We start from the raw sequence: 231,054 nt of genomic DNA on the forward strand, positions 1-231,054 counted from the left end.
TCCGTGAGACTCTTCTCTCCAAGGAACCACCAGCAAACCCGAAGTGGCGCCGTGGCTCAAGCTGTAGAGCGCTCGCCTTGAGCTGAAGAGCTGAGGGACAGGGCCCGGGCCCAGAGTTCAAGCCTCACGACCCACCAAGAAAAAAAGAAAGAATAAAGAAAGTGAACTTCAGTCCCCTTCAAGCCATCAGTGTATCCTCGCTGGTCAACCAAAAGCCACTCACTTCTCCACAGTGCAGGTGTAACGGACAGAGCCCATCCAATCCAGTGAGCGTCCATTCCCACACTTAAGATGGCGGCCCCGTAGTCACGCACGACGGGCCGCCACACTCAAGATGGCGTCACTTCCGGTTCCACTTCTATAGTCCCGCCCCCGGGCTTTGAACACGCTGTGCGCGCTGGGAGCAGACATGGCGGACGGTCCGGTGGCGGAGCAGCTGCTCCGGCGGCTGGAGGCGGCCGATGGCGGCCTGGACAGCGCGGAGCTGGCGTCCCAGCTGGGCGTGGAGCACCAGGCGGTGGTGGGCGCCGTGAAGAGCCTGCAGGCCCTCGGCGAGGTGAGCAGGCTCCCGGGGTGGGTGGGGGGCGGGGGTCCGCCCTGGGTCCGGGCCCGGCGGCCTCAGGTCGAGGTGGGGATAGATCCACCCGGGTGCCCCGGCCGGGGACTCTGGAACGAGTGAATGTGGGGGCCATCGGTTCCTCGGTCTGTGAGAAACGTCTGTGGAGTCTGATGCATGGCCCCGGTGTGTGGGACTGGGGTTGGGGTGTGATGGCGGACGGGGAGGACGGTTGCGATCTAATCAGAGTGGTTCTCAAATGACCAGAGGGTGTGCGTGTGTGTGTGTGTGTGTGTGTGCATGCGTGTGACCCAGCAGTGATGCCTGACTGACGCAGATTTGGGGTGCAGGGAAAACAGCCCCGATGGATAGGACAGCAGAATCGGGTGTGGGCCTGTGGAGAGGAAAGCATAGTTTTAGGGATCTTTTTTTGGAGGGGAGGGAGGAGTGCTTCCCACACGTTTCTGTGGGAAGCACTGGGTTCCCTTGGGGAGCGGCAGGAAGCTGGGTCCAGGAGGGTTTAGTAACTTTCCCAGGGTCACATAGCAAGTAAAGAGTTGAACGGGGATTGGAAGAAAGGGAGGTAGAGTCTGCAGGCCCTGTCCTTTCCTTCAGTCAAAGGGCCAGAGAGACACCATCATGACAGAATTGCAAGGCCTTGTAGGGCATTTATCTCCCAGAGGTACTAGGGAGTTGGAGCACCTTTAGGAAGGACTAGTAGGGTCAAAATTAGAGGTCAAGCTAGAGGATATAGTGTTTGACTTTGGGGAGGTGGTTGTTAAGGAAAGGAGGTGGAGGACGACAGGGGTAAATCTCAGCATTCTGATGGGGCTACATGGAAGGTGATGGAGTCACAGAGGATTCTGGAGAGCTCATGGGCCACCCAGAAAGCTAGATCCATGACATCAGGATCTGTGCCATTTATTTATTATTCATTTTGTCAGTCGTGGGGCTTGAAATCTGAGCCTGAGCACTGTCCCTCAGCTCTTCAGCTCAAGGCTAGTAGTGCCCTACCACTTGAGCCACAGCACCACTTCCGGCTTTTTCTGCTTATGTGATGCTGAGGAATCCAACCCAGGGCCTCATGCATGCAAGGAAAGCGCTCTACCACTGAGCCACCATCCCAGCCCTGTGCCACTTTTTTTTTTTTGGGTCCGGTTGTGGGGCCTGAACTCTGGGCCTGGGCGCTGTCCCTCAGCTCTTCAGCTCAAGGCTAGCGCTCTACCACTTGAGCCACAGCGCCACTTCCGGCTTTTTTCTTTTTGCTTATGTGGTGCTGAGGAATCGAACCCAGGACCTCAGGCATGCAAGGCAAGCGCTCTACCACTCAGCCAACTTCTCAGCCCAAATTTTATTTTTTGTCCAGTCGTGGGGCCTGAACTCTGGGCCTGGGCGCTGTCCCTCAGCTCTTCAGCTCAAGGCAAGCGCTCTACCACTTGAGCCACAGCGCCACTTCCGGCTTTTTTCTTTTTGCTTATGTGGTGCTAAGGAATCGACCCCAGGGCCTCAGGCATGCAAGGCAAGCGCTCTACCACTGAGCACCTTCCCAGCCCTGTGCCACTTATTTTTAAAGAGAAGTTCTGTGCCTACCCTAGTCTTAGTGTTAGTTGTTGTCTAATCTTTGCCATATTCTTAGAATGATGGCATTCTTATTGTTCCCATTGGGCAGATATGACAAATGATACTCGACACAGATCAGTAACTTCACTGTTATCACTAGTAGGGGGCTAGTAAAACTGGATTTGAAATTCGTGTTCAGATTGCAGAGATCAAAGTTATGGTGGAACCAGGCACAGTTGGGCTCACCTGTAATCCCAGCTACTTAGGAAGCTGAGGTAGGATGATCAGAGTTCAAGACAGGCTGGGTAAAAGTATAAGACCTTGTCTAAAGAACAAACTAAAGGAGGCTGGGGAAGGTGGCTCAGTGGTAGAGTGCTTGCCTTGCATGCATGAGGCCCTGGGTTCGATTCCTCAGCACCACATAAGCAAAAAGAAAAAGGCCGGAAGTGGAGCTGTGGCTCAAGTGGTAGAGCGCTAGCTTTGAGCTGAAGAGCTGAGGGACAGCGCGCAGGCCCAGAGTTCAGGCCCCACGCCGGACCCTAAAAAATAAAAAAAATAAGAAGTTACGTGGTCTGGGAATGTAGCTTAGTGGTAGAATGCTTGCCTAGCATGCATGAAGCCCTGGATTCAAATCCTCGGTACCACATAAACAGAAAAGGCCAGAAATGGTGTCATTGCTCAGAGTGGTAGAATGCTAGCCTTGAGCAAAAGAAGCTCAGGGACAGCACCCAGGCTCTGAGTTCAAGCCCCACTACTGACCAAAAACAAAAACCCCAAAAACTAAGGAATCAAGCAAAAAGGCAGGGGCCTGGAGCGCTTGCCTAGCATGCAGGAGGCTACGATTCCATCTCTAGCACTACAAAGGAAGAACTTAGTTGGGCACAGGTAGCTCACTCCTGTTATTCTAGCTTCTCAGGAGGCTGAGATCTGAGGATCATGGTTTGAGTCCAGACTACGCAGGGAAAGTCCTGAGACTCGTATTCCCAATGAACCACCAAAAAGCTGGAAGTGGAGCTGTGGCTCAAGTAGTAGCGCACTATCCTTGAATGAAAAAGTCAAGAGAACACAAGGCCCTGAGTTCAAGCCTCAGTAATGGCACCGCACCCCCCCCCCCAAACAAAAAAAAAAGAAATTAAAAGAGAACTGTGTGTGTCACATGAAGGACCTGGAGGCTGGGCCGGGGAAGTCCTGCCTTGGGTCCCTCGGCTGGGAGGCTGGGCTTCAAATCCCAGCCTCACGTGCTGCCTGGGGAAGAGGCCTGGCTCTCACCCCACCTCCACCCGTGCTCCCCATCTCCCTGCAGGTGATTGAGGCTGAGCTTCGCTCCACCAAGCGCTGGGAGCTGACCGCGGAGGGCGAGGAGATGGCCCGGGAGGGCAGCCACGAGGCCCGCGTGTTTCAGAGTGTCCCCGCGGAGGGCCTGGCGCAGAGTGAGCTCATGGTATTTGCCTGCAAGCAGGGGTGAGGGAGTGCAGGGAGTGGGGAGGGGGCTTGCAGGGTACCCACTCACCCCTGCCTGACACCCCCAGCGGCTGCCCAGCGGAAAGGTGGGCTTCAGCAAGGCCATGTCCAACAAGTGGATCCGCGTGGACAAGAGCGCGGCCGAGGGGCCCCGTGTGTTCCGCACGGTGAGTCTCCCTGTATGCAGGTGGGCACACGGGGTGGGGGCCGCAGGGGCGCCCGGGCCTCAAACCTCACTACCTGCAGGTGGAGAGCATAGACGATGAGGTGCAGCGGCGGCTCCAGTTGGTCCAGGGGGGACAGGCCGAGAAACTGGCTGAAAAAGAAAGAAATGAACTGCGGAAGAGGAAGCTGCTGACTGAAGTGTGAGTGGCTTGAGCTGGGGAGAGGGGGATGTGGGGGAGACCATGGCTCCCCCCAGTCCGCCTTTCCATCTGCATATGTGACCCCAGGACCTTTGCCCCTGCTGTCCCTACTGGTAAGAACTCTCTTCCTGGGGCTGGGCTGGGGAAGGTGGCTCAGTGGTAGAGCGCTTGCCTTGCATGCCTGAGGCCCTGGGTTCGATTCCTCAGCACCACATAAGCAAAAAGAAAAAACCTGGAAGTGGTACTGTGGCTCAAGTGGTAGAGTGCTAGCCTTGAGCTGAAGAGCTGAGGGACAGCGGCCAGCCTCCAGAGTTTAGGCCTCATTGCCGGACCCACCAAAAAAAAAAAAAAAAAAACCTCTTCCTATGGATCTTCTGGGTCCATCCTTAGTCGGGTGCCAGGGACTCAGACCTGTAATTCTAGCTACTCACGAGGCTGAGATCTGAGGATCAAGGTTTTGTGTTTTGTCAGTCATGGGGCTTGAACTCTGGGCCTGGGTGCTGTCCCTCAGCTCTTCAGTTCAGGGTGAACACTCTACCATTTGAGCCACAGCGCCACTTCTAGTTTTCTGGTGGTTTATTAGAGATCAGAGTCTCGTGGACTTTCCTCCCTGGGCTGGCTTTGAACTGTGATGCTCACATCTCAGCCTCTTGAATAGCTAGGATGACAGGTGTGAGCCACCAGCACCAGTGAGGATCAAGGTTTGTAGCCACTCTTATCTCCAAATAACTAGTGTTTGGGGGGGGGGGGGGCCGGGAAGGTGGCTCAGTGGTAGAGCGCTTGCCTTGCATGCCTGAGGCCCTGGGTTCAATTCCTCAGCACCACATAAGCAGGAATAGCCGGAAGTGGCGCTGTGGCTCAAGTGGTAGTGTGTTTGCCTTGAGCTGAAGAGCTGAGGGACAGCGCCCAGGCCGAGTTCAGGCCCCACGACCGACCCCCCCCTTCCCCCCCCCCCCCAAAAAAAGAAAAGAGCCAGAATGTAGTTGTGCCTCAGGAGGTAGAGTACCAACCTTGAGCAGAAAAGCCAGTGAGAGCGCAAGGCCCTGGATTCAAGCCCCAGTGCTAGCACACACACACAAAAGGCCTACCTTTGCTGACCATGGCCAAGTCACTTGGCGTCTTCTGGCCTCCGTTTCCCTGTCTGTACAGCAGCCCCCTGTCTCAGGGCTGTGGTGGCAGAGCCCTCCGGATTTCACCGCCACTGCATCCCAGCTGTTGGCTGTGCCTCGAGCAGCCACTGCACACGCGTGAGCACGGGCGGGAGGCCACGCGGGGTGGCTGCGCAGCTGAGCTCCCGTGCCTTTCTCTGGCCGCAGGACCCTGAAGACCTACTGGGTAAGCAGAGGCAAGGCCTTCAGCACCAGCATCTCCAAGCAGGAGGCAGAGCTGAGCCCAGACATGCTCTCCAGGTAGCACGCTGCCCAAGGCTGTGCCCGGGCGGGGCGGGCGCTGGCGGGGCGGGGCGGGCAGCCTTCACCAGGCTGGGGCTTCCCGTCCCCCACAGTGGCTCCTGGCAGAACCGGTCCTTCAAGCCCTACAACTTCGCAGCCCGCGGCGTGCCCCCCGACAGCGGCCACCTGCACCCCTTACTCAAGGTCCGCTCCCAGTTCCGGCAGATCTTCCTAGAGATGGGGTGAGTACGGGGCCCCGGGTGAGCACGCTGCGGCACGGCGCCGGGGCCCAGGGTGAGCACGCTGCGGCACGGCGCCGGGGCCCAGGCAAGGGCGGGCAATCAGGCTGGTCTTCCCCTAGGTTCACCGAGATGCCAACGGACAACTTCATCGAGAGCTCTTTCTGGAACTTTGATGCCCTCTTCCAGCCCCAGCAACACCCCGCGAGGGACCAGCACGACACCTTCTTCCTGCGAGGTGGGTCCATGCTGGGGTGGCTGAGGGGCCTCTGGGTTTCTGTTCACCATGGTCTAATGTCTGCTTTCCTCTGACCATGCCAGCGGTGCCTACCCCAGGCCCTTTGCTCCTGCTGCACCCTCTCCCAGGAACCAGTTTGCCCCAGATCTTCAGGGCCATCCTAGCCACTGGAGTTGAGGGCAGTGGTTCAACACTCACTTAGTCTGTGCCAGGGCCTGACTTTTCTTCCTAGCACCCAGCAGGAAAAGGAAGTTCACAGTGTACTCAGCAGATGGTTCTCTCGCTCTCTTTTTTGTGCCTCATCTGTTAACACACAGTCGAGAAAGAGGCCGAAGCCCCTCCGCTGGGGAGGGTGGTCTTTGTTGAAACAGAGGTAAAGTGAGGGAGGAGGCCATATTTTTGGAGAACTGTAGATGGGAGTGGGGCCAGTGCCAAGGTCCCGAGGCAGGAATGAGTTGTGACTAGAGAAGGAAGACACAGAGGCAGGGACAGGTCTGGGGCAGGACTTGAGTATCTTCTGGATAAGGTGGGAGCCTCAGAGTTCTGAGCTAGAGGGGTCAGAGGGGCATGGTTTAAGTGGTAGAGCACCTGCTGAGCAAGTGCGAGGCCCTGAGTTCAAGTCTCACTGCTGCCGCTTTGGGGCTGGTGCTTGCTAGATCCAGCCGAGGCCCTGCAGCTGCCCATGGACTACGTACAGCGTGTGAAGCGGACCCACTCGCAGGGTGGCTACGGCTCCCAGGGGTGAGTCCGGACGGAGGCTGGGCCTGGGGAGAGGTGCGGGAGAGGAGGCCCGGGGAAGGAGGCCGGAGGCCAGGGCAATGCATGGACCACCCGCCTTCCTTTTGCTCTGAAGTTACAAATACAGCTGGAAGCTGGATGAGGCCAAGAAGAACCTCCTCCGCACCCACACCACCTCGGCCAGCGCCCGGGCGCTCTACCGCCTGGCCCAGAAGGTGCGCAGTGGCCTGGGCAGGGGAGGCTAGCGCTGGCTGGCCTCTGACCTTCTGACCCCCATCCGGGCCCCACCTGGCCTGGCTGTTACCCCCCCCCCCCCCCCAGAAGCCCTTCACACCAGCCAAGTACTTCTCCATCGACCGCGTGTTCCGCAACGAGACCCTGGACGCCACGCACCTGGCCGAGTTCCACCAGATCGAGGGCGTGGTGGCCGACCACGGGCTCAACCTGGGCCACCTCATGGGCGTCCTGCGGGAGTTCTTCACTAAGCTGGGTGAGCTGGCGGGGCGGGCTGGGGGCGGGGCCAGGGAGCAGGGAGGAGGCCACTTGCGCCATCACCCGTCACTGTCCCCTGCAGGAATCACCCAGCTCCGCTTCAAGCCGGCCTACAACCCCTACACAGAGCCCAGCATGGAGGTGTTCAGCTACCATCAAGGTCTGGGGCACCCCGTGGCATGGCCTGGGAGCCTCTTCCCTCCACGAACCCCCATACAGCTCCCTGCCTTCCTTCTGCCCTGCAGGCCTGAAGAAGTGGGTGGAAGTTGGGAACTCAGGCCTCTTTCGCCCCGAGATGCTGCTGCCTATGGGGCTCCCTGAGAATGTGTCGGTCATTGCCTGGGGGCTCTCGCTGGAGCGGTGAGTGCCCCTCCCGGACTGCCCGGCGTGGGCAGGTCCACTCATTCCTCTCAAAGGATCTGTCCTGCATGATGACACTCGGCATCTGTGTCTGCCACCGTGCTTGGGTCCATGGGAAATCCAGGTGAACTACGGCAAGACCAGGGAGTCAATGCAGCCAATAGTCGAGGCTGTGTGTCCCAAAGCCGGCAGTGCCAGCTCAGCAGACAGGGGAGTCAGGGAGGGCTTCATGGAGGAGGCAGCTCCTGAGCAGACCAGTGATAACAGGAAGACGCAGGGATGTTTCATCCAGCCAGTGCAAAGGCCCTGAGGCTGGGCTGAGCCTGGTGGGTCTGGAGAAGAGCCAGAGAGCGAGGGGGCAAATGGGAGGATATGGGGGCCGGGAGGTGGCAGGCCATGGAGGTCTTGGGGGCCACAGCGCTTTTCCTCAGCTGATGGAAGCCCTCAGGTTCCAAATGGAGAGTCTCACTGCTCACTTCCCCTTCCAGCCCCACCATGATCAAGTACGGCATCAACAACATCCGGGAGCTGGTGGGCCACAAGGTGAACCTGCAGATGGTGTACGACAGTCCTCTGTGCCGCCTGGACGTGGACACTCCCACACACACACAGGAGGCCGCGTGATCCGAGGCCCTGGACGTGGACACTCCCACGCACACACGGGAGGCCGCGTGATCCGAGGCCCTGCCGCCCTCGCCGGGCCTCTGGGGCCGGCCTGCTCTCTCCCCCGACTCATCCCGGACACGCGCCCACCAGAGGCTCTTCCTGCCACCCGGGCTGTCCAGCCGCGAAGCTGGCGGTGGCTCTGCTGGGCAATAAAGCGGGCCGCGGCCCCCATGTGAACACGCCCTCAGGGTCCAGTGGGGTCCTTCCGGCTCAGCCTGGGGCTGAATCTAGAAGAAACCAGGTGAGGGGGCCCCAGAGGGAGAGCTGGGAGCCGGGCGCCAGTGGCTCACGCCTGTCATTCTAGCCACTTAGGAGGCTGAGATCTGAGGATCAGGGTTCAAAGCCAGCCCTTGCAGGAAAAGTAAGTACGACTCTTATCTCCACTGAACCACCAGAAAAATGGAAGTGGCGGTATGGCTCAAGTGGTAGAACACTCTGCCTTGGGGCTGGGAAGGTGGCTCAGTGGTAGAGTGTTTGCCTTACATGCATGAGGCCCTGGGTTCCTCAGCACCACATAAGCAGAAAAAGCCGGAAGTGGCGCTGTAGTTCAAGTGGCAGAGCGCTAGCCTTGAGCTGAAGAGCTGAGGAACAGCGCCCAGGTCCAGAGTTCAGGCCCCACAACTGGCAAAAAACAAACAAACAAACACTCTGCCTTGAGATCAAGAGCTCAGGGACAGCACCCAGGCCCAGAGTTCAAGCCCCACGACCAACAACAACAAAAAAAAGCTGGGGAGTGGCGTGGGTCCTGGGCAGGCTGGGCCAGGCCTTCTGTGGAAGAGCAGCTCCATCTTATCAATAATAACAGTAGCCAGCCCAGGCAATGAAGTCATGAGACTCATCTCCAACTAAGCACCAAAAGGTTGCAAGTGGAGCTGTGGTTCAAATGGTAGAACACTAGCTTAGGGACAGTGCCCTGGCCCTGAGTTCAAACACACGCCAAGCTAGAGATCCCGCTGTAGTGCTGTCAGCTGAAGACTTTTTGAGTTCAGGTGCTGATGTTGAAGGAAAATAAAAGGCAAAGGGTTTGATAGTACATTGCTGTAACCCCAGCATTCAAGAGGCTGAAACATGTCATGTTTTGTAGCGACCGTCTACTCGACCAGCGAGAAAGAACGACCACCACACCAGGAGTCTTCTCAGATCACGCTTTATTGGAGAGCCTTTTAGTTGATGGGAGAGCTTGGGCGCGAGAGAGTGTGCACCCGAAACATAGCCGCTTATATAGGGAAATAGGAACGCGGGTCGGTCTATTGTTGGTCGCCTGCCTTTCACCGTCACCAGGTGTCATGGGATTGGCTGGGGACTCTACTTGGCTCGCGCACGGTGCAAAGCCCAGGCGTCCCGCCAAGCACCGTCTAATATGGGGTGGTTACCTCAAAGCTGCAAGGGAGTGGGCGGAGTCTCGCCCCGGCTCCCTACAATGTTTCAAGGCCAGTTCAGACTCCATAGCAAGTTCTTAGTTCAAAAAAATAAAAGGTAATTGCTGGTGGTTCACTTCTGTAATCCTAACCATTCAGGAGGCTAAGATCTGAGGATAGCAGTTCGAAACCAGCCTGGTCAGTAAAGTCTAAGAGACTCTTGTTTCTAATAAACTACTCAAAAAAAAGAAAAACTGGTTGCCGGACACCGGTGGCTCAGGCTTGTAATCCTAGCTACTCATGAGGCTGAGATGTGAGGATTGGGGTTCAAAGTCAGCCCGGCAGGAAAAATCCGTGAGATTCTTTTTTTTTGGGGGGGGGGTCTGGTCATGGGGCCTGAACTCTGGGCCTGGGCGCTGTCCCTCAGCTCTTCAGCTCAAGGTGAGCGCTCTACCACTTGAGCCACAGCGCCACTTCTGGCTTTTTCTGTTTATGTGGTGCTGAGGAATCAAAACCAGGGCCTCATGCATACAAGGCAAGCGCTCTACCACTGAGCCACCTTCCCAGCCCTTTTTAAGTTGTGTGTGCATGAGAAGTAGTGTGAATTTGGGGTCTGGCTCTTCCTAGGCAGGTGCTCTGCCATCTGAACCACCCTTAAAAATATTTGCAACACATTGCTATTAGATTTTTTTTAGGGGGGGGGCAGTTGTGGGGCTTGAACTCTGGGCCTGGGCGCTGTCCCTCAGCTCTTCAGCTCAAGGCAAGCACTCTACCACTTGAGCCACCGCACCACTTCCGGTTTTCTGGTGGCTTATTGGAGATCAGAATCTCACGGTCTCTCCTGCCCGGGCTGGCTTTGAACCGCGATCCTCAGAGCTCAGCCTCCTGAGTAGCTGGGGGCCCGGCGTGGGCCTCGGCCTCCCGGAGTTGGGGGCCGGGCGTGGGCCTGCCGGGGGCCGGGGGGCCGGGCGTGGGCCTGCCGGGGGGCCGGGCGTGGGCCTGCCGGGGGGCCGGGCGTGGGCCTCGCCGGGGGGCCGGGCGTGGGCCTCGCCGGGGGGCCGGGCGTGGGCCTCGCCGGGGGCCGGGGGGCCGGGCGTGGGCCTGCCGGGGGCCGGGGGGCCGGGCGTGGGCCTGCCGCGGGCCGGGGGGCCGGGCGTGGGCCTGCCGGGGGCCGGGGGGCCGGGCGTGGGCCTGCCGGGGGCCGGGGGGCCGGGCGTGGGCCTGCCGGGGGCCGGGGGGCCGGGCGTGGGCCTGCCGGGGGCTGGGGGCCGGGCGTGGGCCTCCCCGGGGGGCCGGGCGTGGGCCTCAGGGCCACGGCGCTGCTGAGATGATTTTTGTTCATGACCAAGCTTGCTTTCTTTTTTCAATGGAGAGCTTTATTTGCTGCGCTGGTGTGCGCTGCAGGGAGCCCGGGCCTGCGGCGGGCGCGGCCGGCTCTGCACCGCGGCGCCGCCTCCCCGGCCCCAGCGCACGCCGCAGTCCCCACACTCGGGTCCAGATACCCGGCTCGCAGCCGGCCTGGGCGCCCAAGAGCAATCCCATCTCATGCCTGCAGTCTAACGTTAGATTCTCAGCGTCACTGGGGAAGCAAAATCCCCAGACAGTAAACTAAGACGTACGGAGCCATAGCTCCGCAAGCCTGACGCCATGGGGGGGGGGGGAGACGCTGGACCCGCGCACATGCGCACTGCGCGAGGCGCCGGCGGGGCGCGCGCAATCCCAGTACAGCTCAACTGCCGCCCAACGGCTCGGCCGGGTCCGTCTGCGCGCGCAGGTCCCCCGCGTGGGCGGGGCGCACGGGGGGGAGGGGACGGAGGCTGCGCGTGCGCAGAACGCGCGCGCGTAAAAGGCGGGAAAAGACCGAATGGAGCGTCAGGGAGTAAGCGGCGGTGTCGGCGTCCTTCACGTGGAGGGGCGGGCGGGCGAGCGAGCGGCCAAAGGAACGGCCGCGATCCTGGGCTTCCCCTGCAGCACCGAACCCGGCCCCTTCTTCCCTGCCGCCGAGGCCGCCGGGCGCGCGGTGTCGGCTGACTGACGGACGGCCGGGGCCGGGGCGGGGCGTGACCGGCTCCCACGCCGGGCGCGCGGCGGGGCGCGGCGGGGCGGGGCGGGGTAGCGGCGGCCCGGCCCGCCATGCGCCAGCCCGGCCCTGCCGCTTCTCCTCCCGCTGCGCCTCCATCCTCCCCCGGGACCCCGCAGGTCTCCCCATCCGGAGACCCCTATGTCGGGGGCTCCCCCCACCAGGGTCTCAGGGGCGGGGTCTCCCTCCCCCCCACCCCCCAAGCGGCCTCTCAAGCGTGGGCTGTGCTCGCAGGTGGACCCGGCCCACAGAGAAGACAGCGAATCGGAGCCACAGCCCATGGGGGACAGCAAGGAGCAGCCGCAGGGCGAGGACAGCCGCGAGGAGGAAGCTGGTGGCGGGTCAGCTAGGTGAGGAAGGACCTTCCAGCAGCTTCTGTCGGCGACGCTCTTCGGGGAGAGCTGTCAGGCGTGGTTTTGGGGTGTGGGGGAGAGGCCGGTTTCCCTCGGATACAGCAAAGAGCTAATAACCTACACAGGGTACACGCAGTACACTTCTTCCTTGTGTAGGTATCCATGGAGTTCGAATCAACGACCTTCCTCCATTCCACACCCCCCTCCTCGGCCTCCCCCTCCCCCGAAGCGGACCCCAAATCTACACATGTGCAGTCCTTGCTAACACATGGCCTATAGTATTTCCATAGACGCTCATCACCTCCTTCTTTAGACTTTCTTGGTTGACCCAATGACTTGTTGTAGAGACAGGTGCCTGTGGTTCACGCCTGTAATCCCAGCTGCTCAGGAGGCTGAGATCTGAGGATTCAGGTTTGAAGCCAGCCCTGGAAAAAAAGTCCATGAGATTTATCTCCCAATTAACGACCAAAAGGAAAACAAAAACAAAAAAGTGGCGTTCCAGCCTTGAGTGAAAAAGCTAAAGGACAATGCCCAAACCTTGAGTTCTTTTTTCTTTGGTCATAGGGCTTGAACTTTGGGCCTGGGCACTGTCCCTCAGCTCTTCAGCTCAAGGCTAGTGCTCTACCACTTGAGCTACAGCCCCACTTCCAGTTTTCTGGTGGTTTATTGGAGATAAGAGTTTCACAGACTTTCCTGCTCGGGCTGGTTTTGAACTGCGATCCTCAGATCTCAGCCTTCTGTGTAGCTAGATTACAGGTGTGAGCCACCAGTGCCTGGCTCCAGGCCTTGAGTTCTAATCAGTACACACACACAGATACCTGTTACAGTGCCAGTAGGTGGCGGAAAGGGTGACATGAAGAGCCCAGCCCCAGATGAAAAATTCTTGACACCCTCTTTCCCAGCTAAACCAATAAAAAGCTGGATGTAGTAGTTTTTGCCTGTCATCCTAGTTTATGTAGAAGAACATATATGCTAGTTTATAAAGAGGATCACAGTCCAGACTGGACTGGGTATAAAGATTAGAATGTACTTGGAAAAAATTAGGAAAAAGAAAAAGGGGTTTGGGTGTGATTAAAGTGATTAGAGCAACTGCTAGCAAATGCAGTGCCCTGAGTTCAATCCCCAGTACCACAACAAAAACAGCCTTATACAGACTGTAGCTCCTACCTACAACCCTAGCTACTCAAGGCTGAGATCTGAGGATCACAGTTTGAAGCCAACCTAGGCAGACAAATCCTTGAGACTTCATCAATTAATCAGCAAGAAGAAAAAAAAAAACTGAGCTGCAAATTCCATCTAATCAGTAACTGACTAGAAGCGTGGCTCTGGTGGCAGAGTACCAGTTAATGGAACATGAGGACTTGGAGTTCAATCCCAGTATTGCATATACATACATACGTGCATACATACATATATACTATACATGTACACCCATATATATGTATACATATACACCTGTTTATATGGTAGTCCAATAAAATGTGAAATAGTATTATATGAAAAAGACAAAAATGAAGATATCCATAGCCAGGTGCTAGTGGCTCATGCCTGTAATCCTAGCTATTCAGAATTGCAGTTCAAAGCTAGCCTGGGGGAAGTGGCGCTGTAGCTCAAGTGGTAGAGCGCTAGCCTTGAGCTGAAGAGCTGAGGGACAGCGCCCAGGCCCAGAGTTCAAGCCCCACGACCGACAAAAAAAAAAAAAAAAAAAAAAAAAACAAAGCTAGCCTGGGCAGGAAAGTCCCTGAGACCTTTATCTCCAATTAACCACCTCAAAACTGGAAGTGGAGCTGTGGCTCAAAGTGGTAGAGCACTAGCCTTGAGCAAAAAAGCTCAGGGATGGTGCCCAGGCCCTATGTTCAAGCCCCAGGACAGAAAAAAAAAAAAAAAAAAAAGACAATCATTCAGGGTGCTGGTGGCTCATGCCTGTCATCCTAACTATTCAAGAGGCTGAGATCTGAAAATCAGACAGCCTTGGCAGGAAAGTCTATGAGACTCATCTCCAATTAACCACCAAAATCTGGAAGTGCAGCTGTAGTTCAGGGAACTGCTAAGGGAGCTAAGGGAGCTGCCCGGCTCACTCCTGTAATCCTAGCTACTTAGGAGGATGAGATCTGAGGATGGTGGTTCAAAGCCAGCCCAGGCAGTAAAGTCCATGAGATTTTTTTTTTGGGGGGGGGTCCGGTCATGGGGCCTGAATGCTGGGCCTGGGCGCTGTCCCTCAGCTCTTCAGCTCAATGCTAGCGCTCTACCACTTGAGCCACAGTGCCACTTCTGGCTTTTTTTTTCTTTTTGCTTATATGGTGCTGAGGAATCGAACCCAGGGCCTCATGCATGCAAGGCAAGCACTCTACCACTGAGCCACCTTCCCAGCCCCAAGTCCAATTTCCAGTTAACCATCAGAAAACTGTAAATGGAGTTGTGGCTTAAAGTGGTAGAGTGCTAACCTTGTGCAAAAAAGCTCGGGAACAGTGCTCAAGCCCCATGACTGACCACAAACACACACACAAATACAACATACCTTGTTGCTTGAAATGTCAATGGCTATCTGAGCTGTTGGAAAATGGCACTTAAATACAGAAGATTCCCACAAACTAATTGGTAAAGGGGACCAAAAGCAATTCTTCCAGGCACAATAATGCAGACCTATTGTGATGTGCCTGGAGGATGTAAATGTGTCACCTGTAATTTCTACTTTATTATTTCAGATGTAAGAAGGAAAAAGTCTATAGTAATGATGCAATTCTGAGGTTTTAATTTTTTATTTTTCCTTCATCTCTTGAGACCAGGACTCAAACTCAGTACCTGCACCAGCGTTTGCTCATTGGCCAGTGCTATCTACCAACTGAGCCATGCCTCCTGCTCCTTTAATTTTTATTTATAAAAATTACAGGCTCATGCCCATAATCCTAGATACTCAGGAGGCTGAGATCAGAGGAGTATAGTTCGAAGCCAGCCTGGGCAGGAAAGTCCATGAGACTCATCACCAGTGAACCACCTGAAAACCAAAGTGGCACTATGGCCAAGTGCTAGAGCATTAGACTTGAACTGAAGAGCTTGGACAGCGCTCAGGCCCAGAGTTCAAACCCCACAACTGACAAAAAAAAATTAATTTACTGTTATTGGTGCTATGAGATTGAACTTAGGGGCTTGTACATGTTTTTTTATTTTATTCTGATTCCAAATTTTTTCCTCCCATTGTTAGCCATCGAATTCAGGGTCCCATACTAAGTAGTGCTCTACCACTGAACTACATCCCCACCCCAGCCCCTATTCTGAATTATTTTTTCTAGTCCTGGAGCTTGAACTCAGGGCCTAAACTTCTTTTGCTCAAGGCTAGCCCTCTACCACTTGAGCCACAGTGCTACTTCCAGATTTTTGTGTTTATGTGGTACTGAGGAATCCAACCCAGGGTTTCATGCATGCTAGGTAAACACATTTACCACTAAGCCACATTCCCAGCCCTGAATTGTTTTGTTTTTAAGATGAGGGTCTCATGTAGCTCAAAGTGACGACGTGACCCAGGCTGGCCTCCAACTCCCAATACTCCTGACTTTGCCTCCCTAGTCTTGGGGTTACAGGCATGCACAACCACACGCAGCTGGTTCTGAATACTTTTGATCTATGGTTGTTTGATGTCAGCCGGTGGATATGAGGTCACCACATAGCTGTCAGAGGGTGCAATAAGCTCTAAGAAAAAGCTTGGGGTGGGCAGTTGAGATGGAGTCTCAGAATGTCTGTGCAGAGGGGGTACAAGCAAAGCATGTGAGTAGGGAGGACCCTTCTCCAGGAGGAAGGACAGTACTTGGAGCAGCATGATTTAGGAAAGAAATACAGTTGGACGGTGAATGATCTTTTAGCTGAGAGTTTAGAATAGCGAAATGACACCACATGGGTAAAACAATGGCTACCTCTGAGGCTGGCAGGCTGGCATTAATGCAGTTTTACTGGAACCAAGCCTTGCTTGTTCCCCACCTCTTGTCTGACTGCTTCTCACAGAGTTGGCAACAGAGACCACCTGGTCCTTTATATAAGTTGGTCCTCCTTTGGACTAAAGTATAACAGACTCCCTCTAGTGGTCATGTGGAGAACAGCCTGGAGGGACAAGGGAGGTCAGGAAGGATCTAGAGACAAGACGATGGGGTGTGCCCATAGTGGTTAGAAGGGGTCAAATTTGAATATATTTAAGAAGCCGAAGCTGAAAAATTGCTAATGGGGTCTGGAGACATGCTTCAAGTGGGAGTACTTGCCTAGCCAGTGCATAGTCTAAGCCCTAACCCTGGCTGCTCAGGAGACAGAAGGATCATGATTTGAAGCCAGCCAGGATAGGAAAGTTAGTAAGACTCTTTTTGTTGTTGTTGCTGCTGCTTGTGGGGCTTGAACTCTGGGCTTGTGGGGCTTGAACTCAGGGCCTGGGCACTGTCCCTGAGCTTTTGACCAGCTAGCGCCTTACCACTTTTTTTTTTTTTTTTTTTGGGGGTCCTGTCGTGGGGCCTGAACTTTGGGCCTGGGCGCTGTCCCTCAGCTCTTCAGCTCAAGGCGAGCGCTCTACCACTTGAGCCACAGCGCCACTTCTGGCTTTTTTCTTTTTGCTTATGTGGTGCTGAGGAATTGAACCCAGGGCCTCAGGCATGCAAGGCAAGCACTCTACCACTGAGCCACCTTCCCAGCCCACGCCTTACCACTTTTGACCCACAGTGCCACTTCAAGTTTTTTAGTGGTTCATTGGAGATAAGAGTCTCACAGGCTTTCCTGCTTGGGCTGGCTTTGAACCACGATCCTCAGATCTTAGTCTCCTGAGTAGCTAGGATTACAGGTGTGAGCCAATAGTGCCTAGCCTTAGTAAGACCCTTATCCTCAATCAATAAACAAAAATCCAGAACTGGAACTGTGACTCAAGTGGTAGAAAATTATCTGTGAGTAGAAAAGCTAAGGGATAGGACCCACGCCCTGGGTTCAAGCCCCAATATTGTGACACAAAAAAAAATAGCCCAAGTCCAAACTCTAGTCACATATACATATTTAATGTTGAATGCTGGGGTAAGAGGAAATTGGGGCATTAGAGATGATCAATTTTTTGTTAACTTTTTTTTGTGTGTGTGTCAGTCATGGGGCCTGAACTCTGGGCCTGGGCACTGTCCCTCAGCTCTTCAGCTCAAGACTAGTGCTCTACCACTGGATCCACAGCACCACTTCCAGCTTTTTCTGCTTATGTGGTGCTGAGGAATCAAACCCAGGGCCTCATGAATGCAAGGCAAGCACTCTACCACTGAGCTACCTTCCCAGCCCCTGGCTAGTTTTTGAATGTTTGTTCACCAAATATTAAAGGTCCACTTTGGCCAGACATAGTTTTGCCTGCTAGGAATCCAGCAGTGAGCAAATCATAATTTCTGCTCTTTTGGAACTTAAGTTCTTTCTTTCTTTCTTTCTTTCTTTCTTTCTTTCTTTCTTTCTTTCTTTCTTTCTTTCTTTCTTTCTTTCTTTTCTTTCTTTCTTTCTTTCTTTCTTTTGATTGTTTTTGCCAGTCCTGGGGCTTGAACTCAGGACCTGGGCATTGTCCCTGAGCTTCTTCGGCTCAAGGCTAACACTCTACCACTTGAGCCAAAGCACCACTTCCAGCTTTTTCTGTGTATGTGGTACTGAGGAATCGAACCCAGGGCTTCCTGCATGCTAGGCAAGCACTCTATCATCACTAAGCCACATTCTCAGTCACCAGTCTGCTTTGTCTCTCCCAGGGTGCATGTTCTAGAGATTTCATGTAAATGGAATCATGTGGTCCTTTGTATCCAGCTTCTTTCAGTGGGCCTATTTCCAAAGTTCTTCCATGCCATAGTATTTACCAGAACTTTATTTATTTATTTATTTGGTCTGTCGTGGGGCTTGAACTCTGGGCTTGGGCGCTATCCTTGCACTCTTCAGCTCAAGGCAAGCGCTCTACCCCTTGAGCTGCAGCACCACTTCTGGTTTTCTGGTGGTTTATTGGAGATAAGAGTCTCATGTACTTTCATGCCCGGGCTGGCTTTGAACCGTGATCCTGAGATCTCAGCCTCCTGAGTAGCTAGGATTACAGGCGTGAGCCACTGGCGCCCAGCTTAGAACTTTATTCTTTCTTACAGCCAAACAACATCCTGTCTTTTGAATCTATATTTATCCATTAGTACGTTGATGAACACTTTTGGGATGATGAATAATGTTGCTATGAACACCCATATGTAAGTTTTTACCAGGCACCAGCAGCTCATACTTGTCATCCTAGTTACTCAGGAGGCTGAGAGCCAGAGGATTGTGGTTCAAAGCCAGTTTGGGTTACAAAAAAATTTGGCAAGATTCCATTTCCAAACACAACCAAATGTGGTTGTGGTCATTCACATGACTGCCTGGCCCAAGTGAGAATTTCTGGAGCCAAACTCAGGAAGGGCTAGAGCTGTCATGGTGGGGGTCACTGTGCTGGCAGTGAATGAGAGCTGCTGAGAGAGAGAGAGCAGAGGTTGAGGACAGGACCCTGGGGCCTCCAGACAGAGAGTCAGCATCCCCTTGTCTCCCCCATTCATTGGCTGAAAAGCAAGCCACAGGTCAGAATGGATTCTAGGTGTGTGCTGTCCATCATAGATCAGAGAAAGGGGAGGAACAACTGATGTTTGTTTGATAATCTTACTGCGGCTGTGTGGCAAAGAGACTGACCATTGCTAATCATTAGAGTCTTCAAGACACTCCACAGGAACTTAAGGCATATGGGTGAAGATCAGTGTTTGGCCAGTTAACAGATGCTCAGCAGATACTCAGCAGCATGATTAAAGCGTTAGCACATTTCTGGAGAGGGAATAGAGATGGAAACAGGATCAGCCACTCAGAATCAAACCTCCCCCTCCTGGCTGCACTTGCACAACATCACCTTGCCCAAGAGCCAGAGATTCTGCTCTGCTTCTCCTGGAAGTTTGATTAGATCCTCTCCTCCTGGGCCTTCTGCCCCCATGGTCATAAGTGGCTGGCAGATTGTTTACTTGTTTATCTCTGTTAGAGGCCACGGAGGGAAGGAGGGAGGGCTGGCCCCAGCAGCGGGTAGCTTTGGCTCCCACGCCTGCCAATCACAGCTTTACCTGGAGAGAACAGATGGTCTCTTCACTTAGACCATTTTCTGGAGCCCTGCCAGCCTGGGTCCTGCTTGGGAAACTGTCCTAATCCTCGCAGCTAGGGACTTCATAGAAGGACACACAGAATGGATGAATGTGGACTGGTGTGTAATAGCCCACACCCCATGCTGTCCCCCCTGCCCCCTGCAGGTCAGACACACTAGGCACACGGTGTTGGGCTTCTTCCACATCAGGCCTCAGGCCAGGATTTGGCAACAGAACCTGGCCCAGGAGCTGGGGAAGCCAGTGGCGAGGATACCACACATTTTGTTTATTAAAGCTAATTGGTGAATGCAGGCCCAGGGAAGCCTATGAGTCATTACCATCCTGATTCATATGCAGCTGCTGAGCATTATGAAAAATGAAACAGGAAGGATGAAGCCCCCAGAGGAAAGGCTGGAAAAACATAAAGAAGCTCTCAGCAGACATCCCATGCAGGCTATTGTCCCACCATGAGATATAAATTGATTGAATTCGAATGATTTTTCACCATTTGCAAAGCTGCCATTCTTGGAGCCTTAGGAAGCAAGGTCTCAGAGCCAGTGGCAGCTTGAACAGGTTGTGGACAATGATGATCTCATTGATTTGAATTTTGGGGTTCTAAAATTCTGGGGGGCGGGGGTGTCTTGGAGAGGTTGAGACAAAAGGGAAACTGCAAGGTGTGTGAGCAGGATTAACGGTACCAGCCTGGCAGTGGCTCGTTCATTTTGACATTCGGCAAACACTTATGCCTTTGGGGTACTAAGCAGCCTGGCTGAGCAGAATGCAGCCCCGCCCTCAGCCTGTGGGTACTGGGGGAGGGGGCTGAAGTGCAGAAACGGTGACCGCTTCCTGGCCAGTTGAGGAGGGGGCAGTTAGGAGAAGCTAGACAGCTGCTTTGTTGTGAAGGAGACAGAAAGGGAACGTCACCCCAGCTGAAGGCTAATAAGTTAGGGATGTTGTGAAGGTGGCAGATTGCTGGAGACAGAAGGAGGACACAAGGCCAGGCTGAGGACATGGCTAAGGGGCCACACACTTGGCTAGCATGCGGGAGGCCCCGAGCTGGAATCTCAGCACCAATGAAATAAAACAGACCAGAAAGAGGATGTAGGTCTTGATCCTGGAAGGCCTTTTCTGCTTTGTGAAGATATTCACGCTTGATCCTGTGAGGGGTAGTTGTGGGGGCACATGCTTATGGTTCTGGTATTTTCTGGGCACTCAGGAGAATCTCAAGTTTGAGGCCAGCATGGGTTATATAGCAAGTTCAAGACTAGCTTGAGAATCTATCTTTACAAAAAGGGGGGCTGTTAGTATGGCTAAATGGTACAGCACTTGTATTTGCTGGACCTGGGTTCCATTCCTAGCCCCCTTTAAAATAGGTATATAACCAGAGTTAGTGGCTCATGCTTATAATCCTAACTACTCAGGAGCCTGAGCCCGGAGGATCATGCTTCAAACATCCAGTTTAACATCTCCAGTTAACTACCAAAAAAAAAAAAAAAAAGCTGGGTACTCACTTCAGCAGCACATATACTAAAACTGGAGCTATCCAGAGAAGATTAGAGAGGACTCTGCATGAAGGATGACACAAATTCTGAGGCATTCCTTTTTTTTTTTTTTCAGATCCAAAAAAAAAAAAAAGAAAAAAGAAAAATGGAGGTGTGGCTCAAAGTAGTGGAGTGCTAGCCTTGAACACAAAAGCTCAGGAACAGTGCCCAGGTCCTGAGTTCAAGCCCAGGATGGGCAAACACACAAAGATATGAACAGATGTACATGTAAATCTATAGAGATAGATATCACCCTATACTATAAAGATCCTTTGGAGAAAGGAGAGGCAGAGGGAATGAAGCTGGGGGGTATGGAGGGAAGAGGTGGGAGTTGGGCAGAGCCTTGATGAAGAGCAAGGGTGTCAGAGTATCCAGGATCAGGGCCCGGGATGTAAAAGGAAGACAGCAGAGGCCTGAGCAAGCCCTGAGGTCAGGTGTTGGGACTGGCAGGGGAGGGTGGTTAACAGTGTTGCTGATGAGCTAGTGTGCCACGCAGCTTTTTTTGTTGTTGTTGGTTGTGGGTCTTGAACTCTGGGCCTGGGCCCTGTCCCTCAGCTCTTCAGCTCAAGGTGAGCACTCTACCACTTGAGCCACAGCGCAACTTCTGGTTTTCTGATGGCTTATTGGAGATCAGAGTCTCACGTACCTTCCTGCCCGGGCTGGCTTTGAACTGTGATCCTCAGCTCTCAGCCTCTTGAGTAGCTAGGATGACAGGCATGAGCCACCAATGTCCAGGTGCAGGAACTGTTTTATTTGAAAGCTTTCTTACCCACATGCTGAGATACAATCAGAGGTAGAATAGTTTTAGGATATGTAGATTTCTCTTTCTACAATCTTGGCTGTCATAGGGATGAGAGGAGGTGGCTGCGTGAGGGAGACCTCTGGTTGAATGGAGGTGTTTGTGTTTGTATGACAGAGATATTTGGTTGGTCAGTCTGCATTAGTTATGCTTATTTCAAAGAGCAAGTTGATATAAAACAACAGTGGACTCGGGTATCTGACAGATCTTGTTTATGTGCGTGTGTCCTGGGGCTTGAAGTCAGGGCCTGGGCATTATCCCTGAGCTTTTTTGTTTCTGGGTTTTATTTTTTTTGCTGGTCGTGGGCCTGATATCTGGGCCTAGGTGCTGTGCCTCGGCAATTCAGCTCAAGGCTAGTGCTCTACCACTTGAGCCACTGTGCCACTCCCAGCTTTTTCTGGTTATGTGGTACTGAGGAATCGAACCCAGGGCCTCACGCATGCAAGACAAGCACTCTACCACTAAGCCACCTTCCCAGCCCCATTTCCAGCTTTTTCTGCTTATGTGGTGCTGAGGAATTAGCCCAGGGCTTCATGCATGCAAGGCAAGCACTCTACCACTGAGCCACATTCCCAGCCCCAGCCCTGAGCTTTTTTGGCTCAAGGCTAGCACTCTAGCACTTTCAGTTACAGCTCCACTTCCGGTTTTCTGGTGGTTTATTGGAGATAAGAGTCTCATAGACTTTCCTGCCGGGGCTGGCTTTGAACCTTGATCCTCAGATCTCAGTCTTCTGAGTAGCTAAGATTATAGGCGTGAGCCAATGGTGCCTGGCAGATCGCCGCTCTTCTTGGCAGCAGGTGGGGCGGAGGGGGGGGGCTGGGGAAGTTCCAGGGAATGCAACCCAGGACCTTCTGCATTTCAAGTACACACTGACCAAGAAGGGGTCTCAGAGCATTGAGTGCGGACCTCTAAGCCATGCCCTTTTAGAAGTCAGGTTCCTACCCTTGTATCTCCAATTCCAGTACCAACCGCCAGGGGGTGCTGGAGGGGAAGTCAGGACCCTACTTCTCCTCTCTGGAATCCAGCATTGAAATCCTGAAGAAGAGAGCCCAGGAGCTTATTGAAAACATCAACGAGAGCAGGCAGAAGGACCTCGCACTCATGGCCAACTTCCGAGACAGCCTCAAGATTAAGGTGAAGGACTCCACCGAGTGGGAGGGGAGGTATTCCTTAAAGGGAAAGAAGCCAGGCACCAGTAGCTCATACCTGAAATCCCAGCTACTCAGGAGGCTGAGATCTAGAGGTTTGTGGTTTGAAGCCAGCCTAGCCAAAAAAGTACATGAGACTCCATTTCAATAAACCAGCAGAATGTTGGGCTGGAGGTGTGGTTCAGGTAGTAGCGGGCCAGCAGAGCAAACAAGAAATTGAGAGATCCTGAGTTCACACCTCAGCACAACCAAAAGCAAAAATAATTGAAATGTAGACAATTTTACTGTCAATGGAGTTCTTTGTACCATTTAATAACATACAGAAAAGAAATCCACTTAGAACAAATCTGGTGATCAAAAAGAGGTTTTTGACCTTCTAAGATCACTCATTCTTTGAAAGGTCTCAGATCTGACAGAGAAGTTAGAGGAGAGGATGTACCAGGCTTACAACCAACACAGCAAGATCATTCAGGAACGGCTCCAAGAATTTACCCAGAAAATTGAAAAGATTAGCCAATTGGAGACAGAGCTCAGAGAAGTCTGCCACACGGTGGAGACCATGTACAACGACCTGTGTGTCCAGCCTGAGGTAAGAGCCACTTTCTCATGGGGTGTGGCCTGGGTGTCTGAGACAGGGGACTTGGGATGGTTTACTGAGAGTAAATATAAACAGAAACCAAGGACTTTTTGTGTGTGTGTATGTGCCAGTCTTGAAGCTTGAACTCGGGGACTGGTGTTTCTTGCACACAGCTGGTACTCTATCCCTTAAGCCACAGCTCCACTTCCAGCTTTTTGGTGATTAACTGGTGATAAGAGTCTCATGGACTTTCTGCCCAGACTGGTTTTAAACTGCAATCCTCAGATCTCAGCCTCCTGAATAGTTAGGATTATAGCACTGAGGTTTGAATTTAGGGCCTCACATGTGCTAGGCAGATGTTCTACTACTTTAGCCATTCTCCTAGCCATTCTTATTTATTTTTTGGGTCTGGTCATGGGGCCTGAACTCTGGGCCTGGGCGCTGTCCCTCAGCTCCTCAGCTCAAGGCTAGCGCTCTACCACTTGAGCCACAATGCCACTTCCAGCTTTTTTCTTTGTGCTTATGTGGTGCTGAGGAATCGAATCCAGGGCCTCAGGCATGCAAGGCAAGCGCTCTACCACTGAGCCACCTTCCCAGCCCCCCGTTTTTATTTATTGAATAGGGTGTGGGTTGTAATCCTCCTGTTTATACTTTCCACATAGCTAGGATGACAGGTGTATGCCTTGAAGCCCAGCTCTACCTTATTTATTTATTTTTGTTACTTTTTGTTAGTCATGGGACTTGAATTTAGGATTCAGGAGCTGTCCCTTCTACCACTTGAGCCACAGCTCCACTTTTGGTTTCCTGGGGTTAATTGGACACAAGAGTTTCAACACTTTTCTTGCCTAGGCTGGCTTCAAATCATGATCCTCAGATTTCAGCAGCTAGGAGTAGCTAGGATGACAGGTGTGAGCTGCCAGTGCTTAGGCTTATTCTTTGTTACAGTATCTTTTGAACATTTTACCAGGGCTGACCACAAACTGACATCTTCACTATCTCTTCCTCCGGGTTTTTGTTTGTTTGGCAGTGTTGGGGATGGAACCCAGGGTCTCACGCATACTAAGCTTACGCCCTGTCACCGTGTCACTGAGAAGCACTAGTGAGCTCACCACCAGACCCAACCCTAGGGGCCACAGTCCCTGCAAAACCCTCGCTGCCCCTGCCATCTGGTTTGGGGATCCCAGCATAGATGGTATGTTGAGCCAAAAAGCAAAACAGTTGTCATTTCTCCTCGTCTGTGGTCAGCTGAGCGGTGACAGAAGCACAGCATCCACCGTATCAGTCAGAAGAGACTGCTCCCGCTGCCCGCAGCCCTGAGGCCTGGGCAGTGCTTCACCCAGCTATGCCCATCCCCGCAGGGCAGAAGACGCCAGACAGGGGCCATGGCCCCCAGCGTGTTTGTCTGTCCTGTGGAACACCCGTGAAACTGCTGCCCAGTAGTGACAAGTAAATGTGTCCACATCTTGTGGTCAGATGCACAAGCTCTTTATTTTTCTTTCTTTCGTCCTGCCCCAGAAACCAGCATGAACAAGGCCTGGCTGGGGAGGGAAGGTGGCGGGTGGTGCCACCTAGGGGCCTGCTGGGGCCAGGTCTCCCAGGAGTACCTCCAGTGTACTTCCCCTCTCCCTGCTCCCCAGCCAAGCTGGAGGGTGAAATCAGCTCATTGCCTTACAAATGGATCCAGAAACAGAATCTTGTCTTCTTTTGAAGAGGCATAGACGAATGCCTTTCCATTGTTAATTTCCATATTTAAAAATAGTGAGCCAGGCACTGGTGGCTCACCATGTCATCCTAACTACTCAGGAGGCTGAGCTCTGAGGATTGTGGTTCAAAGCCAGCCTGGGCAGGAAAGTCCATGAGACTCTTTATCTCCAATAAAACACCAGAAAACTGGAAGTGGTGCTGTGGCTCAAGTGGTAGAGCACTTACTTTGAGCTGAAGAGCTGAGGGACAGCACCCAGGCCCAGAGTTCAAGCCCCCATGACCAGGGGAGGGTGATGTATACATATATATATACCGTTCTCTCCCTTCTCACCATACAATCAGGTCCATCTGCCATATTCCTAATTAAACTTAGAGCACAGGGGGCCCAGGCTCCCGCCAGGGTCTCTTCAGGAAGGGGCTTTGGAACATCCAGGCACTCTGAAGTGAATTTACTTGCCAGCCGTGAATGCCTGAATTCCCGTGATCGCTCTGCCGAGGATGAGCGCGTGGATATCGTGTGTACCTGCATGAGATTAGGAAGCCAGGTGAGAGTCCGTGCCGTGCAGAGCTCTCACTTGGCTTTTTCCCTCACCGCTGGTGCTTTTCCATTTGAGCCCCAGCTCTACTTGCAGGTTTTTGCTGGTTAATTCCTGCCTGGGCTAGTTGTGAGCCTCGATCCTCAGCTCTCAGCCTCCTGTCTAGGATTACAGGTGTGAGCCTGGTTTGGAGTCTTCACAGTTCATAACTGCCTACTAAGTCAGCCTTCAAGGGCTGTGTAGGGCTGTGTGTGGCTCTAGTGGTAGAGCACGTGCCTCACAGAGGGAGGCCCTCAGTTCCATCCTGAGTACCACACCAAATAAATACAGAACTAAGTAAAGTTAGTCTTCCTGTTCCTTAGGCTGTCACTTTAGAAGAACAGACCAACAAAGATGGCCTCTACTGAGGGCTGAGGGAAAGTCACATCTTAGTGAGGGCTGCCAGGAGGAACCTGGTAGATCACCATTCGGGCCATGCTAGGATTTTTTTTTTTTGGTTGGTCTCGGGGCTTGAACTCGGGGCCTGGGCGCTGTCCCTCAGCTTTTCAGTTCAAGGTGAGTGCTCTACCACTTGAGCCACAGCACCACTTCCAGTTTTCTGGTGGTTCACCGGAGACCGGAGATAAGAGTCTCAGACTTTCCTGCCCAGGTTGGCTTTGAACCATGATCCTCACATCTCAGCCTTCTGAGTAGCTAGGATGACAGGCATGAGCCACCAGAGCCCAGTGAGAAGATTCTTTTTACAGTTCTGTAACACAACTTGGAAAACCCAAACAGTCACGTTGTTTGCACTATACCCCAGATTGCAACTGGTCTCCCCCTGCCCTCGATCCTGCTACAGCTACCCTAGCTCACCTGGCCACACCTGTAGATGATTAAACGTTTGCTTCCCAACCCTGGGACCCTGCCTTCCACAGAGATGTGAGATCACACACCTGCAGACGCTATGGTACCTTTGCTTTTCCCCTTGGCACCCCTGGACCCAAGCTCCCCATCACTCGAGCCATGCCCCCTGCCCTCATGATGGCTTTGCTTGTTTTTTAAACTACCTGAGGGCTAGGAGAGCAAACAGTCCACAAACCATGATTGCTGACTCCCCATCCTGAAGCAATCCATCCCAGAGCCACCCTAGTGTTTCCACCTGTTCCCCTACTTCCGGGAAATAGGCCTCCCCTTAGTCACACAGCTCCCTCTACTTCCCAAGCCCTCCTCTGCCCAGCCCTCTAGCCATCCTCACCACCATTCTCCCACACACCCCTCTCAGTATCTCTGGCATGCTCCACCTAGTGGCCTAACAGAAACAAGATAGGGCTGTGAGCCTCATAGAAAGACATCCCCTGTCTGTGCTTGTTCTGTCTAGAAGCCTCTGTCAGCGGAGCTACTATCTCCCTCTATCTGCATGGCTCACACCAGATTGACTTTTTCTTTCCAGCCCCTCTTCCCTCACTGGAGATTGAATTTAAGGCCTCTGGCATGCTCGCCACCAGTGTTCTTTCACTTGAGCCACGCCTCCAGTCCTTTATATTTTTATTTTTCAGATAGAATTTAGTGCTTTTGCTTGGATCTTCATTCTTCTACCACTGCCTCCCAAGTAATAGAAATTACAGGCATGTTTGTAACCATACCTGGCCTTTTCTTTCTTTTTTCTTTTTTTTTTGGTTGGTTGTGGGGCTTGAACTCTGGGCCTGGGCGCTGTCCCTCAGCTCTTCAGCTCAAGGCTGGCCCTCTACCACTGAGCCACAGCACCACTTCTGGCTTTTTCTGCTTATATGGTGCTGAGGAATCAAACCCAGGGCCTCATGCATACAAGGCAAGTACTCTACCACTGAGCCACTTTCCCAGCTCCACCTGGCCTTTTCTTTCTTTTTTTTAGACAGTTGTGGGGCTTGAACTATGGGCCTAAGAGCTCTTCAGCTCAAGGTGAGCGCTCTTACTACTTGAGCCACAGCACCACTTCCAGTTTTCTGGTGGTTAATTGGACATAAGAGTCTCACAGACTTTCCTGCCCAGGTTGGCTTTGAACCACGATCCTCAGATCTCATCCTCCTGAGTAGCTAGGATTACAGGCATGATGCCACTGGTACCAGGACTTTCTTTCCTAAGGATCTTTTTCCACATCTGTCTTCCCCCAAGCCAGTTAGGACCTCGGTGTGAATCAGCATCAGCTGCGAGGTGTAAATGCCACAGTCTGCAAGTGTTTTTCCTTCTCTGCACATGAACTGGAATGGTGACTCTCATGCTGGTCCACAGCAGCGGTCCCTCAGTCTCAGGGAGGGGCAGAGAGAGAGGGCTGGGGGCACCATGAGTCTCATTGGAACCCTTCACTCCTACAGGCCCTGTGAGTGACTTGCCCTAGGCCGCACCATCACTAGGTGACCACAGAAGTAGCTCTGTACATGTCCCCAGCCCTGCCTGCTGTCCTCTTCCCACCCCCAGCCCACGTTGTGGCCCCTACCTTCATAGGTGTTCACAGCCTCCAAGTTCATGGCGTGTCGGATCACGTGATACTCATCACAAATCCCATTCCCCCCCAGTATGTCTCGGGCCTGGCGGGCGATGTCCAGGGCCTTCCCACAGTTATTCCTCTTGAGCAGGGAGATCATTTCCGGGGTGGCCCTGCAGGTAACATATATGTAACAAACACTGTTCTCTCTGGCTTGAGCAGACCCAGTGAGAGAGAGGTTCCCAATGAGAGCCCATTAAGTAGGAGAAGCGTGGGTCCCCGGGTGGGCCAGCAGCTGGGAAGGAGCTCCAAGGAGGGCCAGGGGGCACTCCTGACAGCCCCTCCCCCACGTGGCCCCTACTTGTTTTGGTCTTTCAAGCGGCCAAGCTGCAGGCAGGCATGGAGGCCCAGCGTGATCTCAGTGAGCATGTCCGCCAGCTTCTTCTGCACCAGCTGGTTCCTGGCCAAGGGGACGCCAAACTGCATCCTGGATGGGCGAGGTCGGGTGAAGTCTGGAAGGCGGCCCTCTCCTCTGTTCCCAGGCTGCCCCTCAGTTCACACCAGCCCGTGGCTCACCCAGCCCTCAGCGCTCAGGACCACTTCACGAAACAGGGCGCTTAAGTCGGGTGATGGGGACTGGAGAATCATTGGGATACAGGTAGGGTACCCCAGAACCCTACCCCCAGAAGCACCTGCAGAAGCCCACACACACCTATCTAGGGTGTACTGGCGGGCAGTGTGCAAACAGAACTCTGCAGCTCCCAGCACACCCCATGTGATACCAAATCGAGCGCTGTTGAGGCAGCCGAACGGTCCCTGCAGGGTGGATAGGAGACAGGGTGAGGCCCTGCAGAACTCCGATGCAGGAGACACCTCCTCCCTCCCACACACCCCACACAAGGGGACCTGGCCATCTAAATCACACACAGCCTGTGCAGAACCTCAGGATGATGGACCTCACCCGCCTGCTGGCTTTGGAGAGACAGTGTGTGTGTGTGTGTGACAGTGTGTGTGTGTGTGTGTGTGTGTGTGCACGCACGCTGGGGCTTGAACTCAGAGCCTGGGTTCTATCCCTTAGCTCATTTGCTCAAGGCTAGTACTCTACCACTTGAGCCACAGCTTTGCTTTTGGCTTTTTGGTGGTTCATTGAGATAAATGTCTCATGAACTTTCCTGCCTGGGCTAGCTTCGAATTGTGGTCCTCAGATCTCAGCCTCCTGAGTAGTTAGGTTTTATAGGTATGGGCCACTGCCACTGGTTTTGCACATGGTTCTATCCAGCCCAGACCCTGGGCCTGGTACTTAGGTTCAAGAGGTTGAGCTGAGCTTCAGCGGCTCTACTATGTGCTGGGCCAGAAGCTCAGGGGTCTCATCCATGTGGTCCCTGCCTAAGGAAAGTGAACCAGCAGGTGACCCAACACCAGAGCCCACAGTGCAGGCCACTCACTGCCAGGCCGGACACATTGGGCAGCACGTTTTCCTCGGGCACCTCCACGCCATCCATGATGATCATCCCAGTGGCCGAGGCCCGCAGGGAGAACTTGCCCTCGATCTTGGGGGCTGCCAGACCACGCATGCCCTTCTCCAGCAGAAAGCCCCGGATGCGGTCATCATCACAACGAGCCCATACTATGAACAGGTCAGCCACAGGTGCATTGGTGATCCTGGGGGGCAGGAAGGTCAGTGAGGAGTCTGGCTGCTGTCCCTCGCTCCCGACCACCCCTAGCCCAGGCCCCTCACCATGTCTTTGTCCCATTGAGGGTATAGCTTTTGCTCGATGGGTTATGGCGAGCTCTGGTCTCCATGCCGCTGGGGTCACTCCCATGGTTGGGTTCTGTGAGACCAAAGCAGCCTAGAATCTCCCCCTTGGCTGCAGGCAAAAGAGAGGGCCATGAGGCTGCCATGCCCCCACTCATCCCCCTAAAACAGATCAGCTTCTCTACTGAGCCAGACCTGCCTTCAGATTACTTAGGAGATGGAGGACAGGTCCCCAGGCCCCCAGGAAAGGGGCCCAGGAAGTCAGGAAGGAGTTGTAGTTGTGTCTTGTGCACAAAAGTTAGCAGGAGGAAGGTTTGAGGAGGCACTGGAGGCCTGACTCAAAGGGTAAAGCACCTGTCTCGCAAACACAATGTCCTGAGTTCAAACTCCAGTCCTGCCAAAAGAGTGATCAGGGATGTCACAGAAAGGTCAGCAGTGACCTGGTCACATGGGGCCTCCTGGATCCCATTAGGAAGTTAAGACTTTACACTTTGGACTGGGATGTGAAGCACAGAGCTCAGAGCAAATCAGGTGGAAGATGATGGTTGGGAGAGGGGAGGAGGAAGGGGAGGCAGGCCAAAGCTGGTCCAACTGGACCTTAGAGCATGGCAGGGGCCCAGGTGGCCACTGGGGAAATAGGGAAAGAAGGTAGGCTCAGGGGATAGCCTTATGACAATAGTGTGTGTGTGTGTACCCCACAAGCAGAGGCCAGAGGCTCACCCAGCCGGGGCAGGTATTTTTGTCGCTGCTCCTCACTGCCATAGACGTAGATGGGGTGCATGACGAGGGAGGACTGGACACTCATCATGGACCTGTAGCCGCTGTCCACCCGCTCTAGCTCTCGGGTCAGGAGCCCATAGGCTACCGATGAGACCCCAGCACAGCCATAGCCTAAGAATAGTAGGGGAAAGGCAGGTAGGACAACACAGGGTCAAAGTCCAACCCAGCTGGGACCCGGATCTTCCAGGGAGGGGCACTTAAGGAGACAGGCACGGAACTGGCCCTGGCTGCTGGGAGGTTTCTGGAGCTCATTCCCAAAGGCACCGGTTTACAGATTGGAAAGCAAAGGGGCGTGGCTCCTCTGGAAGAGCATTTACCCAGCATGCTCTTGGTTCAGGCCCCACTCCCACCAAACAACAAGAAAATTCCAGGGGACTAGGAATGGAAGGGGCCTTTGCCCACACATTACAGTCTGCAGAGAGTGGAGAGAAACGCGTCCCTACCTTTGATGGTGGGTCCCAGCACGCCCAGCTCCCCCATCTCAGAGACAATCTCTCGATGAAAAACTGCCAAGGGACAGAGAGAGATGCCAGAGCTCAGCTCTGGGCCCGGGAAGCCCAAGGCCCAGGACCAGCGGGACCCCAAGGCTAGAGCGGACGCAGCTGTCGGGCAATGGCAGAGGGGCGCGGCCCCAGGCGCCCGCCCTCCGGGCCTGGGCACCTTCATTGCGGTTGGCCAGCAGGATTCGAGGCATGAGCTGCTCCTGGCAGTAGTTGCGGAAGGTGTCCCGGATGAGGATCTCATCTGCTGTCAGCTGCTCCTCCAGCACCAGCGGATCCCGCCAGTCGAACTGGGGGCCAGAAGCTGGGCCGGGGACGGAGGACTCGCTCAGCCCTAGCCGGCCCGCGCACCGCCGCGCCCTCCCCCCGACCGGAGCTCCCCTCCCCCATCTCGCTCCATAAGCGAACGCGCAGGTCGAGAACAGATGGGACAGACGACCCCCCTCAGGCCCCGCGGGGACAGACCCCCCCACCGCCCGGCCCCGCCCCCGGCCAGGTCCCGGCCCCTCCCCCGGCCAGGCCCCGCCCCGGCCAGGCCCCGCCCCCGGCCTCCCCCGTCCCGCACGGCCTCCCCGGTCCCTCTCGGCCTCCCGTCCCGCACGGCCTCCCCCGTCCCGCACGGCCTCCCCCGTCCCGCACGGCCTCCCCCGTCCCGCCCGGCCTCCCCCGTTCCGCACGGCCTCCCCCGTTCCGCACGGCCTCCCCCGTCCCGCCCGGCCTCCCCCGTTCCGCACGGCCTCCCCCGTCCCGCCCGGCCTCCCCCGTCCCGCCCGGCCTCCCCCGTCCCGCCCGGCCTCCCCGGTCCCTCCCGGCCTCCCCCGTCCCGCCCGGCCTCCCCCGTCCCGCACGGCCTCCCCGGTCCCTCTCGGCCTCCCGTCCCGCACGGCCTCCCCGGTCCCTCTCGGCCTCCCGTCCCGCACGGCCTCCCCCGTCCCGCACGGCCTCCCCCGTCCCGCACGGCCTCCCCCGTCCCGCCCGGCCTCCCCCGTTCCGCACGGCCTCCCCCGTTCCGCACGGCCTCCCCCGTCCCGCCCGGCCTCCCCCGTTCCGCACGGCCTCCCCCGTCCCGCCCGGCCTCCCCCGTCCCGCCCGGCCTCCCCCGTCCCGCCCGGCCTCCCCGGTCCCTCCCGGCCTCCCCCGTCCCGCCCGGCCTCCCCCGTCCCGCACGGCCTCCCCGGTCCCTCTCGGCCTCCCGTCCCGCACGGCCTCCCCGGTCCCTCTCGGCCTCCCGTCCCGCACGGCCTCCCCCGTCCCGCACGGCCTCCCCCGTCCCGCACGGCCTCCCCGGTCCCTCTCGGCCTCCCGTCCCGCACGGCCTCCCCCGTCCCGCACGGGGTCCGGCGGGGATCCTTACATTTGGCCGCTTGGCTCTGGCTCTTCCCGCCCTTCTCTGCAAACGCACACAGGAAAGTCACCCCTGGAAAGTGCCCGACCCCCAGCGGCTCCCCACTCCACCGCAACCAAGGTCCCGCACTGACCGGTGGGCGCCGGCGCCGAGCCCCACGCGCGCAGGACGCGGAGGCCGGGCCGGCGGCTCAGCAGCCGCGCGGAGATCCTGCTCAGGGCCATGCCGTCAGCGGGCGACACAACCGCCGGCGACCTAAAGCAGCGGGGTGTCGGGATCCCGGGGCTCCCAGCCGGCGCCGGGCCCCACCGCGCTCTCTTACCTGGTGCCTCTGGCGCGGCGGAGAACGGCTCAAGCTTGGGACACAGCCGGAGGGGGGCGGGACGGAGGCAGCATGGGGCTTCTCATTGGTTCTTTCCAGGACCCGCTCCTCTCTGGTCCCGCCATTTAAAGGGGCTACGGAGTCCCCGTCGGCGGAGGTCGCAGGCGTAGGCCTAAGTACCTTAGCTCCTTTAAGAAGCAAACCAGGAAAGGGGCGGAATGCGAATGCGCCGATCTGATTGGTCAGCTGCATCCCTGCTCTGATTGGTGCTGGCGGGGGCCGGACCCGCTTTTAATCAACCAGTTGGTGGGGGAGTGTGCTGAAGGATCTCAACGTTAAGTGAGAAAGCTTGAGGCACAGGAAAGGAGAGTCCTGGAACCCAGCAGGCCAGACCTTTAAGGTCTCCTTTTAAGTGGAGTACTGGTGGAGGGAAAGGTGGGCTGCCAGTGGGAGTTCCCAGCCCAACCTGTCTGCCAGTCTGTCCCAGAGAACAGGAGTTAACTCGTGTGTGTGTGTGTGTGTATGTGTGTGTGTGTGTGTGTGTGTGTATCTCCAACTTGCTGGATTTTGCCTAAGTGGTTATGATTCCTTCTTCTTCTTCTTCTTCTTCTTCTTCTTCTTCTTCTTCTTCTTCTTCTTCTTCTTCTTCTTCTTCTTCTTCTTCTTCTTCTTCTTCTTCTTCTTCTTTCTTCTTCTCCTTCTCCTTCCTCCTCCTCCTCCTCTTCCTCCTCCCCCCCCTTTTCTTTATTGGTCCAGGGGTCACGGGGCTTGAACTCAGGGCCTGGGTGTTGGCCCTGAGCTCTTCAGCTCAAGGCAAGCTCTCTACCACTTTGAGCCACAGCACTACTTCCAGTTTTCTGTCTGGTGGTAAGAATCTGTCAGGAGATAAGAATATCATGGACTTTCCTGCCCAGTTAGCCTCAAACTTCAATCCTCATATCTCTGCCTTCTTAGTCGCTAGGATTGAAGGCATGAACCACTTGGCACCCAGTCCAAAATTGCTAGTTTTTGTGGGTTTTTTTGCTTAGTCGTGGGGCTTGAACTCAGGGCTTGTGCGCAATCACTGAGCTTTTTCACTCAAGGTTAGTGCCAGTGCCACTCAGTATGACTTTTTATCTCCACTTAACTACCAAAAAAGTTGGAAATGACTCACAGTGGTAGAGCACTAACTAGCCTTGACTACAAAAGCTTAGGGACAGTATCCAGGCCCTGAATTTAAGTCCCAGGATCAGTGTACAAACACACACACATACACACACACGTGCAGGCACACATACAAAACCAGCCAAGGCAAGAATGTCCATGAGTCTCTTGTCTGCAACTAACCTGGAAATGGAATCATGGCTCAAATGGAAGAGCACTAGCCTTGAGCACAAGCTGTAGACGCTGAGCTTAAGCCCCAGGACCAACATGAAAGCAAATAAGCAAACAAACAAAACAAAAAACCCTTAAGGAAAAAAAAAAAAGAGAAAAGACTGAGGTCATGGGTCTGTCTAGAATGCTCAAGGAGATATTCTAGTACTGTCAAAAAAAAATAATCCAGGGGCTGGGAAGGTGGCTCAGTGGTAGAGTGCTTGCCTTGCATGCATGAGGCCCTGAGTTTAATTCCTCAACACCACATAAGCAGAAAAAGCTGGAAATGGCTCTGTGGCTCAAGTGGTAGAGTGTTGGCCTTGAGCTAAAGACCTCAGGGATAGTGCCCAGGCCAAGAGTTCAGGTTCCATAACTGACAAAAAAAAAATAAAATCCAGGACAGATGCCGGTGTGTCACACCTGTAATCCTAGCTACTCAGGAGGCTGAGAACTGAGGATTATGGTTTAAAGCCAGCCTAGGAAGGAACATCTGTGAGACACTGAACCACCAGAAAGCCAGAAGTGGTGCTGTGGCTCAAGTGGTAGAGTACTCACCTTGAACTGAGGAGCTCAAGCACAGTGCACAGGCCCAGAGTTCAAGCCCCATGATTGCTGGAAAAAAAATCCAAATGAAATGCCTAACCTTCTCACACAACAGAAAATCCACCACCCAGCAACTGTGCATTCAGCACACATCTCCAGGTCAAGTCCCTTCTCCTACAGGTAGTGAGCTTTCTTTCTTTCCACTCCATCCTTTCCCCAAGAGCCTCTTCTGCTGAAGCTGGTTCCCGAGTTCTTATTTTATTTTTTAAAGGTGTTGGAGTTGTTTCTATTTCTTTTTAATTTTTTGGTCGGTCGTGGGCCTGAACTCTGGGCCTGTGCGCTGTCCCTCAGCTCTTCAGCTCAAGGTGAGCGCTCTACCACTTGAGCCACAGCACCTCTTCTGGCTTTTTCTGCTTATGTGGTGCTGAGGAATCAAACCAAGGGCCTCATGCATGTAAGGCAAGCACTCTACCACTGAGCCACTTTCCCAGCACCTCTATTTTATTTTTAAGAATTTATTTATTTATTTAGCCAGTCCTGGGGTTTGAACTCAGGGCCTGGGCACTGTCTTTTTACTCAAGGCTAGCCCTCTACTTACTACTTGAGCCACAGCGTACTTCAGGCTTTTTCTGTGTATGTGGTGCTGAGGAATCGAACCCAGGGCTTCATGCATGCTAAGCAAGCATTCTACCGCTAAGCCACATTCCCAGCTCTATTGTTGTTTTAGAGGTGATATACAGCAAGATTACCTTTACATATGTTAGGTAATAAGTACATTTCCTTTTGCATAGTATCATCTGTTCCTCTTCCTCTCCCATTCCTCCCTCCATCTCTGCCTACCAGTTGCATGGTTCAATTTCATTAATGTCCAGTGCAGCCAGTGGGTTCCACTGCTGCATTTTTCCACGCACTTTCCACTGACTCTGTGCCCTCTCCTGACCTTCCCTCAAATGTGCATGTGTATACCCCTTATATGAGGTAAAGAATACAGAGTCATCTGAAAAGGGAAAAATTAAGAAAAAGGTCCTTTGTTTCCATATCTTTGGAGTTTGTTTCAGTATGTATATTATTTTATATACATATGAAGAGGGGCTTGGGTATTACCTTGGTGATTTTCTCCTAAGGCTATCCTCTTTTGTTCTTACTGTAGGTGAGTGTCTAAAATCCGGTATAAGCTGGGTGCTGGTGTCTCACACCTGTAATCCTAGCTACTCAGGAAGCTGAGATCTGAGGATCATGGTTCACAGCTAGCCCGGACAGGAAAGTCCATGAGAATCTTATCTCCAATTAACCACTAGAAAACCAGAAGTCGCACTATGGCTCAAGTGGTAGAGTGCTTGCCTTGAGCTAAAGAGGTCAGGGACTACACGCTGGCCCAGAGTTCAAGACCCATCACTGACAAAAAAAGAAAAAGAAAAAAAAAAAAAGAGGAAGAATCCAGTATAATTTGTCATGTCCTGTTGCATTTTAAATCTAACTTCTGCATATCAGGGAGAACATACGCTGTGGCTTGTCTCTCTGAGAGTGACATTATTTTATCTTTCCTAATGGTGATGTGAAATTCCATTGTATATAGGTACCACAATTTTTTTTTTTTTATCCATCAATTGTGAGGCATTGTGAACACTGCAGCAGTGAACATGGTGGTGCTGGTGTCCTTGTATCCTGGTTCATGGTGTTCAGGGTAGATGACCAGGAGTGGTATGACTGGGTACTAAGGAAGGTCTATGTTTAGGTTTTGTTTTGTTTTGGTTTTTTTTTGTGGAGCTTGGGGCTTGAACTCTGGCCTGGGCGCTGTCCCTCAGCTCTTCAGCTCAAGGTGAGCTCTCTACCACTTGAGCCATAGTGCCACCTCCTGTTTCCTGGTGGTTTATTGGAGATAAGAGTCTCAGACTTTCCTGCCTGGGCTGGCTTTGAACCACAATCCTCAGATCTCAGCCTCCTGAGTAGCTAGAATTATAGGCGTGAGCCACCGGTGCCCAGCTTATGTTGAGTTTTCTGAGGAACCTCCAGACTGCTTTCCAGAGTGGTTGTATTAGTTTGCATTCCCACCAACAGTGCAATAGGGCTCCTTTTTCCTCAGATACCCACCAGCATCTGTTGTCAGAGTTCAAATAATTGGCCAGTCGAGGGGCTGGGAAGGTGGCTCAGTGGTAGAGCGCTTGCCTTGCATGCTCGAGACCCTGGGTTCGATTCCTCTAGCACCACATAAGCAGAAAGAAAAAAGCGGGAAGTGGCGTTATGGCTCAAGTGGTAGAGCGCTCGCCTTGAGCTGAAGAGCTGAGGGACAGCGCCCAGGCCCAGAGTTCAGGTCCCACGACCGGACCAAAAGAAAAAATAAAATATAAAAAAATAATAATTGGCCAGTCTAACTAGGGTGAGATGGAATCTCAGGGTTGTTTTGATTTGCATTTCCTTTGTGGCCAGGGATAAAGAGCATTTCCTCCCGTGTTTCGTTGCCATTTTTACCTCTTCTTCTGAGAAGTCTCTCCTTAGCTCCATTGCCCATTTAGTGACTGGTTTATTAGGTTTGGGAGGGTTGGTTTCTTGAGCTCCTTATATATATATGAATATTAGGCCTTTGATGTATTGCTGATAAAGATCTTTTCCCAATTGGTTGGCTGTCATTGTAGTTTAGTAGCTATGTCCTTAGCTGTGCCGAAACTTTTTATTTGAAGGTAATCCCATTTGTCAAATCTCTCCTATCTGCTGTGCCCCGGGCACTCTAGTCGGGAAGTGCCAGTAAGTTCTAATGAATCTCTTATTCTGTCTTGCAGTAGTTTCAGAGTTTCAGTATGATGTAGAGGTTTTTTTTTTTTGGTCCGGTCGTGGGGCCTGAACTCTGGGCCTGGGCGCTGTCCCTCAGCTCTTCAGCTCAAGGCGAGCGCTCTACCACTTGAGCCACAGCGCCACCTCCAGCTTTTTTCTTTTTTGCTTATGTGGTGTTGAGGAATCGAACCCAGGGCCTCAGGCATGCAAGGCAAGTGCTCTACCACTGAGCCACCTTCCCAGCCCTGATGTAGAGGTTTTTAATCCACTTTGAGTCGATGTGAGTTGGTGCTGGAGTTCTATGCTACTTATTGGGTATCAGATAAAAGCAAAAGCAAAAGAAAGGAACATTTACTAGGCACATGTTCCCCCAGGCCTTGTCTTACAGACAGATGCCACTCCTGACCCCTGACCTTTGTCCTCTTGCCTAGCCTGAGAACCTAACATAACCTGTGAATTGCCAATCCTACACCAGGAAGCTTCTCCCAGACCTCTGCCTCCTCTTTGAGACGTCTCCTTCCCAGCCAGTCAGTTACTTGGTGCTCATTCTCAGAGCCTGAGTGCTGCCCCTTAGCTTTTCCACTCAGGGCTAGTGCTCTACCACTTGAGCCTCAGCTCTACAAAGCTCAAGGCCAGTGTTCTACCACTTGAACTACAGTTCCACTTCTGGCTTTTTTTTTTGTGTGTAGTTTATTGGAGATTAGAGGCTCTTAAAGTTTCCTGTGCAGACTGGCTTTGAACCACTATTCAGGATCCTCAGATCTCAGCCTCCTGAGTAGCTAGGATTACAGGTGTGAGCCACTGGTGCCTCGTTGTTTTTTTTTAGTTTTTTGTTTTGCCAGTCCTGGGGCTTGAACTCTGGGCCTGGGCACTGTCCCTGAGCTTCTTTTGCTCAAGCTAGAGCTCTACCACTTGAGCCACATTCCTGGCCATCAGCTCCACTTTTTGATAGTCAATTGGTAATGAGTCTCATGGACTTTACTGCCCCGGCTGCCTTTGAACCTTGAGCCTCAGACCCTCCTAAGTAGCTAGGATTACAGGCGTGAGCCGCTGGTACCTGACTTGATCTTATTTAGCTAGTACTGGAGCTTGAACTCATAGCCTCTAGCCTGTACAGCTTGCTTGTTCGTCTAGTGTTCTACCACTTGAGCCATACCTCCAGATCTGCTTTTTGGCAGATCTTTTGGAGATAGCAAATCTAGCAAGCAGCCAGGCCAGGAGCCAGAGTAAGGGTCCCCTGTAGGGCAGGTATGTCCTTTCCCTCCTAGGAGCCCCCTCATCCTGTAGGAACCTTAATTTCAACTTCATCTGCCATAGAACTCCAGGTAGGGACTAACTGCAGGAGATCCCTTCTCTCCTGGTGAGGAGGGAGAGGACTCAGGCCCTGGGACTTTACAGCCTCCCTCCCAAGCTAAGCTAATTCACACACACACTTAACTTGGAGGGACGGAGCATGGGCTGCTCTGGGCCTCCACCTGATAGTGCCCTCCAACATCTGCTGTGTTTGATAATGCTGGCAGTGAGTTCATGCCAAGTCCCACCATCCATATGGCTGTTGCTGCTTATTGAGGAGAGCGAGAGGGGCTGCAGTTGGGGGAGGGATCGGAGAATCCCACAGACCATTCCCCCATATACCCACCCCTTCCTGTTGCCCCTTCTCCAAGGAACCACCCCTCTGAAACCTCTTGCCCTTCAAACACTCATGTCTCTTCCTATCCAGTTCTTAAGCCTTCAAGCCTTGTGCCCCCTCCTCCCGCAGCCGCTGACATCTGACTTGGCTTTGGATACAGAATCTGTCTTTAAGGCCTAGCCCCAAACAGACTAAAGTGAGGTCTGTTCTCCCCCCCTCCCCCTGAAGTTGACCCCCCCTCCCCGCCTTGCCTGGGTCTTATCAGAGGCTGTAGCCAATCATCCCAGGGCAGAGAGGAGCCCTCCAGGGGCCCACAGAGCCTCAGAGCCCACGAGGCGGTAGAAAGTGAGGAGGTCTGAGGCCCAGGGTGGGCATCGCCAGCCATGGCTGGAGCTGAGACCGCCCGGCCTTCTCTCAGCACAATGGCCACCCTGGGCCCCTTTCAGGACGGCCAGGAGGACATCCTTAAGGTAGGGCCAAGTGGGGGCCCAGGGGTGGGGACTGCTTCTTTTCTTGATTTCCTCTGATGTGGGCAAGGCTCTCGGCTGATCTATGGGTGAGGGGCTTCTAAGGGTTTGAGGCTCTAGGTGGGGCCCATTTCTGTAATAGAAAACTTGAGTTCTGGACCTGGGCATAGTGGTACAGGCTGGAATCCCAGAATGTGAGACGCGGAGGTGGGAAGAAGAGGAAGATCAGGAATTGAGGCTGGGCTGGACATTGGTGGCTCATGCCTGTCATCCTAGCTACTCAGGAGGCAGAGATCTGAGGATTGTAGTTCAAAGCCAACACTGGCAGGAAAGTCCCAGAGACTCTTATCTACAATAAACTCAAAAAAGCTGTAAGGGTGCTGTGACTCAAGTGGTAGAGCACTCGCGTTGAGCAAAAGAAGCTCAGGGACAGCACCCAGGCCCTGAGTTCAAGCCCCAGGACCAGCAAAAAAAAAAAGAAAAAAAAAAAGTTCACCTGAGCTTTACAGTTAAGATCCTGTCGCAGAAAAAAAAAATTCCCCAAAATAAAAAATAGACATAGTATAGACCCAGGCTCGGAAGAACCAAACCAAGTTATCAGGGGCAAGGTGAATGGTAAATATTTCTCTGTGTGTGGAGGGGAGGTTCCAGGGTTTGGGAATTCACCCTGTTGGGAAGGGAGATGGGGAAGGAGATGGCTTAGGGGGGAAACTGAGTCGAGGCTTGGTGTCCCTCCCTCAACAGCCTCCCCCAAACAGCCCTGCCACCCCTTCCCCCATCCCGAATGTGGCTCTAGATAATGAGGGCTTATCTCACGTCTCCAGCCAAACTTGATGGATCTGTCTGGGGCTGTCGGAGGGGTGGGGGTGGGGGGCCCTATGGGGGAGAGATAGGCAAATGGGACCCCATTTTCTGCAGCTTTGCCAGGGTGTCCAGCAGGCACTGTCCCTGGACAGGGTACTCTCGGGATCCATGGAGGCTAACTCCGAATCCCTCCCCCTTCCCCCCCCCCCCGGCCCGTCCGCAGTGGTGGCGCTCCGACGAGGCACAGGACATGGGCCCGGGCCCCCCGGACCCCATGGGGCTGCCCCTTCACGCAGGCCTGAAGTCGGACGACCCTCCCGGGCAGCACCAAGACGATGAGAGGGACGCGGCCTGCACCTGGGACCTAGATCTTTTCCTCACCAACTTCCCGGGGCCCGAGCTGGGCGGGGTGCCCCGCCCCGGTGCGCCCGCGCCCGGTGAGGGCCCAGGGGGGCCGTACCCGCCTCCGCCCGAGAGTCTGGGCGCCTATGCGGGCGGCCCGGGGCTGGCGCCGGGGGTTCTGGGGCCCGAGGAGCACGCGGGGTGGGGACAGCCCGCCCCGCGACCCCCCACGCCCGACCCCTTCGTGGCCCCGGCCCCCGATCTCAAGGCGCTGCCGCTGCAGCCAGGGTACCCCGAGCCGGGCGCGAGCTCCTCGGCCAGCTACTTTGCACGCACCGGGTTCTCGGTGCCCGCGGGCCCGGGCGCGCCCTACGGGCTGCTCTCGGGGTACCCGGCGCTGTACCCGGCGGCGCCGCAGTACCAAGGGCACTTCCAGCTCTTCCGGCCTTCCCCGGGCCCCGCCGCACCCCCGTCTTTTCTGGGTTGTCTGGGACCGGGTACGATCGGCACCGGACTCGGGGGCACCGCAGCCGACCCCAGCGTGACCTCCGAAGCCGCGGTCCCCAAACGCAGCCAGCGCTCGGGGGCGCTGAAGAGGCAGGCGGCGCTCAAGGGGCAGGCGGCGCACACGTGCGAGTACCCGGGCTGCGGCAAGCGCTACACCAAGAGCTCGCACCTGAAAGCGCATCTGCGCACGCACACGGGTAAGGGGCGTGGCCTGGGGCGGAGGGGGCGTGGCAGGGGGCGTGGCACCGGGCTGAGGGGCGGAGCTAATGTCCGAATCCTACTGCAAGGGGTGGAGCCAAGAGAGCCGCGGGGGCTTCTGGGACCTCACAGGGGCCAGGAACAGAGCCTAGGATCCCAACTCCGGAGTCCGGGCCCTAGAGGATTGGAAACTTCTGGGAGCCGAAGTGTCAGACCTAAGGCCAAGGTTGGGCGGAGGGGCCGAAAGCTAGACGAACGACACGAGGAGCGGTGTTCAAGCCGGGCACAAGCTTTGGAAGGAGGGTGGCTGAGGGAGCTTGTTTGTGCAGCGGAGGCCGACGTGGGGGGGGGGGGAGGCGGGGCTGGGAGGATGTGTGAAATGCCTGAGCAGATTGGTTTTCAGAGTGGCTAGCTCAGGTTGCGATCCGGAAGCACTGGCAGGCCTAGGGGAAAAGAAGGATCTAGGAGACAAAAGGATGTGGGGGAATCCAAGTCCCCAGGGCGCAGGGAGCTGGGGGCAGACGTAGCGAGGGGAGAGTTTAATCCCTGAAGATAGGTCTGGAAGAATCAGGTGGACTTCAGGGCCTCCTAGACCATGGTCAATGGTAAAGTTGGCCCCATTGGTGTGAGAACACTGGAGAAAGCAGGTGGGCACCGATGTGGCTCTATTGTAAGATAAATCATCCCAGAAGCCACATTTTAAAATACAGAATATTGGGGTCTTTATTATATAGTTAACAGGCCGCAAATACACATAACAAATACACATAACACAACTAGGAAACATGCTAAAGAGGGAAGAAATAACAAAATACCAACAAGGCAATTCAGCTTCAGTGGAGAGCAGAATTGGGAGTCCTTGATGACTGGGGACGATCACAGAAACACGTGGCATGGTGTCCTGGCAGCTAGGTTGGTCCGGGCCTAAATAGGTCCGCCCAGAGGGCAGATCCTCAGGAAATTCCCAGCCCCAGGCACTGGACTGACAGACTCAGGAACCTATCAGCCTAGTGCCTGCCCCGCCTCCAGGGTCCGGGCACGCCCATTACCTGGGAGGCAGGTGATGGGAGGGGGGTTCCTTTTCCCAGCATGAAGACAAGATGCCAGACCCTACCATCCACCCTGTGGCCAATATGGCCCCGGGCAGACCTGAGCTCCTTAATCAGATCAGGCCTGTAATCCCAGCTACTCAGAAAGCTGAGATCCGAGGATCACCTTTGGAAACCAACCCAGGCGAGATTATTTTCCATTAACCAGCAAAACAGCAGAAGGTGGTGTGGCTCAAGTGGTAGACTGTTAGCTTGGAACAGAAAAAAGCTCCAGACAGCGACCAGGCTGAGTTTAAAACCCAGCACTGACTGGCACGCACGCACGCGCGCACACACACACACACACACACACACACACACACACACACACACACAGACTGATTTGGGGACAGTAATTGATGAAGGAAGTTAGAACACAGGGCTTACGTACCGAGGAAAAGGACCAGGCGTGGCTCAGCCATTGGCCCTCACAGCTTCCTCGCCCCTCTCCAGGAGAGAAGCCCTATGCCTGTTCCTGGGACAACTGTGGCTGGAAGTTCGCGCGCTCGGATGAGCTGACCCGCCACTTCCGGAAGCACACAGGACAGCGCCCCTTCGGCTGCCAGTTCTGCTCCCGGGCCTTCTCGCGTTCCGATCACTTGGCCTTGCACATGAAGCGCCACTTTTGAGTCCCACCCCGGTACCCCGATACTGCCAGGGAATACCAGTGGATTCAGGCCGGGTGTTTTCAAGGACTGACCCTTGCTTGGACTTGTGGACCCACCGATCTAAGGTCATAGACAAACCTGAGGGAGTTTTCGATGGATAACGCCCCTCCCTCCTCGTCCCGAGCTACAAGCGCCAGACCACCGATAAATGGACTGAGATGGACCCTCAGCTCAGCTCACAGGCGGGGAGGGAGAGGGACGAGGCTTTCCCAGAGACCTTGGGCTCAGAGGGGATTTCATGCTGTGACCCACAGGAATTCCATATCAACTGTGAATGTGTATGGATTCTATAAATAAGCCCCTCATAAAAACTTCAGTGTTGGCCCGAGTCTGTGGGCTTAGGGGACTGGAAGCAGGGGAAAGAATGAACCCCCGGAGGTGATATTGGAGGACATACACCCTCACCTCCTAAGCCTCAGCAGCACCCCTCCCCCCATATCCACCCATCTCCAATGAGCCCCGAGCACTGCAGGCTTCGCAGGGTCCCCCCTTCAGAACACACCATCTTGTCGCAATAACTGGGGACCTCCCTTTCACTGACTGGAGAACCCTGACTTCAACCCCAAATCTGCCTCATATTCTTAACTCAGGAGTAGGTAGCCTGGGACAAAATTGAGAATTGAAAAGGTGGGGGGAAATATCGGATCATTACCACCTCTTAAGTAAACAGAGATGACAAGAATTGGACCCAGGTGGGCCCGGTGGTCCGCGCCGGTAACCCCAGCATTTGGGAGCAGAAAAAAAAAAGGTTCACAATGTCCAGGTCTGCATGGACGACAAGCTAACCTGGGCGGCAAAATAAGTCCAGGGAGAGGGAAAGGGGAAAGGAGGGGCAGGGGAGAGAGGGAGAGGGGCAGGGACCGGAAGAGGGGGAGAAAAGGGGAGGGAGGAAGCAAGGGGGAAAAAAAAGGAAGGAGGGAAGATAGTATAGGGTGGGGCTTGGGAAGGCCCAATCAGAGACAGAATGGGCGTGGCCAGGCCGCGGCTGTCGGGGCGGGGCAGACCGTAGGGAAGCCACGCCCACCGAGGACTCCGCCTTCCGAACCCGAGCGCTTGGTCTCCGGGGCGGAGTCTGCGCCCTGGCCGCGTCCCGGCCCAGGTTCCCAGGCGAGTTTGGGGAAGTACTCGCCCTACTGGGCCGCTCGTGACCCGGCTCCTCGGGGGCCCCGCAGCAGACCCTTCCCTGCAGCGTTACCCACAGGATGTCGCCGAGCCCTGTGCTGCTGTGCGCCCTGCTGTGGGTCCCTGCGGGGGCCCTGCGCTGTTTTGGGGACTCGGGACAGCCTGTGGACTGGTGAGCTAGGGGAGCCCCCGGGATAGCTGCACTGCTCGCGGAACACTAGGGATTCTCTCTGTGTGTCTGTCTCTTTTATCTGCATCTGTGCCTTCTTCAACCTCCAGGTTCGTAGTGTACAAGCTGCCGGCCCATAGCGGGTCCGGGGATGCACCGGGGTGGGGGCTACGGTACAAATACCTGGACGAGAACTCGGGGGGCTGGCGCGACGGCGTGGGGTTCATCAACAGCTCCGAGGGAGCCGTGGGCCGCAGCCTGCTGCCTCTGTACCGCAATAATGCCAGCCAGGTGACCGGGTCCTGGCAGAACCTGGGGGGCGGGGACTGTTGGGTGGGACCCCAACAGAGAATGGGGGGGGGATCTTCAAGCTGCCCCTATGTTGCTCCCAGCTCGCCTTCCTGCTGTATAATGACCAGCCACCCAAATCCAGCTTGGCTAAGGATTCCACCAGCAGCCGTGGACATACCAAAGGTGAGGCTTGCATTGGGGGGAAGGCTGGAGAGGGGCTCATTTTCCAAATTAACTTTTGACCAGTGTGTGTGTGTGTGGGGGGAATAGTAGGGAGGAGTTAAGAATTGGGATCTGGCTGGGCCTGGATGGCTCACGCCTGTCATCCTAGCTACTCAGGAGGCTGAGATCTGAGGATCGCAGTTCAAAGCCAGCCCTGGCAGGAAAGTCCGTGAGACTCTTATCTCTAGTAAACCAATAGAAAACCGGAAGTGGTGCTGTGGCTCAAATGGTAGAGCACTAACCTTGAGCTGAACTGCTGAGGGACAATGCCCGAAAGTTCAAGCTCCACGACCAACAACAAAAACAAAAAAAAGGAATTGGGAACTGAAAAAGGATTTGGGAACTGAAGCTCTTCCTGGTTTCGGTTGGATTTGCTTGAGGGGGACATAATGAATAGTCCCTCTGATCTCCCATCTTTTGGCTCAGGGGTCCTTCTCATGGACCAGGAAGGGGGCTTCTGGCTGGTCCACAGTGTGCCATGCTTCCCTCCACCTGCGTCATCTGGTGCCTTCAGCTGGCCTCATAATGCCCAAAGATTTGGGCAAACTCTGATCTGTGTGTCCTTTCCTTTGGAAGAGTTCCTAAGGATCGGTGAGTAGAATCAGCAAAGCAGGGTAAGTCCCAGATTCCCAGATCAGACCTTGATTAGGCCACACTTCATGGTGCGTGTCTGGAATCCCAGTACTTAGGAGGCTGAAGCAAGAGGATTGCATGTTTGAGGCCAGTCTGGGCTATGTAGGGAGACCCTATCTCAAAAAATCCAAAGGCAGAACCAAGTGGCTTGAGCATGTTAAGAATCGTAGTTTAAGGTCAACTTAGGCAAAAAGCTAGTGAGACCTCCCCTCTCATCTCAGTCAAAAAACCAGGCTTGATGGGGACACTTGTGATGTACTCAGAGGCTGTAGGTGGGAGGATCAAGAACTGGAGACTTTACCTGAAAAGTAGCGAAAGCACAAAAGGGCTAAAGACAGAGCTCAAGAGGTAGAGCACTTGACTAACAAACACTAGGTCCTGAGTTCAAGCCTCAAGCTGAGTGCTGGGATCTCAGGTCTGTAATCCTAGCTCAGGAGGTTGAGATCTAAGGATCTTGATTTGAAGGTAGTCCAGGGCAGGGAAGTCAGTAGGACAGTTTGAGTCACCAGCAAAATGCCAGAAGCAGAGGACCCAGGCCCTAAGTTCAAGTCTCAGGACTGGCACACAAAAAAAGGAGGGTGTGCTTGGGTAGAGCTAGTGACAGAGCAGTTAGCCCACTATTCATGTGTGAGTCTCTGGCTTAGATCCCTGGTACTCCAAAACACACAAACAACTATAAAAACCTTGCACTGGCTGCTCTCCCCTCCCCCCTTCCCCCCTCCCCTTGCCTTCCAGGCAGGCAGCTGATGTACACCTATCCCCTGGTCTTCGACCACAAGCTGGAAGACACATTTGCCCAGAAATTCCCTGACCTGGAGGCAGTCATCAATGACCACCATGTTGTCCACGAACCTTGGAACAGCAGTGTGACACTTACATCGCTGGCAGGGTCTACCTTCCAGAGCTTTGCCAAGTCTGGCAAGTTTGGAGATGGTGAGCCTAAGGTTGGGAGATGGAGAAGAGAGTTCGTTCTATGAAGGAGGGAAGTGTCTGGCATATAGACTTGGGTTCAAATATTGGTTTCTGGACTGGTCATAGTGACTCATACCTGTAATTCCAGCTACTCAGGAGGTAGAGGTAGGAAAAACTCTGTCAGAAGATAGTAAAAGGAAAAAGAAAAGGAAAAAAAAAAAAACAAACACAAAAAACCATGAGGCCGGGCACTGGAGTCATCCTAGTTACTCAGGAGGCTAAGATCCGAGGATCGTGGCTTGAAGTCAGCCCAGGCAGAAAAGTCTGTGACACTCTGATCTCAAATAAATTACCAAAAAAAAAAAAAAAAAAGCCGAAGTGGCTCTGTAGCTCAAGTGATAGATTGTTAGCCTTAAGCAAAAGATGCTCAGGGACAGTGCCCAGGCCCAGAGTGCAAGCCCCAGGACCCCGCCTCTAGTGATAAGCCTGCCTGCCTAGCAAGCCTGAGGCTGAGTTCAAACCCCAATACCATCAAAAAATATATGTTGGTTTCTGATATGTAACTTGACTAAGTCTTAGTGTACTGGCTTGAAAAGTGCGATACTGATGTTTACCTCAACACTGATGAAGTGATAAATATCAAGTATTCAGTAATGGGTGTTAGTTAATGTCATTCCAAGAATTATTGAGCATCAGGTGGCTCACATCTGTAATTCCAACCACTTGGGAGGGTGAGATCTGAGGATCAGGGTTCAAAGCCAGCCTGGGAAGGAAAGGCCAAGTGACTCTTACTTTCAATTAACCAGCAAAAAGCCAGAAGTCAAAGTGTGACTTAAGTGATAGAGTGCCAGCCTTGAGCTAAAAGGCTAAGGGACAGTGCCTAGGTAGGCCCTGAGCTTAAGCCACAGTATTGGCACACATGAAATAAAAACAGAAAAATTGCTTAGAATTGAGCTCAGAAGGCGACAGTGGCCTGGGGAATGTCTCCGGCCCAGCCCTCGCCCTCTTCCCGTCCTCTGCAGACTTGTACTCTGGTTGGTTGGCAGCGGCCCTTGGCAGTGACCTGCACGTCCAGTTCTGGCAGAACTCTCCAGGCATTTTGCCCTCCAACTGCTCTGGGACGCAGCAAATTCTGGATGTGACACAGACGGGTTTCCCAGGACCAAGTGGGCCAACCTTCAAGGCTACAGAGGACCATTCCAAATGGTGCGTGGCCCCGAAAGGGCCCTGGACCTGCATTGGTGACATGAATCGTAATCTGGGAGAGGAACATCGAGGTGGGGGCACACTCTGTGCCCAGCTACCAGCCCTCTGGAAGGCCTTCCAGCCGCTGGTCAAGGCCTGGAAACCCTGTGGAGAAGAGAACAGGGCCTGGAAACTCAGCAGCGCCAGGAAGACTCAGGAACTGCTTTAAACTTGATTGTATGTGCATGTGCGCTAGTACTGGGGGGGGCTCTAACTCTAGGACTTGCTCTTCCCCCCTCCCTTTTTTTCGGTTGTTTGTGGGGCTTGAACTCAAGGCCTGGGCACTATATCAGTCTACCACTCTGGCCTAGCACTCTACCACTTGAGCCACAGCGCCACTTCTGGATTTCTGGCAATAAGAGTCTTACACTTTCCTGCCCAGGTTGACTTTGAACTGTGATCCTCAGATCTCAGCCTCTTGGGTGCGCTCAGCTGGGTGTTGTTTTTTTGTTTGTTTTTAATCAGGGCTGGCACTCAACCAGTTGAACCACATCTCCACTACCAGTTTGTTTTTTTCGTGGTTAATTGGAGATGAGTCTCACAAACTTTGTTGCCTGAGCTGGCTTCAAACCTGCATTCTCAGCCTCTGGGGGAGCTAGCATTAAAGGACTGGGCCACTAGTGCCCCGCTTGACTTTTGTGTGTGTGTGTGGATTCAACTTAATCCAGGGCCTTAGGCATGCTAAGCATGCATGGTACCACCATACTTCCAGCCAGGACTTGACTTTGACTTCTAGTTCAGCATGATCTTAATTATGTGCACTAACTTCTCTGTGCCTCAGTCTCCTTGTGTGCAAAATGAGAATAACGTGCCACTCAGGATGGTTGAGGAAGAAAAGTAAATCACTGGAGCACGCTATTAACTCTCTTCAGAGGGGAATGCTGGGACACAGACCATCTGTGTACCAATCTTCCTGGAGAAGGTGAGTGGACCATAGCAAGGTCCCACCCCTAACTCAGCTCCCCTCCTCTATGGTACCTAGCACTTGAGTTCCACTTCCCAGCCATCAAGGGAGCCTAGGGGAAGGTAGGTCGGGTGTTGCTTCTTGGCCTGGGGAACACAGGTGAGTCCTCCAAAGCTCCCACAGCACAGACGCACTTTATTTATATGTGTACATATGTATACAGGCGGCTGTACAGCACAGGACCAACGGCCTGGGCCTGCTTCTGCTATGGGCCTGGGGGTGCGGGGCTTGACGCCCCTTTTTTGGTCAGGGCTGTCGGCGTCAAAGCTTCCGCAGGGCTCCTGGAGGAGGTGAGCCCTACTTCTGGCTTAGTGCCTGGGACCGGGAGAGAAGCGGCCGGGGCTCCGGGGCCTGTGCTACCAGGTGCATTCTTGGTCGGGGCTGGGGTCGGGGTCTGGGGGTCTGGGGAGAGCTTGGGGGAAGCGGGCTTGGAGCGGGGCCCGCTCAGAGTGGTCCGCTCCTCCACCACCTCCAGCACCCAGCGCTCCCGGCCCCTCGGGGCCTCGGGTGCCAGAGGCCCCTGGGGTGCAGGTTCCTGTAACCCCTTGGAGTTCGTGCCCATAGGCTGGGGCGTCTCGGCCTTGACTCCTGGTCGCGCGGGCTCTACGACGATGGGCACTGGGGGGGTGCCGGCCTCGCCCGAGCTGCTGCGCCGGCCCGTCTCGTGCTCCTGCACGGGGCTCAGCGCGGCCTTGGCCACGGCCCTGGCCACGCCGCCGGCGCCCTCCTCCGTCTGCACGCTCTGGTGTCGCGTGCAGCTGGGGTCCCGCTCCAGGGTCCGGCCCCCAGGAGTTGTCACCCGGGGTGGGGTGCAGGCGTCGGTGCCGCCCGGCGATTCCTTTTCCTTGCTGGACACTGGCGGCCTGGGAGCGCTGTCGGGCAGCAGCGGGTCCGTGCCCAGGCTCAGGGGCGACTCCTGGCGACCCAGGCGGCGGACGGCGACCTGTCGAGCGGCCCCTGGCCCCTCGATGGGCGGCGTCTCGCCGTCGGACTCGGCGAGGCTGTGCAGCGCCAGCTCGCCGTGGAAGTCCTTGCGGAAATCCGGGTGGCCCACCTCGAGGCTGTGTTTGCGCAGCGCGCCCTTCTTGTCGGCGCCCAGAGAGGCGCCCAGCTTCTCCGCCGACTGCACGCGCTTGAGGAGCGGCGATCGCGGGGGTTCGGCGCTCTTGGGGCGCGGGCGCACGACGGGGGGCGACGAGTGGAGCTTGGCCGGGAAGCTCTGCGTGGTGTGCGAGCTGCCCACCGTGTGGCCGGGCAGCGGCGGCGGCGACGCCTGCGTCGGGGACGGCGTGTGGGCCAGCGGCGACAGCGGGATGTTGCCGGCCGACTTGCAGCGAGCCGAGCGGTACTGGCGGTGGAGCTTGGGCGACAGCCCGTGCAGCGTGCTGGGCCGGATGTGGTGCGACGCCGACGACGCGGGCGAGTTCGGGGTGCTCGAGGCGGGCGAGCTGCTCTGGGACGAGGCGCCTGCGGGGGGGGGGGGGGACGGCGCTCAGTGAGCACCAGGCCCGTCCCCAGCCAGCCCCGGCCCGCGTCCACCCGCCCCTCCCACCGGGGGCGGCAGAGCCCACCTAGGTAGGCGGAGTCGGGCGTGGAGCGGTAGCTGTGGGTGGGCGAGCGCGCGGGCAGCCCGTGGGTGGGCGAGCCCGGGAGGCTGTCACTGGACGACAGTGAGCGGTTCAGCGAGGACAGCGAGCGGCTGGTGTGCAGCAGGTTCGACTGCTTCGTGATCTTCCGGAAGAGCGAGCTGCGCTTCTTGCTGGTGGGGACAAAGGCAGCGCCTCCTCTGGACCAGACCCTGGAGCTCAGGCTCCTCCCACGTGTGGGCGGTAACACAGCACCTGGGCCGCCCACAGCCACGCCCCCTCGCTATAACCCGCCAATCAAAGAACTTCCCTTGGCTCAATCCTGTGGCCACGCCCACCATTCTGGCTCTTCCCCCCCCCCCGTTTAGCCACTCCCCTCCCCACTTCTCTTGGCTTAGTCCTGCTGAGGCCCTTTTCGTTTTGACCATGCCCACATTTCTGAGTCCCCTGTTTGGCCACACCCCCTGCTATAACCCGCCAATCAAAGAACTTCCCTTGGCTCAGTCTTGGGAGGGCTTTTCATTTTGACACGCCCACTTGTGATTTCCCCCTCCTTGTTTAGCCACGCCCCTCATTACAACTCACCAAAGAACTTCCCTTGGCTTAGTCCTTCCGACCCGGTCCAGTTTGACCACGCCTACTGGTCTGGCCCCGCCCAACTTAGCCACTACCCTCACTCCAATCCACCGGGGAACTTCTGTTGGCTTAGTCCTGCTTGAGCCCTTTTCCGTTCCAAGCCCACATTTCTGACTTCTCTCTCTTTAGCCACGCCCCTCACTGCAAACCTACCAATCAAAGGACTGCCCTTAGCTTAGCTCTCCTGGGCTCCCTTTCCACTTTGGTCAATTTGGGCGGTTATCTCCAATTAACCACCCCCCAAAAATGGCGGAAGTAGAGCTGCGTCAAGTGGTAGCGCACCAGATGAGAGAAAAATCCAAGTGAGACCTGGAGGCCTTGAATTCAAGCCCCAGGACTGGCACAAAATAAAAACAAAACAAAAACAATACTCATCTGGCCTTACCCATAGCTACTTCATTACGTGGGTAGAAATTACAGTCATCTGTCGAATAATAGCAGACATTTCAATTAAAGAAAGGGGAGGAGTCCCATAAGATTATATAGCTCAATGATGTCACATTTGCTTTAGCACTCTGATAAAAATCACCTAAGAGCACCTTTATGAGAATAAACTTGTCATTAAGCCAAGCATGCCTGTTTTGCAGCCGGCTCAGCCTTACTTGGCATGCTTATTCCTGTGAGAAATCTCCAACAGGACAGGACCGTCTCCTGGATATCCTCCCTTCACTCTTGTGCTCACTTATCTTTCTGTCCCTATCTGCTGCCCACCTGCCCAAGATACGCCCACACTGCTTTTCGCCCATCTGGGAACCCTCCTTTGCTAGCTTCTCCAACTCTTCCAAGCCCCCTCCCCCTTTAACTGGCTTGTCCATTTGCTTTGGATCTATCTACCTCTCCTCATCCCTTCCCCTGCCCTCACCCAGAGCCATCTTTAGCCCCACACACTTATCAAGGACTGGTTTTGCTTATGGCACTGCCCACCTTTCCTGGCCCTCCTTGGCCGAGGGCCGCTTGTTCCTCCGGGCCATTTTGGCCTTGTAGCTGCTGCGCCTTGCTGGGCCAATGCGGATGGAGGTATTTTCGAAGGGTGTTGTGGTTACTGCCACCTTGTTGCCGCTCTGGGAAAAGAAGGGATGGGACACTCGGGCTGGAGACTGCTCTGGGGGCCTCTGTACCCTCACCCTGTGATCTTCTCCCCCGGACTCACCTTAAGGATCAGCTCTACGACCTCTGGGTGCACCATACCATGCACAGGCTCTCCATTCACGTGGGTGATCAGGTCCCCAGCACACAGCCCCGCCTCTTGGGCTGGGCCCCCTTCCTCCACGTGCTGGTGAGGGAGAACCCCAAAAGAGAGCATAGTTAGGGCTGGGACGGTGGCTTGACATGCATGAGGCCCTGGGTTCCATTTCTCAGTACCACATAAGCAGAAAAAGCTGGAGTCGGGCGCTGGTGGCTCACGCCTGTAATCCTAGCTACTCAGGAGGCTGAGATCTGAGGATCGCGGTTCAAAGCCAGCCCGGGCAGGAGAGACCGTGAGACTCCTATCTCCAATAAACCACCAGAAAACCGGAAGTGGCGCTGTGACTCAGGTGGTAGAGCGCTGGCCTTGAGCTGAAGAGCTAAGGGACAGCGCCCAGGCCCAGAGTTCAGGCCTCGTGACAGACAAAAATAAAATAAATAAGAGAGAGCATAGTCAGGAGTCTGGTAATATGACATAGCTTACATACTAGGTAACCTTGTACGGCACAATCGCCTTAATAACACCTTAGGTAATTGTAAGGTCCGCTCCTGGATGGCGAGCAGACTCCACTCTCCTCACAGCAAAGTCTCCACCCAGTACCTGCGTTACCTAGGCAACTGGGACACCTGGAAGAGGTCACATCTGCATCCGCTGAGGTCACATCTGAATTTGATGTGGCCACACCTTTCCCCACCCATGCCCTACATAAGGGCTAGCCCAGGCCCAGACTCTCCCTTTTTTTTCTCTCTGTTCGTTTCTAGCTCTTGCTGCTCTTTTCTTGCTCCCTCTGTTCTATTCTAGCTCTCTCTCTGTTCTTTTCTTGCTCTCTTTCCCAGCCACGTGGAGTGCCAACCTTGCCTGGTGGCATCAGGTCTACTGAATAAACCTACCTCTTACCTGAATACCACGTGAGTGCTACTGTTCTTACCCCTCTCTCTGCTCTTTTCTCTCTCTTTCCTCTCTTCCCAGCTCTCTCTCATTCCCAGGCCTTTCCCAGCCACATGGAGTGCCACCCTTGCCTGGTCCAAGCAGGTCTACTGAATAAACCTACCCCTTATCTGAATACCACCTGCGTGCTGGTGCGGTTCTTACTCGGCCTACCTCCTTTTTAAAAACCTAACAGTAATTATCATTATTCTTTCCATTAAAGATAAGGAGGTCTTGCTCAGGCTTTTTTGGTGCCAGTTCTCGGGCTTGCACTGAGGGGAAGGCCTGGGTATTGTCCCTGAGATGTTTTTTGCCCAAGGCTGCTAGCACTCTACCATGTGAGCTACAGCTTCATATCTGGCTTTGTGTGTGTGTGCTTAATTGGAGATAAGAGTTTCATAGATTTTTCTTGCCCAGGCTGGCTTCCAACCTAGATCCTCAGACCTCAACCTCCTGAGTAGTTAAGATGATAGATTTGAGCCAGGCATCGCCCAGGTTTCTGAGTTCCAGATGGGAGCTTCTCCGATCTCCTCTCCCATTCTCCCTCCTGGGACCTTGAGTGCTCACCCAAACAATGTGGTGGACGCTGTAGACATCGGAGTCACCCATATAGACCCGGATGGCGCGCAGCGTGAAGCCATACTTCTTGCCTGAGCGTTGGATGGTGATGGGAGAGCGGAGTCCACTGACGGCCGGTGAGTAGTCCCGGCTGGGTGAGGAGTCCCGTGAGGACGGGTTGGAGGAGAGAGATCGTGGGGACATGGGACTAGCTAGTGGTGAGCTTCCATGCGGGTCCACTGCAGAAACAGAGCGCGGTCAGAGCTCAGGGCCACCTCGACAAGCCCTCCTCCTTACTTAGGTGAGGTTATCTCTTGCTCCCGCCTCCCGGGACGCTACCATTGGCTCACCGTGGAGCCAATCACTGTAGACAGGGACAGTGTAACCTTCCCATTGGCCTGTCCTGGCTCCAATGAGGGAAGCCCCGCCCCTTTTGGGTGGGGCCCAGCCATCACCTGCCGGAATCATGACGGACAGGGCTGTGGCTGAGGCCGACTTGATGACTTTCCCCCCGGTTCGGGAAGGCCGCTTCTCCATGGCGGGATCCCCGGACAGCTGTTGGTGCCGCGCCCGGCGTAGAACTAGGTCGTTGGTGGCCCTGGGGCCAGATGTGTCCCCGTCCTTCGAGGGTGGGCAGAGGTCACCTGGGCGCGGGCGCTCCGCTGCGGCCGAAAGCAGATGGATGGGTTTAGGGATCAGTCCAAGGCCAGGCTGTTCCCGCGCCCTCTCCGGATGGACAGCGAGTTTCATCACCATGAGCACGTACCCAGTACATAGACCCTGAGTTCGGGTCTATATCCCTGACCGTGGCCTGGCCTGCCTACGTAATGTTCACGATCTCAGGTTGCACCTTGCATTTATGCAACGAGATCTTGTAGGCTCATTGAAAGATGCTCCATCTCTGTGCACGGCGGGGGGCGGGGGAGGGACGGGGAGGGCCTCAGGAGGGGGCGGGCACTCACGGGCCTCCGGGTCCCCCGCGCTGGGGGTGCCTTCCCCTGGAGCTGCCTCTTTAGAGGTCCGGGCATCCAGCGAGCCTGGGGGATCAGAGCTAGGCCGGGGGGGCCTGCGCAGCCGGGCCTCATCCTCGTCCTCTTGGGGGGCGCTGAAGCGGCTGGGCTCCAGCAGCGCCGAGAAACGCCGGCGCGCGCCCAGTGGGGGACTCGCCTCCCCCTCCAGGAAACTGGCCTCCGAAGCCGAGAAGCGTTTGCTGCACGGGAAGGGCCAGGTCAGGGGCGCCGCCCCCGGAGCCACGCCCCGAGCCTCGCCCCACCCCCAGCCCGGCTCCCGCTCACATCTCCGGGGAGCCCCCTCTCCAGGTCTTCTCACGCAGGGTCAGGCCGCCCAGGCCCTCCCGCTTGCCCGGCACCTTCTCCTCTGGGCCCTTGGCGCTTGGCTCCCTCTTGCTGACCCCTGCTGCTGCCACGGGGGTCTTGGGTTCGTGCTGGGACAGCTGCTCCATGCTGCTGTACACCTGGCCCGAGGGGAGGTGGTGACAGAGTTCCCTCATTCCAGAGCCAATCAGCGGTCCTGCCACTTACCCACCTCCGCCTCCCTCCACCCTATCAGGGCCAGGCCCCGCCCACTTCCGGACTGGCCTCCAATAAGGTACAAGACTTCAACTCAAGCCCCGCCCACCAAGTTAGGCCTATCCTAGGCCCCGCCCCTCCCATGCCACCACCTTCCGGCTCTCCACCTGACAGCCTCTTCCCCGCTCCGGCCCAGTTCATGCCCAGTCAGCAGGGGTTGCTCGGGGTTGCGGGGCTCTGCTCCGCCCATCTGTCATCTTCACCCCTCCCACATCCTTGTGAGTCACTTGTGAGTCTTGTTTGTACCATTAGACCAAAGGCCCAAGCCACGAACCCACAGCCTGCCTCCCCTCTCCCCGTCGCTTCCCAGGCCTGAGCCTCGGGGGTGTCTGGGACTCCGGTCCCCACAAGCCCCCCAGGCCCACTTTTCCCAGCTCCCCCAGCCCAGGCCCGGCCCACCTTGCTGAAGCGCGGGGAGCAGGAGGAGAACTGGCGGATCTCCACGGGCTCCTCCTCCGTCGTGTCATCCTCGTCGTAGGAGTTCACGTGGTGATACCTGTCCGAGCGGGCTGCGGGCAGAACGGGACCCGTGACGGCGGCCCTGGTCCAGGCCCTCTGGGCAGCGCCAGCGAGGCTCAGGGCAGGCCACACCCCTGCCTCCCCTTGTTAGAATTCAGGCTCCACCCCCAGGTCTGCGTGCGTGGCTGTTTCCTCGGTCTCTGCCTATCTATCCCCAGAAAGGATCCCCCCCGCCCAGACCCCACTTACACCCCTCAGCAATCCTGAGCCAGCTTCGGCACGGCCTTGGTCCCAGCCTGGGCCGCAAGCCCAGGTCCACGGGTAGAACTCACCCCAATCCAGGCACCCCAGCTTCCCCCAGGTACTAATACTTACCTAGTTCTGAGCCTAGGCCCACCCCTAAGCAGGCCACGCCCCTCGGAAGTGCCATCACAGATCATGCCCACCAACGCCCCGCCCCCAAGAAAGCCCCTCCCACCCGTGCCCCGCCCCCAAACAACCTCAGTCTTTTCATCTCAGAGTCAGAGACAGATTCAGCCGGACCGGACCGGGAATCCCAGGCCTCACTCCCGCCCCCCCCCCCGGCCCCGCCTCCTGCTCTCACTCACTGTCGAAGTAGCTGGTGTCATCTTCTGACTCTAGGTGGGGGATGAACTCAGCCTTCTGCCTCAGCAGCCCCGTCCAGTCCAGGTCGCGGAAGAAACTGTGCTGCTTCACCTCAAAGGCGCCACCTGGCGGTAAGAAAGGGTTCCAACGCCAGCGGATGGCCGGCAGCCCAAGGCCACAGCTCAAGCTGGACCTGGGGTTGGGGGGGACCAGGGGTGCATCCTGGCAAACGGAACCTCCCCAGCACTGCAGCACCCGCTTTACCTGCCCCAAGCCGGACCAGAGGGTTGGTCTGCAGGAGGCTGGATATCAGGAGCTGGGCATCTGTGGGCAGGGCCTCATCTCCCTCCGGCCACAGGATGTCATCTGCAGGGTAGAGTCGAGCCGAGGGCTCCCTTTGGTCGCCTGGGGTCCCCCAGACCTGCCCATGTCTCCATGCCACCCCTGCCCACTCGAGGGAGCACGTACCACTGATGACCTGTCCGAAGAGCTCTTCCGGGGTGTCCCCAAAGAAGGGTACGCAGCCCACCAGGAACTCGTAGAGGATGATACCCATGGCCCACCAGTCCACCGGCTTGCCGTAACCCTGGCGCAGGATGACTTCGGGTGCGATGTACTCTGGGGTCCCACAGACCTGGGGGCAGGCGGTCAGCCCACGCCCTGGCCGCAGGAGGGGCCTCGAGGGAGAGCTGTGCCACCCCCCAACCAGGCCCTGCGTCCCTGAGGCCCTGCAGGGTCACCCTGCCCTCGGTGACCCCCACGCCCGCCACACACCTGTTTATCCAGGAACTCGCGGGCATCCTTCTCGATGTGGCCTTCGTACAAGTTGGTGGTGAGACTCATGAGCCCCATCTTGGAGAGGCCGAAATCTGTGAGCTTTATATGGCCCATGGAGGTAATGAGGAGACTGCAGGGAAAACGGGGTGATCTCAGATCCCTGGGTTTCTGGGGGGAGGGAGGGAATGATGGCCCAAACAAACAAACAAAACAACAACCCAGAGCTCACTTGTCAGGCTTGAGATCGCGATGGACAATGCCATAATTGTGCAAGTACTCCAGCGCCAACACGGTCTCTGCGAAGTACATCCGGGCCATTTCCACCGGGAGTGCGCCGATGTTCTTCAGAAGCGTGGCACAGTCACCGCCTGTGGGCCAGGGTCAGACCCGAGTGGTGAGATGAGGCCCGTCAAATGTTGAACAGCGCCAACTAGCTGGGGGCCAACGTTTAACACCGGTCAATCTAGCTAGCTGCTGGGGGGGGGGCTAAGATCTGAGGATCAAGTTTGGAGGCCAGCTCAAGCAGAAACATCACCCCCCCCCCAAAAAAAAAGAAAGAAAGAAAAGAAAAGAAGCCAGAAGTGGTGGTGTAGCTCTCAAGTGCCAGCTTTGAGCAAAATAACTAAGGGACAGCACCCAGACCCGGGGTTCAGGACCCAGTATTTGGCACACACACATGAAAATCGCACCAATGTCTTCTTCAATTGTACCCATTTTGCAGACATAGGAAAGGGAGGTCCAGAGAGGAGTCTTCCCCTTCCCAAATCTCACTTCTGAGTCTCTATCTCCTAGTATATACAATGGGCTGATTGTAGAAGCAGCTAGAAAATTCTCTAGAGATATTCTTTTTGTTGTTGTTGGTTGTGGGCCTGGGCACTGTCCCTTGGCTCTTCAGCTGAGAAGCATCACTTTCAGTTTTCTGGTGGTTAATTGGACATAAGAGTCTCTCAGATTTTCCTGCCCGGGTTGGCTTTGAACCGTAATCCTCAGACCTCAGCCTCCTGAGTAACTAGGATTACAGATATGAGCCATTGGTGCGCAAGGCTAGAGCCAAGCTGGGCACTGGTGGCTCACACCTGCAATCCCAGCTGCTAAGGAGGCTGTGATCTGAGGACAGGTTAGAAAACAGCCCAGACAAGAAAGTCCCTGAGACTCTTATCTCTAATAAACTACCAAAAGCCAGATGTAGAGCTGTGAGTCAAGTGCCGTGCTTGGGGGGGGGGGGGGGGGGAGGCAGGGAAACAGGTAAGCTAGGACTCCAGTAAATGGCTAGGGGTGACTTGACTGGTTAAATAATTGTCTGGTGAAGCCTCTAGCATCATAAACACAACAACAACAACAGCGCCACACAAGCCGCCCGCGCCCGCGCTGCTTCAACCCTGGCGGTGGCCGCTGCTGCCCTGGAAGCAGAGGAAATCCTCCAGCGTCCCTCCGGTGGGGCCTCCCCTCCCCCAGCCTCAGCTCTTCACCTGAGCTCAGGTGTGGCTTCCTCCAGTCTCTTCCATGGTTCTCACTTTAGATCCTTTGCACTGGGAGCCATATTCCCCCCCCCACATACACACATACATACACACCCCTCACACACACATACACACATACACACCCCCTCACACACATACATACATACACACCCCTCACACACACACACACACCCTCACACACATACATACATACACACTCCTCACACACACACACATACACACCCCCTCACACACACACACACACCCTCACACACATACATACATACACACCCCTCACACACATACATACATACACACCCCTCACACACACATACATACATACACACATACCCCTGACACACATACATACATACCCCTCACATACACACATACACACCCCTCACACACATACATACACACACACCCCTCACATACACACATACATACACACACCCCTCACATACATACACACCCCTCACACACACACATACATACACACCCCTCACACACACACACCCCTCACACACACACACCCCTCACACATACATACATACACACCCCTCACACACATACATACATACACACCCCTCACACACACATACATACATACACACATACCCCTGACACACATACATACATACCCCTCACACACACACATACACACCCCTCACACACATACATACACACACACCCCTCACATACACACATACATACACACACACCCTCACACACATACACACCCTCACACACATACATACACACACACACCTCACACATATACATACATACACACCCCTCACACACACATACACACCCCTCACACACATACACACACACACCCCACACACATACATACACACCCCTCACACACACATACACACCCCTCACACACATACATACATACACACCCCTCACACACACATACATACACACCCCTCACACACACACATACATACACACCCCTCACACACACACACCCATCACACACACACCCCTCACACATACATACATACACACACCCCTCACGCATACATACATACACACACACCCCTCACGCATACATACACACCCCTCACACATACATACATACACACCCCTCACACACATATATACATACACACCCCTCACCCACACACACACCCCTCACATACACATACACACACACCCCTCACATACACACATATACATACACACCCCTCACACACACATACTCACACACATACATACACACCCTCACACACATACATACACACCCTCACACACATACATACACACACACACCTCACACATATACATACATACACACCCCTCACACACACATACATACCCCTCACACACATACACACACACACCCCACACACATACATACACACCCCTCACACACACATACACACCCCTCACACACATACACACACACCCCTCACACATACATACACACCCCTCACACACACACATACATACCCCTCACACACATACTTACACACCCCTCACACACATACATGCATACACACCCTCACACACATACATATATACATACATACATACACATCCATCACACACACATACACACCCCTCACACACATACATACATACACACCCCTCACACACACACACACCCTCACACACATACATACATACACACTCCTCACACACACATACATACACACCCCTCACACACATACATACATACACACATACCCCTGACACACATACATACATACCCCTCATACACACATACACACCCCTCACATACACACATACATACACACACCCCTCACATACACACACACCCCTCACACACACATACATACACACCCCTCACACACACACATACATACACACCCTCACACACATACATATATACATACATACATACACATCCCTCACACACACACATACACACCCCTCACACAAACACATACACATCCCTCACACACATACATACACACCCCTCACATACACACACACCCCTCACACACATGGATACACACCCCTCACACACATACACACATACACACACACCCCTCACACACACACACACACACACACACACACACACACACTGACTCCATTTTGCCTTGTCTGGCCGCCATCCTCTGACCATCTCCTCACTAGGCGTACAGGACGGGAGGGACGAATGGAGGGATGACCATTTGGGAGAATACACACACAGACCGCGGGTGGATGTGTGGACAGACACAGGGATGAAGAATAACAGAAATAGATGAGTGGGTAAACTGGGGAATGAATTGTGGATTTACAGAAAGAGCTGAATAGATGGATAGGATCGCCAGTAGATAGATGTACAGACAGGCAGGCAGAGGAACTGATGGATAGATGACAGAAGGTAAGCAGATGAAGGATAGGTAGGTAGACCAAAGATACATGATGGATATGTGGACAGATAGAAGATAAAGAGATATATAATAAGCACTTGTAAGCTAGTAATCCTAGCTACTCATTAGGCTGAGATCTGAAGATCACGGTTTGAAGCCAGCCCTGGCAGGAAAGTCCATAAGACTCTTATCTCTAGTGAACCACCAGAAGACTGGAAGTGGCACTATGGCTCAAAGTGCAAGAGTGCTAGCCTTGAGCAAAAGAAGCTCAGGGACAGTGCCCAGGCCCTGAGTTCAAGCCCCAGGACCAACAGAAAAAAAAAGAAAGAAAGAAAGAAAGAAAGAAAGAAAATAAGAAAAAGAAAATCTGGGAAGACAAATAGGTGATAGGCAGATAGAGATAATAGATGGATGATAGGCAAATAAATAGTCAATAAATAGATGATAAATAGATATAGATAGATGATGGATGGGTGGATACGTGGAGAGGTAATAGAAGATAGATACATAGATAAATGATAGATGCATGGTTAGGTGATAGGTAGGTAGGTAGATAGTTAGCTAGCTAGATTGATAGATAGCTAGATAGATCCAGAGAGCTCCCTAGAGAGATGCATAGATCATAGACAGACAGGTAGATAGGTAGGTAGATAGATACATAGATCAGTAGATAGGCAGGTAGAGAGACAGATAGACTGCTAAATAGACAGACAGATTCAGACAGACAAACTGACAGCTAGACAGATAGATGAATAGGTAGATGACAGAGATAGGTAGGTAGAGAGACAGGTAGATAGAGACAGACAGACAATCAGACAGAGATAGAGATAGATAGGTACATAGATGAATAGGTAGATAGACAGACAGACATACTGACAGATAGATGGATAGATAGGTAGATGGATGGATGGATGGGCAGATGGATAAAGAGAGGTCAGTGACAGACGGACAAACGGGGGGGGGGTGTAGGGGGGACGCGCCCCAGCCCGCGGCCACACCTTCCACATACTCCATGACCATGCACAGGTGGCGGCGGGTCTCGAAGGAGCACAGCATGCCCACCACGAAGGGGTTCTCGGCGAAGGTGAGGATGTCGCGCTCCACGAAGGCCTGCTGGATCTGGTTGCGCAGGATCAGGTTCTGCTTGTTGATCTTCTTCATGGCGAAGCGCTGGCGGGTGTCGCGGTGCCGCACCAGGTAGACGGCGCTGCGGGGGAGCGGGCGGGACGGCGTCACGCTCCCGGCCTCCGCCGCCCTCCCCCGCCAGAGCCCCGGCGTGGCTCACCCGTAGGCGCCGTTGCTGATCAGCTTGATGGTGTCGAAGTCGCTCTCGCCGGGGGGTTTCTTGGCCTTGGACGCGCTGCTCCGGCCCTGCGCAGGGGTGGGGCGGTGGGGAGGGGAAGATGGAGACCACCTCACCCTTGTCAGCACACATTGATTGACTCCATTTACCCCCCGGGGGAAACTGAGGCGGGGGGGGGGGGGGTCCTTCATCGAAGGACCACAGGACTGGACAGAAGAGCTTGGGTCAGGATTGAAACCCAAGACCACCTTGGAAGACCTATTCCTTTAGGAAAGTGAGCAGAAAAAACTGCAAAACGTCTGAAGCATCAGAACATATATAAAGAGTTCCGAGAAATCCAGGACAAAAGGCCTAGCTACTGAAGAGGGAAAAGCGGGCAATGCGGATGCACTAGAATGAGAACTTACCAAAAACATAGTAAAAGATAATCGATCTTTTTATTTGACACAAAGGGGAGTTACACCTACCTCCAAATACTAGGCCGTTTTATAATTAGCAGATTGACAAAAGGCTGGCAAATCCCATAGGCACAGCTATGAAAAAAAGGCTGGTGTGTGTCTGTGTGTGTGTGTGTCTGTGTAAGAGAGAGACGGCGTTGAGACTTGTACCACGGCTGCATGCTCTCACTTGAGCTTTTTGCTCAAGGCTGGTGCTCTACCACTTGAGCCACACCTTTTGCCACTTTATTGGTGACTGGCTTAAAGAAACAGGCTTAAACCTGGCAGCCAGGCTTGAGACTTAATCCCACCCTGCTTAGGGGTGTGGTGAAGGTCTGGGCTGCATCTCCAGCACACACACACAGACACACACACAAACACACACACGTAAGACAGAATTCTATACAACCAGACGGGCGCAGGTGGCTCATGCCTGTAATATTAGCTACTCAGGAAGCTGAGATATGAGGATCATGGTTCAAAACTGGCCCAGACAGGAAAGTCCATGAGACTCTTATCTCCAATAAACCACTCACAAAACCAGAAGTGGCGCTGTGGCTCAAGTGGTAGAGCGCTCACCTTGAGCTGAAGAGCTGAGGGACAGTGCTGGGCCCAGAGTTCAAGCCCCACGACTGACAAAAAAGAAAAAAGAATTCTATACAACTGCCTGAAGAAGGCACTTTGGTTTATATCAGAACCAAAAATGCATGGTGATTCTGACCAAGCAACTTTTGAATTTATGCTACTAACGTGCAACAAGAAGAAAAAAGCTTGTGTTCACTGTTCCGAGAAAGATTACAAGTAGCCATATATCCATGCATAGACAATTCGTTAATTAAACACAGAAGGACATCATGAGCAATTACTGTCACTGCTTAGTGCTGGCGTTCATGCCTGTAATCCCAGCTACTCAAGAAGCTGAGATCTGAGGATTGAGGTTTGAAACCAGACAGGGCAGACAAATCTGAGAGCCTCTTATTTCCAACTAAGCAGCAAAATGCCAGAAGTGGAGGCATGGCTTAAGTGCTAGAGCCCCAACCCTAGGTGGGAAAGCCAATTGAGAGTGCAAGGCCCTGAGTTCAAACCCCAGCACTCACACACTCACACACACACACACACACACACACACACACACACACACACAAGGGGCAAAATGAATTATATTTGGGGGTTATAGGGCAGTTAGGGACTAAAGTAGGAGTACGATTTTTCACTATATGCCATTTTCAGAAATAATTTTGGTTAGAAAGAATATTTATTTGGTAGCTACTGAACAGAAAGATGAGGGAAATATAAACTACTGAACGTGTATGCGCCTAATCATATAACATTAAAAACATCTAATCATACCACTTCTAGGCATCTACCCTGAACAACAGGAACCAATATACAAGGACATGTGCACCTCCATGTTTATTGCAGCACTGTTCGCAATAGCTAGGATATGGAAACAACCCAGATGCCCCACCACAGATGAATGGATCCAAAAATTGTGGTATCTATACACAATGGAATATTATGCAGCCATTAGAAATGACAAAATAATGGCAATTGCAGGGAAATGAATGGAGCTAGAAGAAATCATGTTGAGCGAGGTAAGCCAAGAGCAAAGAGACAAATGGTACATGGTCTCCCTGATAAGTGGATGTTAAATCCAACATGTTAGGTGATACAACAAAATTAACAGGATTTAAGAAACAAAGAACTTCCACTCATCTGGTCGAACCATTACTAAGTAACCCCATGCTGCTGATCACATGTATGGTGTATATGTGTACACCATTATATGTTATAGACCATGATAGACAATTTGCTCCAGGAAAGTTAGAATGAGTTTGTGACTTTAAATGAGCATCATTATCCCACAATACTGTGAAATTTGGGAAATTATGTAATCACTTAACCACAATTAAAAAAAAAAACTAGAAAACAAAAACAAAAACATCTGACACAGGCCATGTCTGTGGCTCAGTGTGTGAGTGCTGTCATCGTTGAAAGAGGGCTGCTTTGACTTCCAACACTGCATTAAAAAAAAACACCGGGCACCGGTGGCTCACACCTGTCATCCTAGCTACTCAGGAGGCTAAGATCTGAGGATCATGGTTCAAAGCCAGCCTGGGCAAGAAAGGCCATGAAACTCTTATTTCCAATAAACTACCCAGAAAACCGGAAATGGCGCTGTAGCTCAAGTGGTAGAGCGCTCGCCTTGAGCTGAAGAGCTGAGGGACAGCACCCAGGCCCAGAGTTCAAGCCCCACGACCAACAAAAAAGAAAAACAAAAAACAAAACTGACCCCCTGGCACAAAACTGACAGCATTACAAAGAAACCGCTATGAGCAAGGATTCAACATACATCTCAGAGACACTATGAGATCAACCAGGAAAAGAAAAGAATAGGTAGATGGAAGGTTTAAATCACTCAAGGAAGAAGTTCAGTTGAATGAAGTTGCATAGAGTCCTACAAATAATGAGAGATAAATACCTTTGTTTTTAGAGTTTTTAGTTTTGAGTGATGTCATTCCATTACCTATTCAAAAAATTAAACAAATTGCATGTGAAGGCAGATTCCATTTTTTTTTTTTTACCTAGGACTGGGGATTGAACTCAGGGCCTGAAGTTTGCTAGATAGGTGCTCTCACACTCAGCCACGCCCACCACCACCACCGAGACACACCCCTCTCTAGGCCACACCCCTTTGATGGGCCACACCCTCCCCACTGAACCATAGTGACACCACTGTGCGTTACACTTCCAGTAAGTCATGCCCACTACCACAAAGCCACCTGCCTGCCACTGAGCCTCACCTCCAGACATTGCGTGCACGTGTGTGTGTGTGTGTGTGTGTGTGTGTGTGTGTGTGCACTTGGTTTTAGGGCTTGAACTCAGGGCCCAGGTGCTGTGCCTGCCTGAACTTTTTGTGCTCAAGGCTGGCACAATACCACTTGAGCCAGAGCTCCACTTGGGGCTTTCTGGTGGTTTGTTGGACATTAGGATCTTACAGACTTTCCTGCCCAACCTAGCTTCATACTTTGATCCTGAGAGGTCAGCTAGGATTACAGGTGTGAGCAACCAACATCTGGTTTGCACTGGTTACTAAGATAAGGTATCCATTTTTATCCAGGTAGATGCCTGGACAGTGATCTTCCTATTTCTGGCTTTGTGTTGTAGCTATGCTGTCAATAAACTTTTGGTCAAGAAGGGATCTTGTGTAAAGCTCTGGTAGCTCACACCTATTAATCCTAACTACACAGGAGGCTGAGATACGATTGCAGTTCAAAGTCAGCCCCTGCAGTCTCTTATGAACATTTTTGTCCAGCTGGCTTAAACATCAGTCCTCCTGATCTCCACACTTGCTTCGCATGTACACGTCTGTGGTTCCATCTTGAGCATTGTTTAAAAAAGGAAAGGAAAGGAGCACTAGTGGCTCACACCTGTAATCCCAGGCTCAGGGACAGCGCCTAAGCCCTGAGTTCAAACCTCAGGACCGGCAAAAACAAAGAAGAAAAAAAAAAAGGAAAGAAAAAAAGAGCTCAAAGATAAAAAAAACAAAAACAAACAAACAAAAACAAACTATGAGTCAGTGTCTCACGCCTGTGAACCCTAGCTATTCAGGAGGCTGAGATCTGAGGATCAAGGCTCAGATCCAGCCCAGACAGATAAATCCAAGAGACTCTGGAGTGAAAAACAGTAAGGAGAGCATGAGACCCAGAGTTCAAACCCTAGTGCCAGCACGTGCGCATGCATGCGTGTGCACACACACACACACCACATTAAAAAAAACACACATAAATAACAACAAAAAGAAACCTATTCCGAATCTCAGTTTACAGGTAGGGAGATGGTGGCTCAGTGTCCGGGACCAACAGAACCCCACAGCCTGAGCGGTGGAGAGCCAGGCCCTGGGTCCATGAGCAAGCCCGGTGCTGCTTCCGGGGCCCTGGCCTTACCTCAGAGAGGTCGTCCTGCTCGGGCGTGTTGGAGCCGCCACTGTCTTGCTCCTCCAGGTGCACCACATCTGGGGAGAAGGTGCCGGTGAGCGGGTGTGTCGCTGCACCTGCGCATCCCCCTCCCCAGCAGCCCCCGGCCCGCACCTGGAAACGGGTCTCGGGTGAGGCCCAGCTGGTGGATGATGTAGCGGGGGATGTCGGTCTTGACCAGGTGGCCCTCCTTGGCGTGGCCCTCAGCCGCCTCCAGCAGGTGGTAGAACTCCTCCGGATTGAATTCCTGAGGCAGGGCAGGGGGGTGGCGGGGGAGAGGGGGTAGGATCACCACGGGCGCCGAGGGTCCCCCCACCCCTCGGGTCACTCCCTCCTGCCCCCCACGCCGAGCCGTCTCACCAGGCACTCCAACAGCCTGGCCGGGCGGGAGATGATAATGAGCAATTTCTTCACCAGCTGTGTGACAAAGGCCACCTCCAAGCTCTCCGAGCGTTCATAGGCCTGGAGTGGGAGACACAAAAGATCGAGGTTGGGCTGGGAAGGTGGCTCAGTGGTAGAGCGCTTGCCTTCCATACCTGAGGCCCTGGGTTCCATTCCTCAGCACCACATAAGCAAAAAGAAAAAAGCCAGAAGTGGCACTGTGGCTCAAGTGGTAGAGTGCTAGCCTTGAGCTGAAGAGCTGAGGGACAGCGCCCAGGCCCAGAGTTCAGGCCCCACGACCGGACCCAAAAAAAAAAAAAAAAGATCGAGGTTCACGGGCACGGTGGGCAGTTTGTAGAGGAGCCCTAGTGTTATTTTATAAGCAAGCAAACTGAGGCCTAGACACACAATTAAAACAACGAGGAGGCTGGGTGCCAGGGGCAGCGGCCTGCAGTTTTAGCTACACAGGAGGCTGAGATCTGAGGTTCATGGTTCGAAGCCAGCCTGGGCAGGAAAGTCCCTGAGACTCTTATCTCCAATTAATCAGCAAAAAGGTGGAAGTGGAGCTGTGGTTCCAGTGGTACAGCTGCCAGCCTTGAGCGGAGAACAAAAACCTCAGGGACGGCGGCCAGGCCCCGAGTTCAAGGCCCAGGCCAGCATGCTCACGCACGTGTGCACACACACACGCACACACTCCTGTCTCCTCCAGCAGACCTAGGGCGGGGACTGTGTCTTTCGGCGCTTGTCACCTAGCAGATGGCAGGGGGACACGGGGCACGGCTTTGGGGGCGCAGGACGCTCACGTCCTGAAGCAGCTTCTCCAGGTTCTCTTGCAGTTCGTAGAAGTAGACGGTGGTGATGAGGCCGTCTCGGGACTTGGTCAGGCAGTCCCGGGCCAGCTCAATGATCTGGTGGTGGATGAAGCTGAGCACGCCGTCGGCCAGCGGCAGCACGCTGTCAGGTTCGTAGGCGCGGGCGAAGTCCCGCAGCTTCTCCTCCATCTGTGCGGTGGCCTGGCGGGAGGCACGGACAGGGAGAGCTGCGTTGCTTGAGTCGGACACCAGGGGGCGCGCAAGGTCTGGTCCGGCTGCCAGGGGCGCGGGGGGGGGTTCTGTTCCACCACCAGGGGGCGCGCAAGGTCTGGTCTGGCTGCCAGGGGCGCGGGGGGGGGGTTCTGTTCCACCACCAGGGGGCGCGCACGGGGTCCGGTCTCACCACCAGGGGGCGCGCGGGGTCGCCCCAGGCCGCGCATGCGCGCGCGGGTCCCCGCTGGGGGTCTCACCTTGGGGAAGCGCTCCTTGTACACATGGTTCATCATGACGATCTCGTTGTCGTAGGAGGACGGGGATCGGCCCGGGCTGCAGCGAGAGAAGCCCATGCTGTCTCCAGCCCGCGCTCCTGCCCCGCAGCTGGCAGGGCGGTGAGGGGTGCTGGGGCTGGGGCTGGGGGGCGTTGGGGGGCGCTTCCTACCTGAGGCTCCGCGATCGGGGCCGCACAGCCGGGGAGCGACGGCCGCCATCCTCGTCGGTGATGCTCTCCGTGCTGCCGAAGTGTTTGGACAGGAAGTGCAGCTCGTCCACCGTGGGCTGGTAAGGGAGCTGGTGCAGGCGCTCCTGGGAGGAGCAGGAGGACTGGGGGTGGGGGGATCCGAGTCAGAGCCACTGGGGAGGGGGCCCCCCAGAGCTCCAGGCCCTGGGCTGGGACAAACGGGCAGGATGAGCTCCTAGGCAGACCTAGGATGGATCTGGAGGCTTTTCCACTTTCCTGGACTCTGACTTTGTCCTTGCGGCTTGGCTCACAAGATTGGGGTTGGGTTGGGACAAATGACAAGGGACAGGCAGAAAGGGCCCCGCACGGACGTGACTAGAGGGAGCCTGATGAAACCTGAGTCAAGGCCGGGCGCCCGTGGCTCACACCTGTGATCCTAGCCACTCAGGAGGCTGAGATCTGAAGGTTCAAACCCAAGTAAGGGCAGGAACGTCCATGAGGCCCTTACCTCCAATGAACCCCCAGAAAACCGGAAGTGGCGCTGTGGCTCAAGTGGTAGGGTGCTCGCCTTGAGCTGAAGAGCTCAGAGACAGTGCCCAGGCCCAGAGTTCAAGCTCCAGTATGGCACTCCATACACACACACACACACACACACACACACACACACACACACACACAGAGTCCTCCAAGATGAATGGCTGTGACACAAAGGTAAATCATGTGGGAGATGCTAAAAGCCACTTTCCTGTCCCTACCTGCAGTGTCTTTATTTTTATTTTTATTTATTTATTTTTGCTGGTTGTGGAGCCTGAGCTCTGGGCCTGGGCGCTGTCCCTCAGCTTTTCAGCTCAAGGCTTGCGCCCTACCACTTGACCCACAGCACCACTTCTGGCTTTTTCTGCTTATGTGGTGCTGAGGAATCAAACCCAGGGCCTCGTACATGAAAGGCAAGTACTCTACCACTGAGCCACCTTCCCAGCCCCAGTGTCTTTATTTTTGCCCTTCTGAAAAGCCCTAAATAGACAAAGCTCACTATACAGCCCAAGGTGACCTTGAATTCATGATTCTCTGGCCTCAGCCTCTCAAGTGCTGGGATTACAGGCCTGTGTCACTGCACTCAGACTCACAAGAGGCCCTATTCACCTTTCCAAAAGCTGTCTGTTTTCTGTGACCCCCTGAGCATTTGCACATGCTGTCCTCTTGTACTTGACAAACTCATGCTCACCCTTTGCTTGGCTTCAATGCCTGCCTGGAGGCCCGCTCAATGACATGCCTATTCACCAGAGTCTGTATCTTCTGAACAGCACACAATCAATGAACAGATGTGTGAAACCAGAGACATGGATAGAGAATGGAGAAGATGGAGAAGAAGGCTTTCTCCTCCTCCTCCTCCTCCTCCTTCTTCTTCTTCTTTTTCTTCTTCGCCTGGGAGCTGTCCCTGAGCTCTTCAGTTCAAGACAAGCACTCTACCACTTGAGCTACAGTGCCACTTCTGGTTTTCTGGTGGTTCATTGGAGATAAGAGTCTCATGGCCTTTCCTGCCCAGGCTGGCTTTGAACCGCCATCCTCAGACCTCAGTCTCCCAATTAGCTAGGATTATAGGCATGAGCCACCGGCACCTGGCTTTCCTTTTCTTTTTTTCCAGGACTAAGATTTGAACTTGGGGGCTCACACTTGCTAGGTAAGCACTCGACAACTTGAGCCACACTCTAGCCCTTTTTGCTTTAGTTATCTTTCCAATAGGAGCTTCCTGCCCAGGCTTTCCTGTACCTAGATCTTCCTCCCCCTCCCCCAACCTCCTGAGCAGCTGGGATTACACGTGTGAGCTATCACACCTGACGTGACAGAGAAGTTTTGAGTGACTCAAGGGGTTAGCAAATGGTTTCTAGGTAAAACCTATGAATGACCTGAACAACCTAATACCATTCTCTTTAAGAGAGTTTGAGGCCTGGTGCCCATGGCTAGATCTCAGAAGGACGAGATCTGAGGATCATGGTTCAAAGCCAGCCCAGGCAGGAAAGTCCATGAGACTCTTATCTCCAATGAACCCCCAGAAAACCGGAAGTGGTGCTGTGGCTCAAAGTGGTAGAGCACTCGCCTTGAGCAAAAAAGCAGGGGCAGCACCCAGGCTCTGAGTTCAAGTCCCACAACTGATGGGGGAGGAAGCTGAGGTTGAGTAGAACTTGTAAGATGGGTTAAAGGCAGAAATCGGGCCTTGGGGGAGGAGGAGGGGCTCCTAGGACTCTGATAGAGGAACGGATGCTGATGAAAGACAGAGAAATGCTCGGGTCACGAAGTCTAGCCTGAGTGGCCTCGCTGTGGGCCTGCAGGCTGCAGACTGAGAGCCCCCATCCCACCCAGCATCCCCTGCCCGCCACACTCACCGAGACCGTGGAGCTGGGCGTATTGGTGCCATAGCCGGAGGAGGGGAGGGAGGCCAGTGACCAGCGGCGTCCGTCTGCCCTGGAAGCCAACCAAGATGCTCAGAGGCCGCCGGGCCCCGCCCCATTTCTCAGGGTGGGAGAGACACCACCAGCCACAGCCAGGGCAGGCAGGGAGTAATGGCCCTATGTCTAGGCTCAGAGATCCCCCAAGACCCTCCAAGTGGAGCAGGCACAGAGGGAATTTTCTAGCTAGTTCTCAGGGGGTTGGCAGGAAGTTTGGTCTCCTCTGTCCCAGTCCCATGATCCTCCTCTTGTCTGCTCGCCCTTCACACCAGTCTCCAGAAGAAACCACCAGCAGCACTGGAACAGCCCACCCAGGGGGAGGGAGGTGCGGCTGGGGGGCAATAGAGCGTTTCCTCTGCGTGTGCCAGCCAACATCCACCCAAAGCCGGGCACCAGTGCTCACGCCTGTAATCATAGCTACTCAGGAGGCTGAGATCTGAGGATTGGGCATTTGAAGCCAGCCAAGCCAGGAAAGACCATGAGATTCTTTTTTTTTTTTTGGTTGGTCATGGGGCTTGAGCTCGGGGCCTGGCGCTGTCCCTCAGCTCTTCAGCTCAAGGCAGCGCTCTACCACCTGAGCCACAGCGCCACTTCCGGCTTTTTCTGCTTATGTGGTGCTGAGGATCTGAACCCAGGGCCTCATGCATGCAAGGCAAGCACTCTACCACTGAGCCACCTTCCCAGCCCCAAGTCTGTGAGATTCTTATCCCCAGTGAACCAGCAGGGGAAAAAAAAGACAGAACTGGAGGTGTAGCTCAAGTGGTAGAGCACCAGCCTTAAGGGAAAAAGCTAAGGGGCAATGCCAGTTAATCAAATCTCAGCACTGGCGCCACCAAAAGAAAAAGGAGGAGGAGAAAAGGAGGAGGAAGAGGAGGAGGAGGAAGAAGAGGAAGAGGAGGAGGCGGTGCAGCAGCAACAGCATTTAAGTAAATAAAATCCACACAACAAATCATCCCCAAGGACTCTGGAAGCCACTCTGGGGACCTCCAAGTGACAAAGCTCTTAAAGGAAGACTTTCTGGGTCTCCACCGGGAAGAGGAACCCTTCCGTCTTATGCTCACACATGGGCTACTATTCAGAGTGTCTGCTGTCATCACAGCCAACTACAGCTACACCCACTCACGTTAGCATGACCAGTGTGGCCAAGGTCTCTCTCTCTCTCTCTCTCTCTCTCTCTCTCTCTCTCTCTCTCTCTCACACACACACACACACACACACACTCCGGCATATCATTCCCCTGCAGCAATGGGCAGTCAATCACAGATGGGAAAGGAAATACACAGTGACGTCTCACACACACACACACACACACACACACACACACACACACACACGCTTCCAGAGACCCAGGACTCACACCGAGGAGCGCGCGCACCACCCCGTAGCTCACTACATTCATGGGAATCCACAGCCCAAGAGTTCTCTCTGTAACTGTCACACAGACTCCCACACAGACTCACAACCTCACACTCACCCACATCCGCAAGCTGACGCACTCCCAGGGGGGCCATGGCATGTGATCACACACACATTCATGCCCATTGGACACATGCTGGTGACATGCTGTGGACACAGTTGTAGGCACATGGCCATCACTTAGTCACCATCTCTTACACATCCACGTGGCATACAAATGGCCATGTGGACACACACACAGACCCTTACCCCCCTTATATACACACATATATATGTATATATTGTATGCATGTGTGCACTGGTCCTGGAGCTTGAACTCAGGGCCTGCACACTGTCCCTGAGCTCTACTGATTAAGGCGGGTGCTCTACTACTTGAGCCACAGCTCCACTTTCTGGCTTTTTGGTGATTCATTGGAGAGAAGAGTCTCATGGACTTTCTTGCCCCGGCTGGTTTCAAATTTTGATCCTGAGATCTTAGTCTTCCTTCCTTCCTTCCTTCCTTCCTTTCTTTTTCTTTCTTTCTTTCTTTCTTTCTTTCTTTCTTTCTTTCTTTCTTTCTTTCTTTCTTTCTTCCTTTCTTCCTTTCTTTCTTTTTGTCAGTCATGGGGCTTGAACTCTGGGCCTGGGCACTGTCCCTGCACTCTTCAGCTCAAGGTGAGCACTCTACCTCTTGAGCCACAGTGCCACTTCCAGTTTTCTAGTGGTTTATTGGAGATCAGAGTCTCACAGACTTTTCCCAGGCTGGCATTGAACCGCGATCCTCAGCTCTCAGCCTCCTGAGTAGCTAGGATGACAGGCGTGAGCCCCCAGTGCCCGGCTGATCTCAGCCATTCTGAGTTTCTAGGATTATAGGAGGAACCATAGGTGCTTGGCTCAAAATCTTTTATTTGTCCGCTTCCCACCTCTACCCAGCTGAGCATGTCAGGCCAAATCCAGAGCCAGCCCTAGCTTCGTGTCACCCTCAAGTACCTGCAACAAATCAAGGGCACATGCCCCCTCCCAGCCCTGTCCCAGCCCGCTCTCCTCCGCCCCCACTGTCCTGTGTCCCCTCATCCCCTTCTTCAGTCTGTACAATGATCTCCACTCTGTCCTTCCTGTTTCCATTCCATGGCTTAGGACAGAGACCTGGTGTCATTCACCTCATACGTCTAGCTCCTAGCAGGCATTTGCACACCAGTTTTAGAACAAAAACAATAATAATAATAATAATAATAATAAAGACATCTCCTCTAAACCCCAATGATTCCCAGAAAGCTTCTCCAAAAACCATCAGAGAAGAACCTCTTCCCCCAATTTCACAAGGCATCCCTCACCGCCCTCCTCCCCCCTCAAAAAAAAATTCAATTCAGAACACCTTAGAACGCATGGGAAGCAAACCTGACATTCCTCCTTTGGGGACCTTGAGAAATAGCCCCAGCCACCCTCCTCCTCTTCTGCGCATGCGCACCTCATCCCTCTGCCCGTCCTGTTGCTATGGAAACTCATGGCCAGGCCCGCGGGGCTGTGCAGTGGGAGACCCTGGACCTAAAGCGCATGCTCCTTCCCAGGGCTGCAAAGAAGGTCCCGCCCCCATCCCCATCCTGGGTCAGTGATTGGCTCTGCCTTTTTATAGGCCCCCACCCCTAAATCTGGACGTTCCATCCCCTTGGGATTTTCGGGCACTCCTCGAGGCCCCGCAGGGGGCAATTAAGAAGTTGACAGATGGAGGCCCAGACGGTGGGTGGAGGGTCCAGACAGGGTTCTGGGGTCCCCTGGGGAGGGACTCACCTTCGGGATGAGGCAAATGAGAAGTGGGCAGGAGTATTGGGGGAGAAGTTTCTGGGACTGTCCAGGGGACTGCTACCTGTAATGGAAAGAAGGAGGGGGTGCTTTAGACCTGCGTCGGAGGTCCCCGAAGTAGGTTGTAGTCTAGTCCTTCCCTGAAAACAAAACAAAACAACGCCAACATAAAAACCCCCGCCAGGCACGGTGGTTCACGCCTGTAGTCCTTGCTGCTCAGGAGGTTGAGAGCTGAGACCGCGGTTCGAAGCCAGCTAGAGCGGGAAGTCCGTGAGACTCTTATCTCCAGTTACCTACTCAGAAAAAGCCGGACGTGGCGCTGGGGCTCAAGCCGTAGAGCACTAGCCTTGAGCTGAAGAGCTGAGGGACAGCGCCCAGGCCCAGAGTTCAAGACCCACGACCGACCAAAACAAAACCCAAAACAAGCAAAAGCCCCACCCTCTGCATCCGGAGGCCACGCCCCTTTGGCTGTGGCCCCGCCTCTCCAAATACTCTTAGCTCCAGAATTAGCCAAGCCCCCTCCTCGCCTTCCTGTGCGATGGGCCCGCCCTTCGACTGCGGCTCTTCCTCACTGCCCTACCCGATAACCAATCCAGCCTCTCCTACGCTCTGTCCATCAACGAGGAGTGGCCACGCCCACACGCGGAGGGCCCGCCCGCTTAGGACATGCTCCAATCACAGTCCGCCCCCTCTAGCACCGCCCCCTTTCGACCGCAGAGCCACGCCCCCGGCGGTGGCCCCGCCCCTGGAATCTGGGCCCCACCCACCAGCTCCGCGCCACCCCTCTCACCTAAGTGGCCAGGCAGCGGCGAGTGGGGCCTGGGCAGCGTGGGCGAGGTGCTGGTCAGGATGAGGCTTTTCCGGTTACTGGTGCGGCAGCTGCAGGGGAAGCGAGGGTTGGGGGGGAGGCGACAGGCCACACGGCCAGGTGAGCTCCCCAGCCTGCCCAGCCCCTCCAATCACAGCTCGTCGTCTGTCCCTGACGGTCCCTTGTAGGAACCCCAGGAGGGCTGCCTGGGGGAGGCAGCAGCGCGGCAGATAAATGTGTGCGGGGTGTGTGACACGGTCCCTGGTGGGGGAGTGACGCCGTTGTGGTCTTGTGTCCCCTGGTATGTCGTCACCCGGGGAACCCCTTCAGTGCTGTGACGTCATCTGGGACCCTGGTGGATCGCTTTGCCCAGGACTGTGTGTGACGTAGCACTTGTCTACAGGTGTCTGGCACGCGGCCCTGTGTCCGTGTGCGGCAGGCGTGCGCGTCCACGCGTGGCCTCAAGCCATCGGTGAGCTCCACGTCCTGTGCCCGGGGACGGGCCTGAGCACGCGACCACGAAGGCCTTCCCCGGGGGGCGAGGGGGCGACGGTGGACGCTGCTGTCTGTCTCGTTCGGGGGTCGGCGGGCACACCCCTGGGCAGCACGTCCCGCGTGGGGCCGCGGCCGGGGCGTGCCGGGGCCCAGTCCGCGTGCGCCCCCGGTGTATCTGGGCCAGCGGGCTGCCGTGAGCGTGCGGGCGTGACATCATGTCCTGTGTGTGGCCGCGTCCCGGGGGAGGGGGCTGGACTCGGGGTTTCAGGGCCCCCCCTTTTTGCTGCTACCTCCCGTCTCCGGCTCCAGGCGAGGGGCCCCTCCCGGCCCGCAGCCGGGCGCTCCGCCGCAGTGTCCGAGCACGCGGCGTGGGGGTGGGGGCGCCCGGCCGCGGCCATTGTTCCCAGGTGCCAAGGCCCCCCCCCCCGCCCCGTCCCCACCGCAGCCCGCAGGGCCCGCACACAAAGGCCCCGCGACGCCCCCTCCCGCGCCCGCCCTCCCCGCTGCAGCCCCCCCGCCCCCCGTCGGCCCCCCATTCATCCCCGGCCGGACTGCGCAGCGCGGACGCGGCGGGCGCGGGAGCATCGCCCCCGGCCCCGCCCTGCGGCAGCCGCGGGACCGGCGCGGGGGGGGGGGGATGCCCGCACCGCGTCCGGGGCATCTCGGGCGGGGGGATGCGGGGCTACCTCTTGGTGCGGCGGAACATACTGCCGCCGGGGAAGGAGGGCATCGAGAAATTGGAAAGCGCGGTCCAGAGAGAGTCAGACATGACCCGGCGGCGGCGACATGGTGGCAGGTGCTGCGGCGGCGGCGGCGGCGCGGGGAGTGAGCGCGGGGCGGAGGCTGGAGCCGCAGCGGCCGGGGAAGGGGAGGGCGGGGAGGCCGCGGCGGGAGGGAAGGGGGGGCGGCGGGCTGCGGCGGCGGCGGCGATGCCGGCGGCCGCCGGTGGGGGAGCGCTGCTGGGCAGCGGCGGCGCGATGCCCGCGGCCGGCCGGAGGGGGCGCTGCTGGGCGTCGCCGCGCCGGGCCCCGCCCACCCACCCCCAACGCTGGAGGAGGGGCAGACATCTGCTTCCCAGGCTCACCTGCTGCTTTTCCGGGGCAGGGGTAAATCCTTCTGAAAAGCAAAAGGGCAAAGCTCAAACACACACACACAGCCTCGAGGTCAGCGTGCGTCTGTGGTTACTGTCCACAAGGTACAGTCATCATTACCTTCACCCATTGCCCACGCATTGAGTGCTGAGGCTCCTGAGGGGAAAATGTTCCTCTCCTGACCCCAGGGGTCAGGTACACAGAAGCCCCTTTTAAGGGCTGTTCTATTGGCACCTCAAGGCCCATTGATGTAGACAAACGAGACGTTATTTGAAGAATACATTCTTGAACAACTATTGAATGCCAGATCCTAAAGACACTGTCATGTGGGGACCAACATAGAGAGGGACACACAGAGCCAAGCATGGTGATACACACCTGTAATGCCAGCCACTCAGGAGGATGAAACAGGAGGAGGTTGAGTTTGAGACAAAGCAATACAACCAACCCCTATCTCAGAACTAGAAAGACAGTCAAGCACCATTAGCTCATATTTGTCATCCTAGCTACTCAGGTCTGAAAGATCCAGGTTCAAAGCCAGCTCAAGCAGACAAATCAGATGGACTCCTACCTCCAGTCAATCAGCAAAAATGCTGGAAGTGTGGCTCAAGTGGTAGAGCACCAGCTTTGAGAGAAGAAGCAAAGGGAGAGCACAAGACCCCCCAAACTGGTGCACACACACATGCGTGCACACACACACACACAGGAGTTAAAACAAAACTTAAAACAGTCAGAATGAAGGGACAAGCAGACACTAAGTAATAAGAGCAATGTAGAAGTGAAAGAGATACTTTCAGAGCATAACTGAAAGGCAAGAGCCAGCCTTAGGAAGATCTGTAGAGAGAACATTCTAGAAGAAGAGGGCATTCTGTGAGGGCAAATGCATTGAGCAAGGAATGGGCTTAGCTGGCTTACACATGAAGAAAGGAAGGAATAAATGGATGTGCATATCTCCACATCCCAGAAGTCCTGCCCCACTCCCAGCAGGTTTACAGTTGGGAGTGATAGATGTGGCTCAAAGCAGGCTTGAAATTGGAGCCCTGTGGTGGCCAAATGATCTTTTCTGAATAATGGCCCTGCTCATCACTGCTGGCTGTTTATGTGCCCATCTTTGAAGAACATCTTGTTCTATTGGCCAGACACTCAGAAAAAGCACTGCAGAGATCAGAAGTTAGAGTCTCAGTACTTTTCTGAGAACAGCTGTGTGGACAGAGATGCCACAAAGGGAAGGGTTGGGAAGATTTCGGTTAGAGTCTCATAAAGTCCTCCAATCAGGGGCAAATGAAGTATGTTCTAAATCGGTTCTAAGATCTCTAAAAGTAGAAAGCTTGGATTCAAAATCTGTTTTAGCCAGGCATGGTAGTGCTCTCTTGTAATCCCAGCATTTAGGAGGCAGAAATACGAGGATTGAGAGTTTGAGACAGTCTGAGCTACATACAGAGATATAGAGACACCGTGTCAAAAAAAAAATGTTTTCCTTTGTGTGTGCATGCACTCACATGTGTGTGTGCACACCAGTCCTGGGGCTTGAACTCAGGGCCTGGGCACTGCCCCTGAGCTTTCTTGCTCTACCACTTTAAGCCACAGCTCCACTTCCAACCTTTTGGTGGTTAATTGGAGATAAGAGTCTCACAAACTTTCCTGCCCCAGGTTGCTTCAAACTCTGATCCTCAGATCTCAGCCTCCTGAGTAGCCAGGATTACAGACGGGAGCCACTGACACTTGGCTCAGTTTCCCTTCCCACGACCTTAGCAAATGACCTTCTGAAATGTCATTGTCATAGCATGATGTCTAGCAGTAAGACGCGCTTAAGAAATATTACGATCCTAAGAACAGAGGTTACTGTGGATAGACATGCTGAATGTGGGTCAGAACAGCCCTAAGGGGCCTCTCACGTCCATCTACAAAGGAGAGAGGTGTCCAAGCGCAGGGTCAAAAGACAGCTTTGTCTTTCAGAGCAAAACAAAACAAAACAAAACACCTTAATCAGGGGCGAGCAGCAATCCAGACCACGTTTTGCTTCTGTCTTTGTAGAACTGGAGTGAATGAATCCCTGCCTGGATTCTGAGCTCCAAGTCCCGCAATGGTCCAGGCGAAATCAAGACCTGGATTGTCTGGCCACGGAGCCCAGGGCTCCAGACCCTTGCAAGTGGATCTTGGAAGGTGAAAAGGCAGGAGCTTTCATTTTCAGGCAGGAGCTTTTTTTTTTTTTATCACCCCAAGAAGTCTGGAGCCTCATCTGCTAGCGCCCTCAAACACTGTACAGTCGAAGAAAGCCATACACTAGAACTGCAGGAGTTTGGATCGATGCAGACAGAAGCTCTGCCCAGATCTGCAGCTGCTGCTGCTTCTCCTAGGGCTGAATCACCGAAGGCGAGAGGGCTCGGCAGCAGACAGGACATTGTCCCAGATGCACACAGGGGACCCTCTGGCCCTCCGCTGTACAGGGACGACCCCTCAGGGGAGTCTGTGCCGGGGTGCCCTGGCACCGAAGAGGTTAACTCCGTCAGAAGGGAAGAGGTGGGGGGCAGGCTCTCAGGTGGGGGGCTCCCCGGGCCCCCGGGCTGGCTGGGTGGTGAATTGGGAGGAAACTGGGCTGGGGGCGTGGTCTTGGAGCGAGAGACGGGAGTCCCGCGTGGCTCTGAGCCAATAGGAGTCGGTGCCGGCCGGGGGGCGGGGACCCAGCCCGGCGGACCCCGCCCCCTTCCCCGGACCCGAAGGCGCGGACCCAGCCCGGCGCCGCTGCGGGGCCCGGGTGCGTCTGAGCCGGCTTCTCAGCACCCATTCTCCTGACCCGGCCCCGGGAGGATGCGAATCAGCTCGGCAACCGTCTTTGCCTTCTGTCCTTCGTTTTTAGCTACTTTGCACCCACGGACCAATTTCCTCGGGTCTCCAGCCTTGGGGATGATGGGTTAGGAAAGGCCAGAGATGGGCCAGGCCTGCAGGTCAGGGTTCGGGTCCTCCTCTTCCAGGCTACAAGTGTGGGTCTATACTTGGCCTAATCTAAACTCCAGGGCTCCTAGCACGGGGCTGATCTCCCAGGAGGCCCAGAAGAGCTAGACCCCAGCCAGACCTGGGGGAGGGGGGGCGGGAGGGGGGGCGAAGCATTTGCTCATCTTCCCCCTCCGAGGCGGATTTGGGGACCAGGCTCGCTCCAACGCAGACCCCTTAGAAGGGCAAAGCCAACGACACAAGCAGAAGACCCCCCTCCCCGCTTCCTGCCTCGAAGGTGGGGAGGTGCGGGGGGGGGTGAGCTGCTGATTCTCTCGGCCTCCAAAACGACCCTCAGTGACCCGCGCCGGACAGTGGATCCGCGGCTTCCTGCGCCTGCGCAGCCCGGCGACCCGCAGCTTTCTAAGGCTGCGAGGAGCTAAAAACCGCTCCCGCCCACCTGCAAGCTGGGCTGGACCTGAGGACGGAGGGCGGGTGTGTGTGTGTGTGCGTGTGCGTGTGTGTGTGCGTGTGTGTGTGTGTGTGTGTGCGTGTGTGCGTGTGTGCGTGTGCGTGTGTGTGTGTGTGTGTGTGTGGTGAAACGCCACGGGGGGGGGCACAGACTGCCTCCAGCAATAGGGACCATCCGGAGAGCCGAGCAGGTGCCCGGAGGATGCTGGGGTTGGGGTGCGGGGTCCCCCAGCCCGGGACCGGGCAGCTGGGGGGGGGGGAGGGGGTGAGGCCGCCGCACAAACATGTTTACGGCCCGGCGGCGCCCGCGGCCCCCGGGCCGGGAGCCCTGGGGCAGCAACTTTGCGGGGCGCCCCCCCTGCCCCCCCCTGCCGCCTCCCCCTGGGGCGGGGCCCGGCGCCCCTCCCGTTCTCCCGGGCTGCACCCCAGTGGCGGCCGCGGGGCCGGGGCGATGCCCGAGGGGCGGGTCCCGGCGCGGCGGGGCCCCCGCGGCCGCCGCGCTGGGGGGGGAGGGCGCGCCCTCCAGGCGGGGCCGGCCGGGGGGGGGGGGTGAGGGGCGAGGGGGGGCGCCCCGGCCGGCCCCGGCGCAAGTTTTCCCGCCTCCTGCCCGACCCCGCCCCGGGGCGCCGACCCCTTCCCTCCACGCCCGGCCCGGGCGCCCCGACCTGCAGCCTCCGGCGGCGGATCAGGCCCGAATCGTCCATGGCGGCGGCGGCGGCGGTGGAAGCGATTTCGGCCCCGGGGAGGGCGGCGGCGGCGGCGGCGGCGGCGGGGGGGGGGGAGGGAGGAGGGGGGAGCGGCGGCGGGGGGCGGGGCGGAGCGGGGCGGGGCGGGGCCCCGCCGTCACCGCGTCCCGGGCGCAGGAGCCTGGCCACACACTGCCCGCACGGGAGGGAGGGGCCGGGGGGCGGGAGCGGGGGTGGAGCCTCCACCAGCACCCCTCCCCCTCCAGGGAACCAGGCTTAGCGAGAGACCCTAAAAGCAGACCCCCACACGGGGCAGGCCTCCTCACAGACCCCAGGAGCGCCCCTCGGGAGGCCATGTGGCTGACACCCTCGCGGGGGTCCCCCCAGACTCGCCCTCCCCACCCCACCGCAACCCCAGGGATGGGGTCCTCTCTCCACGCCCGGAGCTGGCCCCCCGAGGAGAGACAGACGCTGAGAGGTGACATTATCTTGCTCAGTTCTCCTTCCCAATGCCTCCCCACACACACCAGACAATCCCGCAGAGAAACATTCTGTGGGTGACATCATGTTGGGGACCTGGTGGGGAGCGATCCCCCTCTCCAATGAGAACCCCCAAACACACACACACACATCCCAAAGCCATCTTCTCGGTTGGAGACTGTCCCCATCCATTCATCATCCAGAACACCCTTCCCTCTCCCGGGGGATATGCTCTTCCAGAGATCACATTTGCCTCCAGGAGAAGAGACCCCAGGGAAACATCCCCGAGCCTAGATCCTTCTTTCCCACAGCCCCTCTCGGCGACCCCTCCTCCCTGGAGGTCGGGATTAAAGCCCAGGCCAGCTCAGGCTATATTTGTAAGAGCGATTAGCTGGGAGCGGGGGCCAGGGGGGCGGGAGACAGCGCCAGAGAGTTCTCTCACCCCACCCCCCGTGCCGGGCTGGAGACGGTCTCAGCCGTCCCCACCCCAGTGTTGGCACTGGGGACACGGTAGTAGGCCTCCTCCCCCGCCCCTTCCCGCCTCTGAGATCCGGGAGGGCGAGGACCCTGGGCGAGAGCGACCCCTGCTGGGAGACCCGCGCCGGGCACGCGCCGGGGCCCGGTGTGGCCTGGAAGCTGGGGTCGCCATGGCCGCACCTTTGCCTGTTGTGGCCCTGTCTGGGCCTCTTCACCTCTGTGGGTGCTCATGGCTGTGTCCTGTTGGTTGGTGTCTCTTGCTGTGGGCGTTCGCCTCTGCCCCACGGCCTAGACCGGGCACCCGGGCTGCAGGAACTCGCCGTGGTGCTGGACTCGCGTGCTCCTGTCCATGGTGCTGAAAACCCAGGCTAGCGTCAAGGGGAGAGGCCAGGGGGAGCTGACCCACTAGTAACCTGGTGTAGGCAAATGTGAGGTCCTGAAGGCCTTGGGTGCCTAGGCACGCAGGAGATACCCACAGAGAGACATGGACAGCGTCAACGAAGTTACTGTCCTCCTCAAAGCGTATTGAACACCTACTAACCGTGGACGCGTCCTTCCAACACAGACCACACAACGAAGACACACATACAAACAAACCCTCATACAACACACACACACACACACACACACACACACAGACACCCAGGAGCATCGCCCTCCTCCCTCTCTGACTCTTTGTCTCTGCCCACCTCTGTGGGCAGTCTGTCTCTCATCACAAGTTCAACCTAAGGACAAGCACCTGGAGAATCCCACCAGTCCCAGGTGGTCAGCTGGCACGGGGGCGTGGCCTCCAGTGGCCACGCCCATCGCTAAGCCACGACCCTTCCGCTGCTACTGTTTTCTGGATTTGATCTTTACATGTCTTGCCACCCTTAGACCCCAGTCCAGCGACAAGGTGAGAGGTAGAGGGCATGGAGGTGGGAAGGGACTAGACAGCCACATTCTGTGCTTCTCCTGCACAGGAGCCTCTAGACCACAGCTGTAGAACCCCAGCTTTCTCACACCCAAGCCTGGTCCTGAAGACCCAGCCCTGGCTGGCAGGGCCTAAGCCGATTGAGAGCTGGGAGAAGGTGACCGAGAAAAAAAGCTGTTGAGAGGGAGGGAGGAGGCTGGACAGAAAAGAGGGAGGACTTAGCAGGGGACAGAAGAGGGGACTGGAAAAGCCAGGGTGGTCCTGGAGGACTGAAGGGGTGGTGAGGGTCAGAGGGCCAGCAGAAAGAGACAGCGCGAGCTGGATTTTTGGTTTAAGCTGGGGAGAGGTAGCACTGAGTCCTGAGAAATGGAAGGAGGGGACGTGGGTTTGTGGGGAGGGACTTCTGACTTACAGACAGGCCCTGAGCACAGCAGACTGCCTGAACTTTGAAGGTCACGTGGTCACACCTGGATTAACCACCCATCTTCTGTTTGGGGTGGACATCCCAGGCTGCCACCTGAGCTTCATAGAAAGAAACAGAGGGGCTGGGAAGGTGGCTCAGTGGTAGAGCGCTTGCCTTGCATGCAGGAGGCCCAGGGTTTGACTCCTCAGCACCACAAAAGCAGAAAAGGCCAGAAGTGGCGCTGTGGCTCAAGTGGTAGAGCGCTCACCTTGAGCTGAAGAGCTGAGGGACAGCGCCCAGGCCCAGAGTTCAGGCCCCACGACTGACAGAAAAGAAAGAAAGATAGAAACAGGGCTCCCTCCTCACCTCTTTCATCTCAGGCAGGCATGGTCGGCAGGTATCACAGTCAACCCCACAGCTTGGCCTGGACCCTGCTGCTGATCACGGCATGGATCTTACTGGGGACCTGTGGGGGGAGTCGCCCCCTTCCAGCCAGGCCTTGGGGACACTATGGGCTGGCAAGCCATCTGGGCACAGGCCAGCTGCATCTAGCAGGTGAGCATCCCAACCCTGCCCATCCCCTAACACCTAACCAGAGTTGGAATGTCCCGGAGACTGGATGTGGGGGTAGGAGGAGCCACCTCAGATATTGAGGTCTAGCCTTCAACCAGCCAGGGTTCAAAGCCCAGATTTGCCACTTCAGAGCTGTGTGGCCCTGGGCAAGTCAAGAAACTTCTCTGGGCTTCATGTGAACCAAAAAAAAAAAAAAAAAAGAAAAAAGAAAGAAAAAAGAAAAGAAAAGGTTGAAAGAAGACTAAACTCATAGCAGTGCTATGGAGATTAAAGACATGAGCAGTTCTGTAGGTATGATATTTAAACTTGAACTCAGGGTCACCCAAATGTCAGGCAGGTGCTTTACCATTTGATCCAAACAGCTTTTATGCTCAAGTTGGCTTTGAGATGGGATCCTGAGAACGCAGACTCTTAACTAGCTAGGATTACAGGCATGAGTGACTGGCACCCAGTTTTCACTGGTTGTTTTGAAGTAGGGTCTCCCTTCCTGCCCAGGTATACACTTAGACTGAGATTCACTTATTTTAATCTTTATTATTTTTCCTTTGTCAGTCATGGGACTTGAACTCAGGACCTGGGTGCTGCCCCTGAGCTCTTTTACCCAAGGCTAGTGCTCTACCACTTTGAGCCAGAGTGCCACTTCTGGTTTTCTGGTCGTTAATTGGAGATAAGAGTCTCATGGGCCAGGCACCGGTGGCTCTCACCTTTAATCCTAGCTTCTCTAGAGGCTGAGATCTGAGGATCGAGGTTCAAAGCCAGCCTGGGCAAGAAAGTCCATGAAACTCTTATCTCCAATAAACCGCAAGAAAACCAGAAGTGGCACTGTAGCGCTTGCCTTGAGCTGAATTGCTGAGGGACAGTGCCCAGGCCCAGAGTTCAAGCCCCATGAACAACAACAACAACAACAACAAAAAGAGTCTCATGGACTTTCCTGCCTGAATTGGCTTTGAGCCACAATCCTCAGATCTCAGCCTCCTGAATAGCCAGGATTACAGGCATGAGCCATCTGACATCCAGCCCATTATTATTATTATTATTATTATTATTCCTATTGTAGCTAGTATGGCAGTTATGCATCAGCAGGCTCAGCTTGAGTTTGGATCTTGCTAACTTTTGTCCCTGGCTGGTCTCGAACCAATGTCCTGCCTATCTCAGCTTTCTAAGTAACTGTAATCACAGGTGTGAGCTACTTTATATATACACTAATATCACTTATCATTTCCAGGCAGGAAACGAATAAGAAGCGATCATCCTACCTGATGATTCTTTTTTTTTTTTTTTTTTTTTTGGGCCAGTTGTGGGCCTGGGCCCTGTCCCTCAGCTCTTCAGCTCAAGACTAGCACTCTACCACTTGAGCCACAGTGCCACTTCCGGCTTTTTTCTTTTTGCTTATGTGGTGCTGAGGAATCGAACCCAGGGCCTCATGCATGCAAGGCAAGCGCTCTACCACTGAGCCACCTTCCCAGCCCATACCTGATGATTCTTATACTAGAAGCTACATTTGCATCCTAAGAGAAACAATATAACCTAAAGGTTTTTGCTATTTTTTGTTTGTTTAACGTCTGGAGAGGCAGTGCAATTGTGATCTGCTTTGTTCAGGGTCCTCTCAACCTTACCTGAGGATACAAGGTAACGCGCAGGCGCCTCCGCTGCCAGGATCTTGCTGCCCCCCAGAGGTGGACACACCGGATCTATCTGACCCTGGGAGCTGCGGGGCGCCCAGCCCTGGGTGGGTACAGCGCCCCCTCGCGTTTCCTCCCTGAACTCCACCCCAGCTGCCCTGTGGGGCCAGACCCTCCTCCACCCCCACTCCCATGGATTCTGACACGTCTGGTCCTGCCTCACCCCATATCCAGATGTGAATCCTTCCTGCGACATCTCCAACGTGCCCTCCGCAACCGCTTCCGCCTGCTGCTGCTGGGGGTTCGCCAGGCCCAGCCCCTCTGCGCCGAGCTCTGCCAGGCCTGGTAGGAGAGTTGGGGCGCCGGGTGGGCGGGGCCGAGGGCAGGGTTTGAGGGTGGTGTTTGAAGGGGCGTGGCCTGCCTTCCCTAGGGTCGAGGCCTGAGGCTAATAGCTCGTCCAGGGGTCCAGGGCGTAGACTCCTTGAGTTTTTCAGTAGCAATATGGGCGCATGACCTCTGGTGGTCCTGGAGATTTTTTTTTTTTTTTCTGTGCTGCTATGGAAGCTTGATCTCAGGACCTTGCACTGTCTCTAGCTTGGCTTTTTTACTCATGGTTAGGTTAGTGCTCTACTACCTGAGCCATGCCTCCAGGCCAGCATTTTGCTAGTTGATTGGAAATCAGGGTCTTTTGGCCTTTTCTGCATGGGCAGGTTTTGAACTGTATTCTGCAGCTCTCAGCCTTGTAAGTGGCTGGTCCTGTGGCTTGAACTCAGCCTGAGCTCTGTCTCTGGGCTTTTTTGCCTAAGGCTGGTGCTCTACTACTTGAACCACAGCTCCACTTCTGTCTTTTTCATTGTTCACTGGAGATAAGAGTCTTATGGTTGGGGCTGGGAAAGTGGCTCAGTGGTAGAGCGCTTGCCTTGTATGCAAGAGGCCCTGGGTTTCATTCCTCAGCACCACATAAGCAAAAAGAAAAAAAGCCGGAAGTGGCGCTGTGGCTCAAGTGGTAGAGTGCTCGCCTTGAGCTGAAGAGCTGAGGGACAGCGCCCAGGCCCAGAGTTCAGGCCCCACGACCAGACCCCCCCCCCCCAAAAAAAAAAGTCTTCTGGACTTTCCTGTACAGGTTTGAATTGTGATCCTCAGATCTCCAGCCTCCTGAGTTGTTAGTGTTACAGGTATGAGATAGAAAGGCAGTAAATTTAAGGGCCTGGCCTCCAATAGGTGTTCTGAGCTCTGCAGAGATGAAATGGGCCAGGATGTACTTTGGGCAGGAAGCGCTTACTGGAGAGAGGCTTGAGCATACCCCCCCCACACACACACAAATGAAGTCACCTACAGTGACAGATCTTCTGCTTAGCATCCCAAGGTATTGGGTACTATCCCTAGCACTCTAAATAAATAAATAATGTGGCATTATTTAAAACAGAGAAGGGAAGAGAAAAAAAACTAAAAAGGAAAAGATAGGGGGGCTGAGGCTGGCAGTCAAGCTCATGGGCAGGGCCGGCTGGGAAGGAGGAGCAGAGACTTTGGGAACAGGACTGCCACTAAGACCCAGATGTGATGCACCACGCATTTTCTCTCCACTTACGGCCCCCAGGTTCACCACCTGCAAAGCTGATCTCACCTGTGGCTCCACTTGGCTGCCGCCCTCAGAAAACAGGACCTGTGAGCCTGGCTGTCCTATCTATGGGCAGGTATGGGAGGGTGAGAAGAAACCGTGTTTTTGTTTGTTTTGTCGGTCATGGGGCTTGAACTCTGGGCATGGGCGCTGACTCTCAGCTCTTCAGCTCAAGGTGAGAGTTCCACCATTTGAGCCACAGCGCCACTTCAGATTTTCTGGTAGTTTATTGGAGATCAGAGTCTCACAGACTTTCCTGCCCTGGCTGGCTTTGAACCGGCATTCTCAGATCTCAGCCTTCTGAGTAGCTAGGATGACAGCTGTGAGCCACCACACTCATACTAACGTGCCCAGGCCTTGGAGTCACAGTTGGCATCCCGTGGCCCCTGCTCGCCCCCCTTTACCCCCCTTCGTAGCCTGGCTGGGCTCTGGGACGTGTGCAGTCTCCAAGGGCCAGCTGAAGCCAGGGTCCATCTCTATTCTGGATGGATCCACAAGGCTCAGCCCTCACGCCAGCCCCGCCCAACACGCGCTGGCCCCGCCCCAACCGCAGCAGGCCCCGCCCCAGACCACACCCCCGTGTCGGAGGCCCCGCCCCGGGAGCCGCTGGGCTCCGCCCACAGGAGCCCCAGCCCCACCCTTCTTCCTAGACCTTCGTGGACGGGATGGACCTGTGTCGCTCCGTGCTGGGCCATGTCCTGCCCGTGGCGGCTCCCGGCTCTCGCCATTGCCTCAACATCCCCACCTCCGTGCGTCCCAGACGCAGAAGGCAGGCCCGAGGCCGGCGCGCTCCAGCCTGGATTCCCGAGGCCGCGGGCAGCGGCAGCGGCAGCGGCAGCGGCGGCGCCCCCTAGCGGGCACCCGCCGCCAGCGGAGGCCGCGCGGCCGCCCCGCCCCGCCCCGCCCCGCCCCGCCCCGCCTCATCCCTCAACGCCTTCCTGTGTAGAGTCCTGTCTGTCCTCTGGGGAGGGCACCCCGAGAAGGGCCTCTCTCCATGTTATCTGAGAAACTCACCAACTATCACTAACTCCCCCCACCCCACCCCACAATAAAGTCACCAACTGGAGGCCATGGGAAACGATTGCCAGATGTCTGTCTTCCAATCATCAGAACCCGCGACTAACATATACTAGAGTGTGAATGGTTGATGGCCCTCACCAGAGAGCAATCCTGGCAACTCCAATACCCAGGTGTGGAGATGGGGGGGGGTTAGAGGCGGGGTCCCCCAGGGCAGGTGTGTCTCTGGGACCCAGAGCCGGCCATGAAGCTCCCTAACTTGGGTTGTAGAACACAAGCCAACCCATGGCTTTCTCTTCTGAGCAAGCGGACCCAATGTATCCTATAAAGTTCCATTTTCCTCCTCTTCTCCCAAGATAATATCCTAGGCTGGCTTGGGATTTCAGTTGGGGACACCGTGTGTGTTGCCAAGCCAGTACTGGGGCTTGAACTCAGGGCCTAGGGGCTTGTTTCTTAGCTTTTTCACTCCAGGCTGGAACCCTTCCACCTAACCTACAGCTCTACTTTCAGCTTTTCACTGGTTAGTTGGATGTAAGTACCTCACAGACTTTCCTGTGCAGGTTGGGTTTGAACTTGGATCCTCAGATCTCAGCCATCTGAGGAGCTAGGAAGATGGGAGTGCGTCCACCGGCAGCTAGCTTTGAACAGCACTGTGTGTGTGTGCTCAGTCCTGGGGCTTGAACTCAGGGGACTGGGTACTGTTCTTAAGCATTTGTACTCTGGGCGCTGTGCCTCAGTTCTTCGGCTCAAGGCGAGCGCTCTACCACTTGAGCCACAGCACCACTTCTGGTTTTCTGGTCGTTTATTAGACATAAGAGTCTCACAGACTTTCCTGCCCGGGCTGGCTTTGAACCGCCATCCTCAGATCTCAGCCTCCTGAGTAGCTAGGATCACAGGTGTGAGCTATCGGCATCTGGCTGAACATTACTTGCCCCATAACCGACTCCTGACCCCCCCCCCCCAAATGGCAAGGGTCCCTTTTGGTTCTCCACAGGAAAGCTTAGCGCATGCCCCTGTGTGCCACTGAGAAGAGTGAGGCCCGCCCTCTGCAGGGAGGGAGGAGAGAGAGGAACAAGCCGACTTCCTGCCACTCCTGATATTCCAGCCCAAACCGCCCTAAGCTTCAGGAATAGTCTACTCACAATGTTACAAACCTAGGTATCTTGTGGCTGGCTATACCCTGCAACAAAAGAAGTCATTATAGAGAGAACCCAACCATGATTCCAGGATGGCAGGGAGTCAAAACGTAACAAAAAAAAACCAACCACTACAAAGCACAAACAAAACCAGCTAGGAGAGTTAACTGAAGTTGTTACAGTATGTATCACCACCGTGTAACAAAGAGCTCCACACCTAGTTACATTATATTGACAGGGCTGAACCCACCTTTTGTGTCCTATTTCCTTCTGCAGGTCCTGCAGCTTTACCGCAGGGCCTGGCGCGCCCGCTGCTCAGGCGGCGCTCTACCACCTGAGCCACAGCGCCACTTCCGGCTTTTTTCTTTTTGCTTATGTGGTGCTGAGGAATCAAACCCAGGGCCTCAGGCATGCAAGGCAAGCGCTCTACCCCTGAGCCTCCTCCCAGCCCCATCTTTCAGCTTTTTTTTTTCCTGGTTAACTGGAGGTTAAGAGTCTCAGGAAACTTTTTTGTAAGGTTGGCTGCAAAGTGCAATCCTAAGACCCCATGCGTCCTCGGCGCTAAGACTACGGGAGGGAGGCAGTGGCGCCTGCCCCGTGGCTTTGAACCTCAGTGGCGGTGGTCTGTTGGAATAGCCCAGTGCAGGGTCTGTCCCGGGGCCTGGGCATCCTCTCAGCATGGAAGTATCCTGAGGGCCAGGTGGAAGTGGGCCCCCCTCACGCCCCCCTCCCCTTAGGTCACACACTTTCACCTGTGCAGACCTGAGTGTAATCCGGTACTTGGAAGGTTGAGACAGGAGGGTTTGCTCAACCTAGGAGTTCAAGACCAGCCATGCCAACATAGTAAGAACCTGTCTTAAAAAAAAAAAAAAAGCGCCGGGCCGGGCGCTGGTGGCTCACGCCTGTAATCCTAGCTACTCAGGAGGCTGAGATCTGAGGATCGCGGTTCAAAGCCAGCCCGGGCAGGAGAGACCATGAGACTCCTATCTCCAATAAACCACCAGAAAACCGGAAGTGGCGCTGTAGCTCAAGTGGTAGAGCGCTCGCCTTGAGCTGAAGAGCTGAAGAGCTGAGGGACAGCGCCCAGGCCCAGAGTTCAAGCCCCACGGCCGACAAAAAAAAAAAAAAAAAGCCTGGCACTGGTGACTGACTCACACCTGTCATCCTAGCTACTCCGGAGGCTGAGATGTAAGGATTCCAGTTCAAAGCCAGTCCAGACAGGAAAGTGTGTGAGACTCTTACCTCCAACTAACTGCCAGAAAACTGGAAGTGGAGCTGTGGTTCAAAGTGGTAGAGTGGGGGCTGGGAAGGTGGCTCAATGGTAGAGCGCTTGCCTTGCATGCCTGAGGCCCTGGGTTCGATTCCTCAGCACCACATAAGCAAAAAGAAAAAAGCCTGAAGTGGCGCTGTGGCTCAAGTGGTAGAGCACTAGCCTTGAGCTGAAGACCTGAGGGGCAGTGCCCAGGCCCAGAGTTCAGGCCCCACGACCAGATCCCCCCCCCAAAAAAAAAGTGGTAGACTGGTAGCCTTGAGTGAAAAAGCTCAGAGACAGTGCCCAGGCCCCACAACTGACAAAAACAGAAGAAACATAAAACAGCCATAAAAAAACCATTAAGTCAATCGGGCAACACCCATTCTGATTTTGTTTTTTTGTTTGTGGGGCCTGAACTCTGGGCCTGGGCGCTGTCCCTCAGCTCTTCAGCTCAATCAAGGCGAGCGCTCTACCCCTTGAGCCACAGCGCCACTTCCAGTTTTCTGGTGGTTTATTGCACATAAGAGTCTCACGAGGTGGGGGGTGAGGGGTGGGGGAGACTCTCACGGACTTTTCCTGCTCTGGCTGGCTTGGAACCGCGATCCTCAGATCTCAGCCTCCTGAGTAGCTAGGATGACAGGCGTGAGCCCCGGGCGCCTGGCTTGTTACGTTTTGAGTTAGTTTACTTTAGTTCTTTTTTGCAAGGCTGCGGATGATCCCAAGGCCTCAGAGCTACCTGCGCTCTACCACTGGGCCCGCACCGCTGCTTTGCCACACCCATCGGTGTAAGCCAGGCCCCAGTCCAAACCACACACAGGCTGGGTTCCCATCCAGCATGCCCCGCCCACCTCTGCAGGAATGGCCAGTGCTACTGGCTTCTCCACAAACACCTTTAATCACAGCCAGGGGAGACTTTTCCTTTTTAACTCCTACAGGTTGGTGGCTGCTTCCAGGCCCCGTTCCTGAAAGTACCGGTGGGGCCCACGGGAGCGATTTCGGGGTTCCTCCTGCAGGAAATAGGACGTGATCCTTCCAGGTCCTTCCGGAGCTGCGGCTTCTGAGTCTTCCCTGTGGAAGGGAGGGGGGACAGTGGCCGTGCTGCAGGGCTGTGGTAACTTAGAGGCTGGGCTGAGTCCTCCCCGCCCCCCCTTTCCTCCCTCCCCACAACCTTGGCAGTCTGGACTCTCACCATATCACCCCCTCAGCCTCCTTCTCTAGAATGGTCTGGGCCGTGCGCCAACTGAACCGGACAAACTGAGGGAAGCCGAACACGGGCTCTATGTGCTTCCTCAACCAGGCTTTTGTCTTGGGGTCTAGAGACAGGGGAAGGGGAGGGGAAAAGGGAGCACAGTGTCAGCCCTGAGCCTTCAGGTAACAGCGTCGGCTTCTTCCTGAGTTGACCTTCCTGCCCCAGGCCCTTTGCACAGGCAGGGCCCCCTCCTTCCCATTCTGTGCCCAGCCAAATGCTATTCACTGTGCAGTTTTTGGGAAACATCCCCCTGACCCCTAAGAACAGCACACACAAAACCAGACATCAGACCACAGGCCCCTCCTGTAGAGGCAGAAAATCAAGAAGATTCCTTAAACCCTGCTGTTGGCTCTTCATTGTATTTTTCTATTGTTTACTTTTTTGACAGAGAGGTCTCCCTGTATACCCCAGGCTGGCCTTCATCTCTCCATCCTCCTGCCTCAGACTCCCTAGCAAAGATAGGTTACAAGTGTGGGCACCACACCTGGCATCACTTGTGTGTGTGTGTGTGTGTGTGTGTGTGTGTGTGTGTGTGTGCACGGTTCTGGGAATAAAATGTCAAGCATGCTAGACCAGTGTTCTACTACTACATAGCCATGCTCTACTGAGGATGCCCACGGTGACCACGCCCCCTGCTGAGCCACACCCCCAGATCTACCTCTCCCTTAATATACACATGGGCACCTTGGGTGTCCACTCCTCACTCAGAGACGAAGGGGTTGGAGGGGGATGGGCAGGATCCAGGCCCCACACACAGACCATGTGGCCATGATCTGGAGGTGGCCATAGCAATGTTAAAAACCTGAGAAGCCAAGAGTGGGGGTGCACACCTGTCCCCCCAGCCCTTGGGAGGCTGAGGCTGGAGGACCTTGACTTCCAGGCCGGCCTAGGCTACACAGCCAGACCCAGTCAGACCCACAGCCTCCGGAGCCTGGCAAAGCCACATTATCATCACAAAACCTGACAGCATGCCCTCACCATTGGGGTAGCCTGAGCCATAGTCAGTGTCCAAGTCTTCCAATTGTTCGAGAAACTGCCAGTGCTTCACGGCCTGGTCTCGAGCCACCTGCAGGCAGGACAGGAAATTGGGTGCTCCCTTGGCCATGGGAGCTTGGTCCACCCAGAGGATGGTGGGAGCTGGCCAGGGTCAGTGGGGCCAGACCTTGGCACAGATGCTTGCAGCGCTGACCACCGGGTAAAGGGCATCGGCCTTAGCCTTGACCGTCACATCAATCCCAGGGAAGCGTTGCTGCAACCTCGCCTGGTATGTTTCTGGCATCCCCACGGTGTCCACGAATACCTGCCATGGTGACAGAGGATTCAGTGAACAAACAGCCAGAGGGGAAAAAAACCACACAACAGGACCTAGTCTCTTAGTCTCTGCATAGGCTTCCTTCTCATTTTCCTTTTTTTTTTTGGTGAGTGTGAGTGTAAGCATGTGTGCATGCACACACGGCCAAACTGGGGCTTGAATTCAGGGCCTAGGAGTTATCTCTTAACATTTTATCTTAAGGCTAAGCACTTAGCTGGATGCCAGTGGCTCACGCCTGTCATCCTACCTACTCAGGAGGCTGAGATCTGAGGATTGCAGTTCAAAGCCAGCCTGGGCAGGAAAAATCCGTGAGACTCTTATGTCCAATAAACCACCAGAAAACCAGAAGTGGCACTGTGGCTCAAGTGGTAGAGTGCTCACCTTGAGCTGAAGAACAGCGCCCAGACCCAGTTCAAGCCACACACCGACAAACAAAAACAAGGCACTGCTAGTGTAAAGGCCCTGAGGCAGACCCAGCAGAAGCTGCAGCTGTGGTAGGGAGGAGCAGTAGGGAGGCCCCTTGGCTCGGAGTACAGAAGTGAAGTTCGTTCAGGAGCTGACTGGGGGTTAAGCACGGCCATACCTGTCTCAACAACCTTTACTTTCACAGAAACAGCAGACCACCTGACTGCCCCACCCTCTTCCCTCCGCTTAGGCCTTGAATACCCAAGCAGAGCTCTTGTTTGCTTTGCTCCTGCAGCTCTGTACTCCAGGCCAGGGCTTGGCTATCCCCTGCTCCATTCCCACTTTAATTCTCCAGTCAAATTCTCTCAAAACCACCTGTTCCTTGCCTCTGAGGGACCCAACACCATGCCGATTTCCCACATCACTTAATTTCCTTCTCCCCACTCAGACTGTGAATTTTAATTTGCACTATGATCATAAAATTAAATGTCAAGATTTACATTTCTCCAAGACCGTCTGTTGCATGGGAAGCAGAGCGAAGGAGAGGGGGCTAGAGGTGGGGGAGGACTGTGGAGGAAGCCGGGCAGGTTTCCAGTTGAGAAGCAGAGGAGGGTTGGACTAGGACAGAGGCTTTGGGAAGATGGACAGGTATGGGATTTGTTCTGGACTTGTAGGGCTAGGCATATGGCAGCGCCAAGGGGATGGCACCCGCCTGGGAGTGGCGCTCTGGGGAGGCTGCGGCTCTCCAATTACTCAACTGGCAAATGCTATCCTTGAGCAAAAATCCTCAGGAACAGCACCAGGCCTTGAGTTCAAGCCCCATGACCAGCACCAAAAAAAAAGGGCTGGGAAGGTGGCTCAGTAGTAGAGTACTTGCCTTGCATGCATGAAGCCCTGGGTTGGATTGCTCAGCGCCAAAAAGCTAGAAGGGGCACCGTGGCTCAAGTGGTAGAGTGCTAGCCTTGAGCTGAAGAGCTGAGGGGCAGCGTCCAGGCCGGGTTCAGGCCCCATGACCAACAACAACAACAAAAAGTCTGGCAGACTTCCCTCACAGGCTGGCTTTGAACCAAGATCATCACATCTGTTTCCTGAGTAGCTAGGACTACAGGCAAATAATACTCAGCTATTGTGTTTCTTGCTCAACTCACCTGTGTAACATTCACACCCTGATCCAAGGCATACTGGATTAGCCCAGCAGCGGTATCATGGGACAGAGAGTTCAGGTTGTATTTAACCCTGCAGCGAGGAACAGCATTCAGTAAATCCCACTCGAGCCACAGAGCCCAGTAGCCCGTGTGGTCTGCCCGTCCTCTCCCCAGCCCCTTCTGGGGACACACTTCCCACCCACCCCCCCTCACCGTCCAAGCATGCTGGTAGAGATGAGGTTTGGAGACAGCACGTCCAGAGCCCAGCCCACAAAGTCCCTGTCCTCTTCCATTTTGGCAAAGAGCCTTTCCCGCTCGTTCTCCGACAGGGTCTTTGAGTCTGGGAAGGGGGTTGGAGAAAAAAGGGGAGGGGATGACTGGCTCTTTCAGCTTTCTACACTTTCCCTCAATTTCCCATCTGTCACCCTGCATGTACCCAAGAACCCCATTCCCAGGTGTACACAGGGCTCACCTGCGACCTTCAGGGCCTCCAGATCCGCTAGGCGGGACAGGGGGCAATAGCAGACTGCGTAGACCATGGGGCCTGGGGGAGAAATGGGTGTCAGATTTCCAAGAAGCGGGGCAAGAAAGGGGGTGCTACCAGCGAGCCCCTGAAACGCCGCCCTGGGGCATTGCGACCACTCTTTTCGAGGCCATCACGACTCGGGTTCCCGCGCTCCCCACGCCCGCCCTGACCGTGGGGGCGCACCCAGGACAGGGCCTCGGCCCGCTTCGTCGACGCCCAGAACGCAGGGCTCCTGCCGGCACACGGCGGGCACAGCCGAGTTCAGGCGACAGCGGCCCGTATTGTCCCGCTCGAGCTCTCGGAGATCCATGCCGTCTCGGCCGCCGCCACCAGCCGCGGGATCGAAACCTGCCAGCTCAAATCCCAGCGCGCGTTTTCCGCGGGTCCGGAAGCCAGGCTGGATTCGGACCAATCAACGCGCAGGACACGCCCCCAACGCGCTCGGCGGAGCCGGGGCTGACGCAGCTGAGGCCGACTTGGTTGCCGTGAGTCCTCCTGGGAATTGTAGTTCAGGAGGTCGACTGCTGTGGGTGTGGCTTGCAGGCTGGGGAGGGCGGGGTCGTTTTGAAAGCCCCGCCCCCGAGTCTCTGGGGCTACATCTCCCAAGGCTGGTCAGGAGAGGGAAATAAATAGAGGGGAAATTGAGACGAAGTTCACTTTTTTTCAGGGCTTAGAAGGTGGAGTGTCACCGCACTCTCAGACCACGGGTCTCCTGTCTGTCATTCGGGCTGGTACTCCCATCTCTGCCCCTACACAGCTCCTTGTATCAGCAGATTCCACTGGGACACCCCCACACCCCCCTCCAAACTTCCTTCCTTCCTCTCATCTTCCCTTTCCCCTTGATCTCTGTCTACCCTCTCTTACTCAGGGCAAGTCTCCCGTGCCCCTTTGGAGATCTGGGTCCCCACCCACCAGGCAGGCTCATTTCACCCAACTTTAAAGTCCCCTCCCTTCTCCCCCTCCCCCAACCCTTCTCCTGCTACTTCTTCTATGGACCCCTTTTGGAGCTTTCTCGTCCCTGGGCTTCACTGGGGGCTGGTCCTGTCCGTGGGTTCGTGCCCTCCTCAGAGTTCCAGTTCTTCCATCTCCCTTTGCCCATTTCCCACAGGACACCCCTCCCCCCCCAGCCTTTCTCACTTTCTCCCTAGATATCAGGAGGGCTCTAGGGTGCTGACTAAGCTACACCCTCCCCCTCTAGCCTCAAGCTACATTCTCATTCTCTCCTCTCCGAAATTGTCTCTCCGCCTGACCCCACTGCCCTTCCTATCTCCTGACCCATCCCTGACCCTCTCTCTTCCTCCTAGCCTAATCAGTGCTTGGTGCTGGTCACTCACCCAGGCCTAGGGACTCTAGTGGCAGTCCATCGGTTTGCAAGATGAACAATCCTGTGGCTGGCAAGGCTTCACCTGGACCAAGTCCTCGGGACTCAGGAACACAGGGTTGGATGCTTTGCCGACCACCTCCCTGTCCCGCTCCTGTATGCCCAGATCGCAGAAACAGCGCCACTTTCCCCACGGGCCCAGAAAAGCCTCCTCTGCTTCTAGAGATGAAGACCCCAGAGGGCACAGGTGAAGACCCCCAAATAGGAAGAATATACCTCTACCCCCTTCTCCAGAGAGGCGCTGCCACCTGACACTTCCAATCTATGCCAGCCAGCCCACTTGGGAGTATGGCCTTCCTTAGCATATGTCATCTTCAGCTGACTTCACTGTGCCCCAGCGGGCACAGTGCCACCTGACCAGCAGAGCTGACAGGTGATAAATTTAAATGACTTAATTGGTATAATGAAGGCACTTGAAGCATGTGGGAATAAAAATAATAAGGACGATCATTTTTAAAAGCAGCTACAATTTTTTTTTTCTTTCAGAACTGAGGGTTAGAGTCCAGGGCCTCACACCTAGATCCTTGCTTGGGGGCTTTTGCTGGTCTTTCTGGCTGGTCTTCTTCAGCCACACCTTTTCTGACTTTTCAAGCTTAGCCACCCCGTTCGTTCTTGGCCTCTACTCTAACAAGCACCTAATCCCCCCCATTCCCCCTAGGAGTGTATGGGATTCCTACTTCCTTGTTCATGGCTTTCTCATGACCCCAGTCCCCCTTCACGGCTTGCAGGTATCTGGGTTACAAGTAACAGAGAGAAAACAACTTAAGGGATCAGTAACCAGCCCCAGGGAACGTCGTCAGTGCTGAGGTGGACAGAGTTGAGAAGGGGGAGGGGAGGTTGTATGTAGACAAATGGCCCAAATAAGAGGCCTAGAGGGACCTCTGGGCATACCCCGCCCCCCGCCCCACCGTCTGCGTTTACCCTTTTGCTGTTGCAGCCCTAGCAGCTCCCAGGTGTCACCTGTCCCGTGCTGGCCAAAGTACTGGTAGTCAGTGGAAACTTGGGCAGAGGACACCAGCGTTAGAATCACCAGCGACGGCAGCCACAGCGCCGGCGGGCTCCGGGCCATGCCGGGTTCCAACCGCCCCCGGTGCGCTCGGGGACCCAGCCAACGAGCAGAGTCTGCGGGGCCCCCGCAACACCCCCCCCTCCCCCTCCCACCCCGCAGGTTCCTTCATTGATCCCCGGCTTCAGCATTCCCTCCCCCTTCCCCCCCCCCCGCCCCGCGCTCTCACCCCCCCCACCCCGCCCCTGCGCCGTGCGCAGGCGCAAAGACGCAGCCGCGCCACCCGCTCCCCCGCCCCCGCCGGCGCAGTGGACTCGTCCGCCCCGCCCACCTCCCCCCACACCCGGCGCAACGTGGTTCCGGCCGGGTATAAGAGGCTGGCGGAGCCCAGCGCGCTCGTGCAGCGAGCTCTCGGGTGTGTCCCTCGGCGCTCGTCCGCGTGTCCAGACCGGGTCCGCGCAGGTATGCACCCCCCCCCCCGAGTGCACCCCGATGTTGGGGCTCCCTCGCCTCGTGCATTCCCGGCGCTCTGGGGATCTCATGACGGGTCCCCTTTTGTGTTCCATCCGCCATGGTGGCCCGCTTTTGTCCTTGCGTGGGGAGGGGGGGGAAACCGAGGCCAGAGTCTCGACGCACAGGCCCGATCGCCAGGCCCCCAGCCTGCCCCCCCCGCGCCCGCCCGCCTCCCTGGGGTGCTCGCCATCTCCTCCCTCCAAACCCGGGAGCGGGAGCCCGCTGGCCACGGCGCCGGCCACGCCGCGGCCCCGGCTGGGGGGCGGGTCCCCCGCGGCCTCGCGGGCCCGGCCGGCCGGGTGCCGGGGACGCGGAGGGGGGGATCCGCCGCCCTGACTCCGGAATCGCACCCGGCCCACGGTGTGACCTTGGGAAGGGAGGACAAAGGGTCTCCTTTTCCCGCGCCTCCCTCCCCCGGCCCCGCGCCCGCGCTGACCCGGCGGGGGGGCCTCCGCTTTCAGTCATGGCCTCCGGCAACGCCTTCATCGGAAAGCCCGCCCCGGACTTCACGGCCACCGCCGTGGTGGACGGCGCCTTTAAGGAGGTCAAGCTTTCGGACTACCGAGGTGATGGATGGGCCTGGAAGGGGGGCAGCCCGGGGAGGGGGGCAGCCCGGGGAGGGGGGCAGCCCGGGGAGGGGGGCAGCGGGGCACTGGGCCCTGACTTCCGGTGCATCCCTTCCCAGGGAAGTACGTGGTCCTCTTTTTCTACCCATTGGACTTCACCTTCGTGTGCCCCACGGAGATCATCGCCTTCAGCGAGCATGCCGAAGACTTCCGAAAGCTGGGTTGCGAGGTCCTGGGCGTCTCTGTCGACTCTCAGTTTACCCATCTGGCCTGGTAGGAGCCGGAGGGTGTATTTCCACCCACACACCCTAGGGCTGAACCCCGGGCCTTTCTGTCTCCCCATCTGAACAGAATGGAAACAATGACACCCACGCTTGTAAGGACAAGGACAGTAATTAGAATCTGGCGACTAAGTTGCCTTGCCTTGGAGTTGGAGATGTTTTATCTCCCTGCGCTCTCAGGAGAGAGGACTCTTCCTTTGCTTTTAGTTCATGGATGTATCGACTCTCTGAAGGGCTGGGGCTCAGGATGGAGGCAAGAGGAGGCTGGTAATTCTTAGCACAGGCTCCCTGCTTCTCGGTGGTGCTGGGGGGATTCTCCCCAGCTTCCCTGTCCCCAGCTCCTTTGGGTGGGGTGGGTGGGGCTCCTGGAGCCTGCTCTTGGTCCCCTTTATCTCTTGCCTCCAGCACCTCCACTCCAGCCATTATCATACAAAGATCCAAGGTGCAGAGGAGGTTGCCTAACTCTGTCTCCCCCCGCCCCCCCCAGGATCAACACCCCGCGGAAAGAGGGCGGCTTGGGCCCCCTGAACATCCCCCTGCTGGCTGATGTGACCAGAAGCTTGTCCCTTAATTATGGCGTGTTGAAAAAGGATGAAGGGATCGCCTACAGGTACCGTGCGGTTCCTCAGCCCAGTGTTTGGGAACCCCTGTCCCAGGATAAACCACAGAGGGTGGCAGGGGGCTGTGTTCCTCACCTCGAACCCTCCCTCGTGTCTTCAGGGGCCTCTTCATCATCGATGGCAAGGGTGTCCTTCGTCAGATCACTGTGAACGACTTACCCGTGGGGCGCTCGGTGGATGAGGCTCTGCGCCTGGTCCAGGCCTTCCAGTACACAGATGAGCACGGAGAGGGTGAGTCGTTCTGCGCATGCCTGTTCACCTCTGCTTCCTGTCAATCAAGTGGATTGACAGGAGGCTGCCTGCCCCAGTCCTTGTATGCCAGGGATAATAGAAGCCAATATAAGATTCATCTTGCATGTATGAGGCCCTGGGCTCAATTCCTCAGCACCACATAAGCAAAAAGAAAAAAGCCGGAAGTGGTGCTGTAGCTCAAGTGGTAGAGCACTAGCCTTGAGCTGAAGAGCTGAGGGACAGCGCCCAGGCCCAGAGTTCTGGAACCACGACCGGACCTAAAAAAAAAAAAAAAAGATTCATCCAAGGCCCTGATCTTCACCGCAACAGTCTAGCCTAGGGGAGACAGGTAACCCACATAGAAAGCTGGGACACTGGGCTGGGAAGGTGGCTCAGTGGGAGAGTGCTTGCCTTGCATGCATGAGGCCCTGGGTTCAATTCCTCAGCACCGCATAAGCAAAAAGAAAAAAAGCCAGAAGTGGTGCTGTGGCTTAAGTGGTAGAGTGCTAGCCTTGAGCTGAAGAGCTGAGGGACAGCACCCAGGCCCAGAGTTCAGGCCCCATAACCGATCAAGAAAGAAGAAAAAAAGAAAACTGGGACACTATGATAAAGCTCTATAAAAGCCTTATGAGATTGTGTCTCAGGCTTGAAAATATAAATGGAGCAGAGTACCTTTTTTTCAGTGTTAGGAAAGAACCAAGGCCTCACAGGTGCTAGACAAGCGAGCAACCTGGCCCCAGCCTAATCAATCTACCTTTCCTTCAGCTGGGAATGAAGGAGAAAGGAGATTAGAAGGTGTTTAGAAAAACAAAAAAAGGGGGAGTGGGCTGGGAAGGTGGCTCAAGTGGTAGAGTGCTAGCCTTGAGCTGAAGAGCTGAGGGACAGTGCCCAGGCCCAGAGTTCAGGCCCCACGACCGGACCCTAAATAAATAAATAAATAAAAATAAATAAAAGGGGGGGCTCCTGGGAAGATGGCTCAGTGGTAGAGCGCTTGCCTTGCATGCATGAGGCCCTGGGTTTGATTCCTCAGCACCACATAAGCACAAAAAACAGGAAGTGGCCCTGTGGCTGAAGTGGTAGAGCGCTAGCCTTGGGCAGAAGAGCTGAGGGACAGCACCCAGGCCCAGAGTTCAGGCCCCACGACCGACAAAAAAAAAAAAAGGGCTGGGAATGTGGCTTAGTGGTAGAGTGCTGGCCTAGCATGCATGAAGTCCTGGGTTCAATTCCTCAGTACCACATAAACACAAAAAAGCCTGAAGTGGTGCTGTGGCTCAAGTGGTAGAGCACTAGCCTTGCACCAAAGAAGCTCAGAGACAGTGCTCAGGCCTGAGTTCAAGCCTCACGACAGGCAAAAAAAAAAAAAAAGTAAAAAAACACCCACTGGATAGGGGAGCAAAACATCAACTAGAAAATCCTGCTGAGTGACATGGTATGGTGGTGCATGCTTATTATCCCAGCTCTCAAGAGGTAGAGGAAGGAAGATCACAGTTTGGAGTCATCCTTAGCCACAAAATGAGGCTGTGTCTGCAAGAGAAAACCAAGGGTACAAGAGAAAGAAGGAAGGAAGGGAAGAAAAAGAGAAGAAAGGAAGGAAATAACCCCTGTAGGCATGAAAGGCTTTTTTCAGACATAACATGTTCTTGGGCCAGAACCACTTGGCTTCCCAACTTGATCTGCAACCCAATCCTGTTTTGCCTTTGTCCCCTGACTTTGACTCTGAGGCCGGAGCCTGTCATGTGTGTCCTTGTGTCTTGCAGTCTGTCCAGCTGGCTGGAAGCCCGGCAGTGATACCATCAAGCCCAATGTGGAAGACAGCAAGGAGTACTTCTCCAAACACAACTAAACTGGCAGATCTGTAGTGAGCTCTACGCTTGGGTCCCATCTGTGTCCCCATCTGGATGTCCTATGCTGGTGCAGAAAAGGGCAGACCCTGGACCCTAAAGCTCCGCTAGTCTATGAGGGAAAACTGGGAGACTAGGTTAAAGCTTCTTTCTCCCACACCGGGGGATTTGGTGAATGGTTGACCACCCCCCTACCCCCTTTTCTGGAGCTTGTGTAGCTGGGCACAGGTCTTTAGATGACCAATAAAAGTATTAGGGACAGATGTGAATCTGTTGATGTGCTTTGTCTGCCATTGCTCTATACAATCCCCCCCTCCCTCCCTGTATACACACTTCTCAGACTGACCTGGAAATTGACCCTGTGGTTACTGACCTTCACCACTAGGTGGCGACCTTACTTCATGCACCGTTCACTCCTACATCAGCTTTTCCCTTCGCCTGAGCTGCATTGGGGTTGTGAGATGGGTGCTGTTTACTTGGTACTGCTGGCCAGCACCCATTTCTTCCCATAGAACTTCCCAGGTTCAAATGTTCAAATGCCATTCAACAGCCATAAAGTTTTGTTGTTGATTTTTAGTGCTGGGCCGATGGCTTGAACTCTGGGCCTGGGTGCTGTCCCTGAGCTCTTGTGCTTAAGGCTCTACCATTTGAGCCACAGCTCCACTTCCAGGCTTTTGTGGTAGTTTATAGGAGATAAAGAGTCACTGGCTTTCATGCCCAGGCTGCCTTTGAACCTTGGTCCTTTCATCTCAGCCTTCGGAGTAGCTAGGATTACAGGTGTGAGCCACTGGCACCCAGCTTCTGAGTCTCTTGATTGGATGGGGACTAAAGACTACCACGGGCTACCTATCTGTAGCTGTGGTGGGAAGTTAAGAGTTAGGTATTACAGCAAGGCAGCTCCCAGACATTCTGATTGATGAAAGACATGTTTAAGCAAGTGGCTTTACCACTCTGGGACCCAATTTCCTTTCCACAAAACATGATTAATGTGTGTGTGTGTGTGCTCTTCAAGCACTGGGGCTTGAACTCTTGCTCACCTCTGGTGCTCAATGACTTGAGCTACACCTCCAGTCCAGCATTTTATTGGCCAATTGGATGAGTGATAAAGTCTTGGACTTTTCTTCCTTGGCTGGTTTCAAATCCTCAATCCTCTAGGCTCAAAACTCCTGAGCTGCCGGGCGCTGGTGGCTCACGCCTGTAATCCTAGCTACTCAGGAGGCTGAGATCTGAGGATTGCGGTTCAAAGCCAGCCCGGGCAGGAGAGACCGTGAGACTCCTATCTCCAATAAACCACCAGAAAACCGGAAGCGGCGCTGTAGCTCAAGTGGTAGAGCGCTCGCCTTGAGCTGAAGAGCTGAGGGACAGCGCCCAGGCCCAGAGTTCAAGCCCCACGACCGACAAAAAAAAAAAAAAAAAAAAAAAAAACTCCTGAGCTGCTAGGATTGTAAAAGTAAACCACTGCCTTCTAGCTGCTTTGTATGTATATATTTGGTGCTGACCCTGGGGTTTCAACTGAACTCAGGGCTAGGAGGCTGTCCCTGAGCATTGTTGCTCAAGGCTATCACCCTACCATTTGAGTCACAGCTGCACTTACAGCTTTTGGGTGTTTTAATGGAAGATAAGAGTCTCATGGTTTCTCCTGCCTGAGGTGGATTGGAATTGTGATCCTTAGATATTAGCCTCCAGAGTAGCTAGGATTATAGGCATGAGCCATTGGCACCCAGCTTACCTGTTGTATTATTTATTTATTGTTGGTTGTGGAGCTTGAACTTGGCCTGGGTGCTGTCCCTGAGCTTTTCAGCTCAAGGCTAGCGCTCTACCACTTTGAGCCACAGTGTCACTTCCAGTTTTCTGGTGATTCATTGGAGATAAGCATCTCAAGGGGACTTTTCTGCACTGTCTGGCTTCAAACCCATAATCCTCAGATCTCAGCCTTCTGAGTAGCTAGGACAACAGGCGTGAGCCGCCAGTGCCCAGCTTTCTTTACTTACTTATTTTAAGACAAATACTCAGTCATCTTGCCTCAGACTCCCAATGATGGTGGGATCACAGGCATGCACTACCCTGCCCTTCCACAGAGCAACTGTTAATAAGGCTACCTCTGAAGGTTATTCACACATCCCTTGGAGTTTTTGTCCCTTTCCCTATCCCTGCCCCCTATACTGGGGACCAAACCTAGGGCCTCCTGGGCCTGCTAGAGGTGTGCTCTATCTTGAGATCCATCTCTAGCTCCCTGCACCTATTTCAAATGGATGGGAAGTTTGCCAGTGCAATCTACCCCCAATCAGAGTTACCTAGACCTGTTTTTCCTCTTCCTAGCCTTTACCACTTTATCCAAATCATGTTTGTTTGTTGTCTGTTTGCCATGGTCCAGGCTGTTTCTCTGGGGGCCTAATAATCATACCGGGATTCTTGTTTTGTTGTGTTTATGGCTTGGGGGGTTTGTTTGTTTGTTTTTGAAGTGGCTCATGCTTGTAAATCCTAGCTAACCAGGAGGCTGACATCTGAGGATCGTGCTTTGAAGTCAGCCAGGGCATAAAAGTCCCTAAGACTCTTCTCCAACCAGCAAAAAGCCAGAAGCAGATGTGTGGTTCAACTGAGTGAAAAAAAACTAAGCCAGAAGTTGAGACCTAGAGGTCAAAGAAAGCACTGGCACAAACAAGGGGGGGGGGGGGAAGAGGGGGGGGAATCCCCCAGCCGGCCGCATCTTCCAGAATGCCGGGATTACAGGCATGCACTACCAGACTTAGCACTTTCTTTTAGGCACGTATGCACGGGCTGGCTGTTGAACACATACTTTGTCCTTGCACACACTTAGCTTATTCACTGTATCTCGGAACTACACCCAAGCCCACCCAGTATTTTATAGTCGCGCTGATGGACGTGCCTTTGATCTCCACTCCCCCGAGGAGGGGAGGGGGCCGATGCCCCGGCTCCGGGGTCGGTCCTCCAGGCTCAGATCCAGTCAGACGCCTTGGGGCCAACCAGCAGTTCCCACCTCCCGATCCCGGCCGCGGGGGCGGCGCCCAGCGACCCAGCAGCCGCCCCGGCAGGACCAGACCTGGCAGTCGCCGTGCCCGGGGCCTGGCACCGGGAGGGGAAGCTGGCAGGCGGGCGCCGCCCTTCCTGGAGGGGGCTGGGGAGGGCCGCGTCCGCAGCCACGCTCGGGCTGCAGCCGGCCTCCGCCCGGGTCAATCACACGGACCGGGTGTGGGCGCCAGCCCGCGGAGAGGCTAGGGGGTGGGTTCCCGGGGGGCCCCCCGGAGATCGCAGCCCGCCCAGGCCAGGGGCTTTCCGGGCCCAGACAGCCGCCCGCCCGGGAAAATCCCGGCCCCCTTCCCGGCGCCGAGGCCCTGCCCGGCAGAGCTAGGGTGGGTGGGGGGAGGGGGAGGGGGAGGGAGGAGATTCCCGGAATCTGCCCAGAGACCGCCGTGACGTCACTGAGCAGAATCGGCCCATATTTGGACATCGCTTCCGCTGCGTCAGCGGGGAAAGCCCCGTGGCGGGCGGGGAGACTGGGCGGGGCCGCGCAGGCGCACTCCGCATCCTGCGCTGGGCAGCTTGTCGCCGAGTCCTGCCGGACCGGCCACCGTCACCGCCGCCGCCTCTGGAGCTCGGGAACGCGGTGGAGGGTGGGAGGCTTGAGCTGGATCTTAGATGCCTGGACGGGGCTGACGAAGGGCCCCCAAACAAGACCCACAAAAGCATGAACCCCACTCCGGTCCCCCCCTCCCTCCCAGCTTGGAAAAAATGACCACAAAAATTAATAAAGAACCTTTTTTTTTTTTACTTAAATAGATTCAATAAAAAGAACAACAAACGCACGCATACACACATTTTAAAATAGACTCTTGGAGAGAGCAAGTTCGTGTTTCTTTTCCACAGTACGGTGCAGGGGGCAGGTGGGGGGATGGAGAGGAGGGCAGGGGGCGGGGGTCCCCTCCCTAGGTGTCCCCGCGGGCTTGAGTACCAGGCAGCGGGGCCAGCTCCGCCGCGATCGCCCCCCTCCTCCTCCTCCTCCTCTTCTTCCCCGTTAAATACACAAATATATTATATTCAATATGAATTGAGTCTGTTTCCAACAGAAAAAAAAATTACAAAAAAATAAAACAAACGTGGAAGGGTTGGGGTTGTTGTAAACGTCGAGGTGGAAGGAGTGGGCGCAGTATGGGCAGTGTGGCCCGGGTCCAGTGTGGCTGGCGACGCCCGGGGGTCTCAGGGCCGGGGCCACGTCCTCGCCCCTCGTCCCCGGGGCGCGCGGCCGTCCAGGCCGGGGAAGGGCGGGGGGGGGGGCGCACGCTCAGAAGGCGTGTCCCTTGACCCCCAGCAGCAGCTGGCAGCCGTTGCTGACGTGGGTCATGACCTTCTGCTTGAGCTGGGCCACTTGCTCCCGCAGGACGCCGGCGGTACTCGACAGCCCCGCGTTCTCCGCCTTGAGGGTCTTCACCTTGTCCTCCAGGCGCGCGATGCGCTCCAGCTTCCGCTTCCGGCACTTGGTGGCCGCCAGCCGGTTCCGCAGCCGCTTGCGCTCCACTTTGATGCGCTCCTGGTCTTCCATGTTGATGGGGGACACGGGCGGCGTGGCGTCGCGGCTGCGGGCCTCGGGCACGGTCTGAGGTTCCTCCTTGAAGGCCGAGGCGCCGCGGCCCAAGCCCAGCTGCGCGGGGTGGCCGCCGGCGAAGGGCGGAGCGTGCGGGAGGTAGCTGATGGTGGCCGTCGGGTAGGAGCTCCCGGTCCCGACGGCGGCGGCCCCGGAGGGGGCCGAAGCCGGAGGGTAGCTGCTGAGGTTGGTGTAGACCGGAGGCGGCTCCGGGCCGCCGGCGTAGACGCCCCCGGGGCCGGCGGGGGGAGCCCCGCTGGCGCCCAGCGACACGTTGGGGGGCGTCACGTGGTTCATCTTGTGCAGATCGTCCAGGGCTTTGACGAAGCCGTCGGCGAAGCCCTCCTGCTCCTCGGTGACGCCGCCGCCGCCGCCCCCCGCGCCCCCCGCGCCGCCGCCGCCGCCGCCGCCCCCGCGGGAGTAGAAGTACTGTCCCGGGGGCGTGGGCGTCGTCGTGATCACGCCGTTACTGTTGGGGACGATCAGGCGCTCCAGCTCGGAGGAGGCGAGCTTCAGAGACGCGCCCGTGTCCGAACCCTGACCGGGAAAGTAGCTGCCGGCCGCGCCGCCCTCGGGGCCCGGGCCGCGCGCCCCGGGCGCTTTGAGCCCGCGGTACGGATCCGCCAGGTTGAGCGCCAGGCTGGGTTTCAGGAGTTTGTAGTCGTGGAGCGAGAGGCCCCCGGGGGTCCGGCCGTATCCCGCCGCCGCCGCCGCGTACGAGTCGTCGTGGTAGAAGGGCTGTTCCATTTTAGTACACATCCGGGCGGCCCGGGAGGTCTGGGGGTGGGGGTCTCCGCGGGGGGCCGCCCCGGGCCCTCGCGGCGGCGATCGGGGTCCGCGCGCCTCGGCCGGATCGTCCCCCACGCCTTCCCCGCTCGCTCCGGTCCGTCCGGTCGCGCGTTCCTCTTCCCCCCCCCGCGGGGTGGGGTGAGGGGAGGGGGGTGCTCGGTACCCACCGAGAGCGGCGGGAGCCTGGCGGGCGCGGGCGCTCGCTCGGCGGGGCCCCTCCGGTCCTCCTCGGCTGCGCTCGCGGGCTCGGCGTCGCTTCTCCCCCGACCCCTGCTGCGGCGGCGGCGGCTCCCCGGCTCCCCCCTCAGGCTCAACTCCGACGCTGGCCCGGCCGCCCTCCAGGATCCAGCCGCTCAGCCCGAGCCCCAGGCTTTTATACCGCGTGTGTCAGCTGCGGAAGTGCGCCGTGATTGGCCGGAGCGGGAGCCGGGCCCCCGCGCCCCCCTCCGGGAGCGTGGGGAAGGGGAGGAGGCGGCTCGCGTCACTGTCAGGAAGCGCGTGTCCTTGTAAACAGCGGCCACGGGCCGGGCGGCGCGGCGCGGCCGCAGGGGGAGGAGGGGCCCCGGGGACCGCGGAGGACGTGCGAGGACCGGGTTGTAGGACTTGGGGGACCAGGGGGTGTCAGGTCTGGGGCGGACCCGGAATAGCTGAGATTGGAGGGCAGGACAGACAGACGATGCACTAGAAGACATGATTCCCGCCCCCCACCTTCAAAAACAAGAAGCCAGGAAAGGAAGGTTACACAGTGAATTGGTCCAGTGGGAGATCCCCGACGCTGGGACTGACTAGGGTGGGGGGAGATGTGCCAGACTCGAGGTGGGGGGGGTGAAGGTCGGACAATTCCAGAGGGGGTCAGCGGGGGGCTGAGGGACCCTTTATCACTAGGGGTTCTCAAGAATCCAAACTGAGGGGTTCCTTCCTCAGGGGGAAAGGGCAGGAAATTTAGATTAAACAGAGAGTGCGCAGAAGTCCTGGGGTCACTGAGATAAAATATATAGGGTGGGAGGGATTGGGATGTGTCTGTGATCACCTCTAGGGAGCTACGAGGAAAATGACAGAATGACAGGAGGGTATCTAATGGGGACAGGACCGAAAAAGGGTCGGTCTGTCTGCCAGTCTGTCTCTCGGTCTCTGTCTGTGGTGGGTGACCCCCTGCTCCCCCCAGGCACCTGTAAACTCTGTCCCCTACATCAAAGGCCTCCCCGAGTCACCCTGGGCTGGCCCGATGTCGTGCCAGCTCCTGGGGCCTGGACCCAGTCGGACGGCCGGGGCGCGGTCGGTCGCCCAACCCCACTCCCTTCCTTAGAAACAGGCTGTGGAGGCAGGAAGTGTGGCAACAGCCCCGAGGGGGGGGGGGGCCGGCCCTGTCTCCGTCACTCCGATGCGATCCTAGGGGACCGCGCGCCCCCGGCCTGAGTCCTGCGCTCGGGAAGAGAAGCCTGGGCCAGCGAGCCCAGCGGAGGGGCGCGCAGGGCCCCCGACCCCGGAGGCAGGCCTGCCAGCACCGTCCCCCCCGTCCCTCCCCTAATGGTTCCGCCCGGAGCTCCCGCAGGCGGCCGCGAAGGCCGGCCGCGCGCGGACTGTTCCATTGGGCCGCCGGAGGTGGGGGGGGATGCAGCCGGACCGGGATGCCGCCGGAGAGCGGGGCCTGGTCGCTATGGCAACAGGCAGGAGTCGGCGGGCAGGACCAGGGGCGGAGCGACACCCCCCCTCCCGGAGTTTCTCCCCAACGCCCATATTAGGGCACAGGAAGGGGTGGGACCAGCGTTTTGTCCAAGGGCCAGGAGCCTGGAGCTGGGGTAGCTGCCAGGTCCCAGGGCGCGCCCAGGCCCCCGGACGGCTAGTCTCGACCAGCCCCGGCCGCCACCCCCGGGGCCCCCACGGCGGCCTGGCCCGGCCCCGCCCAGCCGCTCTGGGGCTGCGTCTTGCCGGGTCCGCCCCGGCCCGCCCCGCCCCGCCTGGCAGGTTCCCGCCTGCCCCGGGGCCTGGGTCGGACTTCGCCCCCGGCCCGACGGGGCGAGGACGGGGCGGGCTGACGCCTCCGGGCGTCCCGGGCGGCCGGGCGGGCTGGCACGGCGATGCCCCCTTCCTGGGGCACGCTGCCCTTTCCTTTTGCCAGTGTGTCTAAGACTCCCTTCTCCCGTGTGCCCCAGGGTGTCTGGGAACCCCTGCCCCGTGTGGACCCGGAGCCTCATTCCCATTTTAGTTTGGAGGTGCCATCAACCCTGCAGAGAACCTAGGCGGGCCTTTCCCCTCCCCAGGTGTTACCCTCCGCTGAGGGCCCCTCCTCCAGTCAAAAAGGCACCAGGAAAGCCAGAGGAAGCCCCTTCCCGGGGAAGAGTACTGGGTTTAAATAATGACACTAAGAAGTCGAACCTGAAGCTAGACTATAGGTGGACTTCCAAGCAGTACCTGAGCCCCTAGAACAAGAGCTGCCAGGCCCCATCTCTCCCTCGTTCTCACCCTTGCAAGGCCCCTGACCTGGCTGAGGCCCAGACAAGGGTTTTTTTTTGGGGGGGGGAGAGGGAGTTCACCAAATGTGGGGGAGAGAAGGAAAGAGAGAGTCGAAAGAGAAACTGAGCCAAAAAGGGGGCAAGGGGAAGTCCAGCCCAGCAAGGTGGGGACAAGGGGCGCGCAAGGGACCTTGAGGAAGAAGATCCCAGAAGCCTCTGGGGGCTATCCCCGTCTTTGGAGGATCTCGGTGACCCCCCCCCAGGGGGGCTCCTCCCCTTTCTTCCTTGCTCCGATGGCTCCCTTCCCCCACCCCAGTCTCGAGGGAGATTCCAGAGGCCGCTGAGTCTGGCGGGCACTGTGCCAGGCCTGTGTCTCCTGCTCATGCTAATAACTAGAACTGGCCTTGCTCGCGGGGGCGCAGCAGCGGGCAGCGGGGGGGGGGGGGGGGGCAGGACAACCCGGAGGGTAGCTACCTTTGGGAAGCCATACTGTTGGTCCCACAGGGAAGAAGCCTAAGACTGAGTCACTCATGGGACAGTTCCAGGCCGAACAAGACAGAAGTCTTAGGGAGGGTCGAGGGGGAGGGCAAAGACCTAGCAAGCCAGAATTTGGTGTGTGTGGGGGGGAGGGGGTGGATATTAAGAGATACCTAAAGCAATGAATGGGGTGATAGGCAGACAGACTGGGAGACTCAGAGACACTTAAGACGGGCTGAGAAATAGTAATTATTCTTTTAATAGCTAACACTTACATGATTCTGACCATGCACTAGACACTATTCTAAAGTGGATTGTGTAAAATAAGTTGCTGGTTGCCTGCGAAATTCCCTGCTGTTTGCAACCTCCAGTAACAAAGGAGAAACTGAGGCACGGGAAATTAATATCCCAGACCTTCGAAGTATTAAAGTAGCTCATTGGAGCTGTCCACAGTTGGATGATCACAAGCAGAAGAATGGTGTTTTTTTTTGTTTTTTTTTTTGATTTAGTCATGGGGCTTGAACTTGAGGCCAGGTGCTGTCCCTGAGGTTTTTTTTGCTGGAGGCTAGCACTTGGCTTGACCACTCTGAGTCACAGCTCCACTTCCGGTTTTCTGGTGGTTCTCTGGAGATAAGAGTCTCACAGACTTTCCTGCCGGGGCTGGCTTTGAACTGAGATCCTCAGATTTTAGCCTCCAGAATAACTAGGATGACAGCTGTGAGCCACCAGCGCCTGGCTTTTTTTTTTTTTTTTAATTTCTTTTGTAGCACTGGGAATTGTACATAGAACATCACACATGCTCAGAAAGGCATTTATGCAGCACCAACTGCATACGAAGAAGATCTTTTCGGAAAGGTCTAAATTGACAGTTCTGGGAAGGGGAGACATGGAGTTGGCCCTGCTGTTGGAGAAAGGAGGGGGGAGTGTCCCCCCAAAGCCTTCAGCTTGGGTGTTTTAGCAGGGGGTGGGGAAAAGGCCAGCCAGGGAGGGCGGGGCCTGGCCCAGCTGGTAGAGCCGGCTCCAGGCCCCTGTCAGCCTCACCCTTGTGGCCTGGGCACCGCCCCCTCACGCCGCCCTGCTGGCGCCAGGCCGGCCCCAAGTGAAGGGTGTGAGGCTAGCCCCCTCCCCCTGCTTGCCCTGGGGTGCCCAGACTGGCACCTGGGTATGGCCCAGGCTCTGGGCTCCAGATCAGCACCTGGCTGGGTCAGTCTATGCCCAGCCTTTCCACCCCAGCCTGGAACTTGGGGAGAGGGGGTGGGGGAACAGGGTAAGGAGGAAGTTCATCCACCCCCACCCACAGATCTCTCTGGGGCTTTTGACTTTGGCATAAAGGGACTTCTCCTTCTTATAAATAGTCTGGTGACCCTCCTCTTCCCCCCCCCCAGCCCCACTGACTGGCGAAAGCTTCACCAGGAAGCCTGGGCTGGGGGCTGCCCGTGAGTCAGGCGATGGGCAGGCCAGGGCGAGAACTCACAAGTCACAGCGCCCAGCCTCCTCCGTCGCTGCCCTGGGTGTGGACAGGCAGGCGGCTGGGCCAGAAGCAGCTGAGAATCAATCCCAGAGGCCTTCACTGCAGACTGCTTGTCACTTCCCCCTCCTACCTTGGTGGTTTGGGGGGTCCATCACTCCTGCTCCCAGACAGGAACCTGGCTCCTTAACTTGCGATTCTTTCTCTTCACACTGACTCAGACAAGCACAGGGGGAGTTTCCCACACAGCTGCTAAAATCTCCCAGGGGGTGAGGGGGAACCCTGAAGCATCAATGAACTCCCAGATGTCCCCCTTGACAGGGATGTGATAAGAAAACAGGTCCATACCCCAGCAGGGCCTCCCGGGGGAAGTGGAGGAGCACAGGGAAGGAGGGAAGTGGAGTGTTGGGAGGGGAGAGGAAGTGGCAGGATCTCTGGGGAGGGGCAGATCCCTGTGCCCCCCCAGCACCCCAACTTCCTGGGGGGGAGTGTGGTGGAGCCCCTTGGAAGTTGGCCTGTGACTGGCCTGTTGGGGCGTGTGGAGTGCGTGAGGTGTGTCTTGGGGCTGGTGTTTGTGTGTTGGCCCAACACTGCAAGGGGTGTGGGGCCTGCCTAGAGTGCTGTTCTGCTTTGTGTAGATTCAGAGTGTGCGTGCATGTGTGTGCGTGCAAGCGTGTGGGTCTGTAGCCTGGGCTGTGTGTGGTTTGTCTTTATGCATGGGTGTGTAGGCTGTATGGAAGAGAGAGAGAGAGAGAGAGAGAAAGAGAGATACCTGGCTAATGTGTGTGTATGTGTGTGTGGTCTGTGGTTTTGCGTGTGTGTGTGTGTGTGTGTGTGTGTGTGTAGTTGCTGAATAGGCTGTGTGTATGTGTGGTCTGTGGCTGATCAGTGTGTGTGTGTACAAGTGAGGCAGAGACTGATATAAAATGTGTGTATGTAGTTGCATGTGTGGCTGTATGTATGCATGTGTACATACATACAGTACCTCTATCGTGGTACCTGTGTCCCTGTGTCCCTGAATGCGAGGCTCTGGTGACCTGTGCCTCTCTGTGCTGCCATGATCATGTGACCAGACCATATCCTAAGTCCATGGTTGTGTCACTGGGGAGCAATGTCTCCCGGGGTGCCACATAAGTGATGATGTGGTAAATTGGGGCACTCTGTCCATCTGTCTTTTGATGTAGGTCCACTTCTTGCCTCTGATTACCTTCGCCCACTGTGGAGTGTGTGTGTGTCCACCCTTGGTGTGTCAGGTGCTGTGTGTGCATGTGTCTGCACATGTCCCAAGTTGCCCAGTCGGTTTCTCTCTGACCTGGTTACCAGAAGTCTGTCTGTCTGTCTGACACATTCTCCATGTAAAGAACTGATTTGTCCCAGTCTGCCTATTTCTCACCTGTTGCTGCTTGCATGTGTTTGATTTTTGTTTGCTTTTCTGTTTTTGGTTTTGTTTTGCCAGTCCTGGGGCTTGAACTCAGGGCCTGGGCACTCTCCCTGAGCTTCTTTTGCTCAAGGCTAGCACTCTACCACCTGAGCCACAACCCCACATCTGGCTTTTTCTGTGTATGTAGTACTGAGGAATTGAACTCAGTGCTTCATGCATGCTAGGCAAGCACTCTACCACATTCCCAGCCCCATGTATTTTTCTTTCATTTACTTTTTGCATTGCTAGCAATCAAATCCTAAGCTCAACTTCAGTTGTATAAATTGATTATTATAAAGGCAGTGTACAGAGGGGTTACAGTTACGTAAATACCTAATTCAGGTAAAGAGGACATTTTCTTTTTTTTCTTTTTTCTTTTGCTGGTCCTGGGGCTTCAACTCTGGGCTTGAGTGGTATCCCTGAGCTCCTTTTGCTCAAGCTCTATCACTTGAGCCACAGCACCACTTCCACCTTTTATTTGTGATTAATTGGAGATAAGTGTCTCACAGACTTTCCTGCCTGGGCTGGCTTTGAACCATCTCAGTCTCTTGAGTAGGTAGTATGACAGGTGTGAGCCACCAACCCTAGCAAGAATACATTTCTTTTTTTTTTTTTTTGGGGGGGGGGGAAGGGTCCAGTCGTGGGGCCTGAACTCTGGGCCTGGGTGCTGTCCCTCAGCTCTTCAGCTCAAGGCTAGTGCTCTACCACTTGAGCCACAGCGCCACTTCTGGCTTTTTTCTTTTTGCTTATGTGGTGCTGAGGAATTGAACCCAGGGCCTCAGGCATGCAAGGCAAGCGCTCTTCCTCTGAGCCACCTTCCCAGCCCCAAGAATACATTTCTTTTTGGACAAGATCATCCCTCCCTCCCCTCCCGTTTTTCCTTCTTGTCTCCACCCACAATTTGTATAGTTCATTTTCCACATAGTGTCTAGTGAGTACCATTGCTATGTTTGTTCACCTTTTGCCCCTCCATTTCTGTGCCCCTGCTTACCCTCCCAAAGACAAATAAACAAGACAAAAAGGAAAAAAGAAAAACAACAGAAGAGGGGAAAGAAAACTTCTTGTTTCCATTTCCTGCAATTCACTTCCACGACTATTATACGATCAGATTCCCACAAGTTCAGCGTCTTACTGTGCACCCCGAACTCCCCTGTCTTGTTTTTGAGTGGGTTGTTCTGGTCTGGGTCCGTCATTCCCTTCCCTTGCCCAGACCCTGTCTGTGTGTCCCCTGGCTGGCGGTCCCTGTGCCAAGGTGACAGGGTGACTCTGTGCCATCGCCCCCAGTCTGGCCACTCTAGGCCTTGTTTACTCTGCCCCTGGCTGGCGTCGGCTCTGCCCAGGGAGGGGCTGACCCTCCCGTCTGTCCAGCGGATGTTCGCGAGACGCCGTCTCCTTCGGACACCCCCTCCCTGCGGCCACCCCAGGGTCAGGACCCAGGCGTCCAGGGCAGCGAGGGGGTGGGGTTCGGGTGGCGTGGGGAGGGGGGGTCCCTGTCAGAGCGCGGGAATGAGGGTGGGGGGCGGGGAAGGGACGAGCCCAACAGGTTCTGCCTCATTCCTGCCCCGCCTCTCACTTCCTGGGTGCCTGCCTGGGGCAGGGGGTGGCCACTGTGAACCCCACGGCCTCCCAGCGCCCGGGTGGGGCACGGATCACTCCCTCATGTTGTGCACCCGGACAGGATTCTCAGGTCCCAGGGACAGACAGACAGACAGCGGTAACCCCTCCCTGCCTCTCACCATGTCCAGCTCTGAGACGAAAGCATCCTAGCTACTCATCGTCGTGTCCCCAGCACAAGTCGGCTGGACATAGTCACCCACACACCCCATATTCAGATGGGAAGAGTGAGGGCAGACACAGGATTTGAACTCAGCTCTGAACGCTGTTCCCTGGGACTCCCCTCCCCCCTTCCCCTTTAGCACCTTCCCTGCTTCTGGTTCAAAAAACAAAAACGGCCCATTGTGGGGTGCACTTGGCACCCAGGCCCCCATGAGGCCAAGGGGGTACCCGCTTGTTCTGAGTCAAAATGGGCCCCTAGATGAATAAGAAAACGGCTTTAACTGTTCCCTCGCCACGGCGGGGCTCTGCCAAAACTTCCTGTGGGTTGGGGGGGGGGCGCTGGGTTCCCGGGGGGGGGCTGCCAACTCGGACCGGTGGGAAGCGCCCGGGGGTCCCTGGGCCGCAGCCAGCGGGGTGGGGGACCCGCACCCCATCACTCCTCTCAGGCCCCGCATCTTCATTGTCCTGGCTGCCTGGTGGTGTGCGTGTGCATGCGTGTGCGTGCGTGCATGGGGGGGGGTCCCTAGCGTCCGCAGCCCCCTCCTCAGGGACCTGAGTCACCCCCGAGGTGGGGGGAAGCCGAGAAGGGGTGAGTCACCGGGGTGGAGAAGCAGGAGCTGGTTTGCGGCCAGGGGACCCCCGGACTGGCCTGAGTCACGCACACCCCGGACCTGGCTGGCCTCCCCCCCTCCAGCCCCCCAAAGCCTCCTTCCTCGGGGGAGACGGGGTGGGGGAGCAGAGGGGCGGCTGGGAGGGGAGGAGGGGTGGGGGCGGGGTGCAGCCGCCCGGCCGAGCGCGGGAAGCGCTGGTTCCCATGGCAACCGGGCGTGTGGGGGGGAGGGGGTGCCATCTCCGCTCCGCAGAGGAAGGGTCCTCCCTCCCGGGGACGGCCCCTCGCCGCCACGGGGGAGCCCCCCCGGCGCTCGCTCGAGGGGCCCCAAGTTTCAGGTCGGGCAGGAAAGGGTTAACGGCAGCCCCTCGCTCGGGGTTTGGCCCGCGCGCGGCGCCCCGGCCTCGGCGGGGCTGGGCGGGGAGGCCCGGCGCGCCCCCGCCGCCGCCCCCGCGCGCGCGCACGCACGCACGCACGTACGCACGCAGCCCAGCTACCCCCCTCCGCCCTGCTTTCACACGCACTACCGCGTCGGCCTCCACGCACGCAGCGACCCCCATGGTGTCTCCACGTCACGCACGACGCACGCCCGCGCCCCCGCAGCGCGGGGAGGGGCCTCCCGGGGGAAGGGGCGCCCCACCTCCCCTCGCCGAGATGCGGGGTGCAGCCCCCCCATCCCGCACGCGCACACTGAGCCCCAAGGCTGGTGTGACCCTGACACACACATGCACACACACACCCCCTCCTGCATCCTTCCCAAGGTCACCGCAGGCTCACCGGATGCACCTGCCACGCGGGTCACCCGTAGCGTGTGCGGGGGACACAAACAGAGCCACGCACGCCCCCCCCCTCCCCGGGGCCATCACAGAGCAGGGCAGAAAGTCCCGGGTCTGGATCGTCACACACACACACACACACACACACACACACACACACACACACACACACACACACACACACACACACACACACACACACACACACACACACACACACACACACCCCTCCTTGGAGATGGTGGCCACAGAGACACGAGATAAAGGCAGAGACTTAACACAGGACACAGGAGTAGGATTCCATCACAGAAAGCCACAAGGCCACGACGGACAGCCATACTCAGATAGTCAAAGGCCCGTGGACCAGGACACATGGACCACAGAGAAAATGGGATCACAGACACACAACCCGAGGCCATATTGAAGGGCCGACTGTCACCTTCCACACCAAGAGCAACAGGGACCCCAATCCCTCCCCCCACCCCCCAGGTTTCCTAAGGAGGATGGTGAAGTAGGGAAACACACCAGCAAAAGATACAATCAGAGTAGCCAACCAAACTGCCTGACCATACAGAGATACTTGGAGAGCATGAGATTCCCGGTCACCCTAAAATGAGAGGTTATACCCAAGATGCTTGAAGCCACCCCCTCACTCCCCAGTTTTATTGAAAACATCCCTTCTTATTGTACCTAGAGGGGCACAAACTATATGATGCCAAGACATAATGGGAGCTGGGCACTGGTGGCTCACACCTGTAATCCCAGCAACTCGGGAGGCTGAGATCTGGGGATCATAGTTTGATCTTGGGCAGACAAATTTGAAACTTTGTGTGTGTGGGGGGGGAGGGGGGCGTTGTAGAGCTTGAACTAAGGGCCTGAGCACTGTCCTTGAGCTCTTTTTGCTCAAGGGTAGTGCTCTATTACTTTGAGCCACAGCTGCACTTCCGGTTTTCTGGTGGTTCATTGGAGATAAGAGTCTTATGGACTTTCTTGCCTTGCTGCTTTCCAACAGTGATCCTCAGATCTCAGCCTCCCGAGTAGCTAGGATAACAGGCTTGAGCACCAGCACCCAGCTTTGTGAGACTATCTCCAATTAACCAGCCAAAAAAAAAGAAAAAAGAAAGAAAAGAAAAGGAAAAAAAAAAAAGCTGTAAGTGGAATGCTTCAACCTTAATTGAAAAAGCACCCAGACCCTGAGTTCAAGCCCCAGTACTGGCACAAAACCACACCAAGGCACAAATGGACACACACACACACACACACACACACACACAATCACAGACCCCTCTGAATACTCAGAGACACAGAAACAGGGGTGGAGTAGGAGAGGACTTCCAGGCAGAAGGTCAGCATTTGGGGTACAGGGGTGCTGCCAGATCCCCCAAGGTGATGGTGTGTGAGGCCTACCCAGTATTTTGAGTCAGGAGGGGAGATGGGGTGGGTACTGTCTTCCTCTTATGGGACCCTGAAGCCCCAGCCTTGATGAGTGAGTCCTTGCCCAGATGTTCAGGCTGGAGGGGCGGGCCAGGGTCCAGCTGTGGCCACAGGGAGGGTGAGTCACAGGCTTCCCAGCAACACAACCCAGGCTGGGCCCAGCTGTTCCTGGAAACAGGCAGGCGGGGGTGGGGGTCCCCAAACCAGCTAGGGGCTTCTGGCTTAGATCTGGGTAAAAGGAGGGTTCTGGTCACTCCGAAACTTTAGGACTTCCTGTATTGAAAATGGCTTTGCATCCATCCCCTAAATCTGAGGATGTGTGTATGTGCCAATACTGCGGCTTGAACTCAGGGCCTGGGTGATATCCCTGGGCATTTTTGTTCAAAGCTAGTGTTCTACCACTTCAGCCACAGCTCTACCTCTTGGCTCTTTGGTGGAAAATTGAAGATAAGAGCCTCCTGGACTTTCCTGTGCAGGCTGCCTTCCAACTACACGCTTCAGATCTCAGCCTCTGAGTAGTTAGGATTACAGGCAGGAGTCACTGGCTCATGGACCTTTATTTTACTCTTCTTTTTCTTTTCTTTTTTTTTTTTTTGGCCTGTCATGGGGCTTGAATTCAGGGCCTGGGCACTGTCTCTGAGCTTCTTTGGCTCAAGGCTAGTGCTCTACCACTTGAGCCACAGTGCCACTTCAGGCTGTTTTCTGTGTATATAGTACTGAGGAATCTAACCCAGGGCTTTATGCATGCTAGGCCAGCACTCTACCACTGAGCTGGGTAGCCTCTTCATTTTACTCTTTTTTTCTTTTTCTTTTTTGGTGTTGTTGGCCTGAACTCTAGGCCTGGGCGCTATCCCTCATCTCTTCAGCTCAAGGTGAGCGCTCTACCACTTGAGCCACAGCGCCACTTCCAGTTTTTTTTTTTTTTTTTTTTTTTGTCGGTCATGGGGCTTGAACTCTGGGCCTGGGCGCTGTCCCTCAGCTCTTCAGCTCAAGGCGAGCGCTCTACCACTTGAGCTACAGCGCCGCTTCCGGTTTTCTGGTGGTTTATTGGAGATAGGAGTCTCACGGTCTCTCCTGCCCGGGCTGGCTTTGAACCGCGATCCTCAGATCTCAGCCTCCTGAGTAGCTAGGATTACAGGCGTGAGCCACCAGCGCCCGGCCACTTCCAGTTTTTTAAGTAGTTTATTGGAGATAAGAGTCCCAGATGTTCCTACCCAGGATGGCTTTGAAACATGATCCTCAGATCTCAGCCTCTGAGTAGCTAGGATGACAGGGGTGAACCACTAATGCCTGGCTTTACTTTTTTTTTTTTTTTGTCGGTTGTGAGGCTTGAACTCTGGGCTTGGGCGCTGTCCCTCACCTCTTCAGCTCAAGGCAAGTGCTCTACCACTTGAGCCACAGCACCACTTCTGGTTTTCTGGTGGTTTATTGGAGATCAGAGTCTCATAGACTTTCCTGTCCCGGCTGGCTTTGCACCTGCGATCCTCAGACCTCAGCCTTCTGAGTAGCTAGGGTTACAGGCATGAGCCACCAGCTCCCAGCTTTTTTTGGGGGGGGTCCGGTCGTGGGGCCTGAACTCTGGGCCTGGGCGCTGTCCCTCAGCTCTTCAGCTCAAGGCTAGCGCTCTACCACTTGAGCCACAGCACCACTTCCAGCTTTTTTCTTTTTGTTTATGTGGTGCTGAGGAATCGAACCCAGGGCCTCAGGCATGCAAGACAAGCGCTCTACCACTGAGCCACCTTCCCAGCCCCCAGCTTTTTATTTTACTGTTGACTCCCTGGATATCTGGGATGTCCCACCAACATCAGGACAATTTAAATTGATTCCCTTAAAATTTCCCCTAATCTTCAGAAATCTCTGTGACATGTGACACTCACTCCAAAATCTATAACTATATTTGAAGTTCCTAGCATGCTCATGCACCTCCCTTTTATTTTTTATTTGATTTTTTTGTTGGTTGTGGGGCTTGAACTCTGGGCCTGGGCGCTGTGTGCCACTTCCGGTTTTCTGGTAGTTCATTGGAGATCAGAGTCTCACAGACTTTCCTGCCCCAGCTGGCTGGCTTTGAACCATGATCCTCAGATCTCAGCCTCCTGAGTAGCTGGGATGACAGGCATGAGCCACAGGGCTTCAATCCCTTTTTCTTTCTTTCTTTCTTTTTAGTGTTGGTCCTGGGGCTTGAACTCAGGTCGTGGACAGTGTCCCTGGACTTTTTTTGTTCAAGGCTAATGCTCTGCCACTTGAGCCACAGCTCCACTTCTTGTTTGTTTGTTGGTCATTATTATTTAGTTATAGGAAGAGATTCGATCACTTGTCTTGGTCAGTGTCGTCCCTTCCATCATTCTCCCTCATTTTCTAACTGTTCCTGGTCCACCTCTCTCTGCCACCTGGGGGGGGGGGAGGTTTTGTGTCCCCCTTTTGGTAGCTCCCTCTATTCTCAAGGATAGGGGAGTCAGCCGCAGCTGTTCCCACAGCGGCCAGCCGGCCAGCCGGAAGACATGCAGCCCAGTCAGGAAGCTTTGGCCCTGGTCCCCTTCTCCTCAACCCTGCCCCCTTCCCCCCAGGGGCTGGAGTCTGGAAAACAAGGCGAGGGGTGTGGGGGTGGTGGGGGTGTAATCTGCCTCCTGGGCTTTGGCCTGCGGGCGGCTGCGCCTCTGACTGGGCTGGAACCCGGCGTCTGGGGGTGGAGCCTCCGCGTCCGTGGGAAGGGAGCCAGGGGGCACGGTCACCTTGGCGACCCCACCCCGAGGCAGGGTCCCGCGAGCCAGACTCTGTGGGTTCCGGGGAGCAGCGCCCCACCTCTGCACCTTGGGCCCGCCTCTACAGCAGGACGCGCCCCTCCCTCGGGGTGCAGCTAATAACCTCTAATTACTGCACACACCCCGCCCGCCTGCCAGGGAGGGGCTCCTTAGGGGACTTTGGGGTCAAAGGGCGCGGGCTGGGGCTCTAACCCCTCTCCTGAACGCCGGGTGCACCTGCAAAACTGGGACCTGGGGGTCGTGGGGGCATTGTGGGCGCCTCCGTGTTTACGCAGCGACTGGACACAGGAAGCATCCCCGAAATGGTGGCTGGCGATTCTGTTGTTGACGCTCGTCACCCCGACCCGGGACCCGGGCGCCGGGAGCCCGGCTCGCCGCCCGGCGGGGTCTGGGTGCGGTGGGCGCGCTTCCCCCGCCCGCGGCCCGCGCGCCCCCTGGTGGGCTGCGGGGGGCCGGCAGCGTGGGCCGGCCTGGGGCTCTCAGGGGCGGGGATGGGGGCCTCGAGGGCTCAGGGAGACCTGAGTGGGGACGGATCCAGACTGCACAACTGTGCGGGTCCACTCCTGAGGAAGGCTGAGCCTTCCCGCCATCGACCACGCTCGCGCCCCGCCCCCGTGCCCCTGGGCAGGACCCCCGTGCCCCGGGGCAGGACCCCCGTGCCCCGGGGCAGGACCCCCCGTGCCCCGGGGCAGGACCCCCCCGTACCCCTGGGCAGGACCCCGTACCCCGGGGCAGGACCCCCCCCGTACCCCGGGGCAGGACCCCCCCCGTACCCCTGGGCAGGACCCCCGTACCCCTGGGCAGGACCCCCGTACCCCTGGGCAGGACCCCCGTACCCCTGGGCAGGACTCCCCCGTACCCCGGGGCAGGACTCCCCGTACCCCGGGGCAGGACCCCCGTGCCCCTGGGCAGGACTCCCGTACCCCTGGGCAGGACCCCCGTATCCCGGGGCAGGAACCCCGTACTCCTGGGCAGGACCCCCGTGCCCCGGGGCAGGACCCCCCCGTACCCCTGGGCAGGACCCCGTACCCCGGGGCAGGACCCCCCCCCGTACCCCGGGGCAGGACCCCCGTGCCCCTGTGCAGGACCCCCGTACCCCGGGGCAGGACCCCCCGTGCCCCGGGGCAGGACCCCCCCGTGCCCCTGGGCAGGACCCCCCGTGCCCCGGGGCAGGACTCCCCGTACCCCGGGGCAGGACCCCCCCGTGCCCCTGGGCAGGACTCCCCGTACCCCTGGGCAGGACTCCCGTACCCCTGGGCAGGACCCCCGTACCCCTGGGCAGGACTCCCGTACCCCTGGGCAGGACCCCCGTATCCCGGGGCAGGACCCCCGTACCCCTGGGCAGGACCCCCGTACCCCGGGGCAGGACCCCCGTATCCCGGGGCAGGACCCCCGTACTCCTGGGCAGGACCCCCCGTACCCCTGGGCAGGACCCCCGTATCCCGGGGCAGGACCCCCGTACTCCTGGGCAGGACCCCCGTACCCCTGGGCAGGACCCCCGTATCCCGGGGCAGGACTCCCCCGTACCCCGGGGCAGGACTGCAGGACTCCCCCGTACCCCGGGGCAGGACTCCCCGTACCCCGGGGCAGGACCCCCGTATCCCGGGGCAGGACTCCCCCGTGCCCCTGGGCAGGACCCCCGTACCCCGGGGCAGGACCCCCCCGTACCCCTGGGCAGGACCCCCCCCCGTACCCCGGGGCAGGACTCCCCCGTACCCCGGGGCAGGACCCCCCCGTGCCCCTGGGCAGGACCCCCCGTACCCCGGGGCAGGACTGGCAGGACTCCCCGAGCCACTTCTACCATCGTGACCCCCCCCACCTTCGGATTCCCCCCCCGCCCCCCCCACCTTCGGATTCCCCCCCCCGCCCCCCCCCCCCACGTCCGGAGGACAGTTCGCGCCTCCCCGCACCGAGGAAGGCTCCCATCATAAGGTTAGACAGAAGTTCTCCCAGCTGCAGAACAGGACGGGAAAGTGCGTGTAACGCAGGGTGGGGCCCAGGCTCCCCTACCCCCCCCCCCCCATGAGCCGCGGGGCTGGGAGTCGGGGGGCGTGGTCACCCTCTCCGTGCGCAAGGCTGGGGCCAGGCTGACCCCTAGCGGCGACGTGGGTGCCTTGACCTGTGCCCGGATGGAACATGGCGGATCTGGAGACAAGAGCTGGCAGGGGGGAGCGATCACGTGTTGTGGGCGGAGCCTGTGGCCCGGGGGCGGGGCGGGGCGGCGCTCTAGGCTGAGCGGGAGGTCGGGGCAGCGGGCGCTCGCTGGTGGCGGACCCGGAGCAGCTGCGGCGCTTGGGGTTCCGTGGCCCGGGGTCGAATCGGATCCGGAGCCATGAGCGTGGACAAGGCCGAGCTATGCGCGTCTCTGCTCACCTGGGTAGGTCGGGAGGGGGCGGGGCTGGGGACAGGTGTGCACCCGTTCCTCTCGCCCTGGATCCCCCCGCCCCCCCTCCCGGCCCTCGGTCCGTTCCCTCCTTCCTGGGGCTGGAAGAAGGAAGGGAGACGTCTGGCCTGCTGGGCGGTTGGACTGTGCCCTTAGTATCTGCCCCCGTCACGTGGCAGGTGTGCGTGGACCGAGCAGGTGAGGCCCCGCCCCTCTGTGGCTGGCTCACCGTAGGGCTGGGTGGGGGGAGGACACAGGTGTGTCGGCCTGGTCACGTGGTGCCTGAAGGGCCCAGGTGACCCGTGGCCCCGCCCCGATTTGGGCGCGCTGGGTTTGTGGGGCAGAGGTGAGGTGAGGCCACGCCCCCTCCAGACCCAGGTGCGCCGCAGCCGCTCCTCCCGCAGGGCTGGCGGGCCAGCGCCTGCCCTGCCCTGGGAGAAGCATGGTGGTCCCGGGTCCCCAGATTTCCCAGTTATTCCATTCCTTTCCCTTACTCAGTTACAGACATTTCAAGTTCCGCCCCCCTGTGCCAGCCCCCAGGACCTAAGCAACGGCCTTGCTGTAGCCTATGTGCTCAACCAGATGTGAGTGAGGCTCAGGGTGTGTGTGGGGGGGGGTCCCAAAAGGGTCCCCCAGACAACTCATCCCACCTTCTCACCCTCCAGAGACCCCTCCTGGTTCAACGAAGCATGGCTCCAAGGCATCTGCCAGGACCCAGGTCCCAACTGGAGGCTGAAGGTGACAGGTGGACTTATGACTAAGGGCAGGGTGGTGGAGAGAGATTAGGGAAGAGCCAACTAGATGATGGTGATGGACACACAGACTTGGCCCGGAAAAGGGACACATATCTAGTGATCAGTTGCATATGGTGGCATATACTTGTAATCTCAGCTACTTGGGAGGCAGAGGCAGGAGGAGGCTCTCCAGTTTGAGCCTGGACACAAGAATGAAGATCTTGTCTCAAAACAACAAGAAGAAATAGGGCTGTGAGTCATGTGGTAGAGCACCTGTCTAGCAAGGTGAGGCCCTGATTTCAAACCCAAATAAACTGAAAGAAGAGATAGGGGCATAGCTCAAGTAGTAGAGCACTGGAAGCCCTGGACCAGCTCTCAGTATTACAGCAGCAGATGTCTGAGGAGTCATCAAAGTTTGTTCTTTCATCTATCTGTTGAACCTAGAAACTGAACACTCAAAAAGAGATAAAACATAAGTTTGCCCAGGTACTGGTGGCTCATGCCTATAATCCTAGGTGCCCAGGAGACTGAGCTCTGAGGCTTGATTGTAGCTCAAAGCCAACCTGGGGAGGAAAGTCCATGAGACTCTGTAGATCTACACTGAACCAATAAAAAGCTAGACGTGGAGCTCTGATTCCAGTGGTCTAGCTCTAACCTGGAGTCAAAAAGCTCAGGGAAAATGCCCAGGCTCTGAGTTCAAGCCCCAGTACCAACACATGCGTGTGCACACAGAGAAATGGACCAGGCGGGATAAGATGAACAGAGAAGAAGAAATGAGATAAAAAGAATTGAGGGCAGAGAATTTGGGTCCTGGAGGGCCTCTGGACAGCTGTATGTGTAGCCTTTTGACCTTCCCCAGGTCAGCAAGTTGGAGAAGATCTTACGGAGCTTGGTGGAGTATTCCCAGGATGTGAGCAGTCCTCCAGGGTATTCCAGGGTTGGGTTGGGATAAGAAGGAGGGTCCATGAACCTGACACCTGTCTCCCCCTTGTCTGCAGGTTCTGGGACATCCCGTTTCAGAACAGCATTTTCCAGATGTGAGCCTCATCGGGGAGTTCTCAGATCCTGCCGAGCTGGGCAAGCTGCTTCAATTGGTGCTGGGCTGTGCTATCAGCTGTGAGAAAAAGCAGGGTATGAAGAGGGATAGAGGGAGAGTGATGAGGGTCCCCAGAAGATGGCTGGGGCCTTCAGTCTCAATCACCTCCCCCACCCCTTTGATCCCCAGAGCATATCCAGAGAATCATGACGCTGGAGGAATCTGTTCAGCACGTAGTGATGGAAGCCATCCAGGAGGTGGGTGGGGCCACCTGTGTGGCCATCATGGAACATCTGGGGAGGGCATGTTTCTGTGCCAAAGGCAACTGGGCACAAACCCTGTCCTGGTTAAGGTCTGGGCTGTACTTGGAAGTCAGCTGGCCAGATCTCTCTGTCCTATTTTCCGGTCAACTCTAAGTCACCTCCCTGCAGGCCCAAAAGTCCTGACCTCCATCTGAGTCAGAGGCTGGAAGAACAATCTCAGGATTAGGGTTTTCTGGCAGAACTGGCCTTACCGCCAAGTGCTGGTGGCTCAGGTCTATAATCAGGAGACTGAAATTTGAGTTCAAAGCCAGCCTGGACAGGAGCATTCTTGAGACTTTTTTTTTTTTTTTTTTTTTGCTGGTCCTGGGCACTGTTCCTGAGCCTCTCTGTGTTCAAGCTAGCACTCTACCACTTAAGCCATAGGGCCACTTCCAGCTTTTTCTGATTGGAGATAAGAGTCTCATGACTTTCCTGCTCTTGGCTGGCTTTGAACCCTGCTTCTCATACCTCCATCTCCTGAGTAGCTAGGGTTACAGGTGTGAGCCACTGATGCCTGGCTCCTTGAGATTCTTTTTTTTTTTTTTTTAAAGGAGACTTTTATTTATTTATTGTCTTCATGGGGCCTGGACTCTGGGCCTGGGTGCCGTCCCTCTGCTCTTCAGCTCAAGGCAAGTGTTATACCACTTGAGCCACAAGGCCACTGCCCACTTTTTTCTGCTTATGTGGTGCTGAGGAATCAAACCCAGGGCATCATGCATGCAAGGCAAGCGCTCTACCACTGAGCCACCTTCCCAGCCCCTCCTTGAGATTCTTATTTCCAATTAACCACCAAAAAGTGGAAGTGGAGCTCAAGTGGGTAGAGCACCAGCCTGGATTGAAAAAGCTCAAGGACATAGGGCTGGGAAGGTGGCTCAGTGGTAGAGCACTTGCCTTGCATGCATGAGGCCCTGGGTTCGATTCCTCAGCACCACATAAGCAGAAAAGGCTGGAAGTGGCGCTGTGGCTCAAGTGGTAGAGCGCTCGCCTTGAGCTGAATTGCTGAGGGACAGCGCCCAGGCCCAGAGTTCAGGCCCCACAACTGACAAAAAAAAAAAAAACAAAAAAACAACCAACAACTCAAGGATAGCTCTCAGGCTCTGAGTTCAAATCCCAGTATCCCCACCAAAAAATAAATGAATAAATTGGCCAGGGGGATGGGATGGTGGAGAGATTCACAGTGCGCCCCCCCCCCCCCCGCAGCTCATGACCAAAGACACCCCCGACTCCCTGTCGCCAGAATCATATGGCAACTTTGATACTCAGGTAAGAGTGTGGGGTCCCTGTTAAAGGTTTCCCACCCTTCTGCTGTTTGTCAGGACCTTCTCAGGTGGAAGGGGGTGGGTTTTCTGGGTGGTCCCGCCTTGCGGGCACGTCCCCTCACTGCACCAATCTCAGCACTGCTCTGCTTTCTGGTAGCCCCGCCTCTTCCATTAGGCTCCACCCCTCATTCTTGGCTTTAGCATAAACCTAGGCCCTGGTCTCTTACCACACCCCCAGCGTTCTAAATCATCCTTCTCCTAGTCCTCAAAGCCTCTCTGAGATCCTGGGGAGTTCCTTAGTCCCCTCTTTTCTGTCCATAGCATTCCTACCTCCCCAGTTCTCCTGGGTCCCCGGATTTTCTCTCCCTGAACCCCATTGCCTTCTCCCCAGTCCCGCAGGTACTACTTTCTCAGTGAGGAGGCGGAGGAGGGGGATGAGCTTCGGCACCACTGTCTGGATCTGGAGCGGCAGGTGGGCCAAGCTAGGGAGTTCAACCCTGGCTGCTGGGGGCAGGGCTGCGCGCAGAGCCTGCGTCAGCCACCCAGCTCACCCACCTGTCCTGCCCACAGCTGGTGCTCCTGTCGGAGGAGAAGCAGAGCCTGGCGCAGGAGAACGCGGCGCTGCGGGAGCGCGTGGGGCGCGCCGAAGCGGAGGGCGCCTCTGGCCTCACTGCGAAGAAGTTGCTGCTTTTGCAGTCACAGCTGGAGCAGCTGCAGGAGGAGAACTTCAGGTGTGGTTCCTTGGAGACATGCCATGGGTAGGCAGGGCAGGGGATTAGGGGAAAGGGGTGTTCCCCCCCATTTGGGGAGGGGAGCCTGTACTGGGCCTTGAACTCAGGGCCTGGGCGCTGTCCCTCAGCTTTTTCCGCTCAAGGCTGGTGCTGCACCACATGATCCACAGCACCACTTCCAGCCTTTTGGTGGTTAACGGGGATGAGTCTCTTCGGAGAGTCATCCTAAAGCCAAGCTGGCGTTGAACTGGGATCCTCAGATGTCAGCTTCCTGAGTAGCCAGTGCCTGGCTGGCATTGTCCTTCTGTGTGCTTTCCCTGACACCCCCAGGCTGGAGAGCGGCCGGGAGGATGAGCGGCTGCGCTGTGCTGAGCTGGAGCGGGAGGTCGCGGAGCTGCAGCAGCGAAACCAGGCGCTGACCAGCCTGGCCCAGGAGGCCCAAGCCCTGAAGGATGAGATGGACGAGCTTCGGTGAGTGTGTGTGGAGGGGGGTTCCCTGAGTGCCCACCTCATAGCTCCAGCACTCATAGCTCCAGAGCACCCTCTGTAACCCTCGTATATCCAGGGGGGCCCTACAATGCCCCCAGACTCCCCCATGTAGTCCCACACATTGCAGTACCTGTCCAGGGCCCTCGGCACTCTCCTCAGTCCTCACCATGTCACCTGATTTGGACGAAACCTCCTGGACCCATGGGACCCGACAGCACCCCAGGGTGTGCTGTTCTCTTGCACGGTACCCCTGGCCCCTCACCCCCACATTCTTCTGTAACCCTGAGGAGCACCTCATGACCCTGCAGCAACTTTTAGAAGGTGTCTCAGTGCACCTGCTAAAGACCCTTCAGCTGAGGCGGGCGTAGTAGTGCACTCCTGTAATTCTAACCCTGGCGAAGCAGGAGAATTGCCTGTTCCTGGTTTACCTAGCCTGGTCTCCAATCCATCAACCGACCAACCGACCAACCACCAGAAAACTCTAGCGCTCCTTAAGGTGTCCTCGGGAGCTCCTCAGTCCCTCTCTGGGTCCTCCCCTTGCAATCCCACAATCCTGCAGCACCCCCCCCGCCCCGCCCATTTCCACCCGTGGATCCCTGGAGAGCTTAACCATTGCTGTAATGACCTCCCCCAGCACCATCCCTGGCTGATCGGTCCCTGCATCTCGGCTGACCCCCCCACCCCTCCTCCCCAGACAGTCCTCAGAGCGCGCCGGGCAGCTGGAGGCCACGCTGAACAGCTGCCGCCGCCGCCTGGGCGAGCTGAGGGAGCTGCGGCGGCAGGTGCGGCAGCTGGAGGAACGCAACGCGGGCCACGCGGAGCGCACGCGACAGCTGGAGGACGAGCTGCGGCGGGCCGGCTCCCTGCGAGCCCAGCTCGAGGCTCAGCGGAGACAGGTGCGCGCAAGGGCTCCTGGGAGGCCCCGCCCCTAGCCAAGCCACGCCCCTACCCAAGCCACGCCCCACGCACGTCTCTACCCGTGGCTCCGCCCCGCACTGTTAAGTCCCGCCTTCACGTCACCGCCATGCCCTGCGCCCGCCCTCGCCCTCTGTGGCCAGTTGCCGTTCTGGATTGTAGGACTCTCCTCTCCAAAGTTCTTTTTTTGTCCGTCCTGCGGCTTGAACTCAGGGCCTGGGCGCTGTCCCCCAGCTCTTCGGCTCAAGGCGAGCGCTCTACCACTTGAGCCACAGCGCCACTTCCAGCTTTTTCTGCTTATGTGGTGCTGAGGAATCGAACCCAGGGCCTCATGCATGCGAGGCAGGCACTCTACCACTGAGCCACCTTCCCAGCCCCCTCCAAAGGTCTTGCCCCCGGAAGTTTCCGCCGGCCCCGCCCTCTGCTGCCCTCCACTCAATGGCTACTCTTCCTTCTTTCCCATCCGTTCCTGCACTCCTTCCCCCCCCCCCCCCCCCCCCCCCCGTGTTCAGGTTCAGGAACTGCAGGGCCAGCGGCAAGAGGAGGCCATGAAGGCTGAGAAATGGTTGTTTGAGTGCCGAAACCTGGAGGAGAAGTATGAGTCAGTGACCAAGGAGAAGGAGGTGAGGCTGGGTGCCACGGCGCAGGCTGCTCCCTGCACGTGCTAGGAGGCCAGGCCGGCCTCCCGTGGCATCTGTGGCGTCCTGTTTCTGCAGCGGCTATTGGCGGAGAGGGACTCGCTGCGGGAGGCCAATGAGGAGCTGCGCTGCGCCCAGCTGCAGCCCAGGGGCTTCACTCAGGCTGGTGAGCTGGAGGCACATGGAGACCTGCCCCTGGGGCCGAACTTGATGATCCTTTCAAAGAGAGCCCCTAAGTGCAGGGTCTGGGGGTGCATACAGACCTGAAGACTTCTCTCACATTCTCTAGATTCTTCACTGGACCCTAGACCATCTGGCCTGGAAAACTTGGCTGCTGAGATCCTGCCTGCGGAACTCAGGTATAGAAGTCACTCGGAACTCTGGACTCACCACCCCAGCTGGGGACCCCCCTCCTGCCTCCCCTCCCCAATCCATCCCCTACCTTTTGTTCTCAGTCAGGTAGCCACCTATCAATAGTAGCCTGGTTCCATGGCGTAGGCCTCAGGGGGTAGCTGGGTGGCAGTTAGGTTCACCAATTCCTAAATCTGCTCATTTCCAAATCCACCATCCATCTTCTGGTCACAAAGTAGGTCCAGCCCACCTGGCTTCATTCCACGTGCTCTAGTCCTAACCACTTTATTACTATTGTGTGTGTGTGTGTGTGTAGTAGGTATTGGGGCTTGACTCAGGGAATAGATGCAATTCCTTAGCTTTTCTCTTCAAGCTCCATTTCTGGCTTTTTCCTGGTCCATTGGAGACAAGAGCTTCACAGAACTTTCCTGCCTGGGCAGGCTTCAGCTTCTTGAGTCAAGCTAGGATTGTGAGCATGCACCACCAGGGCCTACCCTTCCTCCAGTCTTTATTTAAGCCCCTTCCAGGATTCAGCCCCCGTGTACATTAGCCTGGTTAACTCTCTCACCTTAATTCTTTTTCTTTTTTTTTCTTTTTTATTGTAAAGATACTATACAGAGGGTTACAGTTACATGAGTAAGGTAATGAATACACTTCCTATTGAGCATTGTTACCCCCTCCATTGTTTTCCCCCTCTATCTCTTCCCTCCCTACCTTCCCCGAGGTTCTTTTTTTTTTTTTGATTGTGATTAAGTGATTACATAATTTCCCAAATTTCACAGTCTTGTGGAATAATGATGCTCATTTAAAGTCACAAGTTCATTCTAACTTTCCTGGAGCAAATTGTCTATCACAGTCTATAATATATAACGGTGTACACACGTTATACACCATACATGTGATCAGCAGTATGGGGATATTTAGTAGTGGTTCCACCAGATGAGTGGGAGTTCTTTGTTTCTTAAGTCCTGTTAGTTTTGTCGTATCACCTAACATTTTGGATTTAGCATCCACTTATCAGGGAGACCATGTACTGTTTGTCTCTTTGCTCTTGGCTTACCTCGCTCAACATGATTCCTTCTAGCTCCATCCATTTCCCTACAAATGCCATTATTTTGTCATTTCTAATGGCTGCATAATATTCCATTGTGTAGAGATACCACAATTTTTGGATCCATTCATCTGTGGTGGGGCATCTGGGTTATTTCCATATCCTAGCTATTGTGAACAGTGCTGCAATAAACATGGAGGTGCACGTGTCCTTGTATATTGGTTCCTGTTGTTCAGGGTAGATGCCTAGAAGTGGTATGACTGGGTCGTAAGGGAGGTCAATATTTAGCTTTCTGAGGACCCTCCAGACTGCTTTCCAAAGTGGTTGTATAAGTGTACATTCCCAGCAGTGTACACCAGCAGTGTAATAGGGTTCCTCTTTCTCCACATCCCCTCCAGCATTTGTCGTTGACTGATTTGTGGATGTGGGCCATTCTGACTGGGGTAAGGTGGTATCTCAGGGTTGTCTTTATTTGCATTTCCTTCACCACCAGGGATGGTGAACATTTCCTCATGTGTTTCTTTGCCATTTTTATTTCTTCATTTGAGAAGTCCCTCTTTAGTTCCCTTGCCCATTTAGTAATTGGTTTGTTAGGTTTGGAAGGATTAGTTTCTTGAGTTCCCTGTATATACAGGATGTTAACCCCTTGTCTGATATATTGCTGGTAAATATTTTTTCCCAATTAGTTGGTTGTCTTTCTAGCTTGGTTGCGATAGATTTAGCTGTGCAGAAGCTTTTTATTTTAAGGTAGTCCCATTTGTCGAGTCTCTCTCCAATTTGTTGTGACCCTGGGACTCTGTTCAGGAAGTTCCTTCCTGTGCCTATTAGTTCAAGTGTCTCTCTTACTTTGTCCTGCAGTAGTTTCAGAGATTCAGGTTTAATGTTAAGGTCTTTAATCCTTTTTTTTTTTTTTTTTTTTTTTGTCGGTCGTGGGGCTTGAACTCTGGGCCTGAGCGCTGTCCCTCAGCTCTTCAGCTCAAGGCGAGCGCTCTACCACTTGAGCTACAGCGCCACTTCCGGTTTTCTGGTGGTTTATTGGAGATAGGAGTCTCACGGTCTCTCCTGCCCGGGCTGGCTTTGAACCGCGATCCTCAGATCTCAGCCTCCTGAGTAGCTAGGATTACAGGCGTGAGCCACCAGCGCCCGGCTCTTTAATCCATTTTGAGTTGATGTTGGTGCATGGTGATAGGCTGGGGTCCACTTTTAGTTTTCTGCATGTGGCTGCCCAGTTTTCCCAGCACCAGTGGTTGAAGAGGCTGTGTTTCTTCCATTGTATGTCTTTGGCTCCTTTGTCGAATATCAGCTGGCTGTAGGCCTGTGGATTTATTTCTGGATCTTCTATTCTGTTCCATTGGTCTTCGGGTCTGTTTTTGTGCCAGTACCATGCTGTCTTTGTTATTATAGCTCTGTAGTAGAGTTTGAAGTTCGGCATGGATAGCCCTCCCATATTGTCTTTATCCCCTAGAATTGTTTTGGCTATTCTAGGTCTTTTGTTGTTCCATATGAATTTTTGGACTGTTTTCTGTATTTCAGTGATGTATGTCATTGGGATTTTAATAGGAATTGCACTGAATTTGTATATTAGTTTTGGAAGTATTACCATCCCCACCCTAATTCTTCCCATTACTGCAGCAGGTTGGGGTTCAAACCCATGCCTGCAGCCCCGCCCTTTCTTCTCTCCACCCCGCCCAGGCCCCGCCCCCTCTGCTCAGGCCCCGCCCTCAGGCAAAACCCTTGCAGGTCCTCCGTGGTGCTACTCCAAGGTCTGGCTGGGGACCCCCCCCATCCAAGGCTTCACCCTAACCCCTAGCATCACCAGCCAGCCCCGCTGCTGGCCTCGGGATGCGGGGCGCCCTGCTCACTGCGCACCCCCGGGGGTCGGGTCGGCAGGGAGACGCTCCTGCGGCTCCAGCTGGAGAACAAGCGGCTGTGCCAGCGGGAGACGGCGGACCGCGAGCGGCAGGAGGAGCTGCAGCGCCACCTGGAGGAGGCCAACCGCGCGCGCCACGGGCTGGAGACGCAGCACCGGTGAGCCAGCCAGGGCGGCCCGCCTGGGCCAGGGGGAGGTCCCGCCGCGGCCCCCCCAGGCACTGAGCCGTCCCCCACCCCGCAGGCTAAACCAGCAGCAGCTGTCTGAGCTGCGGGCCCAGGTAGATGACCTGCAGAAGGCCCTGCAGGAGCAGGGGGACAAGATCGAGGACGTGAGTGCCCATCCCCGCCCTGCCTGGCCCTCCCTCCTGACCCCCTGTAATCCTCCTCCTTCTCTCCCCTGCTGCCCGATGCCCGGTGCAGGCCATTGTGAGTACCCTCAGCCCCGGGAGGCGCCTTATCCTCTGCCTTCAGAGGGTCCGGATCTCTGGAGCCCCTCCTTGCTCACCCCCTGATGTTTCTCTTCCTCCCCCAGCCCACTCTGTTGAAGAGGAAGTTGGAGGAGCATCTGTAAGTAGCACGCTTAAAATTTATATTTTTAGTGGAGACAGAGTCTGACTCTGTAGCCCGGGCTGGCCTTGAACTCTCCATCCTATCTGCTTCAACCTTCCAAGTGCTGAGATTGTGGATGTGGCCTCCATGCCTGGTGCACAGCATCTGTTAAGATTAATCTGGGGGGGGAGGGGGAGGCTGGGAAGGTGGCTCAGTGGTAGAGCGCTTGCCTCGCATGTATGAGGCCCTGGGTTCCATTCCTCAGTTCCACATAAGCAGAAAAAGCAGGAAGTGGCGCTGTGGCTTAAGTGGTAGTGCACTGGCCTTGAGCTGAGGAACTGAGGGACAGCGCCCAGGCCCAGAGTTCAGGCCCCACAACTGTCCAAAAAAAAAAAAAAGAATAATCCTTGGGAGCTGGGTGTCAGTCGTCCTTGGGGACTAGAGGTGTGGCTCAAGTGGTAGAACATCAGCTGTGACCAAGAAAACAGCCTAGGATGGAGTCCTAAGTTCAAGTCTCCAGAACCACCATGAATGAATGAATGAATGAGTGTTCCCCCGCCCACAGGCAAAAACTGCACGAGGCCGATCTGGAATTACAGCGGAAACTAGAATACATCGAGGAGCTGGAGCCACCATCTGACAGCAACAGTAAGCGGGACTGCGCAGTAACTGGGTTTCGGGAAGCTCAGAGGGCTATGTGAAGCTCAGGGGCTTGCTGTCCCCACCCCAGCAGCAAGGCGGATTGAAGAGCTGCAGGACAGCCTGCAGAAAAAGGACGCAGACTTGAGAGCCATGGAGGAGCGGTGCCGCCGCTACGTGGACAAGGCCCGCGCGGTGAGGACACAGGATTTAACCACTGTCTTCCCACTGGCTGGCAGGATGGCGGGTGGGGGGTGGGGAGGAATCTCTGAAGGGCGTGGCCTACATACTGGGCGTGGTTTGGAGATGAGCATGGTTTAGTGGTAGAGAGTATGGCTCAAAAGTAAAATGACTGCCTGGCATGTGTGACCTCCTAGATTCCATCCCCAGCGCACACACACAGGGCCCAAGTCATCCGGGCATGATAGCACATGCCTGTAATCCCTGTACTCTGGAGACTGAGGCCAAAGAATGGACAGTTCCAAGCTAGCCTGTTATACATAGCAAGATATTAGCTAACAGCAACAGTAACAACAAAAAGATTGTCGGGTGCAGGTGGCTCATGCCTGTCATCCTAGCTACTCAGGAGGCTGAGATCTGGGGATCACAGTTCAAATCCAGCCCGGGCAGGAAAGTCTGTGAGACTCTGATCTCCAATGAACCACCAGAAAACTGGAAGTGGCGCTGTGGCTCAAGTGGTAGAGTGCTCACCTTGAGCTGAAGAGCTGAGGGACAGCGCCCAGGCCCAGAGTTCAAGCCCTTCAACTGACAAAAGAAAAAAAGGAAGGCTGGATATGTGGTTCAAGTGGTAGAGCACTTCTCTCTCATAAATGCAAGGCCTCAGATCCAACTCTCAGTCCCTCAGGAAATGGCCAAGGTGGTGACCCTGCCTGTGATTTCTCCAAACCCTAGGTCATACAGACCCTGGAACCCAAGCCACGACCACCTGGTGGGCCACCTCCGGAACTGCACACCCTGAGGTCCCAGCTCCGAGAGCGAGACGTCCGCATCCGACACCTAGAGGTCAGTGGCCTTCCCTTCCCTTGGCCCTGTCCGCAGCACAGCCTGGGCCCTAACTCCCGCTTCTCTGACAGATGGGCTTTGACAAGAGCCGAAGTCAGAGGGAACAGGAAGAAAAGCTGCTAATCAGTGCCTGGTACAACATGGTGAGTGCCTTTCTACCATGGTAGGCGTCTGGGAGGGGCCTCCGCCCGTTTCTGGTCTCGGCCCATCGCTCCCCCTCCTTCCAGGGCATGGCCTTGCAGCAGCGAGCTGGGGAAGAGCGGGCACCTGCGCATGCCCAGTCCTTCCTGGCACAGCAACGGCTGGCCACCAACGCTCGCCGCGGACCCCTCGGGCGTCTGGCGTCTCTGAGCCTTCGAAGCCCTTCTGACAAGCACTGACAATCCTCAGGATGCCGCCGCCATCTGCCCCGTCAGCTGGGCCATCCCGAGCTGCCCCGTGCTCCAGGAGGAAAAGGGCAGGTGGCGGGAACCCAATTCTTTTTAGCAAAGTGATTCCTTTTCTTAATTCCCTTCCAGTGGATGAGCTAGCTGTCTGGGGGAGAGAACTTGATTTTCTATTTGAGAATAATAAAGACTTTAAATGTACCCTGTTTGGATTCTGAGGGTTAGGGAGAGAAAGTGGGCAAGGGATTCACACCCATTGCTTTTATTATTTTAATTTTTTATTGTAAAGATACTATACAGAGGGTTACAGTTACGTGAGCAAGGTAATGAGTACACTTCCTTTTGAACATTGTTACCCCCTCCATTGTTTTCCCCCCACCCAACCTTCCCTCCCTACCTTCCCCAAGGTTCTTTTTTTTTTTTTAATTGTGATTAAGTGATTACATAATTTCCCAAATTTCACAGTCTTGTGGAATAATGATGCTCATTTAAAGTCACAAGTTCATTCTAACTTTCCTGGAGCAAATTGTCTATCACAGTCTATAACATATAACGGTGTTCACATGTTATACACCATACATGTGATCAGCAGTATGGGGATATTTAGTAGTGGTTCCACCAGATGAGTGGGAGTTCTTTGTTTCTTAAGTCCTATTAATTTTGTCATATCACCTAACATTTTGGATTTAGCATCCACTTATCAGGGAGACCATGTACCATTTGTCTCTTTGCTCTTGGCTTACTTCGCTCAACATGATTCCTTCTAGCTCCATCCATTTCCCTACAAATGCCATTATTCTGTCATTTCTAATACACCCATTGCTTTTAAAGATAAGCAGGGCCTGGCACTACTGGTGCACACCCTAATCTTTGCTACTCAGGAGGTTGAGATCTGAGGATCAAGGTTCAAAGTTCAGAGCCAGTCCGCGCAGACAGATCCTTGAGGTTCTTACCTCCAGTTAACTAGCGATAAAGCCAGTAGTGGACAAGGAGTAGAGTCTCTGCTGTGAGCAAAAAAGCTGAGCTAGCCGGGCGCTGGTGGCTCACGCCTGTAATCCTAGCTACTCAGGAGGCTGAGATCTGAGGATCGCGGTTCAAAGCCAGCCCGGGCAGGAGAGACCGTGAGACTCCTATCTCCAATAAAACCACCAGAAAACCGGAAGTGGCGCTGTAGCTCAAGTGGTAGAGTGCTTGCCTTGAGCTGAAGAGCTAAGGGACAGCGCCCAGGCCCAGAGTTCAAGCCCCACCACTGACAAAAAAAAAAAAAAAAAAGCTGAGCTAGAACTCAAAGCCCCAGTATTGGCACATGGCTCGGATTCTTACTAAGGTGTGGATGCCTGATAGTCCTGGTGTAGTGTTTGTTTGTTTGTTTTTGTCATTGTTTTTTGTTGTGTTTTTCTGAAAGATGGTTCAGAGAAAAATATCTGCTTTCATGAAGTGGAATTTTCCAATCAAGGAAGGTAGATAACAAAGTGGGAAAAATGGGTTGGGCATGGTAGATCATACCTGTAATCCTACCAATTTAGGAGATGGAGACAGGAGGATGGAGAGTATGAATCTGGCTCAGGCAAAGTTATCAAGACCTCATCTCAAAACACAAAACTATAAGAACTGGAAACGGCCAACAGCCTTGAGCAGAAGAGGCTAGATGAAAGCCTAGCACCAGCATCAAAAATAAAATAAAAAATACAGCTGGGCGCCGGTGGCTCACACCTGTCAGCCTAGCTTCGCAGGAGGCTCAGATCTGAGGATCGTGGTTCAAAGCCAGCTTGGGCAGGAAAGTCCGAGAGAATCTTTTTTTTTTTTTTTTTTTTTTTTTTGTCAGTGATGGGACTTGAACTCTGGGCCTGGGCACTGTCCCTTAGCTCTTCAGCTCAAGGCGAGCACTCTACCACTTGAGCCACAGCGCCACTTCTGGTTTTCTAGTGTTTTATTGGACATAAGAGTCTCATGGACTTTGCTGCCCAGGCTGGCTTTGAACTGTGATCCTCAGATCTCAGCCTAGCTACTCAAGCTAGGATGACAGGCGTGAGCCACCAGTGCCAACCCCTAACAGTCTTATCTCCAATAAACCACAAGAAAATTGGAAGTCATGCTGTGGCCCAAGCGGTAGAGCACTTGCCTTGAGCTGAAGAGCTGAGGGACAGCGCCCAGGCCCAGAGTTCAAGCTCCACGTATGACAAATAAATAAAGATGTAAATAAATAAAGTTGGGTGCTGGTGGCTCATGCCTATAATCCTAACTACTTAGGAGGCTGAGATCTGAGGATTGTGATTTATGGCCAGCTTGGGCAGAAATATCCATGAGAATCTTTTCTTTTTTTTTGGAGGGGCCTGGTTGTGGGGCCTGAACTCTGGGCCTGGGCGCTGTCCCTCAGCTCTTCAGCTCAAGGCTAGCGCTCTACCCCTTCAGCCACAGCGCCACTTCCGGCTCTTTTCTTTTTGCTTATGTGGTGCTGAGGAATCCAACCCAGGGCCTCATGCATGCAAAGCAAGTGCTCTACCACTGAGCCACCTTCCCAGCCCCGTCCATGAGAATCTTATCTACAATTAACCCAGAAAACCAGAAGTGGAGCTGTGGTCCAGAGTGGTAGAGTGCTATCCTTGAGCAAAAAGAGCTCAGTTACAGTGCCCAGGCCCTGAGTTCAAGCCCCATGACTAACAAAAATAAAAATACCAGGATGCCAGGCGCCGGTGGCTCATGCCTGTAATCCTAGCTATTCAGGAAGCTTAGATCTGAGGATCACGGTTCAAAGCAGAAAAGTCTGTGAGACTCTTATCTTCAATAAACCACTAGAAAACCGGAAGTGGAGCTGTGGCTCAAGCAGTAGAGCGCTCGCCTTGAGCTGAAGAGCACAGGGACAGCGCCCCATGACCAACAACAACAACAAAAAGAGTTGGTCAGTGTAGGAACCTTCTCAATAAAGTTGCTTCTTTATTAACAACAACAACAAAAAAAGAATACCAGGCACTGGTGGCTTCTGCCTGTGATTCTACCTACTCAGGAAGCTGAGATCTGAGGATCGAGATTCAAAGCCAGACAGGGCAGGAAAGTCAGTGAGATTCATCTCCAATAAACTACTCAGAAATCAGGGAGTGGTGCTGTGGCTCAAGTGGTAGTGCATTCCCCTTGAGCTGAAGAGCCAAGGGACAGGGCCCCAGGCCCTGAGTTCAAGCCCCAGGACTGACAAAAAAGTGGGATATCCATAGCTCACATCTGTAATTCTAGCTACTCAAGAAGCTGAGATCTGAGAATCAAAGTTATAAAGCCATCTCGGACAGACAAATCTTCCAGCTAACCAGAAAAAAAGCCAGAAGTGGAGTTATAGCTTAAGTGGTAGAGCAACATCTTTGAGTGAAAAAGCCAAAGGAGCTCAGGGGCCTGAGTTCAGCACTGACCCCACCCTACCCCAATCTCAGATTATTCTCTTGCTTCAAACTGATCCTCAAATCCTAGCCTCTTTAGTAGATAAGATGAGTGATCCATTAGTGCCTGGCCTCCTTTTATTCAGAAAGATTTTCAGGAGAAGTTTGGAAGTCGTGGCTCAAGTGAAGAGTGCCTGCCTGGCAAATGTGAGGTACTGAGTTTGAACGCTGGTACTGCCAAAAGGAAAACAGGAAAGAAAATGGGAAAGAAGTGTTTACAGCACCATCAAAAAATCCTGAAAGGTGGGGCTGGGAAGGTGGCTCAGTGGTAGAGCGCCTGCCTTGCATGCTCGAGGCCCTGGGTTCCATTCCTCAGCACCACATAAGCAAAAAGAAAAAAGGCACTGTGGCTCAAGTGGTAGAGCGCTAGCCTTGAGCTGAAGAGCTGAGGGACAGCGCCCAGGCCCAGAGTTCAAGCCCCATGACTGACCCCCCCCAATAAAAAATTCTGAAAGAGCTGGGTGCTGGGGGCTCAAGACTGGTTTTCTAGCTACTCAGGAATCTGAGATCTGGAGATTTAGTTAGAGGTCAGTTTGGGCAGAAAAGACCATGAGACTATGCCAGCAAAATACAGGACTAGAGGCATGGCTCCAATATGGTAGAGTGTCTATTTTTCAGCAGGCTCTTGGTTCAATCCCTGGTGTCTTCATAATGTCTAGGAAGAGAAGGCACACTAACAATTTGAGTAAAAAATAATTCTCTAACAGTTTATTGAGCACCTACTATAGGCCAGATACTTTGAAGCCATCATTACATTTAGTTTCTTCCTGGTAACAAGGCTCTCATGTTTCTGTTGGCTGGAAGAGCCCAGAAAGGCCACAAGTGCTGTATGGATGACTGGCAACCAGCTTTGCAAGGAAGAATCCCTGGGCTTTCCCACAGTGCTGGGTCACCCAGAAATGAAGGCTGGTCAAATCCGAGTGGGGGCCAGGCCCTGGTGACTCAAGCTGGCAATCCTTAGCTACTCAGGAGGCTGAGATCTGAGGATCACAGTTCAAAACCAGCCTGGTCAGGAAAGTTCTGTGAGATTCATCTCCAATTAACCATCAACAAAGCAGAAGTGGAGGTGTGGTTCAGATGATAGAGCGCTAGCCTGGAGCAAAAAACAAAAACAAAAAAGCTAGAGGACAATAGCCCTGAGTTCAAATCCCAGGACCGACACAAAAGGGATGGGTGGCAGACTTCTGCTTGCATGCAGGGTGGACGCTTGGTTCCCTGACTTGGGAGGGTCTCAGGCTAGACTCTCCTCCTCTTCTCCAATAGGGCTGGGCAGCCAGGGCGGCGCGGGTGCCCGGGGCCCAGGAATGGACACGGTAGTAAAAGCATCAGCCGCGGACCCAAGAAGAGGGCCAGGCGGCTCAGGACAAGCGGGAAGCTCGGGTTCCTGATCCCGCAGGCCGGGATCCAGCAGCGGGTCCCCGCAGCCACAATCCTGGGCCGCGCCGTCGGGGGCGCCCGCGCACGCGCAGCTGGCGGCTGTGGAGGCCTCAGACACGCAGCTGTTCTTGCGGCGGAGCAGGGACAGGCGGCGGCCCAGCAGGCCCCCGGCCGTTCCCGCGCCCGCCGGCAGGAGGCGCTGCAGGAAGTCGCCGTGCGCCTCTCCCAGGGGGCCGTCCGCGCCGTCCAGCCTCTGGAACTGCATGTCCTCCTTGGCCAGCCTACGGGGGGGAGGGTGACACGACGGGGCGGCGCTGAGGCATTGCTCCCCTGCTTCTTATTATTTTATTATTATTATATGGTGGGAGAGGGTGATTTCTTGCGATGGAACCCAGGGTCTCAAAGGCTGTTCCCATGTCCCTTGATGGAGTCACCGGGCTGCCTCTGGCTCCACCCACTTCTCCACTCACTGATCTCACTGATCCTTTAGGTCTGCCCCCTTCCTCCCCCCTCCAGGAAGTGTGACCCCAGTCCCTATCTCACCCCGGCTCAACCTTTGCCCTGGTCACAGTTTTCAGATTGTTAGCTGCAGTATCTCTAGCTTTAGCCCTTAACTCGGTTCGTGTGTGTGTGTGTGTGTGTGTGTGTGTGTGTGTGTGTGTGTGTGTGCACGTGCGCGCTAGTCCAGGGGCAAACTTGAACTTAGGACCTGACGGCGCTGTCCTTGAGCTTTCTTCTCTCAAGGACAACGCTCTTCCACTTGAGCCACAGCGCCACCTTGGGCTGGCATGGGACTTAAGCGCCTCACAGGCTTTCCTGCCCGGGCTGGCTTCAAACCACGGTCCTCAGACTCCTGAGTAGCTAATATGACAGGCGTGAGACAGCCGCACCCGCTGCTAGTGGCTTCCATTCGGATAAACCGGCCTTAAGCCCCGCCCCGCCCCGCCTGGACCCCGCCCCGGACCCCGCCCCCGCCGGCTCAGCCCCGCCCCACCCCGGACCCCGCCCCCGCCGGCTCAGCCCCGCCCCGGACCCCGCCCCCGCCGGCTCACACCCCGCCCCACCCCGGATCCCGCCCCCCGCCGGCTCACGCCCCGCCCCGGACCCCGCCCCCGCCGGCTCACGCCCCGCCCCGGACCCCGCCCCCCGCCGGCTCCCGCCCCCCGCCAGCTCCCGCCCCGGACCCCGCCCCCGCCGGCTCAGCCCCGCCCTGACCCCGCCCCCATCGGCTCACGCCCCGCCCCGGACCCCGCCCCCGCCGGCTCAGCCCCGCCCTGACCCCGCCCCCGCCGGCTCACGCCCCGCCCCGGACCCCCGCCCCTGCCGGCTCATGCCCGGCCCTGACCCCGCCCCCATCGGCTCACGCCCCGCCCCCGCCGGCTCACGCCCCGCCCCGGACCCCGCCCCAGCCGGCTCACGCGATGTCGAAGGTGGAGCCTTGGAAGGAAGGCTGCTGCAGCAGGAAGGCTGTGGCCGCAGTGTAGGGAGCGCGAGCCTCGGCTGCATCCCAGTAGAGGTCCTTCTCCAGCATGGCCAGGTCATCGTACATCTCGTCCACCGCCAGCATCGACACCTGAGGAGGCGGACACGCGCGGGGCGGGGTGGGATGAACCCTCCCCCCCAAAGGGGGAGGGGCCGATTCAGGAAAAGGGCCTGCCAGGACGGCTTTGCCAGCTCACCTGGAAGTTGCGATCAATCAGAAAGTTCGTCTCAAAGTCGTCATCGTCCTCTCCGAAGGGGTTGATGAGCTGCTCGGCTACCTGAGTGGGAAGGAGGGAGGGTGGGCGGGAGGGAGGGACGGAGGGAGGCGGGACTGGGGAAGGTTCGCCATCTCCTCCCAGGTTCTGGCCTGGGGAGAGGTCCCCACTCACCTTGAGCCAGCCAGCATAGAAGAAAAACTGCAGTAAGGTGAATATGGGAATACACAGGTCCAGAGTGTGGTCTTTGTAGCCCTGTGCTGGGTCTAGGAACTGACGACCAATCAGGCAAGCCAGGAAGTAGCTGTATACTGCGATGGTCACCACCTGAGGGGGGAGGTGGGGGGATGTTATGCCAGGTTAGAGTTCATCCTCTCCCGCTTCAAAAAAGCCATGGGAAGAGCAGAGCTAAGGTGGAGTTTTATTAAGTTATTCTTTGTGCCAGTTCTTAGGGCTTGAACTCAGGGCCTTGGGGCTGTCCCTTAGCTTTTTTTTTTTTTTTTCTCCTTAAAGCTGAAGCTCTACCGTTTGAGTCTGCTTCCGGCTTTTTGCTGGCTGGTTACTTAGAGATGAGTCTCACAGACTTTCCTGCCTGGGCTAGCTTCGAGCTGTGACCCTTAGAGCTCAGCCTTCTGAGCAGCTTGAGATTTTAGGTGTGAGCACTGGTGTCCAGCCAGGGGTAGTTTTTGTCGGCCCTCAGTTTCCCTTTGAGACGTGTGACACAGAGTGTAAAGGAAGGCATAGAAGAGGGAGGTTACCTGTGTGTAGACCAGGGGGATGCTAATCCAGTCATAGTGAAAGAGCATGCCACACTTGCCCCGAAACACATTCAGCTCCTGGGGGTGGACAAAGGTCATGAAGGGGCGCTGAACTATGGCCTCCTGCGGACAGTAAGTGTGGGTACTTGGATGGACGTGGGTGGTCACCTCGCGAGATGGAAGTGGGCTTCTGGGGATTCCAGGCGGAATATTTAGTGAGGGGTATCCTCCTGGAGTGAGGACATGGTGGATCTAGAGGTCGCCCGGAATTGAGCTGGGGGGTGACGAGGCAGGCTGCCCTTGACACCCTGCCGGGACACCATTTTTCCTGGGTTTTCTGCATGAATCACCGAATCACCTCCCAGCCGACCTCACCTCCAGCAGCAGCTTCAGGGCACTGTTGTCGCGGATGCGGCCCTCGCGCCGGGCTTGAGCTGCCAGGTTGGAGAACCACACGCAGGGCACCCAGTATTTGTTATAGGAAGAGTTCAGGTTCTCGAATTTCTTGCGCTCCTCGCGGGTCATAAATCCTGGAGGGGGCGTGTCTTCAGCGCTCCGCCCCTCGCCCTGGCCACGCCCACCACGGCCCCGCCTCTGTGCTGTGGCCCAACCCGCTCTACCCCTCCCAGCCGTGGCCACGCCCCCAGTCGCCCCGCCCACATCCCCGCCCCTCCCCCGGGACTCACCGGCCTCCACCACGTGGTCTATGGTGGGGAAGCGCTTGAAGACCGCGGTGCTGACCGAGCGCAGGATCAGCACGGCGGAGAGCCCCGCGTAGCGCATGAGCGTGCGCCGGTAGAGCCGACCTCGGTCGTCGCGCCCGTGCACCGTGCCCGCCACCACGCACATGAGCGCATCGGGCAACGGCATGCATAGATACTGGTTCCACCAGCGGTGCACCACCAGCGTCACGTAGAAGCCTGCGGGGGGGGGGGGAGGCAACCCGGGAAATGGGGAGAGGGGGCGCTCAGCAGAGTCACAAGGAGCTGAGGCATCCTCAGGGTCCTGGAAGAGGGACGGTGTGGGGCCATCTGAGCAGGCTGGAGGTCATCCTGACCACCTGGTCTGAGAAGTTGGTGGTCCAGCCCCGAGGTTAGTGGAGCTACTAGAGAAGGCACCTGGGGTGGAGCAGCGGATGCCTGTTTGGGAGTGAAGCCCCCGATCTGCATTTGGGCTCAATATAGGAACTCTATCAGGTAGACTCGTGCAGGCTGGTCACCCCATTTATGTGACAGGGAGGAGACTGGGGTCATGTGGAGTCTCGGGGGGTGGGATGGGAGGTCAGGGCTTGGGAAAGAAATGGCTTTCCAGCCAGGTGCTGGGAGCTTCCCTGAGAAATCTTAGTTACTCCGGAGGCTGAGCTTTTAGGATTTGCCAGTCACCGGCAGAAAAATCAGTAAGACTCTTATCTCCAATCAATCAGCAAAACTAAAATAGTAAAATAAAATAAATAAACCAAGCCAGGCACTGATGGCTAATGCCTATAATCCTAGCTACTCAGGAGACTGAAACCTCACAATGGCACTTCAAAGCCAGCTGGGGCAGGAAAGTCTGTGAGACTCTTATCACCTATTAACCACCAGCAAAGCCAAATGTGGAGCTGTGACTCAAGTGTGAGGGTGCTAGCCTTGAGTAAAAAGCTCAGGGACAGCCTCAGGATCAACACACACACACACACACACACACACACACACACACACAAAACGAGAAGTGGAGGTAGAGCACCAGCTGTGAGCAAAAAAAGTGGAATGAGTGAGCAAAGCTCAGAATTCAAACCCCAGTACCACAGGGAGAGAACGAGAAGGGGGGGGGGTCCTGAAATGCCCTTTCAGGGTTGGCTTGAGAGAATGCATTGGATGGATTCTTACTGGAGTTTTAGGGGGTCTCTGGAATGTAGGTTCCCGGGACTGAAGATGCGATGTATTTTCGGGGGACTAATCTCATGCACACGTAAATGAGAGTAAATAGGGTGACTAGGGATAAGAGGCGGGAGGGGTGAGAAGGCTCCCCAGGAGGACAAGGGATGGATCTTAGCGGGGTACAGAGAGCTGTGAGCATCGGATTTGAGGGGTGCGTATGTCAGAGGAGCAAGGACGGGTGAGCTGTAAGTGAGGCATGAATGGGATTGGGTTGCTCAGGGACTCGGGAAGTGGGATGTGTGTGTGTAGGAGACCCCAGGGCTGCGACCGCACCGAGCACGAAGGAGACTGGAATGAGGCTGGCGTACTGGTCGCAGTAAATGACCAGTTTCTCAAAGTAGCGCTTCTGATCTTCAGCCAGCATGAAGCTGCGGGGTGGCGGGGAGGGGGGTGGAAGGGCGCAGAATTAGGGGTGCGTCCCCTCTTCCCTCCCCCGCCCCCCCCGCGGTCCCCGTCCCCTCCCCCCGGTCCGCGCGCGCCCCTCCCGCTCCGTCCCTCCCCCCCGCCCCCCGCGCCGCGCAGCCCGGTCCCCCCCACCCCGCGCCTGCCGCCCCCACCCCGTCCTCACCGGTAGGCGGCGCTCAAGGCCATGTAGAGGCCGAGGAAGCACAGCAGCTCCCGCCAGAGCAGCTTGTAGATGCTCCCGCGCCACAGCAGCAGCAGCTGCGAGAAGCCGCCGAAGCGCGCGTTGGCCACGCGGGCGGTGTAGGTGACGGTCATCGCGGGGCCGAGAGAGGAGCTGGGGCGGGGGGGGCTCAGGTCGTGGGGAGGGGAGGGGGTGCTGGGGACAGGTGTCCCCACCCCGCCCTGGGGACCCCGCCCAGGGCTCCCCGTCCACTCGCCCGTGCTGCTTCCCTTCTCCTTCCATCCCGGCTTTGGATTCTCCCCCTCTCCCCCGAGTCGCGGTCTGTGTCCTCAACACCCCTCGTCCAGGAAGTGGGGGTCCCCTTTCAGTCCTCCAATTCTGACAACTTTAGGTCCCAGTCCCCAGGCTCGCTCTCCCTCTCCCCCTTCCCCCCTCCCCCCCCACGTTGCCCTCCACCCCGTCCCTTTCCCCCTCACCACGCTGCCTCTCTACTCCTTGAGTCCTCGGGGCCTCCATGACCAGTTCTTGGAGCTGTGGCGTACCCCACCCCACTTTTGGCTTGCTCTCCTCTCTCTCAGCTGGTGGAAGCCCTGAGCATCTGGGTCCCCCCCACCTCGCACCCCCAGTCTGGCCCTCGGCATCACGCTGCCCTCCTCCCCACTGCTGTCCACCTCCCCCATGGATTCCCCTCCCCCTTCTCCAGGGTCCACCATGACCCTGCCGCCCCCATCCAGCCACCCCCCCCAGCCCTCCCACCCCACCCCAGGAGAAATCTTTCCTTGAACCCCATCTGTCCTTCTAAAGCTCTCCAGCCTAGGCTTCGCTCACCTGTTTGGAGGGTGACTGCTGTGGGGACACACGGGGACAGAGACTGAATGGGAGGCTGGCTCCTGGGCTGGGTGGGGCTAAAGGCAGACCCTGGGCGGGAGGGGGCTGGGAGTGGGCGTGGGCAGCCCCTCCCAGGCCCATCCCCCCCCCCCCCCCCCAGCAGAGTGGCAGCTTGATTGTTTGGAGAAGTTCCCCGCCAGTTTGTCACCAGGGACAGGAGAAGTCAGGGACGGGAGAAGACAGCCCGTCCTTTCCCAACTCCTCCGGGTCTCCCTCCCCAGTCAGCTTCCTGGCAGGTCTGAAGCTTCTGGAATTGAGAGCTTTGGGGGAGGGGGCAAGGAGAGGGAGAGGGGGAAAGGGTAGGGGGCCTTTCCTTCCCAGAAACACAGGCGGGCAGCTCAGAGAGGTGGAGTGACCCCACATTTACCTGTAATCACAGTCACAGAAAATATACATGGCAGACCCAGATAGAAATTCAGCTTCATGGGGCTGGGAAGGTGGCTCAGTGGTAGAGCGCTTGCCTTGCATGCCTGAGGCCCTGGGCTGATTCCTCAGCACCACATAAGCAAAAAGAAAAAAAGCCGGAAGTGGCGCTGTGGCTCAAGTGGTAGAGCACTAGCCTTGAGCTGAAGAGCTGAGGGACAGCGCCCAGGCCCAGAGTTCAGGCCCCAGGACAGACCAAAAAAAAAAAAAAAAAATCAGCTTTACTTATCATAACAGAGGCTGTCAGAAAAACTTCCAAAGTTCAAGTCACACCTAGCCCTCTTCCCTATTCCAACAGGTAGATTATAAGGCAGAGGGACCCTGTGTGCATGCTCAGCTCAGTGACACACTTCATACAGACACATGGGGTGAGCAGAGCCCACTAAGTCCCCAGAATTACTTCACACACATTCACATTCACATACACATACAGGGCAGAATCCTGATTTCTCCAGGACAGAGATGTATTCAGGGTGTTGAAAACTCTGGGGACACCATCCTTTCTCAAGGAGGCTGAGATCTGAGAGTCAATGGTTCAAAGCCAGTCCAGGCAAGGAGTCTGTGAGACTCTTGAGTAAACCACCAAAAAGCTGTGTCTCCAGTGGTACAGCACCAGCCTTGAGTGAAAAAGCTAAAGGATCATGCCCAGGCTCTGAGTTCAAGCCTGAAATAAAACGGAGAGAGAAAAGGAGACATAGCAAAAAGGATTTGCAGGGCTGGGAATGTCTCCCTTAGTGGTAGAGTGCTTGCTTAGCATTCATGAAGCCCTGGGTTGGATTCCTCAGTACCACATACACAGAAAGAGCCAGAAGTGATGTTGTGGCTTAAGTGCTAGGTGAGCAAAAGAAGCTTAGGGACAGTGCCCAGGCTGTGAGTTTAAGGCCCATGACTAGCAAAAAAAAAAAAAAAAAAGAAAAGAAAAAAGGATTTGCAAGCTGGTACTCGTGACTCACGCTTGTAATCCTAGCTACTCAAGAGACTAGATCTGAGGATCATGGTTCAAGGCCAGCTGGGGCAGGAAAATCCATGAGACTCATTTCCAATGAACCACCAGAAAACTGAAAGTGGACTGTGGCTCAAGTGGTCAAGCACTAGCCTTGAGCTGAAGAACTGAGGGACAGTGCCCAGGCCCAGAGTTCAAGCCCCAGGACTGGCAAAAAAAATAAAAAAATAAATAAAAAATATATTAAGGATGGAGCTCTGGTAGAAGGACCTGGAATTCCATCTCCAGCACTGAAAAAAAGAAAGTCATTCACACTATGAGGGACTTTGTTCCTGTAATGTCTCACCATGTACAGAAGCTCATGAAACCCACCAGCGTTTAAGGGAAGTGAACACATCACACATACCAAGCCAGCTCCTCCCCAGCTCTTCCTTCTGCTGTGTTGTATGCAAACACACCTAGACACGCACCGTCCCTCACACAGCCAGCATCGCTAGAAACACACAAACTCGGGGACAGAAGTCCTTGTCCCCACATTTGGCACGGATCCCAGACAGATGCTCACTCTTTACCGGCACCCCCAGAAAGGGGGGCACATTCTTTGGCACATATGGCATTCACATCCCCACTCTGTTTAGTAACCCAAAGACAGTCCCGTGGGAATGGGGGTGAGAAGGGCAAGGTTCAGGGGTCAGTCTGAACTTGGGGGGGGTGTGGTATGTGGTGCCCAAGATGTTCACGAACTCTTTGCATTTGCCCCTTGTGTGCTAAGATTGGCAGATACCTCTACTCAGCACCACCCAAGGCCCAGCAGGCCGGGACATTGTGTTCTCAGGTTGGCAGATGTTTGCCCCGCCCGGGGTAATTAGGATCCGGCTTAGACTGGCCACCCTCAGACCGGTGTCTCCGCCGTCCAGCTGCTGGGCAGCCTATAAACTCTAGAAAAGAGGGTCACCTGAGGTGGTGGCACCAGACGCAGGACCTGGACATTCTCACATCAGCTGTGTCCCCATGCTCTAGCACTTACCCTATCCTTGCTGGGGCTCACCTTCCCATTCCTGCTCATCCCCACTCTCCCAGATCCCCCCCACCCCCCACTTCCCATCTCAGACCCCCCCTTCCCGCACCAGACTGGTGGGCAGGCCGCCCTGACAACTTCACGGTTGATCATCCATCTTAACATCAAACAATAACAGTTTCTGGCAGGTCAGTGCCTGATGCTGTTGTAAAATTCCTTCACGCTTAGGGCTGTTTGTTGGTGCACAGAGCAAAGTATGGAGCGCTGAGTCTCATTATCCAAATAAGCAAATAGGGAACCTGGCTCTGAACACAGATTGCTGGAACGGCTCGGATCTGGTCAGGCAGTGAGGCCGGAGCCTGGGGTCCTCAGCTCTGCTGTATCCACCTCCCCCATTTGTTTATGCACACCCCAACGTGCCCACACGCGTTTGCTTGCACACACCCGCAAGCATTGCAGCGTGGAGTTGGGGGACGCGTCTAGGCTCGTGGCTGGGTTCCCCTTATACGCACACCCTGGCAAGCCCAGACTTTGGGTGTGTACACCCTGAATACCACTTCCTGAGTCATGTGTCTTCTGACCCCCCATGTCTGTACCCCTCCCCCGCCCCCCCAAAGAGCTCCAGGCCTGGAACTTGCAAAACACTCAAAGTCATGCCAGGTCTGGAGTCTGCCAGGCAGAGATGACCACGGCTGCCCAGGAGGTGGCGGGGGCGGGAGGGGGCAGGTCAAGGGGACCCCCTACGTGCCTCCCAGCTGCCTGTGCCAAGTGTCTGGTGAACCCCGTTTTCAACACTCAAGAAGCGGGAGGCACATGCTGCAGGGGGCCCCCTCTGGAAGTGGGTCCAGCCTTTGGGGTCCCTTCCAGCTGGAAGCCTCTACCATGGGGTTCCCCTAATCAGCTCCATCTTCCAAGGTCTTTGCTGGGAAGGGCAGCGGTCGGTGGGGGTGTGTGTGTGGAGGGGAGGTGGAGATTCTTAATCCCCAGTCTGGCAGGCCCAGCCTCAGCCCAGGGCGCCCACTAATTCCCAAACCAAACAGCAGGCCTTGCTGGGCCCACTGCCGGCTTAATCCGCTCCCCACCAGCCTGGGGCGGGCCAAGGGGCCTCCACATTCCCACACTCTGAGCTTCCAGCCCTCCTCCGTCCCATTTTCAGGCTTTGATGCCCCCAGCAGGGGCTACCCACTCAGAACCAGAACAAAGCGCCTCCCCCTCCCCAGACATCCTCCTTCCAAAACTGCCAGGATAAACACACACCTCTGCCAGGTCTCTGGACCCCTTTAGACGGGATGCCCTTGTGCAGTGTGCGACCATTCAACTTGCATGAAGGCACCGGTGCCTCCCGGTGTCAACAAACACAGCTGTCGAAGGTTATTTTATTGAGGAGCGAGAGACAGGGAGAGGTGGGGGCGACCGCAGGCCCCTCAGCCCCACCAGGGGGAACAGACCCCCTCTCCCCGCCTCCTATTCCCCCCATGGGTCTCCCCAGTACTATGGGGGACTTTGTGCAAACTCTGCCCCGTTTGGGGAGTGTGGGTGTGGAATGGCAGCAGCGAGGGCTGGTGCGGTGCTACTGGGCGCTGGGGGGTTTGTAGGGCTCCAGGAGGAGGGCAGAGAAGGTGTTGACCTTGTCTGACCCCCGCACCTCGTGCGGTAGCAATGGTAGCTTCACGATATGGAAGTCTTCATACAGGTCCTCCATCTGCAGTGGGGACGGAGGGCAGAAAGCAGCCACCAGGGGCAGGAGAGAAGGGCAGAAGAGGTCCACACACGGGTTAGGCTAGGAGTCCCCCAGGTTCCAGGAGAGAAGAGGGGGCCTCATAGTATCTTAGGTGGGAGTGGCCTGGTGATATGGGGACCCTTGGACTAGGCCTCCCGTTCCCCAGGGCCCCGGGAACCCCAGTCAGGCCAGAGGCTCTGAAATGGGGACAAAGGACAGGAGGGTCAGAAAGAGAGGAAAGAAATAAAAGTGCTGAGTTGCCCAGCTTGGTAGCTCATGCCTGTCATCCCAGCTACTCAGGAGCTAGGAAGATCAAGGTTTGAGGCCTGGGCAAAGAGTTCCTGAGACCCATCTCAATCAGGATGCCAGGCAGGGTGATTCACACCTTTCATTCCTACTTACATTTACAAGGGTGGCATGAATAGGAGGATCGTGTTCTGAAACCAGAACCCTCCCCCTCTCCCCCCTCAGGGTGAGATCACAGAGAAGTCTAGGCCGGGAAGGGAGGGCATACCTGGTCCAGGTATTTGGCTTGGATCTTGTGGCGGGCCTCACACATCTTGCAGGGCTTCTCGGGGTCAGGGAAGACGAGCTGGTTCACAATGATATTGTGGGTGTCAATCTTGCACTTGGCTAACTCCTGGATCAGCCGCTCCGTCTCGTACAGGGACAGGAACTCGGCGATGCACACGCAGATGAAGGTCGTCTGCTCCTGCAGGGTACCACAGAGGATGGTGAGGGATGGCCCAGCCTGGTGCCCACCCTCCCAGTGCCCATCCTCCCGCCCCCGCCCCCCACTGGGCCCCAACTCACAGGGTCTTTGAACTGTTCACTGACAGAGCGGATGACAGGTAGCGTCTCCTCTAGTTTGGAGGCCAGCTGGTCCGCGTTCATGTCTCCTAGGCCTAGCATGTTGCACATCTGAGGAGAGGGCAGAGTCCCCACTTACCTGGGGCCCAGGAAACGCTCCAGATTGAAGGGGCTCAAGAAACACAGGTGTTGGGAGCTGGGAAGGTGGCTTACGGTGGAGTGCTTGCCTGGCATGCATGAAGCCCTGGGAGTAAGTCCAAACAAACAGAAAAAGCCAGAACTGGCACAAGCAACTGGTAGGGCGCTAATGTTGAACAAAAAGCTCAGGGACAGTGCCCAGGCCCTGAGTTCAAGACCCAGGACTGGCAAACAACAACAACAAAAAAGTACAGGTGTGTGTGTGTGTGTGTGTGTGCGTGTGTGTGTGTGTGCGTGCGTGCGTGTGTGTATGTGTGTGTATGTGTGTGACTATCATCTCCTTGCTGGTTAAATGCAATGAGCCTGCAGGGGCTCCTGGGGCGGAGCCTTATCCCAGGGTGCCACTTTGGGTCAACTGTGGTTAAGGCCTTGGATCTCTCTCTTTTTTTTTTGGGTCCGGTCGTGAGGCCTGAACTCTGCGCCTGGGCACTGTCCCTCAGCTCTTCAGCTCAAGACTAGCGCTTTACCACTTGAGCCACAGCGCCCCTTCCGGCTTTTTTCTTTTTTGCTTATGTGGTGCTGAGGAATCGAACCCAGGGCCTCATGCATGCAAGGCAAGCGCTCTACCACTGAGCCACCTTCCCCGCCCAGACCTTGGATCTCTTGCAGCCTCAGTTTCCCCATCTATAAGCCTGGCACACATTGACATCACAGAATGGTACTGGGCACATAATAGGTGCACAGTGAGTGTCACGGTAAACAGGTAACCGGCAGGGCTACTGTGAGGCTGAGCAGGTGGCTGAGGAGGTAAAGCCACTGCCTGGGGTCGCATAGCTGGGCTGTGCAATAGAGGGCAGAAGATGAGATGAGGTCGAGTATGCGCTGTGCCCCCCATGCCTGTCACTGGACTATGTTATACATCCTTCCTGGAGTAAGAGGAGAAAGAAGGAGGAGGGAGGGGTGGGGGAGGGACCAGCCTGCCTGGGAGATGAAGGGGCTGATCTGCGTTTTGATCTGCATGAGTCGGCCCAGGCCTCGTTCCACGATGGTGGGGAAGTTGAGCAGCCTGAGCGTGTGGCCCGTGGGTGCCGTGTCAAATACCACCACGGAGAAGTTCATGCCCTTCACCAGCCTGAGGGGAGAGGAAGATGGGGCGGGAGGGGGTGGGGGGAGGGAGGTCAGGTCTGGCCTCTCCTCTGCCAGACAGCCCCCCCCACCCCCAATGGCTGGGCCTGACCTCATGACCTCAGCATAGCTCATGGCCTCGTCGATACCCGGGAAGGCGCTCATGGCCTCCTGCATCATTTTCTTGCCCATGCTCAACATGTTGTCCTCCTCGAAGAACTCGTCGGGCAGCTCAGCCACACCCAGGCTGGGGTCGATCTCCTGGGGACCCGAGGGGACCAGAGTCAGGCACCGCGCCACAGGGGGCCTGTGTCTGTCTAACCACAGGCCTGCATGAGGCCTCAGCCCTGCCTTGGGGGACACAGGTTCTGGTACAGGCTTTTACAAGCCAAGCTGAAATTTGCAAACCGGGACTAGGGCTCCAAAGGCAAACTTAAACCATCCCTGGACAGTAAGGCCCTGTTCCCAGTCTGGAAGCTGGTTCCTGAACCTCTTCCAGATCATTCTAAGGTGAGCCTTCCTTGAACACTGGATCTCCTAGTAATGCCCTCCTCCTCACACCCCATGTAACTGTGTGTGTGTGTGTAGCAGCAGTCCTGAGGCTTGAACTCGGGGCCTTGGCACTGTCCCTGAGCTTTTGTTCTCAAGGCTAGCACTGTACCACTTTGAGCCACAGCTCTAGCTCTAGATTTTTCTGGTGGTTCATTGGAGATAAGAATCTCATGGACTTTGCTGCCCAGGCTGGCTATGAACTTTGATGTTCAGATCTCAGTCTCCTGAGTAGCTGGGATGACAGGCGTGAGCCTCTCGGGCCTGGCTGGTAACCCAGGGCCTTGTGCTCTTGCTGAGCTTTTCTTGCTCAAGGCTGGCATTATACCACTTAAGCCACAGCTCCACTCCTGGCTTTTTGCTAATTGTAAATAAGAGTCTCTTGATTTGTCTGCCTGGGCTTTGAACCTGGAACCGCAGATGTCTGCCTCCCAAGTAACTAAGATTATAAACATAAGCCACTAGCACCTGGTGAGCATGGCTTTATTTTTTTGTAGGGATTGAACTCAAGGTCTTATGATTAGCCATGTGCAGATTTTCTGTGTGCATTTTGCATTTTGAGATATGTTCTGAATAGCTTTGATGGAGCTGGCTTATGACTCGAGACCCTCCAACTTTTGCATCGCAAGTAAGTAGCTGGGATTATAGGTATGAGCCATCATACCCAAATTCAGCCTCAGCATTGAAACCTCCATGGGTCCCGCTATCCAATGTCTCTTGGCTGTCACCTTTATGCAGCCCACACCCCTTGGGTTGTTCCTCTAAATGCTTCTTCTTTGTGTGCTCATGAACCCCCGCCCCAGCTTCTCCCCAGCTCTGATACTGCTACAACTAGGTGCAATCATTCCTTTCTTGCTCCCCGTTCCCATACACACTTGTCAAGTCAGATGGCTCTGGGGCTCTCTTGAGAGATGCTGATCTGGTGTCTTCCTCAAACCTTGCCGTTCCACTGACTGCTGAGGCCCTGGCCTCAGTGAGAACAAAAGTCACTGGCTGCCCCCAGCCTCATCTCCATCCTGCAAATACTCCAGCTCTCCATGTCTCGGTCTGCCCCTGACCCTGGCAGAACCTCCCTTCTGGCTCTGTGCTGTACAGAGCTCTCCCTGCCTAAGGACAGTGCTCTGCCTAAATCACTGCTAACCCATTCTCATCACAATCAAATATGCTTTACCATCAGTTTTCTTAAAAATATCCTCCCAAAGCCAGACCTGGTGCACACACCTGTACTGTAGTCCTAGCTACTTGGGAGGCTGAGGTAGAAGGATAGCTTGAGCTCAGGAGTTCCAGGCCATCCTGGACAACAGAGAAAAACCTCTTGTCACTGGGCACTAGTGGCTCACGCCTGTAATCCTAGCTATTCAGGAGGCTGAGATCTGAGGATGGTGTTCTGAGGCCAGTCCAGGCAAGAAAGTCTTTAAGACTCATCTCTAATTAGGTACCAGAAAAAAGCTGGAAGTAGAGCTGTGGCTGAAACTGTAGAGCACTAGCCCTTGAGAAAAAATACCTTAGGCACAGTGTCTTAGCCCTAACTTCAAGTCCCAACACATCAGCACTAAAGGCAAAAAAAAAAGACCTCTTGTCTGGGAATCTCACTTAATGGTAAAGTGCTTGCCGAGCCTTCATGAAGCTCTGGGTTCGACTCCTCAGTTCCACATACACAGAAAAAGGCGGTGCTGTGGTTCCAGTGGTAGAGTGCTAGCCTTAAGCAGAAAAGCTCAAGGACAATGTTGAGGCCTTGAGTTCAAGCCCCAGGACGGATAAGAAAAAAAAGCCAGAAGTAGAGATGTGGCTCAAATGGTAGAGCACCAGCTTTGAGCAAAAAAGTTCAAGGATAGCACCCAGACTCTGAGTTCAAGTCAGTACCAGTGCAAAAAGAAATGAATAAAATAAATGGGGCGCCCGTGGCTCATTACTGTAATCAAAGCTACTCAGGAGGCTGAGATCTGAGAATCACGGTTCAAAGCCAGTCCAGGCGGGAAAAGCCCTAAGACTCTTATCTCCAGTTAACCACTGGACGTGCTGTGGCTCAAGTGGTAGAGTGCTGGCCTTGAAATGAAAAGATGAGGGACAGTGCCCAGGCCCAGAGTTCAAGCCTCACAACCAACAAAACAATAAAAATTAAAAAGTGTAAAAGTAAAAAAAAAAAAAAAAAATACGCTGGGCACCTGTGGCTCAGGTCTGTAATTCTACCTACTCAGGAAGCTGAGATCTGAGGATTGTGGTTCAAAGCTAGCCCAGACAGGAAAGTCCATGAGCTTCTTATCACCAATAAACTCTTCAAAAACTGGAAGTGGCACTATGGCTCAAAGTGGTATAGCATTATCCTTGAGCAAAACAGCTCAGGTACTCTGCCCAGGCCCAAAGAGTTCAAGTCCCATGACCAACAATAAAATAAAATAAGAATACCTTCCCAGTAAACTCAGAATCAATGCCAAGCTACTCCCAGTGGCTTGCAAGAACTCATACCATCATCTCTTCCTATTCCTCCTTAGCTTTGCATACTTTGCTTCAGTTGCTCCTTCCCATTCCTTAAATCAGTTTGTACTCATTCCTCAGAGGGCATGTTAGGAAGGGGTGAAAATAGGCCAGGACTTAATTGGTGGCTAGTGGTGTGCCCGAGCAAGAACTGTGTGTGAGCTGAGTCCTGCCTGACTTACCATGGCAAAGAGGTTGTCATAGCCTTTGACCTTGGTAGGCACCTTGGAGAACTTCTGGTCAAAAGCATCTGAGATGTTGTGGGCTGGGTCTGTGGAGATGATGAGGACACTTTCCCGCCCCTTGGAGAGCTGGACTGCTAAGCTGCAGCTGTTAGAAGGAAAGGTTGGAAAGCTGATGAGTGAGAGGTTGGGCACTGGTCCAGTTTCTATCAGAGAAACCAGAGACTTGGCTTGGCAGGTTCGGTGGGGGAGCTCTGTCAAGACATCACCTGTGATCCACAACGTGGACTAAGGGTAGGAAATAAGGTTTAGTTATTGAGGGAGCTTGGCCTGGTCCTGTTTTGCTAGGCACCCAGTGGCATAAACCATCAGGCTGTCATAGTTTACCTGTGTTCCCTTCCTCAACCAACTCTGGGCCAGGAGGTCCTCTGCTTCCTGCTAAGTTCAAGATAGTTCATGGCCCCAAGCGCGGGCGGGAATGGTACTCAAGCCTGTAACACTCGCTACTCTGGAGGCTGAGATCTAAGGATCACAGTTCAAAGCTAGCCGGGGCAGGAAAGTCTTGCCTCCAATTAGCCATCAGAAAGTCTGAAGTGAAAAAAAAAAAAAAAAAAAAAACCTTGAGTGAAAGAGCTAAAGGACAGCTCCCCCCCCACGCCCCCGATTCTGAACTCTAGCCCTGGGACCCTCACAAAAACAAAAAGTTCACGAGGTCCTCGTGTCCAGGATAATCTGCCCCCCCCCCCCCGATCCGTTTCCCTCGGGGCGGGTGGAGAGTCTGATCACGTGCCCTCCCCTCCCCGCCCCCACGGTAGGACAGCTGGCCCTGGGGGCCCTTCCTCTCCACTCGGGGCGGACTCGGGCGCCGTGGGGCTGAGGGGGACACCTGCGTGTCCCTCGACCCCTCCCCCCGCCGGCCCCCAAAGTGCGGGATTCCCCAGGTCCCGCACCTCAGCCCCACAGCAGCGATCCGAGTCCGAGGACGGGAAGTCCTCCTGGCTACGGTTGGAACCCGGAAGACCCCCGGCTCGGCCGCCTCGGTGTCCGGCTCCGGCCTCCCCCTCGCCCAGGGTGGTACGTCCCACCCGCCGCTCCGGCTGCCGCCGCGGCCCTGCTCACCTGCAGGTGGTCTTGCCCACGCCGCCCTTGCCCCCGACAAAGATCCACTTGAGGCTGCGCTGCTCGATGATGTTGCTCAGCGTGGGCTCCAGCGGCTCCACATCAGGCGCATCCTCGAACTCGTCCGCCTCAACCCCCCACCCGGCCACTCCCGCCGCCATCTTGGAACCGGCTCACGTGACCGAGCGGAGCGCACCACGCGGCGCGCCCCCCGGGGGGGGCGGGAAGTGTGCCCCCCGCGTTCCTCCTCGAGGCCGTGGCTTCCCTCGCAGGAGAGCACAGAAACGATAGCTTCGCGCTCTCGTGTTTCCAGCGTCCACCTCGCGCACCTCTTGACTCCCTTTTTCCAGGATTCCCCCTACCTCAGGGCCGTGTTGGTACGGTCCGGATCACTCCCCTCTTCTGATTGGACGGCAAGTCTTGCAGCCCTCTTTCCATTGGTGACATCTTTTCTTACTTCCACCAATCATTTCCACGTCCCGGTAGCCGCCGTCCTCTCCTTAGCAACCAGCCAAACACCCGAGTCCGAGTTGGTTCCCCGAAGGGAGAGCCGAGATCCCGCCCGGCCTCGAGTCTGCAGGCTTCCTTTCGCGTCCATCACGTCTTCTCTAACTTGAGTCTCAACGTCGCGTGAGGTCGGCCGCCTGGGTGATTCCCCTGGCTGTGAAACATCTAGACAGGTCTCCGGGCTGACGGTGGTTTATAAGGAAACACGATTCCAGTTCTGGGCAGAGTCCACGCACTCTGGGCAGGCCCTCCATGCTGGGCAGAATTTATCCCTGTAACCATATTTCTTGTGTAAGAGGCTCGAATTCCTGAAAAGCTCCTTGCACTTGGCTTCCTGTTTGAAGGTAACTCCAAGTTCAGCGAATTTCCCTTTTGACTTGAACCCCTGACCTAGAGAAGGAATACAAGAAGCGGTGTCCCAGTTCCTCGGCGGGGTTTGCCATCTTAGAACACGTTTAACCTTCGGGGGGTGGGGAGGAACTCAACCTAGAAATATCCCTGGCTCCAGTTGCGAACCCCAGGTCGTAAAATTACCTTATTATTGGAGTCTCCAGCTCCACGGAGCCAGCTGTATTCTATTCTCAGACGCAAGTGCCTAACCTAGAATTTGTGGCCAGGGGGAGGGTGTCCCAGATTCGATGTGCCTTTTAGACCCATCAAGGAACCTGAGTTCCAATGTGTCAGTTGAATGAATATACAGCCCCAAACGGGGCACTTGCACTCACAAGGAATGTTCCTAGTGGCAGATGGGGGCTTTTAGGTAATGCTTCCAGTCCCGTGCGGGAATTCCAGTTGGGAACACCAGCTGACGGTCCCAGTCCAAGACGACAATCCCCTTCCGGAGGAACGTGTGTGTCCGCGACACGCAAACTTGAATCGGACTCGAGTTTGAGAATCCAGGGGCGGGGCATCGGGACGCCACGCCCCTCGCGTGCTTTGGCGCTCCAGCCCCGCCATTGCCCCGCCCCCTCTGCGGAGGCTTCCGGGGCTCCGACGTCTCTTCCCGGCGTGCACTGCTCCGAACCCTGACAGTCGGGCGCCAAGCGCGGGGCCGGAGTGGCCTTCCCAGAGTCCTTTGCGCGGCACCTGGCGACAAGATGGCTGCCCGAGGGAGACGGGCGGAGCCTCCAGGCCGGGAGGCGCCAGGCCCTGCGGGCGGTGGCGGGAGCCGATGGGCTGAGTCGGGGCCCGGAACGTCCCCCGAGAGCGGGGACGAGGAGGTGGGCGCCGGTTCGAGCCCGGTGTCGGGCGGCGTGAACTTGTTCGCCAACGACGGTAGCTTCCTGGAGCTGTTCAAGCGGAAGATGGAGGAGGAGCAGCGGCAGCGACAGGAGGAGCCGCCCCCGGGCCCGCCGCGACCCGACCAGCCGGCCTCCACCGCCGGGGGCCCCGGGGATCCGAAGAGGAAGGGCGGCCCGGGCCCCACGCTCAGCTTCGTAAGGAGCCGCGGGGTGGGGGCGGGCGCCGGCGCCAGGCCCCGCCTTGGCACCGGGGAAAACGGGTCCCGAGGAGGGATCGAGGGCCAGGCCCACACTCGGCCGCCATGAGGGGACCCTCCCGGGTCACCCGCTGAGGATGTGGACGCCGGGTTCCCGACGAGAGGAGGCCCGGGGTGGGGGGGGCGGGAGTGGGTACCCCATATCCTACCCGCGGGAGAACCGGAGAATCGCGCTCGGAGCCGCACTCTGGGCATAGGGAAAATCCTAGACACCAAGGTTGCATGTGTGAGTGGAACCCGGACTTGGATACTGGCGACACCCTATAAATGTGGGAAAGGGGGGCCAAGTTGAGAACCCCAAGTTGATCTACGTGTAATTAGGCTTAGACCGCTGTGTGGCCTTAGGATGTACGCTTGACTTCTGTAAACTTCACGGAACCACTGTCCGTTTATTGAGTACCTGGGTGCTCGGTCACTTATGATAGAAAGGATCGCAGTTTTGTTTTGTTTTTGTTTTCAGCTTGGGCAGGTCTACCCTTTTTCTCTTCACAAAAACAAAAACAAAAAAAGTCAATTTTTTTTCTTTTGTTCCCCCGCCCCCTTCCCCGTGAACTAATCCCTGCATTATAGCATGAACCTAAAGCAGGGGTATCTCAACTAAAGACCATCATCATCTCCTCCCCTCCCCCCACACGGCAAAGTCTGGAGACATGTTTGGGTGTTAAAACTGGAGGAGGAGTTGCTAGTGACATCTATGGGTGATGCCTAGGGACTCTGCTTGACAATGCATAGAACAACAAAGAATGATCTAGTTCAAAATGCCAGTGCCAGGTTGAGTATTTCCAGGCTGAATTAATGAGCTGTATACAGATTGTTAACCCTAAGCTTGTCTCTGATGTTGGCATCAATGTTGATATAAGAATAACAGACTGGGAAGTGGCGCTGTGGCTCAAGTGTTAGAGTGCTCGCCTTGAGCTGAAGAGCTGAGGGATAGCGCCCAGGCTCAGAGTGCAAGCCCCATGACCAAAACAAAACAAAAAAAAAAACAACAAAAAGAGAATAACAGGCTGACTGGGCATCGGTGGCTCACGCCTGTCATCCTAACTACTCAGGAGGCTGAGATCTGAGGATCACAGTTCAAAGCCAGGCCAGGCAGGAAAGTCCATGAGACTCTTATCTCCAATAAACCATTCAGAAAACCGGAAGTGGTGCTGTGGCTCAAGTGGTGGAGTGCTCACCTTGAGCTGAAGAGCTGAGGGACAGCGCCCAGGCCCAGAGTTCAAGCCCCATGACCAAAACAAAACAAAAAAACAGTGTCCAAGCCCGAGTTAAAGCCCCATAACTGACAAAAAAAAAAAAAAGAAAAACCAGACTTGGGTAGGCGAGGGTCAAGTCTGGGATTCAGCTTTGTGGTGTGGGGCAGGCCTCACTTCATCTGATAAAAATGGTGTGTGAGGATCTGAGGGTTGTGGTTTGAAGTCAGCCTGGGCAGGAAAGTGTATGAGACTCTTATTTCCAATTAGTTACCAAAAAAGCTGGAAGTGGAGCTATAGTTTAAGTGGTAGAGTGTCCAGCCCTGAGTTCAAGCCTCCCAGGTCTGGTACAAAAAAAAGGGGGGGGGAGGATGTCTGGGAGCCAGGTGTTGGTGACAAATGCCTGTAATCCTAACTATTAAGGAGGTTGAGATCTGAGGATCACAGTTTGAAGAAAATCTATGAGACTCTTATCTCCAATTCACCAAAAAGCTGAAAATGGAGCTGTGGCTTAAGTAAGTGGTAGAGCACCAACCAGTCTTGAGTGAACAAAGAGGCCCTGAGTTCAAGCACCCTGGACTGGCACCAAAAAAGAAAAAAAGTCTGTGTGGACTGGAAATGTGGTTTGATGACTGCGCACTTAAAATGTGGGAAGCCATGGGTTCAATTCCCAGCACTATCAAAAGTGGGGCAGAAACCGGGCACTGGTGGCTCACGCCTGTCATCCCAGCTACTCAGGAGGCTGAGATCTGAGGATCGCAGTTCAAAGCCAGCCCAGGCAGGAAAATCCGTGAAACTCTTTATTTCCAATAAACCACCAGAAAACCGGAAGTGACGCTGCCGTAGCTCTAGTAATAGAGCCCTCGCCTTGAGCTGAAGAGCTGAGGGATAGCGCTCAGGCCCAGAGTTCAAGCCCCACGACTGACCCCAAAAAAAAAAAAGTGGGGGAAAGGGACAGGGCTGTCCTAGCAATACCTGGTTTCTATCTGGTTGAAGTGGCAGGCCCTGGCATACAGAACGTCTCCAGTCAGGGGGAGTGGAGAAGATGGTGAAAACCCAGAGTGAAGTTTTCCTGTGGCAGAAGTGTGTGTCAGGTCCCTGAGTAGATACGACGGCAGCACTAGTTGCCACTGTTGCTACTGTCCCTGTCACATTAATTGAGGGGACATTGAGGGCACACATACACACACATACATTAGCAACAAATGACAGGTTGAGGACAGGGAGTTGGTGTCCCTTGGGCAAGGTTCAGGGTGCTGACCAGTGGCTCAGTTCCACCTGGCTGTGGGAGCCTGCTCTGCCCCTCCCAGAGTCTTTCCAGGGCTATAAAATGGTTTTGAGAAGGTGCAAGACAATGACTCCTGTACTCACAGGGCTCCACATACAGTAGGTGCTCAATAAAAGGAGCTATAGCCCCCTACAGTGCCCCGGGAGGGCAGCCCAGGATCTAGGACTGCCTTGGCATGGTGGCCCCCCCGCCAGGGCAGGCGCTGAGTCGCATGTGCTCCTCTGATTGCTGCGCAGGTCGGCCGGCTGGTGGAGCTGGGCACCCCGTCGAGACGGGCCGGGCCGCCAGGCCGGGCTAGGAAGGTGTAGTGGGCCTCAGCGCCGCCCAGGGCGGGCCCGGCTCCTGTAACCCTTGCAGTCTTCTGTCCCTTCACCCAGGTGGGCAAACGCAGAGGCGGGAACAAACTAGCCCTCAAGACGGGAATAGTAGCCAAGAAGCAGAAGACGGAGGATGAGGTGAGCAGGCGGGTCAACTCTGTTCCCAGTGGGTGAGCCTCTGCCATTCCTGCCCTGTCCCTGCCCCTGCCCCGTGGCTGGTGGGCAGAATTTCCCACAAGTCTCCAGACAGCTTGGGCCCGCACGTGCTTCCCATAAACCCCAGGCCTTCCGGGGGCCCCTGGGGATGGTTCCTGGCCCCTTAACCTCCTTGTCTTCATCTGCGCCCCCTCTCACAGGTATTAACAAATAAAGGTGACGCGTGGGCTAAGTACATGGCAGAAGTGAAAAAGTACAAAGCCCACCAGTGTGGCGACGATGATAAAACTCGGCCCCTGGTGAAATGAGCCCCCCTGAGCCACGGCCTGGGACTCTGCGATGTACATACTATTTAATGCGAGACGGCGCGGCGGCCTTCCCCAGGACTGATTCACGGAAGGAAACCGAGGGCCTTCCCGCAGCCGCGGACGATTCTCCAGGACTCTTTTTTTTTACCTTGAGCACTTGCCTCCTGAGACTTACTAGAACAGTGGTTCACTGTCCCCTCCTGCCCCCCTGCTCTCTCTGGCTCTCTCTGTCTTCCTCCTCTCGCCTTCCTCTCCTTCCCTTAGCCATCACTTCCGGGAAGTAAAGAACTCGACTTAGTGCCCGAGCTGTGTGCTTGCTTTTGTCTTCTTTACCCTGCCTGACTTCAGCCCCCTCCCCTAAGATGGGGAGGGGCACCCCATCTAACAAAGCCCGGGCCTGGCTGGGTGTGGAAGGGGGAAGAGGATCCGAATACAGAGGCACATTCTCTCCTTTGTCCTGGACTCAAATCAAGAACCATCTTTCTTCCCTGCCACTGCACCCCCACTCTGCCACCTTAGGTCTGGTCTCTTAATATTTTTGTCCAACACCTGATCTTCCTGACTATGCCCCAAGAGCCGTGATTCCAGGCTGGTTCAGTGTGATCCGATTCCATTTCGGCTATAGCTCAGAGGTGTAGTCCACTGAAAGAACACACGACGCATAAGGCTCTGGGTTTAATCCTCAGCACTCACTGCACATTCATTTCCACACATCTGCCATCTTGGCTGGGCCAGAGCTGTTACTTTGCTTATTCAGCAGATACTTAACAGCGTGTCCACTGTATGCCCACCCTGTTCTTTGTGCCATGGGGTCACAGGTGAGAACAGACTTCACTCTCCCTGCCCTTGAGGTTGGGTGCAGCTGAAGCTGTTTTGGATCAGGACTGGTAATAAGGACAGAGTGGAGGCTGGCTTGTATGGCCGGGTTTATTTCACTTGACATCCGATCGGTCCTGCGGGAGGTGAGGATGGGCGGCCCAAGTAGAAGGATTGGCCTGTGTTACACATACATGGGCAGGAGCGGCCCTGATGGGGCCTGAGAGGAAGGGCAGGCAGCTGTGGGCCTGGGAGAGGGTGGAGGTGGGTCCCTAGCCTCAGATTCTGTCCAAAGCAGTAAACTGGTGACATCTGTAGTTCAGTGTTTGAGAGGAAGAGGCCAGCTTGGGGCTATAGACCCAAACACCAGAAACGAAACCACAAAGTGAGTTCTGAATACCTGCTTCCGTGGTGACACAGCTGCTGCCCCCAAGAGACAAAATGTCCTGCCCTTGTGTGTGTAGCTGGGGAGGAACAGCCCAGAAATGAACAGATAGACGAACATCTCCTAAGGCCACATGCCATGGTCTGACATTCCACCCACAGAGGTTCCAGATGAGAGTAGGAGGGGGTCAAATGTATGCAGATTGGGCAGGATGACCAAAGTGACAGTCATTTCAAGCCCTGAAGGAGGTGTGTCCTTGGAGAATGCCCACGTCCAGGGACAGGTGCAGACCTTAACTGAAACCCACAGTTTGCCTTCTTCCTTCACTGTTGCAACCACACATTAAGGCTAGTCTGGTTTGTTTTCCTGGAAGGCTCAAAGGTCTCTTCCTTTAGGGGAGCTGGTGGGGGGGGGGGGGGGGGAGTCCAGGTATGATTTTGGCTTGGAGCACGGCAGTTGGGGGAGGGACCAGGGAAGCTAAGGCTGCCACCACCATCTCCTCCCCCAAGCCTTCAACAGCCGCTGGATCTTTAAAAAGAAACTAGTGAGAGAAGTAGGTCGCCCCTATAGTAGCTTGGCCTCCATTCTGGAGCTGCTAGAGACACTGCTTGTGGTACTCCCCCCGCCCTGTCAGTAACCCTGGAAAAGTAGGGCTTCGATCTTGTTTTAGTGCCTGTGAGCTGTGTGATAATCTATAATCACTTAGACATGTGTGCATGTGTGTGCTGGTGCTATGGCTTTAAGTTGGAGACTGTCCCTTAGCATGTTTTTTTTCCAGTTGTGGGGCTTGAACTCTGGGTCTGGGCGCTGTCCCTCAGCTCTTCAGCTCAAGGCAAGCACTCTACCACTTGGAGTCACAGCACCACTTCCGGTTTTCTGAGTAGTTTATTGGAGATAAGAGTCTCATGGACTTTCCTGCCTGGCCTGACTTTGAACTGTGATCCTCAGATCTCAGCCTCCTGAGTAGCTAGGATGACAGGCATGAGCCACCGACGCCTGGCTCCTTAGCATTTTTGCTCAAGGCTGGTGCTCTGCCACTTGGGTCACAGCTCCACTTCTGGTTTTTTGGTGGTTAATTGGGTATGAGTCTTGGACTTGGGGCTGGGAAGGTGGCTCAGTGGTAGAGTGCTTGCCTGGTGTATATGAAGCTGTGGGTTCGATTCTTCAACACCACATAAGCAGAAAAAGCCAACAGTGCTGTGGCTCAAGTGGTAGAGCGCTAGCCTTGAGCTGAAGACCTGGGGAACAGCGCCCAGGCCCAGGCCCATGACCAACAACAACAAAAAGTCATGGACTTGCCTGTTCAGACTGGCTTCCAAATGTGATCCTCAGATCTCAGCCTCCTGAGTAGTTAGATTTTAGAAGGGAGCCATTAGTCTAGTGCCTGGCCTTTCTGTGGTTCAGGCCTTCATCTATTTTTCATCTCTTAAAGTCAAGTGTTGCTCAGTGATAAGAGTTTGCCTGACACTGGTAATAATTGGGTTTGATTTTTCAGCATTACAAAAAAGAAAAACAGATGCCAGTGCCTCACAGCCGTGGCAGAAAAGTCCATGAGATTCTTATCTCCAACCAGTTAATCATCAAAAAGCCAGAAGCGGAGGTAGGACTTAAATGGTAGAGTGTCATCATTGAGCAAAAACGTTAAGGGGGAGTGTTCTGGCTCCAAGTTCAGGCCCCAGCATGGCAAAAAATGAAAGAGCATACTGATAGAACTTTGATATTGTTTGAAACTACTATTATTGCTTCTGTGGGTGGAGATGGTTTGTGTTGGAGGGCTGCGTTTTGTAGTGCTAGGGATTAGAACCTAGCGCCTCATGCCTGTTATGCAAGCGCGGTACCACTGACCTACATGTGGTTTTTTAGTTTTTTTGCTTTTATACATTGTACACTTGAACTCAGGGCTTGGGCACTGTCCCTGAGCTTTTTTTTTCTTTTTGTCTTGAGGCTTGAACTCTGGGTCTGGGCACTGTCCCTCAGCTCTTCAGCTCAAGGCTAGCATTCTGCCTCTTGAGCCATACCACCACTTCTAGTTTTCTAGTGGTTCATGGGAAATAAGAGTCTCATGGACTGGGGCTGGGAAGGTGGCTCAGTGGTAGAGCGCTTGCGTTGCATGCCTGAGGCCCTGCGTCCGATTCCTCAGCAGCACATAAGCAAAAAGAAAAAAGCCAGAAGTGGCGCTGTGGCTCAAATGGTAGAGCGCTAGCCTTGAGCTGAAGAGCTGAGGGACAGCGCCCAGGCCCAGAGTTCAGGCCCCACAACCGGACCAAAAAAAAAAAAAAAGAGTCTCATGGACTTTCCTGCCTGGGCTGGCTTTGAACCGTGATCCTCAGATCTCAGCCTCCTGAGTAGCTAGGATTACCAGCATGTGCAACTGGCACCTGGCTTCCCTGAGCTTTTTTGCTCAAGGCTAGCACTCTACCATTTTGTGCCACAGCACCACTGATAGTTTTCTGGTGGTTTATTGGTGGTAAGGGTTTAACAGACTTTCCTTTCCGGAGCTGGCTTTGAACTGTGATCCTTAGATCTCACCTTCTCAAGTAGGATTATAGGCTTGAGCCACCACCGGAGACCTACAAGTTTTCAGCTGTATGTAATAAATATTGATTTTGAGGGGGCTGGAGGTCTGGCTCAAGTAATACAGAAACTAGCAAGCATGTAGGCCCTGAGATCACAACCCCCAGAACCTCCTCTCTGCCCCCCAAAAGAAAATACTGATTTTACTGGAGCTCAGTAGCAAGCAAGAGCCCTTCTCCCCAAAAATTAATTTTTATTGGTCAGTTGTGGGACTTGAACTCTGGGCCTGGGCGCTGTCCCTTAGCTCTTCAGCTCAATGCAAGTACTCTACCACTTAAGCCACAATACCACTTCTGGTGTTTTGGTGGTTTATTGGAGATAAGAGGCTTCATGGACTTTACTGTCCAGTCAGGCTTTGAACCGCAGTCCTCAGATCTGATTCCTGAGTCGCTAGGATTACAGGCCTGAGCCACTGGCACCCTGCTGATTTTTATTTTTAGTGGGTGGATACCGAACCCAAGAATCTCTACATGCTAATAAGCAAGTGCTGTACCACTGAGCTACACTGCAGGCCCCCCACCCCAATAATTCAGTGTGAGGAGATGCAGGTAGGAAGGTTTGTAAAGAGAGCACATTTCTCTCTGATTCATTTTATCCCAGATTCAGTTGAGCACCGGCTCCCTGCATTTTGCCTGCATGCTTCCAGTTAAGTTTGCCATACTTGGGCCTCTTGTGAGAATCTCATGAGGTTTAACATTTGGAAACTGCTTTTCAGATAATAGGTTGCATGGAAAATATGAGTCAGGTGTGGTGGTTGTAGTGCATGCTTATAGTCCTGGCTACTCAGGAGGCGGAAGTGGGAGGAACGCTTCATATCGAACGAACAGATGAAGAAACTTGTTGACATCCAAATTGTGTATCTGGGAGTTTCTCTGACCAGGAGGCTCGAGAGCAATGTAGGCAATATATGGCAGCAAGAGCCACTTTGCTCTGCTGCAACTACCCAAGGCTTGCACAGGGCAGGTGAAAACTTGCCACACATCAAAAAGAAGGGTGAGGTTGGATGTGGTGGGACACGCCTATAATCCCAACTCTGGGAGGCTGAGACAGAAGGATCTCTAACCTAGCCTGGGCTAGGTAATGAGAACCTGTCTTGAAAATGAAAGAAAGAAAAGAAGGGAAGAAGGAAGGGAAGGAGGGGTTACACATATTGAATTGTCTGTTGCACATCAATGCCCGGCTGAACCAACAAGTGTATGGAATTCTCGGTTCTCCCAGTAGCACTCCAATCCAGCCTCAAGCCGACAGACCGCTCCGCTTAAAGCGATTTCAGAGCCGGCCCGGCATCTCCTTACTTTTTGATTCTCAGCCAGAGCCCCTAAGCGCGGCGGTGTGAGCGCGAGGCACCACGGGATTTGTAGTTCTGGGCTCTCAGCGCGCGCGCGCCGGGGACGGGGCGGGACTGAGGGGGAGAGGGAGCGAGCTGGTAAGCGCATGCGTACGTGGCGCCTGCACGCACGTGTGTTTTTGAGTAGCGTAGAGAATCCTTGCTCCTTTTCCTGAGTCGCGGAGTCAGGCGCCAGGCCACCCTTCCCTAATCCGGGAGGCCCTAATGCCAGGGTTTCATGAGTGTCTTTGCCCACCGGAATTGGGCTGAGAAATCTGTTCCTCTTTTTTTTGTTGTTTATGTTTTACAAGTCGGAGCCAACATTGATTTATGTCTCGCCCAGGGTCAAAAAGTCCCGCTGGGAAGTGCTGGGTTCTCCTTTGGGATTAGAGCTCCAATTGATTCAGTCAATATTGATTTAGGAAGAGACAATACAGGGAAAGGACGTGCTTGAGGCTTAAGGGTAAAGACCACGATTTTCAAAGAACAATTTGCAGATGGTCAGGTAATATTAACTTGGATTATCTCTCAAGGAGTACACTATTCTTATCCTCTTTGGGGAAATTGATCCTGGAGTAGCAGTAGGTTACCCCCCCCCCTCCAGGGTCTGCAACTCTTCCCTGAACGCTTTGCTCTCAGAGAGAAGGGAAAACCGCCCAGCTCTCTTAACATGGCTTGAGGACCATGAATTTCTTTCATCCTGACACTGCCTTCGCCTAAGTTTCCTGGACAAGGGATTTCATCTCATCCAACTTCAGGTAAGGGAGAGGGTTAAGCCTTCGGGTGAGTTTATTAACTCATTTGTTTAAAATACCCTTGCACCTTTTTTTAAGTACTGGAAAATAACAGAAGCGGGGCCAGCTTTCTTTCCTTTGTTTCTGGCGTCTGAAGTCCACCCAGGACTTAGTCCCTCTGCACTTCTGTGGTTTGGTGGGGGGCTCCCAAGTACCCTCTCGATGGGGCAAATTCAGTCATCCACTTCCTGGGGAAGGGAAGGGGAGGGAGCGCAGCAGTTGGGCCGCCCCAGAGATTCCAGGGCCCATCACACACCACAAGTCCACACCTTCTATCAAATCCCCGGCTCCAGCCAAGAATTCTGGCCACGCCGTTGTGGGATACTGGGGAAACGAGACGCTGGGAGGACCCGCTGGCTAGAGGGGCGGCCGCTCCTCCATCACGTGACTCGGCTTGCCCGGGGCTAATGTCAGGTCGCGCGTCACGGTTGCACTTTCTGATTGGCCCAACTGGGTCAATTTGAAAGGACTACGGGGGCCGCGGCGGTTCATTTTCGGCGGCGTTCCCCCCCCCTTTTTTTTTTATTTAATTCCTTCTCTCCGGTTCCCTCCTTCCGTGCGAGTCTCAGGAGAAGCCGCCGCGCCAGGCGCCGCCGCCGCCGCCGCTCAGGGCCTGGTAAGTGGGCCTCACCCAGGATCCGGACTCGCTCGCTCCGGCTTGCGTCGACCCCCGCCGGGCTTTGGGCCTGCGCCGTGCGCGGCCCTAGCGTCGGGGCCGCGCCCGACCGGGAAAGGCCGGGAACCCCGTTGGGCCCGATCCGCGAGGCTAGGGGGCGCGGGGCGGGCGGGGGCGCGGGCGCCGGGCCGGCGGGGCGGCTGCGGTCGGGCTGGCGGGGGTACGGTGACGGCGGGGCCGGGGACCGACTGGGGGATGTCGCGACGATCGGCGTGTGCGCGGGGCCTGTGTTCGGCGGGGCTTGGTTGCATCCGAGTGGGGGAAGCCGCATGCAAGTTGAGAGGGGAGCTTCTCGGGCCCTGGTGGCGAGGGGCGTCGGGCTTCGGCCTGGAGGGCTTTGCTGGGTCTGATGTCCCAGCTTGGGGTGGGGGGGTGGGGTTGGGCCGGGGCTAATTAGGAAAAGCTTCTGGAATGTGAGGGAGGGGATTTCCGGCTCCAGGAGGTGGGGGGCTTGGCGGAAGTCGGGTTGGGGGGAGACGCACCGATTCGACCCCTCCTCCCGAGTTACTGCCGAGTGGGGCGGGCGGAGGGTGGGAGCGGGAGAGGCTTGGTCCGTCCTGATGGGGACGGGCGGTGGGGACCAGTCCTGGGGGTGGGCTGGGGTGGGGTGGGGGGCTCTGTCCCGGGTTGGGCTGATTTCTCCTTCGGAGGCCGCGGAGACCTCTGTGGCGTTTGCTCCCAGTCCTGTTCTGGGGAGCCGCTGCTCCGCGCCTAGCTAAGCCGGGAGGACGGCATCTGGCATCCGCGGGGCCTGAAGGGCAGGTTTAGGGGAGGCGGCGGGGATGGGGATCGTGCCCGGGGACCGTGCACCCGGGGACGCGCAGGGACCAGGCTCCGATCGGGGGCAGCTGGGGTCTGGCGGAGTCTGAGAGGCCGGCTTCGGAGAAGGGGAATCTCCCCGGACTTCGCCTGCACGAGGGGGCCGGGGCGCTCGCTCGGCCTGGGGCTGCGAGGGAGGTGCAAACCTTAGGGCCGGCGGTCGAGGGCGGCGACGGCATGGACCGCCTTGGGAAGAGGGCTCCACGTTGGTTCCGATGAGGATCCGCCGGGCCGCGCCGCCGCCGTGGCCCACTTCCGAACCCCCCCCCCCCCCCCCGGCGCTCCCAAGCCCGCCACTGCGCGGCCCGGGCTGGCGCAGCCGGCGGGGACCCCGCACCCGGGCGGGCGTGGATCCACGGCCTCCGCCCGGCCGCTCCCGCCGTCCTGCGGCCACCGCTCCCTCGGGGCTCAACCCGAGTCTCACACGGAGCCCCGGAGGTGTAGCGCTGACCCCGGCCCCGGCCCCCGCAGCTCCCCTTGCGCAATGGACTGGCAGCCAGACGAACAAGGCCTGCAGCAGGTCCTGCAGCTGCTCAAAGACTCGCAGTCGCCCAACACAGCCACGCAGCGCATCGTGCAGGATGTATCCTTCCTTCCTTCCCGGACCTGGGGGAAGCCAGCAGGGCTCATTTCCTGACCCAAACCCCCTTTGTGGGAAAGGAACAGCACGAAGCCTGGGGCTGGTGTGGCTCACACCCTGCATTCCTAGTTACTCAGGATCTGGGGATTGTGGTTCCAAAGCAGCCTGGACAGACAGCAAAGTCTGGGAGACTCTTAATCTCCAGTTAACCTGCACAAAAGCCGGAAATGGAGGTGTAGCTCAAGTTGGTAGAGCAAAAGCAGCTCAGGGGCAGCGCCCAGGCCCTGAGTTCAAGCCCAAGGACCAACACCAAAAACAAAGCAGAACAAACAAACAAAAAACCCCACAACAAACCAGCATGGTCTGGAGACTTTGAATCCCTGGGTCCAGTTCCCAGAGCTGTTGCAGCCATTGTTAGGAGAAACCATGGGAACTCCTAGTACTCAAAAAGTACTTGCTACTTAACTTACCCAGTGGGGAGCTGTTGTTCTGCCCATTTAACAGATGGGAGCCTGAAGACTCAGAGAGACAAAGACCAACCAATTTAATAAAGGCAGCAGCTAGGAAACACTAGTGCCAGGGCTGGTGGTCCCTCCCACTCAGAGGTGCATTCTACTCTGTCCTGTCAGACTTGGGAAGATGCACCCCCCCCCCAGGGAAGTGGGGTGCACTTTGAGTTGGTCTTGGGTTTTGTTTAGGCTTTAAATTAAACTTGTTTGAAGTCGGGCACCAGTGGCTCATGCCTATATTCCTACTTAGGAGGCTGAGATCTGAATATTGCAGTTCAGAACCAGCCAGGACAGGAAAGTCTGTGAGACTTGTCATCCAAAAAAACAATACCAAACCCAGAAGTGGAGCTGTAGCTCCAGCAGTAGTGTGCTAGCCCAGGGAGTAGCAGCTGCCGTCTTAGAAGGCGCTGTCGGGTCCCTTAGCATTCCACTGTGATCCATGTGGGAAACCTTTCCCGATCTATGAGGGGGACTTGGGCAGAGGGCTTGGTCAGTGGGATTCTAGATTACACTGCTGCCAGATTTCACTGGTCACCAGTGGCAGCTATGAGACAGGACATCCTGCGTGGAAAGCTTTTGTCTCCCAAGTCCCTTAACAGCCTGGCAGAAACTCAAGCAACTCAACCAATTCCCCGACTTCAACAACTACCTAATCTTTGTCCTGACGAGGCTCAAATCAGAAGGTATGCCTGCCAGTCCCTGGCTCTGACCCTGCCCCGCCTCTCTTCGTGATGGACCCCTGAACCTTGGTCCTCTCTCCCCCAGATGAGCCAACCCGGTCTCTCAGTGGGCTCATCCTCAAAAACAACGTGAAAGCACATTACCAGAGCTTTCCACCACCTGTGGCTGACTTCATCAAGCAGGAGTGTCTCAACAACATCGGCGATGCCTCTTCCCTCATCCGGGCTACCATCGGTGAGAAGGGCAGTGGGGGTTGGTTCTTCAGCTTTGTCCTGGCTTAGGCAGCCGGTCAGCTGCCAGTTCAGGGTCTTGTTTGTTTGTTTCTGGTCCTGGGGCTTGAACTCAGGGCCTACGCGCTGTCCCTTAGCTTTCCCCCCCACAATTCTGGCCTTCTATCATTTGAGCCATACAACTCCACTTCCAGCTTTTTGCTGGTTAACTGGAGATGAGAGTCTCACAGACTTTCCTACTCAGGCTGACTTTGAATGGTGATCCTCAGATCTCAGCCTCCTAAGTAGCTAGAAGAGTGAGCCATTGGCACCCGGCTATGATTAATTAATTGCCAGAGTCAGAAGTGGAGCTGTATATAGCTTCCCCCTCCTCCGCCCCCCCCCTTTTTTTTGGGGTTCGGTAGTGGGGCTTGAACTCTGGGCCTGGGCGCTGTCCCTCAGCTCTTCAGCTCAAGGCTAGCGCTCTACCACTTGAGCCACAGCGCCACTTCCGGCTTTTTTCTTTTTGCTTATGTGGTGCTGGGGAATCGAACCCAGGGCCTCAGGCATGCAAGGCAAGCACTCTACCACTGAGCCACCTTCCCAGCCCCCCCACCCCCTTTTTTTAAACTCAAGCCTTAAAAAAAAAAAAGCTAAGGGACAGTGCCAAGGACCTGCATTCAAGTCCCAGGACTGGCACAAAAAAAAAAATAATAATAATAAATAGAAATAGTGTTTGTGCTGGATGCTTGGGCCTGACAAATGTGCTGATTTCGTAGCTTCCTGCTTGAGGCCATGGAAGGTTTTAGAGCTCATTCTAGGTGGCAGCCTCTGCTGACACATGTCCTCAGCTTCTACAGCCACAGGTTCAAAACTACTCAGAAGCAGCAACTTGTTTTGAACATGGGAAGACTTTTTCTTGTCATTACTTAGCATTAAGAAGCTCTCTAGAATCCATTTGAAGTCTATGAGAGGATGTATCCGTTTTTCTAGGAAGCACTATCGAACCGTTCCCTGGAGGACGCTTTCATAGAAGCCTCCAGGTGAATCTTAGGAGGGTGGTAGCTTTCTTTGCCATATAACTCAGGCCGACCTCAAACTCTTGATCCTCCTGCCTCAGCCTCTCCTGAGTGCTGGGATCATAGGGAGGAGGCTGGCGCTCTTTCCATAGAAGGGTGAAAAGCAGGGGAGGGTGGGTAATGTGACCACCCCTACCGGTAGGAAACACTGCCATCTTGTGGTGGTGAGTGGGATTAACAGCTCACAATGCCTCGGGAGTTTCACTAGTCTGTAAAGTCCTACCTGTAGCCACAAAGCCTTACGCAAGTTGTCCTGCCATCTCCCTGCTCTCACCTCCTGCTGTGCCTTCCCTTCACCCCCCGCTTCTCTTCCCCTCTGTGAGAGCCTGTTCAACCCCAGGGCCTTGACACTGGTCCATCCCTCTGGCTGAGATGCTCTTTCTCCAAAGTCCCTGGTCTGTTTCTCTTCTCTCAGGCCTTTCATGTGAGGGTATCAGCTGTTGAGGGCTTCTTTGTCCACCCAGTTACTCAGCCCTCAGCCTATGACCACCCTGTTCTTCTCTTCTCCTAGAACAGGCTTTGGTGTTTGGGGCTGGACTATATCCCAGGGCCTGGACAGAACTGGTTGGCTTGTGGGGCCCAGAGGATGTGTGCTGAGTCAGCGAGTGTGTCATCCCTGTGGGGTCCCCCCCCCACCAGTTCCCCTGTCCCCTGCCCTATCAGGGCTAGAGCGTGCCCAGCAGCCAAGTTCTTACCTTGCCCAGCTGAGGTCCTAGCCAGAGGAAGACAGGAAAAACAACATCAGCAGCAGCAAGGGGGCTGGGTGGGGTCATCTTGGGGAGGAGTGGGGAGCATGGAGGGGCAGGCAGGCCCTTGCCCAGCCTGAGGCAGCCTCCTCTCCCCGGCTGCCCAGGTATTCTTATAACCACCATCGCTTCCAAGGGTGAGCTGCAGATGTGGCCTGAGCTGCTGCCCCAGTTATGCAACCTGCTCAACTCGGAGGATTACAACACTTGTGAGGTAGGCAACAAGCTGTGGCCCCACCCTAGCAGGGGCCCGGGCCCAGAGAAGGCCTCACCCCCTGCCCCCCACATCTGTCTGCTCCGATCCACCCAGGGAGCCTTCGGAGCCCTGCAGAAGATCTGTGAAGACTCCTCCGAACTCCTGGACAGCGATGCGCTCAACAGGCCGCTCAACATCATGATCCCCAAGTTCCTGCAGTTCTTTAAGCACTGCAGCCCCAAGATCCGGTGGGTGTGGCTTCCCCAAGACAACCCAGGGGCTCCGAGCTGGAGGACAGGATTGGCGGGGGAGGGGGGCTGAGCCCCATTTCCACTCCTCACCAGGTCCCATGCCATCGCCTGTGTGAACCAGTTCATCATGGACCGAGCCCAGGCGCTGATGGATAACATTGACACCTTCATCGAGGTATGCCATCTGGCCGAGGCGGGCAGGAAGAGGGCTCCCCAACCCGCCCTTCTTAAGTAGCTTACCCTGGCCGTCCCCACAGCACCTATTCGCCCTGGCTGTGGATGACGACCCCGAGGTGCGGAAGAATGTATGCCGTGCCCTGGTGATGCTTCTAGAAGTGCGCATTGACCGGCTCATCCCCCACATGCACAGCATCATCCAGGTGTGCATGGTCAAGGTCACAGCCAAGGGCAGGAGGGGCTGGCCGAGGCGTGGGAACCTCCTGAAGCCCAGCTGGACTCAGCCTCTCCCTCTCCACCTCCCCTGCCCCAGTACATGCTCCAGCGGACCCAGGACCATGATGAGAATGTGGCCCTGGAGGCCTGTGAGTTCTGGCTGACGCTGGCCGAGCAACCCATCTGCAAGGAAGTTCTGGCCTCCCATCTGGTCCAGTGAGTGGCGTCCTGACCCACCCCACCCCATGCCTGCGCCTTTCCTTTTCTGGTCACTCCTTGAGCTTGCAGAAAACCACAGTGTCAGGCGACTTTGCAAGAAGCTTTAACCGACTTTAAAAAAAAATTGGTAACTGACTGTTAGAAGTGAGCCAGATGTCAGTGGCTCACGCCTGGCATCCCAGCCACTCAGGAGGCTGAGATCTGAGGATCATGGTTCATAGCCAGCCTGGGCAGGAAAGTCTGTGGAGACTCTTATCTCCAGTAAACCACCAGAAAACCAGAAGTGGTGCTGTGGCTCAAGTGGTAGAGTGCTAGCCTTTAGCTGAAGAGCTGAGGGACAGCGCCCAGGCCCAGAGTTGAGGCCCCACCACCTAACAAAACAAAACAAAAAAAAAGAAGTGAGAGACCAACCATGGCTTCAGGCACAACTAGATCCAGGTGCCCAAAGGATATAAAAAACACATGTGTCTTAGCTTTAGCTCTGCTTCTCCAGCACTGGGCTTTGTTCTCAGGTATGCTCTTCCTGGGTAATGCTAGGCCCTGGTATCCTTCCAGTGTAGGAAAGCCAAAGTAAAGACTTGTCTCTTACAGTTGCTATCTTGTGTGTGTGCCTGCCTGTGTCCTGGGGCTTAAACTCAGGGCACCTAGACACTGTCCCTGAGTTTTTCACTGAAGGCTAGTGCTCTACTAGTTGAGCTTTAGCTCCAATTCCAGCCTTTTGTTGGCTAATTGGAAATAAAGAGTCTCATGGACTTTCCTGCCCAGGCTGGCTTTGAACTTCGATCCTCAGATCTCTTGTCACCTTAGTAGCTAGGATTACAGCCGTGAGCCTCCAGGCCTTGGCTTCAACTACTGTCTAACCAAGCTCCTCACAGCTGACCCTTAACCTATTGGAATCCCTTAGCTTTTCTGAACCATTGTGGAAAATGGTGAGTGGGGCCAGAGGGAAGGAGGCTTCTGGAAAAGTGACGAGGGAACCATGTTGAAGCAGGCACAGGAGGCTCTCTGGGAATTGAACTCTAGCTTTGCAATGAAGCCGCCCTGCCTATTTGTCCGGCGCTTCTCTGCCCCATGCAAGGGCCCAGAAGCTGGGCACTGGTGGCTCACGCCTGTCATCTTAGCTACTCAGGAGGCCGAGATCTGAGATTGTGGTTTGAAGCCAGCTTGGGCAGGAAAGTCCATGAGACTCTTACCTCCAAAGAACCACTAGAAAACCGGAAGTGGCACTGTGGCTTAAGTGCCACTTGCCTTGAGTTGAAGATCTCAGGGACAGACAGCCCCCAGGCCCAGAGTTCAAGCTCCAGGACCAACCAAAAATAAACAAACTAAAAAATACGAGTTTGCATGTTTGTGCTTTCTACACGTGGTGCTAGGGAACCTGATCCTGTTCTGAAGTTGCCATGTGTGCAGGGCTCTGAGAGTTTTCCAGTAGCCAGGCCTAGGCCAAGAACTTCTTTCCTGTGGTACAAAGAGTGGTGTGTCCCTAATCCTGACGCTTGAAACTAGGCTGGGGTAACTGCCCCCTCCCGGGGGAGATGCGGGCCCTGACACCAGTGCCCAGCACAATCTGCCCTTGCCTGGTGCTGCTGCCCAGCCTTCTTCTTTTTCTCCCCCCCTCCCATTGTATAGTCATCCCCCAATGAATAGTCATCTTCTCTCCCCATAGGTTGATCCCCACTCTTGTAAATGGGATGAAGTACTCGGAAATCGATATCATTTTGCTCAAGGTGAGTGTGTGGGGGTGGGGGTGCTGGGCACGGCTGGCCCTGGGAACCGCCTGGTGCCGAGCCGTCTTGTCTGCCCACCCTGCCAGGGCGACGTGGAAGAGGACGAGGCCGTCCCCGACAGCGAGCAGGACATCAAGCCACGCTTCCACAAGTCCCGCACGGTGACGCTGCCCCACGAAGCCGAGCGGCCCGACGGCTCCGAAGATGCGGAGGATGACGATGATGACGATGCGTTGTCCGACTGGAATCTGAGTGCGTGGCCAGCCCTGGGGCCGCCATGGTGCCCAGCCCCCCTCCCGGGGTGGGGGCGGCCGTGGGGAAGCCAGGTTGGCTGGGAGCAGATTGTGAAGATCTTCCCTTCCCTGAGACTGTCGTCGTCCCCCCGTCCCCCCCCCCCCCCCCCCCCCCCCCCCCCCGTCTCCATCCAGGGAAGTGCTCTGCGGCTGCGTTGGACGTCCTGGCCAATGTTTTCCGGGAGGAACTGCTCCCGCACCTCCTCCCCCTGCTCAAGGGCCTCCTATTCCATCCCGAATGGGTGGTCAAGGAGTCCGGCATCCTGGTGCTGGGTGCCATCGCCGAGGGTGAGTCCTGGGTCTCCCGTGTAAGGGACCCCAACCCCTGCCAGGGACTCAGCGCCCCCTGGCCAGGGGCGGCCAAGACAGCTAGGACGGTAGGGAGGTCTGGGTGAATTGCTTCGGAGCACACCGAAGACTCCAGGTTCAATTTCAGGACGGCCCAAAATACAAAGTAAATATGGTGCTACTCAGGAGCTGAGATCTGAGGATTGCAGTTCAAAGCCAGCCTGAACAGGGAAATCTGGGAGACTCTTAGTGCCAGTTATCTCCCAAAAATGCAAGAAGTGGTAGAGTGCTCACAAAAAATGATCAGGAACAGCACCCAGGCACAGAATGTGAAAATGGCTAAGAGAGTAAAGAATAAAGGAAAAGGATGAGAATATTCCCCTCTAGCTGGGCCAGGGGCTCTCCTGTGAAGCCCAGTTCATTATGCAGTGAAGATTCTGAACTAATGAATAAACAGATAAGGTAGTACACCTGCCTTTCCTTTCCTGGGCTCTGAGTGAGTGTCTCTGGGCCAGTGATTGAACCTCAATTTCTCATCTGCCAGGAGGTGGTCTTTGCGTTCCCAGAAGGGTGCGGGTACTGTAGCTCCAGTACCCAGTCCACCTGACACCTCGTGTCCCCTCTCGGTGGCTTTTAAGGCTGTATGCAAGGCATGGTGCCCTACCTGCCCGAGCTGATCCCACACCTCATCCGGTGCCTGTCGGACAAGAAGGCCCTGGTCCGCTCCATCGCGTGCTGGACACTGAGCCGCTATGCCCACTGGGTGGTCAGCCAGCCTCCCGACATGCACCTCAAGCCTCTGATGACAGAGCTACTCAAACGCATCCTGGATGGCAACAAGAGGGTGCAGGAGGCAGCCTGCAGGTGACCCCTGACCCCTGACCTATGGCATATCCCCCCCACCCCCCATTGTCCTGCCCCTCGGGAAGGGATGACTGCTGTGACTGCTGATGTGGCACTGATTTCTGTCGTATTCGTACTGGCTGATCCCGCGTGGGGCCTCTTCGCTCCCCATGGCCCAGAGCCACGCGCGCGGGTCCGCTGAGCCCTCCCTGCGTTCTCCCTCCTTCCAGTGCCTTCGCCACCCTGGAGGAGGAGGCGTGCACGGAGCTGGTGCCCTACCTCAGCTACATCCTGGACACCCTCGTCTTCGCCTTCGGCAAATACCAGCATAAGAATCTGCTCATCCTCTACGACGCCATCGGCACATTGGCCGACTCCGTGGGCCATCACCTCAACCAGCCGGTGAGGCCCTCCCGCAGCCCCCTCTGCCTCCGCCCCACGCTGGGGACAGGGTGCTGGGCACCAGAGCCCCCAGCACCCCCGCGCCCCCAGCACCCCAGCCCCCCCAGCCCCGGCTGCAGTCTAGGCCAGACAGCCTGGTGAGTGCTGTGCCAGGGGTGTGCCCAGGCCTGGGGGTGTGCCGGGTACCCATGGAGGAGAAGGACAAAAGCCTGCAGATATGGCTGTGTGGTGAGCAACCCCCCCCAACAAGGGTCCCGGACCCCACCCTCCCACCCTTCAGGGAATGGGCCAAGCCAATCAACGCCCCTTACTATGGAGCCTGACTTCTTCCTCTCCAGGAATACATCCAGAAACTGATGCCACCGCTCATCCAGAAGTGGAACGAGCTGAAGGATGAGGACAAGGACCTCTTTCCCCTGCTGGAAGTGAGCGGCCGCAGAGCCCCGCCCCCGGGGGGCCCGCCCCCATCTCTCCCTAGGCTCACCTTTCCTGCCCTTCTCCCCAGTGCCTGTCCTCCGTCGCCACTGCCCTGCAGAGTGGCTTCCTGCCCTACTGCGAGCCCGTGTACCAGCGCTGCGTCACCCTGGTGCAGAAGACACTGGCCCAGGCCATGGTGAGCACCCCTGGCTCCCCTCTCTGCCCACTTCCTCCCCCACTCCGCTGACCTCCCCATCCATTCTGTATACAGATGTACACCCAGCACCCTGAGCAGTACGAGGCCCCCGACAAGGATTTCATGATCGTGGCACTGGATCTGCTCAGCGGCCTGGCTGAGGGCCTGGGCGGCCACGTGGAGCAGCTAGTGGCCCGGAGTAACATCATGACTCTGCTCTTCCAGTGTATGCAGGTGCGTGGGTGTTCCACGCAGGCTGCACACCATGGCTGCTAGGTACCGGTGGCTCATGCCTGTCATCCTAGCTATTCAGGAGGCTGAGATCTGAGGATAGGATTGTAGTTCAAAGGCAGCTTGGGCAGGAAAGTCCATGAAACTCTTATTTATCTCCAATAAACTACTCAGAAATGGTGCTGAGGCTGAAGTGGTAGAACACTAGCCTTGAACACAAAAGAGGCTCAGGGACAGCACCCAGGCCCTGAGTTCAAGCCCCACTACTGGCACCCACAGTTTGTGTGCATATGCACACATACATACTCGTGCACACCTGTGACCACACACAAACCACAAGGGTGCTTCAAATAGGACCCACCGTCCTCTAGAAGTCATATCACTCAAGTATAGACTGCCAGGCTAATAAATAAGCAAGTGTGTGGCCCTGGATTCAGACCTCAGGTCTATCAGAAAATGTCAAGTACTGTTTTCGGGATTTCCCTCTTGTGCCAGGACTCGATGCCTGAGGTGCGGCAGAGTTCGTTTGCTCTCCTGGGAGATCTCACCAAAGCCTGCTTCATCCATGTCAAGCCCTGTATTGGTAAGCCACCTACCTCGACCGCACTGAACCCGAGCCTCGCCCTGGCCTCGCGTGATGGATACATACCCTGGGATGACCATGACCTAACTGGGATGTATTCGTACTGTCTGATGGGGTCCCGCCCAGCCTTGCCCTGGAGCTCCAGGTGCCTAACCTTCCTGCTTAGCACCGTTTCTCTCCTGAGCAGCCGAGTTCATGCCCATCCTGGGCACCAACCTGAACCCCGAGTTCATTTCCGTCTGTAACAATGCCACCTGGGCCATCGGTGAGATCTGCATGCAAATGGGTGAGTCCCTGGCCAGTTGCCTAGGCCTTCCCCATTGGTCGGTTCATAATTTGGGGCGGAGTCTTGCTGTGACTGACAGATCTCAGGGAAGTCAGCTGATTGGCCAGAGAATGAGTGTTTTACATTGGGAGTCAAATAACTGAAAGACTTTTTTTTGGGGGGGGGGGGGGCCTTTTTGTCCGGTGTGGGGCTTGAACTCTGGGCTTGGGCACTGTCCCTCAGCTCTTCAGCTCAAGGCGAGTGCACTCTACCACTTGAGCCACAGCGCCACTTCCGGTTTTTTTCTAGTGGCTTATTGGAGATAAAAGTCTCACTGACTTTCCTGCCTGGGCTGGCTTTGAACAGCAATCCTCAGATCTCAGCCTCCTGAGTAGCTAGGATGACAGGCGTGAGCCACCGGCGCCCTGGTGAAAGGCCTTTTTGTGATTAGCTTCTCCAAAGAGGCAGGAGAGGAGTGGACCAGTTGATGTAGTTTGCTGAGCGGCCTAATGGGATTGGTTGGGTGACTTCTGTCTCTTAAGTTAGCCCTGGGTTTTGGGCTGGGGAGTGTGGGGAAATTCCTGTGTGTCCTCTGAGTGGAAGAGGAATCACATGAGGGTGGCCTCACTCCTGACGGACCCAGGAGCTTGGGGAGGCCTAGCGGGGCTCTGATTTTGACTGGTCCCTTAGGGGCAGAGATGCAACCCTATGTGCAGATGGTCCTCAACAATCTGGTGGAGATCATTAACAGGCCCAATACACCCAAGACACTGCTGGAAAACACAGGTGGGCACCAGATCTGGGCTGTCCTTTCGTGCCCTCTTCCTGGGCCCTGGGGGAAAAAAAACAAGTCTGCAGACTCCTGGCAGGGAGTTGTGGAAGGAGCCCTAGGGGAGATGCCCCCCTTGGGAGGAGACCTGGGGAGACACCAGGTGGGGGAGGCTGGGGAAGGGAAGCAGGCTGGGCCAAGCTCCGGGCCCTGGGCTGGCCCGCAAGAGCTGTTCCCTGGGGTCCATGGGGCGGGGCTCGGTGCCTCGTGCCAGAGGCCTTGCCACCTACCGTCCCGGGGCCACTCGGGGTTGCAGGTCGCCTGACGAGTCCCTCTGCCATTCCAGCCATCACCATTGGCCGCCTGGGCTACGTGTGCCCGCAGGAGGTGGCTCCTATGCTCCAGCAGTTCATCCGGCCTTGGTGGGTGTGCGGGGCCTGCTGGGACCGGGCGGGGTGCTGGGGTGGGCGGACAGGCAGCCCTGCCCTTGCCCTCTGGGCTCTGCCCTCCCCTGCCGGGTACCCCCTGTCCCCCTCCCGCCCCCCCCTGCACACACAGCTCCAGGCCCACCCACTGACCCGCTCCCCACCCGCAGGTGCACGTCCTTGCGGAACATCCGGGACAATGAGGAGAAGGACTCTGCGTTCCGCGGCATCTGCATGATGATCGGCGTCAACCCGGGGGGCGTGGTGCAGGTCGGGCGCCTGGGCTCCGAGGGCGGGGTGGGCGCCGGCGCGGCGCCCCCTCACCCGCCATGCGTCACGTTTCAGGACTTTATTTTCTTCTGCGACGCTGTAGCCTCTTGGGTGAGCCCGAAGGATGATCTTCGGGACATGTTTTATAAGGTGAGGCTCGGGGGGCGGGGGGGGGGGGGGGCGAGGCGGCGCCCCTGCGGCCGCGGGGTCAGAGGTCACCCCCCCCCCCCCCCCGCAGATCCTCCACGGCTTCAAAGACCAGGTCGGGGAGGAGAACTGGCAGCAGTTTTCGGAGCAGTTCCCGCCGCTGCTCAAGGAGAGACTGGCGGCCTTCTACGGGGTCTAGGCGAGCGTGGAGACTGCCAGGTGCGGGCAGGGCCGGGGGGCCGGGGGGCCGGGGGAAGGGTCGCGGGCCTGACTCCCCTCCCGCCCCCCAGGTTTCTGTCTGCGTCATCGTCGAAGGGATTGCTGGGAGCGCGCTGTGTCCGGAAGTCGCGGTGCCCTGGTCGAGGGGGGGTAGGGAGGCGTGCGCGGGATCCAAACCCAGAAGCCTTCCCCGTCCGTGCGTCCGTGCGTCCGTGCGTCCGTCCACCTGTCCCACGGGCCGGCCTGGCCGGCACACGGGCAGATGGGTGGGGCCGCCGCGCTAGTCCTACAAACAGGGAGGGGGGTGGGAGGTCCGGCGGGCAGGAGGCCCCGGCTCTCATGGGGGTCGTCTCAGGCCGCCCACCCGGGCCAGCCCCGTGGGAGGGAGGAACCCCGCGGGAAGCGGCGCGGGGGCGCAGGCGGGGAGGGGGGTGTCCTTGTAGAGACGCGCACACTCACGTCCACGTGCGGCCGCGCGCGGGTGGGCGCGCCGCCCCGTTTCCCCGACTGCATGGAGACAGTAGACGTAGTGAACCCGAGTTAAGCCGTTCGGCCTTCCGTGTAATCTGCACCTAGAGTATAAGAAGCTTTCGCTGTTTGGCCGGGATCGCCGGTGACTGGGGAGGGCTTGGGGGGGTTTGGGGGGGCCTCGGCCGAGACCCCGGGGCGGGAGGGAGGAGGACGGCTACCTGCGGCCGCCCGTTAGCACGTGCACGCTTTGGACCTGCTCCGCATACTTCCTGCCAGCCTTGGGGCAGACTCAGATCATGTGCCCCCATCTTTATCCTCTCCAGCCAGCCACATAGGGACCATCCCCGCCGCAGGCAGGGGCCCCCGAGACCACCCCGGCCCCCTGGCTTGTGCTCACTGACCCTGGGCAGTGCGGGGCTGGGAGTTTTCCCTCCCCCCCCCAAAGAGAGCTCGGGACAGCTCTGTCCCCGCCGCCCGCCCCCCAGGCTCTGGGGCAGCATCTTTAAGGGCGGCCTTGCTCTCCGCTCCTGGGAGTCCACCTCTAGGGTCTGGGCTGAAGGCAAGAAAGAAGCTGAGCTCAGGCTTCCAGGAGGGAAAAGGTGAATGTCCCCATCTCCACTTTGCCCCCTCTGAGACTCCGTGCTCATCACAGCCCCTAAGGATGCCACCAACACTGAGGCAGATGTCCTAGGACATAGGTCTTGGTGGAAGGGTGTCATCCGCCCCACCCCAAGGGAAGTGGGCCTGGTTATTTGAGTTGCTAGGAAAATTGAGCCCTGTAGCTCCTTTAAGATTTGTTACCCTTTTTGTTTTTCTTCCCTGCTTTCCACTTTCTAGGGGGACCCCTTGTATTTGGTGGGGGGCTTGACTGGAGTCTTTCAGCCCAGGGCCTGCTCCACTCACCCCTCCAACGCCCGACACCCCATCCCAGCCTGGCTCTTGTCTTCTGTGAGGCAGAGTCAGACCCTGCCTCGATTCCAAGGGGGCACTTAGAGCACATTCCATAGCCCAGCTAGGTGTCCCTGTTCTCTCTCCCAAAACTCGAGCAGGTCTCTGGAAGCCATTTGTAAAAAAAGAAAAGAAAAAACCGTTTTTTAAAATACCATTTAGCTTTCTGCTAGTTCTTTGAAGCATCCTCTGTTGGGTTTTGGGGTGTGCAGGTGGGTTGGCTGATGGGATTGGTCTAACCCCCTTTCCTCCCAAGGTGAGGGGTGCCAAGCGCCACCTTCAGGAATAGGGAGCCTGATTGTTCTAGTTTTCCTTTTTCTTTCAAGAAAACTATTTAATTTTTTAATTTATTTTTGGTTGGTTTTTGCACAAGGTTTCAGCTCCTTAACCTTTCCTGCCCAGGGCTGGGGACACAGACTGGCCTTGGTCTGCCTTCATTCCCTGTTTCCCGAGTCCCTTCTTCCCTTCTTTTCCCTGAGGGCTCCCAGGTCAGTCCATTTGTTACAGTGCTGTGCTGGAGATTGGCGCCAAGGTGGCGTGAGATTCCACTTGTGTAGAACTTTGTTGAGTAAAGATGAGTTTCTTGTGACACTTTTGGTCTCCAGTTTCCTGTGTTCTTTGCTTGGCTGGTTGAGAGGTGTAGAATTGGGCCTGGGACTCTCAGAGGGATCTGTGGTATATCCCTGGAATCCCACCATTGGAGGGGCTGAGGGAAGAGGATGGTGAGTTTAGGGCAAGCTTGAGTTAGAGGGGGAATCCTGTCTCAAAAATAAAACAAAGCTGAGCGGGTGGCTCATACCTGAAATTCTAACGACTCAGAAAGTTGATATCTGAGGATCATCGTTTGTAGCCAGCCCAGGTGTAAAAGTCCATGAAACTCTTCTCCAAAAATCCAGAAGTAGAATTGTGGCTCCAGTGGTAGAGTGTTATCCCTGAGCAAATAATTTTAGGGACTGCCCAGGCCCTGAGTTGAAAAACTATATCACTAAATGAAAGTAAGTAGGGTGAGTATGCACAGATCTGGAAATAAAATTGAGCTAAGGAAGTATTATGCTTATTTTCTTATTTTCTTTCTTTTTTTTTTTTTTGGGGGGGGGGGTCCGGTTGTGAGGCCTGAACTCTGGGCCTGGGTGCTGTCCCTCAGCTCTTCAGCTCAAGGCTTGCTAACGCTCTACCACTTGAACTACAGCGCCACTTCCGGCCTTTTTCTTATGTGGTGCTGAGGAATCAAACCCAGGGCCTTGACCATGCAAGGCAAGTGCTCTACCACTGAGCCACCTTCTCAGCCCCTTTTCTTTTTTTTGTCGGTCATGGGGCTTGCACTCTGGGCCTGAATGTTGTCTTGTCCCTCAGCTCTTCAGCTCAAGGTGAGCGCTCTACCACTTGAGCCACTGCGCCATTTCTGGTTTTCTGAGTGGTTTTTATTGGAGATAAGATTCTCATGGACTTTCCTGCCCAAGCTGGCTTTGAACCTCGATCCTCAGAGCTCAAGCCTCCTGAGTAGCTAGGATTCCAGGTGTGAACCACCAGCGCCCGGTGGAAGTATTAGTTTTTGAGACCCCAACCCTGTGTTTTCTACCTCCCAGCCTCCTGTACTGGGGATTGAACCCAGGGCTTCCACTAGAGCCATGCAACACAGCCCCTAAAGTCCGTTTTCTTGCTTGTGAAAACTAGAAAGCCAGTGTGGAGGGGGAGATTGTGCTCAGTTGGAAGCTTTGTGAAGCCTGTGGCTATCTTCATGACTTTTCAGGGCCTGGGCACTGTCCCTGAGCTTTTTGCTTAAGGCTAGCACTCTCCCGGCTTTTTGTGTATGTGGTACTGAAGAATCGAACCAGGGCTTCACGCATGCTAGGCGAGCACTCTACCACTGAGCCACCTTCCCAGCCCCTGGAACATTTTAAAAAGGTTTATGTCCAATCAAGCACCTGAAGACCCTAAAGCGGAGCTGTGGTTCACGTGGTAAAGTCCCAGCCTTATGTGTTAAGACCCTGAGTTCAAACCCAGTCCCGACACCAACCAAAACTCGCCGGAGAAGCCAGCGATCCGGTGATTGAGGGTCATTGCCAGCCGTGATAGAATAGACCTTGAGACTCCAAATGATCCAACAGTGTTGAAGGGTGGCAGAGTAGTGCCTCGCACAGCACTGGCCCGGCGCGCACTCACACGCGCGCGCGCAGCTGCTGGTTAAATCGGGTGCGGTGGAGCATTGCTCTAATCCCAGCTGCTGCGGACGCTGGCCGAAGGACGGTAGGTTCGAGGCCAGCCAAGGGAAGCAGCTTCTGGGTGTCTTTTATAATGGGGCTTCTGGAAATGGTGCTGTGGCTCAGCTGGGAGAGTGCTAGCTTTGAGCAAAACAAGTGCCCGGGCCCTGAGTTCAAGCCCCAGGGCCGGCAAAGAAAGAAAGCCAGCAAGAAAATCGTCGTCGGCCTCCCCATGCCGGTGATACAGACGCGGGCGCCACGCGGGACGCAGTTGGATTAAAGCAGCCCGGCGCCGTCACTGACGCCCCGGCCCGCTTCGACGTCATCAGGTGGCGCCGGAAGGGCATCTCCGGAAGTAACCTCTCGCTGCCTAGGAGACGGGACGCGGGGCCGGCGGCTCAGAGGGCGGGCTGGCCGTGCCCGCCCGGTCGCCATGGAACTTTCCCCAGAGCCTGGCGATTTTCCTCGAGCCTGGGACGACGATTCGGACCCGGAGCCGGACCCGGAGCCCGATCCGGACGCGCAGGCCGAAGCCTACGTGGCCCGCGTGCTCAGCCCCCTGCAGCCCAGGGCCGCGCCCCCGTGCGCCTCGCTGCTGTCCAGGCCCGCCGCGGCCGCGGGCGCCGTGGAGCCCCGGGCCGCCGCCAAGTTCCCTCCGGTGGGAAGGCCGGGCCTGCTGAGCCTCCCTCCGGAGCTGTTACTCGAGATCTGCGCCTACCTGGACGCGCGCCTCGTGCTGCACGTCCTGTCGCGCGTGTGTCACGCGCTGCGCGACCTGGTGTGTGACCATGTCACCTGGAGGCTGCGCGCGCGGCGCCGCGTGCGCGCGCCCTACCCAGTAGTGGAAGGTGCGCGCTCCGGGGACCCGAGGACGCCCGCCCCGGTCAGGCTTGGAGGATAGGGTGGGGAGAGGTACCTAGGGAGCCATAGGCACCCACGAAAAGCAGGCTTCGTGGCTTTTGCAGCCGGGGCATGGAGGCTGAGACTTGGAGGCTCTGGTGATGCTCGCTTCTTAGTGAATCATGAAGCAGACATTTGGATCTTGAGGTCTCACCAGTTAGGGTTCCTGACCAGGATTCTCTGCTGATACCAAGGCCTTGACGCCTGTTGCAGGAAAACACTGAGACTTGATGTCTTGGGCTGTTCATGGGGCTCAGAATAAGCTCAAGAATCCTCAGGCTTTGGGTATAGCTACCTAAACCCTTTACCTCGGTAGGCATTGACTCAAGAAGGGCCCGAGGGTGGCATCCCTTCCCCTAGCTTAGGGTTTAGGGCTGATGATCACTTACTTATTCTGCTTCCGAGTTTACTGCTCCACAAGAGGGGTGGGGGAAGATGGCATAGGAAGGAGGAGAGACCTGGATTGATGTAGTTGATTTGGAGATGTTGGTTCTGATATTTGTACTCCAGGCCCTTGATGGAACATGAGCACACATAGGCTTATTGATTCCCCTAATGGAGGCAGAGGGGATTCCTCTAATCTGAAGTAGGGGTGGGAGGGGGAAGGGGAAGGGATGGGTGGTGGTCTCCTATGTCAAGGTGTATGAAGATGTCGCTATGGACAATTTGGTCAGACTTTCTTTTAATGAGTTGGATACATAAGCCAGGTGCTGGTGATTAATGCCTGTAATCCCAGCTACTCAGGACGCTGAGATCTGAGGATAAGGATTCAAAGGCAGCCCAGAAAGAAGGGCCAGGAGACTCTTACCTCCGATTAACCAATGACAGCCTCCTGAGTAGTTAGGATAACAGGCATAAGGTTCTGCTGCCTAGCTTTTTATTTCGGTTTTGAGACAGGGTATCATTAACTGTCCTGTCAGGCCTGTAACTCAAGATCCTTCTGTCTCTACCTCTAAAGTATCTAGAAAGCTGGGCACTAATAGTGCATGCCTATAATCCTAGCTACTGAGGAAGCTGACATCTGAGGATTGCAGTTCAAAGCCAGCCCAGTCAGCAAAGTCATTGAGAATTTTTTTTTGGGGGGGGCAGTCCTGGGGCTTGAACTCAGAGCGAATCGAACCCAGGGCCTTATGCATGCAGGGCAAGCACTCTACCACTGAGCCACCTTCCCAGCCCCCAGCCCTTGAGATTCTTATCTCTAACCACCAAAAAAGCCAGAAGTGGAGTTCCTTGAGCAAAAAAAAAAAAAAAAAAAAAAAGCTCAGGGACAGGGCTCAGGTCCTGAGTTCAAGCACCAGAAATATCACACACACACACACACACACACACCTGTGTAGACACCCCTGTGCCCTCCCCATACATACAGCGTAGCTAGGATTATAGTTCTGAGCCACGGTACCCCACTAGGAGGCTGAATCGTGAGACCCCAGCCTGATGATTGAAGGCCTGAGGTTGAACCTCCTTGGCTTCCTGAAACTACCATCTGCCTGGCTTGGGTTGGGGGAATGAAGGCTGGAAAGGTGGGCTTGAGACCCAGTGTTTGGAAACAGCTGGGAGGTGAGCACAACCAGCCGAGGAGGTGGGTGAATGATTATCTCAAAGGCCAGAACCTGGGTCTACCTGGAAGAATCTAGGTGGTGCTTGCACCAAGTCTGGCAGCCAGGGGTGGGCTCAGCCAGCTGGTGCCCAAAGGGGACCCTGTGATGGTGCCCTACAGAGGAGGACTTCGACTGGCCAACAGCCTGCATTGAACTGGAGCACCACCTGGCCTGCTGGGCGGAGGATGGGCGTCGGGCTGAGTACTTCTGCCTGGCTGATGGGCACATTGCATCCATTGACTCAGTGCTGCTGCTCCAGGTGAGGCGAGCTCGTGGGGAAGGACAGGCGGAGATGGGCCAGGGCGGCCCCAGCTCCATGTCTCTTTGCTCCCCTCCCAGGGTGGGACGCTCTGTTTGTCTGGCTCTCGAGATCGCAATGTCAACCTGTGGGACCTGCGGCGGCTAGGGGAGGAGCCTAGCCGGGTCCTGGTCAAGTCCTTGGGCACAGAGAAGAACAGCACACACAAGGTGAGTGCCCACCAGGTGTGGATGGGGGAGAGGGGAGGGGGAGAGATGTGGGGTGGGAAGGTGCCAGGCTGGCCAGATTCCATTCCTGCTCAGCAGTAGCTGGTGGGACTTTGTGTGACTGCACTGGGCCCTGGTTAGGATGAGGCTGATTGGAGATGGGTCATGCGTTAATGTGAACACTCAACTTTCAGGCTTTGGCACAGTAGATGTCAATAGGCTGAGCGGGGCCAGGCATGGTGATTCTCACCCGTAATCCTAGCACTTGTGGAGACATTGGTTTGGGAGTTCCGGGCCATCCTGAATTGCATGGCCAGGTTGTGTCCCAAAAACAAGCAAAAAGAAAGAAAGAAGAAAAAAAGCTAGGCACTGGTGGCTCACACTTGTAATCTTGGCTACTCAAGAGGCTCAGATCTGTTTAAAGCTGGTCAAAGCAGGACAGTCTGTGAGACCTAAAGTGGTAGAGTGCTAGCCTTGAGCAAATAAGCTCAGGGACAGCGCCCAAGCCCTGAGTTCAACCCCATGCCTGACCACAAAAAACAAAAAAAGAAAAAAGAGTCCCTCTTGCAAGGCTGTCTTTGGGGACTAAATGGCTAGATTGCTCACAGCTGTCTATGCCAGGCAGCGCCTCCACCACTCATTAAGATGGTCCAGGGCCACTGGCGTTTGGGGTCCAAATCCCAATCTGCTACATCCTGGTTGTGTAACCTTGGGTGGGTGACTCAACCTCTCTGTGCCCCATTTCGTCATTTATGAAATGAGCTCTCTGTTACAGTACCATCCGTGGAGGATTTGGGGAGAAATGAGTCAGTCTACCACTCTACCACTGAGCCACCTTCCCAGCCCAAGGGCCCTTGTTTTTGGAGGGGAAGGGGGCCTTTCTGGGGATGGAACCCATGGCTTCCTGCATGCTAGGCACGCGCCCTGCCCCTGAGCTATACCCCCAGCCCAGCCCCTTTTTTTGTTTTTTGTTTTGTTTGGTCAGTCATGGGGCTTGAACTCTGGGCTTGGGCACTGTCCATGCACTCTTCAGCTCAAGGTGAGCGCTCTACTGCTTGAGCCACAGCGCCACTTTCGGTTTTCTAGTGGTTTATTGGAGATAGAAGAGTCTCACGGAGTTTCCTGCCCAGGCTGGCTTTGAACTGCAATCCTCAGATCTCAGCCTTCTGAGTAGCTGGGATTTCAGGTGTGAGCCACCAGCGCCTGGCAGCCCTTTTGTTTTGAGATAGTGTTTCCCTCACTTTGTCTGGGCTGGTCTTACTTAGTCTCATGACCTTTTTGCCTGGGCCTCCCTGGTAACTGAGATTAATGAGATTTTCTTTTTTTTTTTTTTTTTTTTTTGTCGGCCGTGGGGCTTGAACTCTGGGCCTGGGTGCTGTCCCTCAGCTCTTCAGCTCAAGGCGAGCGCTCTACCACTTGAGCTACAGCGCCACTTCCGGTTTTCTGGTGGTTTATTGGAGATAGGAGTCTCATGGTCTCTCCTGCCCGGGCTGGCTTTGAACCGCGATCCTCAGATCTCAGCCTCCTGAGTAGCTAGGATTACAGGCATGAGCCACCAGCGCCCGGCTTAATGAGATTTTCTATGTGGTAGAGTGAAATTGTTACAGTGTGGAAGATTTCCCTCACTTGCACTCGGTGCACATGACAGAATTGAACAGAGGCAAAAATGTGCAATGCGCAGGCGACAGCAGAGTTCATGAAACGGAAGCCATTTCAGGTTCCTTGCTGCTGCTGCTAACTTCAATCTACAACTGCATGCTATTAAGGATTCCTGATTCCAGCATCAATAGCTCATACCTGTATACCTAGCTACTCAGAAGGCTGAGATTTGAGGATCAAGGTTCAAAGGCAGACAGGGCAAGAAAGTCTGTGAGGCTCTTATCTCCAGTTACCAGTTGGAAGTGGAGCTATGTCTCAAGTGGTTAAGCTCCAGCCTTGAACACAAAGGTCAGGAACAGCTGTGGCTCTTGAGTTCAAACCCCAGGACCAGCACATGCACACATGCGCACGCGCACACGCAAATACACACACACACACCACCAAAAATCAAACCAAAACTAAAATCAAGAATTGCCTGAAAGGGCTGGGAAGGTGGCTCAGTGGTAGAGCGCTTGCCTTGCATGCCTGAGGCCCTGGGTTCGATTCCTCAGCACTACATAAGCAAAAAGAAAAAAGCCGGAAGTGGCGCTGTGGCTCAAGTGGTAGAGCGTTAGCCTTGAGCTGAAGAGCTGAGGGACAGCGCCCAGGCCCAGAGTTCAGGCCCCACGACTGAACCCCCCCCCCCAAAAAAAAAAAAAAGAATTGCGTGAAAATTCTTTATTTTATTTTTTTGTTGTTTTGGTCTGCCTTGGAGCTTGAACTCAGGGCCTGGGTGCTGGCCCTCACCTTTTGTGCTCAAGGCTAGCACTCTGCCACTTTGAGCCATAGTGCCACTTCTGGTTTTTTGGTGGATCATTGGACGTTCCTACCCAGGCTGGCTCCTCAGATCTCTGCCTCCTGAATTGCTAGGATGACAGGTGTGAGCCACTAACATCTGGCTTGTCTGAGAATTCTATCATGATATTTTTCCTTGATTTCTGAGTGTGATCAGTGGCAGAGCACTTACCATGACTACACAAGGCTCCATCCTTAAAGTAAAAACCAGTGTTACTGGTTCTGAAGTAGACAGACCCGCAGGCCTGAACCCCGTCTCAGAGACTTGGCCCTCCATTGTTTGTGTCTCTTGTGGGGTGGGACGGTCACTGGCACCTGTCAGATTTTGTGTTGGGGAAGAAAAGCTGTGTGGCTTAGGGTGAGTCTGTTTACCTGTCTGAGCCTCAGCTTGCCTGCTCGACCCATGGGCGCGGGGGCTGGCGTGACGCGGTGCCCTGTCCCACAGGGCTGGGTGTGGTCGCTGGCGGCACAGGACCACCACGTGTGCTCTGGCTCCTGGGACAGCACGGTGAAGCTATGGGACATGGCGGCTGAAGGGCAGCAGTTTGGAGAGATAAAGTGTGAGGGGCGTGGGCAGGGGAGTGGGGTGGAGGGCCCTGTGTGGCCTCTGCCTCAGCGTGTGGTCTGTGTGTCCCCAGGGGCAAGGCAGCCGTGCTGTGCCTTGACTACCGCCCTGACATCTTGGTGGCCGGGACCTATGACCGGAAGGTGGCCCTCTACGACCCCCGAGGTGGGTGCGGGACACCGTGGCCCCTGACTGGCCCCCCAGCCAGCGCTCCACCCCCCACCGTGCCATGTGCGCGCAGGGCCACTCGGCCCACTGGGGGATCCTGACCCCCACTTGCCAGCCGTATGACGCCAAGCACCCTGGAGCCCCAGTTATTCCTATTATAAAATCTCGGTCATGGGCTGGCCGGGCACGTGGGCATAGTGTGCCAGAGGCCGCCGGTTCCCCCCAGCTCCTGCACGTTCCCTTCCCTCCCTCCCTCCCTGCCGGCCTTCCCTCCCTGCCGGCCTCCCTGCCTGCCTTCCGTCCTTCCTTCCTTCCTTCCTTCCTTCCTTCCTTCCTTCCTTCCTTCCTTCCTTCCTTCCCTCCTTCCCTTCCCTTCCCTTCCCTTCCCTTCCCTTCCCTTCCCTTCCCTTCCCTTCCCTTTTGGATGACACTGGGGTTTGAACTCGAGACCTCTGCCACTTCAGTCACACCTCCAGCCCCTCCGTCTTAGTTACTTTTCAGATAAGGTCTCATGATTTCCCCGGGCCAGCCTCTGACAGAAGTCCTCCAGCTCTAGCCTCCCCAGGAGCTGGGTTTACAGGCAGGCAAACCACCACACCTGCCTTGTGTGGTTTATCCATGTATTCCTATTCTCTGCCACCGAACGTCTGCTGAGTCATGGCTCTAGTGGCAGAGTACCTGCCTAATGTGTGCAAGGCCACGAGTTCAAAGCCTGGTACCGGAAAAAGAGAAAAAAAATAAAAATAAAAACAAGAAAGAAAGGGCACGCTGGAGCTGGAGCTGGGGTCAGGGTGGATGAGGTGCGCACCCCTGTAGTGAGAAGGCAGGAAGAAGCAGCGGTGGGGAGGCGCGGGACTGTGGATCTAGCTGGGGGAGGGGGAGGGGGAGAGGAGGGGGGGAGCTACAGGATGTAGGGTTGAGCGGCTGGGAGGTTCTGGCCGGGTAGGATGGGGGCCTCTGATGGCGCCCTCCACGCCTGCCCCCCCAGCTGGCCCAGCCCTGCTGCAGAACTGGCGGCTGCACTCGGGCGCCGTCCTGGCGCTGCTGGCCGACGACAGGCACATCATCTCCAGCAGCGAGGACCGCACGCTGGTGGTGTTCGACCGGCGGGCCAACCGTGTTCAGCAGCGGCTGCAGGTGGGACTTCCCCTCCCTCCCCTCCGCCCCGTTCCCGGGGACCCGGAGGGACCCGGGCTGCAGGCCAGGCCGCTCCAAGCCGTGTGTCTGCCTCCTGTGCACAGATGGACTCCTACCTGCTCTGCATGTCCTACCAGCAGCCCCAGCTCTGGGCCGGCGACAACCTGGGCCAGCTGCAAGTCTTCGCCAACCGCCATGGCTGCTTCCAGCGTGTCCGGGTGCCAGGACCCCAGCCCTTGCCTGTGCCCCCGGGGGCGGGGCGGCTTGGGGGTGACTTGCCTGTCCACTGACCCCCCCTCCCCCACAGTCCTTCAACGTGGGCCATAGGTCGCACATCACAGGGATCAAACACTCTCTGGGAGCCTTGTACACCACGTCCATCGACAAGACCATCCGGGTGAGGACAGCACCCCACCCCGACCCCATCGCCCAGAGACCCCCACCTGTTCACCTCTGACCTCTGCCCCTCCCAGGTCCACGTGCCCACGGACCCGCCCTGGACCATCTGCACCCGCAGCCACCACAGAGTCCTGAATGGGGTAAGCCCCGCCCCCAGCACCCCCCCCAGCCCCCTGCCTCCAGGCCCCCCCTGACTCCCGGATCCCCACCCCCACCCCATCCAGATTTGTGCTGAGGGCAACGTGGTGGTGGCCGCCTCGGAGGGCTCCTCGCTGGAGGTCTGGAGGCTGCAGGCCTGAGCAGGACGCCGCCGCGGCTGTTGGTGTGCACTGCCCGCCCAGGCAAGCCTGGCCTCTTCCCGGGGACCTCCCCCACTGGTGCTGCTCTGCCCTGCCCCACAGGCCTGGGCACGGGGTCCTGGGCCTGGCTCGGTGCGTCCCGTGCTGGCCCCCACCTGGCCACCTCAGGCACCTGCCGCCCACCCTGCACCTTGTATGTCGTTTTGTGGAAAGGGTCTCACTGTGTAGCCAGGCTGCCTCCCGCTTGTGGCTCCTGGCCGCTGGGATGCCAGGTGGGTGCTACCGTGCCCGGCCGGGGCCCTGGTTCTGTTAGTGTTTGGAAACTCCTCTCTGGTGACAGTGAGGAGGAATAAACCTGTGGAGTGTACAGACTGGTGGCGTGTGGCTTCCTCTCCCCCGCCCCGGCCTGGGATGGGGGCCCTGGAGTGTGCCCTGGGGAACCCAGCGGAGGGACGGTGAGCAGCAGCTGCTGCCCTGTGCCCCCCAGGTGTGTGTGGGGAGGGAGAGGGTGCAGGGGAGGGGTGAGGCCTGTGCGTGTGTGCGTGCCGCTGCCCTGCCTGGGAACTGGCCAGGGTTGGGAGGGAAGGGGGTGGGGGGTCAGATCCCTTGTGCCCACAGTGGCCCTGTCCCCCCCTTACCCCCCTCTGCCCGCCCAGTCCAGGTGAGCCGCAAGGAGCAATCACGTGATGTTTATTGGAGGGTCCCCCGTTGCCAGGGAGTGGGGCTCAGAGAATGGCACAGGGCTTCTTCTCCTTGAAGGGGTTGGTGGCAGCCGGGATGCCCACCAGGAAGGGGTCACTTTTGGCCTGCTCCGTGCAGAACTGCAGCAGGTCGCGAGCTGCTTTGGACACCTGCAGACCCATCTGTCTGGTCAGCCAGGCCGCCCCCCATCCCCAAGCTGTGCCCCCTCGCCCTCCTCCCCTCCCCCCACCCTGCCCTCACCTTCACGCGGTCGATGCCCGCCTCCATCCGCAGCTGCTCCACCGCCCGGCGGGCCTGTCCAATGTCACTGCCGATTGCCACCTTGCTGGACATCTGGGGGGTTGGGGGTGGGAGGAGGCTGTGAGCAAGCCAGAGCCGCGGCCCTGCCTCCTGTGGGGGCCCAGGGTGACCAGCCGGGCTCACCTCGAACCTCCCTCTGCCGAGGACTCCTGAAGACGCCTGGCTGCCCGCTCCTCCCAGGCCGCGGCCACCCTGCTCGCTCCGGCCCCCTCCCCCACAGCCTGGCCTCTCCAACCCCCACGGAGACTTTGAAGCCAGAGCCCAGTGAAATGTCACCAGCTGCCACAGCAGAGGGGCTCCCTGCCCTAGGAGGCCCAGTGGCTGCCCTGGTGTCACGTGTCCCTTGGGTCCCCTGGGGGTTGAACAACTTGGCTGAAGAAGCAAGAACACCCAGGCCTCGCATTAACCTGCTGGGTCCCCTGTTGACCGTGCACACCCTGCTGCTGGCCCCCCCCTCTAGCCCCCCCTCCCGCCCCCCAGCCTGGGCCGGGGACCTGGCCTGCCTCTCCTCTCCCTGTGGCAGTACACACTCTCTCACCCCCCAGGAGACTAGATTCTGCTTTTAAGTCCTTGAATAAAATCTATCTTCCTGGGGCTGGGGTCTTTGGGTCAGGTCCTGGGTTCCATCCCCAGACCAGCAAAAGGAAAAAGAAACACGCCGAGCCAGGCGCCTGTGGCTCACACCTGTCCTAGCAGATTTCGGTTCAATGAACCACTCAGAAAACTGGAAGTGGTGCTGTGGCTCAAGTGGTAGAGAGCTAGCCTTAAGGGAAAACATTCAAGGATAGCAAGCCCATGATGAACCTGTCCCTTCCTTCAAGGATAGCAAGCCCATGATGAACCTGTCCCTTCCACACACACACACACACACACACACACACACACACACACACACACACACACACACACACACACACACACACACACACAGTGCTGGAGATTAATCCTGAGCCTCACTAGCATGGAGTCAAGTACAGATTTTTTAGCTGAGGGTGGAGCCATTTCCTGGAAGGCAGAAGGGGCAGGGTTAGCTGGAGGGACAGTACTGGAAGGGGCAGGGTTAGCTGGAGGTTCAGTACTGGGGTTTGGGCTCAGTGCCTCATGCTTGCTAAGGCAGGTGCTTCACCATTTGAACCACCTCAGTCCTTATCAGGCAACTCAGATCTAGGTGAGGATGTCAAGAGGTTCTGATTCCAAATAAAGGAGGTACATATCCACCTTGGGGCCTTTGCATGGGTGGTTCTGTCTCCTGTGGGGGAAATTGATGTCTTTCTAGATCTTTTTTTCTTTTTTTTTTTAATTTAATTTTATTTGTGAACATACTGTACAGAGGAGTTACAATTACATGGGCAGGATAATGCGTACATTTCTTACCAAGCATTGCAGCCTCCTCCTTTGTTTACCCTTCACATCCCTTTCCAGCCTCCCCCCTCCCCTAGATCTTTTTTTCTTCTTCTGCCAGTCCTGGGGCTTGAACTCAGGGCCTGGTCACTGTCCCTGAGCTTCTTTTGCTCAAGGCTGGCGCTCTACCACTTGAGCCACAGCACTGCTTCTAGCTTTTTCTGTGTATGTGGTACTGAGGAATCAAACCCAGGGTTTCATTCATGCTAGGCAACCATTCTACCACTAAGCCACATTCCCAGCCCCTCTTCCTAGATCTTTGTATAGAGTCTTTCTCAATCATCTGCCTTGGTTCAAATGTCCCTTCCTTGTAAACTTTCCAGTCACCTGTCCCTCCAATGCACCAATCCCTCCACCCATTCCCATTCTTGTCATTGATAATCCTGATGAGATCCTCAAGGACACTTGACTTTGTTGGTAATTATTTTTACTTTTATCAGTCGTGGGGTCTGGGCGCTGTCCCTCAGCTTTTCAGCTCAAGGCTAGCGCTCTATCACTTGGGCCACAGTTCCACACTTGAGCCACACTTCCAGCTTTTTCTGCATTTTCTGCATATGTGGTGCTGAGGAATGGAACCCAGGGCCTCATGCATGCGAGGCAAGCGCTCTACCACTGAGCCACCTTCCCAGCCCCTTTTGTTGGTAATGTTCTATTCTTTCCATCAGATAACGCTCCCCGATGGCAGGGTCCCCATTCTTCCCACTAAATCTCAGGACCTAGCCCTGTCCCGAGTGTAGGACAGACTTCATGTTCTCCATGAGTCTTTCGGAAGTGGGGGAGACCTGGACCCCAGACCCGGCGGCAGGCCTCTCAGGACATGGTAGCTAAGGAAGAAGGGGCCGTGTCCTGTGTGGGGGCTGCGGGGCACCAAGAGGAATCACCACCCTGCAAAGCGGCGCCCGGCCGGCGAAGCCGGAGAAGCTTGGCTCCTCCAGGCTCCCGTGGTACGGAACCGACGCGCAGACATGGCAGCGCCCTCGGACGCTGGCGCCGGCCACGTGACCAGGGGCTTCCGGCCCGCCGCGGGCTCTGGAAGGCGCGCTTCCGGTGCGGGCAGAGGCGCGCGGGGCGGCGAGGCGCGTGCGGGGGCCGCGCGGACCCGGCCGGGAGCGCGGGGCGGATGGAGGGGCCCGCGGAAGGGAAGGCGCCCGCCGCGGCGCTGGCCGCCGTGCTGAAGCACAGCTCGGCCTTGCCGCCCGAGAGCGCCCGGGTCCGGGGCTACGATTTCAGCCGCGGCGTGGACTACCGCGCGCTTCTGCAGGCTTTCGGCACCACCGGCTTCCAGGCCACCAACTTCGGGCGCGCCGTGCAGCAAGTCAACGCCATGGTGCGGCCCGGGGGCGGGACTTCCTGCGCGAGGGGGCGTGCCCTCCGCGAGAGGCCCAATAAGGTGGAGGGGAGGCGGGGCCGGCCCTGTGGCGGGAGCGCAGTGCTGGGGACGAGTGGGGTCTAAGCGGGCGGCCGCTTCTCAGCCGGGGCGAAGCGCCGGGACATGGGCGAAGCCCGGGAGGGAGCCGGGGGCGCCTCAGTCAGGAGCTCAGTCTCTTCAGTGGACTTCCAACGGGGAAGAGGACTGATGCTCTCTGATTCCCACAGGGAACCGAATTGCACGTGTGCCCTGAGGTCGCCACTAGCAAAGGGGTAGGGGCCGCAGCGGGGGCAGGCCTTGGTCTCTGTGTGTCCTTGAGTGGCTAGGACCAAGAGGTAGAATCTGACCTCGGGGACCCACCTGGGGTCCTGGGGATGGGGTCTGGGGCCAGTGCCCAAATTTGGCCTTTCTACTCAGATCGAGAAGAAGCTGGAGCCACTGGCGCAGCAGGAAGATCAGCACGCAGACCTGACTCAGAGCCGCCGCCCGCTCACCGGCTGCACCATTTTCTTGGGTTATACCTCCAACCTCATCAGTTCAGGCCTCCGGGAGACCATTCGTTACCTGGTACAGCACAGTATGGTAAGGATCGCATGGTGGCTTTGGTCCCTCACTTACTGAGCAGTGAAACTCATCGGTCATCTCCATAACATGGGGAGATAGGGCTTTTTTTCCTTTTTTGATGGACCTAGAACATGAATTCAAGACCTGGGCATTGTGTCCCTTGACTTTTTCCCTCAAGCTCGGTGCTCTGCCCCTTGGGTCACAGCTGAGCTTGGCTCTGTAGCAGGCTCCCCATGGAGGGTCATAGGTGAAGGCTGATGTTTGCAGTCCTGCCAACAATGAAGGCCAACCTCACTGCCCTGTGTCTGCAGGTGGATGTGTTGGTGACCACGGCCGGGGGTGTGGAGGAGGATTTCATCAAGTGCCTGGCCCCCACCTACTTGGGCGAGTTCAGCCTCAGGGGAAAGGAACTCCGGGAGAATGGTATCAACCGGTGAGAGCCACAAAAGGTATTGGGCAGAAGTGGGCTGAGGAGGTCCCGCAGACCGACTCCCATGTCTCCTGCCCCCAGGATTGGGAACTTGTTGGTGCCCAATGACAATTACTGCAAGTTTGAAGACTGGCTGATGCCCATCCTGGACCAGATGGTTCTGGAGCAGAACACGGAGGTGGCGCTGGCGTGTTGTATGTGTATGGGAGTGGCGCCAGAATAGTGGAGTCAGGGCAGGTGTGGACTAAAACTGTCCCCCCCCCCCCTTCTAGGGTGTGAAGTGGACGCCTTCGAAGATGATTGCCCGTCTAGGCAAGGAAATCAACAACCCGGAGTCAGTGTATTATTGGGCCCAGAAGGTGAGGGCTGGGCAAGGGCAGAGTGAACCCCAGAATCTGAAAAGTAACAAAAGCCTTTGCTTTTGCTAGGCATTCCGTGTGAGTTTGCTCACATCTTCCTCCTCTTGAGTCAGGAAGTGTTGTCACCCTAGTCCCACAGCTAGTGAAACCCTAGAGATGCCACTGGGATGGGAGCCAGGGCGCCCCCTGCAGGCTCGGAGCTGCAGTCGCTGCCCGCCCTGTCCTCCCTCAGAACCACATCCCCGTGCTGAGCCCAGCGCTCACTGATGGCTCAATAGGAGACATGATCTTCTTCCACTCCTACAAGAACCCAGGCCTGGTACTGGACATCGTGGAGGGTGAGGTGCTACAGCCCCAGGGGAGTGGGGAAAGGACCCACTGAGACCAATGTCCAAGCTCAGCCTTCTCTCCACAGACCTGCGGCTCATCAACACACAGGCCATCTTTGCCAAGCGCACTGGGATGATCATCCTGGGTGGAGGTGTGGTCAAGCACCATATTGCCAACGCCAACCTCATGGTGAGTGGAGTGGTCCCTGCCCATCTTACGCCCACTGTGTAGACATGGGGTCCAAGGCATAGGCCACAGCTGTGACACATACCTGTAGTCTCAGCCGAGGAGGCTGAGGCAGGAGGATTGCTTGGGCCCAGGAGTTTGATGCCAGCCTGGGCAACATAGACCCTGAGTGTAGTGTGGACTGGATGAGCCAGGCACTGGTGGCTCACGCCTATGATCCTAGCTACTTACTAGGCTGAGATCTGGGGATAGCAGTTTGCAATCAGTCTGGGCAGAAAGAAAGTCTTAGAGACTCTTATCTTCAATTAACAGCCAGAAAGCCAGAAGTGGAGATGTGGCTCAAGTGGTAGAGCAAGAGCCTTGAGCACAAGTTTAGGGACAGTGCCCAGGACCTGAGTTCAATTCCCCCTTCTCCCTCTCCCCCGGCCAAAATAAAAAAAAGCCAGATGAGTAAGGGGCAGAAATAGGCTTCCAAGAAACTGATGTGAGCAGAGGCTTTGGGAAGGTGTGTGGTTACCTCTAGGAAGAGCTCTGGCTAAGGCCCTGGGTGACTGAAGCTGGCAGTGAACAGCTAAGCGGCTGCAGGGGGCCTGGCCAGTGCCTTGGTGTTGCTACAGGGCTTCTCTGGGGTGAAGCGCTTTGCTTTGCTGAGGTAAAAGGGGCCTCTAGCGCCCTCTGCTGGCCATGAAAGGAACAGAGAGATGGTGAAGGGATGAATGAACCAGGACCAAAGGTGGCACTGGAGGGGGTTGGGTTTGGAGGTCTTCTGCGGTAGGTAGAGCAGAGGGCTGTTCACAGAGGCGCAGTGTCCTTTAGGGTTTGATGTGTGCTTAAGACTGGGTCTCTCTCACCTGAGCCACAGCTCCACTTGTGCCTTTTTGGTGGTTAACTGGAGATAAGAACCTCAGACGGCCGGGCGCTGGTGCTCATGCCTGTAATCCTAGCTACTCAGGAGGCTGAGATCTGAGAATCACGGTTCAAAGCCAGCCCAGGCGGGAAAGTCCATGAGACTCTTATCTCCAAAAACCACCAGAAAACTGGAAGTGGCACTGTGGCTCAAGCAGTAGAGCGCTAGCCTTGAGCTGAAGAGCTGAGGGACAGCGCCCAGGCCCAGAGTTTAAGACCCAGGACCAACCTCCTCCCTCCCCCCTAAAAAAAAGATGCAACCCTGTGAGCACCTGCACACAGGCTGCAGGTGATCTCGTGCAGTTTCTAGCTTGCTTGTGGTTTGTGACTGGTCACAGATCCAACGTGGAATTTTCCACCATGGAATCTTGGCAATATCTTGGGTCTGAAGTGTTTTGGATTCTGGCAACGACCAAGGAGGACTCTTATTCCTCTAGCTGACCCTGACTCCAGCCTTGGTCAGATCTTTCCTGATGAGGGATTTGCCCCTCAGCCGACGTGCTGGTTGACCAGGCCTGCCCTGCCCTGCCCCTCCCATTCTCTCCCTCCAGAGGAACGGGGCTGACTACGCAGTATACATCAACACGGCTCAGGAGTTTGATGGCTCTGATTCGGGTGCCCGGCCTGATGAGGCTGTGTCCTGGGGCAAGATCCGGATGGATGCACAGCCGGTCAAGGTAGAAGCTGGCTTTCTGGGCCCTGGGTTTCCCCGGTCCCCTGGGTTCCCCGGCTCACCCTATCTCTCTGCAGGTCTATGCTGATGCTTCTCTGGTCTTCCCCCTGCTGGTGGCTGAGACCTTCGCCCAGAAAGCAGATGCCTTTGCCCCTGAGAAGAAGGAGGACTGAGAAGAACCAGAAGGAGCCAGGAAGGCCACGCCCCCTTATTTATTAGTTTGTACACAAGCCCCTCCCAACTCCATGGCCCACACTGTCTCTGGAATAAATGGTCGCTGTTGGTGCTTCCGTCTTGGTCCTTGGGCTCAGCCCGCCCCATCCTCCACCTCGAAGGCCTCTTCCCGCCAGCACTGGATGCTGCCCCCCATCGCTGTTAGCAGACAGGGCTCTGTGGGGTGGTATGCCAGCGACTGTACCACACCGGGACCCACAGGCAGGGCCAGCGCCAGGGCACCCTGGGAATCAAGGAGTGGTTAGCAGTGGCCAGCTATCCCCACCCTAAAGCTCTCAACCTTCAAACATGGACCAGACCAGACAGCCCCCTCCCCACCCCTCGCACCCACCCCTGGGCCTGGGCACTGTCCTTACCGCTCCATTTGCACAAGGCTTGGCATTCTAACACTGGAGCCATAAAAAGCCACTTCTGGGTTAGTTGGAGATGAGAGATTTTCACAGGGGCTTTTCTGCCCCAGCTGGCTTCAAGCCTTGATCCTCAGATCTCAGCTTCCTGACTAGCTGGGATTACAAGCCTGAGCCACCAGCACCTGTCAGCAGTGCATATGTTTAATGTAGCACAATAGAGATCACAGACACAGAAGCAACAGACCAAATGACTATGGACTGCAACTTGCAAAATTTTGAGCATATAAATATTTCTATTTTGGGCTGGGAAGGTGGCTCAGTGGTAGAGTGCTTCCCCCTTGCATGCATGAGGCCCTGGGTTCGATTCCTCAGCACCACATAAGCAGAAAAAGCTGGAAGTGGCTCTGTGGCTCAAATGGTAGAGCGCTCGCCTTGAGCTGAAGAGCTGAGGGACAGCGCCCAGGCCCAGAGTTCAAGCCCCACGACTGACAAAAAAGCAAACAAGCAAAACTATCTTATAGATAGACTCTAAGGCATTCTGTAGGCATTCTAGAGAACCAACCACCTCATGTGATATTTACATTTTATGATAATAAAACTAGAAATTTAAGGCCCCTGGGCCCCCTCTTCTTCCCCCCCCCCCCACACCCTCGGTTGGTTGTGGGGCTTGAACTCTGGGCTTGAGCGCTATCTCAGCTCTTCTGCTCAAGGTGAATGCTCTACCACTTGAGCCACAGCGCCACTTCTGTTTTCTGATGGCCCACTGGAGACGAGAGTCTCATGGACTTTCCTGCCTGGCTTTGAACCGCGATCCTCAGATCTCAGCCTCCTGAGTAGCTGGGATGCCAGGCGGGAGCCACTGGCACTCGGCCTCTTTTCTTATTTGCAGGGCTGGTGATGGGACCCAGGGCGGTGCTTTACTAGCCAGGTGCTCTGCCGCTGAGCCACACCCCCGGGACATCCTCGCAGACACGCTCTGAACACTACTTCCTCAGCACAGCCGTGTCCCACCGTGTCTTCCCTCTGAGGCAAATCACTTGGTGGGACTCAGTCGGCAGAACAGGCTGGCGCTGGTGGCTCACGCCTTTAATCCTCCTACTCAGGAGGCTGAGATTTGAGGGTGGGGGCTCCAAGCCAGCCTGGGCATGAGAGTCTGTGACTCTTAATCGACGACCAGAAAAACCAAGTGGTGGGCTGGGAAGGTGGCTCAGTGGTTGAGCACTTGCCTTGCATGCTCGAGGCCCTGGGTTCGATTCCTCAGCACCACATAAGAAAAAAGCTGGAAGTGGCACTGTGGCTCAAGTGGTAGAGTGCTAGCCTTGAGCTGAAGAGCTGAGGGACAGCACCCAGGCCCAGAGTTCAGGCCCCACGACCAGACCCAAAAAAAAAAAAAAAAAGAAAAAAGAAAAACCAAGTGGTGCTGTGGCTCAAAATGGTAGGGCACTAACCTTGAGGGAAAAACGCTCAGGGACAGCACCCAGGCCCTGAGTTGAAGCCCACAACCAATATTAAAATGAAAGAAAAAGATGGGTGTGGGCCGGGAAGGTGGCTTAGTGGTAGAGTGCTTGCCTAGCATGCATGAAGTCCTCAGTACCACATATACATGCACACACAGAAAAAGCTGGAAGTGGTGCTGTGGCTTAAGTGGTAGAGTGCTAGCCTAAGGGCAGTGCCCAGGCCCTGAGTTCAAGCCCCAGAACTGGCAAAAAAAAAACAAGAAAAAGATGGGTGATGGTGGTTCATGCGTAATCTTAGCTACTTAGGAGGCTGAGATAGGAGGATTGTGATTCAAAGCCAGCTCCGGCAGGAAAGTACCTGTGAGACTCTTATCCCCCATGAACCACTCAAAAACTGGGAGTGGTGCAGTGACTCAAGTGGCAGAGCACCAGCCTTGAGCACAGAGACGTGAAGGACAGCCCTGAGTCAAGCCCCACAGTGAATTAAAAAACAAAAAAAAGAGGCAGAACACGGTCACTGGCCTCCAGTCCCCCCAATCCCCATGCGACTAACCTAAGCGGGGATGGCCGGTCCCCAGCCCAAGAACAGGCCGGGGCTGGCGGCCACACCTGAGGACACTCGGAGATCAATCAAGTGTGCTTACCTCTCTCTGCCATCTGCTGCCCTTGCCCAGGGGTCTCTTCTTTCTTGTGGCTCAGCCCGGTTTCGTGGTCCTATCTGACCTTCATCCGGCTGCTGCCACTTTCGCAAAGTCCTGTTCGGTACCAGGGCTTTACCTCAGGACTTTGCTTGTTCAGCTTGCTTGCTTAGTTGGCACTCTACCGCTCCAACCACACCTGCAGCCCTACTTTCTGTTGACTAATGGAAGATAAGACCTCGGGACCTTTTTACCCAGGCTGGCTTTGAACCCTGATCCTGCCAGGTCTCATCCTCCTGACTAGTTAGGATTACAGGTGTGAGCCACAGCACTGGGCTCTGAAGTCTCATGACTGGTGTATGTGCCTTGCCTCTGTGTCTCCGCATATGCTATTCCCTTTGCCTGGAATGCACTTCCGGCTCTGTCATTCCTTTTGGACCCTTTATTCACTCTCCTCAGACCCAGGGCTGGCAGGGCTGGCAGAGGGGCTGGTGGGGGGGGGGAGGGGGAGTTAAGGCTCACCTCCACCAGGTCCCAGAAGTACACCTTCCCATCCTCAGAGCAGCTGACCACGTGTGTGTCCCGCTCACTCAGGCAGCAGTCCAGCTTGTACTCTTGGTTTTTGTGACCCGTGTACCTGGGGTGGGCGGGACGAGGTCTTGGTGAGGACCCTGGGCTGAGGGAGGGGAAGGACCCCAGCACTGCGCAGACTCACTCGCCCAACAGCTCCCCGGTGTCTTTGTCCAGAAGCCGCAAGGTGGAATCCAGGCTGGACACCAGGATGCACTGCCCATCCCGGCTGAAGCAGGTGCAGGTGATGGGGCCTGGAGGGAGGGCAGGATCGAGGGGGTGAGGCTGGGGTGCCCCTGGCCACTGCGCCATCTCCCTTGTCTGTTCCCCAAGCCCGGGCCACACTCACTGCCCACATAGTCTGAGAAGAGCTGCCCCATCCTCAGGTCATAGCGTCTCACGCGGCCGTCCACGGAGCTGCAGCAAGGGTGGGCCAGAAGGCCAGGGTTAGTTCAGGCAACTGGGGTGCTCCTCTTCTAGCCCAGCATCCTGTGAGCAGGGCCGGCCCTGCTCTTCCCCTGTAGGACTGGGATTTGGAGGTTCTGGTGCGAGACTCAGGCCCATCATTACCTGTCTCCGAGGATCTACAGCCCCCCTTCCAAGCCCCTAGGGCCCTCCTCGATCCCCCTTCTACAGATCAACTGCCACAAAAGTCCACCCTGTGAGTCTACCTGCAGATCAAAGATGGCTGATCCAGGGCTGGGAAGGTGGGCTCAGTGGTAGAGTGCTTGCCTAGCATTCATGAAGCCCTGGGTTCGATTCCTCAGTACCACAGACACAGAAAAAGCTGGAAGTGGTGCTGTGGCTCAAGTGGTAGAGAGCTAGCTTGGGACAGAGCCCAGGCCCTGAGTTCAGGGCCTTTCCCAGGACTGGCACAAAAAAAAAAAAAAAAAAAGCCAAGCTGGGTGGGGTGTAGCTTGCTTGGTGTTAATGAAGCCTCACGATCCACCCCTAGTGCTTCCCCCCAAAAACAAGTCAAACAAAACACTGCATCTGTACCAAGTGTGTAGATGTTTTCTTTGTTGCTAATGAGAATTGTCCTGTTTCTCCCTGCTGAATGCATTTCTTGATCTCGAGTGCCTGCTCTTCCCTCAGTTTTACGCTAGGTGGCACCCTCCCCAAGCTTTGAGTCTACCAACATCACAGGGCTTGGGCTCACCCCACCAACCCTACTACAACTATCTAAAGTGCTGCAAGAGAGCTTCTCTCGTGCCTTCTCCAGTTCCCTTGGTTCTTATCATCACTGCTTCAATTGCGTTAGAAGGAACTTCCCTCTCATGCCCACTGAAACTGGCCTGCTGGGGGAGTCGCTCCTGAGGAAGTTTAGATAACAGCTTAGTTTCAGTTAGGTGATGTGGAATTTCAGTGTGGTCAACTCGTGTGTGTGTGTGTGTGTGTGTGTGTGTGTGTGTGTGTGTGTGTGTGTGTGTGTGTGTGTGTGTGTGTGTGTGTGTGTGTGTGTGTGTGTGTGTGTGTGTGTGTGTGTGTGTGTGTGTGTGTGTGTGTGTGTGTGTGTGTACAGGTACTGGTGTGTGTGTGTGTGTGTGTGTACAGGTACTGGTGTGTGTGTGTGTGTGTGTGTGTGTGTGTGTGTGTGTGTACAGGTACTGGTGTTGTCCCTAAATTTTTTTTTGCTCAAGAGTAGCACTCTACCACTTGAGTCCCAGTTTTGACTTTTTGGTGGCTCATTGGAGGTAAGAATCTCATGGACTTTTCTGCCTGGGCTGGTTTTGACCTGTGATCCTCGATCTCAGCCTCCTGAGTAGCTAGGATGACAGTGTGAGCTGCTGGCGCTCAGGTTATCGGCTGTATTTCTTTCTTTCTTTTTTTTTTTTGGTTGTGACAAGCTGTCACTATGTAACCGGGGCGGCCTATGATTTGGGACTGACTCTCCTGCGCTAACTGTACCCCTTCTGGGGTTACAGGCAGGGGTGTAGCTCCTGGAGAGCCAGAGGCAGCTTCTTCCACTAGGAGATCTACAAAGGCCTCCTCAAATGTGCAACATTCTCACTGGGGGTTGAAGGCTGAAAGCAGACAAATGTGCAGTCCAAGGGGCAAGGTGTAAAATAACTCTGACAAGAGGCCATTGCTGGCTATACTGGACCCAACAGCCTAGGCTAAAAACAATCAAAATGATACAATTCTGGTGGGGGGGAGGAGGTTTGGGTGCGGGGTCGGGGAGGATGGGATGGGAAGGGGAAACAAAGGAGGCTACAATGCTTGATAAGAAATGTACTCATTATCTTGCCCATGTAATTGTAATCCCTCTGTACAGTATTTTCACAATGAAAAAGAATTATAAAAAAAAAAAACAACAAAAAAAATCAAAATGAAGCAAGGTGCTGGTGATTTGAGAATCAAAGTTCAAAGCCAGTCTGGGTAGACAAATTCCAGACTCTTATCTCCAATTAACCAGCAAGTAGCTAGAAGTGGAGGTGTGGTGTGGCTCAAGTGGCAAGTGCTAGCTTTGATCAAAGAAAGCAAAGTGAATCAAAGGAGCATATTCTTAGAAGAGGAACACAAAGGCACAACGCCTAGCCCCAGCCCCTGAATACACATAAAGGAAGTTGGCCACATTGAAGTTACACATTACCAAACTGAAACTGGTATCTGAACTTCCGAAAAATCAGGAGAGGAACTATGGCCAAATTTCCCCCAGCAAGCCAGTTTCAACTGTCTGGTACAGAATTTCCTTTTTTCCCTTAACTCTTACACAAAAAGGTAGTTATGGTAAACACTTACTTCCTTTCATTTACTGAAAAAATATTTATATAAAAATTCCGGGGCCAGGCACTGGTGGCTCATGCCTGTAATAAGTGGTAGAGTGCCAGCCTTGATCAAAAAAGCAAAATGAACCAAAGGAGGATATTCTTTCTTTCTTTTTTTTTTTTTTTGTGTCAGTTGTGGGGCCTGAACTCTGGGTCTGGGTGCTGTCCTTCAGCTCTTCAGCTCAAGGCTAGTACTTTACCACTGGAGCCACAGCGCCACTTCTGGCTTTTTCTGCTTATATGGTGCTGAGGAATTGAACCTGGGGCCTCAGGCATGCAAGGCAAGCGCTCTACCACTGAGCCACCTTCCCAGCCCCCAAAAGAAGGATATTCTTAGGAGAGAAACACAAAGGCTCAAGGTCTATGTGCATCTGATCATATAAAAAATATTTATCAAAATGAACTCCAGGAAGTAGAAATGAGGGTTTTTCCTTTGCTGTTTCTTCTCTTTTTGTCTTTGTTTGTTTATCTGTCTTTGGGAGGGTATGGGGGGAAGCACAGAAATGAAGGGATGATGGGTGAACAAACGCAGCAGTGGCACTCAACGGACACTATGTGGAAAATGAACTAAACAACCTCTGAATGGTGATTGGAAGTAAAACCTTGGAGAGAGAAAGGGAAGGGGTGAGACTCTGTCCAAAAAGAAATGTATGCCAGGCACTGGCAGCTCATACCTGTGATCCTAGCTACTCAGGAGGCTGAGATCTGAGGATTGTGGGTCCAAACCAGCTTAGGGAGGAAAGTCCAGGAGGAAAGTCCATGAGACTCGTTTCTCCAATTAACCACAAAAACAACGCAAGTGCTGCTGTGACTCAAAGCGGTAGAGGGCTACCCTTGAGCTGAAGAGCTCAGGGACAGTGCCTAGGCCCAGAGTTCAAGACCCCCATGACCACTCCCCCCCCAAAAATGTACTCATTATCTAATTTATTAACTGTAACCCAGGCTTCTAGGTACACTATGCACTTCTAGGATCCCATCCATCAGTTTTATAAGATTGAAGAAAAAACAAAAACAAAAACAGTTTGGGAAACCCTGACTTTAAATCTGTTCTCTGCCAAAAATGGGGCCCAAAACTTTTTTTTTGGCTTGAACTCAGGGTCTGGAGCTTGTTAGTTAGGCCCTCCTATTTTCTGAGCCACACGACACTCTCCCATCATCCAAATTCAGGGCCTTCTGTACCACCAGCCCAGGAAAGCAAATGAGAATCTAAGCACCGAGAAGCGATTTGGTTTCCAGTGGTCCCCAGGGGTGGACAGAGGTCCTGCACCCACTCACCCTGCCAGGACCTCATGGTCTGACACCTTTACACTGGATACGCCGTCCCTGGCTTCGTCCAGCTTCTGCACGGGCTCGGGCCTCCTAGACCGGCAGTCCCAGCAGCGGATACTGGAATCAATAGAGCCTGGGAGGCCAGCATGAAGGCGGTCAGGTTGGGGTGCTGGACAGCCCCCTACTTCTTCCTACTAGGCCTCAGACTTACCGGACAGGATGACTGTGGCCTCTTCATTAAACTGCACCGTGTTCACTTTCTGAGAAACAGACATTGCTACTCAATAGGAAGTAGGCGTTGGAAGACAAGGCTAAATATGGGTCCCCAGAGGCGCCGGTGGCTCATGCCTGTAATCGTAATCCTAGTTACTTCAGGAGGCTGACTTGTGGATCGGGGTTGGAGACCAGCGCCGGCAGGAAAGTCCTCGAGATTCTTATTTCCAATTAACCACCAAAATGCCGAAAGTGGGGCTGTGGCTCAAGTGGCAGATCACTAGCCTTGAGTGAAAAAGCTGAGAGCCAGCGTCCAGGCCCTGAGTTCAAGCTCCAGTACCGGCAGAAAAACCAATAAAACAACACAGGGGTCCAAGGAGTAGAGAGGGTCGCAGGTGAGAGGTTCCCCGTGACTGGCCTTGGGGACAGGGACATCTGGGGACCGCTGCAGTGGATGTCCTGGGCACCCCCCCTCCGCCACTCCCACGCTAAAGAAGGTCTCCCGCTGGCGCTTACCCCCGCGTGGCCTCTGAATTTGCGCACGACCTGCCCAGAGGCCACGTCCCACAGCACCACCGCCTTGTCCCCGCCGCCGGAGCAGAGATGGCTGTTGTCAAAGGAGCTGGAGACCAAGAAAGGGGTCAACGCCGACTTCCGATCGCCCGCAGCCTGGGCGCCCGCGTCCCGGGGCCTCGCCCCCAGCTCACCCGGCCGCGTCCAGCACTTCGTAGCCGTGACCGCTGTACGCCCGCAGCAGCGTCCCCCGCAGCGGGTTCCACAGCTTCAGGGTCTTGTCGCTGCCGCACGTCAGGCAGTAATGGCCGTCCGCTGGGGGACATCAGGGATCACCGGGCCGCGCGCCCCGGGGGTGGGGAGGGAGGGTGGGGGGCGCCTCGGGGGCAATTCGGGGAGCTCACCATTAAAGCGCACGGCTCGCACGGCCCCTTGGCCGCAGTCCAGCGTCTTCAGCCGCTTCCGAGGCAGCTCCGGGGCCCGCGGCCTCGGCTGAGGGAAAGCCATAGTGCCAGGTCCCCTCTGTCCTCGCCAAAGCGGAAAGCGAGCCCTCGGCGCCGGGGAAGGCGGCAGCCTGGCGCCGCTCAACCTCCGCGCTCGGTGTAACGTTATGACCGTTCCCCCAGGACACTTCCGGTTTCCAACATCCGGGCTCGCCACCTCAGTCACACCTCGGGGAATACCGAAGTCCGATTTCAGGCTTTCTCTCGGTTCCCATTTTCTATCCTCTATTCTACGCCTCTTGTCATTTTTCGTCCACTGGCTACGGTGTAATCCTGGCACTTGCCATAGGGAACGAAAACGTGAGGGCTTCGGGTGCTACTTTAAAAGCTGTCCCCCCGCCCGCGCCGGAAGCTGCCACTCTCCCAGCGGAAGAGGCGTGACCAGGTCGCAGTCTGGCTATGTCCACCAACAACATGTCCGACCCACGGAGGCCCAACAAAGTGCTCAGGTGAGGACGCCAGTGTCATGGCGACGGGGTTCGCGGTCGTGGGTGTGGGTCAGGGCCGGGCGAAGCGTTTGTCCATCCGGGGGGCCGGGCTCTTCCACCGGTGACCTTTGAACCTGCCGCAGGTACAAGCCTCCGCCGAGCGAGAGTAACCCGGCCCTGGACGACCCGACGCCGGACTACATGAACCTGCTGGGCATGATCTTCAGCATGTGCGGCCTCATGCTTAAGGTGGGCGGCGCCTGGGCGTTCCTGGGCGTGGCTCCGCCCCAGAATGAGGCGTGGGGGCGGGAAGGCTCGGGAGGAAGCCGGGTGACCAGGTGGTGGGGCCTGGGATTGGCTGGGGGCGGGGCTGGTGTGGACCCGACGTGGAAAGTCCCACTTTTAGGAGAAGTGGGAATTGAGGCTGAGCTGGGTTCTTGGTGACAGATTGTGCACGGATTGAGGTTTGCTTGTGTGGTGCCAAATATCTGGAATTGGGAACTGAATCCCGCAAGTCTCCACCTTCAGTTAGCCCCTCTGGGAAGCCTGCCATACCAGGCAGAAACCTGTACTTGAGCCGGACGCCTGAGGCTCACGCCTGTAATCCTACTGAGATCTGAGGATCGCGGTTCGAAGCCACCCCAGACAGGAAAGTCTGTGAGACTTCTCTCTAGTAAACTACCAGGAGAGAGAGAGAAAAAAAGCCAAATGTAGAGCTGTGGCTCAAGTGGTAAAGTGCCATGCCAGCCTTGAGCAAAAAAATCCCAGGGACAGTGCCCAGGTCTGAGTTCAAGCCCTAGGACTGTCACGCATGCATGTGTGCACTCAGGTAACCATACACACAGAGGACCCCCCCAAAAGGGATGAGACCTGAGGAAGTTCTTGGGTGAAGGGGAGCAAGGTTTCAGCTATACAAAGAAGGATCAGTGATCAGGAAGTGGCTGCTGGGGATGTGACTGACCTACTTGGCCTGTCCATCCATCTTTCCTTAGCTGAAGTGGTGCGCTTGGGTTGCCGTCTACTGCTCCTTCATCAGCTTTGCCAATTCCCGGAGCTCGGAGGACACCAAGCAGATGATGAGTAGCTTTATGTAAGGCTTGGCCAAAGAGGGAAGGGGTCCTGATTAAAGGGTGGGGGAACCCAGGCCTGTCACCCAGGACTGACTGACACCTCTTTCCTGTCTCAGGCTGTCTATCTCTGCTGTGGTGATGTCCTATCTACAGAACCCTCAGCCCATGACGCCCCCCTGGTGATGTCATCCTCAAGGGGTCACAGTGTGGACTCCCTTTATCCACCTTCCTGGCGTAGCCTTTGGCTGTCTCCACCTCTTGCCCTCAGCTGCTGCCCTAGGTATGCTCAGGGCCCCCAGCTGGATGGAGAGAACCTGGTTTTTTTTTTTCTCCTGGGGTTCCACTTCTGCTCCATTGTAGAGGGAAAAGCCTTAGGCTTACCATTTTTGCGTTCCCTGCCCTGACATGCTGTGGGGGAGACATTTCATATTTCAGAATGTATTTGTTTTCTGTGGAAAGTGTTGATAATAAAGTTTTTCACTCTGGCCGTCCTGTTGTGGCCTCTCTTCATTGGGATACTCCAGTTCCTCCACATAGGCCTGTGCGTGCGTGCGTGCGTGCGTGCGTGCGTGCGTGCGTGCGTGTGTGTGGTCCCAGGCTGAACCTTCTGGTGTTCACCTCCTTATAAGATTCGAATCTGAAGTCAGGCACCAGGGACAGGACAGTGACTCTACCTTAGGGCAGCTAATAGCCTTTCCACCTAAGGTATTAGGGCATTTTTTTGTGCCCCCAATTTCGTGCTATGCAGGTGCTCTACTACAGATCTCACCTCCATCCCTACAGTTCATTTGTTGGAGAATAATCTCTGCTAACTGCAGGTATTGATAGGAGGAGGGAAGGCGTGCGCGACTCAGGATCCTACCTGGCTAGTCCGGCCCCCCACCTGTCTATAAGATCCTGGTGTGCTTCCTAACCAGGAAGGGCTCTGGCCTCGGGCGACCGTTACCCAATGTCCCAGTTCTCAGCCCCGGCTTCTAGCCACGCTGGGCGGCTCCAGGACCCCATCCCTGACGCTGGCCGGGGCGGGGGGACGCCCAGGGTCCCCGTGTTCTGCTCGGTAGGAACGACTCCTCTCTTGGAAAAGCTGACTAGGCTCCGCCGGAAACCAAGGTCCTCCGTGGCCCAGGTCCAGCGAGATACCAAAGGCGGCTCCGCCCCAGCCGCGCTGTCCTCAACTACTGGCTAGGGAGGCGGGCTGTAGCCAGGGCGACGGCCGCGCCACGCCCACCCGTGGCCCCGCCCCCGTCGCTGATTGGCAGAGCCGGGCTCGGGGGCGGAGCGTTCCCCCGGATTTACCCGGGCCCGGGAGCCCCTCGGAGGCGGCGGCGGCGGAACTGCGGGCTCCCCGGCGCCGGCTTTCAGGATGGCCGCTGGCGGCTGCCGGAGCGCCCGGCGCCCGCCGCTCTGCTTCCTCTTCGTGTTGTTGCTGGCGGCGCCCGGCGCTCGGGCCGCGGGCTACCAGGTGAGTGGAGGACCGGGACGGAGCCCGCGTGGGGTCGCGGGGCGGGGCGGGGGGCCCGCGGTGCCGGGCGGGCGGCGGAGCCGAGGGCGGTGCGGCTGGGGCTCCGGGCTCCCGTCGCCCGGGCCCGGCGGGCGCGCGCGGGTCCTTCTGACGGAGTCTCTGCGGGGAACGCGGTGTCCCGCGAGGCCCCAGCCCCGGGGCCCCTCCGGGGCGCCTGTTGCACACCCGCCTTTCCGGCCGGATTGGAGGCGCCCCGGCCGCCGCGCCCCACCGCCCCCTGCACCTGCCTGCGGCCGCGGCGCCCTCCGCTGTCCCGCTGCTGCTCGGCCAAGAATCAGCCTTAGGGTCGTTGGTGAGAAAACGGAATCAGCAGCTGCGGCTCTCGTCGGTAATCCCGGCCACTTGGGAGGCCGAGGTCTGAGGATCGTGGTTCTGAGCCGGTCTAGACCCGAAAGTCCTTGGTTTCCATGAACCAGCAAAAAGCCGGAAGTGGAGCCGTGGCCCAAGCGGTAGAGCGCCAGCCTTGAGTAGAAAAGGCGAGCGAGCGCACAAGGCCCCAGGTTCAAGCCCGAGGACCAGCATGGGACACACCGAACCCCACGTTACATCCACGCGCAGGGCCGGCTGCGGGCGTGGCCCCGGGCGTGGACGGGGGCCGCCGGGAGGGGCGCCGGGAGTGGACCGGGGCCGCCGGGAGGGGCGCCGGGAGGGCCGCCGGGCGTGGACGGGGGCCGCCGGGAGGGGCGCCGGGAGTGGACCGGGCCTCTCCGGCTCCGAGGCCGTCGTCCTGGACCTCGGGCCTTTGCCTGTGGCCTGCCTGGCTCAGTGCTGGCGGGCCCCTGACGGCCCGTGTGTTCGGGGTCCTGCAGACATGTCCCCCGGTGAAGCCGGACATGCTGAACGTCCACCTCCTGGCCCACACGCACGATGACGTGGGCTGGCTCAAGACCGTGGACCAGTACTTCTACGGCAGTGAGTAGGGCGGGCGGCTCTCCCCCCGGGGCCCGGCCTCGGGCTCTTCCCGACGTTGCTGTGTCCACAGTCCGGAACGACATTCAGCACGCGGGCGTGCAGTACATCCTGGACTCGGTGCTCTCCGCCCTGGCGGCCGAGCCCTCCCGGCGCTTCGTCTACGTGGAGATGGCCTTCTTCTCGCGCTGGTGGCGCCAGCAGACCAACGCAACGCAGGAGATCGTGCGGGACCTGGTGCGCCAGGGTGAGTGGCCCCAGGAAGCGGAAGAGGAGGCCGAGCCGCCTCCGAGCTCTCGCAGCGCGTGCCCAGCCGTCTCCGCACCGCCACGGCCGTGCGCGTCCAGTCCCAGGCCCCCCCTTCCCAGCGGGAGCGCCCCTCTCCCCTTCCCAGACCGCGGACCCGCGCTCCTAGCCCGCGCCTCTTGGCTCAGGACGCCTGGAGTTCGCCAACGGCGGCTGGGTGATGAACGACGAGGCGGCCACCCACTACGGCGCCATCGTGGACCAGATGACCCTCGGGCTGCGCTTTCTGGAGGACACGTTCGGCAGCGACGGGCGTCCCCGCGTGGCCTGGCACATCGACCCCTTTGGCCACTCTCGGGAACAGGCCTCGCTGTTCGCTCAGGTGCAATCCTGACCTCTCTGGGCCTCACCTCTGGCCCGCACTGGCTCCTCCCCGGCCGTCAGGCCCCGCCCTTCCCCTGCCACATCCGCAGGGAGACCCTGGCCTGCTGAGCCCCCCCCCCCCCCCCCGCAGTCCTCCAGTGTCCAGTTGTTGCCTTCGCCCTCACCAGGCTGCCCAGGGGGCTGGTCACCCTCCGCCCGCCAGGACCGTGGTTGCACCTCGAGCCGCGTGGCACGCGCAGACCCGGCCTCCTTAATGGGCTGGGGTCTTGGCTGAAGCGGTGGACCGCCTGCTTAGCTGAGTTCCAGCTCAAGCAGTTCACACTCCAGTACCTCAAAAAACAAACGGCCCCATCCTGAAACCAGCTCCCATTCCTGTCCCCTGACCCACCATTCTTAGCCTTTTTTTTTTTTTTTTGGTGGTTATGGGGCTTGAACTCAGGGCTTGGACACTGTCTCTAAGCTCTTTTGCTCAAGGCTAGCACTCTACCACTATGAGCTACAGAGTGATTAATTGGAGATAAGAATCTCCTGGGGACTTTGGTGGCTTCCAATCGGGCTCCTTTGATCTTAGCCTTCTGAGTTGGTAGGATTACAGGTGTGAGCCACCAGAGCCTGGTCTCCTTTCAGCTTTAACTGAAGGGCAGGGATGGGTCTGGCCTACTCCCTCTCAGCTGCCCGGCAGAACCTTCTGGTCCTTCCGAAGCTCAGGCACCTTGCCAGATAATGTGGTGCATGCCTGCAGTCCCAGCACTCTTGAGGCTGAGGAGGATCATTGATGTGAGGCCAGCTTGGACTGTATAGCCAGATCCAATCTCAAAAAAGCAAAATGAGAACTGGGCTTTGTTCATGCCTGTAATTCTAGTTACTTGGAAGGCCTGCAGTTCTAAGCCTGCCAGGGCAAACATTACTGAAATCCACCTCAAGGAATAAATTAGGTATAGTGCTTCACATCTGTAATCTTAACTAAGAGAGAGGCAAAGGTAGTTTGAAGCCAACAGGGACAAAAAGGGAAGGGGGACTCTACCAAAAAAAGAATGCAGCATCAAAAGGGCCTGGTGGCATGGCTCAAGTGGTAGAGTGTCTGCCTGGCCAGTGCAAGGCCCTGAATTCAGAGCTCCATCCTGCAGAACCAATAAGTCTACCCTCACAAAGAACAAACTCCCAAACTGGAAGCCTCCTAAGTTTCAGTACTTAGTTTCTGTGCTCACATCCACCCTTCCCAAGGGGAACTGGGTGGTTGGAGGCTGGGCATGTATTGATTCATCCTTTCCCTCGCACCCCACTCCCAGATGGGCTTTGATGGCTTCTTCTTTGGGCGGCTTGATTACCAAGACAAACAGGTGCGGAAGGAAAAGCTAGAGATGGAGCAGTTGTGGAGGGGCAGCAGCAGCCTGAAGCCACCCACTGCTGACCTCTTCACAGGTGAGGGGCCAGCGTGGGGGCAGGGCTGTCACAGGGCCCCAAGCAAGGGAGGCTCCGGGGCTTGACTTACTGATCTGTGAATACTGTCCTAAGACCATTAATCATTAAGCGGTGTCCTGCCTCCGGAGAACTCTTTGTACTGGGGCCTGGAGGAGATTGGGATGTTTGCAATGGGAGACTGGTCTCCATCTTGACGTGGCCTGTCACCCCCAGGGACATGGGACGTGGGAGGCGGTAGGAGGGTGGTGGCCCGGACCAGCCAGGGGATGAACTGAAATCCTACGGCTAAAGGAGGCAACGCAAAAGGGGCTAGAGCTGTGACTCAAGGGGTGGAGCGGCTGCCGGGCAAGCGCGAGGCCATGGGTTCAATCCCCACAATCGTCAAAAGAAAAAAGAAATCTTCAAATGACTTGTGCCTGCGAGCCTCCATTTTCCTTCTGCAGTGGGCCTTCCTGGCGGTGAAGCCCATCCTGGGTGGTCGTGGCAGGCTTTGAGCCCAGGGCAGGTGTGGGGCATCGAGCATCTCCCTCCCCTGAACCTAGTGTGGCTTACAGGTGTGCTCCCCAACGGTTACAACCCACCGGACAATCTGTGCTGGGATATACTGTGTGTGGACGCGCCTGTGGTGGAAGACCCCCAAAGCCCAGAGTACAACGCCGACAAACTGGTCCATTACTTCCTAAAATTGGCTAAGACTCAGGTAACTCCTGCATCCAGGACTTTGGGGAGGTTGTAGAGCATACACCGAGGCCTTTCCACAGCCCAAGGGGTAGGAGGAGGGAGACCACTCACTACCACCATGGCCACCTCCTTCATGGCGTGTCTCCTTCATTAGAAGCATGGGTAAAAACAGCATGGTAGCTGGACATGGCGGTGCATGCCTATAATCCCAGGTACTTCAGAAGCAGAGATGGGAGAATCAAGGTTCAAGGCTGACCAGGGCAAAATGCTGGGACCCTATCTAAGAAAACAAGCTAAAAGCAAAAAAGGGTGGTGGTCCAAGTGGGAGTGGGCCGGGAAAGCATGAGGCCTTGAGTCTATCCCTTGTACTGATAAAATAGCAACAACAAATTTAAAAAAGTTGGGTGAGGTGGCTCATATGTAATCTTAGCTACTCAAGAAGCTGAGATATGAGGATCACAGTTCAAAGCCAGTGTAGGCAGGAAAAGACCATAAGCCAGAAGTGGAGCTGTGGCTCAAGTGCTAGAGCATCAGCCTTGAGTTCAGGCCCCTGTCCTGGCACACAAAACACATACTGAAATACCCCCAAAACATAGCACAGTAATGTAGTGGCCTTAGCTGTGTTATGGGTCCACGAGACCTACTTAAATACCACTGGTAGTGGTTGTTATTGTTATTATTATTAGTTGGTTGGGGGGCTTGAATTCAGAGCCTGGGAGCTGTCCTTGCCTGCTTTCCTCAAGGCTAGCACTCTACCACTTGAGCCACAGCTCCACTTTTGTTTTTTTTGAGTGGTTTATTGGAGATAAGAGTCTCATGGGGACTTTTCTACCCGGCTGGCTTTGAACTGAGATTCTCAGATCAGCCTCTTGAATAGCTAGGATTACAGGTGTGAGCCACCGATGCCCAACCCTCTGGCTATTTTTACTTATATATTCCTATGACCATGTGCCATATATGCACAGATATTTCTTTTGGTCGTACTGGGAATTGAACTCAGGGACTCACCCTTGGGTAAGCCCTGTACGACTTGAGCTATGCTCTCAGTCCCTTAGTTCCTCCCCTACCCGCCCTGATAGGGTCTCATGCTTTTGCCTTGATCCATGACCCTCCTACCTCTGCCTCCCAAGTAGCTGGGAATACAGGCATGTATCACCAGGCCCCACTCCCCTGTATATTCTTGGCCGTGTAGAGAACCAACTAGACATAGGAGGTCCAGGACTCTGATTTGAGGACTCCCTTCTGGTCTCCAGGGCCAGTACTACCGCACCAAGCACACGGTGATGACCATGGGCTCTGACTTCCAATATGAGAACGCCAACTTGTGGTTCAAGAACCTGGACAAGCTCATCCGTCTGGTCAACGCGGAGGTCAGTTTGCCTGCCCTGTGGTATCTGTGTGCGCATGTGTGGGAATCACCTTGCTATCCCTGGACCTTTGTAAGTGTCTAAGTTTTAGAGAAAAGGGTGGCTTTGGTTTACAGAGCTGGAGGTGCAGTGTATGATTGGATGTCCCAGTACTTCCTGAAATGGTGGGACGGACACATTTTTTGGGGGGGGGGAGGATGAAGAGGGGCTGGTTCTGGTGCTTGAACTCATTCTCATGGACTGTCTTGCTCAGGCTGGCTATGAACTAGGATCCTCAGATCTCATGTTCTTGAGTAGCTAGAACTACAAGTGTAAGCCACTGGCACCCAGTTGAGGGGTAGTGATTTTAGGCATGAAACTTGAACATTTTAGAGTTCTGGTAACCTGGGGAGAAGTCCTAGACACAGTCTTTCAAGGGTACTGAGTGGGAAGGCTGAGACTGTGGCTCACATAGTAAAATGCCTGCTTGGCTTGAGTTCAAGCCTTGGTACTGCCCTCCCTCCCCCCCAAAAAAGAATGCCTAATGATAACTGTGTATGTATATGCTTGTATTTGTGTGGATGTATTGGTATTCACTTAAAGGAATTCCTTTAAATATCTGAGCACCTGTGGTGTACACTTGAGTACAACATGAGCAGAGCAAATATCCTTTATCTCATGGAGGTTACCTTGCTTCTTCATCTCCTGCAGTTGAAAGACAGATCCCAAGTGGGGCATGGTGGTTCATACCTGTAACCTCAGCTATGGGATGTAGAGGTTGGAAGATTTCAGGAAAGTTGTTGTCCCTACCAGGCACAAAGAGTAAGAAGACCCAATCTGAAAAATAAACTAAAGCAATAAAGGATTGGGAATGTAGCTCAAGTAATAGAGCAAGCAAACCCAGGACTGCCAGAGAGAAAAATGAATAAACAAGCCTCCGTTCTGATATAGAATGAGTGCTTAGCATGCTCAATGCCCTGGATTCTAGACCCAGATCATCCCTGCCTCCCCCCCAAACAAAAAAACCCAACCCAGTTATATTTGAGCCACATCTGTAATCATAGCGACTCAGGAGGCTTAGAGCCCCAGTACTAGCATGTCTGTGCCCACGCTTACAAACACACACACCTGAATTTCAGGATTGTCTCTGGAATCCTTTAAAGATGGTAAGGTTTGGTTCCAAGCGTAGGTTCACTTTCACACCTGATCTCTAGTTTGCACCCAACACGTGTATTTAACACACTCCTGGGAGCAGCGCTGTACACACAGGCCCTACCCCGAGGCCAGAGGTTCACATCTGACTCCCTCCAGCAGCAGGTGAACGGGAGCCGCGTCCATGTTCTCTACTCCACTCCTGCTTGTTATCTCTGGGAGCTGAACAAGGCCAATCTCACCTGGTATTCGTGGGTGCTGTGGGGGTGGGCTGTGGGGGCTGGGCAGCAGGGGTGTGTGGGCAGCCCTGCGGGCCGCGCTCCTGCCCTCAGAGCCCCGGCTGTGCAGGTCGGTGAAGGAGGACGACTTCTTTCCCTACGCCGACGGCCCCCACATGTTCTGGACCGGCTATTTTTCCAGCAGGCCGGCTCTCAAACGCTACGAGCGGCTCAGCTACAACTTCCTGCAGGTGGGAGGGCGCGGGGCGCGGGGCGCGGGAGGCGAGGAGGGGCGGGGGGGGATGGGGGAGGCCGGCGGGGGGGGGGGGGCGCGGGAGGCGGGGAGGGGCGGGGGGGATGGGGGGTGGCGGGGGAAAGGGGAGGCCGGCGGGGGGGGAGGGGGCGCGGGGGGCGCGGGAGGCGGGGAGGGGTGGGGGGATGGGGGGCGGGGGGAAGGGGGGCGGGGGGAGACGGGGGACGGAGGGCGGGGGGGGACGAGGGGCGGGGGGATGGGGGAGGGGCGGGGGGATGGGGCCGGGAGGCGGGGAGGGGTGGGGGGCGCGGGAGGCCGGCGGGGCCGGGGGGCGCGGGAGGCCGGCGGGGCGGTGCCCAGCATGCCCCCTCCCCCCTCCCCCCTTCCCAGGTGTGCAATCAGCTGGAGGCGCTGGCGGGCCCGGCGGCCGCCGCGGGACCGTACGGCGCGGGAAGCAGCGCGCCGCTCCGTAGGTGTCGGGCCGCCCCTGGGGTCCCTTCCCAAAGCCCCTACGAACACACCCCGGCCGTTTCGCGTCTCTCGGGGTCCGGGCGGAGAGTTCTGCCGGGCCCTCACGCTGCCCGACTTCGTGCTGGCAGAGGAGGCCATGGCCGTGCTCCAGCATCACGACGCGGTCAGCGGCACCGCGAAGCAGCACGTGACGGACGACTACGCGCGGCAGCTGGCGGCCGGCTGGGGGCCCTGCGAGGTGTGCGGGGGCGGAGCCCGGAAGAGGCGGGACCGAATCGGACCACAAATGCACGAGTGGGCGTGCCTTGGGGCGGTGGGTGGGACTTAGAAGGTCCGTGGGGGCGGGTCCTCAGCAGGTCTCATGTGTAAGTGGTGGAGCCAGTGTGGGCGTGGTTTAGCGCCTGGGAGGGCTTGTGGGGGCGGGGCTTTTGAGAGGAACAGCACTGGGCGGGGCCTCAGGGGATGGGCCTGCGGGGTAAGTGGTGGAGAAGGTATGGGGCGTGGTTTAGGGTAGAGGTGGAGCCTAATGGAGCTTCTAGGGGAGGGGCCTTGAGAGGAGCAGGGGAACAGGGCGGGGCCTCAGGAGATAAGTGGAGAGGGCGTGGGGCGTGACCTAGGGTAGCGGAGCTTACAGGGGCTGTAGGAACCCCGTGGAGCCCAGGCAGCGGGGCGGGGCTTCAGGGGGCGGAGACTCAGCTGAGGGCGGGGCTTGGCGCTTCTCCCAGGTTCTCCTGAGCAACGCGCTGTCGCGGCTGAGCGGCTTCAAGGAGGTCTTCTCGTTCTGCCGGAGCCTCAACGTCAGCGTGTGTCCCCTCAGCCAATCAGCCTCGCGCGTGAGTCAGGGAGGGGTGGGACCCCGGGAGCAAGGCCCGAGGACCCCCGGGCAGGCAGAGGAGGGCCTGGGCCTGGGGTGCAGAAGATGGGGCGGTGGCATTATTGTATTATTTGCTGTGTGTTGAGCTCTGAGCCTCACGCTCTCATTTGGCTTTTAACGCTCAAGGTTGGCTCTCTGCCACTTGGGCCACGGCTCCACTTTCAGCTTTGTTTTGGATGGTGAATTGGAGATGAGTCTCAGAGGCTTTTTCTGCCTGGGTTGGCTTCGAACCTTGATCCTTAGATCTCAGGCCTCTGTGTGTGTGTGTGTGTGTGTGTGTGTGTGTGTGTGTGTACCATCTTTAGGGGCGGTGAACCTGGAATATGTTCCCCCTGTTAGGAGGGTTTGAAGAGGATGTGATATGACCCAGGCCCTCTCCAACTTCCCCTGTAGTTCCAGGTCATCATATACAATCCCCTGGGGAGGACGGTGGACCATATGGTTCGGCTGCCGGTCAGTGAAGGCGCTTTTGCTGTCAACGATCCCGATGGCAAGACTGTGCCCAGTGCAGTAAGCCCACTCAGTGGTTATTTGGACCCTTTGGACCTCTCCCTGGGCATTCCTCCCCTGTTGCTTATGGAGTCCGCTACCTTGAATCTGTCCCCCTCTCTATATTCCTCCGTTGTCCCTTAATATCACCCCCTCCATCTTTGGAGCATCTTCCAAAGAGTAACCCATCTTTTAAATCCCCCCTCTCCCGCCCCCACCATACACACACTTGTGTGCCTGTCTGTAATCACAGCACTTAGGAGGCTGAGGCAGAAGGATTGTGTGGTCGAGGCCAATGTGGGCTACTAGTTCCTTCCTTCCTTCCTTCCTCCTTCCCTCCTCCTTCCTTCCTCCTTCCCTCCCTTCCTTTTTTTTTTCCTCTCTTTCATTTTTAATTACTTTTTCTGGCCTGTCTTCTTATATAGCCAAGGTTGGCCCAGAACTTCTAACCCTCCTTTAGTCTCCAACATGCTGGGGATTACAGGTGTGACCAGCTATGTCTTCTTCCTCCCAGGAAATTGCCTTTGACTCCTGAAGTTCTCCTCCCTGACTGCTCAATCCCGATCTCAAGAGTCTTTCCTTTCTCAATGACTTCTCCCCAAGTCCTCATCTGTACCCTCCCTGTAGGCTCCCACTCCTTGGGAATCCTCCTTTTCCACCACCTCCTCCTCTACCGCCTTTTATCCTTCTTCCCTCCTTGTTCCTCCTCCCGTCTATCTGCTGCTTCATGCTGGGGATGAACCCAAGGCTTGGCATGCCAGGCAAGTGCTGTGCCACTGAGCTACACCCCCAGCCTGATTCTCTTGAAATCTTCCCCTGCCAATCATGACGCCTCGATTTCTTTTCCCCATCTACTCCTTGCCCTCCTCCCCTGTTAAGAGTTCTGCAGGTGTCGGCACAGCTTGACTTGGTTCCCTCCTCTCTCACTTAAGGTGGTGGTCCTTCCCGGCTTCTATCATCAGGAGGACCACTCAGAGCTCCTGTTTGCAGCCCGGGTGCCTGCGTTGGGCTTCAGCATCTACTCAGTAGCCCGTGTGTCCAGCCGGCACCCCGAGGCCCGCACAAAGGCTGTCAGACCCCAGATATCCCAAGGCCAGGTCTTGGTCATCAAGAATGAGGTGACGGCCTTTTGGAACCCCATTTTCTCTCCATGATTGTGTGTGTCCTTGAGTGATTTGCTGAGTGAGGTTCATCTGAACCTTTGTGTGTTTCCTGGGGCTGTTGTGAGGATCCGGTGTGGCTGTCAGTGATGTTTGATGCGTGTGGCAGAGCTGATGTCAGGCTGTTGGGGGTGTGTGTAATTTTAGGGCAGGGAGAGCTTCCTGGTAAAGTGACTTTTAAGGAAAGAGATTCCGGCTGGGGGTGTGTGCCTGGGCAATAGGTGGTAGGGTAGGTAAAGGGGGCAGTGGAGGCTTAGGGTTGTGGCTCAGAAGCAGGGGGTGTGATTCAGTAGTAGAACACTTAGCATATGTGAGGCAGGCCATGGATTCCATTCCCAGCACCCCCCCAAAAATACAAGAATACACTGTCATGGCCTTAGCATTTTTAGCTGTGTACCTTTTTACCTTCCATAAAAATTACCTAACATTATATTTTGTGATGATGATGTTAGGAAGACAAGTATAGTCATCTTTTAGTATGTTCATTTATTTTCTACTCAGGTTTTCTTTGGATTCTCTTCTCTCTTTTTTACGTGTGTGTATGTGTGTTGTTGCTTCTAGGGCTTGAACTCAGGGTCTGGGTGCTGTCCCTTCCCCTTTTCACTCAAGGGTACTGCTCTTATCACCTGAAACACAGCTCTACTTCTAGCTCTTTGGTGATTAATTGGAGATAAGAGTCTCACAGGACTTTCTTGCCCTTGCTGCCTTTGTACCTAGATCCTCAGATCTCAGTCTGCTGGAGTTTAAAATCAAGGCTTTGTGCTTGCCAAGCTGCTATCTCTAGCCCTTCACTGGTTATTTTTGAGACAGGGTCCAGAACCCACCTGGCCTGCACCTGGGCTTGGGTGCCCACTGTAGGCTTCCTGTCATACTTGCTTGACAGGTGAGCAACACCAGGCCTAGCTCCTTCCATGGTGATGGAGACTCATGGACTCTCTTTCCAGGCTAGTCTGGCACCACGATCCTTCCAGTGTCAGCATCCCCTCTAGTTTAGGATGACAGATGCTCCCTGTGTCTAGCTCTGGGTTGAAAAGGTATCTCTCAAAGGTTTCTTCCCAGACTGGCCTAGCACTGCGATCCTCCTGTTCTTAGCCTCATCAGTTGCTAGGATTATAGATTGTGTGTGTGTGTGTGTGTGTGTGTGTGTGTGTGTGTTGCTAGTGATCAAACCCCAGGCCTCACACATGCTAGGCAATTACTCTACCACTGAGCTATAATCCCATCCCTGCTTCCTTTGGATTCTAAAAGAAGTAAAAATACTTCCATGGGCCCCAAGGGCCCTAATGGGCAGCTCCTGTGTGAGATGCTCAAGCTGGCCATGGCTTGGAGCAGATGAAGGCTTTGATTGGACTCAGCATGTCACAGGTGTGACATGGCTGCAGCAGGAGGAACCAGGTGTGGGGACACAGAAGTGGGGACCTGCAAGGGCCCCAGTTCATCCTGGAGAGCCATGACTAGATTGAGGATCAGGGTGAAGGAGGTTGGAGTTGCCATTGGCTCACGTGATGGACATTTCCCACTGTCCACCCTTCCCTGCTCAGTACATCCGGGCTACCTTCAACCCTGACACAGGGTTATTGATGAAGATTGAGAATATAGACCAGAAACTCGTGCTTCCTGTGGACCAAGGATTCTTTTGGTGAGGGGGGACCACTGGGCTGGGGTCACGGGCGGTGGAAGGGTTCACACAGAGCCGAGGTCCTTTATCCGACTCTGCTCTACTCTGCTCTGGCTGCAGGTACAATGCCAGTACAGGTAACAAGGAAAGCAAGCAGGCATCTGGTGCCTACATCTTCAGACCCAGCCAAAAGAGACCAATGCCCGTGAGCCGCTGGGCCCAGACACGCGTGGTGAAGGTCTGGAGACAGGGTTGATGAGTGGACATTTGGAGTTGGGAGGGGGTGGGTGTGGTGGGTGTGGTGATGTGCAAAGAGAGGGTGCAGATGCGGCGAGAGTTTACATTTCCTTAGAGATGGGGTCCGACCCAGGGGTCTTCTCTAAGGCCAGTGTTCGTAGCTGCTTGTGTAAGAGGCCAGCAGGCCAGGCTCTGGTACCTCACCCCTGTCATCCTAGCCACTCAGGAGCCTGAGGTCTGAGGGCTGCAGATTGAATCTAGTCTGGGCAGAAAAGTCCCTAAGATTTTGAACCCCCAGTAAATCAGTGAAGAGCCAGAAGTGGAGCTGTGGCCGCAGTGGTAAAAGCACCAGCCTTGAGCAAAAAAGCCAAATGAGAATGCAAGGCTCTGAGTTCAAACCCCAGTACTGGCTCAAAAAAATAGTGATTCACACCTGTAATCCTAGTTCTTCAGAAAGCTGGGATCTCAGGATTGAGGTTCACAGTCAGCCATGGCAGGCAAGTCTGTGAGATTCCTACTTCCAGTTAACCAGCAAAAAGCCAGAAGCAGCACTGTGGCTCAAGTGGTAGAGCACTAGCCTTGATCAAAAAAGCTCAGGGAGAGCACCTAGGCCCTGGGTTCAATCCCCAAGACTGGCACAATAATAAATTAAAAAATCAGCCGGGCGCCGGTAGCTCACGGCTGTCATCCTAGCTACTCAAGAGGCTGAGATCCGAGGATCACAGTTCAAAGCCAGCCTGGGCAGGAAATTCCGTGAAACTCTCATCTTCAATGAACCACTAGAAAACTGGAAGTGGCTCTGTGGCTCAAGGGTAGAGCACTTGCCTTGAATTGAAGAGCTCAGGAACAGTGCCCAGGCCCAGAGTTCAAGACCCATGACTGACAAAAGAAAAGGGAATGTGGCTTAGTGGTAGAGTGCTCGCCTAGCATGCATGAAGACCTGGGTTCAAGTACCACATGAAGAGAAAAAGCCAGAAGTGGTGCTGTGGCTCAAGTGGTAGAGTGCTGACCTTGAGCAAAAGTAGCTCAGGGACAGTGCTTATGCCGAATTCAAACCCTAGTACTGGGGGGAAAAATAAAAGAAATGGTTGTCCCAACATTTGCAGGTGTGAGGATTAGATGTAATGGTGGAAATTGGGTGAGTGGGGAGACCCAAGTGCAGTGCTTCAACAGTCCTGCCGGGTTGGTAGGAGTTGACATCTTGGGCTTAGGGCTGTATCCCCACAACTCCTGGCACAACACTTGGCTGCCATTTGTGAGGCCCTGTGTTCTATTCCCTACTTTAAATATATACACCCCCCCCTCAAATCTACACAGTAATATTGACTCTGGTGGGAAGAGAGGTGGCTGGTTGGTAGCATGACCTCTGACATAGGTCTCTGGGGTTCTTAGAACAGGGTGGGGAGCCTTTGCAGGGCTCTCCTGAGCTAGTGCAGGCTGACTTGCTCTCTCCCTGGTCTTTGTAGACAGCCTTAGTGCAGGAAATACACCAGAACTTTTCAGCCTGGTGTTCCCAGGTGATTCGTCTGTACCCGGGACAGCGCCACCTGGAGTTGGAGTGGACGGTGGGACCGATCCCTCATGAGTGAGTGGCCCAGGCTGGGACTGGGGTAGGGGAATAAGGGCCCCGGCCAGGCTTAACCTTGCCATCCCTTTGGGCACAGCGATGGCTGGGGGAAGGAGGTCATCAGCCGCTTTGACACCCGGCTGAACACCAAGGGCCGCTTCTACACAGACAGCAATGGCCGGGAGATCCTGGAGAGGAGGTAGGGAGGCTGGGAACCCCATGGGATGGGGGATGGGGGGAGGGGGGGTGTGTTGGGCCTCCAGGGAGGTGTGGGAATTTGCTGATCACAGGAAGGAGGGAGGGAAGGAGAGAAATGGAGGAGCCCGATACCATCTTTGACCAAATCACCCGACCCAGGCGGGATTATCGACCTACTTGGAAACTGAACCAGACAGAGCCAGTGGCTGGAAACTATTATCCTGTCAACAGCCGAATTTATATCACGGTACCCGGTTCCTCATGTAATCGCCCTGCAGTGTGTGTGTGTCTCCCTGTATTCCCAGCATCTCCCTAATACTAGAGCAGACGGACAGCCCTTCATTCTCCCTTGTCCTTCACTCCTTGCCCCCAGGATGGGGCCACACAGCTGACGGTGCTCACTGACCGCTCCCAGGGGGGCAGCAGCCTGCAGGACGGCTCGCTGGAGCTCATGGTGAGTGGCTGATGGCATTCAAGACAGGCTTCTGTCCCCACATTGTCCTCCTGCTGGATCTTGGGGTATTCTGTTTTCATGTCAGTACTAGGACTTGAACTCAGGACCTTGCACTTGTGCTTGGCACTTTCCCTCAAGGCTGGTGCTCTACTACTGAATCATCCATCTGCTTTGGCTTTTTGCTAATTGGAGATGAGAATTTCTTAGGTTTTTAATGTGCAGACTGCTTCAAACCATGGATTTTCCTCTTATTTGCTTCTTTGTTTCTTTGAGACAAGGTCTCATTCTTGGCCTAGGCTAATCTAGATAGAGCTCAAGATCCTCCTGCCTCAGCTTCCTGAGTGTTGGGATTACAGGCAGGTACTACTACACACACCTTTCCTCTACTGTTTCTCTTGAAAATTCCACAAGCCTTTATTAAGTTTCTGGTCCCGAGATATCCTGGAGATGCTCACTGTGTCCTGGCCACTCTCTGCCCAGGTGCACCGGAGGCTGCTGGAGGATGATTCCCGGGGAGTCGGGGAGCCGCTGCTGGAGCTGGGGAGCGGGCAGGTGGTTCGAGGACGCCACCTTGTACTTCTGGACAGGGTGGGCAGAGCAGCTGCTGGGCACCGGCTTCTGGCTGAGGAGGTGGTCCTGGCCCCCCAAATAGTGCTGTCCTCCGGTCATGGCACCACCTACCACCCTGAGGCCATCCCTCAGACTCAGGTGAGGGGAGGCAGGGCGGGTGGAGGACTGGACTGAAGTGGGACCCCATCTGGCACTTCCAACAAGCCCGGGGGAGACCACGGGCTGCCCCGCCCCCTTGTCTCAGCCCCTTGGACCAGACCCACCCCTTTGTGTCAGCTCCACACTGCGCAGACCTCGCCCTGTGTCAGCTCATTGTCAACCCACCTAGACCCGGTACGCACCCAGCCTGCCCACACCGCCGCAGCCTCACCTGTTACCCTCCCCTGCCCAAGGCCCCGGCTCCTCCAGGTCATGTCCGCCCCTTCCTCTGACTTGCACCTGACTCTGACCTGCACGGCGGGGGCTTATCCCAAGCGAGGACCCCGTTTTGCCAAGTGTGGCTGCATCTCCCTTCAGAGACCTGCCTGGACCTTTTGGTGGAGTCTGGGCCGTGCCTGGGCTACGCCCCGCCCACCTCTGACCAAGTCCCGCCCCCAACACCCTTCCAACCCCGACCTGTCAGTCACACTTCTGAGGGCAGCTGAGCCCCGCCTCTCTACTGAGGCCCCGCCCTGACGTCGCCCGCCCCCTGCAGTACTCAGGGCTGCGCAGGGAGCTGCCGCCCTCGGTGCACCTGCTCACGCTGGCCCGCTGGGGCCCAGAGACGGTGCTGCTGCGCTTGGAGCACCAGTTCGCCAAGGGAGAGGACTCCTGCCGCAACCTGAGCGCCCCTGTGACCTTGGACTTGCAGGTGAGGAGGGAGGAGGTGCGGCAGAGATGGGAATGGGGCCAGAGAGCGGCAGAGATGAAAACTGGGCCCATCTGCTTCCCGCAGAACCTGTTCTCCGCCTTCACCATCATCCACCTGCAGGAAACCACGCTGGCGGCCAACCAGCCCCGGGCCAGCGCTTCCAGGCTCAAGTGGACACCAGATACTGGTGCGGACGTAGGACCTAGCAGATCCAGGCTAGGGGTTTAAGGGTCACAAGTGTTTGGTGGCTCACGCCTTGTAATCCTAGCCACACAGGAGGCTGAGATCTGAGGATCCAGGTTCAAAGCCAGCCAGGGCAGCAAAGTCCAGGAGACTTTTTTTTTTCTAGTTACCAGCACAAAAGCCAGAAGTGGAGCGGTGGCTCAAGTAGAATACGCTAGCCCTGAGTAAAATGCTGAGGGACAGTGCCTAGGCCCTGAGCTCAAGCACTGATTACCCCTCTCCTCTAATAGGCCTTGTAGACTAGTAGTGCACCCAGGATTTAAGAGTCTGCCAGTGTGGTTCTGGGATGGTGCTTACCATCTCTGGGGTCTGTCAGGCTGTAAGAGGAGGAGCTTAAAATAGGGGAGACTGGGGGTTCCTTGGGGTGGGGTGAGGCTTAGGACATATTTGGACGGTATGGAGGTGTTCAGCCCAGAGGCAGGTGCCTAATGGGACATCCCAGACTCATCCCTTCCCTCCTGTTCATCACAGGCCCCATCGCCCACCCCACTCCGCCCGTCCTGGACCCTGCCTCAGTCACCCTGCAGCCCATGGAGATCCGAACCTTTCTGGCCCAAGTGCAATGGAAAAGGGACAGCTAGGGCTGCTGGGAGAGGGGCAGGCCTCCCTCCTCCCCCAGCTGCTTCCACTCACAAAAGCCATTAAAATGCCAATACTAAGAGCCGCGTTTGTAGTGACTATGTGTGTTGCTTTGCTGGGGGGAGCAGAATGCGTGACCCAGAAAGGGCAGCAAACAGCCTTCACCTTATGTGGGATCGGCTGATGCCTTCATCAGAACCAGGACAAGGAGAAGTAATTCCTATTAAGCGTAATAATGTAAGGCATGTGGTCAGACCATGGGGAAGAGACTAGGCAGTTACCGTCCCCAAACGGACCCTCGGGCAAGGCCAGATTCCTAAGGAAGGTGTCATCTAGTTGTCACACTACATGGGGTCTGCTGGATAAGACTCTCTGAAACATCGTGTTTTGAGATAGTCTCACTATGTAGACGAGGCTGGCCTGGAACGTGTGATTGCCCTGCTTCTGCTTCTAGAGTGCTGGGATATGGGTCCCAGAGTAGTCTGTTGTATTTGCTTGGTCTTTTTTTTTTTTTTTTTTTGTCAGTCATGAGGCTTGAACTCTAGGCCTGGGTGCTGTCCCTCAGCTCTTTAGCTCAAGGCAAGCGCTCTACCACTTAGCACCACTTCTGGTTTTCTGGTGGTTTATTGGAGATAGGACTCTCATGGTCTTTCCTGCCTGGGCTGGCTTTGAACCATGATCCTCAGATCTCAGCCTCCTGAGTAGCTAGGAATACAGGCATGAGCCACCATCGCCCGGCCCTTTGCTTGGTCTTATTCTCACTTATGCTGTTTTTTTTTTTCCTCTCTAAATAATCTTTAAGTTGCTGTTACCATTCAACACATTTATGCTGATTCTTTGGGGTGGGTATAGCTCAGTGCTACAGCACTTACCCTGCATGTAAAAGGCCCTGGGTTTGATGCTTAGTACTGCAAACAAAACAACAACCCCCTCAAATATCCTCAAATTGAATTAAATTTTTTGCCCATGGGTCCAACATTCTTTTAAGCTACAATTATAATTTTTTGTTGTTGTTGTTAGTCGTGGGGCATGAACTTTGGGCCTGGGTGCTGCCCCTGAGCTCTTCAGCTCAAGGCAAGTACTCTACCACTTGAGTCACAGTGCCACTTCCGGTATTTTAGTGGTTTATTGGAGATAAGAGTCTCACAGACATTCCTGCATAGTCTGGCTTTGAACCGTGATCCTCAGATCTCAGCCTCCTGAGTAGCTAGGATTACAGGTGTGAGCCACTGACACCCAGCTTGAAATATACATTCTTTTTTTTGTATGTGTGTGGGGGTCTGGTCGTGGGGCCTGAACTCTGGGCCTGGGCGCTGTCCCTCAGCTCTTCAGCTCAAGGCTAGCGCTCTACCATTGAGCCACAGCGCCACTTCTGGCTTTTTTCTTTTTTCTTATGTGGTGCTGAGGAATTGAACCCAGGGCCTCATGCATGCAAGGCAAGTGCTCTACCACTGAGCCACCTTCCCAGCCCTGAAATCTACATTCTTATAACACATCAGCACATACATGTTTAGGCGATTGCTTAGGAGTATCTACAGAATTCTCTCATTTCAAAGCATCTTTGCTAAAGTAAGAAGAAATCCAAAGATAGACTGTAGAGAGCTGCGAGAGGCCGCACCTGGAAGATGGCGCTGGCTTCCGCCCTCCGCCTTCCCGATGGCGAGTGCTCTCGTGGTAAACAACTCCTGATATGGCTAAGGCAAAGAATCTGGCTTGCTTCTGTGCACCTGAACCTATTGGCGGTTCCCACGTGGCGTATCAGGGTTGGCTACCCAGCGGGTATTTAAGGCTGTGGGGAATTCTCCCCGGGGTTGGGGTCAGAAGATTACTAAAAGGTCCTGAATAAACTGCGGAGAGAAGAGTCCGGTGTCGCGTCGTCATTACCGGCCGAGGCGGTAGCGACACGTGGTGGCCCGTACGGGGACTCAGCCACAACCCCAACGAGGACTCAGAACTCTCTGTGGTCAGGGTGGTGCACCGGTAAGTTCCCAGGTAAAAGGGGAATCCGCCACAAGAGCGGGGATAAGTCCCCAGGTAAAAGGGGAATCCGCCACAAGAGCGGGGATAAGTCCCCAGGTAAAAGGGGAATCCGCCACAAGAGCGGGGAGTAAGTTCCCAAGTAAAAGGGGAATCCGCCACAAGAGCGGGGGGGATTTTTGCTCTTCTCGGTAGATAAAGAGAGAGTGAGAACCCGGGGCTAGTCAGTAGAATAGCCAAAAGTGAAAGTAAAAGCTTGTTTACCAGCTTTAAATGTTTGAAACATGGGCGCTTCTTTTTCGCACCCAATTTTTTTGGCTCTCAATGAGCTACTGCACTCAAAAAAGTTAAAAATAAAAAAGAGTACTTTAGAGAGATTTTTGAATGAATGTGACACCGTTGCCCCATGGTTCGCTGTCTCCGGAAGCCTCACGGTGGCCTCTTGGGAGAAACTAGGGAGGGACCTAGATTTTGCCTCTGAACAAGGAACGCTTAAGAGCGGAGTGAGACCAATATGGAAACTGATAAGAGGCTGTCTCGAGGACCAGCGTTGCAGTGAGGCGGTAGACAATGGTCAGGCCACCTTAGAAATGCTGCAGGAAGAAAGATCGGAAAGGGCAGACAGCGAAAAGGAGGAGAGCAGGGGGGGGTTATACCCTGATTTTGCCGAACTAGAGACCTCTGAGTCTACAGACTCAGAGGAATTACAATCAATCATAGAACAAATAGAAAAAACAAAGATAAGAAAGAGGAGGAAATGGAAGGAGAGAGAGGACCCAGATAAAGATGAATGCACGCCCTCCGTGCACCGCCCCACACCTTCGGCCCCTCCGCTCTATGCGGAGGACGCTGGAAGTGGCAGCCCCGGCTGTTCTTTCAGCCCAGGAGTGTGGAAAGCGGTCAGAACCGAGTTACATCTAGCCTGTCCAATATTTCAGGATCCACAGGGACAGCGGTATCATGAACCCTTAGATTTTAAGGTGATAAAATCTTTAGCTGAGTCTGTGCGGACATATGGAATCACAGCCTCCTTTACTGTAGCCCAGGTGGAGGCCCTAAACAGACACTGCATGACACCCGGTGATTGGAGTGGGCTCGCACGAGCTTGTTTGAGCCCAGGTCAGTATTTAGATTGGAAGGCCTTTTTGATTGAATTTGCTAGTGAAGAGGCTGCGGCCAATCAGGCTGGGGGAAACCCAGCTTGGGATAGAGATATGCTGCTTGGACAGGGGAGATTCGCCAATCAGCAGATAGGCTACCGGTCCAAGTTTATGAACAAATCAATAAAATTGGCATAAAGGCATGGAAGGCCTTACCAAATAAAGGCGAGGTGAGTGGCAATCTCACCAAAATCCTGCAGGGCTCTATGGAGCCGTTTTCGGACTTTGTTGCTCGTATGGTTGAGGCCGCTGGCAGAATTTTTGGTGACCCAGACGCAGCCATGCCATTAATTAAACAGCTTGTTTACGAGCAGTGCACTAAGGAATGCAGAGCCGCCATAACCCCATATAAGAATAGGGGACTAGAAGCATGGATGAGAGTTTGCAGTGAGCTGGGCGGACCACTAACTAATGCTGGATTAGCTGCTGCTGTGGTGCAATTAACCCAGAAGAATAGGGGCTGGGAAGGTGGCTCAGTGGTAGAGCACTTGCCTTGCATGCCTGAGGCACTGGGTTCGATTCCTCAGCACCACATAAGCAAAAAGAAATGAAAAAAGCCGGAAGTGACGCTGTGACTCAAGTGGTAGAGCGCTGGCCTTGAGCTGAAGAGCTGAGGGACAGCGCCCAGGCCCAGAGTTCAGGCCCAGGAAAAAACCTATTCAAAAAACGCTGCAAATTTGTCTAAACAGTTGTCTAGTTATCTTTTAGGTAATTGAACTGGGGAGTTTGACAGCCTGATGGAACAGCTCAGGATTGCCATCGTCGTGGTGAACTCGACCCGAGTGGATGCCGGATTGGTGGAGGGGTTATCTTCATGGATCTCCACTGCTATGATTCATCTCAAGGAGGGGGCGGGTTTGGGAGCCCTGATAGGCCTCCTGGTGTTAGCCTCCTTGGTATGTCTGTGGTGCATTTGCCAAATTAGAGGTTCTCAGCGTCGCAGTGCAGCCATGGTTATCCAAGCCTTTACAGTCATTGGAGCAGGTCAGTCCCCCTAAGCGTGGCTTGCCACCCTAAAACAATGAGCACAGATTGCAAAGCCAAAGTACTGCAGTCGAGAGGCATGAGTTTTGCCCTCGAGGAGAGCATGTTTGATTGCACACGGGTTCGATTCGCCTTTTCCCGTCCTTGTGAAAAACGAATCAATGGACAGGCTGAGTCATCCCTAGAGAAGGTACCCTCTGGGAGAAGGCTTGTATGCAGTCCTTGCAATTGCACAACAGGGATCAGACCTCTGTTCTCATCTGTGTTCTTTAAACAAAAAAGGGGGAACTGTAGAGAGCTGCGAGAGGCCGCACCTGGAAGATGGCGCCGGCTTCCGCCCTCCGCCTTCCCGATGGCGAGTGCTCTCGTGGTAAACAACTCCTGATATGGCTAAGGCAAAGAATCTGGCTTGCTTCTGTGCACCTGAACCTATTGGCGGTTCCCACGTGGCGTATCAGGGTTGGCTACCCAGCGGGTATTTAAGGCTGTGGGGAATTCTCCCCGGGGTTGGGGTCAGAAGATTACTAAAAGGTCCTGAATAAACTGCGGAGAGAAGAGTCCGGTGTCGCGTCGTCATTACCGGCCGAGGCGGTAGCGACAATAGACTTTAAGATGGAAGCAGTGATCTGGGTGCTGGTGGCTCACGCCTGTAATCCTACTCAGGAGGCTGAGATCTGAGGATTGCAGTTTGAAGCCAGCCCAGGCAGGAAAGTCTGTGAGACTTATTTCCAATGAACCAAAAAAAAAAAAAGGGGAAGTGGCTTAAGTGGTAGAGTGCTAGCCCTGAGAAAAAGCTGCTCAGGCACATAGCCCAGGTCCTGAGTTCAAGCCCCAGGAGCAGCAAAAATAAATAAAAAAGCAGTGATAAAAATGTTTTGATTTTTGTGATGTTTCTTTCACTCAATGTTTGGAACCATCTTATATGAGTTACCTTGCATCTAGCTTCTTATATTATGTGGATCTATATGTATATATAGTGTGTAAATACAGTATATATATATATATATATATACACACATACATACACATATACATATATATATATATGGTTGTTGTTGGTTGTGGGGCTTGAACTCAGGGCTTGGGTGCTGTTCCTGAGCTCTTTTGGTCCAGGCTAGTGCTCTATCACTTTGAGCCACAGTGCCATTCCCAGTTTTATGCTGGTTAATTGGAGACCAGAATCTCATGGACTTTCTACCTGGGCTGACTTAGCCTCCTGACTAGCTAGGATTACAGGTGTGAGCCACTGGCGCTAGCTCTA

The 231,054-nt window shown here is 55.8% G+C and overlaps 22 protein-coding genes and 3 non-coding genes across 45 annotated transcripts; 16 read left to right on the plus strand and 9 right to left on the minus strand.

Moving 5' to 3' along the window:
* The first annotated feature begins 403 nt into the window (after positions 1 to 403).
* On the plus strand, positions 404 to 9,123 carry LOC138817500 (phenylalanine--tRNA ligase alpha subunit). Of its 2 annotated transcripts, none has more exons than XM_070007908.1 (13): positions 404 to 556; positions 3,420 to 3,557; positions 3,646 to 3,744; positions 3,824 to 3,942; positions 5,259 to 5,351; positions 5,447 to 5,575; positions 5,695 to 5,810; positions 6,467 to 6,551; positions 6,664 to 6,763; positions 6,870 to 7,038; positions 7,123 to 7,200; positions 7,286 to 7,400; positions 7,889 to 9,123. In XM_070007908.1, exons 1-13 carry the CDS (start codon positions 410 to 412, stop codon positions 8,022 to 8,024), a joined length of 1,524 nt encoding a protein of 507 aa, XP_069864009.1. In that variant the 5' UTR covers positions 404 to 409; the 3' UTR covers positions 8,025 to 9,123. The 2 variants fall into 2 exon arrangements, with proteins under 2 accessions (XP_069864009.1, XP_069864010.1); XM_070007909.1 differs by having other exon boundaries at positions 6,873 to 7,038.
* Positions 9,124 to 11,232: 2,109 nt separating this feature from the next.
* Positions 11,233 to 24,515, plus strand: LOC138817771 (synaptonemal complex central element protein 2-like). Of its 4 annotated transcripts, none has more exons than XM_070008431.1 (5): positions 11,233 to 11,303; positions 11,739 to 11,854; positions 22,272 to 22,443; positions 22,858 to 23,046; positions 24,280 to 24,515. In XM_070008431.1, exons 1-5 carry the CDS (start codon positions 11,289 to 11,291, stop codon positions 24,349 to 24,351), a joined length of 564 nt encoding a protein of 187 aa, XP_069864532.1. In that variant the 5' UTR covers positions 11,233 to 11,288; the 3' UTR covers positions 24,352 to 24,515. The 4 variants fall into 4 exon arrangements, with proteins under 4 accessions (XP_069864532.1, XP_069864530.1, XP_069864533.1 ...); XM_070008429.1 differs by lacking the exon at positions 11,233 to 11,303 and adding an exon at positions 11,519 to 11,623; XM_070008432.1 differs by lacking the exon at positions 11,233 to 11,303 and adding an exon at positions 11,519 to 11,623 and having other exon boundaries at positions 22,335 to 22,443.
* On the plus strand, positions 20,473 to 20,577 carry LOC138817879 (U6 spliceosomal RNA). Its single transcript, XR_011368929.1, has one exon. It is a non-coding gene; the product is annotated as a U6 spliceosomal RNA (small nuclear RNA).
* Positions 24,498 to 32,436, minus strand: LOC138817770 (glutaryl-CoA dehydrogenase, mitochondrial-like). 3 transcript variants are annotated; one of them, XM_070008426.1, is made up of 11 exons: positions 32,232 to 32,435; positions 32,108 to 32,143; positions 30,914 to 31,057; positions 30,697 to 30,759; positions 30,194 to 30,364; positions 29,456 to 29,585; positions 29,163 to 29,379; positions 28,430 to 28,533; positions 28,079 to 28,204; positions 27,730 to 27,890; positions 24,498 to 25,261 (listed from the first exon to the last, which is right to left on the minus strand). In XM_070008426.1, the coding sequence occupies exons 1-11, from the start codon at positions 32,320 to 32,322 to the stop codon at positions 25,188 to 25,190; spliced, it is 1,317 nt and encodes a 438-aa protein (XP_069864527.1). In that variant the 5' UTR covers positions 32,323 to 32,435; the 3' UTR covers positions 24,498 to 25,187. The 3 variants fall into 3 exon arrangements, with proteins under 3 accessions (XP_069864527.1, XP_069864529.1, XP_069864528.1); XM_070008428.1 differs by lacking the exon at positions 28,079 to 28,204 and having other exon boundaries at positions 32,232 to 32,436; XM_070008427.1 differs by lacking the exon at positions 32,108 to 32,143.
* Positions 32,437 to 39,059: 6,623 nt separating this feature from the next.
* Positions 39,060 to 43,085, plus strand: LOC138817813 (Krueppel-like factor 1). Of its 2 annotated transcripts, XM_070008517.1 has the most exons (3): positions 39,060 to 39,185; positions 40,210 to 41,032; positions 42,575 to 43,085. In XM_070008517.1, the coding sequence occupies exons 1-3, from the start codon at positions 39,099 to 39,101 to the stop codon at positions 42,748 to 42,750; spliced, it is 1,086 nt and encodes a 361-aa protein (XP_069864618.1). In that variant the 5' UTR covers positions 39,060 to 39,098; the 3' UTR covers positions 42,751 to 43,085. The 2 variants fall into 2 exon arrangements, 1 of the variants encoding a protein (XP_069864618.1); XR_011368921.1 differs by lacking the exons at positions 39,060 to 39,185; positions 40,210 to 41,032 and adding an exon at positions 41,158 to 41,259 and having other exon boundaries at positions 42,575 to 42,662.
* A 784-nt stretch (positions 43,086 to 43,869) lies between these two features.
* Positions 43,870 to 48,016, plus strand: LOC138817743 (deoxyribonuclease-2-alpha-like). The gene is made up of 6 exons (XM_070008370.1): positions 43,870 to 44,083; positions 44,191 to 44,371; positions 44,473 to 44,554; positions 45,020 to 45,184; positions 45,962 to 46,159; positions 47,161 to 48,016. Exons 1-6 carry the CDS (start codon positions 43,992 to 43,994, stop codon positions 47,550 to 47,552), a joined length of 1,110 nt encoding a protein of 369 aa, XP_069864471.1. The 5' UTR covers positions 43,870 to 43,991; the 3' UTR covers positions 47,553 to 48,016.
* A 164-nt stretch (positions 48,017 to 48,180) lies between these two features.
* Positions 48,181 to 80,227, minus strand: LOC138817739 (microtubule-associated serine/threonine-protein kinase 1-like). Of its 3 annotated transcripts, none has more exons than XM_070008365.1 (27): positions 80,157 to 80,227; positions 76,083 to 76,111; positions 74,486 to 74,574; positions 73,684 to 73,759; positions 70,438 to 70,516; positions 68,036 to 68,196; positions 67,848 to 67,923; positions 67,369 to 67,578; positions 66,545 to 66,646; positions 66,299 to 66,431; positions 66,155 to 66,222; positions 61,753 to 61,838; positions 61,466 to 61,674; positions 56,901 to 57,039; positions 56,669 to 56,801; positions 56,363 to 56,528; positions 56,159 to 56,260; positions 55,897 to 56,019; positions 55,229 to 55,338; positions 54,536 to 54,714; positions 54,203 to 54,450; positions 53,696 to 53,902; positions 53,250 to 53,479; positions 51,720 to 51,842; positions 51,494 to 51,630; positions 49,919 to 50,106; positions 48,181 to 49,814 (listed from the first exon to the last, which is right to left on the minus strand). In XM_070008365.1, the coding sequence occupies exons 1-27, from the start codon at positions 80,193 to 80,195 to the stop codon at positions 48,553 to 48,555; spliced, it is 4,704 nt and encodes a 1,567-aa protein (XP_069864466.1). In that variant the 5' UTR covers positions 80,196 to 80,227; the 3' UTR covers positions 48,181 to 48,552. The 3 variants fall into 3 exon arrangements, with proteins under 3 accessions (XP_069864466.1, XP_069864465.1, XP_069864464.1); XM_070008364.1 differs by having other exon boundaries at positions 76,083 to 76,114; positions 80,157 to 80,217; XM_070008363.1 differs by lacking the exons at positions 76,083 to 76,111; positions 80,157 to 80,227 and adding an exon at positions 75,685 to 75,791.
* On the plus strand, positions 79,568 to 87,117 carry LOC138817562 (retbindin-like). The gene is made up of 6 exons (XM_070008023.1): positions 79,568 to 79,682; positions 82,831 to 83,005; positions 84,623 to 84,752; positions 84,880 to 84,990; positions 86,243 to 86,339; positions 86,914 to 87,117. The coding sequence occupies exons 2-6, from the start codon at positions 82,837 to 82,839 to the stop codon at positions 87,115 to 87,117; spliced, it is 711 nt and encodes a 236-aa protein (XP_069864124.1). The 5' UTR covers positions 79,568 to 79,682; positions 82,831 to 82,836.
* A 3,400-nt stretch (positions 87,118 to 90,517) lies between these two features.
* On the minus strand, positions 90,518 to 96,666 carry LOC138817745 (ribonuclease H2 subunit A). Its single transcript, XM_070008372.1, has 9 exons — positions 96,608 to 96,666; positions 94,489 to 94,913; positions 94,252 to 94,323; positions 93,993 to 94,119; positions 93,783 to 93,870; positions 92,080 to 92,217; positions 91,896 to 91,983; positions 90,858 to 90,981; positions 90,518 to 90,736 (listed from the first exon to the last, which is right to left on the minus strand). The coding sequence occupies exons 2-9, from the start codon at positions 94,613 to 94,615 to the stop codon at positions 90,598 to 90,600; spliced, it is 903 nt and encodes a 300-aa protein (XP_069864473.1). The 5' UTR covers positions 94,616 to 94,913; positions 96,608 to 96,666; the 3' UTR covers positions 90,518 to 90,597.
* Positions 95,655 to 96,755, minus strand: LOC138817563 (thrombospondin type-1 domain-containing protein 8-like). Its single transcript, XM_070008024.1, has 2 exons — positions 96,608 to 96,755; positions 95,655 to 95,845 (listed from the first exon to the last, which is right to left on the minus strand). Exons 1-2 carry the CDS (start codon positions 96,753 to 96,755, stop codon positions 95,655 to 95,657), a joined length of 339 nt encoding a protein of 112 aa, XP_069864125.1.
* Positions 96,756 to 97,049: 294 nt separating this feature from the next.
* On the plus strand, positions 97,050 to 101,013 carry LOC138817746 (peroxiredoxin-2). Its single transcript, XM_070008373.1, has 6 exons — positions 97,050 to 97,154; positions 97,667 to 97,771; positions 97,891 to 98,044; positions 98,540 to 98,662; positions 98,773 to 98,903; positions 100,661 to 101,013. Exons 2-6 carry the CDS (start codon positions 97,669 to 97,671, stop codon positions 100,744 to 100,746), a joined length of 597 nt encoding a protein of 198 aa, XP_069864474.1. The 5' UTR covers positions 97,050 to 97,154; positions 97,667 to 97,668; the 3' UTR covers positions 100,747 to 101,013.
* Positions 101,014 to 104,576: 3,563 nt separating this feature from the next.
* On the minus strand, positions 104,577 to 106,463 carry LOC138817744 (transcription factor JunB). The gene has a single exon (XM_070008371.1). The coding sequence runs from the start codon at positions 106,101 to 106,103 to the stop codon at positions 105,045 to 105,047; it is 1,059 nt and encodes a 352-aa protein (XP_069864472.1). The 5' UTR covers positions 106,104 to 106,463; the 3' UTR covers positions 104,577 to 105,044.
* Positions 106,464 to 121,553: 15,090 nt separating this feature from the next.
* Positions 121,554 to 134,134, plus strand: LOC138817740 (protein Hook homolog 2). Of its 2 annotated transcripts, none has more exons than XM_070008366.1 (22): positions 121,554 to 121,683; positions 122,188 to 122,273; positions 122,355 to 122,427; positions 123,283 to 123,333; positions 123,422 to 123,554; positions 123,649 to 123,716; positions 124,962 to 125,024; positions 125,412 to 125,492; positions 125,591 to 125,751; positions 126,082 to 126,222; positions 126,935 to 127,136; positions 127,668 to 127,778; positions 127,872 to 127,959; positions 128,083 to 128,152; positions 131,086 to 131,223; positions 131,309 to 131,396; positions 131,600 to 131,634; positions 132,182 to 132,264; positions 132,347 to 132,450; positions 133,168 to 133,278; positions 133,350 to 133,421; positions 133,506 to 134,134. In XM_070008366.1, exons 1-22 carry the CDS (start codon positions 121,639 to 121,641, stop codon positions 133,656 to 133,658), a joined length of 2,157 nt encoding a protein of 718 aa, XP_069864467.1. In that variant the 5' UTR covers positions 121,554 to 121,638; the 3' UTR covers positions 133,659 to 134,134. The 2 variants fall into 2 exon arrangements, with proteins under 2 accessions (XP_069864467.1, XP_069864469.1); XM_070008368.1 differs by having other exon boundaries at positions 132,350 to 132,450.
* Positions 134,135 to 137,858: 3,724 nt separating this feature from the next.
* On the minus strand, positions 137,859 to 143,560 carry LOC138817742 (bestrophin-2). Its single transcript, XM_070008369.1, has 9 exons — positions 143,409 to 143,560; positions 143,114 to 143,208; positions 141,608 to 141,841; positions 141,297 to 141,451; positions 140,922 to 140,999; positions 140,338 to 140,490; positions 140,146 to 140,226; positions 139,885 to 140,039; positions 137,859 to 138,747 (listed from the first exon to the last, which is right to left on the minus strand). The coding sequence occupies exons 1-9, from the start codon at positions 143,558 to 143,560 to the stop codon at positions 138,321 to 138,323; spliced, it is 1,530 nt and encodes a 509-aa protein (XP_069864470.1). The 3' UTR covers positions 137,859 to 138,320.
* A 4,498-nt stretch (positions 143,561 to 148,058) lies between these two features.
* LOC138817716 (ATPase GET3) lies at positions 148,059 to 155,006 on the minus strand. Of its 3 annotated transcripts, none has more exons than XM_070008310.1 (8): positions 154,817 to 155,006; positions 153,698 to 153,845; positions 152,262 to 152,333; positions 150,604 to 150,752; positions 150,348 to 150,498; positions 149,232 to 149,339; positions 148,933 to 149,130; positions 148,059 to 148,400 (listed from the first exon to the last, which is right to left on the minus strand). In XM_070008310.1, the coding sequence occupies exons 1-8, from the start codon at positions 154,975 to 154,977 to the stop codon at positions 148,269 to 148,271; spliced, it is 1,119 nt and encodes a 372-aa protein (XP_069864411.1). In that variant the 5' UTR covers positions 154,978 to 155,006; the 3' UTR covers positions 148,059 to 148,268. The 3 variants fall into 3 exon arrangements, with proteins under 3 accessions (XP_069864411.1, XP_069864413.1, XP_069864412.1); XM_070008312.1 differs by lacking the exon at positions 154,817 to 155,006 and adding an exon at positions 154,648 to 154,709; XM_070008311.1 differs by lacking the exon at positions 152,262 to 152,333 and having other exon boundaries at positions 154,817 to 155,003.
* Positions 155,007 to 156,359: 1,353 nt separating this feature from the next.
* LOC138817717 (telomerase RNA component interacting RNase) lies at positions 156,360 to 160,388 on the plus strand. The gene is made up of 3 exons (XM_070008313.1): positions 156,360 to 156,759; positions 159,680 to 159,757; positions 159,976 to 160,388. The coding sequence occupies exons 1-3, from the start codon at positions 156,421 to 156,423 to the stop codon at positions 160,081 to 160,083; spliced, it is 525 nt and encodes a 174-aa protein (XP_069864414.1). The 5' UTR covers positions 156,360 to 156,420; the 3' UTR covers positions 160,084 to 160,388.
* A 4,979-nt stretch (positions 160,389 to 165,367) lies between these two features.
* LOC138817687 (transportin-2) lies at positions 165,368 to 180,040 on the plus strand. Of its 5 annotated transcripts, XM_070008236.1 has the most exons (27): positions 165,368 to 165,690; positions 165,790 to 165,943; positions 166,549 to 166,595; positions 167,946 to 168,057; positions 169,171 to 169,246; positions 169,329 to 169,478; positions 171,386 to 171,492; positions 171,589 to 171,722; positions 171,819 to 171,900; positions 171,983 to 172,105; positions 172,216 to 172,334; positions 174,004 to 174,064; positions 174,151 to 174,316; positions 174,493 to 174,645; positions 175,284 to 175,509; positions 175,719 to 175,890; positions 176,229 to 176,315; positions 176,396 to 176,503; positions 176,579 to 176,737; positions 177,230 to 177,317; positions 177,505 to 177,603; positions 178,273 to 178,368; positions 178,668 to 178,773; positions 178,947 to 179,046; positions 179,122 to 179,196; positions 179,285 to 179,412; positions 179,484 to 180,040. In XM_070008236.1, the coding sequence occupies exons 4-26, from the start codon at positions 167,959 to 167,961 to the stop codon at positions 179,390 to 179,392; spliced, it is 2,694 nt and encodes an 897-aa protein (XP_069864337.1). In that variant the 5' UTR covers positions 165,368 to 165,690; positions 165,790 to 165,943; positions 166,549 to 166,595; positions 167,946 to 167,958; the 3' UTR covers positions 179,393 to 179,412; positions 179,484 to 180,040. The 5 variants fall into 5 exon arrangements, with proteins under 5 accessions (XP_069864337.1, XP_069864338.1, XP_069864335.1 ...); XM_070008237.1 differs by lacking the exons at positions 165,368 to 165,690; positions 165,790 to 165,943; positions 179,484 to 180,040 and having other exon boundaries at positions 165,984 to 166,595; positions 178,698 to 178,773; positions 179,285 to 179,414; XM_070008234.1 differs by lacking the exons at positions 165,368 to 165,690; positions 165,790 to 165,943; positions 166,549 to 166,595 and having other exon boundaries at positions 167,930 to 168,057; positions 178,698 to 178,773.
* On the plus strand, positions 175,568 to 175,637 carry LOC138817881 (small nucleolar RNA SNORD41). Its single transcript, XR_011368931.1, has one exon. It is a non-coding gene; the product is annotated as a small nucleolar RNA SNORD41 (small nucleolar RNA).
* On the plus strand, positions 177,361 to 177,435 carry LOC138817877 (small nucleolar RNA ZL2). The gene has a single exon (XR_011368927.1). It is a non-coding gene; the product is annotated as a small nucleolar RNA ZL2 (small nucleolar RNA).
* A 3,324-nt stretch (positions 180,041 to 183,364) lies between the features above and the next one.
* On the plus strand, positions 183,365 to 191,358 carry LOC138817689 (F-box/WD repeat-containing protein 9-like). Its single transcript, XM_070008239.1, has 10 exons — positions 183,365 to 183,880; positions 185,650 to 185,789; positions 185,870 to 185,998; positions 188,874 to 188,986; positions 189,067 to 189,158; positions 190,150 to 190,298; positions 190,403 to 190,516; positions 190,606 to 190,695; positions 190,772 to 190,837; positions 190,922 to 191,358. The coding sequence occupies exons 1-10, from the start codon at positions 183,466 to 183,468 to the stop codon at positions 190,994 to 190,996; spliced, it is 1,383 nt and encodes a 460-aa protein (XP_069864340.1). The 5' UTR covers positions 183,365 to 183,465; the 3' UTR covers positions 190,997 to 191,358.
* Positions 191,359 to 191,721: 363 nt separating this feature from the next.
* Positions 191,722 to 192,031, minus strand: LOC138817657 (putative guanine nucleotide-binding protein G(I)/G(S)/G(O) subunit gamma-14). The gene is made up of 2 exons (XM_070008178.1): positions 191,939 to 192,031; positions 191,722 to 191,847 (listed from the first exon to the last, which is right to left on the minus strand). The coding sequence occupies exons 1-2, from the start codon at positions 192,029 to 192,031 to the stop codon at positions 191,722 to 191,724; spliced, it is 219 nt and encodes a 72-aa protein (XP_069864279.1).
* Positions 192,032 to 194,456: 2,425 nt separating this feature from the next.
* LOC138817728 (deoxyhypusine synthase) lies at positions 194,457 to 198,502 on the plus strand. 2 transcript variants are annotated; one of them, XM_070008346.1, is made up of 9 exons: positions 194,457 to 194,726; positions 195,186 to 195,350; positions 195,644 to 195,765; positions 195,844 to 195,940; positions 196,035 to 196,121; positions 196,354 to 196,459; positions 196,537 to 196,640; positions 198,095 to 198,220; positions 198,294 to 198,502. In XM_070008346.1, the coding sequence occupies exons 1-9, from the start codon at positions 194,520 to 194,522 to the stop codon at positions 198,387 to 198,389; spliced, it is 1,110 nt and encodes a 369-aa protein (XP_069864447.1). In that variant the 5' UTR covers positions 194,457 to 194,519; the 3' UTR covers positions 198,390 to 198,502. The 2 variants fall into 2 exon arrangements, with proteins under 2 accessions (XP_069864447.1, XP_069864448.1); XM_070008347.1 differs by having other exon boundaries at positions 196,537 to 196,639; positions 198,158 to 198,220.
* Positions 198,400 to 207,112, minus strand: LOC138817729 (WD repeat domain-containing protein 83). 3 transcript variants are annotated; one of them, XR_011368912.1, is made up of 10 exons: positions 206,633 to 207,112; positions 206,423 to 206,543; positions 206,232 to 206,337; positions 205,714 to 205,762; positions 205,509 to 205,635; positions 201,815 to 201,882; positions 201,611 to 201,719; positions 201,418 to 201,532; positions 200,902 to 201,012; positions 198,598 to 198,673 (listed from the first exon to the last, which is right to left on the minus strand). XR_011368912.1 is itself a non-coding variant. In XM_070008348.1 (9 exons), the coding sequence occupies exons 1-9, from the start codon at positions 206,733 to 206,735 to the stop codon at positions 198,524 to 198,526; spliced, it is 948 nt and encodes a 315-aa protein (XP_069864449.1). In that variant the 5' UTR covers positions 206,736 to 207,112; the 3' UTR covers positions 198,400 to 198,523. The 3 variants fall into 3 exon arrangements, 2 of the variants coding, with proteins under 2 accessions (XP_069864449.1, XP_069864450.1); XM_070008348.1 differs by lacking the exon at positions 200,902 to 201,012 and having other exon boundaries at positions 198,400 to 198,673; XM_070008349.1 differs by lacking the exons at positions 200,902 to 201,012; positions 201,611 to 201,719; positions 201,815 to 201,882 and having other exon boundaries at positions 198,400 to 198,673.
* LOC138817730 (PAT complex subunit Asterix) lies at positions 207,077 to 208,505 on the plus strand. Its single transcript, XM_070008350.1, has 4 exons — positions 207,077 to 207,180; positions 207,303 to 207,408; positions 208,152 to 208,249; positions 208,346 to 208,505. The coding sequence occupies exons 1-4, from the start codon at positions 207,131 to 207,133 to the stop codon at positions 208,410 to 208,412; spliced, it is 321 nt and encodes a 106-aa protein (XP_069864451.1). The 5' UTR covers positions 207,077 to 207,130; the 3' UTR covers positions 208,413 to 208,505.
* Positions 208,506 to 209,490: 985 nt separating this feature from the next.
* LOC138817720 (lysosomal alpha-mannosidase-like) lies at positions 209,491 to 225,754 on the plus strand. 2 transcript variants are annotated; one of them, XM_070008324.1, is made up of 24 exons: positions 209,491 to 209,691; positions 210,561 to 210,663; positions 210,734 to 210,907; positions 211,095 to 211,288; positions 212,580 to 212,712; positions 213,267 to 213,412; positions 214,647 to 214,763; positions 216,051 to 216,136; positions 216,240 to 216,360; positions 216,753 to 216,831; positions 216,962 to 217,071; positions 217,559 to 217,666; positions 218,101 to 218,217; positions 219,129 to 219,314; positions 220,898 to 220,995; positions 221,095 to 221,212; positions 222,678 to 222,796; positions 222,876 to 222,977; positions 223,136 to 223,223; positions 223,350 to 223,430; positions 223,911 to 224,138; positions 224,695 to 224,850; positions 224,935 to 225,037; positions 225,565 to 225,754. In XM_070008324.1, the coding sequence occupies exons 1-24, from the start codon at positions 209,593 to 209,595 to the stop codon at positions 225,672 to 225,674; spliced, it is 2,976 nt and encodes a 991-aa protein (XP_069864425.1). In that variant the 5' UTR covers positions 209,491 to 209,592; the 3' UTR covers positions 225,675 to 225,754. The 2 variants fall into 2 exon arrangements, with proteins under 2 accessions (XP_069864425.1, XP_069864426.1); XM_070008325.1 differs by having other exon boundaries at positions 209,542 to 209,691; positions 216,054 to 216,136.
* Positions 225,755 to 231,054: the final 5,300 nt, after the last annotated feature.

The sequence above is a fragment of the Dipodomys merriami genome, unplaced genomic scaffold, assembly GCF_024711535.1.
Source record: "Dipodomys merriami isolate MVZ:Mamm:240054 unplaced genomic scaffold, mDipMer1.0.p SCAF_70, whole genome shotgun sequence".
NCBI lineage: Eukaryota > Metazoa > Chordata > Mammalia > Rodentia > Heteromyidae > Dipodomys > Dipodomys merriami.

Bases quoted from the DNA above. Each gene is read 5' to 3' on its own strand.
- LOC138817744 (XM_070008371.1), bottom strand. From the start codon at position 106,103: ATGTGTACTAAAATGGAACAGCCCTTCTACCACGACGACTCGTACGCG.
- LOC138817739 (XM_070008363.1), bottom strand. From the start codon at position 75,767: ATGTCTGACTCTCTCTGGACCGCGCTTTCCAATTTCTCGATGCCCTCC. The intron at 70,517-73,683 runs GTGAGTCCCTCC...GTTGGCTTCCAG, and splicing joins TCATTTGCCTCATCCCGAAG to GGCAGACGGACGCCGCTGGT. The intron at 56,020-56,158 runs GTAAAGCGGGTG...TCTTACCGCCAG, and splicing joins TCTGGTCCGGCTTGGGGCAG to GTGGCGCCTTTGAGGTGAAG.
- LOC138817720 (XM_070008324.1), top strand. From the start codon at position 209,593: ATGGCCGCTGGCGGCTGCCGGAGCGCCCGGCGCCCGCCGCTCTGCTTC. The intron at 223,224-223,349 runs GTACCCGGTTCC...CCTTGCCCCCAG, and splicing joins ACAGCCGAATTTATATCACG to GATGGGGCCACACAGCTGAC. The intron at 224,139-224,694 runs GTGAGGGGAGGC...CGCCCCCTGCAG, and splicing joins AGGCCATCCCTCAGACTCAG to TACTCAGGGCTGCGCAGGGA.
- LOC138817563 (XM_070008024.1), bottom strand. From the start codon at position 96,755: ATGGCCCGGAGCCCGCCGGCGCTGTGGCTGCCGTCGCTGGTGATTCTA. The intron at 95,846-96,607 runs GTAAACGCAGAC...CTTCATCTCTAG, and splicing joins AGGGCTGCAACAGCAAAAGG to AAGCAGAGGAGGCTTTTCTG.
- LOC138817716 (XM_070008310.1), bottom strand. From the start codon at position 154,977: ATGGCGGCGGGAGTGGCCGGGTGGGGGGTTGAGGCGGACGAGTTCGAG. The intron at 152,334-153,697 runs GTAAGTCAGGCA...TCTGTTGTCCAG, and splicing joins ATGACAACCTCTTTGCCATG to GATGGCCTGGAACTCCTGAG. The intron at 150,753-152,261 runs GTGTGTGCACCA...TCGGGTCCCCAG, and splicing joins TAGCTAGGACTACAGTACAG to GAGATCGACCCCAGCCTGGG.
- LOC138817730 (XM_070008350.1), top strand. From the start codon at position 207,131: ATGTCCACCAACAACATGTCCGACCCACGGAGGCCCAACAAAGTGCTC. The intron at 207,181-207,302 runs GTGAGGACGCCA...AACCTGCCGCAG, and splicing joins AGGCCCAACAAAGTGCTCAG to GTACAAGCCTCCGCCGAGCG. The intron at 208,250-208,345 runs GTAAGGCTTGGC...TTCCTGTCTCAG, and splicing joins CAGATGATGAGTAGCTTTAT to GCTGTCTATCTCTGCTGTGG.
- LOC138817729 (XM_070008348.1), bottom strand. From the start codon at position 206,735: ATGGCTTTCCCTCAGCCGAGGCCGCGGGCCCCGGAGCTGCCTCGGAAG. The intron at 206,338-206,422 runs GTGAGCTGGGGG...CTTGGTCTCCAG, and splicing joins GAAGTGCTGGACGCGGCCGG to CTCCTTTGACAACAGCCATC. The intron at 205,763-206,231 runs GTAAGCGCCAGC...TCTGTTTCTCAG, and splicing joins AATTCAGAGGCCACGCGGGG to AAAGTGAACACGGTGCAGTT.
- LOC138817740 (XM_070008366.1), top strand. From the start codon at position 121,639: ATGAGCGTGGACAAGGCCGAGCTATGCGCGTCTCTGCTCACCTGG. The intron at 125,493-125,590 runs GTGGGCCAAGCT...TCCTGCCCACAG, and splicing joins GTCTGGATCTGGAGCGGCAG to CTGGTGCTCCTGTCGGAGGA. The intron at 133,422-133,505 runs GTGAGTGCCTTT...CCCTCCTTCCAG, and splicing joins TCAGTGCCTGGTACAACATG to GGCATGGCCTTGCAGCAGCG.
- LOC138817813 (XM_070008517.1), top strand. From the start codon at position 39,099: ATGGCTGGAGCTGAGACCGCCCGGCCTTCTCTCAGCACAATGGCCACC. The intron at 39,186-40,209 runs GTAGGGCCAAGT...GCCCGTCCGCAG, and splicing joins GCCAGGAGGACATCCTTAAG to TGGTGGCGCTCCGACGAGGC. The intron at 41,033-42,574 runs GTAAGGGGCGTG...GCCCCTCTCCAG, and splicing joins GCATCTGCGCACGCACACGG to GAGAGAAGCCCTATGCCTGT.
- LOC138817746 (XM_070008373.1), top strand. From the start codon at position 97,669: ATGGCCTCCGGCAACGCCTTCATCGGAAAGCCCGCCCCGGACTTCACG. The intron at 97,772-97,890 runs GTGATGGATGGG...ATCCCTTCCCAG, and splicing joins CAAGCTTTCGGACTACCGAG to GGAAGTACGTGGTCCTCTTT. The intron at 98,663-98,772 runs GTACCGTGCGGT...TCGTGTCTTCAG, and splicing joins GATGAAGGGATCGCCTACAG to GGGCCTCTTCATCATCGATG.
- LOC138817500 (XM_070007908.1), top strand. From the start codon at position 410: ATGGCGGACGGTCCGGTGGCGGAGCAGCTGCTCCGGCGGCTGGAGGCG. The intron at 6,552-6,663 runs GTGAGTCCGGAC...TTTGCTCTGAAG, and splicing joins GGTGGCTACGGCTCCCAGGG to TTACAAATACAGCTGGAAGC. The intron at 7,039-7,122 runs GTGAGCTGGCGG...TGTCCCCTGCAG, and splicing joins GGAGTTCTTCACTAAGCTGG to GAATCACCCAGCTCCGCTTC.
- LOC138817770 (XM_070008426.1), bottom strand. From the start codon at position 32,322: ATGGCCCTGAGCAGGATCTCCGCGCGGCTGCTGAGCCGCCGGCCCGGC. The intron at 29,380-29,455 runs GTGAGGGGCCTG...CCTGCCCCCCAG, and splicing joins CTCAATGGGACAAAGACATG to GATCACCAATGCACCTGTGG. The intron at 27,891-28,078 runs GTAGGGGCCACG...TGTTACCTGCAG, and splicing joins CGCTTGAAAGACCAAAACAA to GGCCACCCCGGAAATGATCT.
- LOC138817743 (XM_070008370.1), top strand. From the start codon at position 43,992: ATGTCGCCGAGCCCTGTGCTGCTGTGCGCCCTGCTGTGGGTCCCTGCG. The intron at 44,372-44,472 runs GTGACCGGGTCC...TGTTGCTCCCAG, and splicing joins ACCGCAATAATGCCAGCCAG to CTCGCCTTCCTGCTGTATAA. The intron at 45,185-45,961 runs GTGAGTAGAATC...CTTGCCTTCCAG, and splicing joins GGAAGAGTTCCTAAGGATCG to GCAGGCAGCTGATGTACACC.
- LOC138817657 (XM_070008178.1), bottom strand. From the start codon at position 192,031: ATGTCCAGCAAGGTGGCAATCGGCAGTGACATTGGACAGGCCCGCCGG. The intron at 191,848-191,938 runs GTGAGGGCAGGG...ATGGGTCTGCAG, and splicing joins CGGGCATCGACCGCGTGAAG to GTGTCCAAAGCAGCTCGCGA.
- LOC138817728 (XM_070008346.1), top strand. From the start codon at position 194,520: ATGGAGGGGCCCGCGGAAGGGAAGGCGCCCGCCGCGGCGCTGGCCGCC. The intron at 196,460-196,536 runs GTGAGGTGCTAC...TTCTCTCCACAG, and splicing joins GGTACTGGACATCGTGGAGG to ACCTGCGGCTCATCAACACA. The intron at 196,641-198,094 runs GTGAGTGGAGTG...CTCTCCCTCCAG, and splicing joins TTGCCAACGCCAACCTCATG to AGGAACGGGGCTGACTACGC.
- LOC138817717 (XM_070008313.1), top strand. From the start codon at position 156,421: ATGGCTGCCCGAGGGAGACGGGCGGAGCCTCCAGGCCGGGAGGCGCCA. The intron at 156,760-159,679 runs GTAAGGAGCCGC...CCCTTCACCCAG, and splicing joins CGGGCCCCACGCTCAGCTTC to GTGGGCAAACGCAGAGGCGG. The intron at 159,758-159,975 runs GTGAGCAGGCGG...CCCCTCTCACAG, and splicing joins AGCAGAAGACGGAGGATGAG to GTATTAACAAATAAAGGTGA.
- LOC138817562 (XM_070008023.1), top strand. From the start codon at position 82,837: ATGGTCGGCAGGTATCACAGTCAACCCCACAGCTTGGCCTGGACCCTG. The intron at 83,006-84,622 runs GTGAGCATCCCA...TGCTTTGTTCAG, and splicing joins AGGCCAGCTGCATCTAGCAG to GGTCCTCTCAACCTTACCTG. The intron at 84,753-84,879 runs GTGGGTACAGCG...CCCCATATCCAG, and splicing joins TGCGGGGCGCCCAGCCCTGG to ATGTGAATCCTTCCTGCGAC.
- LOC138817742 (XM_070008369.1), bottom strand. From the start codon at position 143,560: ATGACCGTCACCTACACCGCCCGCGTGGCCAACGCGCGCTTCGGCGGC. The intron at 141,000-141,296 runs GTGAGGTCGGCT...GTCCACCCCCAG, and splicing joins CCCTGAAGCTGCTGCTGGAG to GAGCTGAATGTGTTTCGGGG. The intron at 140,227-140,337 runs GTGAGTGGGGAC...CTTCCCACTCAG, and splicing joins TCTATGCTGGCTGGCTCAAG to GTAGCCGAGCAGCTCATCAA.
- LOC138817771 (XM_070008429.1), top strand. From the start codon at position 11,558: ATGCGCCAGCCCGGCCCTGCCGCTTCTCCTCCCGCTGCGCCTCCATCC. The intron at 11,624-11,738 runs GTCTCCCCATCC...CTGTGCTCGCAG, and splicing joins CCTCCCCCGGGACCCCGCAG to GTGGACCCGGCCCACAGAGA. The intron at 22,444-22,857 runs GTGAAGGACTCC...ATTCTTTGAAAG, and splicing joins GAGACAGCCTCAAGATTAAG to GTCTCAGATCTGACAGAGAA.
- LOC138817687 (XM_070008236.1), top strand. From the start codon at position 167,959: ATGGACTGGCAGCCAGACGAACAAGGCCTGCAGCAGGTCCTGCAGCTG. The intron at 172,106-172,215 runs GTGTGCATGGTC...CCCCTGCCCCAG, and splicing joins ACATGCACAGCATCATCCAG to TACATGCTCCAGCGGACCCA. The intron at 179,197-179,284 runs GTGAGGCTCGGG...CCCCCCCCGCAG, and splicing joins TTCGGGACATGTTTTATAAG to ATCCTCCACGGCTTCAAAGA.
- LOC138817745 (XM_070008372.1), bottom strand. From the start codon at position 94,615: ATGGATCTCCGAGAGCTCGAGCGGGACAATACGGGCCGCTGTCGCCTG. The intron at 94,120-94,251 runs GTGAGCCCTGTG...CCCCCTTCCCAG, and splicing joins GGAGGCCCTGAAGGTCGCAG to ACTCAAAGACCCTGTCGGAG. The intron at 90,982-91,895 runs GTGAGGGCATGC...CCCTGTCTCTAG, and splicing joins TGGCTCAGGCTACCCCAATG to ACCCCAAGACAAAAGCCTGG.
- LOC138817689 (XM_070008239.1), top strand. From the start codon at position 183,466: ATGGAACTTTCCCCAGAGCCTGGCGATTTTCCTCGAGCCTGGGACGAC. The intron at 183,881-185,649 runs GTGCGCGCTCCG...GGTGCCCTACAG, and splicing joins GCCCTACCCAGTAGTGGAAG to AGGAGGACTTCGACTGGCCA. The intron at 185,999-188,873 runs GTGAGTGCCCAC...CCTGTCCCACAG, and splicing joins AGAAGAACAGCACACACAAG to GGCTGGGTGTGGTCGCTGGC.